This window comes from Calonectris borealis, chromosome 1 (assembly GCF_964195595.1).
Source record: "Calonectris borealis chromosome 1, bCalBor7.hap1.2, whole genome shotgun sequence".
Taxonomy (NCBI): Eukaryota; Metazoa; Chordata; class Aves; order Procellariiformes; family Procellariidae; genus Calonectris; species Calonectris borealis.
Window position 1 is genome coordinate 16610591 of NC_134312.1, and position 252358 is coordinate 16862948.

At 40.5% G+C, this 252358-nt stretch overlaps 2 protein-coding genes and 1 long non-coding RNA gene across 5 annotated transcripts; 1 reads left to right on the top strand and 2 right to left on the bottom strand.

The window, feature by feature from the left end:
* Nucleotides 1–41976: 41976 nt before the first annotated feature.
* Nucleotides 41977–43808, bottom strand: LOC142081788 (uncharacterized). The gene is made up of 2 exons (XR_012673484.1): nt 43348–43808; nt 41977–42263 (listed from the first exon to the last, which is right to left on the bottom strand). It is a non-coding gene; the product is annotated as an uncharacterized LOC142081788 (long non-coding RNA).
* Nucleotides 43809–44243: 435 nt separating this feature from the next.
* Nucleotides 44244–212447, top strand: SLC2A13 (solute carrier family 2 member 13). 3 transcript variants are annotated; one of them, XM_075145793.1, is made up of 11 exons: nt 44244–45001; nt 74893–75052; nt 81672–81880; nt 120507–120615; nt 163805–163968; nt 168898–169018; nt 181172–181297; nt 204468–204589; nt 204723–204875; nt 206037–206165; nt 208835–212447. In XM_075145793.1, exons 1-11 carry the CDS (start codon nt 44455–44457, stop codon nt 208852–208854), a joined length of 1860 nt encoding a protein of 619 aa, XP_075001894.1. In that variant the 5' UTR covers nt 44244–44454; the 3' UTR covers nt 208855–212447. The 3 variants fall into 3 exon arrangements, with proteins under 3 accessions (XP_075001894.1, XP_075001885.1, XP_075001903.1); XM_075145784.1 differs by having other exon boundaries at nt 206037–212447; XM_075145802.1 differs by lacking the exon at nt 181172–181297 and having other exon boundaries at nt 206037–212447.
* Nucleotides 212448–221853: 9406 nt separating this feature from the next.
* On the bottom strand, nt 221854–236727 carry REDIC1 (regulator of DNA class I crossover intermediates 1). The gene is made up of 11 exons (XM_075149051.1): nt 236625–236727; nt 234859–234991; nt 234290–234356; nt 232311–232511; nt 229154–229260; nt 226040–226572; nt 225727–225799; nt 224982–225042; nt 224353–224419; nt 223020–223102; nt 221854–222477 (listed from the first exon to the last, which is right to left on the bottom strand). The coding sequence occupies exons 1-11, from the start codon at nt 236725–236727 to the stop codon at nt 221854–221856; spliced, it is 2052 nt and encodes a 683-aa protein (XP_075005152.1).
* Between the last annotated feature and the right edge of the window lie 15631 nt (nt 236728–252358).

Sequence of the window (252358 nt, forward strand, 5' to 3'; positions counted from 1 at the left end):
TAAAGGAGGTCAGTCCCAACCTCACAGTTGGATAATCTCATCCCTTAGTTGTAGATTAAAAATTCTTGGACTTTCATTAATTATTTGCATGTCATTTCTGATCTCTCAGCATTCATGCACAGTAGGGCTCGTGTCCAGCCCATGTGCCTTTGGATTCTTTTGTTTCATGACAAAAACTGGGTCAAAATCAACATGAGCAAAGATTTTGAACCTAAATGATTAGTACAAATTATTATTGTTAGAACTCTTTTTAAAGTATCAGTGAAGCAAAAATAGTTGAAGTTTTATACGCTACTAAAATATTTGTGAAAATCACTGAACAGAAAAAATGCCCGTTTTACACTGACTTAGTGTGTGTTAGTGGCTGACAAATTTCAGTAAGTCAATCTCCGCTTATGTTATACTCAAAGTTCTAGTATTGCTTCTCAATTCTGTGTAGTTTTGTGCTAGTCATCTGAATCTCGGGGTCAGCAGCCAGGCAACAATTTCTTGGTCTGGTCTTGCTGAATGGCATTGCTTTTCAATCTGTCAGAGGTTTCCAAATGTATTGCACTGTCTTTAAGTTAGTCATTTTTGGTGGGAAGACTGTTTTGCTCATTTTTTGTCATGCATCACATTAAAGCCTTGTTCTGTGCAGTTTTTGTGAGCTTCTTGCAGTTGTATTTTGCTAATATTTTCCCACAAAATAGCGGATAGAATGTAGTATGTCAATGGATTGGCCATGACTAAGAAGTCTTTGAAGCTGAGAGTTAATTTTAATACTCACTAGCTGACATGATTTCACTCCTATTTTATTAGAAAAATATTTCTTCATGTGATTGTATTGCTTGCCCGGCTGAAATAAAGTTAAAATTCCCTGTATTGCTATTATAACTTTCCTTTCCTGCCTTTGATCACATTGGTTGGAAATGGCTGTAGATAAGTCTTGTTCTTATTTGTTCAATTATACTTTGACTTAGCCGTTTTATTGGTAAAAAATTGTGCTTTGAGCTATTTTGAAATGTGTGCACTGGAAGATTTTGGATTCAACCAATTTTGGCATATCCTATTTTCTGTTTGTCTGGAGATTGTTCAAGGTTTTTACTGTGCAATTAATCAGATTTTGGCTTTGGACAGAGTCATAAAGGGAGACTGTGGAGCATTCTGTAACATAGCCAACTCCTCCAAAATATCTGTTACAGAGCTAGTTTAATTTAAGAAACTGTAATTAGCTATCTTTTTCATCGTTCCGGCACAAATGGAATTTTTTGGAAATTAAGTATGTAGGACAGAATATTTGTAGTGGAACATAGACTATAGACAGATCCAGATCTGGATCATGGCACATGCAAATCTTGCCCATTTTTCTGTCAAAGTCTTCAGTAACTTCTTAGAATGCAGCTTGATTTTACAGGACTTGTCACAGATAAACTACTTACAAACACTGTTGGATGAAATGTACTTAATTTCAGGTACATCATAATCCAAAACTAACTGCAGGCAGTGATTTATCCTGACACTGGCCAAAGGATGACTAAAACACTGAAGTAATTGGATTTGAATAGCAGGTCATGACTTTTACTTGTAATTGTATAGATATTTATGTCAACATTGTATGCACACATATCTGCACACCCTGAGATGAATTGTGTCCAGTTGTGAACCTGTGCCCCTGTGGACAGGGATTCAAAAATTTTTTGGTCAGTTAGGGACCACTTAGGTAAAAGGAAGGAGACTTTCTGTTGCAGGATTGAGGACTTCACCCCTCTTTGTCCCAAAGCTCAACGTTTTCAAAGGCCAGCCCAGATTTTGCTTGAAAATAGCTCAAGGTTCATTTGTTATCAGATCTGCTCTGAGGACAAGCATTTGACACTGCCACTAGGTATGATACGCACAGCATAGTCTCCCTTCCAGGTATCTCTGTGCTTGGGCAGCCCATGACTGAATGCAGATTTTTATACTCTCTAGTCAAGAAGTGACCTTCTGATAGATGCACAGACCCATAGAAAGACCTAACCCTATCAGTTGCTCTGTGTCCAGAGGACACAGATTCTGCAGTGAGATGTTCATTACCTAATGAAGTCTGTCCTTGTTCCAGTCCTTCAGTATTTGCTCCTGTCTTAGAATCATAGAATGGTTTGGACTGGAAGGGACCTTTAACGATCACGTAGTCCAACCCCCCTGCTGTGGGCAGGGACATCATCCACTAGATCAGGTTGCTCAAAGCCCCATCCATCCTGACCTTGACACTTCCAGGGATGGGACATCTGGGAAAGCTGTTCCACTATCTCACCACCCTTATAGTAAAACTATATAAAGATATATTTCTTATATCTAATCTAAATCTACCCTCTTTTAGTTTAGAACTGTTGACCCTTGTCCTGTCATTAGAGGCCCTGGTAAAAAGTGTCTCTTCATCTTTCTTATAAGCCCCCTTCATATATTGAAAGGCTGCAATAAGGTCTCCCGTCTCCCTGAAGACTTCTCTTCTCCAGACTACACAACTCTCTCAGCCTTTCTTCATAGGTGTTCCAGCCCTCTGATCATTTTCGTGGCCCGCCTCTGGACCCACTCTAACAAGTCCATGTCTTTCTTATGCTGGGGGTCCCAGAGCTGGATGCAGTACTCCCAGGGGGGGTCTCAGCAGAGTAGAGGGGGAGAATCACCTCCCTCAACCTGCTGGCCATGCTGCTTTTTATGCAGCCCAGGATATGATTGACTTTCTGGGCTGCAAGTGCATGTTGCCAGCTCATATCTAATTTTTCATCCACCAGTATCCCCACCTGTTTCTGTGCAGGGCTACTCTCAATCCATTCATTCCCCAGCCTGTATTGATACTGGGGATTGCCCTGACCCAGGTGCAGGACCTTGCACTTGGCCTTGTTGAACTTCATGAAGTTCACATGGGCACACTCCTCAAGCCTGTCAAGGTCCGTCTGGGTGCCATCCTTTCCCTCAAGCATATCAACTGCACCACTCAGCTTGGTGTCATCTGCAGTCTTGCTTGGAGTGCACTCAATCCCACCGTCTAGGTCATTAACGAAGATACTGAACAGTACCGGTCCTGACACAAACCCCTGAGGGACACTGGGGCGATTGGTGGAAGGGCACTGGGGCAATTGGTGGGAGGATCAGGAGCACAGGTAGTGTTTTCCTCAATCCCTTCAGTGGCAGGGAAGAATACTGAAGGGAACAGGAAAACTCACTGGATCAACACGTGGCTCAGGGGCTGGTGCCATCGGCGAGATTTTGGCTTCTTTGATCATGGGGAGGTTTACACGGCACCGGGCCTGCTGGCGACAGACGGAGTTCAGCTGTCTCACAGGGGGAAAAGGATTCTCGCGTATGAGTTGGCCGGGCTCACCGAGAGGGCTTTAAACTAGGTTCGAAGGGGGAATGGGGTAAAACCAGGCTCACTAGAGAAGAGCCTAGGGGTGGCACGCCAATGTTGGGGGAGAAATCGGTAGCCAGCTCAAGTGCATCTACACCAATGCACGCAGCATGGGCAGCAAACAGGAGGAGCTGGAAGCCATTGTGCAGCGGGGTAGCTATGACTTAGTCGCCATCACGGAAACATGGTGGGATGAGTCGCACGATTGGAGTGCTGCAATGGATGGCTGAACGGGGAGCTCTGGCTGGGACTCAGGAAAAAAAGGAGAGTTTATCACTTGTGGAAGAAGGGGCAGGCAGTTCAAGAAGAGTACAGGGATCTTGTTAGGTCGTGCAGAGTGGAAATTAGAAAGGCAAAAGCCCAGCTAGAACTCAACCTGGCCACTGTCATGACAGACAACAAAAAATGTTTTTACAACTATATTAATGACAAAAAGAGAGCCAAGGAGAATCTCCTTCCTTTATTGGATGCGGGGAGGAACATTGCCACCGAGGACAAGGATAAGGCTGAGGTACTTAACGCCTTCTTTGCCTCAGTCTTTAATAGTCAGAGCAGTTATCCTCAGGGTACTCAGCCCCCTGAGCTGGAAGACAGGGACGGCGAGCAGGATAAACCCCCCATAATCCAGGAGGAAGAAGTTAATGACCTGCTATGCCACCTGGACGCTCACAAGTCTATGGGGCTGGATGAGATCCACCTGAGGGTACTAAGGGAGCTGGCAGAGGAGCTTGCCAAGCCGCTCTCCATCATTTACCAGCAGTCCTGGTTAACTGGGGAGGTCCCAGATGACTGGAGGCTTGCCAATGTGACATGCATCTACAAGAAGGGCCGGAAGGAGGATCCGGGGAACTACAGGCCGGTCAGCCCGACCTCGATGTTGGGGAAGATTATGGAGCGGTTCGTCTTAAGGGCGCTCACGAGCCATGTCCGGGACAACCAGGGGATCAGGCCCAGCCAGCACGGCTTCATGGAAGGCAGGTCCTGCTTGACCAACTTGATCTCCTTCTATGACCAGGTGACCCGCCTAGTGGACGAGGGAGGGGCTGTGGATGTGGTCTACCTGGACTTCAGTAAAGCCTTCGACACTGTCTCCCACAGCATTCTCCTAGAGAAGCTGGCGGCTCACGGCCTAGACAGGTGCACTCTTCGCTGGGTAAAAAATTGGCTGGACGGGCCCAGTGAACAGAGTTAAATCCAGTTGGCGGCCGGTCACGAGCGGTGTTCCCCAGGGCTCAGTTTTGGGGCCGGTCCTGTTCAATATCTTTATCAACGATCTGGATGAGGGGATCGAGTGCTCCCTCAGTAAGTTTGCAGACGACACCAAGTTGGGTGGGAGTGTTGATCTGCTCGAGGGTAGGAAGGCTCTGCAGAGCGACCTGGACAGGCTGGATCGATGGGCTGAGGCCAACTGTATGAGGTTCAACAAGGCCAAGTGCCGGGTCCTGCACTTTGGCCACAACAACCCCATGCAATGCTACAGGCTTGGGGAAGAGTGGCTGGAAAGCTCCCAGAGGAAAAGGACCTGGGGGTGCTGGTTGACAGCCAGCTGAACATGAGCCGGCAGTGTGCTCAGGTGGCCAAGAAGGCCAACGGCATCCTGGCCTGTATCAGAAATAGTGTGGCCAGCAGGAGCAGGGAGGTGATCATGCCCCTGTACTCGGCACTGGTGAGGCCGCACCTCGAATCCTGTGTTCAGTTTTGGGCCCCTCACTACAAGAAGGACATGGAGGTGCTGGAGCGTGTCCAGAGAAGGGCAACGAAGCTGGTGAAGGGTCTGGAGCACAAGTCTTATGAGGAGCGGCTGAGGGAACTGGGGTTGTTTAGTCTGGAGAAGAGGAGGCTGAGGGGAGACCTCATCGCGCTCTACAACTACCTGAAAGGAGGTTGTAGCGAGGTGGGTGTTGGTCTCTTCTGCCAAGTAACAAGCGATAGGACAAGAGGAAATGGCCTCAAGTTGCGCCAAGGGAGGTTTAGACTGGACATTAGGAAAAATTTCTTTACTGAAAAAGTGGTCAAGCCTTGGAACAGGCTGCCCAGGGAAGTGGTTGAGTCACCATCCCTGGAAGTATTTAAAAGACGTGTAGGTGAGGCCCTTAGGGACATGGTGTAGTGGGCATGGTGGTGTTGGGTTGACGGTTGGACTCGATGATCTTAGAGGTCTTTTCCAACCTTAATGATTCTATGATTCTATGATTCTATGACACCACTTGTTACTGATCTCCATTTGGACATTAAGCTGTTGACTGCAGCTCTTTGGACGTGGCCATCCAGATAATTGCTTATGCATAGAAGAGTCCATATCTCCAATTTAGAGACAAGGATGTTGTATGGGATTGTGTCAAAGGCCTTACAGAAGTCAAGGTAGATATATAAGTTGCTCTTCCCTTGTCCACTGATTAAGTTCACTCCATCGTAGAAGGCCAGGCCAGGTTAGTCAGGCACAATTTGCCCTCCGTGAAGCCAGAAATCTCAGAAAACGAATATGCCCTAACTTTTTAAGGTTAAATTAATGTATGACAGATCTCTGTTGCTGCAAATGAAACTTAGTTAGCAGAGCACCAGTTGCGTGCACAACTGGTGGGCTGTGGGCTAACCGTCTAGATTGTCCAAATACATATATAAATCATACACTTACTAAATTCAGTCACAGACAAAAAAAAGAATAAGCTCAGAATTCCAGTATAAGGTTTTACAAGGCTAGGGCTGCAAGAAGAGTTCAATAGAATATTTATGATGACAGTAATTTGCCATTATCATTGTTTCTGTCAGATTGCTTCTCTTCAGGAATTAAAAAGAAACCTAAAGTCTGCTTTTGATGGCAAAATTATTATTGTTCCTTCTTTTTTATTTGCTAATTGAAAAATTCACAGATGAGACTTAAATGTGCCATGTTAGCATATCTACATTATCCTATTAGTGCAGAGAAGGCTAACAAAAAAATTGATGGAATTCAGCCTCATTCATCAGCCTTCCTACACTCCCTGCAATAATCACTATGTTAGCCTTGTATTTATTGTTCAATCTTGCATTGTTTTTTCACTTCCTTTGTAAACATCAGAGGTGAACCTGAGGCTTTGCTTTAAGCATGGTTCTGTTTTGGGAATTTCATTTTCTATTCCAGTTCTTGTATTATACCTGAAACTGTTCATTAGGGCAAAAATGCTCAGTGTGCACATTACTTACAGATGTTGCTGAAAATAATCAGTGTGAGTATTGCTTCCTGATATTGCCGTAATATGTTGAGCTATCTTTAGCAAATTAAAATCATTGTTTATTTGGAAGAGCTTCACGCACCATATATTTGCTGTCTGCATTTCCTGCTGATGAATACATTTTTGAGTGATATGCACTTGTTTTGGAGATAGTTACCATGAAAATCTAGTGACTGCTGCTATTCCATGCTAACATGTTATTTTTCAGGCTTCAATTGCTTTGGCAAACATTGAAAGCATCGAAGCGATGAAGGTAGCAGTCTGAAAATACAAGAAACGTGGAAATTTTATGAGCAGAGCATTCCTTGTGGAGTCAGGATAAACAAATTTTGAGTGGTTGCCAAATTTTAGGCAAACCTAATACTGCTACAGACCAGAGTAGCCAGCATTTTTGTAAATGGCATATGCCTGTGTGCTGAGGTAGAGTCAAGGAGGTTTTATGTGTCTTCCTAAAAATCTGGAGGCTTTTTGCCTTCTTGTTTATGAAAATAAGTAACTGAGAAACAAAGTTTCTTGGTCTCTTTTTTGATATATCTGCTGATGAAAAAGGACTATAATACAGTTTTTTCTGCACGGAGAGCCAAAAATTCACTTGGTCTTTGTATGTTCACATTTTATTGTACAGACAGTGGAAAAGTCATTGAGTATTGCAGCTGTAATTTTTGTTTCCATGGTCTTGCACATCAACACTGTGGCTATGACTTATCTCATGAACGGTTAAAACAAATTCTGTGGATGCTACTTGTTCCTCTGTTTGCAGCTGCTGTTTCTGTCACAAGAGTCCTTTTCACCGCCTTGTGTAGAAATGTTGCATTTCCCAGGCTTATTCACAGCTCTAAAGCCATCACGCTCCATTGTGAAGCTTAGTAGATGCAATTAACATCATCCTCTCTCAGCAACATCCTTTGCTTGTGCTCTTTTCTTTCTTGAACTGTTCATCACTAAATGGATATGCGACTGTATAAATCTATGGTATACTCACATCTTGAACATTTTATAATTGGTCCTTTCATCTCAAGAAGAATATAGTAACACTGGAAATGTTCTATCTAATAGATGGCTGATTTTCTGATCAAGGAATGGCATGATTCCTCTATGAGGAACGGTTTGCTGAATCCTTATCCAGGCTCTTCGGTCTCAAAGAGAGAACTGGTCTGGGTTATGTATGTATAAAGCTGTGAATGGCACAAACTGCATAGGGAACTTCTTCCATCCTCTTTCTGTGCAAGAATTAGTGGGTGTCAAAGCCACCTAGCCCTTGGTAGGTTCAAAACAAATGCAAAATATAATTCATCATAACATGCTATTTAGCTGTGGAACTGCTCGTCACAGGACATTGTGGATACTAAAGATTTACACGTGTTCCAAAAATGGTTGGATTAATTAATAGAAGAAAAATATGTCAATGACTGTTAAATACAAAGATTCACTTCTGGCTCAGGAAGTCCCTGAGATGGTAATTCCTGGAAGCAGTGCTGAAGCTTGGACTGCTCAGATCAAACCTTGACATCTGGCAGGTCTGTTCTTACTCATTTGTGTGGTGGTGTAATCTGACACTCAGGGCTTTACTGTGCAAATGCGGGGGAGAAATTTGTCCTGAAATATCTATGCAGCTGAGGAAATGGAAGATATCACCACAGTGAGAAATAGTCCCAATAGCTCAGTGAAGCTGAGGGGGAAGCAATGCGGGAACCAATAAATATGGTATCACAAAATGGCTGAGATTGGAAGGGACCTCTGGAGGTCATCTGGTCCACCCGCCCTGCTCAAGCAAGGTCACCTAGAGCAGGTTGCCCAGGACTGTGACCAGACTTTTGCATGTCTCCAAGGAGGAAGATGCTACCATCACTCTGGGCAACCTGTGTCAGTGCTCAGTCACCCTCACAGTGAAAAAGTCTTTCCTGATGTTCAAATGACATCACTTGTGTTTCAGTTTGTGCCCTTTGCCTCTGGTCCTCACTGGGCACAGCTGAAAAGAATCTGGCTCCATCCTCTTTACACACTCCCTACAGGTCATTTTCTGAAAGCTGCTTTCCAGCTGGGTGGCCCCTGGCATTTGGTGCATGCGGTTATTCCTCCCCAGGTGCAGGACTTTGCACTTCTTGTTGAACTTCATGAGGTTCCTGTCAGCCATTTCTCCAGCCTGTCAAGGACCCTCTGGGTGGCAGCATGACCCTCTGGCACATCAGCCACCGCTCCCAGTTTTGTGTCATCTGCAAACTTGCTAAGGGTACACTCTGCCCCACCACCTAGATCATTAATGAAGATGGTAAACAGGATTAGACCCAGTATTGACCCCTGGGGTATATTGCTAGTTACTGGCTTCCAGCTAGACTTCGTGCCACTGATCACCACCCTCTGGGCCTGGCATTTCAGCCAGTTTTCAATCCACCTACATGTCTGCTCATCCAGACCATACTTCAACAGCTTCTCTATGAGAATCTTGTGGCAGACAGTGTTGAAAGCCTCACTGAAGTCTAGATAGATTATATCCACTGCTCCCCCCTGGTAGACCAGGCTAGTCATTTCATCATAGAAGGTTATCAAGTTTGCCAAGCATGACTTGCCTTTGGTAATCCATGCTGACTTTTCCTGATGATTGTCTTCTTTCATGTGCTTGGAAATGGTTTCCAGGATTAGCTGCTCCATCACCTTCCAAGGGATCAAGTTGAGTCTGACTGACCTGTAGTTCCCTGGGTCCTCCTTCTTGAAGATAGGAGTGACATCTTCTTTCCTCTAGTCTTCAGGCACTTCTCCCAGTTGCCGTGGTCAATCAAAGATTATAGAGAGTAGCCTCGCAATGCCATTGGCCAGCTCCCTCAGGTTCATCATCCATCCCCAGGCAGAACTCCATGCACTCTGACTGCTCTCTCACGTAAAGGCAACTCCCCTCCCCCATCTTCCCAGCCTATCCTTCCTAAAGAGCCTGTATCCCTCCATTGCAGCAGTCCAGTCATAGGAGCCATCCCACCACATGTCCATGATCCCAATGAGATTGTAGCCCTGCAACTGCACACAGATCTATAACTCATCACATTTATTCCCCACACTGTGTGCATTAGCATAGAGGCACTTCAGTGAGGCACCCCAGCATGTTGACTTACTAAAAAGGATTTTGGGAATTTCTCCATAATGATGCCTTGCAGGCACTTCCTTGCTTTACCTGCAAATGCTGGAGGTGACCCTGCCTAAGCCCTGTATTGCTGATTTTGTCATCCCTTCCTTTCACATCACGCCATGGCCTTTGCTTATTGACTCTGTCACTCCCCACTCTTGTCCTCATCTGAAGGGGTGAGGAGATATTTAGAGCATAGTTGGCTAAGCCTAAAACACCTTTTTGATCTGAAATGCCAATAACAACAATGATACCTATGCACTGGGGTAGAAATGGGTGTAAAAGTGTATCAGTACAAAAGGTTGATGTTTGTACTAGCAGTACAGAGGCTTCCACCTCTGACAAGCTGAAATGTATTTGTGGTTGAATTCAGAATGGGCATTTCAGCATTAACAGCCTTTTTCTGATCCTTGCGTCCTGGAGAATCAGTGTTATTTATAGAAAACTTTCAAAGTTTCTCCTAGCGAGGCTAATTTTCTGCCTATGCAAGAATAGAATAAACGGTATGTGGTAGCTTTGTAGTTTGCTAATGGCTTCATGTGGACACGTTCTGCTTATTGCACTTTGTCCAGACCTAATAGCTGGTTAAGGGTGACAATCAGCCGAATGGATGTGATTCCTAATGCTCGCATAAAGCTAGAAACTTACAGCTATCTCTGTTCACATAGTGATTATGTGGCTTTTGATATCTTGACTAGTGGCAATATAATGATGGTAACTACGTGAGAGTCTTGTTCCTGTGGAGGTAGGGGAGTAAGGACTGCTTGACATCTAGCCTCTGAAGGACTATCTCAGCTCATAAGCGCATGAGGTTAGGTACAAAGCTGAGGCAGCTGTATTATGTGATTCAGGTAGATCGTGGACATAACTTTTAGTAGAGGCAGCAATGGTATATCCAGCCTCACTGGAGAAGGAATTAATTTTATGCATGTCTAAGAGACAGATCCTAGAGGGGTGTCGTGGTTTAACCCCAGCCGGCAACTCAGCCCCACCCAGCCGCTCGCTCACTCCCTCCAGGTGGGATGGGGGAGAGAATCAGAAGGGTAAAAGTGAGAAAACTCGTGGGTTGAGATAAAGACAGTTTAATAGGGAAAGCAAAAGCCGCGCACGCAAGCAAAGCAAAACAGGGAATTCATTCACTCCTTCTCATCGGCAGGCAGGTGTTCAGCCACTTCCAGGAAAGCAGGGCTCCATCATGCATAACGGTTACTTGAGAAGACAAACAGCATCACTCCGAATGTCCCCCCCCTTCCTTCTTCTTCCCCCAGCCTTATATGCTGAGCACGACGTCATATGGTGTGGGATATCCCTTTGGCCAGTTGGGTCAGCTGTCCTGGCTATGCTCCCTCCCAGCTTCTTGTGCCCCTGGTAGAGCATGGGAAGCTGAAAAGTCCTTGACTATTAAGCATTGCTTAGCAACAACTGAAACATCAGTGTGTTACCAACATTATTCTCATACTAAATCCAAAACCCAGCACTAGACCAGCTACTAGGAAGAAAATTAACTCTACCCCAGCCAAAACCAGGACAAGATTTTATGGTTGTTTTTTTTTTTTTTTAAAGATAAGATTTTATGTCATTCATACTCTTGTAGTACTCCTGTAAACCTGCTATGGTGTTATATGATTTTAGACAGGTTTATGCTGCCATCTTTGTGCCATACTGCACACCAGATGTCAGGATAAAACTTGCAGTGATGGTGCTGTGGAATCTAATTGGTTTTTAGGAGCTGAAGCCATGATGTTTGGGTCAGCCAGTATCTGAAATGGAAGTCTAGAAACAGCTCTGTCTTGTGAGTTGAAGCAGGAAACAAGCAACACTGAAGCACAGTCTAAGTAGTGTGAGATTATTGCTAGTGGTTGAAAATAACTGACACGTGACAAGTCGTACTGGTGCTGAGAAGTTCAAGTTGGAGTGGGTAAGCGTGGTAATGCTAAAGCTGCTACTGAAGTCAAGAAACAGTATCAAAACCATCAGTAGTTCAGCAGGTAGAGCCCCTGGTTGTTACTGAATACATGGGTAGTGAACATAGAAAACTCATACAGTTGGGCTTTTTAGCTAGATTTGCATGCATGTGGTACTGCCACGTTTGGTTTCAAAGGATACTGCAATGACACTCTGGAAGGAAAGGCTATCCTCTTCTGCTCATCAACAGACTTCAAGAGCAGTTCTGGATTTAGAGAAAAGGATTTAATACTAGAGTCCCTGTCTGAGCTTTTAATCTCTATTTTCTGCCCAAACCAAGCTCAACACAGAAATCTATTTGGACAGATGGAGGCAAAGACTGTCATTTTATACAGTTTCATACTGTTGATATTCTGAGTGTTATCCTTTGACCTGCCTACAAACAGCTCACTTTATCTTTCCCGTTCTTAAATTCCCCTGCCTAAAATTTAGCTTTGTATGACAGCTCTGAAACCACAAAGTAATTCTAATTCCCTTCCTCTGGCTTTTGCTCAGTGTCACAAGCATCCAATACATCTGACATCTTTCTTTAGAGAAGTTCTGTTTCTCTGCTTCCTCAACTCTACTGTGTGCTACCACAGATGACAGTTCAGCTGACAAAATAAGAATTTGCATCACCCATTGACATGTGTTAACTCCCTCCTGACTTCTGAGGATGGCCATGTTCTTCCAGATGCTGCAAAACTAGATCTACAAGTGTGAAATCAGTAGGCGGTAAGAATTGTGGAGTATATCCACTGACTCCAAGGTGCATAAAGAAGGGCTTACTTGCCTTAGAGGGCTAACAACTCCTGGGCAGATATTTTCAGGACTATTGGAACAGTGTAGCTTAGGATAGTGTCTACTGAATGTAGTTGAGCTTGAATTTGTAGATGTTCGTCAGATTAACTACTTCAAGGACTCCTAGAAGAAGAGGAGGAGGATGTTGCCTTGATTCATGACAAGGTGGCAGATTAACAGCTTTATTTTTCCCCTTCTGGGGGAATGTTGAGCTTGATCAAGGTGCTCAAGCTGAGTGGTAGCAGGAGCCACCATCCTCTGCAGCCTTACCTAGCCAAAGAAGAAGCAGATTAGAAAAACAGACATAACAGAGAATTGAGTGAGACATCCAAGTCACTCATGCATGAGAACATTCCTTCTGGATACTGAAGGGAGATGCAGAGGCGAGATACCTGATGCCAAGATGAAGGTAGAATGCAGGAAAATGACATTGTTGTGGGTATAGTGTTTGGTGATCATCAGTTGGACCAAAGAAAGAAAATGATTATGTCTTGGGCTTTGAATGGATACATGGAGAATAATGCAGCCATGGTGGGCACTGATGTTGGCACTCATAAGCTTCTCTTATACTCAATACGGGATGGGATGTCTTAGAGCCCATCTTCTGATGTAGAGGTGATTGGATCTGTGCTGCAAATTCCAAAATGGGTACTACAACAGCTGGGCTGCCCTCTTCAAGGTGCATGGGCAGATGTCGGCCTTACTGATCTCTCTGCCAGTTGTTCTATAGACAGTGCTATTGACAGTGTTCTCTAAAGGTTATAATACTTGAGCTATGTATAGATGGAGCAGTGTCCAGATGTGTGGTTCTCTTCCAGGCAGCAGTGGTAGCAAACATGCCTGTTTGAAGAAAAGCAGTATCTCTGCATTACATACAGTTTGAAACATTTGGTATCTTTTTTGGAAGATTGTCACAGACTCAGATGAGGAGACACCCAGTTTCCAAGTTTACATAAGAGATTGAGTTTCAAAGATAATCCCAAGGTAAGAAAATGAATAATGCTGTTCAAAAGCTGAACGAAGAATAGAGGACTTCTTACGACTGAAGCAACTGAGACTTAGGCACACACCACTGAGTCCCACCACTTGCATTTCCTTTAGTGCTGTTTGCCTCTCAACCAAATATCAGAAGGTGGTCCTGACTGCAGGCACATCATTCCTGGCTGGCATTCTACTCAAGCACCAAAGCTGCAATGTGTGGGCTCCAGTTTGCTTTTGGCCGTGGGCATTAATTCCTCAACATAATTAACAGAATCTTGCTGAGATCATGGATCACTGTGTGAACACTGAGGTGATCCTTGACTCTCAAGCCTTTGTCACTTCAAGCTGATCTCTGAGGAGGTGACTTCTGCCACTAGTGGAATGCCTCTAAGCATGGAGTCTGCACAAAGTGTGACTTGTATCACTCAAGCACCTGTTTCAACTCTCTGGTTTCAAGTTGAGAATGATAAATATTGAGTGTCATGTTCTTTAGTTACTAGGATGTTTCCAGAGTTACTTGTTCTACCTTTCTGGAAAGCAAATCAATGCATGGCAGCTCCAATTTTTGTAAAAATTTTTGTAAATAGAACCTATTGTTCTATTTGTCCAATATGTTTTAAAGTTTGTTCAGTTACCAAAGTCATGATTCATGGTCCTAATATCAGTTGCTTCTTATTTCCTGAATAGCACTGATTGTTTTCCAATTCCACTAAAGAACTATAAATATCCACTGCAGGGCTCCATTGATCAGCATCAGTCTGCTTCATTCTCTTATTAGCAAACCAGTTTCTAAAATAACTTAAATACCACCTGTCCAATCTCATTGAGAGAAGCTAATAGTATGCTTCAGGATCAGAGTTTTTCTAATATGCATGTAGACTATCAAGTCATCTAAATGCTTCCCAGTTTTCTCAGATATCCACAGTGTCTGGAGCCTATGGGTGTTGAACTTGAGCATCACCATCCTTATAATGGGATTTTCTAGGTTAGTAGGGAATGCTCAACTTGTAACTCACTGGGTGCCTGTTTTGCATGGGAACATCTAGCTGGACCCTTTTCAGCACAGAAATGTTGGTTATTGGCACCTCAGGTTGACATCATAAATATAACCTCTTAACCTTTTTGAAAGAGCCTGTTTTAAGGCCATGAACTCCATGCCGTGAATGACACAATCTTGCCACCAGAGTTTTCCCTGGTTGGCAAAGGCCAGTGGTACCTGCCCCTTGGTGCATCACTGCAATGGGAGCACAGCACTCCCTTCTCTATGCTGACGTCTGGGTGCAGGATGAAGTGAAGACTAAGACTGAGGAATGTCTATAGTCTGGTGATTCTGGATCTTCTTGTTGGCTCTTGAACTTTCCAGACTGTTTCATTTCCAGCACACACTGAAAGAGTTATCAAGCATTGGAACAGGCTGCCCAGGGAAATGGTTGAGTCACCATCCCTGGAGGTATTTAAGACATGTAGATGCGATGCTTAGGACATGGTTTAGTGGGACTTGGCAGTGTTAGATTAACGGTTGGACTTGATGATCTTAAAGGTCTTTTCCAACCTAAATGATTCTATGGTTCTATGTGAACAGACCTGGCTTCTGGTCAGGTCACTCAGCAGTTCAGTTATGGTGGTATTTTTTCCTCACAAATCACAGCTGTAGCTGCTAAAACCCATAAAACATTTCCGCTGTGTACTTTTTAAGTCCAAATTATGTAATGGGGGATGTCTCTCTTTTTGGGACCAGTACACAGACCTTACTGGGATGCACTGTCTACTCAATCAATATCTGAACTTGTTCTTCAGCTGTTCACACAGAAAGCCTAAAGTGCTTCTGTGACTCTTGTACATACTCTGTTGGCTCAGTCTGTCTCCTGAGCTCATGCTCTTCCTCCTCTCTCCCTTCTTCACTAGCAAGACTCAAGAACTCCTTTAACTGTTTTGCAGTGGATCAGTCAGCTAATTGCAGGCAAACTCCCTGGCCTCGTCATGGACATGCGCTAACACAGGCAAGGGACTATTCCCAATGGGTGGTATGAATAAGGCCACTTCTGGTGAGAGAAGCCTATTTATCTGTATGAACATAAGCTCAGGGCCAGAGAATCGGACCTGGCCATAATGGCTGTCGAGGCCATTTTTTCAAAGTTCACTATTTCTTTAACCACAGATCTGTATAGCAATATCTTCTGCCTCTGAACGTAGGCAGAAATATCATCTCCTCAGGACTTTAGGATTCTCTATGGATTTCATGGCTGTCAGTCTGTTACTAATGCCAGCTGGAGAGTTTTTAATCTTCGAGGTAGAAATTACATCTGGAGCTGGACCCCTGAAACTTTGTTTTTCTGCTTTTGACACCTGCCTCTTTCAGCATTTGAGTTGTGTGCAAATGACTCTTCACTTGACGGCACTGACCTTTCAATCCAAAATTGTAGTAATTTCCTGTAGGAAACTATCCCAGGGCCTACTGCATAACTTTTGCATATTTGGGGAAGCAGCTGCACCTGGGAATGGGGCTGTTGGCATTCACCCAATACCTTAAGGTTTGTGGTCAGTTGACAAATGCACACATTGGTCAAGGTCTTGCAGGTGATCCAGACTAGTGGAAATACATCAGTGAATGCTTGTGTGATTACGTGAGAAGGAGACGCACAGTATCTGCCAAGCCTTAGACTGGTATTTGAACCTTGGGTAGGCTGGTATCCTGGGAAGAGGATCTTGGCTTTACCTTTCTGGTAAAGAGAGACCTTGGTGTCATAAGTGCAGCTGCTGTATTCATCTTTCTCAGTGGTCTTCCAAGGGTGATGGGGAGGCAGACTTTGCAACTGGTTTCTTGGTAGGAATCTCATGGGAGATAAGAAATGGGATATAGTTCTTGTTGATAGCCCCAATGCAGCTGAGGGGCCCCTGGCTGGTAGGGCCTGCCCAACTTTATGTTATATATATTTGGGAAGCCAACACTCAAATTACTCAATCTTCCCCCCCAAACATGCTCATTGAAGACATGCACGGGTTTCCCTACTCTCCTTTATAAGTCAGTGATGGCATAGCTCCGGAGGGCAATGGTAACCCTCATCTCCAGCCGTATAGCATCCTGGAAGATGATGTGTTAGTGCTGAATAGCAGATGTTAGGCTCCTTGATATCCAGAAAGTTGTGGTCCCATTGTTGTTCATCCTGTGTGTATACATTAGTCATTCCCATCACAAATAGAATGGTGATGGCTCAGGTGAGCTGGCCTGCCACAGCAGTACCATGTGTCTGAATGGGCAGCTCAGGTCCTTAACCTGGAATAAAACCTAGGATCTGTGGAGCAATTCTTGTGATCCTATCTGCAGGAAAAAGCCAGGCCCACAAACTGGGGAGAGATGATGCCAGAGGCTCTCTGGCAGGAGTACAAGGAGCAAGTGCAGTGGATGTAGAGGTATCAAGACCAGTGTGTGCAGATGTCATTGCAAAGAGTGCTACACCAAGGTAGGAGCCATCCTTAAGGCATCTGTTTCTGTGATATCAGCAGGCAAATGGTGCACACAGTGCAGTTGTACTAAGGAAGCGTGCAGGGGAAAAGAAGACACCTAAGATTGTAGAACAGATACTGAGCACTGCAAGTGCAGTGTGGGCATGATAGAGTAGATCTGGTCTGTATTGTGCTGTTTGGGCTGCAAGAAGAAAACTGCTCCCCAGAGGAGATGTTTGTGGCCATGTGGATGTAACCTAAGGTAACTGTAATGCAGTTTTTGATACCTAACCACATACAGCTTAAATATGTACGTCTAATGAGTTAAAGACATTATTAAAAGCCATGTATAAAGAAAGTCTGTTTTAAATCAGCTTTCTACAAAGTGTTGCCTTTTACCTCTGGTCAGGATAGTGTTCTTGCAAACCAAAAAAGTTTGTATATAATATATGTACATCATTATATATCCACTCAGGCATGTGTTACTAGCCTGGGAGGCCAACTCACCTGTAGCCATCACCATTCTACTTCTGAATGGGAACACATAATGGAACTGCATAGGATCAACAGTGTGAACAGATATATAGACAGATAAATATAAGAAATATGTACAGAGAGAAAGAGCACAGTAACAAGAAACATTGGTAGAATTTGGTCTGTAGGAGGTCTTTTTTATCTCTAGTAATAAACTTATATTTCTGTGGTATGGATTACTTTTTACGTAAAATCTACTTTAACAAACCCAGTGAATTGGGCCTACTTTAAGGGCTATTAGGTGGTAATTAGTCTCTTTTGGGGAACAATTAGAGCTCCTCCTAGTGCCTTTGGAGTAATACTGTAGAGGAGCTGTACCAATTACGCTCAGAATATCTTGCAATTTTCACAGAAATAAAAAGTAATTAACAGCTTGCCTTAGTGTTCTCATTATCTAAGTTCAGAACTGTTTCAGGGCTAGGATTTTAATTGGAAAACGATTGGAAAGCTTTCCCTTAAGAACTATTCCTTTTTTCTTTTTCTCTCTCTCTCCAATATAAACAGATTTTAGAATACTTGTTTGTGATCCCACTGCTGGAGAAAACAGTTACATCTTTGCTTTATTAGAGTCAGACGAAGATGACTAGGAGAGCGGCAAAAACCTGTACATTTTCATGATGAGATTGTTTAAAATTACGCATCAGCACGTGTAATTATTTTCTGTTTATCTTGTATTTTCAAAACAAGGTATACTATAAAGGATACTAGCCAATTATTTGTAGTTAGAGCTTAAGCTTTGTATGCCATTAAATCAAAATGAGAGGCAATTCTTCTAACTTACTTTATTTTATATTAGTTATTCTTCCTAGACTCTGACTTGCTTGTAAAGCAAAATTTTACTATAATGAAGACTTACAAATGCTAAGTAGTACTTTTGTAACAGCGTAACATTAATATTTACCATAATCTTTATAAATACAAGTATATTAAAATTTTACATGATGTAGTTGAAGCATCATGGCAAGTTCAGTTTGGGAAGTTCCACTTTTTCCTTGTGAAACTAGGGGACAGGTCGTTACTGATTTTGTTCATGTTAAAATCACTCTGCTGCCAAAAGGCAGCAGCAATTGCTTGTGGTTTGATGCAAAATCATATTTTGGTGAAGTAACATTGTGGGCTTAAAGCTGGTGAAAATCTTGATGTTTGTCAGCTGAACTATTCTTGAACTTGATCAAAAAACCTGGCATTGTATTGGGTACTTTGGCTGACAGTGTGCTAGAACTATCCAGCTTTGGGAAATTGGGATGTTTTTGCAATTGAAATCAGCAGAAAGAAGCAAAAAGGAAAAGATTTAGTTTCTTGGAAGTGTTGACTATGGTTTTATCTCCTTGTAGGTGCAAATTGAGAATGTCTAGGTAATTAAATGTATCGCTTAAACATTTTCACTGTGAATTCATCATCTTGAGCCACACTTTTCTACTTTCCTGCATTCTTGTGAGAGCAGTTTTAAAAAGCATGCGATCATTTAATCCTTGAGATAACTGAGGATCCAGGGCTCTTGACAAGCCAGTGGACTCATTAGGACAATAGCAGGTCACACTAATGAGTGGGGTACCAGCTGTCAAGTGATGCAGCACCTGTTGCTGGACGTGTGCATGGGATGAAGATTGACTTTCATCGTATTTCAGCTCATTATAAAATTGACCACTTGCATGGTTTGTGCATTGCAAGGACCGTGCTTATGGCACTAAAGCGGGCAACCTGTTTTCAGAGCCTGTTATCTTTCTTGCTGCTGCAGAAGCACTGCACCTACCTAGAAGCATTTTGGGTTGCTATGACAAAACATTGCTTACCTAGGGAGATAAAGAATGGGAATTTAAGCCTTAACCTTTGAATGATATCTCTTTTTCTCCCCTTGAGAGTCATTGAGTCCCTCCTAGCCTTAGAGAGGAGCCCAAAGTTGACCAGGATTACACAATCCTGGAACCAAACTCAGTGAGAAGAGGAAGCATCTACTTTGCAAATTACTGCAGGGATGGCATGTTAAAAGTGTTTGTCTCTGAGATGTGTCTGTTTGATGGTAGTGTTCAGGGCCAGGTATGTCAAAGTAGGAATCCTTCACTTGCCAGACTAATCTGTAACGAAACAACAATTTATCATGGATAGAACCAGAACATATGCAGATGGTTTCTAGCATATGTTTTGATAGGACTTGTACAGTTCATTTACAGCCATGCAAGCTCTCCTCTGTGGTCTTTTCTTCCATCTTAACAGGCAACATACAGCTCTTATTCTCTTGTTGAGTTGCCTCTGTTCTGTGGTAGATGGAGAACTGGTAGAAAAATGGCTGGAGTAGTTATGAGGGTAAGAAAAAGAAGAGATGAGTTATCCTACCATAACCTGCATTTCATATTCCCTATACTTTTCTTTCAGCTGTTGAGTTGCTTTACTACTTTCAGTGTTCCTAAACCATTGCATTGAGAGGCACAAATGCACAAAAATAAGGTGTGACCTTAGGCGTATCTCCATTAATGTAGTGTAACTTTGTCGTATCTTTTCTTTGCTGCTCCTGCTGTCAAACTTATTTCTTAGTAGCGTTCTTTGGAGGCTTAAAATTAAACAAACCTAAAATACCTGCCAGTGGCAGAAGAAAATCTATTAAACAAAATCTAAGAGCTATCTTATGCTAAATGTTACCCACATCAGTTGGTATACCAGAAGTGTGAAACATGTTTTTGAATCATCTTGCAGTCTTGATTAGAAAATGATTTTTTTTCCATGTACTAATCTGTTCTGGAGTGAGATGGAAAAGACTTATGCTGCATGCATAATTCCTGTGCATTTAAACTAGCTCAGGCTATGACTGTGCATTAAAAAGCAGGCAATGAAAGAGTCTGTTTTTCAGGTTTCTTTAGTTTGCCATTTTAACTTAAACTTCTGAAAAGCTGATCACTCTCTCACTAGAAAGCTAGCTTTTAAAAAATGCTTTGCTTTCCTGCATGGCCATTTCTGCAGCTTTAAATTCTTAGTTCATATATGTTATTCTTAAATGCCATGTGATTAAAATAAAGCCTTGAGGCTTTCTCAAAGCCAGTTCCTAACATCTGACAAATACCTTAGTACTGTGTAAATACAAAATGATTGGATTAACAGAACGTTAGTACCAAGAAACCTTGTGGAAGAGGAAGCACTTACTGGATTGGTCTCATACTAGCAAACAAAACATATTTGGAAAGCACATGGAGCTCCATATTATTGAGAACCAGACTGTTTGTCACACCAAGCATTGCTCTCTCAGGACTTGGGTCCACCTCTTGGTTCATGTACTATGAAATTTTCCTAATGTTCTCTTCAGACAAGTCAACTGTAGAATTAACCTTTCCTTCTGACACTGAGTTTAAAGGAAAAAAACCATACTGCTTTAGCAAATACCATGTTTAATCTCCATAGTTCCAAGTAGCTCTGATAGTGACTGAGCACACTTTCTTTCAGGACTGATTATTAACTCCAAAGCTGGGTTTGCAGATGTGCCCACCATAGCAACAATAGAAAACAACTTCTTCAGTAATAACTAATAATATAGGTAATTTGGGTGGACTTCCGGGGCAGTTTGAAATAAATAACGATTGGATTAAGGAGCTGGGTTCTGTTTTTTTACAATTTATTTGAGAGATTAACTTTCCTTTGTCTCTATTTTCATAACCTTTTATGTCATGTGTGTTTTATATTTATAAAAGTTAGTGTTTGATAAACATTACCAGAGAGTGAAATACAAATTCAGTTCAATATAAAATACATTTATAATATATTACAATGTTTATAAACATATTTCTGTGACTCTAAATTCAGTTAAAAAGCCAGGCAAGTCTCTGGGCTCAAAGGAGCTGCATCAGAGCACGAGCCGTCCTTATAAACTTGCAAATATGGTTGCATCAGGGTAAGCTAATCACTGCTGAGGCAAATGAGCACCAGCCTCAGAATACTAAAAGTAGCTTCTGGTCATAGCCTGTGGTTTGGCCAGGGAGAAATGTAGCTGGGAGAGGGCTATGAAAAAGCGCCATGACAGGATCAGATGAAAGGGAAGAGCCAAAGTAGTTTCTGTAGTGGTACAGACAGCCTAGTTATTTGGGGTTGACAGGCCTGGCACCTGTGGCTACCAAAGCTGAAAAAGGAGAAACAACTATTAAAAATAGGGGTAAGAGAAAGAATTTAAAAATAACCAAAAATAAAACCGAAACAAACCCTGCTGGATGATGAAAGCACTCTTGGAAGAACAATTGCATGGCATAGGACTAAGAACATAAGATTCACCTTGTGTTTAAATTAAGTCTTTGCTGAAAGCCCAAAAGGAGTAGACTTGGTTGAAAGATCATGTCAGCCACTTGCTTATATTTAAACAAAAGAGGTCAAAGAGAAACTGATGCAGCAAACTGAGCTGGGGAGGGGGCAATGCCAGATAGTATATTTGGGGTGATGTTGCTACAATGTCTTTCACAGTAGGGTTAACATATCTTTAATCACTGATGTGTCTTGGGCAGAGTAGGCAACCCTGGATGTCAGCTTAGTCTGTTTTTGTTGTTTTACAGATTAACTTTCTTGATGTAATAATTTCAAGAACTGTTGAGGTTAAGAAAGCCACATGCAACTATTTGAGGACTTGCTATCTGCCCTAATTCAGTATTTTCTCGAGTACTAAAAAAAAAAAGTAGTGTTTTGTAAAACAAGCCTGAATACAAGTGCTGTTGTCATCCTGTATACATCACTGGCCCCTGTGGTTGGTAAGCAAGGTTAGTGTTGTAAGCGTTGTAGTAGTGTTGGCATTATACCTGGGAAGGTGGGGAAGACCTAAGACTACAGGAAGAGCCAAAGTGCACAGGGAGAAGCTATATCTCTGTTTCATTAATTTATGTATTTATTTTGTTATCTTTATTTGAACCAATTAAGAGAAAATTGAAATTGGGTCCAGTTTTCTGACTATACCACTAAGCAGCATGCTTCATCCTGTTTCAAAGTATGACCACTTTGAGACTTGTGTTTTAGTGCCCTCCCCAGCTTCCAGCACCCTGCACAAGTCAAATACATAATTATCCCCCTAATCCTGCTCCTTGCTGAGCTTGTGCCCCCGTCATTTTAGTGATTTTCTTCATAGAGTCCCTGACATTGGCTGTTAGGAGCTTATTCCTCTTCCAGCAGTTATGAACATCTCGGTTCCTTCCTCAAGGTCTGCACCAGCAAAGGCTTTGCCTGTGTACTGGATGCTGTGTAGGAATCAGTTGAAGCCTGATAGAAATCTCATGGACATCTCCTTGGGTTTCCAAGAATGCGAGAAATGCCCTGCGGGGTCAGATTAGTCTCTGATGGTGGCAATCGGAATGCTGTTTAGGGAGAACACACAAATCTAGCTGCTTTCTGCCGTCCATTCCACTTGTACTCCTCTAATATCCAGATTCATTGTACAAGGGATGTTAGAGGGGAAAGTCCTGGTCTGTTCCTTCAATATCTGTTTATGGACCTGTTGTCCATGAACTGGTACAATACCTACTTGAACCTTTTGCCTCTACAGCTTCCTATGGCAACAGACTCCACAAGTTCACTACAACCCATGTGAAAAAGCAGTTTATACGTTTTAAACTGATCCCCTGCTATTTTCAGTGAGTCATCTATAGTTCTGGAAGGGGGTTTTGGTTGTGCATTTAACTTTTCCTCTGCCTTCATGATTTTGTAAGCTTTGTTTGTATGCCCCCTCAACATTTTTAGTTCCCCTTGCAAGGCAGCTGATCTCTGCCCTTTCATCATTCTAGTTGCCCTTCTGTGTTCCTTCCCTATCTCTGCTATTTCCTTCCTGAGATGTGGAGAGCGGGGCTGCAAATGGTGCTTGAGATGAGAGCTCAGCAAGGTTTTGCACGGAGGCAGAATGGTGCCCTGTGTCTTGCTTTACTGCCCTTCTGGGTACAGAAGGCAAGCTGCATCATCGGCTGTTCAGTGCTGCGACGTGCAAGCCCCTGTCCCAGCCATTTTCCTTTTGCATCTTCCTGATCTTGAGGCCATGTCTTGATGGCGCTCCCCAGAAGTGCAATAAACACAGGCCCCTGAAATGCCCTGGGGATGATTCTGACCCCAGCATGTGAATTCTTGCTCCTTTTGGAAAGCTGCAAATAGGGTTTACTCCTCCTGCCAACTGGTAGCTGACCACCCTTCCCCACGGGATGGTTAGTGACCAGGATGATCCCCCACGGGTTATGTTAGCACAGTCACAGGGGTGCAGGGAAAGGCTCCCCAGAATCCTGTTTGTGGTGGCTCTTGCCTGGTGGTTGCTCACGCTGCTGGGTAGGGAGGAAAATTTCTCATTTCTGGCAATGAAGATTTGACTGTACATCAACTCCCATTTATTTTGATTTCCACATTTTCTTTCATGAAATGTTTAATTCCTTTGCATCACAGGCTGTTTTCCACATTAGCAATTCACTTTAAGACCAATTTCTTTTGAAACTGTCAGATTTTGAGAAGCAACTAGTAAGGCTGAAATAGTTTACGTGACCAGAAACTGAAACCTAAAGATACTCAGTCATTTCTGCAAGATTTTCATTAACATTTATCCACAAATAGCTATGGATATTTCATTTAGGAAAGCATCTTATTCCCAGAGCCATATTACTGCAAAGCTAGAATATACTTCTTAGTGGGGCTGAGAAGGATCCCTGAAACTCCTTGTCCCAAATGGTCCTCTATGTTCTTTTTCGCCCACTCCCTGCCATGGTCCAATTCTGTTCATGTCGGGGGCGTGGAGGCAGATGCTGGGAATGGTCCTGTCCAACTTGGGAAACAGGCTGAGGTATCAGCTGTGGGGAGGCCTGTGCTGCTTTTTAGCAAGTGGTTATTTGAAAAGTTATTATTAATTTCATAGTGGGCATCGCTGTTGTGAAATTTCAACCTACGTAAATGTGACAAGAAAATAGGGTATGAATGCATCTTCAAATGCATTGTTTTGGTTCCATTTTCTTTTGAGAATGGACACTCAGAAACCATGGGCCCCATGCGGTACCTCTGTGACTCAAAAGCATTATTACTATTACTATTTTTCATATAATTTCAGTTATGAGTTTCTCAAGTGATGCTATGGCTCTTGTCAGTTTGACAGACCTCTATGGCTGCAAAGTTAAAAGCTCTTTCCAATTGCTAGCTACGAGTCAGGTCGTAGCTCATGATCCCAGGCTGCATTTAAAATGCTACAGCAGCTTGCTTCAAAGAGAGACCCATCCTCGATACCTGTCTCTTCTCAGCATAAAATAAAATAAATATCAAACTCACAAGAACGTTTCCTGGGCCCCTCTTTACCATCTTTAACAGGAATAAATACTGAAATATGAGCTGCTACCAGGTGCTGCCTTTTGCCCCATTTTGTTCCTTCCCAAGAGGCATTCATCGTGCTGGTGCCAAAGAAGCTGCTGGCTCTATGGGATTTTGGAAAGTCAGCTCCAAATTAGCTGTAACTCGTGACTCTTTTGGTCTTTAGTTTCTTGGGGAAATAAAAAGCTGACGCCCCTTTCTCTGAGCTTCTGTTGCACAGACAAGCCAAAGGTCAGGCTGAGGAATCATGTGGTACTGTGGTAGAGCTCATGCTGTACTGGCTAGCGGTAGAGGGCTATCAACCACTAGGTCTGCACAAATGAGCATGGGCTAAATCTGTAGCAACTGACAGTACAACAACAAAATTGCAAAAGCTGAAGACAAATAAGTAGCGTGGTCCTGGCCTCCAGCACCTGCATCCTTGCAGAACAGGCATTTCCACTTCATCCCTGTGCCTAACGATCAGCTTAGGCTACACCTGTTCTTTGAAACTGCAGAGTAGTTTTTCCCAGTGGCTTCGTGGACTTCAGGCACATTTGCACACCTTGCAGAGGAGCATGAGTTTGTCTGTGGCTGGTGGGAGTACTGCCCCCTGTTACCAACAGCTTTAATGATCCTGCTGGCCGCTCATCTAAATGAACTATCAGGCTCAGAGGCCCATGGCCCTCTCCCTTTTACCTCCCAAGCTCCAGAAAATCTGGAAGAAGTTCCAGTTTTGGTCTCCAGCTTGGCTGTCCCTCCAGCAGTGCACAGTGACGGCTATGCTCACAGGGGTGGGAAAGCCTGACTACTGCATGTCGTGGAGAGGTGGGGGGCTTTCTCTGTGGCCCTTCACGTGGTCATAGAGAAAGATGTCCCTTGAGGAAGAAGAGTCTGTTATTCTTACCCAGATGTCTGTGCACACCTGGATAGGGTGATAGCGGTTCCTTTATGGAGCATGTACGCTAGGCTGTACTGGGAGGATATGTTAGCATTCATCAGAATATTTACCCTTCTTTGCACAGACGTTTCCAACCCCACGTGAAACCCAGCCTTTGCTTTCATAGGGTCCCTTCCACAGAAATGCTCGTATTAATACAGCAAATAGCAAAAGACCAGGCAGTACTGGGTCTTGGAAGAGGTACTGCAAAGGAGAAGCATGCAGGAGCGTCCAGCGGCAGACCCAGGCCCTGAGGCCCTGGGATGAAGATGCCTGGCTGGTGTACTGCATGTGTCACCACAAATGCCTCCATGGGATATTTGCCTATAGGGGATCAACTACTGGCTCCTGTAAGACCTTCATGGGATCCCCTCCTCTCACCAGCAGTCTGCCTGGGTTTCTGGGAGGCTGGGACATAAGGCACTGGCACCTTAATGCCTCTATTTTTCTGGGCTCCCAATGTTCAGAAGATGAGGCAATTAGAAAGCAGTGTACTATTTTGGGGTGAAATGGGCAATCCATATCTTGTGTGGCATATTTAAGAGCAAGCAATCTTTGCAAAGTTTTCTTATTGGTATTTTCTCCCTTGAAGAAAAATATTACATTGAAAATGGGAGAAGAATCATGGCTTTTCTTTTATACCTGATATTTCTCTTTGTGTAGGTCACTATTCAGAAACTGTGGACATTTTGCTTGAGAGCCTGTTTTTCTTCCTGAGGCATTTATGTAGCTAAGTGATTGTGTCCCATGCAGAAGGTGGAAACGTCTAAGGCACAAGGAAGCATCTGGATGCGTGGTAGGTGTTGGGTCTATGCCTGAGGCGGACAAGGACTAATTGTCACTAATAGCTGCCTAGAAGAAGCTGAGCAAGGTTAAGAAGTATGTGAACTGTAAGTTCAGCGAAGTGCTAGCTCTGAATAGCTAGAGAGAACGCAAACCAGACAGAGGGTGTTTCTCTGTGAAATCACCCTGTTTGAGATGTTTGATAAACCACCCTTGAAAATAGTGAGTTAGAAATTACCTGCTCTAAAAGAGATTAACAACAGCAGGTCATGCTACAAGAGTCCTATGATTTGAAATCGATTCCTCTGCAAAAGCCAGATCTCTCTGCCTTCTGAACACACTGTAAAGACTCCTTTAGGAGGTTAGGAAGAGGGCTTATGTACCGCGAAGGTGCTTTTGTTTGTATTCTGTGGGTAGAGTTCTCTGGTGTCTGAATGCTTGTTACCAGGGAGTCTTTGCTGAAGTACTGGCTGGACAGAAGGATAATCCTAGTGACTTCAGTGTAAATGTAATGCGTTGTATGTTCAAACACTAAATGTTTTAAGCCATTTATTAAGGAAGGTGGAGGAAGAGGATTGAAGATGGGAAGACCAATATCAGCAATAGATGTAAGTTCTAAGGGCCGTTGCTGCCTTTTCTTTAAGAAGCCCTCATAACTCTTTGGTTTATGACAGGGTTTTGATGTCCAGCAGGGGAGATGCGCTGGGCTTCAGGAGTGTCTCTTCTGCGTCACACAGAATTCTGATCAGCATTTGGGGAACTATAAGCTGTGAATCGCTATTTCCATTCTCTGTCTTTCAGTCCTCATGATAATTTTAGCAACTGCACAGGAATGCTCCATTTCGCACAAGCGCTCAGTGTCCCTTGTTCCCAGCCTATCAGCCACAGCAGCTGTACTGAATGAGGTGAAGGAAAACGATACTGTGTGGAAGAGGTCTTCTTTAAGGCAAAGGGTATAGATTATAGGTATAGCATATCCTTTTTACCACTATTTTGAGCTGTCTTACTCCTAGCTCCTGGAAGCAGTTGGAGGTCCATACTGAGCTGCTGTGCTAACAACCAGCCAGCACAGCTAGTTTTAGCCTGGAGAAGAGGAGGCTGAGGGGAGACCTCATCGCGCTCTACAACTACCTGAAAGGAGGTTGTAGCGAGGTGGGTGTTGGTCTCTTCTGCCAAGTAACAAGCGATAGGACAAGAGGAAATGGCCTCAAGTTGCGCCAAGGGAGGTTTAGATTGGACATTAGGAGAAATTTCTTTACTGGAAGAGTGGTCAGGCCTTGGAACAGGCTGCCCAGGGAAGTGGTGGAGTCACCATCCCTGGAGCTATTTAAAAGACGTGTAGATGAGGCCCTTAGGGACATGGTGTAGTGGGCATGGTGGTGTTGGGTTGACGGTTGGACACGATGATCTTAGAGGTCTTTTCCAACCTGTATGATTCTATGATTCTATGATTCTATTCTATGATTTTGAAGGCTGTCAGTTGTGATGGTAGAGGTTCAAGCCTTCAAATCTTAGTGTTGATTCCTGATAACAAAAATGTTGCCTCTGAACTCAGTTGATTCTTTTTTACTCTTTTCATTCAAAATAACTGTTTTAAATGGTGAAGTGAAGCACACAAGAGAAGTCTAATTGGGCTTGATGGTGTGATATTCAATATCATGCGCTCGCTCTGTTTTTTCAATAGGACATTCAAACTGCTGGATAGATGCTCAAGACCTATTTAGGGCTGGGTGATCCTCATGTTTTTACTACTTCACAGTTAAATAATATTCTTTTAAAAGTTTGCTATAGGTACAAACCTATCCACAACTTCTTGGCTATACTGACTCCCATCATGTTTTCAGTGCCTTAATTTCTACATGTCGTCTTGAGCCAGAAATGTAACTAGTGGAGAAACATCTATACATGAAGAAATAGATCCATGTGTATCAATCGAAAGCTGTGTCATTGCCCATGATTAAAGCCAGAAAAATAAATAAGAAGCTGTAAAATAAATCTTCCAATATGAAATTTAAGTAGTACGATTTCTTCAGCTTTGAAGGTGACTGATGATACTGTATAAATGCTTACATGTGCGAAGGAGAAGTGACAAACTTCTCAGTGTTTTAGACAAAAGCATAATAGCTTGCAGGTGAAGTTTCCAGCTGCAAGCTGTAATCTGGTAGATGGGGATTTCCACATGTGAGGTAAATTTGCTGGCCTGCCGGCACTGTCTAGGGACTTCAAAATGGGTTCAGGCAGGTTTCTAAAAAATTATTTTATTCCATCCTTTGTAAAAGTCCTTTGACTGCTCTGTGTAAGGAAGAGCGGAATTGTCTCTTCTGGCATTTGTCTGTGAGTCCTGTAACTAAGAATGCTCAGTTTACCCAGCATGCCTGCACATGGCTTGCGTAACCATCCATGACTTGAAAGTCTCAGGGCTTTGTATTCCAAATTCATTATGTGTAAATAACTTTTCAGAATTCCATGGCATTTCTTTTAGCTAGTTACTTCACCTGACACTTCTCATTCTTCATATATTGCAATTTTAAATCAGCTTCTAATGCTTTTTCATTCACTAATATTCTATAAATTCCAGCAGCTGGCATACGCTAGGTTAGTTTTCTTTTTAAAGTCAAAATCTCCATGAGGCATGGACAGATGTTGATATCAAAATAGCAGCTGTAGCACCACATTCTTCTATTGAACCAAGAAGCAAAATGTTGTTGTTGAGGAGTAGTAGTACTTTAGTGTCAACATTATTAGACAGAAGGAATGTTATCTCTTACAGTCAAAACTTCATAACCACTTTTCTTCAAATCAGTATTGCTGTTTTCCAAGCATTGGATGCAATGGATTGCAGCACACAGGTTCTATAGCAGTTTCCACATTCAAAACCTTTTATGAAACAGTTTGTAGAACTTAGCTGATAAAACTGCTGACATACTTTTGTGTTTGTTTTAGTAGCCTGGGGTGCTGGAGGATAATTAGGTTTATATTTGGCCTGTAGCATTTTGTTCAGGTAAAGCCGATCCCAAAAGAGATGGACTTTCATTGAGACATACAGTCTTGTTTAATATCAAAAGTAGTGGTAATTTTAAAAACACTGGTCAGATGAACTTCAGTGACAGATTTTAGGCCAATAGATAGGTTCAGACATCAGATCATAACAGTAAGAGTGCATTCAGATCGTGCTAGAGAACCTAGTTGATACCTTCATCAGCTGACTTCAGTTAGGGAAAGCCAAAAGGGCCCTACCACATGCTGCAACTGAAGGAATCTTGCATTACTTGCATTACAAAAACTGTCTCCACGTTACTGCAGCTTCCTCCTCTCTCGGTCCTAGCACTTTGAGTCCCATTTGAAGGATGTTTGAGTAGTGCTTTTTCCAGCTGTATTTGGGAATATATGACAAGTAGGGCATAAAACATGCCAGTTACACTTTTTTTCATCTTGTTCTTTTTGTTGTCAGGCCCCTGAGCACCCTCCCCACTCCTGGGGATTGTCTGCCTGTGCTCAAGGTTGGTGCTGACATGGTGCTGCTGTGTAGCCTTGGTTGAAGTGAATTGTGTTCAGGTGAGTTATGCAAGGAAAAGCTGCGAGAAGCAGCTCCTTCACTCTGGAGCTGCATTTCAGCTCAGACCCCTGCCCTTGTTTGTGCCTGAGCTACGTTACAGCCACATCCATGTACCCTGTCAATCTGCACCTGACATCTTGGCATGACCTTGGATCAGCCTCATTACTATGAACTTGTCTGGCCATTGCTGATTCTTGGCTGCCCTGGCTATCCTCACTGGTCCTGATCCTGACCCTGATTTGTTGACTTCATTTTCCTGCTTAACCTTGGACCTGCCTTATTGCTATGGACTTGCCTGGTGGATCTGTGGACACTATGGACCCTTGGCTGACCCTGGTTACTGTCACTGGACCTGTTCTGCTCATCTTGCTCAGGTACTGTAGGACAGCACCCTTGGCGATGATGTTACTGCCTGTGCCTGCCTTGCTGTCCCCCTCTGGTCCAATCTCCCTTTCCCCAAGGATCTGTTGCTATAATTTTTCTCCCAGCATAAGAGTAATGCCTTCATTTTTAGTTTTATTTGATGAATGTCTATCTTCTGAAATAGCTTAATACTTTCCTTTAATGCAGTATCTTCTTTGGCCCATTATTGTATTCAAGTGTATTTCTGAATATTTACAAGCTTAACTGAAAAGCCCAGAGCTTTTTTCTTGCTGGATAGCAGGTATGAGCAAATCTGAACCTTTAAATATCTATACATATAAGTAGAATCCCTGGAAGCCATTGTGACTTCTTGGTTGAATTTTTTCAGGATCAGTCTCCAAGATAAATTCATGTTGCAGAACACATCTGGTGCAGGACCACTGCTTACAACAGATGTAGTCCATTCTACAGTGCAACTGTTTTACTCTGTTTCATCAAATATGGACAGTTTGGGGACACAACATTCTTCATGACTGAATAAAAAGGAATTAATAAATTATTCTTCTGGCACAGGAAAATTTGAGGACTAACTGCTACCATCTTCAGGCATGGCTTACTAATAGAAGATAGCTTATAATGCCTATATGAAGTTGCAGCGTGTTGAGTGATTTACACTAAGTGCAATAAAACGGAAGGCCATAAGCCAAACAACAGTGCAAACACGCTACTACATATTCAGGGGTTCAGTGGTACCTGGGCTACCTGTTCAACATGGCTTCATTAGTGTGATGTTCAGCACTACATTAATAAAACCTCCGTCTGAATGACAAATTAGCCCGAGTACAGCTCTGTGCTCAGGTGGCTAGGTGTACCCTGCTCTAGTTCAGATATATATGCTTGAAGCTGCAGCATGTGGTGCAGACATACTCTCACTTCTTCAGATGCCAGCCATAGTTAAAGCTGTTCAGTGCTTCCCACTGGAAATAAAACATGGTTAGAACTTTGTTAGACTGCAGTTTGTCTTTTGTCTCAGTCTGGATTTTTCCTGAAAATGTCAGTAAAATTTTCCAAAGAGTAAATGATGGAAGAAACATGTTGATTTGACCATGTCAATAACCAAATACCCAATTCTTACAATGTTGGGACTAAGACCAGCTATCTCTTTGCTTTGGACTCAGGAGATGATGATTGCTGGGTAGAAAAGAGGACTTTTTTGTGATTTCTAAAAAGAGGTATTAAAACCTTCTGGGGGAAAAAAATGGTTGAGAAAAAGATTTCAGTAGAGACTTGTGAGAGATTCTCAGCTGCTCAGAAGATGAACGTGATGTCAGTATGCCCCAGTCTGGAAAATCTGGCCTCAGGAAGGCATTTGTATTGCTCCTGAGCAACAGGTCTGCTTTGGTGCTTTTCATAAGCTCATTTGTTTTCTCAGAGGGTTGGTGAAAGTCTCTCTAGAATGTGAAGTTCATCCCTTTCATCAGTGAAGAGACCTTAAATCAATGGTCCAACTTGCCAAGGCGACCAACTAGAAAATAAAACTAGAACAGGTTCTTAATGGTGCATCAGAAAGGGAGAGTGAATAGAGGTTCCCAGAGAATAGCAGTGTAACCATGCAGGCGTTTCAGCACCTCTAAGTATCAACCAGAAGAGTTCCAGCTGGACACCCAATGTATTAGGGAATAGAAGCAGGTTCCCATTCCAGGGTACCAGTCCCAAACATCTTTGCCCTGAGTCTAATGAGTGGTGATCTTAGTGGTAATGAGTGTCAGCATCAGGAAGAGGCTGACAGTGGCAGCTTTCATGGCCACAGACAAGGTAATACCTGTGAGGAAAGAACATTGCGCATTTGCAGTCCTCCCCCATACAACTATTCAATGGTCTATTTTAAAATGACCATTAAAATAGGTTTATTTTCTTTCATTAGTAGTTCTTTTCCTTGGGGATCTCACACATCCAGGAGGATCCTCTCATCTCCTTTCTTACCCTAAATCTCAGATACTTTCTTTGATCTCTGTTGATGAACCCTATTTCCCAACCAGTTATGAGAATTTGATGACTAAAAATGATTTTTTTTGTCCTTTCACATAACTCCCAAATAACTGATGCAGAAATTTCAAATGACAGGCACCGATGCATTAGTACTACAGAAAGTTCCAGTGTAATTTGCAGTGCTACAGTGCCCTGCCTCTCTTCCCTGTTCACTTTTTACGAATGAATTTGAGGAATCAGCATGCCTGTAAGAAATAATCCATCTCACAGCCTATCTGCTTTCCCTTCTTTTTCTCTGGTGGGGAATAAGGACAACAGTGCAGCTAACACAACTGCAAACTCTGTTCACTTTATATGCCAGCTCCATTTTCACTATCTCTGGTTTTGTCTAAACTATAAAATTTCAGGGCAGGTTCTGTTTTTTAATATTGCTGTTTGCTCAAAAACCTAACATTGTTTTGAGGCTCTGCTGGCCCCAAAGCACAATGTAATATACACAGCAAGATTACTGGGGAAAATGGAAAGATCACTGTGATGCTGAAGTAATTTTTCCTGTTCAAACAGAACTTGTCAGCACACCAGTTTGTGTAAAATGTGCTACTTGGAGGAACAGGAGAAACGGCACTGTCGGAGAGGTCATTTCTGTGTGGAGAGCGGCAGACAGCCTGGTCTGCAGGGACCAAAGCGCATCTGGCTCGGAGGAGGTGAGCTGCAGTTGAAGGAATGCGTTTGTTGTGAGGAGGCTGATCCGTGTGGAGGAGTCAGAGCCCAGTTCACAGCCATCTTCATGAGAGACAAGCCTGGCTTCATCTGTGTGTCCACGGTGAATGACAATGTTGCAGAAACCCAAGCCTTTCCTGATTTGGTGGTCCCTTGCCCTCTTCCAGCAGCAAGGGAGGGCTGGAAACGGCAGGTAGGATGTCCAGGACGGAGGGGTTTGCTGCATGTTCACAGACTGGGTGGGCTGCCCATCTGCAATGGGCTCTGAACCTCGCACCCCCATTAAGGGGTGGTGCGAGAGCATGTAAGTCTTTACCCACAGATGGCTGCTGGGACAGTTCATCTGCTCCCATGTGCTCTGCATTGGCTCTAAGCAAGAAGGTCCTTGGGCGCTGGGCCAGCCTGTATCCTCCGGCGACTGCAGCCTTCAGGCACGGGTTGAAACCTCAAGCTGGCAGGGCACTAATAAATGCTTTTCCTGAGGCAGGCTATTAGCTGAGTTGGTGAAGGTTGGTGATGTTTAGAGAAAAAAGGTTCCAAGTGGAAGGGAACCCCATTCATTCCTCTCGTCCCTGCCTCATAGAAAGGCAGGATCAAGGTACAACTCTAGAGAGCGGGCAGCTGTGTTGTGCCTCGCAAAGGGCCCAACTCACAAGAAGGCCTGGGACAGATCCTGCCGGAGAATCTTGTGCAGGTCTGGGTGTGGGGCTGACACTTGGAGGCAGATCTGAAAAACACCCATCCGGACGACATCTTCCTGGAAAGAAACCTAGTAACGGTCTGTCCTGTGCTTCAGCAGAAGTTCCTCTTAACAAATGCCAGCCTGGAAGCTCTTTGATACACAGCTTCACCATCAGATTACAAACAAATGCGGTTGGGCTTTTAAAGCAATGTCAATCCCAATAGCAAGAGGGAGCATAGGGAGGGATTGTGCCACAAACAATTGCTTATTTACTCCTCCTCTTTTTCTTCAAATACCATTGATCTTCAGATTTTTTGCCTTAAAAGCTGCTGCTTGTTGACTGATTCTCCTGATGTAGCCCAACCGAGCTGAAACCAGTGTCTAAAACTTAGATTTCCACCTGTTTACTCACCATGTCTTTTTTTTCCTGTCTCTTTTTCTCCGTCTTCACTACTTGAAAGTTTCCAAAAGCCCACAAGCCTATTTATTTGTTTGATTCTGACTTTCCCCTACTGTACTTCAAGTTTTTTTGCTTCCTCTGCTGTTTTTATCCCCTTCTGTTTCTCTCTTTTCTTCTCTCTCACTCTTATTTTATGTTATCTACCATGGTGCTATCAATGCTAACTTCTCTAACTGCCAGTTCTGGAGAGCTGAGTGTAAGAATAAAATGATGACGACACCTCCTCATTTGCCATTGGTCCTGAGCAATAACCACCCCACTGCTCACAGAACTGTATTTTAGATAACACTGGTAAATACATTCACCAAATTGTGTTCCTTGAATAGTTCTTGCTCACTTAGAGATATTCCACCTGTTTACTGTTAGAAAAATATAGACCAGTTAAATTCCCACTTCTTTATTAGGTGTTTCCCTCTGAAATTAAAGTTATTGTAAGGATTAGCATACAGCTGCAGAATTGCAACAAATAAAATGTAAGTTTAGTACTCTTCAGTGTTGAGAGTAAGCACACATATTCAGTGTAGCCAAACCTTTCACACTTTCTTAATATGTTTACAGTCTCGTGGTCTTGTTGTGAAGAGTATCAGTCTCATTGCACAACTCAAGATGCAATCCCTACATGTGTTCTGGTATTTCCCCAAGCCTTTACATTTACATACCTCTGTGTGAGCTGTTTGGCTGTGTTCCCCTAGGATGTATTCAGGATACCTGGACTATTGACTCACAGTTGGTACCTGCCATTTCTGTGTTAACAGCACACTTAGTGTCACCTACATGTGTCACTGTCAGAGCTAGAAGCCACACGTATCCTAAACTGCATTGCTAATGTTTTCGAGGGAGGCTGAATACTAAACCATCATTATTACCTCATATATTGTTGTGCCAGGGGAGGTTTAGATTGGACATTAGGAGAAAATTCTTTACTGAAAGAGTGGTCAGGCCTTGGAACGGGCTGCCCAGGGAAGTGGTTGAGTCACCATGCCTGGAAGTGTTTAAAAGACGTGTAGATGAGGCGCTTAGGGACATGGTTTAGTGGGCATGGTGGTGTTGGGTTGACGGTTGGACTCGACGATCTTTTCCAACCTTAATGATTCTATGATTCTATGATTCTATATTTCATATTAACACATTAATACATAAAATGCATATTGCTTTATTCTCTACTGACAATACCATATGTTGCTTTCTGTAAGCCAATACCTCACATTTATGTCTGTATACACGCGGGGCTATGCCTCTCAGGGACCTAATTGTTTCCTGTAGTAAATGCTGTAGTACAGGCAGCACGCCCAGCTGCTTACATCAAGGTGGGTATTCACGCCATCTGCTTTAAGCATGTAAGCAGAAGTGCTGAGGCAGGAGCTACAGCTCCCTATGTAGTCAGCAGAGAGGGTCTTCTGCTCTGCTAAATGAAATAGTGCTAGTGAGTGGACTCAAGTGCTGATCCCTAAGAGGCCAAAGTGCAAAATTTCAGTTCACTCCAGCCTCTGTTCTAAAGGAAACCAACTGGACCTGAGACAAAGCCTGGGAATGGCTGGGGATGGTTTGCTGCCGGGACCATTCCCGGCAGGCAGTATGAACGTGGCTGCACTGGTTGTGGTTCTCTGCCTCGCACAGTGCGGGCTCAGCGCCACTTGTGCCATATGCACCCTTGGTGCTGAACAAACACCACTTGCATGGAGGGCAAAGCTGTCTTCTTACCTAGGGCACCCCTGCGCTCCCTCAGATAAATGTCCCAGGGATAACAAGGAACAACCTAGTGGCCTGGTGACCATGGCACCCTGGGTGTCTACATGGAGCAGAAATGAGCCTCTCGCGTAACCTGCCAGGGGCAGCTCCAGCAGCTCAGCACTGCACTAAGTGGTTCTCCACATTAAGACACCTCTTAAGGCTGCCTGCACCAAGGCTTCCACCATGAATGAGAGATGTGGGGGAGCTCCGCGCAGGTGAGCTTGGGCTCCACCACAGCACTAGGTGACCTGCGCCAGCATCTCTGGGCACAGGCAGGACAAGAGGGCACAGCCAGGTACCATCTTCCCTTGGGGGATCAATCAGGCTGACCTACAGTTCCCTGTATCCTTCTTGTTGCCTTTATTTTAAAAATACGTGTACCATTAACCTTCTTGCAGTCATCAGGGTCCTCTCCTGCTTGCCATGATTTTCTGTAGATGATAGACAGTGACCTTTCAATGACACTGGCCAGCAATATCAACACTCTTGAGTGACCACCACCTGACTCCATGGGTTTGAATGCATGCAGTTTGTCTCAGTGGTCCCCTAACTGCTGCTCCCCCAATGCTCCTCTCTTCTCAGCTTGTGCTGATATGTGCAAAGGCCAGGGAGCACGATTCACATGTGACAACTGGTGCAAAAAAAGGTGCTAATTACTTCAGCCTTTTCTATGTTGTCTGTCACTGTCTTGTCTCTCCCATCCACCTGCGGACCCGTGTTATACCTGTAGGTATCTCTTTTTACCTTACTACCCTTTATGTCCCTCACTCATTTTGGTTCCAGCTGGGCTTTAGCTCCCTGATTTTACTCCTAAGTGCTTTTTGCTCCTGCTTCCTCCATATTCCCTGTCCATATTTTAGTTCATTAGGATGGTCCTTGCCTAGCCAAATGGGCTGTCAGCTGGCGTTTCCTATGCTCCTGCACAAGGGGATAGTACATGCATGAGCTCTCAGTAAGTTCTCTTTAAAAACCAGTTAGTTCTTCTGGGGACTCTTCCCCTTCACGGCTGCTTCCCACAGGCTATTTCCTGAGTAAGTCAGTCTGCTCACCCAGAGTCCTAACGCTGCTGCGCACCTTCCCAGCTCTCCTCTGCATCTGTCACCGCGTGGCTGCTGCAGCCCGGGCAGCGCTCTGTGACTGCTCTCACCCCCACTTCTTCCCTGCTCCTCAGCAGGAGGTCAAGCCAGTGCTAAGCAGAAGGCCATGACTGCCCCCCTCTTGCATTTGTATTAGGAAAATGTCACCACTGCACTCTAAGCACCTCCTGGATTGCCTGTCCGATGCCATGCTGCTCTTCCAGCAGACAGCCAGGTGGCTGAAATCCCCAGCGAGGACAAGGGCTCCAACTGGGAGACTTCTAATTTGCAGAAGCCTCAGCCCCTGCCTCCTCATAGCCTGCAGTCTGTCGTACACACCTATCACAACATCCCCCAGGCTCCTCCTCACTCTGATCTTGACCCAGAAACTCTCAGCAGTCTCCAGTCTGATACTGGGGCACTGCTTAGTCAAGGAGCTCCTTAACGTAAAGCATGACGCCCCCTGCTCTTCTCTGCCTGTCCTTCCTAAATATCCTGTATCCATCCGTGGCCATGTGGCCACATTCCAGCCATGTGCTGGAACCCCACAAACTCTCTGTGACTGTGGTGGTAGAGACTCTGCAACTGTGCTGGCAGTGCAGCTGCTCCTCCTTATTGCCCGGTGCTGTGCATCAGCGTACAGGCACCTGAGGGAAGCCTCTGAACACCTGCCTTTTTGATGCAAGCAAAAATGGGATGGGATCAAATCTGCCTTATTTAGGCATATGATTTGTAGCTGTAGAGGGAAGCAGGTGCAGAAATTTTCCATCATTAGTGAAAACAGCCTGGTACCTTGGAAGGCCTCTAGCAAGAGACCCCATGCGTTTAACTGCCACCCCTCTTTTTTCACCTAGAGCACCAAGTCAGAAGTGTCTCCTAGATACGTCCAGGGCCACGTGGTAGTGTCAGATTGTAAGCAAGAGTCCCCACTGAACTCACAGAGGCTTTTTAAAAATCAGTGGCATTACTTTGTGATGAATACCAGCGACTGTTCAATGCTTCCTACTGACGGCATTAACCTTCCCATGAGATACGCGCATACTCACATCAACTGCTTTGAAGGGGTTGAGAATCGCTATTAATGCAATTTTCATAAGAGTTTAATGTTATATTTGAAATAATCACTCTGGCAGGTGTGATGCTTGTCAGGGAATTTGTTCAAATGTCTAGAGGGAGTTCTGTAAAATATTTCACAGAGGACCTATTTAAAAAATGGTCCTCACAGCCTAACAAAACAGATTTAGAAAAGATGTCTATCTACAGCAGTGGAAATAGGACTTTTGAAGTACAGATACAGAAAGAAATAAGCAAGGATGCACCCAGCTTGGTGCTGCTCCATCCTGTTTCCCAGCCACGGAAAGTGCTGGTTTTCATCTTCCACGTGCCAGGATGATGTCCTGGCACATATCAGTCGACTTTAGGCACTCTCCGTGCATATTTTGCCTTTGCGCAGGGAATTCATGCGGTCCAATTTCCTTTTCAAACTTGCTTATCCCTCATTGTACAGTTCTCTCCAAAAAAACCGAAGAAGTTTTGACGGATTCACCATCTGTCAGATCCAGAGGGTACGACCAACTTAATGAGTCAACAACTGAATTCCTCCCAGTCTGTTTCCAGTTTCATTTGCAACCTCAGATAAAGCACTTCTGCATAGTGTTCTGCTTAGAGGCAATGCAATGTCAGGGTTGACAGCAAAGCCAGCTTTTAATCTGCTGCTTAAAACATATGGTTTCCACTTCTTGGGACTTTAATTTGACGGTTAGATTTTGCTTTGATGAGGTGAGAGCTTACAAAGTAGTGAACTCATGCTGGGTCAGCCATTACTTTTCTAGAAATGCAGAATAGCATGTAGTCATACATAAGCCTAAAAGCCTTTCCAATTTATTTTTTGGTTTTATTTCATTAAATGATGGACAACTGATGTGCCAGTCTTATATAGTCTGTAGAAGGATTTGGTTTAGAAGTACTGTCCACCTTTCAGAGAAATGGACTCTCATAAATCAAATTTGTTTAGTGAGCAATAGAACTAAGGGAGTTTGGACTAAAACTGAGGGTTTTGCACGTGGTTGTCTTCTTCCTGTGTGTGTCTTTCATATACACCAGATGCTAGGTGTGGGAAGAGAGGGTTACTCTCCGATCCCCGGAATCTGAGCTGACTGAGAGATGACCTGCCATTCTTCTGGGCCCATCTGCAGCACTGAAGGAGGTTTCTGTTTGGCAGACAGACAAACAGCTCTGTGTTGACAGGTGTTTGTTTGAAGATACAGTGTTTCAAGAGTTGTGTTTCCCTGGTATTTTGTGGGTAGTGTTGTGCCAAGTCCTTGATTTTTATGCTGCCAGATGTTGTAACTAAGTAATTATAACTTTTACAGGGTAATAATGACTTGATAAGGATTGTAACCTGGCAAACCATCTTTTCAAGTACATGAATGTAAAAATTCCAAGTTGCACAACAATAAAAGTCCAAATAAAATTCCAAACTGTACAATAATAAAAGTCTTTCCACCACCACTGGCTTTCAGCATGTGCTGGGCCCCAGTTTTTAAGGCAGTGCATCTAAATGGGCTGCCCAAATCTCACCACTGGATGCCTGCACACAGATTAGTGCACAACTGTCAGTTTAATGGCTGCAGACCCACTTGGGGCACACTTGGATTTAGCAGCACGCTCTCACACACGTTGCTAGATCTCAAATTTCGTTAGATCTTTCTTTTGACAGCCAAAAGCAGAAAGGAACTGTTCTGCCAAAAATCAAGTCCCTGCTCTAAAGCATGAAAAAGCTGGAGATCTTAAAAATAGAGAGAAAAATTTAACTTCAAAAAACACGTGTTTCTTACAATTGCATTTTCAATGGGTCTGAAGTGGGTTTGCTAGAATTCATATATTTAGCACGTGAGAGAGAGCAATTATGCAAAATGTGAGCTCAAATGGTTACTTTGGTAAAGTCACCTGGGATTAAAACAGCCTGCGGCGTGAAGTCCTAGGCAACCTCAGCTGTACTGCTGCCAGCTCTGTCTGTCAGGCAAAAAAACGCATCAGTTTTGTCAGCTTCTGTCTCCAGTCACCACCATCCACACCTTTTTCCAGTGCTAATACTGTAACTCTTCCTACTTGTTAAGCAATTCATTTCTTAACACTTGACCAGTAGGATTAAATGCATGGTGTCGGGAGGTTCCTTACTAATAAATTCTGATGTTACTTTCATTTTGAAAGGATTTTACAGAGGAGGTCAATAGTGTTGTCCCAGTTTACAGATTCAGATAACCAAGGTAGAAGGTAAATAATTGGCTAAAAGTCACCCTGCAGGCCAGGACAGCCAGGAATTAAAGTCCTATGTAACAGCATCCAATCGAGGAGAGCTTATGTATATGAAGGGCGACTTTTGTTGAGATATTGGAGTAGGGTCTAAACAGGATCTGTACGTATAAAGGAGAGCCCAGAGCAAACACTGTAAGGATTACAAACAACTAAAACTGCACTGAGAGCTAAGAGATAGATACATTCAGATAAATGAACAAAACGGTTCTGTCAAGATAGCGAAAATGGCTGGAGACAATATTATACAGGGATCAGAAAGCTATGGAATGTACCTGAAGGTGTCTTCTTTCCAAAGAGATGAAACAATGTTGTGAGAATAGGATGAACTTTGGAACAAAAGGAAGTTTTAAGGCAATACACAGCTTATTTTAAATTGTTTCTAGTGTTAAATTCCTATTTACAGTTCCTGTTTTTCTTTTTTAAACTGGAGTGTTCCTTATAGTCCCAACCTTGTATTACCAACACATATTCACAAACTTAGCGACCTGATGTGATCCAGGATCAGGGTTTTTGTCTTGTCAGAGGGCAGAAATACTTTTTTTTATAAAATGGTACCTAACCGTATTCCTTGGCACACTGATAATGTATAATTCTGCGTAGAGAAAAGGTTTCTGAACCTTGAGAACTACATGCAAACTTAATTTATAAGAAAAAGTTTTGGCATTACAATCAGTGCTTTTCCAAGGTTTCAGACATTACATAAGCTGCTACTAGAAAAAGAATTTGCTGATCTTTTTTGCATATTCAGCTAGGCGATTTCCCTGAACCCCACGCAGTAGTATTTCTCAACTTACATAGCAACTCTGTTTGTGGTAAAATCATGTGAGTGTCGGAGCAGGTTGCTTATCAGTGTTTAAGGCATCATAACACTAATGAACAAGAAATTAATTTACGAGCCTAAAAACACAAGAGGTTGCACACTGTATTGCTAAATCCCACGAGGCTAAAGCCCTCATGGCTACCCCCACAGCACTGACTGAGATGGGAAGAATTCTTGGTTTGGGGATTTGCTCCTTGTATTATTCTCTTTTTTAATGCAACCACGGCTTCATGTAAAGAATATAACCAACACTGTCAAGGCCGGACCTTCTTCTGCCATCGAGTCAGCTCCTTTTCTGCCTCACTGTCCGTCTAGCCCCATGGCTCTTACATTCTTGTCTGCACAGCAACACAATTTCCTTTAAGAACCCATCTTTTCCCCATTTAACCTACAATCTTCCGCAGAGTGAGAGAGAGATTTAAATCCTCCTGGGCTGAAGCAAATCTATGATTGGGGTCTCCCACTTCCTGGGTGAGGCTATCAACCATTAGGCTATCACACAAAAGACCTACAGCATCTCTCTGTGCATCTTGGCTGGGCTGAAGTCCCCAGGAGATTTAGGCACTCATCCACGTGCTTCTGAGTGCCAACGAAGAGACAGGCGCTAACTCTCAGCTCTTCAGGCCTGGGGGAGTTCTGGGCACATGCATAAAGCACTCAGTACTTTTCTGGAAAACATTTTCTGATGTATGCCATGTATGAACAATATAAAAGCAGTAAAATCCTGTAATTATTCCTGCTCTCTGCTGAAACACAAAAAATTGAGTTTCTTAAAGCTGGACCAGTTCTTTGATCTAGTCCACACCACCACCTTGCAAACAATTGTGCAAACACACCTTAAAGGAGAGAATGAGGCAGTGCTGTGAATCTAAACAGTGCTTCAATTAAACATTTAATCTCTTGAAAGCGTAACTATCATACCTACTACATTTTGCATTACTGTGAAATCATTTATAAGTCAGCTTTTATCATGAAATCCAGTACTATGGAGAGATGATCACAATAATGAAAATCTACACACAAACCAAACAAATCCTCCCTCTTTCTCGTGAAGTCAGTCTTTAGTGTAGCGCATCCTGCAGCTGAACTTCTTTGTGTTTCTTCAGGGAATCCTTTTAAGAGATAAGCTTGACAGCATGATCTGATGAGAAACCACGTCTGTTTGTGATTGTGTTGGGCCCGCAATGGAAAGAAATAAGCTTTTTGTTAGCTCTCTTGAGTCTCTATTAACTGTAACACACAGAATGCCTCCAGCTTCTGAGATAGCTGTTAAAAAGACAGGTTGTTTTTGTGACAGCCAGCTCTTGTGACACTATTCTGTGAAAGCACTCCTTCTACCTGGCTAGGCATTGGGTGTGAATATTTTCTTTTTAATGCACTGTGTCCCACATTTTTTATTTGGGACTTACATATAAAAAGTATTGAGTGCTGTGCTTGCCGGGCAAGTCTGGAGACTTCTGGAACATTACAGATCTCTCTCCTGATGGCGCTGTAGAAATGTAAGCCAGTCTGCTCGTGGAGAGCTGCCAGACCTGAGGGGACAGTTTCTTGTAGCACAACATAACTTCATTCCTGATGCTACAACCTGAAACAGTTTGCCTGGTTCTTGCTCTAGTGCTGAGTCGGGCCCTAACAGTCTGTACAGGAATAAGGAATGCTCTGTGCCAATCACACCATATTATCCAAATCCTGATTAAAAACAACTGAATGTTAACATGTGCTTAATTTTTACCTAGTTCAGGCTTCTCACATGCTCAAACATGGAAGCTGACCTACTGTATTTATAAATCCACTGCCACATCCAGTCACTAACTGGATTAATTACATAGACATTGTAATTCATTATGAATTATCACTCATTTTAGTTGCTACAGCTCACTATTTTATTTAGTTGATATTATCTGGACCACAGAGTATCAGCATTTCACAGCTTGCTTTGAGGCAGAGGCAAACCACCAAAAAGGCTGTGTGCAGCTGGCCACGTTGGACTCTGCTCCCTCTTCTAATTTTTAAATTCATGTGGCTATGACTAGTACTGCTCACAAGGTGTGGGCTGAGAATAACTGATCCAGTTAATTACCGAAATTCTCCATCTACTGGCTGGCCTCATTATGAGGACTTTTACAGAAGACAGTCAAGTCAGTAGGAAAATTTTAATATGTGCCATTAGATTACGCCTTAGGAGTGAGGCAGAAATGATAATATTCTGATGCGACTTTTTTCCACAATACTTGCACCGCACCTGGAGGACTCTTCCTGTCAGCTCCCGGCCGGCACGGGCTCCCCCCATCTCCCGAGGAAACGGGCGTTTCTCTTCCGCGCACTCGCCAGCAGGAGGCCCCGCTCTCCCGCCAGCCGCTGACAGGAGTCCCCGGGGCTCTGCCCGGACCGGATCTTCGTCCTCATCCTGGTGAAAATCCCAAACAAAAATGCTTAAAGATGGATTTATCAAAACGCTACGCTCTACTTTAAGTCTAAACACGAGAACAAGCTCCAAACTTTTCTTCTATACGGTAACAAACCAGTTCCTCTCTGAACAACGGGTCGAAAATTTCCCCTTTTTTTGATACCCAACACTTTAGAAGATTACAAACGCGAACGTTAAATGCCGTCTGTCTTCAAGCGATTCAGTTATCAAATTACGAGTGATTCTTACGAACGTCAGCCGCTTGGACAACGCGCCCCGGCAGAGCGCTGAGCCGCGCAGGGAGGCGGGAGAGGCGCGCAGCCCCTTCCGTCCCGCACAGGCGGGGGCTGCCCAGCAGAAACACCCCCCACCCCAGCTCCACCACCGCGACGGGCTGGGGGAGCTGCCCGCCGGGTTTGAGGGGCGGCTCTGGCGGTGCCTGCGCGGCGCCCAGCCGCCCAGGGCTTCACTCCTTCCCCCCTGCCTGCCTGCCTGCCTGCCTTCTCCCGGCGCCTCCAAGCGCGTGCCGCCAACCCCGCCGCTTGCCAGCACCTCTCCTGAGGGGGAGCGGGCGGGGTCGGCGTCGTCACGATCCTCAGTGCGCAGGCGCAGCCCGTGGCGCCTGCGCAGTAGTGCGCGCCACGGAGGGAGGGGGGCCGGCCCCGCCCCCTGGCGCCCGCCGGGCCGCGCTCGCCGCTGTCCCCGCCCGCCTCCGCCTCCAGCTCCGCCTGGGCGCTGGGAGCGGCGGCTGCGGCGGGCAACTTCCCCTCAAGTCTGCCTGGCGGTAGGGGGACTATGCGACCCGGCTGAGCGCGGCCCGAGAGGGGCAGGCGGCGCCAGCAGCAGCAGCAGCCCCGCCGCCGTAGCCAGAGTCGCCCGGCAGCCGCCCGCCTCAGCCCCCTGCCCTCCCCCGGCCGGGGCAGGAGCCGCCGCGGCCGTCCCATGTCCCGCAAGGCCAGCGACAATGTGGAATACACGCTGCGGAGCCTGAGCAACCTGATGGGCGAGAAGCGGCGGCGGCAGGCGGACGGGTCCGCCGGCTCGGGCGCGGCGGCAGGCGAGCGGAGCCTCATCGCCGCCGAGTCGTGCTCCAGCCTCAACAGCGCGGCGTCGGGCGGCGAGCTGGAGCGGGCGGCGCGGCGGCAGTTCCAGCAGGACGAGACCCCCGGCTTCGTCTACGTGGTGTCGGTCTTCTCCGCCCTGGGGGGCTTCCTCTTCGGCTACGACACCGGCGTGGTGTCGGGGGCCCTGCTCCTCCTCAAGAGGGAGCTCAACCTGGACGCCCTCTGGCAGGAGCTGCTCGTCTCTGGCACGGTGGGCGCCGCCGCCCTCTCCGCCCTGGCCGGCGGCGTCCTCAACGGGCTGTGCGGCCGGCGGCCCTGCATCCTGCTGGCCAGCGGCCTCTTCACGGCGGGGGCCGGCGTGCTGGCCGCCGCCCGCGACAAGGAGACCCTGCTGGGGGGACGCGTGGTGGTGGGGCTGGGCATCGGTGAGTGCCGCGCCGCCCCGCCGGGCTCCCCTCCCGGCTTCTGCTGCACGACCCCCCAGCCCGAGTCCGCCCCGCTCCCGGCGGGACCCCAGCTCTTGCCCCGGCGGGGGAGGAGCTCCCCCGGGAGGCTGGTTTAACCGAGCCTCAAATCCACGCGTCCACAACCCGTTTATGTAAGGCAGCCCGCAGACGAAAGGCGAAAAAGGCCTGTGGGGTTTGACGTGCTCGGCTGCTGGCGAGGGAAATGCGTAACTGAGCTGAGGTCAGGAGAGGGGTCTGCTGGCCATCGCGGCGGGGTATGGAAAGGGAGCGTGTGTGTGCTTGCCCTCTTCGTTTTTACTTACAGGTGGTGTAGTTCTAGCCCGTTTTGGGGAGAGTTGTCTGGTTTCTGTACGAGGAGAATGGTCTCCCGTCCTTTCTGCAAATTCATCTTTAGGGTGGTCTATCAGTGTCAACAGCTCACACTGTAAGCTTTGCATTTGAGGGGGTTCTGGGAAGTCGGGAGCTAGGAGGAGATAATGCCTGTCTTTCTGAGCTGTAAATACCTCCTCTTCTGGTTCCCCGCAAAGCTTTGCTTTTCATTGGGCACTAAAGGGGCGCTTTTGGGACAAAATGAGGTAGTAATCTCTCTGGTCAAATGAGATGACACTTGCTTTGGAAGGCTTTGGATTTCTTTAACAGCATCCTGCAGAACTGAACATGAATTGCTGCTCTTAGGCTGCCTTCCTATATGTGTTGCATAACTTGCAAGCAGTAGGTTCTGGTAAAACTTTATAGTTGTCCCAAAGAACTTAAAGTGATGAGGAGTGTTTCCTCTAACCTTTGAGACTGGTTTCTGTGCCAACTACATCCTAAATATCCCCAGAATTTTGGTTGCTCTTCAGCTTCAGCTGCCATCCTGTCAGGCAGTAATTTGAATTATACTTGTCATCTAAGATGGGTGTATGAGGTTATTCAGAGTCCTTGGACTATAGTATGTATAAAAGGAAAAAGAAAAAGTAGCAAATCTTTCTTACTATGATCTTGCAACACTTCCTATCTGAAAGCATGAGGACAAATTGAGAACTAGACCTGTTTTCCTCTACATACCAAAGTTCTGTTTCTTAGCCGTTGAATAATTTTTTGAATTCTCTGGCTTGTTGTAGACACACTCGCTGTGATGTGATTCGTGGTCTTATTAAGGAAAAAAAGTTTGTGAGTCATAATAAGGACTGTCAGAAATAAAATTGACTCCATCCTTGAAAGGGCTCATGCTGGCTTTCCTGTACAGTAAGGGACATCTTCTTCAGGTTGCAGTTTTCCTACCCTGAGTTGGGTAGTTGTTTTTTATTTTTTTAAATGCTATCTCTCTGCTTTTTTTTTTTTTCTATCAAGACTTCAGAGTGCAGAATGTTGTTATAATGTTCAAGAGACAAGAAAACTAAATTTAACTATGAGGTGGCAGAACAGGTATTTTGATGGCAGTATGTAGTACATATGTTTAGTGGTAGATACTAAAAATATCAAATTTGACATCTTTTTGTGTTTGTAAAGCTTCTCATGTTCTTTGTTGACCATAATTGGTTACATTGACAGCTTCAGGGGAAGGAGGGAGGAAAGGGATGGATGATTTGCTTGACTCTTGTGTATGTGTGTCTTGTAGAGAGAAGCATAGGTATGTTGGAATTGTCTTACAGTGGTGCAAATAAATGACGTTGGTATTGTCGGAGGGTTATGAGACTTGCGGCTTAATGTAATTAACATATAAAGCACAGAAATGGAAATTGGGAGCTAGGGGTTGTTCTTTCGTACAGCCGTAGATCTCGTGTGGTCTGGGGAGAGAGATCTCTTTGGCCTCTTTCCACATTAGGGACAGAGATGGTGGTTCTGCTGGGGCTCTGAAGAGCTGAAGTAAGGACTGAAAAATGTTCTGAGGATTTAGGAGCACAAAGACACTAATTTATACTTAAAAAATATGCTATTTTCTCCTTTTTATCAAAGGTTGCTCTTCTTTATGTGATGGAGCTTATGGCCAAAACCAAAGCATTACCTTAAATTGCTGCGACTGAAGCATCACAAGAGACTCCAAGAATCGCAGAGTCCAATCCTAAACAGGGTTTATTTTACAAAAGAAAAAAATGTTGTGGTTCAAAACTGTTCTCATACAGCAAACTGCAACAATCTCGACATTAAATCCCCCACCAGAGGGAGCCTGGATAATTTCATGAAGGCATTAGAAATTGGTGGAACTTTTAACCAGTTTCTTCCCTTTCTTCTCTTGGAGCCCTCTGACTATGATTTTACTGCCCACAGTGAGCAAGAACTTCCTAGCCTTGGTGTAAGGAGGTCGCTCAGTATCGTGACACTCCAGTGACAGTGTGAACTGCTGAAATGTAAGGGTGCGATGGTGTAGTGTTGCAAACCAGTAAAAACTTCTTAATTGTGTATGATTTTATACATTTTGGAGGTCTCTTTAATGTAGCACTCTGCCAATTCCACACACATCTACTCCAGAAATACGTGTTTGCTTGCATGTAATAAATGAATTACTGTGTTATGGGCAGTACTGTGTGCTGTAACAGCAGATGCAGTGATGGTTACCTACGGGACTTCGTTCCGCCCTTGCTGGTACAGGGCGGATCTGTGTTAATTGTGTCCGTGTGAGAAAACAGCCATTTTTCTCGTGACTGTGATTTATAAAGGGCTACAGTTAAACTTTCAAGGATGAAAAGAACAGGATATATGCTGAAATGAGGAATGTCTCTCACTTGTCTGTCTTGTCCGTTTTTTATCGTTTTCCATAGAACTGTTTTGAGATAGAAAAACTCTCCTTTTCTCCCCAGCAATTACAGAAGGAGATATTTCTGGAAAATAAAGACCTTCTCTCAAGGACAAGCCAAAGTCCTCTTTTATTGCAAATGTTGAATAGATTTTTATGGTTGGAAACAGTTATATTACCCTTTCCCCTGCTCCTCCAGCGTAAATACAAAATATAGGGAACGCAAAAAAAGAGAAACCACGTTCAGCATGAGCTTAGAATATGCTTAGATCTTTTCAGGTCTGAATTTCTAAATACATAGTTCATGACAACTTCAGACAAAATGACTTAAGAACAAGGTTATGGCCATCATTCCCTCCCCCACTCCTTCCCAAGCAGCTCTGGTGTCCCTGATTCTTTAGGAATTTGGCTGAGCCTGGTGTCAGGAATGCAGCGTTTGGATGGGTATTCGTTACAGCAAATGTGGGCAAAATTCAAACATTTGCATGTGCTTGGTAGCGCTTTGTATGAGCTTAGCTAGGAAAAACGTCTTTGGTACAAAGCATATTTGGACCTTTTGCATCAGATAATGCTAAAGGTCTTAGCCTGTTGCTGCAGGGTGACCAACCACACTTGGTATGGGATTGAGGATTGACATAGGTTTGCCTTGCATTGACTGCTGTAGTTTGCATGCTTGGCAAGAAAGCCAGGTTCTTCACTTGGCTCATCTTTGGCCTGTCCTACCAAAGTCTGAGGACAGGCCAGAACTGAAACACCAAAGATTAGAGATAGGCATGGCTGTAGACAAGAGCTAATTCTACTGAAAACCTGATCCTGTGAGAAGGGAGGTGGAGAGTGAGTAGAGTAAGCACTGGTACTGAATGTAATAGAGACTAGAAAGGATAATAATAAATAGCTATGTTTGCAAAGTCGCTTCTTTCTTAGGCTGCCCAATGTCCTAATTTTACAATCACTTTGTTGTCTGAACCCATTGGCCAGATGTTTTTCAACAGCTCACCGGTATGCAATGGGAGCAGTTTATCCTTCTGTCATCTGAGGATGCTGAAGGTTTTAAGCCTGCAGCTGATGTACGCGGGTGTTGGCATGGTGTTTCAGGTTGTGTGCTGTTCAGATCACTTTTTCAAGAACGTTTATGTACGAGCTGTGGAAGGAAAGCTGTTTGAGCTACACAGAGTTCAGGACGTGACAGAATTAAGCTTGCTCATGCAGGGTTGATCTCTATCTTAATGTACAATCATTAGCTGGATGATTAGATTCTCCTGTCTTGTTCAGCATGCAGAATAGACTGTGCTCAATTAATGATCAGCTCTTCAGTGTTTTGTTTTCTTACTCAGTGTGTGGCTTAGGCGTTACTTAATGCAGATGCTACCCAAGCCCTTGCGAAAGCAGAGTTAGGACTACTGTGCGTGCATGCACTCTGTTACTAGGTCTGCAATGCAATGGAGACCTGACTGGTTAGGTGCCTCGTCCTCTCTCTGACCCCTGTCTTTGCTGGTATGTGATGTATCTTCACAATGTGAGCCTATTGCTCAGTGCTTGCTTTGTACTTTTGTACTCAAAATGTCTGTAGTATTTTTTTTTTTAAAGGCTGTATTTGAATGTGACATATGTGGTGTTCCTGGTAGCATCTTTTTACTGCATATGTAGGTCATTTTCTGCGCAGAGGAAACAAGATTGTACACAGAATTAGGCAGGAGTGAAAAGCACTGGCATATGATTCAGGGCTCCCCTGGTGGGACTGGCTTCTACTAACAGTAAGGACCAGTAGCAAGTAACAAAAATAACCAAATTTAACCAAAGGACTTGCATCATGTAGTACCAGCTCTATATTATCTTTACAGTGGTTAAGTAAAAGTCCACTGTATCAGCTGGACTACCATGTATGCTGTGAAAATATTGGAAAATAACCAGTATGACCTGTTGCCTATTGAAGATGAGGATATGTGTACTGGGTTTTTTTTGTTTGTGTTTTGGTTTGGTTTTTTTTTTTTTTTTTTTCAGTGTACTACTGAGCTTTTTCAGGTGCTGTGTATTTTTATCTTGGAAAAAATTACAGATCAATCTCCTTGCCCCGCCCCAACTGCCTGTGGGACTAAAGCTTCAGTCTGTTTTTGTAAGTGAGTGTCCACCAGAGTTTTTTAAAGGAGTTTATACCTTAGTACATTTTGGAGGGGAAAGTCACCCTCAGTCCCCAAATATGCTGTGCTGCTTCTGGCAGATGCTTGTAATTTTCAGTCCAGAGATTCATAGGCTATTTTTTGCTCCAGAGACAGCGGTTTGTTAGTATAAGCTTGCAGTAGAGATGGAGGGGAATGGAGAGACAAATAGCCATGTTGTTAGAATCGACTTTTGTACTGCCACTGACCAGAGATGCTCACCCAAGTTTCCAGGATCTCTAGCTACTGACGTTACCGTGTGTGCTCAGGGTTGGATCTCTGCATCTTAAGAGCTTAATCTGTTCTTGTGCAAAAGCATCTGGGAGGATACATTAGCTTCTGACTGGAGCTGCGATCTTGCAGGGTACCAGGTAGTACATTAGGATGAAAAAATGTATCTTTTGAAGTCCTCTAATTTTGTGTGCATTGGACAGGATACACAGCGCTATGCTCAGTTCACTGTTGTGTCAACAAGCACTGACTCCATTATTGTTTTGTCTGATGGTATCATGCTAAAAGATCAGCAATTTATACATAAATATTGCTATCTTTGGCAAATATTTAGTGACCATTTCAGAATAAAGTATTAAGCACACATAAGAGAATTTTTGGACTTTTGATTCTTCTGGAAACTGTTTAAAGTCAGAAGGGTGGCGTTTCCTTTTTTTTTGTTTTGGTTTGATTTTTTTTACCTTTGTTTTGGGCTTTTTGCTATTGTTTCTGTTTAACTTAAAAAAAAATGCCCATAGTTCATAAACCTTGAAATTGATTTTCTGTCTCTAACACATGGGAATCTTGTAAAATAGTTTTCCCTGTACTTGGTCAAACTGTTCTATCAAAACATAATTCCTGTTGTATTTTAAGTATTTTTCATTTTGGAAATTAAGTATTTTTTCATTTTGGAAAAAATACAATGCATCCAGTTCATATGTGACATAAAACTGAAACTTTTATGATTCTCTTACTCCTTATAAAAAGGCAACTTGAAGGAAGCTTGCAGTGTTAAACACAAGTGTTTCCTTACCTATCTAGAAAAATTCATGTAGGCACCTAGGTGGGCTTATTTTCAAAATGCTTTGTTTGCTACAGAAACAAGAGACCAGTGGCATCCACTTACTATGACATTAAAGATAGCAAATCATTCAGCTGGAACTTTTGGATTTGAGTGACTTTTTTTGGCTGAAGCTTATACCAGTCCTATCAGCAGAGGTACAAGGCAGAACATCTGAGGGCAATCCAAGCAGCAGATTCGAATTGCTAACTACTGTCTGCTGCTGTGCACTGTCAGAACATGCACTTAATTTTTATTCTGAGTGTACTAGTGTGTACTTTGCCAATTGTATCCTGAGAAGCAAGGAAAAAAGTAAAAACATTGAAAGTAGATGCTGAAAAGAAGGGGGTTTTAAATTATTTTTTTCCTTATCTCATTATCAGTAGACTTCAAGATAATTAATTACAGCAGCTGTATGCTCTTAAGTGGGTTTTTATAGAATATATTGTATTTCTAACATTGATTTATTTTAACGTGTAGTATTTTAGGAATCTTAGGGATTATTCCATGAAAGTATGGTAAGCTTTTGTGTTGCAAATCCTACGGAAGTCCTGAAAATTGATGATTTCTACTTAAGATGGCTGGACTCAAACTGGACGACTGTGGCCGTGCTGCATGCTGGTACCATGGAGGAATAATAGGCCTGATGGATAGCTTTGTTTGCAAAATTGTTTTACGGGTTCTTCATTGGTGAAGAATTGAGTTTTCGTATCTGACCTGTACAATCAGTGTTGCTGCTGTGAAGCTTGTGAAAAGGCTGGGTTGGGTGGGAAAGCCATTGGAGCTGCTGAAAGCCTAAAACCAGTGACTGCTGAAAATCAGGGGAGCAGAGTTCTCCCTTTGGTTTCTTTTTGCAATGATTATGCCTGCGAACAAATAGCAAGAGAAGCAGTTATTCAATATGTTGTAGAGATTTTGTGCAGCACAGCTCTGGATAAGTGTGTAGTCATTTCACTACTTTAGCTAAATTATCTTTCTGTAGGTCCTATGATGCAACTTGAATGCAAACTATTCTAAAGTGTATTTTGCTTATGATAATTGAAGAAACAAAGCTTTAAAAAACACACTCTCCCATTCTTTCCATTTCTGATCTTCCTCTGATTTGTTGGAGGTTTTAGATGTGGTTTTATTAAGGATTTATTCAAAGCAAGTGCCTGTTCTGAAGGAGAATTTTTCGTAGGTGGTTTCTCATTTTGACTGTTTATATACCCAATCACTGAAGTTGGGTTTCTTAGCTCAGGGAGTCTGTCCCTTCTTCCTTACAGATGCGCTGCCTGTGTGGATGAAATGTCACGCTGTGACCTCGGAGCGGCCCACGCGTCTGGCTGGCTGTGGATAGGCCATGGTGTTAGCAAATGTGTTCCTGCCTCCCCCTTGGTTCGGTCTCTTAGTTGGCTAATAGCAAGGGTGCCTCCCTCTTCTGTAATTCGGGACAGACTTGCTTCTCATGTTCCTCCCCTTCAAGCAGCGAATCCTTGTTTGAAGTCCCATGCATGCCTTAGGGATTGCTCCTGGGTTGACTTTCCTGGGAGTTCAGCCATTTCTTCCTGTGGCTGTTGTGTTAGTGGGCTCAGACACTGAAGCAGTTGTGAGGATTTTTAAAAAAAAAAAAAAGTGTAGGCTTATTGATACATGCAATTTTTTACCTTGGGCTTGTCCTTTAGTTGTATCTCAGGGGTCTTCTTCCCCCTCCCCTAGAGATGGGTCTTCCAGTTGTGTATATTCAGGAGCTTCCCCCTCCCCTAGAGATGGGTCTTCCAGTTGTGTATATTCAGCTTCTCTACTTGAACTTTTCTTCCCCTCTCCCTGATTTTTCCAGTGTAATTCAGCAAGGGAGCAGCTCTCTGGAGGAGGTTTGCCCTCTGTGGCTAATCTGAAAGGCTTCTTGGTTCTCATTAGAGCTGGTGTTTTCAAGAAGAACCTGGCACCAACCTTTGCTTGGTGGTGCTCATCCTTTGCTAGCATTTTACATCAATGAGCGCATTCTCATTCAGCTCCTGAGTGATGAGGCAATTTCAAGGCAAAAAAAAATTTCCAGGCAGTGTGGAAAATCCCGGTGATACCTGATGCTTTTAGCATACGGGCTGACAGGCACTCTGCAAGGCTGAACGGTCTTAAGGGAGAAGTGGGGTTTCCCTGGGAGGCAATTTCTTCAGGCCTCAAATCTAGAACTTTCTGCTCTCTTTTCAACACCAGGTATTTGGGAAGGTCTGAGTTTTCACAGGTCTCATGCCAACTGGTAGCATTGAGGAGCTCTCTAATCTAATCAACAGCCAGCAAAGCACACACAGCTACGTGCTCAGTTGTCTCTGAGGCAGTAATGAAGTGATTGTTGATCTCCAGATGATAGACACAAAATCAGAAGATGCCAGAAATGGTGGAGGACCTGCTGCGTAAACAAAAACATGTATCCAAAATTAGATTCACCTGGCAATTGCCCATATTTTCATAGTCTAGACAAAATTACATAACCTTAGAAACCTATACCATAAGTGGGAGCCCTAAGGCAAGAGTTTTCCAGGCTTTTCCCAGAAGTGGGAGTTTCTGCAGGCTAACCTTTTCTGTCTTGGACAGAAACAAGGAGTAACAGCTCTTCTGTTTCCCTTTTCTTTTGGCCAGGAGCCTCATGTGCATGGTTTTCTCCACTGTTGCTTCTCTTGCAAGCTTTCAGGCAAGCAAAACCAATAATTGTGGTTTTAATGTGCCTATGGACTTAATCACTTTGGGAAAAGAAGATTATTTTCTAGCAGCTGGAAGGAAGTATTAAGGATGTCTTTGTGTTCAGCCACAGCTCTTCTACTTTCCTGTTGTACTCTGGAAACCCAGGGGAATGCATTCCAAGCTGGAAAGAGCAGAAGAGCCTGCCTGGTGTTACATACGTTGTATTGCCCATGCTGTGGGGCGTGTGGTCTTGTAAATTGGGAACGTGTTCCAGTGAGCGCTGCTCTGAGAGAAACATCTACTGAAGTGATTATTGGAAGGCATGATTGCCAATGGAAGAAGGTCTTTAATTTCTGATTCCTCATAAGAAATTTTCTCCTGTTGCTTCTCTCAAATTCTTGTTCTGTGTCAGAACGGCATACAACCCTACAAAGCCTTGAACAATCTACCTTGCTCAGTAACTTCTGATAGTTTTCCAGGTATATTTTTCTAGTTTTAGCACTCCTACTCTTGATTCACCAGATGAGATGTTAGGCCTACTTGACGGCACCAACAATTTGAAATTTAAATCCATCTTGAACTGATGGCACCCCTAATAGATGGGTGAATGGATGTAGGATTTTTGGTGTGTTTTTTTTTTTTTCCCCCAACCTGTTGGTTGTTCCTGTCTGACTGTCTTCTTTTCTTCATGCTGACACAGTCATAAAAACATGAAGGTGACCTTAAGTAAGTGTCATTAAATGACTTCATGTTGTTATGGCTGATACATTACTATCAGAGCAGTGCCATCATTCATGAGCTATCAATCACGTTTATTGTAATCAAATAGAAGAAAAAAGTTAGGTATTAGTAGTATTTGAAAATGCTAGTAGTAATCTTGATTCGTGCCTTGCTCTGAACTGCCTTCTGCAGTTCAGCCAGGTCCTGCTGTGGCATTTGGCCCACTTCTAAGGGCGAGAGAGGAGCAGAGCTACAGGTATTCCTCCTTTTCCCTAGTGCAGTACCAGAGTAGAGCTGCTGCGCCCAGAGGAGCACGAAGGGAGAAGGAGCACTAGTGCCATCCTGTTCCCATGCCCTGTGATGCAGTTCAGCCTCCAAAGCAAGACCAGACCAGCTGGTGGAAACAGGGAGCTCCTGTTCCTATCCCTCTGTTTTTCCTCCCCTAAATTACCAGTGATTCTTGTCCAAAGCATGTGATAGTACTACAATACTTGGTAGTTATCTGTGATTCTGTGGCTTTTTTAACCAATATTACAAAAGATTCAAACAGTATGGCCCATTACTTTTTTACAGCTGTAATCCTGGAGGAACTGGCAGTACTTAACCTGGATAAAATACAGTTGTTGATTTACTGTCTCTTCAGCTGCACATTCAGAAATGGATAAACAATCAGGATTCAGTAATTTCTTTACGGAAGAGTTAGATGATCCTGATGCTGAAGACAGCTACGTTCTGAACATGTTGCAGTTTTCTCTTGTGCTGCTTAAGTGGCAGTTGTAGCATAGGCTTCACATTCTGCCATTCAACAGCAAAAATTATCAGGGAATTATGTAAGAAAAAAAAAAAAAACTACTATCTTAAAGGTGCCCAGAGAAAGTTAGAAGCAAAAGCTGTGTGTTGAAGCTAATAAGTATACTTAATAAATTACTTATTCATGAGCTTTTTCTAGGAAAAGTGGTGGATAACTAAATATATTGATGAAAGGTATGACAATGAGGCTGGAGCAACTTCAGAAATCTAGAAAGATAACTGAAGCACAGAGCCTACATGAGGTGTTGGAGGCAGGGAATGTTTTTGCTGCTTGTTTGAACATCTAACTGGAGTGCAGCTGGGAACAGGGAGGCTTGGGAGCCTAAGTTCTAGTAGAGTTGATGGAGGATGATATATCAGAATCCCAAAGTCAGATGCCTCAAGTCAGGGCTAGTACCCCTTTAGAATCTACTTGTCCACCGTGTGATAGTAGGAGAGAAACACTGCTTCTTATGGTATTTTTTGTGTGATTAAGGTTCTGGTCAATGTGCTATATTTGTTATTCCTAGCTGTATTAGGACTTACTCTGCCTAACTGTTATTTTGAACTTAATTTTCCGTTTTTAGCTGCCCACCTAGGAAGTTGTGTTTAATCTGTGAGGTTAAGGAGATAAAATTGAAGGGACTCACCATTAAGTACTTGCTGTCTTGATTTGTTTTTTTTTAGGGTTGTTGATTGGAGCTATGATGGATCCTGGGTAGAGTCTAACATCTGAGAAAGGCAGTGTGGTAATAGATGAACTAGAGCACAGTGAGCATGGAGGAAGTACTGGTTAAGACCAAGCTGTGTGTACTTCAAGCATGCACCTCAGCAAATGTTTGCATATAAGTGACCTTTTTTGTTTGTTCACAGGTCCTTGATTATTGGACTGTTGAGGTCAGTAGTAGCTATGTCAGCACAGGAATGGGGAATCTGCCTGAGGGGAAAAGGTAAGTCTGGTTTTATTCACTACAGAGTTCAGCAGCTAAGTCTTTTGCCTCATAGACTCCCTGCTCCTGCATTAATCATAGGCGCTGCTGACCTCACCAGTCCAATTCACATCGGAACAGCTTGGTACGAATGGAAAGCCAGCGCACCTGGACAACTTCAGGATCTTGAAGAAAGGGGTGGAAAAGACTAAATGTTGTACAGAGGCATTCATGATGTTTTAGCCCAGGAATTCAATCACTGTGGTAATATTTGGAGCTGAATACTGGGGTCTGGTTTTGTGCTGTATGTAGTTCTTGGGTAGGAGGAGAAATAAGGCACAGAATGTAGATCCTTTCTCTTGTAATGATTGACTGGCATGTTCCTGGAAAAAATCATTTGTGCATATAGCAGAAATCTGGGCACACATTGAGTAGAGCATTTCACAATAATGTCAACTTCTCTTTTAGTGAGTGGGAATGTACTTTACTAAGTTCTTTGAAGGCTTGTACGAGAAGGTACTATTTATTTTAAAATCTAACTTTGGAGCAGGACACAATAGTTGTCTACACCTGTATGCTCTATGTGATTACCTCTGTGTGTCTTACTGTCCTGCAGGTTTAGGGCTTCCCTCCTCTCCTGACCCCAGTCTGCAGTTTTACTAGCTAGGGTAAACAAAATATTATCATGTTCAACAGTGTGTGTGCTTCTGAAAAAGCTGTAGTTTCAAGGCATAATTTTTAGGACAAGTTCTGTTGTTATTGTTTTGCTTTCTTTTGTGTCTGCTGATGGTGACTTTAAAGTAAGAAAAGATGCAGCTTGTGTTTTGGCTTTGATTCTGCCTATCCTTACCTATTTCTGAATCTTCCTTCCCTGGAGTCAAAAGCTGTCTGTTGTATCAGTCTGCAGAGCCTCTCCTTGATTCAAAGTTAATTGCTTTGCCTGACACCCAAGTACTATCTGGGCAATTGATCATTATCCTCTTAGATGTGGAGTGCTCCCTTGCACAGAAGCAAACAGTGCTCTGAGCTTACAAACGCAGCAGTGCAGAGAAGATTCTTCCTCATAGCTCAAGACCAGCAGGCCTGTCTGCTCTGTAATGCTGATTGTATCTTTAGCAAGATCTGAGCCACCTGTTTAGAGTATTTATGTTAAGTCTATTCAGAAGTTAATTCTCAGTAATTCACCCTGTAATGGTGAAACTTCTAAGAGACTGCCTGTGTGTTTTCTGGTTTCCTTACCTAGAATCTTAACCTGTTTCTGGCTGGCTTAATAGATCCTCTGCTCACAGTCACACGCTCCCTTGTATTTTTCATCCATGGATGAGTATGGATTTGTGTGTGTGACTGTTTTAGATAGGTTGCTGAGGCATAAATCCCTATGTCTGTGTGCTGGTTGGATGAAGGCCTGCCCGTTAGCCTGCTGTCTTAAGCTTTTGTATTAACTCTGCTTTTCTTCCTAGAGGCTCTTTCCAGGATACATGAAGTGAAACTGTGCATGCTAGGTGTGATGGGGACTTCTTATGGACCACTTTGTTACAGTCAAACTATTCAGTTTTTCAATTTGTCTAGCTGCAATGGCTTCTTATCCCCACGTTTCCCCTATGAGGGAGCTCCGTTTGGACTGGGATATAGGGAAACCACGCTCCTTGCACTGGTGCAAAGAAGGGGGAACTGGAAGTGTGAGTGCTAAAGTATCACTACTCAAACCTCAGTAACTCGTCTGCTACGCTTGTCTTTCCTGGCCCACGTTGGTGAGAAGGAATGTCTGATCCAGGCCTCCTAGACAGTCATGTTGGGAAGTAGGAATCCAGACATCTGGAAAACTCGTGTGTGTGTGCACGCACAGGAAGAATTGAGTAATGAAATAAGATTATATTAGTGGATATTTTAATTAGGAGTTGTTTGTATTTTTGTGGTGAGGAAAAAAGTGATGGAAGGTGGCTATGCAAGAGGAAACTGTAAACCAATTGTGCAGCTTTTCAGGATTGGTGTGTTGGGAAGGGGTTGCACAGCTGTGCTCTGGAGGACAGGAGGAAGTACAAAGAAATGCTTTGGGGTACGGAGCCATTCATTCTGCTTCTTTAAATGTTTTTATCAAGTGGGAATATATAGTTCTTGGCTCAATTCTTTCTTCTTCATTAAATTTTTAACGAGTGGGGATGTGTCTTTCTTGGCTTAGATAATGCCGACTTGTACGGTCTAACACCTGCACAGGGTAACTAGTTTTCATCTGTGCTGTGGCAGCGAGCAAGAGAGAGAACTTCAAGAGGCCTGGCTCGGCACTCTCACCAGTTTTAAGCCAGTGTGATTCCACTGACGTTACAGGAAAATTAATTTCTTTACCTTGTGATCTTGATAAACTACTAATTAGTACGCTACTTCACAGGAGAGATGAATCTGTTCATCAGGTAATTGTAGGTTCATATAAAATTAAGTCTATAAGGTAGATATGGATGTCATACTGAGCTACAACTGAAAAATACAACTTTAGGCAGATTTGTTAGAGAAGTTTATAAGACTTTTAAGCTGATATTTGAAGATGATGCACATCGTATTTCTTCGTAAATCCTTATATTCATCTTCTATGATATTTTGCTTACAGCAATGCTCTGTTTCTTGCCTAAAGCAAATGATTCAGTTAGTTGTAGTAAAACATAAAAATGCCTGTGTGCATACTTCTCAGTTTTGTACAAATATGTTCCCAATGTAGCTGAATCATCCAGGAGCAATGTATGTCTCTCTCTGTTTGGATTTCTATTTGTCGTGCATTATCAGCACTAAAATACATGTGTCCCTAAAGCAATAATAGGTTGAGAAGTGTTTGGTCTCCTGTGTCTCCTTTTCACAGTTGCTCTGCGTGTTCTTTAGTTTGGATTTCTATTTGTCATGCATTATCAGTCACTAAAATACATACATCCCTGAGGCAATAATAGACGAACAAGTGTCTGGTCTGCTGCATTTCACTTTCACAATTGCTTTGTGTGTTCTGTACTCTGCAAATTCGTTCTGTTACAGGATCTGTAGCCATTGGTTTTCTAAGTCACAGTAAATTTCTAAGTCACAGTAAATACTAGCTTGGGTTACCTGTTCTAGGAGCTGGAACCCATACAGTTTGCTTGTGTGCTGTAGAAGCAATAGTAGCAAGGACACTACTGCAAGAAAAAAATGTTATTTCATGCTGATACAAAGAGCTAAAGACACATAACCTTGAATTCATCTTGGCATAACATGAAGTTTTTTGTGTCATGCAGTTTTATAGTCTCAAGGTTGAATTACACAAGCCTTGTGTTAAAGTAAATTAAATACATGCACGTGGTTGCTTTACTTTGCCACTCAGAAGGCTTTCTAACTTTAAATACTGCAATAAGAAAATGTTGTATTGTTGAAAGGCCTGATTTGCACATTGTGAGACCCAAAATGTCTGATGCACTGTCTTAAGTAAACATAAGACCAGTCTGTAATTCTTGGATTTGTCACTTCCTGGCCACTTGATCTTAAAGTGACTGTGGTACTCTATGCCTCTATTTTTCCTTCTGTGAAGTGAGGCTGATGTTTGCTTGCATTTTCAAAAGGCATTCTTGGACTTATTAAAAACAAATAATAGTCTTTAGTTCTATCAGTCATAACCTGTTCAACACTACGATTTCTGTGAATGGACTTCATAGTCTGATTTTTCAGTTTCTCAGATAATTTCCTCTACAGTCAGATCTCTTCTCTCCTCTTTCCCTCCTTGCTGTGTGTTCGGCCTTTAGACAGGCAGTACTGTTGGTGGTACTAGTCAGAGAAGCCTGGGCTCAGGGAAGCCTGATGTTCAGATCTTACTGAAATGCTGGTAAATTATTTGTTACAAATTACAATTAATGGCTGTTACGTAATTCCAACTTGGCTTTGTAACTGTAGGTAATTCTAGTTAACTGGAAGGACAAACCATGCGTTAATAGATACATATATACAAATTGTCACATACTTGTCATTGCACAGAAAAATAAGATTGCCTAAAATCAACCCAACTCTATAAAGCGTTTTTAAGATGTATCTCAGTGGAGTAATGGAGACTTAACTCGTTAAAGGACTTAGCTACTAAATGCTTTTGGTAATTTATACCTAAGCTTGAGTTTTCTGATATGGTATATTGAAACACTACTCAAAGGGTCTGTATGTCTTAGCAATTAAAAAGTCCTTTAAACTAAGGAAGGAGAGCAATGTAAATTCAGAGTGAGCTGATGAATGTGGATGTGAACTTGACAGTATTTGAAAGGTGGATCATGCTGCACCTGAAGATGATGAGCAATAGACATTTGAATTGTGGAAAGCACACACTGCATTGGAAGTACAGTCTGCGGGAAGTTTTTCCAGCTGTTACGTTAGTGCGGTAGGTCACGAGTGTTAAGGAAGGGGATTCTGCTATTAAGGAGGTCGTCTTTGGTGGCAGGAAGAGTAGCATTCTGCTAGAATGGAGGCTTCTTCCCAACCTCATCTACATATAAACCTGTCATCAACATGTGTGCTTTGCAATGTATTGTAAAATTTTATAGGGAAGATACTGTGGTTTTATTATTTTCTTACTGCATACAAGTATAAATGGTACTAACTGGGCAGGTAGGAGTGGGTAGTGAGTAATTCAGAGATCCAGTCACCTATGAGCTGTTTTGTGCTTCATTGCCAGTTCCTAGTGCTTTATTAGAAGCTATCACAACTGATTTCTTTCCTGCTCACAGTTACTCTATTAGTGCTCAGTTTAATGATTCTTCTCCAGTGGGTAATTAATTCTGCCTCCTGATGCTGCCCTCCTGCAGTATTGTCAGCAGTCCCTACCTTTTGTTTTGGGAAATAAGGAAGAGGATGTAGACCAGAGATGTTTTTAAAATGTAAATAAAAGTAATTCTTCTTACTTTTGAGTGAAAATTCAATTATATGTAGCTAGGTTTTACTGTAATTGATGTTTCAATTAGATCTTGCTTTATGAAAACTTAATTAAACGATCAGGTGCAATGTGACCAGATTATAGGGAAAAACAAGATGGGAGACAGTAATTACTTTGTAGGGTTTCTTTGGAAAGAGTGCTGTGAACATTCAGAGCTCCTTCCCTGCTCTGGTGTTAGGATTTTTAGTTATCCTCAAATACGAAAATTTCTTTATAAATTTTCTCTGTGAAAGTATAGTAATGCTGTAAGTGCAGAACTTGCAAAGTTTGTATTTCGGAGAGATCCTGGATTTAGTTGTTTTTCTTGGTGGTAGCTTGTGCATGAATCTTTTTACTTAAAACTTGAACCCGACATGAGAATGTCTTGTCACTTCAAAAGAGAACATGGCTTCATTTTTAACTGTAAACCTTTCAGTTTTAAGGATGGAATCTGCTTCTTAGTGGGAGAAGATACGAAGGAGTTAAAATTAACAGGAGGCTCTCCATAGTAGCTGTGCCTCAGAGTACAGAAAAAATGGGGCACTTGGAGGCTGGGGGACAGCAAACTGAAACGGCAGAATATTACATTGCCCAGTTAGTCATCTTACAAATTACAGTGATTTATTGCAACTTGCACAGTGTAAGTCACAGGAAAAGCAGATTTTATCTTAACAAGGATATTTGCATCTATGTTAATAAGAATGGGGCTGTCAGATGTGCCATTTTAAAGGCCAACTCTTAATTCTTCTTAAAATTTCTTTTTTTCACTATTCTCTTATTGGATAGGGGCAATACAGCAGACTGTCAGATGAGAGAATCCGTGCAGTGCTCAGTTACAGAAGGGCATTTTAGATACCCATCTTTATTTCCTTTTAAGCTTTAGGTTGTCTAGGGTTACTACGGTCTTGTATCAATTAACGAGATTTACTGAGAACATCACAATGTTTGCCCAGCTTTCACTGCAGGCTGACCTGCAGCTCTTCCTGAATCCTCCCCTCCTAACATGCTCGGAGAATGAAAACAGGGCAGGAAAGAGCTGCTCTGTGGGGGAGGGGGACCTTGGGAGCTGCGCTCCTATGGTCTGCGGTTCTCACGTACGTTTGCTCTGAGCACTGTTACTAATAAGGAGGTCTGCAAAGTAAAATTGCAGTAAAGCAACCCTGTTAGCAGAATTACATCTGTTGTTTGGAAGACGGCTGTCCATTACAATGCATCTAGAGGACTGCAAGTTGTCAAAAGCTGAAAGCCATGAGAGCAGCATCTCCCAGGTTTTCCTGAGATCTTCTGTCTTCTACCAGTCTCTTCCCTGAGGCCTTGAGACTTGCAGCCTTGTTTTTAGGAAGCTCTTTGGCAGTCCGTTTCCCTGATAAAATTTAGCAGTAGTTTCTTCCCATATGCAGCATTCACCCACTCCTGGTTAGTTGAGACTTTTCTCAGCTTTTTGTCCCTTAGATGTTGGTAATGGAGTAGTTGATCTCTTCCTTTTTTCCCTTTAGTGCTTGACAGCTATTGTTTTTTTCCCGCAAATGCAGCAGCCTCATTCTTCACTTGTAACATCTCCTTTTTGTCAGTATAAGCAACTGATGGAAGTAAATACACAGCAAAATAGGCTGAAGTACCCTTGTATCCCTTGACAGCTTTAGTATTACACCGTGAAATCTGCAGTTGTTCTGCTGATCTAGGCTATCGCAAGTCATTTCTAGGAGTAAACCTATGTGGCCTGAAGAAGTTCAGCACCGGTTTGTTCCTCTACTAAGGACAGTCTAGGGCAAGATCCGTGTCCTAATAGTCAAAACCCTTTCTGAGACTTAACCACTTTACTTGAGAGATCTTTACCTGGGATTCCTCCATAGGATGTTCTCCTATTACAGTTGGATTTCATTGGCCCCAAGCAGCTGTTATTGAAATGGTAGTGGGGAAACTCCAGACCATGGGGAGAAGTTGCATGGAAGCTAGACATTTAAGCTGAGCTGCTTCTCATAAAGCAACGAAATGTGCAACACTTGGACTATAGACTCAAGATGTTGACTTAACCCATGTGCACTGGGAACACCCTTACTCTTCCTAACATGCAAAACGTGCATGCCATGGAAGGTATCCTGAGGAAGAAGTACTATACAGATTTCCACCACCCCCCCAACCTCCAATGCTGAAAATATAGACACCATTTATTTTCCCATATGGTCAAAAAAATGTGTTCTGTTATCTCTACACGGATCACTTGTGTTTGTACACACAATCTTGTTTGTGTATGGAACCTAACCTCTAGTATAGAAGGAAACTGAGCCGTCACTGTGGCATGTATATTTGCATTATAATGATAGTTATACTTACATTGTTGTCATGATTGCTACTTGCATTATAATCATATAATTGAAACTTACTTTTTAAAATCGAGCCTTAGGCAGTAAAAGGCTTACAGGGCTTTTGTTTATTTTTTAGAGCAATAACTGGTACCTGTCTTCCTACAAATCATGCTGTTTCTTGCACAAGTGGGTAACTAAATGTAGTAATTCATAACAAAATATAGTTTTCTGCATTGATGGTTGCAATGTATTTACCCATTGCAAGACAAGACTACTGGGAATGTAAACTAGACAGACAGTATTTTTATGAATGGCTTTCCAGAATAGCGAATGAACACATTCAATGTTACTCATTAATTTTTGTCTAAAATACTAAATTTGCAATGGGATTAGTCTTTCTAGATTAGTTTTTTTAATTAATGGCAAGTGGTAGGTAAGAAAATGCATTCTTCTGCTCGTCTTCATCTTAAGCTGTGTGTTTGGAGTCAGTTGCTGGAATTTTGGTTAATGCAATGAAACCTAAAGCAGTTTACAGAAAAGTTAACCGGTTTAACTGTTTTAATAATCGCACTTGTAGAAAGAGGCACTGTTAAAACCAAGTTACTTCTTAGTTGAAGAGGTCTTTCAGGTGTAAGTTGAAGGCATGCTTTTAGCTGAGCTGTAGTTCAGCTTCTAAAGCGTGTTCATGTTTGTTTAGATATCACTTCTCTTAGAATTATTGTAAGTTGGGTAAAACATCATTATAGTAAAACTAGGAAAGAAAAAAAAGGTTTATAAACAAAAGTGCAAAGTTGGAAAGGAGTATTCATTTTATGTGTAGCTTTCAAATCATTACCCTTGTCCTCTGAAAATAAAACTTTTCTGCACAGAAAATCTTTGCTAATCCTTGAAGCATTCAACTGTTGTCCTGGTGTTTTTGGTGTGAGATTGGGTTGGTTTTTTTTTGTTTTTTTTTTTTTTTTTTTTTTTTTAACCATGTAAAGATTCCACAGTGTTTACAATGCTGATGTTCTAGCATATATGAATGGTTATGCAGATGAGTCCTGCCAAATCTTTCTGGGTTATCATAAACCATACTTCCCTGCTGGAAATTGCTGTTTGCTTGGCTGAGTCAGCAGAAGGAGCTGGACGGCCACTCCTCGGCCGCTCAGTTAGTGCTTGTTGTGATCTCACACCTTGGCCCAAGTCCACGTCAGCCACCAGATCAAAAGTCTTGAATGGGAAATGGAGTAGCTGAGATACAGGTACACATCCTGATCTGCTGCCTTGCTGGAAAGGGAGGAGCCACTGGCTGGGGAAGCAACTCATTATCTTTGGCTGTGACTGCCTCAGGACTTGGCCGAGTTCATCTGCCTGTTTTTCCTAGGTGTAAGCAAGCAGCATGTATAGTGCATAGTCTGCATGTGCTAAAGAATGTCTACAGCAAAGCACTGCTTATATCAATTACTATTTATTTGAACTAAAAGCTTCACTTTTAAAGTAGGTTAAGTAGTGTTTGTCTTACGTGTTTATACAAGCTGTCATAAAGAAAACTACTATGTTGTATTCATAATTTTCAAGTGAAAGAAAAAATAAAATGCTCTTATTTTCTGAAGTGAGAAGCTTTTGCAATATGGTAAAAACAAAGGTTGCATTGAGTAGTATAAAAATCTATGTTGCTTCACTCTCACAATGAAAGATCTGCAGCTTGTAAGTTCACAGAATCTTTGCAAATAGCACTTGATCAAAATTAATTCAGAAACAAAACAAATTAGGACTTTTTACTATTGCTTTTGGTAGCTTTTAGTCACTTTTAGGGCTGATTGTTAATCTGGTATTGTTATAATGCATAACATTATAATGCACCTTACAATTCCTGGTACTTATCAAGTAGAGGGAGCCATAGCAAATTCAATATTGAAAATTAGTGATACTCCCTCCCCTGCGTGCCTGTGTGCACACACACATACTTTTTGAGAAAGAGTTTTTCCTATTTAGGTTTTCCTAAAAATGCTGTTCCAGAAATAATTAACCTGCTCCTGACTGGATAACTTTAGAAAAGGGAAAAAATCCATTTCGGTGTTGAAAGTTGCTAAATACAAATTGATAGCTGTGTAGGTGACTCAACAAAAGACTTTATAACTCTCTTGCTTATTGAAAATGTAGGTGTAAGTTAGCAACCAATTACTTTGCTTATATATTTTGAAGAAACTGTCACTGATGATCTAGCTTGATTAATTACCAGTTCAGTTGTTACATTTTTATGGGGGTGTCTTTCAGCTGGATTTCTTTTAGGAATCATTCTGATTAATGTTTTAAAGTAATCTGAAATGGGGTAAATCTTAAAGCTAGATCTGTGGATAGGCTTGGGCAGCATGAAAGGAGTAACTTGTTTTAAACATGCCAGCTTTCTGGAATGGGATTTACAGCCATGAACCACAAGCACTGGTTCCCATTATGGCACGCGGTAAGAAGGAGGTCCCTCAGCAGGATACCCAGGAACTAGGGCAGCTGACTGGGGAGAGTCTGACCGGGTGTGTCACAACCTGGATTAAAAGAAATATGTGCTTCAGAAAGACTGAATATGGGTAACTAATTCTGGATTGCTGGGAAGTGTAAACTGTGATCTGGCATCTGTAATACTGGGCATGCTCTTATGCTTTGATGAGTTGCGAAGATCTTTGCTTCAAATTTTCTGGATGTTTAGCTTGATTATTTAGCTTGTGGTTAATTAAATCCCACTCCTTCCTTCTGACTTTGCCACTCAAAATAAATTTTCTCTTCACATGTTTTTGGATCACTGTAACCTTGAATAATCTTAAAATAAGTTTGGATAGAAAAAATGACTTGTTTTAAAAATTCTCTTCCCAAAATGAGCTGTTCTATGTATGTACTAACGTTGAGGCTGAGGTTGAATAGGACCCTTAAAAGTGGTTCTAACGCTTACAAGTAGTTACTTTCATCTGACCTTAAAAACTTTCTAATTTCTGTTTGCTTTCATGTAAAATTCTTCTTCTGTTCCTACTGTTTGACAATTTTCCCAGAGAAGAAGTATTTTTCCCCCCTCTAGCCCTCCTACTTACTCTTTTGGTATCCACAGGTTGTGACATGTTCTGTATCCCCCTCTGCGTTGGGATGTTATTTGGTAGAACTGAATGCCTGCAGTTTTCTGGCTGTGGGTAGTATTTTTTTATTTACTGCCTGTGTGTTATTAAAGATTCCTGAATTTTTTTTGTATATTTTCAAGTTTTTGCTAAACTAAGTTTTCTTTTAATAAACTGAGTAAACTAGGTTTTATTTTAATAAACTTTCACACTCTAGCCTGTACATGGTAGGTTCTTGACTATCTTGCCTCAAGTGTCATGGCTCTCTTACTTTTTCCCATTTCATAACCACCCAGTTTCCAGATTAAAAAGGTTCTTTGGCTTGCAGAATTTCAGTGTAGGAAAATAAGTGACAAATAGCCCCTTCTTGATTACTCAATTCGTTGAATATTCATGTGTCTCTACTATGATATGCGGTTTCCTTATGCTCTTCTTGCAAGTTACTGCCCTGGAGATGTCAGAGAAAGGTCTTAGCACTTTCATTATACAGGAATTGTACTCTGTGTTGGCATCTTAATTTTTTTATGAGCTGGACTTTCATATATATCTTTTGATCAAGGGAGAGTCTGAAACTTGACATTACTCTTTTGTGTAATGCAATTCACAAAGGCTAATGCTATCTTTTTTGGGGGTTTGCATTTACGATATGACAGTTATGGTTGTTTCTTGTGGACACAATTTGAGGTTTTTTTTAGGCGAAGAAGGATTTTGTGTTCTTGATCATTACTGATACAGTGAAAAACCTTCTTGTGGTCAACAGAGAGGGAATTATTCATCCAGGCTCATTAAGATATGATTGTCCTATAAATTTGAAACAGTATCAACTAGCGAGGAGCTTCATTTATTTTTCTTGTTGTTCTGGGCCTTGGACTCCTTCACAGTTGGATACCACATAATAACATAGTTGTAATATTAGTTGCTCTGGTTTGGGCTAGTAGCTAGCTAGGGACATGAAGATCTGCAATTACTTGGTGTGTTAGAGGTTCAACAGTACAGGTTCTTTAACTATGATGAACCAACTCTTGCTGATTTAATAAATCAGTGTTTAAATAAAATACAAGATTTCATTAAAGTCTGCTGATGTTGGACCCCCATTCTGGAGGAGATGCACCTAAATCTGCCCGTTACTGTGACTTTGTTCTCACAAAGCAATGTGGTTTTAGTGCTCGTGGTTTGTCCTACTGCCCTTACATATTTCAGAGCTCTGCTGTAGCTGAGTACAGTTGTGCCACTGCTAAGAAATGGACTTCTACTAATTTGATGTAGGGGAGAGATTGAAATGGGAAAGTGTGCTGCCAGTCATCCTTGAAATAACTTTCAGTAACCAGTTATGAACTGCTGATAATGCCTTTACTAGATAGGTGCAGTGGGTGGAAAGCCTAGATATTAGAGGGGACTTGAGTTTTCCCCTGATGTTCACACTCAAATACAAGCTGTTTCAATGAAGAGTTTAGCTTTATCTGCTAGGGAGGTGGTTAGTGTACGAGAACACTGTTCAAATGCGCTGCTTTCTCAAGTATTTCCTATTAGCATGTTTAATGAGGTACTTTAATATTCCCTTAGGTTGATTGTCATTACTGAAAACTGAAGTGTTAACTGTAACAACAGAAAATGACTCTATAAGACTATGAAAAGGCTTAATTTTTTGTTTAGGTTGAGCTATATAATTAAAATATGTTGTGGAGTTGTCTGTGGAATAGAGGTGGCCAATTGTTGATGCAGGTCCTGTATGTGGTTTGTGAAAGCTAATGGTCTTTTAAAATAAATGTCCTTTGCAGGTAAAATGTATCCATTTTGTCAATGATAGACATCCTTCTCTCCACAAACTACTTAAATGAATTCGTCTTTAGATTGACAGTAAAGAATATGCAATTATTGTGGAACTTGTCACTTCTTTCAAAAAGTTAACCAGTGTGTTGCCCTAATCCTCTTGAATATTACTACTCAGATGTGAGCAATGTTCTAAAATTATCGGTTGGCAAGAATGCCATTCTTGTCAGAAATAAAGTAAAAATCTTAGAGTATAATTTGTGGGAACACAAGTGAAAGAAAATACTTGATGAAAGTTTCTTTGTCTGTATAATCTGATGTGCTTCTGGGATCAATAGTGTTTCAAGGAACTAAATTTAAATTACATGTCCAATATCCAAGATGCAAGAAGTTTATCAGATTTCCTGCAAAGTTGCTGGAAGAAAACATTAGCCTGGTATTCAGCTGTAGATTGGCAAGTTTCCCCCTGCCCCCTTTGGAATTTACTATTTAATTAAAAAGAAAAAAACCCCAAAGAACAACCAAACCTTAAATTCGTATTCAGACTTTCTCATAGTATAACAACCCCTATTAAGCTCTTTATTAATATTTAATTCCTGATTCTCTTTGCCATAAACTTGCTTCTTCATCAGGTTGCCTCCACAAATCCTCCGTCTGTGGAATAGCTTGGTAAAGCTTCTTGGAATCCTTACAAGTAGTAGAAACCACTATGGGCAGCTTCTTAATGAAGTGAACTTAAAGTTGGTTGCATTAAAGTTTAACATTTTAATGAAAATTTGGTCTTACAAGTTCATTCTCAGATATGTGAAAAAGCAAAACTATTACCTTGGTTAAGTATCTTAGTATAGTGTTAGACCTAAGTGAAGAATGCCTCATTCCCATGATATTCTCCTGAAGGAAATGTTTTAGTAACTTCTGTTTCTGCCTGTTTATTTGGAACTCCTAATAATACAAATTTCTGTAATGAGCTGTGACTGTTCTTTGTTGTTAATAGAGATTAATGGCTCAGTTGCTGTACTCCGAAATAGGATCAGGAATATCTTTGCTTTTTTGTTTTGTTTTGTTTTGTTTATTTCACATCCTGATTTTAGTGTTTCCCACTGGACAGTCTGGAGTCCCATGACAGTTCAGGCCTGTCTCCATTATCATACGTAGTCCTGCCTATGGGCCAATACAGGCTTTTGATCTCATCGTGAACTGTTTAAGGGAGCTAAGCGGCACAAAACCCTTAACGGGCAGGTGGATATCCTTTTAGCTGGTTGTATTCCCTGGTTTACCTGGTGTTGATGCAAAGGGTCAACGTGAGCTGGAGAGAAGGAGGCACAGAACCATGACACAAAGAGACACCGGCTCCTGGATGTGCCTCCTTAGCACTTCTAGTTAACTGAGTCCTCTTTATTCCTAAGCATGAAAGGCTGATTGGGTTGCGTGAGTTTTTTTTTAAAGTTAGCAAATTCTTGTCACCTATCTCTTGTGTTTATGAACCTTTTGGTTAGTGATCTAAAACAGCAAAAAAAATTGTCAGAGTCCTTCCCAATGTTTTTGCTGCTCCTGACGCTGGTTATTGGTTGACGCCAGTGAAATGACTGACACATCTCTACCACCTTAGAGCTTTTTTTATTATGCTAGGAGTAAAAGTGCATCTCATTCAATATCTTGTCTCCAGCTTTTGTTGCTCATCTCATTTTATGATGCACCTTCCCTCATGTCTGCTAGACACACGACTGGAGCTATAGTGGAAGTCCTGGTCTTTACAGGATACGTTTATATCCATCTGATCTTGCAAAAAAGTCTTTAAAATTATTCCATCTCCCTAGTATTTATTCCCAAATGCTTTTTGTAAACAAGAACTTAGATTCCTTCTTTAGTCCTTTTGTTTTGCTACCTTAATCTCATTTCTTAAAATATATTTTTAATTCTCCTAATTATCAAAGGAGTTTTCCTTCATGACCTTTTTATCTCTGCTGTCGGTAGGTTTGTTGACTTCATTCCTGAACTACTTAATGAATTCTTTATAATGCTTACATGTTCATACTGAAAATACCTTTCTGAATGGTAATGTGATTCTAAGATGCCTTTTCACACCTCCTTTCTATTGATTGTCTTAAAATTGAACTGTGCACTGTCTTGTCTCTGCTTTCCAATGGTAAGTCTGCAGATTATAGTAGCAGCTCTAGTAATTAGTCTCCTAAGTGATCTTAGAAGTGAAAAAACATTTAATATGATGATTTCAGTCCATCGTGTCATCTAATGCTTCCCGTATAATAATTAGATGCATCTTGTGGTCTAAATTTAAGGAACCTTGTATTGTATTTTTTTCTGAATTGTATTCTTTAATGAGGGAAGAAGGTTAATGCCTTGGTTACTCAAGTGGATAAAGATTGGGCTTGCCTGCTCTCTCTGCTAAGATTTCATAGCTGTGGTGCACAATGTAGAACCTAAACTTCCTCTGACAGATTTCCAGTTAATTGTTTTAGTTTTCTTTTCCTCACATCTTGTCACTTATCAGCTTTATTAGTTAGGTAGTAATATACTTGCCTGCAGCAAGAATCTTTTATTTGGTGAGAGCATATCAGAATATGTCATTTAAGTGTAAATGAAAACATTTCTCATATGAAAGATTAAGAGAAGATTACATTGCAGCCATATTTATTTTGCTAGGAAAGCTGTTCTTTGTTTTCAAATTTCTCTAATATGTATCTATTAAAATAACTACATAACGAATACTGCTTATGTATTTTAGAGATTTTTATAGTTGATTAACATTTAATGCCTTGCTTCCAACTATGCCTTTTCACAAGAACTTACTCTTCTATGTTCTAGTATGTCTTAAATTGAAATTAGAGGAGGAAAATCTGGAGAACATTGATGCACTCTAAGGCAATTGAAAGCAAATCTGTAATATAAATAACATTATAGAATCTAAAACATTATTTCTTTAAGTGGTATGATTTTTTCCCTTAATTTGATCTGTTTCAGAATAGCCTTTTTTACTCCTGATGATTTTTTTTAGACAAAACTTTGCTTTTGCGTGTGAATGCTTGCTGGATGGCAGCCAGACAAACTGGGGAGGCTTTCCTAATTGCCTCCTCCCGTTTCCTGAAACCTCCTGCCGCGCTCCGTTTCAGGCTCAGAGTAGCAAAGCTTATGTTTTGATATCTAAATGATAACTGGGAATACCTAACATAAATTTATTTTCTGAACTGAGGTTTTTGTTTGGATGTTTTGAACCTGTAGGTTTTGGCAAATGCAGTAGAGGAAGTCAGGTCTGAGTACAAAGCCAAAAAGGCTGTTTTTGACAGCAACATTGTGAAAAGTCTCTGGGTGAGAAAGCTGACTGGAAGTTGCAGAATCACAGAATCGTTTTGGTTGGAGATCCACCTTTGGAGATGGTCAAGATCTAACTGAGCATGGTCCTGGGCAACCTGCTCTAGCTGACCCTGTTTGAACAGGGGTTGGACTAGATAATCTCCAATGGCAAGCTAAACAATTCTGTGTGATTTTGAGCTAATACCCTAACTCCTTAGGTTTTCCTAAGAAATCCTGTGCTGTTCATTGCAGATTTGATAATAAATAATTTCAGCTATTGTATTAATGCCAGCCATTGGTATCATTGGCTAGCTTGTGACAGGACTGTTGACGTGTGCAAGCTTCCCCTTCCTCTGCTAATTCCTGTGGTCATCAACCTTGTGGCAAGAACGCAGCAGAAACAGTAAACCTCCTGCTGTCGTGGTGCCTCTTCTTCAAGACACTTTACAAACATGTTTTAACCTTCACGCTATCCTTAGGTTACAACAGCAGCAGTTTCACCTGTAAATGGCAAGTGTTGCGTTAGCTAGCTGCGGTTCTAGCAGTGTCCTAGGGCTGATGGTGTGTGCTGAACGTTGGCGATAGCTGTTGGTCTGGTCAGCGATGCGGCTTTGCTTTTTGGATGCCTGAGAAGCAGATTTGGATGGCGTGTTTTGAATGAGATTTCTCTGCAGATACTGTGTTAAATCGGCCTTCATTAAAAGTTGAATGGGGGGAAAAAGTAGCTTTTTTACAGCGACTATATTGGTTTTGGTTGTGTGCATCTTTCTAACTGCTTTCCAGTAAAATCCACATAAAGATGTTGCCATCTTTACCTTTCAAATTAGCTTCACTAGATGATTGTCTATTTCAAAGATATCCTTCTTGGGAGTATATATTATTTTTCTAAAGCTGTTAATGGTGTCTGTGTTTGCAGGGCATGGGGGAGGATGAATGCTAGGGACAGTAGCTTCCAAGAGAAAGATGTAAGGTCAGTTTTTTCTTTGTGTGCCTTGAAAGACAAAAAAACAACCATCTTTTTTTTCCCTGTATGTATTGCAAGGCCCCGTTCTGTTTCTATACCTGTCGGCTCCTTGTTGGAGGGTTTGGTCTCTCATTTCATTCCTGCTGCTCTGCATTCAATCATCTTCTCTCATTTCCATATGACTCTTGCAAACAGCAGGGAAGGTGTTTATGGGCCAAATGATAAAATAGCCACTGGCGAGACTTTTTTTTTTCCTTTTTTTTTTTCTTTCCATCTTTGAGGTACCATGGCTTGTGAGTGATGATTGGTCTTAATAGAGTAGTGGAGAGCAAAAAATGAATGGCCTCAAAAAAACCCTCCAGAGATACCAAGCATCTGGTCAACTGAGTCACAAATTCCCAAGCCTGGTGATTATTGGAATCACTCGGTGCTCCTTTTGCTGCTGAGCCTTTCCTAGGCCTCTGCTGCCCGTCGCTGGCAGAGGCTGGGACACCGGGCTTTGGGCCTGGCCCCGCGGAGCTGGGTGTCCTGCCAGGCTAGTCCCGGCAGTGGGAAGATGGCCATGTTGCAGTGGGGGAACAAGCACGAGCGTATGAGGTGGCGTGCCTGAGGCAGAAGGCAGGTCGGGGGAGCGGGAAGGCCCACCCCGCCCCCAGACCAGGGCTGCCGCAGCCGTAGGGCCCTTCCTCTGCACCCTGGCGTGAGCCGCTGCCTCGCACGGGTCCTCAGTGGCTTTTGTTTCCCGAAAGCAGACGTGCTCCTATGCTTTCCCATAAAGGCTTTTGCCTTATATGTGCGCGATTTACACTTTAATTGTAACTAGTTCAAACGCTGATGTGAAAGATGTGAGAGAAATATCCCTAATGCTGGACTGCGTTTGAAAATTTGCTTCTCTATCAAATCACACAAAGGGCTTTCTGAATGCTTTTTTCTGTGGTGCATTCGGGTTGGCTTTGAAAAATGTTTGAATAAATTTTTAATGTTTTTTTTTTTTTTCCCCATGACACTTTTATGTGTTTTTTTTAATTCCGTGTGGGTTGCTCAGTCAATAGGAGGAGGAGGCATTGGCGCGTCCTGGGAGGCTCTGCCAGGAACTGGGTTATCACACTGAGAGGCTGCTGCGAGTGTTTACCTATTGTAACAAAAGATCTTCTGATGCCATTTTATTATTAAACAATCTATATTCCTTGCTCGAGATTTTTGAGGCTCCCAGCAGTTCTGTCAGGCTAACCTTGTTGCTAAAGATGATTTTGTGGTCTTAGTTTGCTGAGTCAGCCAGGCAGCGGGGCGCCGGCCGAAGCCTCCGCCATTTTATGACAAAGCCTTTCTGCCGTGACATGAGCCGGGAACCGTAGCTGTGCTTCAGGAACTGCCTGCACGCCTTTAGGGGACCCCCTTTCTTGCTGGGGGCATGGCACTGGCCCGTGCTGGCCTGGGTCTGTCGGTGTGGAGGCGGTGGAGCTGCCCCAGGCTGGAAGATGTGATGTCTCTGCTGCTGCTTGGCCATGCTCACTGTGCTCAAGTTGTATCTCAGCTGGCTTCAGTTGAACTGTGTTTTTGTGTGTGTGCTGCCAAGGTACTTCCAGTTTAACTACAAAAAAAATTGCTGTTGGTTGTTACTGTTGGTTCTCTTAAAGAAATAAGATACACATTTCCTTTAAATGAGAGCATGAGTTTGTTGGTGGATTTGGACCACCAAAGTGTGTACTGCACCCAGCTCTACTCTTTATAAGCCGTTGAACTCCAGTTTTTATAGTTTGTGTGTGCGCTCCTGTGTGTGTTCCACATGGGCACTTCCATCTTTTGCACAAATGGCTCATTTGGAACCATCGCATAATTTATAGGAAATATTACCAGTGTTAAGACAGAATAAAAGGCACCTGTGCTTTAGCTCCAGTCCTTGCTTTCTTAGGGCGGTAGAGGTTTTAGCACTGCGTATGAAATACTTTTAAACCAAGTCAAGAAACAATCAAGAAAGTCAAGAAACAATCCGTTCTATATAAAAATAATGAAGTTACACAGTAATAATAATGAGAATAATAATGCTTGGCCTTGCTTTTCCTTGGAGGTGGAAACCATGCTAAAGTTCTGTTTAAACTCAGAGCTGTGAACACATGGCATCTTCAGTTAGTCACTTCAACTTACGTATGCTTACTTGGGCTGTGGCATCTCTTTGTTAAAACTATAAATATACTTATGCTTTTTATTTAATCTTAGTATACATGCAATGTGAATTGAAGTGAGTTATTCCTTGTATCATTACATCAAACCTTGAACTTGCAGTACAGCTGCTAGCAACCAGTGTGTGTGCTCATTTGCTCTGGGTGTTTTTCTAAGAGTTCATTAGGTGTATTTTCTTTCTTTTCATCTTTTGGAACCTGGAAATTAAATTCTTCCAGCTTGTTCCACTTAAATGGTATAATATTTTATGATGAAAAAGGGATGTAGTATCTCTTTTGATTTTATAACTGTAATTTAATTTCTTCTTGTAGGTGTAGCATCTATGACTGTGCCAGTGTACATCGCAGAAGTTGCTCCACCGCACTTAAGAGGCAGATTAGTCACCATTAACACTCTGTTCATCACCGGAGGGCAGTTTTTTGCAAGCGTCGTCGATGGAATCTTCAGCTACCTGGCAAAGGACGGGTGGAGGTTTGTGAGTCTTCCTTGCTAAAAGCAAAACTGTTGTGGTTGTGATTTGGTTGACGGCTATTATAATTCTTGTTGGTAAAATAGAGTTTACATATAGAGTGGTAAAACCATATACTGAAATGGAACTTTAATAATTAACTCTTGCTAAATTATATCCATACCGCTTTCACTTAGGCTTAATATTCACAGTATGCTTAGTTCTTTTGACTTTACTAAACTTTAAAATGGATGAGCAATAAATATGCATCAATAAGCTTGAATGATTGTCATGATGTTTATGAAAGTAATTTGCCTTTTGCATTTAGAATAATTACATGCTGATTTTTCAAAAGGCAAATTTCCAGTAAGTATGATGTTGTATGTGCAAAATAGAGGTGTATTTCAAATATTCTTAATTTGAGCAGTAGTAATCCAATCAGAATTGAAGTGAAGGATATTGTAGCATAACTTTATAGCTAAAAGCTTAGGTTATAGAATAATATGAATCTCTTTTACTCTACTTTCTGGATATTATGTTCTTCCTGTAGACATCGCTAAGTGTTTCTGGACTGCAGTCTTATACCTACCTTCTTTATGGTGGTGTGTCATTTGTCAGAGATGAGAAATTCTATTGGCTCAGTATTTTACTTGCAGTGCTGACTTGAAAAAAATAATTAACAGAGAAGTGTAGGAGGAATAACTTACACTATACATTTCAACTTTTGGAAACTTGTGCTTAATTATGTGTGCTTTTCTGTTGAAACATTCTTGGGAAAGGGACGCATGTTGTTGTAGGGCCTTTGATTTCTATTGCTACAGCCTGGAATCATTTTGCTATTTTAAAATCCTAATTTGAAGGATTCTCCCTCCACCCCAAAAACTTGCAACATAAATGTACATAGAAGACCTTGGAAGCTGATCTTTTTATAGTATGTAAAGAAATATGCATTAAAACAAAAAGTTAATGTTTTTTTCTTAACGAATCTACAGTTTAATTTGTGTATGTCTGAAGATTCAAGAAGTTTGAGGTTTTTACTTTTTGTCCATGTGATTGTTTCCTTTGCCTCTTTTGTAAAAAAGAGATCACATTTTGACCTTAAGAAAAAAGTCACTTCATGCTGATTTTGTTTAATTTTAATCTAATTTTAATATAATTTTAAGTTTTTTAGCTCTGCTTTGTGCCCTCTGAAAATGCATTGGTTACTTTAGCTCAAGTGAAAATAACATTTTGCATTTTTATGTTAAGATTTTGATGACCTTTTCATTATAATACATCTGCACTCTCTGGCAGGCTATATGTCCACTTACGGGGAATGGAGAAACAGCCTTCACTGAAAGAAAAACTTAGTTTTGTAGGATTGCTAATCCCTTTCTGCAGTTAAAGAATTATGCTCCATTTTGAGAAAAGTTAATGGCAGTAATGCATTTCTGGGTAAAAACACAAACTGAAGTATTTGATCCCTGATGCCAATTATTCAGTAGTTGCTTTATTATTTTAAATTAACTTTTACCCTAAATAATTTGCTAATGTAATAGCTCCCTATGAATGGGGCTGGGTGGAAGGAATGGACAAATAAAGGTATTTATTTAGAAATGGAGCTCTGAGTCACTGTTACTGTTAGAGGCATTGTGCACTTTCTGTTCAGGCAGATTTTTTGAGTTCGGTTTACCTCAGCGGTTAGGGATTCAGCTGGGGGAAGCTTTTGTGGATGTAAATCGTTTTTTTTTTTCCCTTAGTGGGCTGCCACATAGGAGGTCAGGATGTGTTTGTAATGTGTGTTTCAATAAATACTGGCATATTGAAAGAAAAATACAAGCTAACAAAGTATGTGACAAGTATTTATCTTATTGGAGCTGTGGTTTTTGTTTAATTCTTCAGATAAACTAAGATATTCCCTAGCTTGAATTTTGCAGCTCAAAAGCAGACCTCTAGGTTTCTTTGGAAAAGATCAGTCAAAGAGCTAGCATTGTGGTATAGGATGTATCAGTTTTCAAATCAAGCAGTGACAGGATTGACAAGTGCAGTTGTATGTAAATGATTATTTAAGTGGAAAATATCATTCCAGTTTGTTACACACACACAAGTTACCATCTTTTGATATGTTAATTTGTAAATATATTTAGCTAATGTGGAAGATTAGGTGGAAGGCAATAATCATTGTCAAATGTAGATTTCATCTTTTTGTAAAACACTGGTGTTTCCATATGCCATTTTACGTTTAATAGGAATGAGGCCCCCACCCACTGAAATGCTGCACAACTGTTCTGAGAACTTCTACATTGGTGTAACTTACTCTTCTGTTTCAAACAAAAAATAAACTATTCTAGTATAATTCAGGCCGTCTAATATATCTGGACTGAAAAAATTAAAAGTAAAATTTAGAATCTGTGGATTGAGTAAGACTAGGAGGTTGAGTGTGTGATCAGAGCTGTGTGAGATGCTGACTTCTGAAAATCTCCAACTATGGTCATTTCCACTTCTCAAGACAACTTGTTCAGTCACTCTTACTGTGAAGAATGGTCTTTGATCTGAATTTTCCTTGTTGCAGCCTGTGACTATTGACTCTTGTCATTTCACAGTGTACATCTGAGAAGAGTCTGTCTCCATCTTCTCCATGAGCTCCTTTTCAGTTGTGAAGGATGCAATTAGGTCTCCTCTCGATCATCTCTTTTCTGGGCAGCACAAACCCAGTTCTCTGTTGTGGTTTAACCCGGCAGGCAGCCAAACACCACACAGCCGCTCGCTCACTCCCCCTGCTCCCCCAGTGGGATGGGGGAGAGAGTCGGGAAAAAAAAGTAAAATTTTTGGATTGCGATAAAGGCAGTTTAATAGAACAGAAAAAGAAGGGAAAATACTAATACTAATACTACTAATAATAATGATAGGCTATACAAAATGAGTGATGCACAATGCAGTTGCTCACCACCTGCTGACCAATGCCCAAGCAGCGATGCCCCTCCTCCACCAACCCCCAGTTTATGTACTGAGCATGACGTCATATGGTATGGAATACCCCGTTGGCCGGTTGGGTCAGCTTTCCTGGCTATGCACCTGGCAGAGCATGTGAAGCTGAAAAGTCCTTGATTTAGTATAAGCACTTAGCAACAACTAAAACATCAGTGTGTTATCAACGTTCTTCTGGTACTAAATGCAAAACACAGCACTACACCAGCTACTAGGAAGAAAATTAACTCTACCCCAGCTGAAACCAGGACATTCTCTCAGCCTTTTCTTTTATGTTACACATCCTAGTTGCACAACCGTCTTAGTGATCCATTGCTATGCCTGGTTTGTAGCTCTTTCTCATGTTGGTGGTCCCAGTCTTCCAGATTCAGCATGGTATGTTGAATAGTGAGGAATAGTTGTTTCTTGCAGCCTGCTGGCTCATGCTGGATAGCTTCTGCTAATGCAGTAATACTATGTTTTATGTACAGGCCAAGTACTGTTCTGCCGGGTTGAGTGAAGCGAAGTGAAGTGAGACTGTTGACGATGCGTTGGGCAGAAACTGAGGCTATGCTAGTGGTGAGGAATCCAAAGATTCTCAGCTGCGATGCTGGAGCTGTTAATTGGGGATTGTGTACTTGTCTGTCCTCAGCTAGTTTACTGCAACCTAAGACTAAGCAGGGAAGAGTACAGATGGTCTGTCACCTGGAAAGAGTGGCCAGCAAACACATGGGGAGAAATCACAGATGTTCACTCCTGAGTCATCACATAAGAAATAAAATTATGGCAGTTATTGTAGCTCTTAGTGACTGAATGGTTAAGTATTGGAGTACTACAAAAAACAATAAGGAACTTTTCTTTTTCTCGGCACTGCTTGTTCTTGGAAATGCTGGATTAAATTAAAAATAAACAAAAGAAAACAAATATTTAACCTGACTCTTATGTCAGGTTAGCTTTATAAACCCTGCTAATGCCATCTTAATAGTATTGCAGCAGTATGTCTGAGAAGGAGAAATGTTACAGCAGACTTATTAAATTTCATGCTGGATTTTTTCAGGTCTGCTAGACATCTGGCTTCAAATGCAAAGTCTTGTACTCTGTATAGGAAATAACTATATTAGATTTCTGAAAGCTGGCTCACTGCATGAAATGTCTAAAATTGCCTGCTTTTACTCTAAATTGGTTATATGAAAATTGTTTGATCTGGAAATTGTAACAACTCTTGAACTTGCAATGGAGGTATACTCTTAACTGGACATTTTCCTTCTTGCCTGCTCCTTGTACTCAACTTTGATGAGAAACATGTTGATTGGGAACTGACTTTAGTGAGCGAGCACTTTCTGTACATTTCTTTTTTATCTTGCCTGTGATAAACAATCCAATAGAGTCCAACTGGTAGCCTTAGCAGGCTGGATTGAGCTTCCAGGAGTATCAATTGTTTTTGCCTCTGAAGATGATTGCAGGTACCCAGTTACTTAGTTCTGGAGGCTCTGCTGTATGTAAGGGACTGAAGGGCTTTGGAGGAGCAGAAAGCAGGTAATATGAGCATAAAGGACTAAAACTGTTTATATAGATGCGTTAAAAGATCCTTTTGCTTGCAGCTTGACAGAATACAGTGATTGTGGTTTTAATCTCTATGATTTTGTTCTACTCTTCATTTGAAGTAGAAGAGGCTTTCTAAATACCACTCTAATGCAGATATTGAATATACAATTTGGTGAGCTTCAGTGGTATATGTGTAAAGGTGATTCTGTATACAGCTACCAAAATGTTTGGGGAGAGGAAAGAGCATACAAAGAAATGAGGACATTAATGAATGAGAACATTAGTGAATGAGGAATGAGAACATTAGCGGATTGGTGACACTTGTTAGATATGTTGGCTGAAAACTACTCAACTAATAATCATTCCACGAGCTTTATGTTTTGAATTTATTTTCTTCCATCTGCTTTTCTTTTTTTTAACTAATGATGAGCTATACCATTCTTGAAGTGTTAGAAAATAAGAGACTTGCTCACAACTTTCTTTCTTGACCAAGATTTACTTATATGACCTTTGGAAATTTTTGCTGGTTTTAAGAAGAACTTGAGGGCTCAGCTTGGGGATGGGAAGGCTGGCCTGCATGCACATTGTCCCAAGATGGCCATCCTTTTTGCATTACCTTTTGGGTATTCTTTTCCCCATTCTCCAGTTTTCTGCCCTGTGGTATTGCTCATGTTTTTCTTTGTTAAATTTACAAACGCCTCTAAGAAAGTCTTTTTCCATTTTCAATCAAAATGCATTTGGTTCATTGCCCTGAAACAAGGTTTCCATTAATGGTTGTGCTCTCTTTCCTACTCTATTAGCAATCTCATTTCATAGCATGCTTTATAAAAACATCCAGGTGAGAGACTGCTGAATCGTCTGTGTGAAAGCATGCATCCTGGGGTGTGAAGAGAGGAGCTGGAGGAGAGATTAGCAAATCTCCTTAATCTCCTGATTGATGTCAAGGTGTGAACCTGTTTATGAGTACAGACTACCTCAGTATTCAGTCTGAGGGCTAGTTTCTGGAGGTGTTTTAATTATTATAACCACTGATGTGAAACCCGTGATAGCTGCAATAATGTACAGGTGACACCAGCACAATTTAGAGTCTTTAATGGAAGTGAAAAAAATCTTGGTGAAGCCCAAGTGGGAAAAGGTCAGATTTAAAAAGCATTATATACATTGTTCTGCAATTCTTATTATTCTTCTTAGTGTTTTATTGAAGGAATATAAAAATGTGAAGTGTATAGACCAGAACCACCCATGAAAGTTGGTGGTATGCTTCTCTGCCACAGTCTTTTCCTCCCACTTTAGCTGGAGCAAATCATGGTATCTGTGGGTGTTGTCACAGGTGTCAATGCTGATCCCTGGAACATAACTCTCTGGCCAGTGGTAATTCTCTGTTGAGTAGAGAACTAGCCTTAATGCTCTATATAGTAACCTCCCCCAGGCACCTAAAATGCAGTTTTGATTTAAAACCTAACATTGCAGCTGGCTGAAGATTTAAGAGCAGACTCTCTAAAAGATCTGGTGTAAATTGCAGTGCTGGTGAAATGAACTTTTTTTAGTGTTTCTGCTTATAGTCAGAAATTGTCAAAAGTAAAACAGACATCTCCTTACACAAGAGGTATATTCCTTGGTCACGTGTGTCCTGTGTACATATTACTGACCAAATAAGCATTTTTCATTGACTGGTTTTGTTTGTTTGTTTTTTTTTTTTTTAATATGTCTGTAAAACAATTAGCAGGATTTCGGTCTCATTTTTGCCATCAGCGGTACACATTTGTTCTCTGTGCCTTTCCTTTCTCTTTCTGTTCATTCTTTGATAATCCCTTCAGTGAAGATATAAGAAGTTTCGAAACTACTGGAATATTTCAGAGGTTTTATTTAGTCTGACTTAGTGTCCTTGGAACCAGTGGCTGTAGGGTCAGTGGTGGCAGAATAGTCAACATGTCCTTGAGATTTCCTGGAATTGAAAGCGAGGGTCCTGTTTTCTAAAATACTTGCAGAATATGATTCTTGCCTCCTTAACTTCTGGTGATAAAGAATACGAGGGGAGAAGGGTTTGATTTGTAAATTACAGCTTGGGCAGCTGTAGTTGAGTCTTCTCATAGCATGTTTTTGTAGATAAATATTAGATATTTATTTATTTATTTATTTACTTATTTCCAGGTACATGCTGGGCCTGTCGGCTGTTCCAGCAGTTATACAGTTTCTTGGATTCCTGTTTCTTCCTGAAAGTCCCCGCTGGCTCATTCAGAAAGGCCAGACTCAGAGAGCACGGAGAATTCTGTCTCAAATGCGTGGCAACCAGGCAATCGATGAGGAATATGACAGTATCAAAAACAACATTGAAGAAGAAGAAAACGAAGTTGGAGCAGGTATGCTGAATGCTTGTTGGCCTCTCTGCCTATCAATGAGGAGATAAAAATCAGAAGAAATGGTGAAGTCGTAGCCTGTAGGAACTTGTTTTGCTTTTTCTTGTCTGTTTTGCTATTTGAAATATTTCATATACTAGTAGCTTCAAAAATGAACAGATGTTTCTATGATCCTACAGTTTTAAATTAGGTTCCGATTTCTTAAGTGAGTAAAAAGTAAAGTTGGGTAGGATTCTAAGTTTATACGACCTACGCTTGTTGTGAGAATTGTACTCAAAAAATTACTCAGTTCAAGGATGCACATCTTGAAGAGAGGAAATAAATAAAATAAGGTTTGATTTCCTTTATCAGTGGAAAAGGCCAAATAGATGGTCAGAAGGCACTTTACATGCCTGAATTATCCAGAGGCCGTATCCTGGCCGACCATATTTTAGACAAGCAGCCTTTGGAAAGATTTACAAAACTAGGCATGTAATGTAGAGAAGCTTTTTCAGTAAAGGCAGCTTCTGAAAGTCCTTTTGGTCTGCCCCCAAGAAAATAAGGCATCTAAATCAAATGCTTTTTTTACTCTTTTGTATCCTTATGCCATAATTGCTCAAAACTTTATGTATGTACGTATGTGTGTACTTATAAAGCAAGATTACCATTCCATTGACTTTCTGTCCACCACATATTTTGACTTTGCTTTGTGCTGAAAGTGTTAACGTGGGAGTCTCAAGTAAGGCACTTAAGTAAGGCTCATCTTAATTCTTGCTTCCTTAAACATTGATAGGAAAATAGTGTAACTTCTTAGAGCTGATGGAAAGAAAAATGAAAGTTATTTTACATCTGTGTAAATTGAGGTTCAACATCTTATAATACCTAATCTCATTGCCTCATTGAATTTGGCTTTGAGCCTTACAATATTAAGTGTCTGGAAAAAGTTATTTGCTACATACTAGCGAAGGGATTTTCAAAATATTCATCACTGGTGTGAAGTAGGGCTGGATTTTTCTTCTCCCGTTATGTTTTTGAGGCTTTGGATACTTTTTTCCAGTTCTTCAGTTTGGGGGCGGGAAATAAAACTGATTTGATAAAAAGCTGAAGTGGATATTCATAGAACAGCTTGGGTTTAAGAGTCATGTGCCGAAGTTCTTGATCCTAATTAGGGATTGGGCTGTTCGATTCTGTGGAGAGCCACTTAATGTCTAGTATTAAAGTTTTTATGATTTGTAGAACTAAAAGGAGCACGTGTTTGACCCATCCAGTCCCTTATTTTAGTCACTGGGCTATAGGGTATGACCTTTTTTCTCTCTCTTAAATCTTTCCTCATGCTGCTGTTTCACTATTTGTAAACTATATGTGGTGGTGTAAGACTGCAGTAGGACTGACGCCAGCTCAGTTGTTAAATCAGTCCTCTATACATTTGTAACTTGGACTGGCACACTAATTATGAGGTTGTTGGCTTTCTGGGATGTGTAGGTCTCTTGATTCCCCCCCCCCCCCCCCGATAATTTATTGTGTTCCTAGTGTTTAGTTAAATCAAGCACATTCCTAGGAGAAATCTTGGTTACAGAGGATCAGTGTTTTCCTCTCTGGTAATCCACAGCTTCAGAGTTGTCACCAAAAGGCATTAAAAAAAGAGGGTAGTTACAAGTATATGCTGTCCCGCTTGTTATAAATGCTTAGCAAGTAGGTATTAGATAGTTACGGTCACTCTCATTTTGTATTATAACTTGGTAATAATTGCACTTCATTCCATTTAACCCAAAGTCTTTGTTGTTATAAAAAGGTACATTGTATGTCAACATCAAGACATACATTATTTTTGTTACCTTTCTGTGACTTACAGGTGGTATTTACAAGTGGTGTTAAACTGTAATTACTTTCAGTTCTTACAGAGTTGTCTAGATCCTCAGTATTAAATTTGGCATGCATAGTGCAAGATCAACTTGCTGTTCATGATTTCATTGCCAGGTGTTCAGATATTGACAACTCAAATGTGTGCTTCTGCAAAGACTTTGCATTTCATTTTGCTATTCGTATTTTGGGGTTTTTTTTGTTGTTTGTTTGATATATTCCTTCTTGTATTAATTTCTCCTATTTGTGGCAGACAACGTTAATAACAATCACAAGTGATGGTAGTAATTCCTATCAGAAATTGTGGACATCATTCCAGTTTTACAGAAAGCTTTAATGACCCTAAACTGAGAGTGTGCATATGTGGCATTCAAGGAAAGATAACCATAGGTCAAAAATCATCCGGCTTACTTTTAGGTAATAGTGTCTTTCCCTTTCCTGTCTTTTCCTTTCTTGAAAAAGAACAGATGTTCTTTTTCATTAATTGATACACAAGCATCTTTGCCAGTTTCTTAGGGCATCATTTTCTAAGTGAAAATAACGCCTGTGTTTGACTCCTTCTTTGCAAGGGAGTAACAGAATGTAACCGTAACATATTCTCCAGTCCCACACTAAAAACTGTAATGCCTTTTGTAACTGTTTCATCAACTATTCTTGTCACGGAAATAATGAATCACAGGGGAACTTCATCTGTGTTATTTAAGCTACTTTCTTAAAGGTTTGGTTTTAATGTCTGTCATAAAACCAGAGAAGTTCATTGTGTTTTCCACATGGTCATCAAGCAGCTTCTGTCTTGAAAATAATAAAAATGCCTTCAGCAACAAACTTCTATTTCAGAAGTCGTTTGTACCAATGTGGGACACCTGTTAAGCGAATGATTCGCATTTCTTTATCCTTTCTGATACGTTCAGCCACATCACTGCTGCTGATACTGCTTAGCAGCTTATATTTTAGCATTTTCAGATTGGTATCAGGAAAAGGATGTATCTTTTTGACAAACACTTTCCCCATGACTGGTTATGCAAATGACATTTTTTTCTGGCAGTCATGAATACTGCTTTTGCGTGCTCTATTCTGTACTTCCAGTGTGGCTTGGTGTTGTAACCTTGCATTACAGAGGAGGGAAGGGGAGGGCATTGCATTCTGCAGTAACGTTACAAGACAAATTGAATCTTGGTCAAGTCCAGCTAATCATCATCTCTTAATGTCATCCCCCTCTCAGATGGTGGGGCTGTAGTGCAAAAGGGAGCTGGCGACAGGAAAATCAAGGGTAGAGGGACTAATGAGGAAGATACTAGAGAGAAGAGAGCTCCCCAAGAGTTGTGGAAGCAATAGTTTATAGGTGCAAAGTGGTCTTCCCCTTAAATATGCTGTGGATCTTGCAGATTCCCTAGTGCTTGGCTCAGGCTCTGAAGCCTTAGAGGAGAAAAAAGGGTAGAGAATGGTCAGAAGGGTTTTGCTACCAAGGGGAGGATCAAAGACATTGCTACAAGAGGGTTCTGGAGTGCCTTTTCCTAGCAAAAGGTGTCTGACTCTCACTGTTGCTGAATTGTAGTTTTTAGTACAGTGAAGGCAGAGGTTCTGTACTTCACGTTAGTTAAAAACAGGCAATCAAATCATAGCAATGCAGGTAAGCACTAGCACAGCTGCTTAATACACACGTATGGATGAAGTAACTTGCGTGCCTAAGTGAATTAGAGTGTGGGATTTGTAATGCTAATTCTTGAGCAAGCACTTTGGAAGGAATTTAACGGTGGTGGTTTTGTGCATAACAATAAAGCTATCTAGCATACCTTTTGTAAAAGTCTTACAGGCTGCCAGTGTAGTGGTCATTTCAGACTGGAAGAAGTCATTATAGCATTCAATAGAGGCATTTTAAATAGATCATTAATTTTCTATATGTTTGACAGCACTCCAATGTTCAAAGCAAGTCATAGGAGAGTTTCAGTTTGTACTGTCTTTCTGTGTGAAAGCATCCGCAAACCACATAGCTTTTCCTCATGCCCCTCTTGTAGCTGAGCTGTGATGTGCCAGGATGCATGGCATTTCACGTGAAATCGGTAGTGATGAGTATAGTACTAACTTAACATCTTGACAAAATGAACATCATTTGCATTAAGACCAGACATTTATTTTTGTGTAGATGAAGGATGTGTAACCATGGATCATAATTACACTAGGAGAGCAGTGTAATCTCCCCCAGCGTATTTATCCCACATTTCTCTAACCTGTGAATTAGGGTTGAGACTCTTGACCTTATCTGCTATGCCTGTGGACCTTTACATTTTATTATCTGTTCTTACGCATGTATATGTGTTAACTTCTGATCATGAAGATGTCTTTTTTGCACATGTTATACTTAGTAATTCCGGCCGTGTAAAACTGCTGGGGCTCAGTGGTGCATGGAACCATGCTGCTTCTGTGAAACTCACTGAGTGATTCAGAAAACTGATTGTTACACTGTAATATTGTTTAACCTACCATTCTGTGTCTGTACCAGGATGTTAGGTAATGGGCACTGCTTCTAGATCAGACATTTTCTTGTGTTTTCATTATTTTTAATACATTTTTTGTAATAGCCTAGCTTTTTTTTTTGTGAGACCAAGAAAAAGGTATCCATGCCACTCTTTCACTCCTGTAAGCTTGACTCACTTTACTTCTTTGATGAATTTCCTATTGGATCAATGAATCAGTCTCCTTTTTTAGGTTTTGTGTTTCCCTGTTGGACATAAATGTTGTATGATCTAAAGGTAAAATCACCTCATTACCATTAGGTTTCAGCTCATAACTTTACCCAATTAAGTCAAAATAGGATATTATCAGGCAGGAGATCTGGACCCTCAGTCCTTCCTGGTTCTAGTACGTTTCTATTTCTTACACCTTTTCTTCTTAAGTAATATTTTAACTTGTCAGTATTCCCGGCTATGGCTTTGGCTGGAACCATTTGACATACATCTTTCTAGGGAGATACCAGAAGCTTGCAATGTTTTCTTTCTTAATCATAATTCTCCCCTTACTTCTGGGAGTCCTTTTTATCCTAGGACATTGCCTGACATGTCTGGTGTTGAAAAAGATACAGACATGCTTATTGTTATTGGACATCAGGTGGAATCTTATTTAATGAAACTTCGTAATACTGTGATGCTCTGGTAAGGCTGTGCAGAACTCCAAATCATTCCACTTCCAGACACTGAAATCCTATTTGAAGTTAATTCCTCTTTCATGATCTTAAGTGGCTGTTGTCACCTGTAACCATGAAATTAGATGGAAGTCTTTGGGGCAAAAGGAAACAAAGGAGTTGGGCTAAGGATTTGTTGAGGAAAACCCCAAATCCAATATGGTTGGTAGTCATGTCAGCCTGAAATTCTTGCTTGTGGCAATACCAAATGCCAGGGTCAGTTCCAGGTGCGTTTTGCCTTTGGATTTTGTGGGAAGCATGGCCAATGCAAGAGGTACTTGAAAGGAATGTCTTAGTTTCATTCTTGTGTTTTAACCATTTATGTGTAAGAATTTTTCCTTTGTCTGTACCCTTAAGAACAAAAATTCTTCCTGTGTATGTGTCCATTGGAATTTGTTTTGAGTTGAACCCATAAAAAAAGCCCTCCTCTGGATAATTTAAAATTCATGCAATGCAGGCAAATAAAACATGGAGACATTTGATCTTGAGAAAGTATACTGACTCAATTCAGTGTACAATCAGAGAACAAGAAAAAGCCTTCTACAAAACTTGGCAAGGAATATTGGAAGTATGAATTACTGTATTAAACAACTGATAAAGAGAGATAGGAAGATTTTTGGTTCTCCTTTTATCCTTAAAGTCTTTTAAAAGGCTGACTTATTTTCACAGATATGACCTTTGAGAAATATAGTGTATGAAGAACAATTATTGTTTTTCTGCCTTGTATAGAAATATGACTGCTATATTTTAAAAATAATAGTTTGTTTCTGGTATCTTAGAGCTCTGCTTATACCTTCAGTTTGCACGCCTAACTGTGAGTTTGGGAATGTCTGTATACTTTAGGAATCCTGGCGTTAGCGTGTTTACCTGGCAGGGCGTTTCGAGTCGGCCTTGCTTTAGTGGCTTATGACCAAAACCAAGTCCTTAATCTTTCACCTTGGTTTTCAATGTGCTGGCATAAATTCAATGTTTTTCTGGAAATGGTGGTTAATTGCCTGTCTGAAGATCAAATTCTTTTGGGTAGACTGCTTCAGATTTATGTTTTGGAACAAACTCTTCTTTGCCTGAAGTCCAGACAGATTTTGTGTATGGTAGTCCTAAAGGGCACGAAAAAGCAAAACTCTGTAAAATTATATATAAGTATAGGGAAACACTGTGAGGCAGGAGGGTTTGGTTTGGTTTTGTTTCTTTTCCCCACTTCAGATTCACTATGAGGTTTCTGGAAGTAAAATTAGTTTTCCATCGACAGCATTATTAGCTTTATATTAGTTCACAGTTTCTAAAGTCTACAGAAGATTCAAGCTACAAATCTGGAAAATAAAAGAAAATTAAAAAGACTTCATCTCTTATCAGTTAAAAAATAAATTTGGGTGTAATGATTTTGTTTTAAGCCAAATGACATTATTCACAGATTGAAGCTGAATTTGCTGACATTCAGGTAGTATTAACTGCTGCTCTTCATCTGAGGTTGCCTGTGGGACTACATGTCTGGAAACAGTATTGAATTCCACTCCAGTACTAGTGCATCACTGAACTTTCAGCTGCTCCCTATGCTTTGTTTAGGAAAAGGCATCTGTTTTGTGAAAACACATGTTGCAGAGTGGAAAAAAATGTTGGAAGAATAAGACTAGTGATTAACATCCTTTCATGAGAGAATGTGGTTCTTCTAAAGCAAAAACTGACTGAAGGAGAGGCTGTGAATAAGGATAGCATGTTTGGCTTCAGTCCTGTCCAGGGGAATAGGAATTTGTGACTTGTGCTTAAAAACCAAACAAATCCCTACACCCCCTGCCGCTGCAAACTTAACTAGAATAGTTTATTTTTCTTTCTTAATATGAACAGCCAAAATTAGGCATTTTTGGCTGGTTGTTCAGGTGTTATCATCCTGTTTCATGTTTGTTATCTGCTAGGGCTAGTTTCAGTACTTCATATTTATAGAAAAGTATCTTTTTCCTTTAACACAAAACCTACTTGTTTTTTGTATTTAAACAAGCTAGTCCAACTGACTTGGACTAGATCAGTTTCTAGAAGCTATCGGCTTCTGGCCCCAATTTCCATGCCTTCTAGGAGCTCAGTTCAGTTCTAGAAAGCAGTAAGCTAGACATATTTCTTGGATTTTCTCAAAGCAGTGCTTAGCTGTATAACTTGGCCTGTTATTAAAAGTTCGCTTTGTAATAGCATAAACTTTAAACAGCGTTTGTAACTGTGTACATTTACAATAGTTCCTTCCCAGTTAGTCCAGGGGAAAAACACAAAAATAGCGTGGCATGTAGTGAGATTTTAGGAAAGCTGGACTAAAGATTCCTGGCAAAAGTGAACCTGAAGGACTTGGGGGGAATATTCTTGGTCAACAAAAAGAAAAATGGATGTGCATAACATGAGTAATAGTAAAGGAGTGAAGCAAGCGGAAAAGACTAGAAATAGGAGAAAGGGAAAAAAAAAAGAAAAGACAAAAAAAAGACGACCTGAAGGGGGTGGTTCTTGCATTGTTGGGAGGCAAACCTATTCTAAACAGTAATAAGACTCGTTCCTTACTTTCTCTCCCATTTCTGTACTGAGTAAGTGGTGGGAGACACCTATATACTGTCCGTGACACACACAGTTTGTTACTCTGGGAAGGGAGCCCAAAGAAGTGAGATGGGCCTGAGCGAGAGAAGCCTGTGTTGGTAAAAGGTAGTCATAGGATTTTAACGCTGGGATAGGAATGAAAGGGCAGAATACATCTTCTTAAAGGAAAGCTACAGCATTTAGCTGGTGTCTTGAGGCACCTGGCAGTGGGCCAGCCTTGTCAGCGATGGCAGTGCGATAACCTTTTCCAAACTGCAGTGCGAGGATTTGTTGCTGCCGTCGTGCTCGCCAGGCTCCTGCCTCTTTGGTCTGAATGGACCAAACCAAGACGCCAAGCCTTGGAGTCAGTGTACTGGAGAGCAGGTTTGGTTTGAGGTGGGATGCCTGGAGTGCAGTCAGCCCGGTTGTGTTAGAAATGGGAAATATAATTTTGAATTTCCTGCGTACTTTTGTGCGAGAGATGGGCACACACTGCCTTCACAGCAGAATTTGCTGTTTGGGCTTTTTTTTTTTTTTCTAACATGGTTACGCTGATGTACTTGTTTCTCATCTGAAATTACGGATCTGCTTTTTTTATTTATGTATATCGTTCTTAAGAAGTAATAAAATTATGGTGCCTCTAGAGCTGCTAATGGTCTTCAAGAACTCAGTTAATTAAAAAAAAAAAAAGGGGGGGGGGGTCTGGTTCTTCATCGCTTCCCTGCTGGATCCAGCATCTGCACTGAATACACAATTCTAAGCTGAATGCTCCCACTTGAGCTGCCTGTTTACGTGCAGCAGGGATTCAGACAAAATACACAGTATTGTGTGAAAATGTTAATGGGCATAGGGGGAAAATTTTTTTTAGACCGCTGAGGAATAATTATATCACTTCTCTAAGCTTAGTATTATGATTCATTATTTAGCTATCAGAGCAGGTTCTGTGGCAAAATTTGGAGATAATCTTGCAGCTTCTTTGCTCTCTGACCTTATGAAGATGAGTGGAAACTCTAAAACGGATTTAAGGTTTTTAATAACAATATTTATATGTAAATACCACAGACAAATAGCTGAGCAAACTTTACCTATTGATCCCATTTTAGCGTTTTCAGCATAATCATTAAAATTAAAGTTATGGGGCTTGGGTTTTTTTTTTGTTTTGTTGTTGTTTTTTGGTTTTGTTTTTTTTTTTTTTCCCAATTTAAATTAATATTGCTCTGCAGTGTTGTGAGAACCACGTCAGTGCGGAGCTGACTCTGCTGCCTCCTAGGTGACAGGCTTTACACAAGGGCAGAATTTGGTTCACCCATCAGATGTTAATGATTCTTCAACAGCAGTAGTTTTTCTTTGGCTCTGTGGTCAGGTGAATACAGTGTTTATACAGCCTGTTTAAATTGAAGTACTTTGTTAATACGAAGGAGGAAAAAGGGTTTTAAACAGTTTGCACTTATTTCTTTTACATAAGGCCATATTCTGCTCCTGCAATCTAGTCAGGCTTTATTTTTTCTGGAGACCTTCACCAAGGTATTGTCTGCCTGATTTTTGTCCAATGCTCATCTTTTTCTCTTGCCTTTTAAAATAACAGCATTGGGTTTTTTTGATCTCTTCTGTTTTCAAGACACTTTATTCTTCTAGCGAACCCAAAGGGTTTGGTTCAGAAGCAGCAGCTATCCTTGCCTGCTCCCTGATAGTTAATCCAAAGTATTCATGCACTGAGCATTTTAGTAAATCTTGTCAATCAATGTGAAGTCTATCGCAATTGGCATGCTGCCATATGTGAACTGTGTTTTGTTTGACTGAAGATGGATTTGGAAGGGACAAAAAAAAAAAAAAAGAAAGAATACTTTAATGTAGTTTGCTGCTGAGCGTGTTGCTGCTGTGACTCCCAAACTATCCATTTCAAATGCTCCCTTACACAAATATTCTTGAGCTTTCCCTATGCTAAGAAAGCAAGTTGTTGGGATTTCTTCCTTTTGAAAATAAATGAAAACAAGTGTAGTACTTCCATGTTGACTATTTGACCAGAATATGTATTTAGATCTAGTGCTTTTACCCAGGAGATAAGAAACAGTTTCTTTCTTTATATTAATTCTGTTTGACTGTAATTTTTACAAGTGATGAACCAGTTCAGCATTCTGCTTCATTCATAATTTTTTGGTGAGCAAAAAGTCAGAATTCTGCTTTCCTTTTTGGTTGTTTTTTTAATGGCATCCCCTAAGCCATAGTGATGCTCAATAACTGTGTAGTAGTGTGCTAGTCTTGCTATAGAGCCAAATCCCTAGGAAGCAGCTTCCTCCTCATGTTATTTCACTGCAGAATAGGAAGGGTGAGCACCACCTTTTCCTTTTATCATCTGAATGAATGTGTCTGTGGGCTTACGTTTTTTGTGTGTTGTTTCTGTAAGTGAAGCACTTTCTAGGAAGTTTATTATACTATTTTGTATTCTAAATATTACTAGTCTCCTGGAAAATGTCCATGTAGATTAGAGGGCTTTATATGGTTGAAGCATGTGTGTGTGTGTGCGTGAGATAACTAATGCTGCATGAATAAGTCACAATGAATAATTTATCTAGTTAATTTAGACTTTCTTTCTGCTTGTCAGTTGTCTGTGGGGAAACTGCAGTTTCCTTTGACATATTTATTTTGGAAGTGTTAAAATGCTTTGGAATTTTTCTATGTGAAGCTGTAACAAATGCATTGCAAACTTGAAATTTTTAGTATAAACTCTTTGGAAATTGTGGCTTTCAAAAATATTAAATAGTATTTCAATCATGTTCTAGAAATACCTGTGCAAATAAAGCTCTGAATAGCTCAATTAAAAAAATAAGAAAATTTTTAAAAAATCAGTAAGACTGGTCCCTCTCCACCCCTGTTTTCAGGTTTTCCTTTTGTTAAAAAACCAAACCAACCCAACAAACAAAGAAAAAACCTCACCAACAACAATTCCTTCACCAAAAGCCATTTGTTTTTTTTTTAGCACTTTTTTCCCCCCAGGAAACTACTATTCTGTTAAATGTCATTTTCCTATGAGGAAAGGATCACTCCACTGTTCTAGTAGTGGTCAATTTGTGTATGGTTTTTTTCTGTGAACAGGTAAATACTGCATTTATGGATAATGGTGATTTTGAACTTTTTTTTTCTGATTCTGCACATACTTGAATATTTTTATTTCTGTTGAATAAGAAATAATGTTTTCAAAATCAGTATAGTTCAGTGTCTATGGATATTCAAATATTTACCAAAAGTCATATGGAAAATGTTGTTATCTAGTCAAAGTAAGTTATCTCACAATGCAGCCATGGTGATTTATGAATGAAGAAATAATTTTTTCTCCAATATTGTGCGTTACATTTAGAATTATTCTGTAACTAAAGGTTGCGAGGGCTTGAAAAATTTATCCTTTTCCCTGCCATACTTAGTGAGCATCTAGTTCCCCCTTGTAGAGTTGACTTCAGGCCAATATTTAGTGTCGGCAAACCTAGCATGTTGTTAATGTTCCTCTCTTCAGTTGCAAGGAGCTTGTAGAATGGCTAAGAAACTGCTGAGAGTTCAAGTTGCTGTATTGCTTGTAACTGCTTAAATATGTTTAATAGAATATGCTGCATGTTTATTCTGTCCTTTTATAGTGAAATGACAGGTTTTATCATAGGTTACGAAACAAGCTTCTTTGCTGTAACACACGATAGTCTTGTTCTGCTGGCCAGTCTGCAGTGGTGGGCAGGGACCGGTGAGAACCCGCTGGTGTTCATGGGGTGCCCCTGTGCCCGAACCTGTGTGAATTGGGGTTGTGAGGACTTCCAGGCACTTCTTTGCCTTGTAGAATAGTACTTTAGGGCAGAAAGAGTGTAGCTCTTTCTTTTGGTACTAAAACTGCATGAATATATTTGGTTTTTTATCAGCGCTGAACATCTTTAATTTTTATGTGCATTCTCCTTGGCATCAGTGGCTATAAACAGAACAAAAATACCATTTTCTTTGGTGTGTTTTGACCTGTTTGACCGCTTATTGAACATGGAAAGGTTTAATTACAAATATTTAATAAAATGGATTGATTTAAGACCATAAATAATTTTAAAGTAATTCTGTCCTTTTGTGATTATATAGAGTAGATTGCACTAGTTTCTCTTCATTTAAACTTAAATGTTGTATAAATATTTTATATAACAAAACGCATGTGATTTTCATTGTAGCTGAGGTGGATGTAGCTCACTTGAGAGTGCAAGTATGGATATATAAATGAATAAATTATAATATCTTCTGTAGTGTATGATATAGAAAGTAGATGATTGGCTATGAGCCAGGAGACTTCCTTTTTAGTTAAAGCAAACATACGTTTCTATGGCAATAAAAGCAAATTTAAAATGTAGGTGGTTCTGACTGTTGCTAGTCTAAAATAAAGGTGGCAGTTGCAGAATAGTTCATTTCATAGCCAAAGAAAAACAAGATTTTTTTTAAAGAAAAATCATCTATATTACCCTATACTTAATTTTTAGAATTTTTGAATTGTAAGCAGTTTCTGATACTTATTTTTCCCTCCTTTAATTTCTTCTTCTTGCTTTTCACTGTGTGTAGCAAAAATAGGAGCCTGCATATAAGTGCTATACAGATCTTTTGTTATTATCAAGTAGATTTAAACTTTAATGGTGATTTATATTATCTTTGCATCTTTCATATTTTGTTGGGACTTTGAATTTTTTATGTTTTGTTAAGTGGTGATTATTTTTAGTAGTACTCAGAGACAAGAGGCATGAGAACCTTACAATGAAAGAGAAATTAAAGCGGTATTTACCAAAGAACACCAGATTGGCGGGGTGGGTAGGGGATAACAGGTTGCAATATAGTGAGGAGTGTTTGTCCTACTCTAATTACAGTATAACAATGGAAGAGGTCTGAGACACCATTTCATCTCTAGATTGGATTGTTTAGAGCTTCACATCCCTTTGAAGCACATTCCCAGAAGAATGATCCATTATAGAATACCCAAATACCATAGAATACCTATTCGTGAGTGAGTGGCCTCAAAATAATCATCCTGCCCCCATCTGTCATACTTGGTATCCTTCAAGCTGTTTACCTTTTTGGTCTCCAAATCCTCCCAAGATCAGTAGGATAGATTAGGGAGGCCTGAGGATTCAGTATCTGTGGGGTTTTGTTTTTGTTTTTCTAAGAAGGGAGTATGGGCAGCCTATTTCATATATGAGATTATGTTTTGCAGCCAAAATTTGTTGTTATTTAAGCATAGTGTGTGCATACGTAAAAACCAAATGGTATCTTTTTGGTCACTCGTGCACTTTGATTTGTTGTGCCATACCCTGACAGAGACGGAGCTTGACAGTTACCGGAAATGTTTATGTTCATCTGTCAGGATGGGAATATGTGGTACAAATCCAAGGTTGAAACTGGATCTTTCAGTTGATCTTAATGTCAGATTTCATGAAATCTTCTTTTGCAACAACAGTCAAGATTTTCTTAAAGTTATAACCTGAGAATACTTAATGTGAAAATATCAACCTAAATTTGCGGAGAATCTGGTATTATCTATGAGATGCACACTCATTTCCCTCATCGCAGTGGATGCTCACTTGGTTGTCCTTGGTAATTCAGATAATCTGTGTTAACTATGCAGTGTCAAAGACAGTGGATGAAATATCATGAAAAGACGTAACGGTCTATGCCAGCTGACTGCTGCTTGTGATGCTGGGATGGTGGGTTTGAGTGCTCCAGTTCCCATCTGATGGGAAGAGTCAAAATCTAAAGAAAGGGCTTTGGATATCTGAGCTGCCAGGAACCAATGAAGCTGTTGGTGTTGAATGCTTTATTCAGGAAAAACTGCCCTTTATATATGATATAAATCCGTGTATAATACCAAATTATGGTTAATGAATAATGTTGTAAGCCTAGAAGTAATATACGGACTCCAGGGGCGCATAATGATAATGTGTTGATTTTAAATATTTCTTGACATGCTGTATGAGATGTAAATCCTTGAAGTAAACAGAAAGACACATTTTAAATGTAGCTTAATTTATTCTATATTTAAATCAACTGTAGCGTAAGTCAGCAGCATTACAAAGGAGGTAGAATTTATTTTTTTGTTATTTAGTTATTTTGAGGCAAATGATATATATTTTACAAATTTGAGAAGTCATCGCTCAGTTTAGCATTCTGTTCTCATCTGAGATACATTCCCTATCATCTGCAGCCAGTCGTCTGTTGTGCTGTGTGCGCCTGGCTCAATATACAAAATATCAGCTGGTCTGTATAGTGCTGTCTTTGACAATCCCCCCAAAATGTGCCTGATGGGGGTCAAGATATTCTCTGTTCGGGTGCAGGCAGATCCATTAAAAATGTGAATTCTGGAAAACCCTCATGGGTCTTTCACGGATGCAGCTGCATTTTACTAGACGGTGCAATTTATAATGGGTATTTAGGAAATATTACATCACAAAAATACTTTAAAATAAGGGCTTCTAACATGCTTTGAGTTTATAATTTTTTTTTCTGATCAGCTGAAACTGGTTTTCAAAATCAACTGAGTTATTTTGAAATGTAGTTTTAATAGGCTTGCACTCTTCTGCCCTGCTGATAAACTTCTCTTCCTTTCTTCTCTAACTCCAGTAGAGAGAAATTAACCTGCAAAACCTGTTATATGCCTTTTCCCACCTTGTGTTTTGGAACCTCATGAGTCTGAAGAGTTGTCTTCAATTTTAGCTCAGCAGTTTCAAAGCAGTTTTCTTTTATCATGACTTGGATAATTTCAAACGTTCCTGTTTTCCTCCTGTGGTTCTTCTTAAATATATTAATTTTATTTGGTGATAACAATCCCTTCTACACTCTTAATGTGTTTGCAAATTTGAATATTGTTTTATGCTGATAGCAGTATTAGACCTAATTTTTGCTTATGTTTTGTAATAAAGATATTGAGACATTAGTGTTATATTAGACAAAATTTGTGAGTTCTAACAACCATTGAAAACTACTAATCAATTTTGTGTAAATCCTATACAATATCATACTCAAAGTATTTTGTTGCTATGGTGATGAGCACAGTAGGTTTTTTTCAGGATTTTTTGCAGCAGCTTATAATAGTTGAAATGGCTAGAAAGGGAAAAAGTATCATCTACAATTTGAGTTCCATTGAGAATATAAACCTTGAATGACGTATAAACTGTTTTTACAATATAAGTTGCCTTTAGGGCCTGAGTTGTAGTAATGCATTATATCCAAACTTTACCTGTAGAATAAACTTGGATTTAACACTTAAATTAGTTCAGGAAGGTTTTAAATGTACTTGTTCAATTGGAAAAAATTTTTGCAAGTGATGTACTTGAAGGGTTTGATTATATGACGTGCAAACTCTTATTTGTCTTTAAAGAGAGTCTGTGTGTTTTTTTTTCAGTGATTCATTTTTCTGTGCAGATAGAGCAGGAGCATTGCGTGTAGCCTGTAAAGGCTGAATATATTTTTCCTGTTTGCTATATTTCGTAGTAAAAATGTGCAGGAATATCTATTACTACGGTAACTGAACCACTCCAGTGATAATACATCAGCAAACTTCTTATGTGCTTGGTAAAGTAACTTGTGATTGTGGGCTGGTGGTGATCCTGAAAACAAGAAGATTTTTCCTTTTCTTCTTTTTTAAAAAAAGCATTTATTGTTGAACTGTAAAATTGTGTTCATGAACTGTTGGGAAGCACAGCATGGAGCCAAACTCCTTAAAAGCTCAAGCAAACCACTTTCTCCTATTTTCCTCCATTTGAAGTGTTTTGGACAGGGAGTGTATAAAATGGGCTGGAAATAAAGGCTTCAGTTCCTCTTACAACTCTTCCACTACTAAGATTCTAGGTACTGGATAGCCTATAGGTAGGTCCCTATACAGCTTCATTGATGAGAGATCAAGGTCAACCTGGTATTTTACAGGAAGAATAGTTGAGGCAGTGTGATTTAATTTCTGGTCGAACTGAGAATAGACCCAAGGTATTAAGTGCTTTGACTACAGCACCTTTCTGAGACAGAATACAGTTGCACATACTATACATGTCACCTATGAAATGTGTTTACACCATTTACTATTTACTATTACATGGCATCTTCTAGTGGTAATAAATCTGCTGCTAGATGACTATTCTTGTCTCATTTACTAAAGATAATGTATAGACTCAAGTGACTGCAGACAGATAGTTGCACGATTTTTTTAGTTAACAAAATGTGTGTGTTGGTAACACCAAAAGAGCATTGAGCAGTAATATTAGAAGGACATGCAGAAGCGGAGAGAAGCATTCACACATTTATAGAAATGAAAGAATTAAATTGCCTGTAATTCTGCTTAGGTGTTTATTTATGCAATCCTAATAGCCCAATCTTGATTGAGCAGCAGCCAACAGCAAATGTCTAGGAAAAAGTAGAAGAAGAGCCTGAGCATCTATGATATTTTACCCAAGTACTCTTTCGGTTTGTGATGATTTTGGATTTATCATCCATGAAATTGTCTGGTTTCCCCATGCACACTTTTAGTACGTTATGCATGCTTAAGCGTGTGAAACATAAGTGATGGTTTTAATTCTGTAGCTTTTTTTAAATCTGAGGGTTTTTTCAGCTTTTCAGGAGATGTTCTTAGGCATTTAGATGTGGGTGGGTTTTTTTGAGGTAACAACTAAATGTTCCAAAAGTTTACAGCAACTAATTAAGTTTTTTTGAACTGATTTTTTTTTTTGTAGGATTTGCCTCCTCTTAACAAAGGTCTTTAGCCTTTTTCGGGAAAGGTATTTGTTGTTTTGCAATCTGATTGGGAAATGCCTCTCTATAAAAAGTATGCACCTCTTGATTTCTGAATAACTGTATTTTCAAAATCCTTAATGCAATGAAGTCCTACTAATCCCACTTCACAGAGAGAGAACAGGCAAGGATTTTGCACCGAAGGAAATTTCCAAGGGTTGCATGAGGCTTGTGATGAGATTCGGCTCCCACAACTACTCCTGGCAATACTAGACCATCCTCAAAATCTTATGCTAAAGTACATGAGCTTGTAGTACCTTGAGGGGAGGGCAGAGGGTGTGTGCCAGCCGTGGGTGGAAGCTCTTCAGAAGCTCCAAGCGTGGATGTTGACAAAGCTGGCTTAGTACTGACACTTCTGTCAAAGGTACCCAAGTGGGTGCTGCTAAACCAAGCAAGTGTTCAGGCTGTTATTCCGTGGCTTAAGCACCTTGGTACTTGAATAGAGTCCCACTTCGTTTGGGGTGATATTCTCTTGTATATCCTTGTTTGGAGGTTGGTCTGAGTCATTTCTGTGCAGGTAAAACAACAAAAAATTATCACTGACTTGTGGTGGGATTCTAGATGCCTGTGAGGAGGATTTCTCTGTAGGTCTTGCACAAGTCTGGAAAACTCAGATAGTGTGGGACAGGGGCTGTCACAGACTTCTGCCTCAGCTGGTGTTACTGTTGTATTTGAAGCCTGGTGCTTGACTCGTGCTCTCTCACGAGCTTAGGGTGCTGTAATGCTTTTCTCAAGTGTTTTAGAAACCCAGCACTGTCAATGGAGCCTGTTCCTGTGCTCTCCTTATGTGAGCTGAGCTGCCACGCATGGTAACACTCTTAGAGTCTCTTTAAAAATTAATACTAAGCAACACAAAGAAAAAACTTAAGAAATTATGGCCAAAAATTGCATTAGATAGCTAACTAGGTCAATGCATCCCCAAAGATGGATGCAGACGGACAATCCACATGCATTACATCTTGACTGGTTCCAAGGTAAACATACATTTGTATGAAAAGCTTCTAGTCAAAACAGGAGTCACAAATTAATCCCCGATGCATGTTTGAAGTACAGACCTCCTGAATGATGAGCTCTGGGGAATGCTTGTTGTCCTATAGCTTTTAGTTGGTTCATATTTTCTTTTCTTTAACTTGTTTTTATTACTTCTTGACACCTACCATTGTCTTTTGATTTCTTTAATTCTTGTGATACTTTATAGGGACGGGTACTTCTTGTTTCTTCTACTATTTCAATAACAATGGCTAATGAATGGGTATCTACAAGGAATGCTTAGGAAAAATTGAACTGAGACTTGCTGCTCGCAACTGCAGGTTTTGCTGTACTTCAGGGAAATCAGAACTTGAAATTTTGCCCATGCTTACTTTTGCTCTGTATCTGTCATGTCAGCCTGCCTTAAATGAACTTTATTTTCTTTTATAGCTTATTTACCAAGGATGTCACATCCAGAGGGATAGAGAGTCTTGTGCATTAGTCCTTGGAAACAATGTCCTAAACTTTACCTATATGTTAGCAGGAAGTAGTGATTGCCTCTGGCATTAGGATGGATGTTTGATACTTTCTGTGATAGCATTATGCCATCAGGTAACATTTTCAGTAAAACAATTTAGTGTAGTGCATCATTTGTGAATGAGTGATGCAGTGGTGCATCTCAGCAATATCCTATTCTGAGTTCATGTACTTTCCAAAAGATCAGTCTGGGCACTTTGCACACACTATGATGGTGTTGCCATACTGGAATGAAAAACAAACTTGGACTTGTGAAAGCCACAGCTGAAGTTTCCCCAATAATTCTGAGAATCTACAATATCAGCGTGAAAAACCAGACTCTGAAAAAGAGCAAGGAGAAGGGAAGTGCTTTCTCACTTGTTAAAAGTGTAGTGTTTTAATGACACTGTTCTTCTTCCCGCTCCTGCAAGGATAAGTTATTAATGAATCTTTCTCTTCAAACCTTTTTGGGCTATCCATGTCCAGAAAGATTTGTTACTTCTGGGGCAGGCAAAACCATCAGAGGCACTTCTTTGGTATATGTGGAAGAGGTGGCTGAAATGTTCATTCTGAGTACATATCTGTATACATTTCCAGGTTAAATTTACTTTTCTTCAATTCTTGAAACTGAATACGTCCACTGAATGTAAGAAAAATTCTTTTAAAATACAGTCTATGGATTTTTTTTCTCTATTTTGTATATAAAACATGAAGTGCACTTTAAGGAGCAACTGAGTTATTTGTATAGTTCATTCTGCAGTGTCTTGCATTATTCACTTTACTTTTTTCTTTGACACCAGACTGCTGGTATCGTGGTGGTGCTCTTTGAGAAAGCAAGAGCAAGCAAAAAATAAATAAGCATTTGTTCTCCTCTTATTAACTGAAAAGCTGTTGTCATGCTGTAATTCCTTTTGGTTTTCTGCTCTTTAGTATCTATATTCTTTGAGACTTGCCTTCCAGTATATACCAAATGTGAACAGCCAAAAGTCACTATTTCAGTGACAGATTAATGTGCTTATTACCTTCTTAAATATTTCTTTCCATCCTTGTAAAATAAGGGAAGATGTTGGAGACGCAGATGTTAGATCTGTATTAACAGTGCTTGAGATTGGAATAACTTAAATTGTTTTTAGTGTAAAGACTTGACTTTACTTGTTTAAAAGTTACACAGTGTGTTTGTGGAAAACTTACAATCTATGCCATCTTTCCAGTTGGTCCTTGTGGTGTAATGTCACAGGGAGTTAGTGTCATTGATGAACTTCAAGATTATAAAGCAAATACCTGGCCTTCGGGAGGAACAAAGTGTAAGTAGAGTGTGATGTTAGGAAGGGTGTTAAGAGACCTGATTTACATGATGAAATTGGATAACAAATGCTGAGTTAGGGGATTGTCCTATGGCAGTATGTATTGGTACAGCTTCATGGGCTGAAGAGTCAGGATGGTTCAGTGTCACCTTGCACAGAAAAAAGAGCACGCTGGCGCTCATTTTGTATGCTGGTAGTCTGAATGGTTACTTAAATGTTGATGTCTCTTTTCTAGACAGAACTATATGTTTTTGCTATTGTTATGTCACATTGGCCGCTGTTGAGAGCTTCTCTCTACCCGAGGCCTGGGAAGAAGTGTGTCATGTAGGTGACATTTGTGATCATTGTCTTTGTCCACTGAGAATAGAAAAGCCTTCCGTTTCAAATCAATGTCGTTGCAATACCATCTATCAGACATGAATGGTGAAGTGAAATACTGCTCTTCTCAATGACAGAACTGAGTTGCTGTCCTTTACTGAGGAAGGTCACTTGTTTAAAATCTCAATTCCTGTACTGTAGCATAGTGGGATGACATTACTTTAATTTCTTCTAGACGTATGCTCAAAGGTTAGTTTACAGAGTGAATTATCTGGAAGAATCAATGTAAAAAAATGTTTAGCCTCTCTTCTCGTATAAATAGCATCATGTATCACGTCTTTGGAGGCTTGCACTTCCTCCATAAAATCCTATTTCTCTGTAGCTGTGATGGAAACTGGTGGAAGATTTGAGCACACGTGAGTGAGCTGCGTGGCAGGGGGTCACTGGGTGTTTTTGAGGTAAACACTTGGCTTCGCAGCGGAATAGGATGGCACCCTCGCTGCAGGCCATCTGTAGAGAGCACAGAAGAAAGAGCAGTTGTCTGACTCAGCTGCAAAGCTTCCAGGCGCTGAAGCCAGATCTACCCTCCTGTGTCTTTTTCGAGAAAGGGCAACATGTGCTGATCTCCTTTGCTGGTATGTGTGTGGGTTTACTCCTCTGGATCCGTTCCTCTCCCACAAGCTGCTGCCTCCCCAGCTCCTTTTGTAGAGGCTGTTGTTGTTTTTTTGAATTTTAGGTGTTTCTTGCTGATAGAAATGTTGCTGGGTCCCACATCTTCGCTGCTTCTCCCATAGTCCGCTGTGGACGGTGAGTTACAGCCTAGCCTCAGTATTTCTCGTGGGAAACTTGTGTGCTTTCCTTTAATGATAAGTGATATCAGACCACTTCCATTTTCATATGTTATTTTAAAGATGCGGAATGTAGTGTGTAGTGTTACTGTAAAATGCTCTATTCAGTCACCTGGGTTTCACTGTCACCTGGATGATCTTGTCAACCAGCTGCTGCCCACGATACACAGAGCGACCCGAGCAGGAACAGCCACTGGTTGAAAACTCCTGTGTCTGGACTGGAAGTGAAAGAGCCAGCTTTCCTCCTCAGAGGTCTGCAACGCACCTGGAAGTGCCAGCTGTAAATGCCCTGATGTACTTTGAGTCAATGTGGGAGAAATCAGTTGTATTTTTGTGGCACAAGTAAACATTTTCTCCTAAGCCCTCTCATCTGACAGCACTAAATAGTTTTCCTCAAAACTACCTCTTTGAGAAGTTTGTTTGTTTTTTTTTTCCTTTCAGTGAATTACAACTAGACTCATAACCACAGGTTTCTGCTTTCCTTCGTCCCAATTCAGTCCCAGCTCTTGCTCAGGTTCTTTAAGTGCATCGTGGGTTTTTCTTAATACTGCAAAGGATGGTTTGAAATATGGAAAAACTTAAAAGCATGTTGTCTTCAGTCAGCTGCTATCAATTGAGCTCATCATTATCTAAAACCAATACAAAGTCCCCTTTCCTGCGGTGTTTCCAAGCAACCGGCACCAACTGGCGAGGGAAACGTGAGACGCGCAGGAGCTTGAGACCTCACCGGCTGCTGCGAAATGGCCAGCAGTCTCTGCAGGGTGAGACTGGGAAGGAGGAGGTGAGCTGGGATGCTGCAGGTGACTACCAGGATGGGACACCTGCCTTGAGACTTGCATTTAAATGGTCAGAAGGTGTGTGCAGGTCGGTCTGAAGAAAAGCTGGTGTCATCACTGAACAGCAGAAAGTAAAGTAATTTGTATTTGATGTGAAGGCGTGTATCTGAAACTTTTATATTTAAAATGCACTTAAACAGTGGCCTTCCCAGAAGTTGGAAGTATGGAGACACATTGCAGTAACATTGATAAGTTAATCTCTTTGATGTTTACATTGCCGTTGGCTTAGTAACAATAATGTGTACCTAAATTTGTTCCTAATGGACAAGATTTGGGTTTTATTCGAATTGAAAGCATACTTTTAGTTTCCAACAACTTTCAGTAGCAACATGGTAAACACTTCTTTAAATTGATTTCAAAAAGTAAAAGCCAATTTATTCAACCTTTCCATACCTCTTCTGACAGATCTGTTCTAAAATTATACATTCTTTTTCCATTATTCTATGTTGGTTGTTCCTGAAAATCCAGGATGCAAGAAGAGGGCTGTGGTGGGTTGACCCTGACTGGACGCCAGGTGCCCACCAAGCCGCTCTATCCCTCCCCTCCTCAGCTGGACAGGGGAGAGAAAATATAACGAAAGGCTCAGGGGTCAAGATAAGGGTGAGGAGAGATCATTCACCAATTACTGTCACAGGCAAAACAGACTTGGCTCAGGGAAATTAACTTAATTTATTGCCAGTCAAACCAGAGTAGGGTAATGAGAAAATAAAAACTAAATCTTAAAACACCTTCCCCTCATCCCTCCCTTCTTCCTGGGCTCAACTTCACTCCCGATTTTTCTACCTCCTCCCCCTGAGTGGCATAGGGGGACGGAGAATTGGGTTGCAGTCAGTTCATCAGACGTTGTCTCTGCCGCTCCTTCCTCCTCAGGGGAAGGACTCCTCACACTCTTCCCCTGCTCCAGTGTGGGGTCCCTCCTACGGGAGACGAAATTCTCCAATGTGAGTCCTTTCCATGGGCGGCAGTTCTTCACGAACTGTTCCAGCATGGGTTCCTTCCACGGGGTGCAGTCCTTCAGGAACAGACTGCTCCAGCGTGGGTCCCCCACGGGGTCACAAGTCCTGCCAGAAAACCTGCTCCAGCATGGGCTCCTCTCTCCACGAGGCCACAGGTCCTGCCAGGAGCCTGCTCCAGCACGGGCTCTCCACGGGGTCACAGCCTCCCTCGGGCATATCCACGTGCTCCGGCGTGGGGTCCTCCACAGGCTGCAGGTGGGTATCTGCTCCACTGTTAACCTCCATGGCTGCAGGGGGACAGCCTGCCTCACCATGGTCTTCACCACGGGCTGCAGGGGAACCTCTGCTGCGGCGCCTGGAGCACCTCCTGCCCCTCCTTCTTCACTGGCCTTGGTGTCTGCAGAGCTGTTTCTCTCACATGTTCTCACTCCTCTCTCTGGCTGCTGGTGCTGTTGCGCAGCAACTTTTTCCCCTTCTTAAATACATTATCCCAGAGGCGCTACTGCCCTCACTGATGGGCTCGGCCTTGGCCAGCGGTGGGTCCGTCTTGGAGCCGGCTGGCACTGGCTCTATTGGACATGGGGGAAGCTTCCAGCAGCTTCTCAGAGAAGCCACGCCTGTAGCCCCCCAGCTACCCAAACCTTGCCACACAAACTCAATACAAGGGCATAGAACATAAGCAGCTCTCAGTACTTGCCTTTATTTTTCCCATGCTCCCCCTGCAACCTGCATGTTTTATATCATTATTTACTAAACTTGTCTAGTAAAAAGATGTACAGCCCTACTGGAGGGAATAGGATCTTGCAATTCTGTCGAGAACAAAAATTATTCTTCCAAAAAAAAAAAAAAATCTTCTGTTTCTTGTCAAAAGCTATCAACAATAATGGTAAAGGACCTGAGGTGACTCAGGTTTTAGGCTGAACTTGCAGAACTAATAATGAGGAGGGGGAAAAAAAAAAGATAAGAAAAAGAATAAAACTCAAACCCATAGGGAGCTGCTGTGCGATTGAATACATTGTGCTAGAGTTACAAAATACTGAATTAATTTTGTCCTATATTTCTTCTAAATTAATTTTAAATAAAGCCTGATAGTTCATGGGAGCAGCTTATATTGCTTTTTTCCTAGTGTGGTTTTATGCAGCACCATTCCAGTTGCTGTCAGCTACTAAAGGATGCATTGAATGCATCTGCATTAGCATTTTGGCCACGAACAGCAGCGTAGCTCTGCAGTGAGTCTCTTCTCACCTCCCGTTGTCACCCCCATGTACTGTTTTTTCAGATTGCAAAGTGGTGTTAGTGCCCATGGAGTAACTTCCTTCAGGGGAAATTAAACCAGAGGTCCGCTCCAAGGAATGCATTCAATGTGCTCGGACTCTTTTGGAGATGTGAAGGTTCAAATCAATTGTAGAGTCTCAGGATAGCTTGTAACAGCCCATGCATGGTAAAGTTCTGCCTAAGGGACTGGGCTAAATCTAGTCTGACATAAAACCTACAAATAGCATGTCATGCACATCTTGGGACCTCGGCTTCAAATGGCTTCAGCCTCGTGATCCCTGCCTACTGCACTGCATTACTTGCCGAGATGCACATGGTCATACTGCTTCCTAAACTGTGTGTTGCTCAGGAGAATTAATTTTCTTTATAAATGAGTGAGCTTCTGTGTTAAAATACCTTGTATAACTTAGTGTACAAGCATATTGTTAAACTTAAGGATAATTGGGTGTGGTGTATCCTCCCTTTACCTCAATTAAAACTAACACTTCTCCAAAGAGGAGAGGACTTCATAGTATTTTCTCTCCTTAAGGAAACTACTTTTCTTTGTGGTGGAATTGATCTCAAAGTTACCATGCTATGGCTAAACTTTTCATCCCAAGTCTTGTAGCTTGCACCTAGTGTGTTACACTAAGTGTGAATTTACAGTTGAGTAATTTTTGGTAATGCAAATTATTCACTTGCATTTTATTGTGTTAGGTGCAGTGATCAAGTCAGATGAGTATTATGTCTAGTGTTCCTCTGCAGGTTTTACTGTATTTGATCTTAAGCATCCACCATTCCCTTCAGATGAATGTTGGGTACTTGAATGACGATTCCTTCGTGCATGCGTAGGCTGGTAATTATCTTTGGCAAAACACTTGCAGAAATCAGTTTATGACTGCAGGCGTACTTTGCTTTTTCCTTATCTATCAGTGTTTCTATGAAAAATTATCATTGTCTACTGTATGTTACCCTAGTGCTCTCCAAAATGGAAAACTTCCTCGATTTGTCTGGTTGCCAAAGTCAACTTGAGAGTGTGAACTTGTCAAAGGTGGTGTCATATCTATGTTGTAAACTTGATTTTCCATTATATTTGGTACTTATGTACTTTCATATCTGCCTTTTTTTCCGACGTGCTGTAGTCAGGCAAGTCATTCTTACCTCCGCTCTCCACCTTCTTCCATGCTTGTCTGCATTTAGGTGTATAGAAGTGGAGAACCCATATAGATGTGTATAGGTGGACAATGGAACTGAATTAGCTTCTCAGATTAGCTTCACACGCTGCACAATCAGAAGCAGCGATTTCTCTCCGTGACTAAGTGCCAGCTCAGAGAAAGCCAGCAAATACGAGGTCAGTGAATGGAGATATTTGGAAATCCACCCGGAAACGTAGGTGGCCCAAACACTGCAGCTTTCTTCCAGCTTTGCTCTCCCTCTGTTTTTATTTACAAGTTTCCCCCGGACTTCCTGCCCAAGAATTTTTCCTTTCAGCCTGCTTAATAGGTTGGTGACAGCTGGCAGAAGGCACAGTTGGGCAATTGACTCTTACTGAGAAACATGAAAATATTTTCCTGGTATCCATATAAAGATGCAGATGCTTCTTATGTCTGACACTGAAAATTAACTTCTATTGTTTCCTGACCGAATCCAATGCCAGCCAGGCTGTTGTAACGTGTGATGGTATGAAGCAGTTTTGCTGATGCCTTCAGGTTTGTCAGCCTCTGCAACGTGACAAATTCTAAATGGAGTAATTGCCCCCTCACTTTTTTTTTGGTAAACAGGAGGTGGATACTATTTCTGTTCGTTTTAGAGCTTATCCTTGAAACATCTATTTTTAATAACAAGTTGTGTTGCCTCTGGGAACATCCGGGAAAAGTAGCTCCTGTGCGTTAGAGAGGACGTGCATGTCTGAGTAAAATTCTGCCCCTTCTCTGCGCCACAGCCCATCTTTCTGGCTGATCACGGTTGGGAAATCTGCAGTTTGCCCTGAAGCCAGGAAGGTTACCTGAAATTCCAGCCACACTGTGATGTTTTTTGCCCTCAAATCTAGGGAAACCAGGAGCTCCTGGGGAAACTGGAATGCTGTTCAGTAACCACTAGTTGCTAAGCACATACTTCCACTGGGATGTTACGAGTCGCTACGTGAAGTTTGTCTTGCATCACGTTTGGCTTTAGGTAGTGCATGTGTGCTTCTGAAGCCCTGGGTAAGAATTCATATTGGTCCTAAAAACAGCTTCTTCCCTTAATGCAGTTTAGGCTCTTACTGCCTTTAAGAAAGGAATTTGAGTCCTTTTTTGGAAATAGTGTTACAGCTGAGAATGCTTGCTGCGTTTATGCAAGTTATAATGTTAAGTTGAAACCTTAAAAATGTCAACAAGGTGGTAATGCAGATGGTTTTTCCCCAGGTGTTATTTCTTAACTCCTACAGACTTGGCCTGGAACCTGATCAGACAAAAAATACTTAAATAGCAGGTTCTAACAGCATCTTCCATGTGCAACAATTAGCCTAAGGTGTAGATTTTCTTGTATATTTTACATATAGAAGTATATTTATTGATTTTTGCTGTACGTGCCCTGGTGCTGCCATAGTTGCTGGTTTTGTTTCCATTGTTGCTGTTTTGTCTCCCTGCAAAAATGACCATTAGCAAATGAAATTAGGAAGAAGCCAAATGTAACATGTTCCTGTGTAGCATCTTTAGGGACAGCTGGGATGATCTGAAAGCAGGTTGCTGGCACAGATGTAGAGACCCAGGGGCATAGCTTTGGAGAGTTAGTAGTGCCTACAAAACCCAAAGAATCTAAAGAGCTTGTTTTTAGTAGATGGTTATGTTGATTCTGTTGTAATAGTGATTTCCTGTTGTAGTCTGGCGGGTATACGTAGACCAGCTCAAAGGAAAGGATAGTTTTGGTGCCAATCCAGTTTTTACTTACTTTTTATTTAGTATCCATTTGGCAACTAGGGAACTTTCCCTCGTGTTCTTCAGTGCTGCAGGGCAGTTCGAGTTGCACAGTGGTTTTTGCCCTTGTTCAGAGCTGAAAACCAAAGTACCTGTGCATGGGGTAGGCTGAGCCCTGATTGAATCTGCCTGTATTGAAAACAAGCCCACGATTTTTACATAGAAGTCAGAAGCTTTCATTCCTTAAAATAGTGTGGAAGTGAATCAAAATCGTTTCTGTCCTAGATGATCTTCCAGTAAAGAAACAGTTGTGCCCTGTACCAATGCCCCGTGCTTGATGTGGCCTCGGGGGTCTGCAGCAGCACAGCTGTTGCTGCAGGCAGGACCTCTGCACTGAAGCCCTGTGGTACCTAGCGGGTGGCAGTGGTGGGAAGGGGCGAGGGACAGCTGTGCCTGCTCCAGTGGGAAGTACAGCCCTGAGAACACAGTTGCAGAATGGACTTTGCTGGTTTGGCAATGCTGTCCTTGTACCAAAATAATGGGGGGAAAAATCAACCCTTGCCTAGCAAAATGAGTTCAAACAACCTCTACTCCCAAAACCCGCTAGATTTTTGGCAGTGTCTCTCCACAGGGGCCTCCTGCCAGTCCACCTGTGTTGGCCTGTAATCACATCTGCTCACGTCCTGGCAGACAGCAATGCGCTAGTGAAAGTCTGTGCTGTGAATGTTACCTAAAACCTCCCCTTCATCTTTTGGTGTGTAGGGGCTTTCTTAGTGCTTTGTTCTTCCCTGGGAAAAATTACATGTTATCTTCTAACATGATGATGTATCATGGTCTGTGCAGACAGCCGACGTTGTGGTCTTGAAGCAGATCACCTTTGTGAGTGAAGCAGACGTGTGTGCCCTTCCCTTAAAGGGGGACTTTTTGAGCATAAACTCTGACCTGTCCTTGCCCAGGGTGTATTTGGAGATCAGCTGATCTTGGTATATCTTCTAGGGAGTGTGTAACAGTGTGACTCCTCGATAGTTACATCAAAACGTGTAATTTTTTGAAATATTCCAATTTTCCTGTGAGCCTCGGATTTGTTCTTACTGGCTTGCAAGTCAAAGCTTGCCATGCTTCTTCTCACTACCACATTGAAACTTGTTTGCTTTTATACTTAACACTGAAGAAATCCTGATGCTTCCTTTTTATTCTAATAGAATAATCCTCTTGCAACATATTTAGAAATGGTATTTTAACATTACTGTTAGTATCTATCACCAAAGAAAGAAACGTCTATCCTTTGACATTGAAATGGCTCAGATCACTGCAGGTGTCAGAGAAATGTCCGTTCACTTAAATGCGTTGATTTGAATATGGTCAAACATGGTGATGGAGTGGAAACGTGCCCCTTCAAAATGGTGGCTCTTGTGGGGCTTGGCTCCACTTCTAATAGTTCAATTTTCCTTGTGTTATTGGGCCTGCCTCCTCTAATTGGGACTAGCTGTAAGCTGCTGCATAAGAAACACAGGTTAAAAACATGATGTCTGTCCAAAACTTAAAAATTTCTGTTCAAAATTTTAAAACTGATCGAGTTTAGTAAGGGAGCACAAAACGAGACTTAGATGCATCATAAATACCATTTTTTATATATTTACACCCAGGATAGTATTTCCTGAATGATGTCTGTCATTTGGATATTATCCTTTCTTTTAGGTGGCGGATTAACTTGATTAGGGTATAAAATCAGTATAAAAATCTACTTACCGAAATTCATGAGGAAATCTCTCAGAATTCCTGCATCTTTTTGAAAAATGGGCCTCAGACCTCTAAATAATTTAATAAAATCTTTATGATCTTCCTTTCTATCTGCTAGATCTGTGAGGTTGCACAGAAGCAATGAAAAGATCCTTGTCCTGCATGCTTCTATCTTGTAGCGCAACCACGCATTAATAGGAGCAGTTAGTAAGTATGATTCTGATTATTTTTTTTTTTGTAAGGAAAAAAGCATACTTAACTCAAGAAAAAGAGATGAAGCATTATCTTACACTCTACTGCACTTTCAACAGCTTGTAAAAGAATTGCCTTTTAAAATATTTTATATTTATAAAGAAACTGCTAATAAACATGGCATTTAGGCAATCTCATTCTGTCTTCATTATGCTGAAAATGATCAGAAGGATTTCCACTTGGTGTAAGGCAAGCAGCTTGCAGATTAGATGTATCCCATAGTACATGAGAGACCTTGGGCTGTCCATTATGGAGTATTTACTCTATTTTCCCTAAAACCAGTATCACGCCATGGGAAGATGCCTATTGTCTGCTGTTTTGTGCAGCATTATAGTATATCTTTTTTAAATTCCATTTTATCTGGGAGCCTTTGTTCACCGAGTTAGTCACAGCTGATGATACAGGACATCTGCGTGTCAGGTTTTGAAATTACTTTTAAAAAAAGATTTAATGAAAGCAAGACCCAGAGTATGTTCTCCTGTTAATCAACAGGCAAAAAATATTTCAGTTATACAAACAATTGTACATAGATCCTGCTACTTACTGTTAGTCTTGCTGACACTAGCAAGAATTACTCGTGAGAAACTCTCTGAAGTTTATGCAGAGGCAGTCTCTCTCTAATTCCTGGAAAACAACAAGACTTTACTGTGCAGTGAAGGTACATTAAAAACAGTCTGTACATCTTGCTGGAGGAATTTTGTTGCTACCACTGACAGCATTATAAAATAAATCAAAAGAGGTTCTGATTCTTCATAGGCTTTCTTCTTTGTGCAAAGAGAAGTAAACTGCTTCCATGCTGGTTTTGCATTGATGCTAATGATTATATCCGATGCAAAATTGTGAAGAATCATACTTTATTGTGAAGTACTTTATTATGTCTGAAACTCCAGAGTGGCTGGAACATAAAAATTCACATAGGCTGTATGTGAATCCTCCAGAAATGGGAAGATTTGAAAACTGTTAGGAAATCAACTTTTCATACTCTCCAGTTCTCATGATAAAACACTTCTTAGGATCATAGCCCAAGAGGTTATCATCTGTTCTCCACATTCTTAAATTGTAAATTATTACTAGTTCAGCTAGTGATAATACTTAAGCAGGTAGTTGATTTGGAATCGTTGCTCCAGTGAGATATAAACTGCAGTAGCAAAAACTTGGCCCTTTGTTGCTGTCTTCTGGACCACAGATGTCCACCTCACTGTGGATTTTTCACACTTTGGTAAAAATGGCCATGCTGTGTCAGACAAAGTCTATGTCACTGCCATTCTGTCTTGATACTGGCCAACGCATGGTGGATCATAACTTTGCTTTTGGTTTTGCTTCTGCCATTTTATACAGCCCTTTTTCTGTCTTATCTTGAAACAACCATGTTCTCTACTCACTTTCATTGTGCCACTTCTGATTTTACGAAACTTCTATTGTATTCCCAACTCCTAATCCAGGTCCTTTCCTCTAGCTTGAAGGATGGTGTACTTGATTGGTTGCTTTCATCTGTAGCTAAAGCAGAGGCCTATTTTACTAATGAAGGCAGAAGCACACTAAACAGACTGTTATATTAGCTTGTTGTGAATTCAGACCTAAGTATCCTAATATGGTATAATTGTATATGCATTTTAGTACCGAGGGGCCTAGTAAAATTAGTATTACCACTGCTGTATGTTGGAACTGTTCCATTAATTTGATTGTTCTTTTTGCCTTTTCTTCGATCTTTCCCGATTTCTACCATATTCCTTTTTTGAGATGAGGGGGAGAATGCAAAGGGGACCAGAACCACGTACAGCTCTTAACAATCTTAGAATCACAGGATGGTTTGGGTTAGAAGGAACCTTTAAAGATCATCTAGTCCAACCCCCCTGCCATGGTCAGGGACATCTTTCACTAGATCAGGTTGCTCAAAGCCCCATCCAACTTGACTTTGAACACTTCTAGGGATGGGGCATCCACAACTTCCCTGGGAGACCTGTTTCAGTGTCTCACCACCCCCATAGTAAAGAATTTCTTCCTTATATCCAATCTAATCTACTCTCTTTTAGTTACCTCTTGTCCTATCACTACAGTCCCTGGTAAAAAGTCTCTCCCCATCTATCTTATAAGCCCTTTATATATTGAAAGGCTGCAATAAGGTCTCCGTTATTGCTATGTCATATTTCTTACCAGTTATGGGAGTTGTCAATTGAGTATTTACACTTGCTGATTTCAATATTGATTTGTGTTCTTTGCAGAGGTTATAAATTGAGGGTAAAAACTGTCAGTCTAGTGTGATTGACAGGTTCTCGATTAATGAAGCCTAGGACTGAAACTGCAAAAAGGGGTGAATCTGCTGTTGGCAGTACGGAGATGGCTGAGTTTTACGGGATCTGTATGTGAGGATGCCTTTTTTTTTTTTTTGTGAAGCACCAAACTACTTTTTCATGGGGTTGTAATAACCAGTACAAGCACAAATCTTAGAATGATGTAGGTTTCATGTAAGAATCATGTAGATGACCTCTGGAGGTTGTCTAATCCAATCCCTAATCAAAGCAGGACAAGTTAGAGCAGGAACTTTTTCAGTGAAGTTTTGACCATGACCTGTCTGCATCTCTCTTTCTGTGTTTGACCACTTCCATGGTACAAAATAAACAGACTTCACATCTGGTCCAAATTTTCTGCATTCCAACTTGTCTGCTGCCTTTTGTCCTGTCCCTGCACACCTCTGAGGAGCCTTGGTCCATCTTCTCTTTGGCTGTAGACAGCAGAGGCTGTAGACAGCAGGTAGCTGTAGACAGCAGAGGCTTTTCCCTTTACCTTCTCTTTTAAAGTTGAACAATCCCAGTTATTTCAGCATCGCCTCGTATGTCATGTGCTCCAGCCCTGTCCACCTTGGTGGTTCTCCTCCAGACTCATGCAGCAATGTGGTGCGCTGCTTGAGCTGTGGGTCTCGCAAGTGCTGGGTAGAGGAGAAGAACTGTTTCCTTGACCCACTGGCAATGCTCCTGCTACTCCTCCCAGGATGTGGTTGGCCTTCTCTGCTGAAAAACGTGCTGTTGTTGGCTGGTAATGGTTGTCTTAGAGCCCTTTGTGTTTGTGATAGATGATGGTTAATACTAAAATGTAGTGAACTAGCGAGTACTTTTAGATAACGTATGATCTTAGGCCGCAGCTCAGTGAAATGTTTAAGTGTGTATCTGTCCTTCTGTCTTGAATGGAACTCAGCTTTGCGCTCAAGTTAAAATGCTTCAGTTTAAAAAAAAGTAAAATGTTGAAGCCGTTTCTTAAGACTTATTTTTAGCTTCAAACTGGTCTGCTGTGCTGTCTGTCATCTACACATCTATTGATGGTGCTGTCTTGTTGTTAGGAAGCTGAAGTTAAAATGCTTTGACTTTAACCTACAATGACTTTTTGATTTTTTTCCTCTGGTAGTTTTGGAACCCAACTGAGCTGTGCTAAAATGATATTGATTTCAAAACAGGTTTTAAAAATCTGTTTAAATGTGGACGTCATCTCTAATTTAACTTTTTTCTTTGCTTTTATTTTTAATGACGCTCTTACGCTAATGGCATCTGCATTTTAAAAAGTGAGAGGAGGTTTTCAGGCCCTCTGGATAAATTGTTTTTTTAAAAACCTCTTTTAAGGAGATGGTCTAAACTAAATGTGCTATTAATAAACTAAAAAAAAAAAGTGAACATGCAAAAGACTGTATCCAAAAGTTCCCATTGAGACTTTCATTGACTTCCAGGCTCCTTTCTCAGTTTTATTAAATTTCCCTTTTTTCCCCTTCCCTGCTGGGAATGTGTCCCTGTGTCTCATTCTTTTGGAAGGCAAGGAGTAGAAATCTATTTTCACTGTTAAACCACTGGTTAGGGCAGGAACAGGGATATTTCATTTGGAAACAAGGGATAGAGAGGAAAAAAAAAATCACTAAAGTAAGATTTTTGGCAGAAAAAAATTGCAAAAAATTTAAGGCTTGAAGTGTGTTGCCCAGGAAAGAAAAGTCAATATCTGTATGGGTGTTAATACAGTAACAGCTGGGAAGATCAGCTTGAGAGTAGGTTACTGACTGGGTTGGAGGAAACTCTGAGTCACCAGCTTTTTTGGTGCACTTTTAATTGAAAAACAACAGCAACAACACCACCAACACAAAAAAAACCCCCACTCTTGAAACTCCCCTGACTGCAATTTTCTTTTAAGTGTCTTTCCTCAACTTAAAATGAAAGAAAAAAAGCTTTCTGATTTCAGGGTGCTAAATGCTCTGCACTGCACTTCGTTACTTGATGAGACAGTGGAGTGGGAAGCTCTTCAGGCTGTTACAACACTTGGCTTATTTCGGTTGTGCCTGTGTGATGCTAGCTCCATCATCTTATCTTTCCTCATTTGCTTTCTCCAGCTTTAAGTGAGGGTTGCATTACTGTTTCCTATGTAAAGCGGTTCTAGAGCAGACCATGAAGAGAAATGTTTGTTCGCTAAAACTACATCGCAGGCTGCAGGTATGCACAAGTCTGTCTTAATACCGATTGCTTTTTTTCTGAGGTGCCTGCCACAGCCAGAAGGAAAGCACAATGTGATCCTTGCTTTTCCCTGTCCCTACTCCAGTTTTCCTATCAAAGAAACAGGTAAACCTCCCCCTCTGTCATTCCCCCACTCCACGTGTCTGACAATACTGCACTGAGGTCCCTCCTCTACCCGTATGGACTTTCGTTGGTCGCTGTGGCCACTTCTCTCAGCTCCCGCTGGCATCATGTAAATGGCCACTCTTCTCTATTTGTTAACTGTTTTGTTATGGTTTCTCCAGTTTAAAAGGTCTTCATTACAGTAGTTTCTGTTTTCTGTAAAGAACGTGTCGTACAGAGCCAAAATGCACTCCTTTTTTTGCTTCCCAACTTGCCACTGCTTCTTGTCTTCTTCAAAGATATTCTTAACTGCTGACGCCTTTGTGCAAGTGATACAGATTTTCCGTCACCAAAGGTTTATGTCAAAGAATGCGGTATCAAGGGAAAGATTTTTTTTTTTCTTTTTACAGATAAAAGAAATTTGCTTTGTTTTCAGGATTCCCAAAAGACCAACCCAACTTGCTGTCAAAACAAAACAAACCTTTATTCTCAGTGTTTCTGTTCTCAATGTGTGGATTAAAAAGATCATTTGGAGGGATCATTTATTTGAAATCTAGGTTTCCTGAGCAAACAAAAAACCCCCTTTCAGTTCAACTAGATGTGGAAAAACTCATTGCGTTACATAACCCTCTAGAACCAAAATGGTTATGTCTAATTAGCTTTTATTTGCTTTTAGAGCAGGCTGTCTTGTTACACCATTGGATGTATTTGCTGTGGAAAACTGAAAAATACTAAGACTTGCCTAAGTTATTAGGCAAGCTGACAGGCTTTTCTTATTCTTGGCTGATGGGGGGCTATGCTGTAAAAAAAAAAGAAAAGAAAAGAAAAAGACTCAAGCAAGCTTTCTCAAAGGATTAGAGAACTATATGCGGTAGGAAGTTTCCTCTAGTGCTGGGATTGGTTCTTCCAATGTTACTGGAAACATTGTGAGACAGTGGGGAAGAGCTTGGTACTTAGGTAAAATTGTTTTGTATCTTCTCAGGATAAATAACGCAGTTTTGATCTTAAAGCTACTTCTATTTTCTTGTGATTTGGTAAATTTTACAGAACGGAAAAATGAATGAAGTTGATACTTTCAGAAAATAATCATGTAGTAGACTAGGAGTAGGAAAGGGTGTTTGCTTTAGTGTATCATTCACATGCTGAAAATAATAGCTAGCTCTAAGTGCTTTAGAGGAGGAGTCTTAGGTGGAGGAATGTTCTGCAGATGATGCACAGAAAGCTGGGCTGGAAGCTGTCATTTTGTAAGGAAAGGCAAAACAGAGAGAAATGGTTCCCATGTTTGTCTTCTGTTATCCAGATCACCAGCCCGAAATTTCTTTTTTTTTTTGTCCTATTTCTAACTGTAGACCGGTTCTTTAAAGATTTATCTGGATGGAAGAGAGGGTATTGACTGGCATTAGGACAAGAATAGGTCTGAGAAACTAATCTGAAGGTTGAGCTTAATTGATGCTAAACTGATGAGTGACTGTCTTGTTGCTTGGCTAAGCCTGCCTTTTTGGAAACACTCCTCTACAGCAAGAGCACAAAACGCTGGCAGGAGCCCTGCGTAGTTTTAAGCTGTTGCTACAAGCTGTCACCTAGACCAGCTGGCAAAAGAATGTTTGAACCTGCAAATTACTTTGGCAGAGCCCAGTCTCTAACCATATTTAGAGACCATATATATATAACCATATAACCATAATGAAATTTTGCCAAGTATTGTACTAATAATTTGAGGGATGGGGGATCACAAGGTTTCCGGGCACCGGATGTCTGCCTGCATTTGCTGGGGGATTTTTAGGTTGGCTTTATGTCTATCTACAATATTTTTGTTTCCCTGGAAGTGTATTTTCAGTACATTTTCAGAAGGAGATTCTGAGACACCATTAATACCCATTCTTCTGCTTTTTAGCTTTCATTATTTAAATTCCTTTTAGAACTAGGGTTTGTTTTGTTGTTTTTGAAAAGTCTCTATATCTTTTAGTTGGCAGCAGATCACACCCAAGCTCCTATGATCGCCATACAATCAATTTTACATATTGAGAAAAATCAAAACTACTTACCACGTGACTCACAATTTCTAAACCCAGTTATGCCTAGTAACAAGAACAGCAGCTAAAATATAGGAAGCTGGTGTTAAAAGTTTCAGATAACCACTCCTAAAATGTAACATTTAGAAAGCATCACTCGCTTTCCAGAAGTAATGATTTGATAACAACAGCTCGTCTCACCCTGTTTAACTCAGTGTAAGCTAATAAGTTTTTTTTGAGTGTGAAGGCAAACTTCCAAATTCTATTTTTGCCTTTTGCTTATAAGGATGGATGTCTAGTTAGGTAGACAGTTTAGACCAGGCTAAGAAAAAGCCAGTGAGACCACAGCAATCCACTTCATGTGTCACCACGTCATGTAACGTCACCTTCTACAACACCAGTATCCTTATTTTTCCATTGCTCTTTATCTATTGCTGCCATTTTGCACTCTCACTAGAGCAAGCTTCAGCTGCCTTTTACTCTAGCATATTTTGCACCCTTGTAAACATATGCATTAAGGAAATTTACTTCAGATAAAGTAATTATCTGAAACCACAGCACAAAAAGTCCAACCAAATCTAGTCTCATTAGGAGGTCTCATCTTTTTGACTTCATGTTTATTCGTAGATTAGAAGAAGGAAAACAAACATCTCGGTGGCTTCTCAAGTTCAAATGAAGTGGTTCAAATGCAGGAATGTTTCTAAATCTCCTAGCTGAAGAGAAAACAGCAGCAGTTAAGGCAGAAGTATCATGAACAAAAAATACTGCCTTTTGGAGACAAATATCTATTTTTTCCATTGTAAAAATTGCCAAATGTTTAATTTTTTTGTGATGGATCTTTTGAATTATCTATTTCCCTCTAGTTCTGTGAGCAATCAAGTTGCTCCACTTTTTAAAGATTTAATGATTTTATTGTTTTGTGCTGTTTTAATCTATTGTAATAACTAATGGCAGATTTAGTGGTTATCAGAAACTCCTGAAGTACAATTTCAGTTTTCAGAAGACTTATTTGCAGAAGAAAAATGTATTTAATTCTGTGAACTTTTTTTGTTTTTAATTTTTTAGTTTAGACCCATTGTCTGTTGTTAACAACCATGTTTTGCCTAGAGTTGTTTAGTTTTAAGGCTGTAATGTATGAACACAACAGAACATTGATGGCAGAATTGAAGATAGGAAAATGCAAAAATAGTATAGTTTTAGGGCTAGATAATTTTAATGAAACATTTCACACTAATTTTCTGTTTTAAAAATAGCCACCTCACAGTCAGTGTCCTCTGGGTTTTTTAGTGGAGTTTGTAAAGCTCCTTTAATCTAGAGATTAACAATTTCTTTTATTTCTTCCATTCCACTTACTGGTTTGTAAACCTGAAGGCTGTGAATTCTATGAAAGAAAATCCTTTAATTTTGTGTATGCCTATTGATATGTGCGGTTGCCATAGTACAGATTTGGAGTGAAACTTTCAAATCTCTGACTTGAACCACTATGATGATTTTTAGCATCATTTTTCTGATACAATTAATCAGAAGTCTGAAAAATTGCAAGTACTTACTGAATTTAGCTGACTGGATGCTCTAAAGGTCTAAAGTCTAAAGTTCTAAAGTAAAGGTCTAGACTTTACTACGTGGTCTTAAACTTTCTGCAGGGCCCCATTTCAGGCATACAAACTGATTTGTGTGATGAAATTTTGTTGAGAGTTCATGACTCCCTCTGAGTTGCAAGCCATTGTTTGGGAGCAGCTGCCTTAATTTCTAGCTATTCATTTCAATGCCTTCTTTCCAATTGTTTTGTACAATGCCGTATTGTGAATAGAGTTTTATATAACTTTCATCAAATAGTTGAGTGGATCAGGAATTGTTAAAAACTTTGCATCAGTTCCTTGGGACGTTTCTGCTTCCTTTCTAACAGCCCCTGCTGTAGAGTTCCAGCTTGTTCGATGAGCATAGTCATTGATAGTGGACTGTAAGGTCCTTTGAAGATAAAGATGGATTTTGAACTCCATTAAGGACTTTATAGGAAGTTTATGAAGAACGGAAGATATCTCATAGGCATTCAGCAGCCTGAGTTCATGACAGATGCTGCAGAATCAGGTGCCAGATAAAGGTTTTTAAGCCCAAAGCCTCCATGCTCAGGTGTGATGCCAAGTATGAAAACCTGAGGGCTGTTTTTTGTGAATTAAGGTTCATGGTTGCATTTGTTAGTAAATCTTTTTTCTTTATGAAGCTTGGAGTCGAGGAGAAATCCAAGAGTATGTCTGAGCTCCAGACTGCTTCTAGCTAACAGTGAGTGCTGGTTTTGTTGTTTTTCCATGGAGGAAATGCCACTTTGACTACTGAACCCTTTGATACACTTGTCTACCTAGTGATATCATGTGTCTTGCTTGAGAATATCTTACCAGATAGATTTGCTCTATTTGTCAGTTAATTTTACTCAGATAGAGACATTTTGAAGGTAGTGATGTGGCTATATGGCAGGACAGGTGGGACTGCGTACTGTCTGAATATTAATGTTACTTGGAAACCAGCTGGAAAATTTGTCAGACTGCATTTTATTGTTAATAATAAAGAAGCAAAGTTAAGTGATGATACAATTGAGATATCAATTAGAAATACCATAATTTTTAAATGAAAATAAGTTTTTCTTAGGCAGGTTTGATTATCTTTCAATGAAGAAAATGTTATCTAAACCCCTTTCTTGAGTTCCACTATTGAAACTGTTCACAGATTGTCAGCTTTCTGAAGTTGAAACTCTTTGCATGTAAATCACTCTTTTCTAACAGACCCATATAGGTTTTTATACTCAATCAATACATTTAATATTTTCTGTATGTTCAGGAAAGACTTTGAAAATGTAAAAATGTAGATCCTCTTCACCACCTTTTTTTTTTTTTTTGATGGCAACCATTTTGACTTATACATATTTTGATCTATATTAGGTGTTCTGAGTGGGTATACCAGATGTGATAAGATGTATAAAACATCTTTTCACCAGACTATGTTCTGCCCTAAACACTATTCTTGGTGGAAAGAAATTCAAGTAAATAAGGGAGTCAAGTATTTTAAATTTTTGCCTGATATCATAAAGCTTTCTGTATTACTTTTTTTGTTTTATAGGAGACTTTGAAAATTTAAAATTAATAGAGAAGAAAACTTCCTCTGTTTGCCAGAAATTTTTGGTTTTTTTCTTCATTGAGAAACTGTTTTCTGCTTTTTGAATGCAGCCTTGTACCATTGCTACCAAAGGTGTGGAAAAAATTTAATTAATTTATGCTCCCTCTGCTGGCCTTACAGCTGTGCAGAATAGATCTATCCCATACCTTCAAAGTACCCACACTTGCAACTGGTTTGTGGGAATTGGGTCTTTGGGGTATTAGGGAGAACACTTTATCTGCAAGATCCAGATCTCAGCAGTGAATAATGGCATTTCTGAAATAACCTGTCAATAACAGTGGGAGCTTTTAGAAAGGAAACAACAATGATATTTTGTGATAACTTTGAGTACATTCAGTTGCAGCAGATATGCAGTCTGTTAATGTGATATAGGAGAGCTGTATATTTGCCACCAGTAGTATACACTGTGTACAAAACTTGTTTCATTTTTTTGCCTGGGCTTCCTGAAAATCTTCTTTGTAGTACAGTGCAGAAGAGCAGAAGTGAAATGATCAAGTTGTTAAAAAATAATTGAAATAATCCAAGTTTGTTTGAAACTAAACTGCAAAGCCTGTTATGCGTGGGAACGTTGTCTTGATAGCGATCACTTAAGAACCATTACGTATTCTTTTGTTGTTGTTTTTTTTTTTTTAAGCTGGACCTGTGATCTGCAGAATGCTAACATACCCTCCAACTCGAAGAGCCTTAATTGTGGGTTGTGGTCTGCAGATGTTTCAACAACTGTCAGGGATTAACACCGTCATGTATGTATTTACTGCTTGCTTCTCTTTATAAAATATAAGAAAAAGACAATTAGACCAGTTGCAGTTGTAGATGGCTTCTGGACAAAATCTGAAATGTGAAAAATTGAGTGTGAGAGCTGGAATGCTGGTTTGAAATCCAGATACTGACATATTTGGCGTCTCAGAAAATTGGTACAAGATGATGTTAGTATAAGGGCAAACATTTATATAGAGATCAGAATGCAAACGGTACTCTGGGAGATGCGTTATTATATATTAGGGTTTACAGTCAAAGCTATGTATGTCTAGATAAGAAAGTACGCTTACAGTTTGAACTTGTGTGCAAATAGATGAAAATACTGTGAGGGTTAGACTGCTGACCATGTAAATGAGATGGAAGATTACTGTGAAGTGCTAAAGGAGGGAAGATGCTGAGGGAAGAAGCATCTCCTGTTATTACATGGTTCTGTTACATGTATGAAGACTCAGTAAATGCAGAAGTGAAGAACAATATATTGGGTGTTGTGATAAGCCGCCAGCTCACAAGAGGAGTAGCTCTTGGCAAATCTGTGGTGCACAAGACCTAGTTTAAGCTTAAATTACTGTTGAGCTACCCTACAAGAGTAACCATAACAAAGAAGATTTCCATATTGTTTTAAGAGCAACTGAAAAATATATTTCAGTAACATCTTACGGAGAGAACTGCACCTAAGGGAGCCAGCTTGTTAGGAAATAGTTAAAAGGAACAGCCAAAAGGATAAAGCTTTTAGTGGTATCAAGAGCTACCATATTAAATGTTAGAGTAAATATTTGCCATCTATCATAAGGGGGGAAAAACCCCAAGCTCAGTATTGTTAAACTGCAAAGGAAGGAAATCTGTAACAGGTGAAGAGAGACTTTATAAACTAGAAATTGTAACCGAATGTGGGAAACAGGAGAATGCATAACTGGTAAGTTATATGCGAAAACCAGAAGACGACAAAGAAGAAATTCTTCAGGCACATCAGAAGCAAGAGATCTAATAGTCTCCAGGCCCAGTAAGGATCAAGACATTGTGAGAACACTAGCAGAAGATACATCTTTAGCAGCAAATCTTAGGAAGACTCTTTTTGCATCTGTGTTAATTATGGAGGGTTTATGAAGGTTCCTGCACTGGAGCTTACTTGAGATGTCTCAGATGGTCTGTTTCAAATTCAAGAGTTAGGGGAAGAACTTTTAGAACAAGCTGATTAAAATGAATAATAACAAATTGCTTGGACTAATCACGGTACACCCAACAGGTCTGGAGTAATTCGAATACATAATCACTGAATTTGGAAATGTAGCATAATCTGCATGAAGCTACAGCCCAGAAAGTTTTATTTCTGTCCTTATCAAAATTAATTAAAACTGTCATAGAATCAAATGAGAAGATGTGTGTTTATAAATATGAAAAATTAACATGTACATGGAGAATATAAAATAAAAAAGAAGAGCCAACGTGACTGTGGTAGACAGGTCATAGCTTGCACATTGGTTGGATGTGAGTTCATGGTCATGTTAGAACTATATATCCCATATGAACTAACCATCCTAGTCCATGACAGCTGCTGCCAAAGTTTCTTGAAGAAACCAGATGGTCACAAAAGTAAGAGAGAAGCCCTCTCAGTTTAATAACTTTTTAAGATAGGAAAAAAGAGGATAAAAGATCAGTTATCGTAAACCAAGAGTAGACTCCTACAGTGGTCTGTGTGGAGATCTTTGCTGCTTTAGTAAGTCTGTGAAAGGGGCTAAACAGCAAAATAACAGCTTGTACTTATACACCATTCATGATATCAAGATCCCTAAATCTGTGAACATGAACAGTTATGGGAAGATAATACAAGATAACCAATTAATAAAATCATAAGTGCATTAACTATACAATATTATACAATAATGCTTGCAAGAGGGAACTGGCTAATTAACATGCATGGCAGTCTAAATTGTTAGTACTCAAAAAAGTCTTGTAGTTTCATTATAGTTCTATACAAACATCATGATGAAATCCATGACCGATCTGGAATAGTCCGAACAATTGCAGATGTCCTTTCTTTTAGTAAGGATAAACCAGGTTATATATGGGGAAAGAGATACCTGTATTTGAACAGGATGGTTAGGACTTTCCAGCTTGGAAAATAAATGAGTTCAGAGGAAACACAAGAGGCGTATAAAGCTACTAATGTTATGGAGAAGATGGGGAGAGCATGATTATTCATCATTTCTTATAAGACAGTTTTGATCGCTCCTAGATCTTACCCAGCAGTAGGTTTAAAATAAACATTTTCTCATGCGACACATAATTACATAGTGGAACTCATTGCCACAGGATGTTACAGATGCCAAATGCAGAAGTAAGTTTAGACGTTAATTAGGGAAACTTATATAATAAACATTATTAAAATGTTATTAAACACGACGTGGATGCAACCTCTGGCCAAAGACAGGCATTCTCACATTTTGGTTCTTACTACTTTAGGATGCCTTATTAGGCTAGCACAAAAAATCGTCAGTTCACAAGGTTTATGACACTGGTAGGTTGACTTTGTTTATTTTAAAATTCATATGTTTTAAAATCTCAAACTCCTTTTGATGTAGGAGGTTTTACAAATAGTTTGGAACTGACGTAATTTGTCTGTGGATGTGTAGGAGGACAGAATTACAACTATAAAACATAGTTGAATCTTAGCTTTAAAATAAGAAAATGCTTATAATAAACACATGAAGGCACTGTTGTTAAAGGACTGGCTTTTAAACCATTTGCAATATCCAGTATTTTTTTAATAATAACTAAATTTTTTAGTTATCAGGTATGCAAGACGAACATTCTCCTATGAAAGGACATTTTTCAAATATAAGTAAGCAGCTGTCTGTTGATGATTTGCTTACCTAGGAATTGGTGATTGCTTTTTAATGCAGTAATTAAATGGTACCTTAAGGAACTGTCAGATTGTATTAACTCTCTAAGCACTAGTTTCCTCTCCATAATGTTTGGTTGTGTCATTCTGGGACTGCTGGTGTGTTGGAGCAGGAAAACAGGTATTGTTTATCGTTGGAGGTTATAGGACTGTGTGCACTTTTCCTTCAGTGGTTTTGCAAACTTGTTTACCAAAAGCAGTCAAAAAAATGTTTTGATGGTGTTCACTGTAACTTTGGTGCCACTGTGAGTCCTCTTCTCTTGGTATACCCCTTTCTAGGCTGTAGGAGAAGAGGCTGATGACCCCGACTTGCTGTTGCCTGGCTTTCCCTGGCAGAGAATTTAGCCTCTGGTTGCCCCCTTCCTCCTTATGTATTTCCATGGGACTGTTCTACATTGCAACCAGTTAACTTAACATGGCAGCATCCATGATGGGCCCTGACTTGTTCTAATTTTCTGGCTTGAGGCTTTCCACTATTTCTGATATAAAAGAATTTATTAAATCTTGTATTCTACTGTAAGAAAGTGAGGCCATAAGAGTGAGTTTGTGTGTGTCTGAAAAACTCATTTAAAAAAAAAAAAAAAACAAACATAATCAAATTCCAAAGCAGGAAAGTGAAATGAAAATATAAGGAAGAAAACAATTGTAGAATGATTTAATACATCCCTAATTTGTATATGCTTTACTAAGTAACTCTTCTATTTAAGAAAACAAAAGTTTGAATAAAAAATGTGGGTGTTAGAGGTAGGAAATTATATAGAGGAATTTTGCAGGGGTCTAAAAATAATCACTGAGTGTACCTAGTAGTAGAAGAGATCCTAAAAAGCAGAAAAATACCTACAAGAAACACAGGGAGACAACAATAAAAAGCTAGACCTTCCATGCTTAAGAGTTCAGAAATCTGTTATATATTTTCTGGTTAAAAATTGGGTATGAGTAGTGAAGCCAATGAGATCAACAAAGTCCATGTGTAGTTGGATTTTTCTCTTGAGGATGGGGAGAGGAAAACTAGAAGAACTTCTGTAAGGATTGTTGAGGACTGTGCTCTTTCCATCCCGTCATGCAATAAGCTGATCTAGTTTTTGCACAGAAATAGTTTCATACTGTATTTGAATCAGCCATGTATGTGCGTAACATCCAGCTGTGAGGAACCAGAAACTCTCGTCATGAACTGGTGAGAACAGCATACGGGGCAACCTCTGCATTGAGGAAGTGGATCTAAAAGAGAAATAAAATGTAAAAATAGGCTAAGAAGATTGTGACTCTCACAGGAGCAAACTCTAGCATGATAAACTTAGTCAGTAAAAGAATAAAGCTCAGTGATCTATAGTTTTGATTCCTTTTTTCCCTCAGAGGAAGGGTACCACTGCAGTTTGATAGAGTGCCTGAAGTAGAAAAAATGTTTCCTTTTTGTCATGGCTTTTGCCAGCTTAACTGACCTGTAAAAGATAAAGTCATACAATTTTAGACAAGCATCTCTCACACTGGTGTGAGCAGGTCTGAAATGGTTTAACTTTTCAGTTCCTTACCATTCTGGTATTTTCTCATCTTGAAAACGGAAGCTCACTGTTTCAAGCCTGGAGTCACAAATCTGGCTGACAGGAGACTGAAAAAAGCCCTGTGAAGGAAGTAATATTCTGAGATAACAGTTACTACCAATTAGCTTTTTAATAGTAACATATCCCAGAATTTTGTTAAAACAGTGGTGTGCAGATATTTTCAAGCCCACAGTGGCCCATAGTTAAAGCTTGGGGGAGAAGGGCCATTTTAAGGTGAAACTTTAAGCTAATTTTTCCCATCAGTTTCTTATTTAAAAAAACAAAATAATATTAAAAAAAGGAAGAAATTCCTTTTTTGGGGGGTGGGAGGAAGAGGGGGCTTCAAGGATTTGACTATTTCAGATCGTTTGGTGAAAAACATCAATAGAGTATATGGATGTTTTAGCTGTATGCTCACGTTCCTGCAGGACTAGGACTTCTGAAAACACTCCTGGTACTGTGCAGCTTCATTGCAGTCAAAAAAATACATGGGGAAGAAAGCTTTTGGAAAAAATCCTAAGTTATCTTGAATACTAAGCAGTAATTTAGCCATAATTGGAGGGAGTTCAGTATTGTCTTGTCAGAACTGCACATAGGTATTGTGGCCTGTGCTGGAGTTTCTGCTGCTCTTGTAGGAGCTTGCTAGTTTTGAGCGAGCTGATGGACGTTCACACAGGCTGCCTGTACCCTCAAGACTATAAATCTGAGATAAGGTTGGAGAGACAGCTGTATCAACTTGATTATTCTTATTCTCATGAAACTGTAAGCGGACTTGATGAAAGCCAAACAAAATACTTTGTTCTGCAATTGAAACACTAAGCTTGATGTGATGCTAATTTAGTAATTTGCTGTTATCTTTTCACATTGCGTTAGAAAAGCTTTCTGCAACAAGAAATGGTATAATGTGTCAACAGGGAGAGCTTATGGCCTTCAGCATTTTTGTTAAGCTTGTATTTTTGCTGGTGTATGTGATCTGTTATTCCTAGTTAATAAAATGTTTTTTTATTGTTAAGATATCCTTGCATCTCCTAGAAGTTAAATGATTCCACATGTAAAATGTATTGGTGTTTGGATTTGGTCCACAGATGCTTTTGAGCTCTAAGAGTCTTGCTTTTTTAATCTGTACAAGCAAACAAAAGAACAAAAAATGAGATGATAAAGAAGCATCTTTTTCCAGCTGGCAAGAAATAGGGAGTGGAAGAAAATACTGTATGGAGAAGGAAAAAAGCTCAGAGTAATGAGAGAGGGAAAAAAGCTGGATAAAAGAAAGAACGAAAAGACAAAAGAGGACAAGCGGAGGTTATGTAACAAGGGGAAATAGAAGGTTTGAAGATAAGACTATTAAAACAATTAACATGAAAAGTGAACGAATATCATACTGAATGTAAATGAGAGAAAGAAAGAGAACAGGAGTGGGACTGGAAAGAAGCCAGGATACTTCTGAAGTTTAATAGAGGCTAGAGAGGAGTTTAATAGAAGCAAAGCACATTTCCCGACAGGTTTAATCGCCGGGTCTGTTGTGCAGCAATTGCAGAGCCGGAGCCCACGAGGAGCTGTAAACCTTCGCTTCTGTTTGCTGAAGTGAGCGTGAGGCAGCATGCACCTCCCTGTAGCCTTAGGACCAAGCAGGACTTGTAACAGCACTCGGTACTTCTGCTGGACAGGGGCATGCGATTTAACCCCCAGAGGGATGGTGAAAGTCAAGACTGAGAAACTGGCCTTTAAATTCCAGTTTTTAAGCTTTTTTGAAATGAAATACTGAACAGATAGCATAGGACAGTGACTGCAGGTAAACCTTTCATTTTTTTGTTGAAGATCATAAAATAAATACATTGTTTTGTGAATTACAGCACAAGTAGTAGCAACCTTCTCTACTCCTTCAGCATCAGCAGCCGTAGAGAAACTTATAATTAATGAATTAATGTATTTACAAATTATGACAGATTTATAATGAATGAGTTGGTCATTGGAATGAGACTTTGCTAGGGCGTTGATTGTTGATTTGGATATTGGAAAATAGTTGTTCAGATCTGTAAACAAAAAGTTTTACTGGCAAAAAGTAATGGTGGCTCACATTTTTCTTGTGGTTTGTATTCAAACATTGATTTTTAAGTTTGTATACGTTTCTATTGTGTTCCCTAGCTGTGCATTTTAAAACAAAATCCAGAAAGTAGCATACTTTATTTAAAAAACAAAACACAACAAACAAACCAAAACAAAACCCAAAACTTAACACAATGCTAAAATGTCATCCAAATTGCACAGCAGTTACTGGAGAACAATATATCTTTTATTGTAGTCTCCACTTAGATTTAAATTGGGCCACAGTAATTACCAAGCAGACTGCCATGTAGCCTTTATTTTTGCATGGCCAGTAACTTGTCGCCTCAGTTGTTCTTGAATGCTCTCAGACCCAACTGTGCTTTAAGTTGACTGAAGGAGGGACAATTACATTAATGTTTTTTCAGATACGAACTTTGTATGTTGTCAAGATAATTGAGAAGTCTTGGTAATTGATAAGTCTAATTTTCGCTGATGACTCCATAACATCAAGGCTGCTACCTGCTTAGGTTTTCATCCTCAATAATTTTTTTTGTGAGTAAGCTGTCCAGTTTATATCTTTCTCTTAAATTTTGCATTTTCCCCTTAGGCTTTAGAAAATTTTTAATAAAACAAAAAGAAACCTTATATTGCACATCCACTAGCTTTTCAGATAATAATCCATTGAATATTTTATTAGTTTTTAATAAATCCTTCCAATAATTTTTTTTGGAGAAGTGACCCTTCATTTTACCGTATTATCCTTCCTTCATATTGCAAGATGCTTATATAGTACTACATGCAAACTCATAATGTAAAAAACTTTAGTGGAGAACAGAGATGCATCTTTGGACTTGTATAGCATACAGATGCTTTTTAGATAGACTGCGCAAATATTTTTTGAAAAACAATTAAACAGAAGTCTATTCAAGCACACTAGGAAAGGTGACTGTCCTGTTACACCAAATGTCACTGTTTTATATGCTATACAGAAATAATGTGGTTAACTTCTAACAGCTCTTGAGAGGAAAAAATTGTAGTTAATTAATAAAGTAATTTCATGTTACTCAGTGTAAAACATTCTACATGTGAGTTTATGGAAGCCGCCTGTATCAGTTTCATAGTACTTGAAGGAAAATGAAACCCTAACTCTGGTATTTTGAAAGGTTTGCACATTCAGCAGCCATTTTTCCATAGGCTAATAGTGTACTATTATCGCAGCTGAACTTGTTTATTTTAAAATAAAGAGTGTATTAAAAATAAAATATAAAAAAAAAAAAGCTCTAAACAGATGATAGTCACCAACTTGTCTTTATTGGACACTAGTTTCTTGCATAGAAACCAGCCTATGTTATAAGTTTTCCAAGCCCTGGAACATAGATTTTTAAAATTTTTTTATTTTTCAGTAAATTGGCAGAGCTGAACTGAACAGTTAGTTTCTTTGTGGAAATATGTCTGCTTAAGATTGGAAAATTGTCACACAGCCTAAAGAGAGAAGTGGTGGCTTTGGAACTGTGACCAAGGACAAACTCTGATTCGGAGATGAAAGTGTTGCTTGAAGTACAGGGCCTTAGGTTGGGCAGAAATGGTTTACAGGCTGGCAGTTAAGATGCTGGTGGAGTGGGTAACAGGAATGCTAAACACCCTTTCATCAAATGCTGTCTACAGGAACCATGGGCAGTATTCAGAACCGCTGGGAAATGGCCATGTTGGCAGAGTCAATGCTTTCCAGTCCCTCTTTCTGTTTGCCTTCACCTCCCCCTCAGTGCAGGTCAAGGAGGAGTCTGACCATAGTTTCTCCACCCTGCTCTGATGTTGTTTCTTCTTCTCAGTCGTTAGAAAATACAGATGTGGGAGAGGAGTGCTACCTGGTGAGGGGAGTGTGCCTTGGTAAATCTGCTAGGAAGTGGCTGAAACATAAATGTGTTGATGACTATATCCAAAAACTAAACCCAAACAAAAAACCAAGACATTAGCCTGCTAAGGAAAATTGCAGCAGGTCTGAGAAAAAAAAATAACTTTTTGTTCCACAAAGAGGAAACAGGCTGCTGACTGCTTCAGTCATGAATTAATATGACCTGCACAAATACAAGCCCTTCCAAGAGTGGTGGGTGCTAGCAAGCATTGGTATTTGGAGTCACGGAGAGCGATGGGGAGAGAAAATAGCAAGTCATACTGGGGGACATCTTAAATAGCTCTAAACCTGTGCAAGAACTATGAGGAGTAGTTAGACCTTGGCCTTCATTTTGATTTTGTAGTTAGCCAGCAAACTGCAAGACTGAGTGATCTAGATGGATGTATCTTGTGCTTGAGGCACAAGAAGGCAGTTCAGTAAACTTGAACATTTTTAAGGCTGTCACGATAGTGCTAAATTTTATGTATTGTTTGCTGTGTTTTAAAGACAATTCCTGTGCTTTAGAAGTTTTGTTTAAAGAGGGAAACGTTTTTCTTAAATATTCACATGTGTGCTTGTTGGAGATGACCTACAAAACCCTGAGGATCTTAAGGGTTTAATGGTTTAGCTCCAAAAGCTGTAATTTATCAGTTGAAATAATTGTGCGAGGATGTTTAGGATACAAATAAGAGAGTATATCTGTATTAAAAACAAGTCACCTGTGTATCAGTGTTGCTAGCACTAAAACCACACTATGCTAACTTTCCACTTAAAAATAACGTTAGAATGAAAGTGAATCTTTTTTCTCCTGTTGTGCTGACCTTGTGTGATGGCCAGAAATTAATCTGAGTCAGCTTAAAAGTGTAGATTTGTAATTCACTGTAAAACAAACAAACAAAAATCTGCGGCTTGGGTTATTTGGGCAATGCCATACACCAAACTTCAAGGTTCCCTCTCAGGCTGAAGCTTCTTGCTGCTAATGCCCGTTCTCTGCTCATTTCGTGGTCTCATTCCTTTTGAAACAGAAAAGGAAAATCACAGCTTTAAGCTACTTAAAGGAAAAAAAAAGATGCAAAACAAACCAGTGAATCATGATGGAGTTGTTAATTAAATTAAAGCTGTAAAATGTTCATCTTATTTAAGAAGCTGCTTGCTTTGTCAATCTAACTAGCCAGAGCTTTTGGAAGATGGCTTTTACAATACATCCTTGGCCTAAGTATTAGAGGTCAAAGAACAGGTAATTCAGATGTAAAAGTTCTGGAGGTTTGAGTACCAGGAAGATCAGGGAAGTAGTTCAAGATGTTATATAATGGGAGTAATGGGATGAAATTAAGTAAAACCTAGAATGATTATCAGAACATAGTTTAGTGCTTAGAGATATTAGATTGAGTGTCTCGAGGGAAGTAGGAAATACTCATCATTTCTAATTGCTTAAACTGTTACAACAATAGAGAATGTATTAGAAATAACATACTTGGGGTTTTTTGGTGTTGGAATTAGTAGACATACAATAGAAGATGTCTGTAAGTTTAAAAGAAAAGGCTGATTTCCTTTAAATCAGACTTTTACATTCCACCTCTCTTCTGATAATTCTTATAATCTATCTATTTATCATTAAAAAACCAGAACAAAACCAAACAATCTCCTGCTAAAACCTAGACAAACTTAAAAAATCCTAGACTGCCAAACACATTACATGATATTGAGGTGGATGTTTATTTGCATTATAATTTTCCTCAGGTTTAAAAATAAACAATAAAAAACCTTCTCAAATTGCAGAGGAAGCACGTTCAGGGTGCTGATGTGAGGTACTATAATGGGTACTTAACTATAGGCTCCCATTCTGTGTTGAAACACTGGATTTTTTTTCCATTTCATAAATCTTTAAATATTAGTCTTTTGCTTATTTCTCTGGTGCTGAACACTTGTTTGGTTGTTTGTGTTTGGTTTTTTTTTTTCCTTCCCCAAACCTGGACCTTTAACTCAATAAGTTGAAGAACTACCACATGAAATCTTTTTCTTTTTTCCTGTCTTTTTTGAGTTCTGTCTTGGGTTGTTGGCTAGAAAAATAGATGCTGAAGAATGGAATAGCGTGAGTAAAAGTAAACCTCATGGTATGACAGCAGCAGATTATTAGCCACAGTCTGGACCCATCTACTACAGGGTATGCCTGACGGTTTGGTTAACTATTTTAAAAATGTTGCAGATGTATTAAAAAGGATTCTTCTGAGTATTAACTGATACTTAAATAAAAAAAAATTTAAAAAACCTCAACAAAACCCAAAGTCAAGTGTCTTTAATAAATCAGCATTTTTCAGTGTAATGCTTTCACAGAAGTAAATTCCTTTTAAGTTTTGTGTTGAATGTTATTAATACAAAGGCTTGTAGTATCTCATTTGGAAATATTAACGTTTATTTTTATAACATGTTCAAAAGACACATGTTCAAAGAACTGTATAGACGTTAACATACCAAGTTGTTTTAAAGGAAATCCTACTATCTGTCTTCTCATTTGGAACATGTTTTATTTTTAATGAAATCTGATCAACAGGGACTGTGTGCACTTGTGCACAATCTTTACCCCCAGTTTTTCGTACAAATTAATGTAATCTTCAATGGTAAACCAGCCCAAATGTTTAGACATTTGTATTAAAACATTGAAAAACAACTCACAGTCCTGCTGATTGTACTTTGTTTTGTTTTGTTTTGCCTTAATGTGATTTTTTTAATGGTAAGTGATAAAATCTGTTCCTATAGTTCTTCAGGTTGTGAAAGCATATTTAAAGAGGGACCGTCACTTTGAAGAAAACTTAAAAACAAAGTATTTATTTAAAGAAATGTATTCAAACCAGTATTTTCTACCATTTCTTTTGATGTTATTGAAGGATTTGTGTCTTTAATAGAAATTTTTACCTTTTTTTTTGCATTTGGCTTCTACTCTCCCTTTTGCCTGTACTGAAATCATAATACTGTTTGATTTCTATCTGTTGCCTTGGTAATAACTCTCATGTCACAAATCCAGTATTAACTTCACTGCAGGGCCATACAGGAGGAAATGTGTGAACTGTGTGGGTGGGAGCAAAGTCTTTGCTAAAATGTACGGCTTGGGTTACTGGCAGTTATGGTAAAGCAATTATGCAAAGTAAAATGTCTTTGCACCATATATACACAGTATAGCTGTTAAGTCAGTTAAATGCAGCTCATTCATGTTGTTCATATGTAAAGCCAAGTAATGAAATGAAGTCACAGCAGAGATGTTGTTTATAAATCATCATGAATGATTGCTGGAGGAAGTTCCCTAAATAGCAGTACTGGTTGGTTGGTTGGTTGGTTTGTTTTAATGTGTTATTTGTCTAGACAGCTCCTGGAGCACAGTTTGGTCTCTACAGTTTCTCTTGTGTTATTACCTTTCTAATAATCTTGTAAAAATTCCTTTCTTATGCAATTGTTAATGTTTAATATACATCATTTTATTGAACTGTACATTTTCATTATCTCTAACAAAGGCCATTTTTTAATTTCAAGACCTATCAGGCAATCGAATACCAAGCAGTGATCAATTTCTTTTTTTTTTCTTTAAAGTATAGTAGAGTAGTAAGGGGAGAGGATTTTGTGTCCTAGGTTTGCTCACTTGGGAAAACCTAGAGGGCACGTATTATTCAAATGTTGGACTGTATTCTTAGAAATAAGAAAGTGTCTCCTCTTTAGATAAAACCAGGGAATATATAAACGTGAAACAATTCAAAGCTCACAATGTAACCAATCTTGAAAAGACACAAAATTAAAGTATAAAAGGTCACCTGGCTAGATGCTGCCTGATACAGCAACATGAACAACCTCAGTGAAATATATTACTGATCCCATTCAAACATAGAGTAAGAGATATGATGCCCTTTAGATCTGTTTATTCACCTTTTCTTTAAGGGCATAGGAACCGGTTCTGTAAATTGGATTCTTTGGAGTCCGTCAATAAGAGTTAAGCTGCCGCATGCTAGTCAAAATGCCTTGTGCCACAGAGGTTGAGAGACTCAAAAAAAAGGTCAAAAGGTTATGTGCGATCCAAATATTTATCATAAATGAAAATAGTCAAGAAATGAATCATAAATAAAAGATGGTGGCATCTGAAGGCTAATCAAGACTTTGTTATTGTGAGCAGTCTACAAAACAAAGAGATCACTGTGGTCAAAATAGCCCATGCGGAAGTGTGGTATGGAGTACAGTCACCAAATCAAAAGAAAATAAGAAATCACTGAAGAGACTCTTAATTCCTCAGTGGTGAGAAAGAATGCTGTCTGTAAGGCCAGCGAGGAGAATGAGTGGTAACGGGGAGAGTCCAGGGAGGGAGTGGGATATCAGGACGGGGAAACTAAACAGCACTTGGCTTCTCATCTTTGGAGGGGCTGGCTCTTTCCTGGGGTGTCTTCCAAGATCAGGTGTTGTCAGAGCTAGAGGGGTGTGAGTGGAGTCTAAGTCCCTGCAGGTGAGGGGGGACTCACCTGACACTGCTTAAAATGTGTGCTAACAAGTCTATGGGAGGTAATAATACTTCAGAGAGTAATTTTGGAACTTTTTCATGAAAGAGCAAAATCCTTTTGTGATATTTTATTTCCTTTTAATAGTCACTTGCATATTGCACTCACGCAAACCACATTTTACAGGCGTTCTGGAAATAGAAAAAAATTGTTAGACTACATTATCAGCAGAATTTCATGTGTTTTACAGAGGTGGCTAATTATTTTCTACATTTCACAAGGGAAAAGTAGAGCAGAGAAATACTGGACTGCTGATTCAAATTCTGCTTGCTGAAGCCCCCTTTCTCACCTAAACTTGAATTTTTTGGTCACAATTATGAATGGAATAATCTTTTTTTTAGAAGAAAGGGGGAGAACCCTGTTAGAAGACAGGGGAGGGAAACAAAATCACAACAAAAATAATCAGTTAAGACAATTTGGGCTTTCTTACCCCACTCTACTCTCTGTTCCTACTTACTCAGTCAAATTATTTCTGTGGTATGTTTGTAGACTGGGGAAGGAGATGAGAAAATGAGCAGTTAAACTTTATAAGGTGGCAACTTCATGTTTTCAACCTCAAGTCTTTAAATCATAGATTTAGGACTAAAATGAAATTGGTTCCTGAAAACAATTAAAAGTTGACAAAAACTAAAGTCTTCTGTATACTAAAGGAATACTTGTTGCCCCTGTATGTTGGCGAGAGAGGGAAGCAGATAAAAGTACTGAAAAAAGTACTGAAATGCACGTTGGCATCCAGGGCTGTAAGGAAACAGGTAAGATCGCAGTAAAACTTGGACCAGTTTGGCTATTTTTTAACAAAGTTTTGAATGTAACCTTTTAAAACCTCCTTCTGTCGTACATCGGAGCCCTTAACAGAGTGTGAGAACAGGGGTTTGAAACAGCATGTAATCACAATTTAATACCACACAAACTACTAAAAGAAATCTTAGCACTATGCTGAGTCAGCAGCTCTGTCCCATTTGCACACAGGAGCAGAAGAAAAGGGATCTTGTAAGAATGAGCAGTGTAAATTATGCTTGCTAGTGATGGCACTTTTCCAATTTCATGTTCCAGAAATTTTTCAACAACCATCTTAATATTTGAGAACCACATTTAAACTTGTGTTTTGAGTTGTGATATATGCCTATAATGTCATTTGTTTACAGTGGAAATAAAAGGCAGGATACAGGCTGATGTTTTTTCTGGTGCATGTAGGAATGCAGAGTGACTTATTAGTGAAATAGGACAGCTCTTAAGGCAAACATATATTCATTCCAAGTCAGTTTCCTTTCTTTTCTTTTCTGTTTCATATAATAGTAGAGAAATAATCATTGTGTTAAAACATTTATAGCTTGAAAATTATCAAATACATTACAGTAGTCTTTTCTATCTTATATGCTTTATTAGAGTTTTGAATAAGTAAAATCAGTGAGACTTAGCTCATTGTATTTTCCAGGGTATATATAGTTCTATTTTCAATGCTTATATCTTACAGAAAAAAACAATTTTTTGATTATTTTTGTCACATTGTGGCAAATCAACAGAGACAGAAACAGGTTTTCTTGTAGTTATACATATATATATAAAAAAATACACGATTGACTGTACTGAGATCTGGAACACAGGCTCTGCAAGATACCGGTCAGGTCTCCACAGGTATTTGGTTATCACTGTTTATTCATTTATGACATTTGTTAACTTAAGCTAGCTAGAAAATAATTTAAACAAATGTTCATATTGCCAAATTCCTTCTCTCTCTGCAAACTCTGGTCTGATCACCTCCTCTTTAAGCATCTCTACAAAAGATTCTGCTGCCCAACTGTGTGTTCAGTTGTGCTTGAGCAACTGCAGTGACTTTTCCTTGCCTAGATATAACTGATGCCACCATCTATGCAAACTCTACAATGCAGAAATGCATATTAACCAGGCAATAAATGTAGGTAAGCAGCTTGAGATGGTGGACTTCTGTCCAGTTTTGGAAATCTTAATTCCCTTAATAGTGTAATATGCTACTGCAAACAACTGGTAGGGAGACTAGACAATGCTAGAGAGGGAAATAAAATAGGAAGTACAGAAAGAGAGAAGAAAAACGCTTTAGCTGAGATGGACAATGCTTTAAAATGTACTGGAAAGCTTCTGTTGGAAAAAGAAGTGAATTCCATGGTTAGAAGCTTAGCTCACTTGCCCTTCCTCTCAGCGGAACCCAAGAGTCATGTTCAGGTTTTTTTGCCTTTTGAAAAATGAACAAGTAGCTCTTGGTCGTCTGTGACAACACTTGAGCCCTCATTCCTGCCGTTTCTTGTTAGGATACGTTGAAGCAAATGGTTGTGTAAAAGAAAAGATGCTATTATATGACTTTTGTTCTTTCTCAGGTTGCTCTGAAAGCTGTGCTTGTTCTGTTGACCATGTAGAAAAAGAGAATCTTTTTTCTTTTCCTGAAGGAAAGTTATTCCTGAAAGTTATTCAGCCAAGGGACAAATGAAATCAGTAGATTCCTGCAAAAAACAATCTTGCCTCCAGTCCTTCTTACAAGGACTTACAAACACTGTACTGGTCTATATGCCTGCAAGCAGCTTTAAGCACATTTTCTAACTCAGGCTGGCAATTTACTGCCCTTATGTGACACGTTTTAGCTTCCTGTGGTGTGTTTGTAGTGTGCGTATTACAATAGTATTCACACAGTGATATGATTTCATACTTTTGAGCTTCTCTAACTCAAATCAGGAGACTCATTTGAGCTGTTAGCTTGGAAGAAATTGTAGTTCAGCTCCTGTAAAGCTCTTGGTCTCCCTGAGTCTTTCAGCATTCAGAGTTGTATGTGCAGGGTCGTGCAGGGTGGCTAGAGCTGTGTGACTGTCATTGGCCGGAGCAGCTCCAAGATCTGTCTTTCATCTTCTCTTGCAGTATCAAAGCTGATCTGTGGCTCATCTTTTCAGTAAATCAGCTTTTGGCTTTTGCTAACAACATAATCTTGCAGTGATTCCATGCTTGCTGCACGGTAAACCGTCATGTACAGAAGCACTGAAATAAATTTGACGTACACATTTTAACATTTTTATTGATGTAAGCATGTCTTAGGTTCTGTGCACTAGCTTATTACTTTTTATTCTATCTAAATATAGTTATGAAGGGGTTATAAGCAACTGCTGTTTACCATCTCTTACTAAACTAGACGTTCTCCATAGAGTTGAAATAATTTACTTGTTTGGGGGTTTATTCTGTTTCCATAAAGGACAGTTTCCTTGCCTAACAGCAAAATTCTCTGTCTGGAACAAATTAACTGCCATTCAAGGACTAATTTCTTCCTCCATGGCAGAAATTTCTTCCTCTGTGGCACTGCTCTTCAGAATGACTGCTACACTCACTGTCACAAACACTCCCCAGAGGTTTCAGATCAGAATCACATCTGCTGCTCTGAGTCACAACTTCATCCTATCTGGTCGGGTTTCAGTGTTCATTAGACTAATTAATGATCGAGGACAGCAATATGACATGACTTGACTGTTTTGCCATGTCAGTTAGCTTTCTCGAAAATTCAACGTATCAGCTATTTTCCATGTCTAAATGAATGTTTGGTTATATGCAAGATTTTAAACAAGCAGCTTTTTCATGTTGTCATTAAAGTCAGAAGAAGTACATTGCTGCCTGGTATAATCTCCCTTGAGCTATACAGAGGTATCTAAACCCAGCAAAACCTTTATTTGTGGAAGGGAATGGCCAGGCAGAAACCACTCTATAAGGGGGATCTTTAGAGGTATTATGAGGAGAGAAGAGCGGAAGGGGGAGAATGGGCGCAAAACGTAATGCTGAAATTAGTTGCTCTCCTTAATAAAGCAGAACAACATGTAGCACTGAATCTGCTGCTGCTTCATTGTGGCCCTGTGGTTTTCACTTGCAAGAACAGACTCCCCGCCAGTTTGTCCTCACCTCTGCTTATGTACCTATACTACTTTTCCAGGTTTTTGAGGGAAGGTGAGATAGAGTCACCTCGTAATTCTTCTCAGGATAGCAATACCTACTTGTTGTGTGCATAAGTAATTATTGTTTATATGCGTTATAAATCTAACAAAGGATAAATGTTAAAATTGCATTAGTTCTTATGTATCCACAATTATGTACATCATATATCTAAAGTCTGTAGGCTTTTCTCATCTCTGGGCAATTCTAGATATTCAAGGAAAGGATGCGAAATTTTAGGTTAAAGATAAATGACAAGTACATGGAGTCTTTCTATGTAGAGAAAGGTTGAAGACATGACAGTTTTAAAGTAAGCTATTGTTCAAGTATGTAGAAATAGATAGAATTCACTTTGCTTTATTTCTGCAATGTGTGGGTAGAAACATAAACATGTAAAACATTCCTATCGTACATATTATTGATACTGATAAAGGTGGTTTGTGTGTTTAACTGCCTGCAGTGTTTGCACATAAAATTTATTTATTTAAAATATATGTTAGATACGGTAAACACAGGAATCTTAGTGACCATTGTATGTCTGAGACAAATTGAACCAAATGATAGTAGTATGGCACTGTCTTCATCGAAGAAATCAGAGAGATCGCACTGATGACTGATATAAAGGGCATAGATTTACTAGCTTTTGGAGAAGATTGAAAAATTGTGCGACCAGGTGGTGAGAAGGCATTAGAGCAAGTATTTATCTATCCATCACTGTTCAAGGGTTTTGACCCTGCAGTCTTCTAAACTCATGTTTTCTGTCCACCATGCTTGAAGACTGACTTGACTGGGAGAGCATGACCTTTGCTTCAGGAGATGCCACCTTACTTGTGGGATCGGATTTCCCCAATAGCATTAAGGAAGGCTTGGTTTCTAATCCTCTGGCTAGGTATTAGTCACCAAAGGGCAATGTGTCAAATAATAATCATCTTTTGTTACTTGCCTAGCAAAGTAAACTAATTTTTCTGTGAATTATACAGTAATTCATTTGATGTTCTTGTGACACAGCCTTTGAGGAAATTTTCTTCCCTGACATATCTGCAAATATCTGAAAAGAACACTGAAGAGAGGCATACTCTAATGCTAAAGGGCACAATTATTGGCTGTATGCATACTACTATTCGATATATTTTAACTGCTGTGAAATTTTTGAACTTGCAACCTACATAGACAGGTCTGCCAGATAAGTATTGTTTAAGATTTTTTTCCATCTATTTTTCAGATAATGTTGTCTCTGATTCTTTTTCCATGCCCCTCATGTGAGAGTATAATTAGCAAAAAGCTAACATTCTTTCAGTATCCCTTGTTCAGAAACTGTACTTGTATTGTACACTTTTGTCTATTCTCAAAACGATACAAGTTCTGATTTTCTCCAGTCTCCCATTATGTGGCAGTCTCTTTATGCCTATAATAAATGTTGACAACTCCCAGCTCATCAGTTATTCCCATCAAATGCAGACTGTTACGTCACTCAGATTTCTGAGTGCCAGCCTGAGACAAGGCCTTGAATGAAAAGGCAGCTGGCTTAAGGTTTGCGTCTGGAGAAAATGTTACCGAGTCTGGTAAGGGGCGGCAGCAGTCTGAAGCAAGAGCATGTCAGCCTTACGGGATGCCCAAATCTCCAGCATTCAAGGACAAAGCACGTATCCCTTTGGCTTCTCTCAGAAGTATTCCTGATAAAAACTAGGCTGCTCCAGTGTATTTTGATTAAGAACAGTACGTTGAGCTCTGGCTTATTCCATACACAGGTCTCTGCCTGCTAGACTTGTGCCCATAGGCAGAACAGCTTACTGTAGCCACTGGGCTAGGTGTATAGAGCCTAACACAGTTTTGTTTTTTTTTTTTTTTGTACTTTTTTCCTACTCCTTAAAGGACAAAGTTGTCAGGTAAATACACTGTGCAGTTGTACAGTTGGCCACTCAGGAAAATTGATGTTTCCTTTCTCTGCTGTACCAATCTTGTATTTCCCCAGTCCAGGCATTTTACTTGTGTTATCTATTGAAAGCTATTCATCTTTAATTTTCTTTTCCCCTGCAATGCAAGTTTTCTTCCTGAACCTGGAACTTAAAAAAAATAAAGCAACCGTCTCAAAGCAAAATCTCCCTGAGCAGTAGAGGTCCATGGTGTCAGTGTGCTGACACAGTTGCAAGTCAGGGATTAGTGGTGCTCCTCGTTATCTCATCTCTCCCCATCTGTCAGTATACATTTTTTTTTTCCCTTGTGTTTACATTGCAAGCTTTCTGGGAGAGGTCATTTAATTGTTCTGTATTTGTACAGCATTTAGCACACCAAGTCCTTCCCAGTGGTGGAGACATATTTCAATAATACAGTCAACCTTTAGGAATGAGGCTATGGAATGTTTTGCTTCTGACAGTGTAATTTTGCAGACAGTTCTCTTCTAAGTAATTGTTTTCATCCCAGTGTGGAATCTAATGATCTGATTTCTCCCCTCCTCCTTCCCCCTAATGCCCACCGATGGAAAGCTTGCTCTGCCCTTATACAGGCTTCCCTTCCAGAAGGAAGGTCGTAATCTTGCACTGCCAAATGTCACAGACAACAGCTTCTGCACTGGCCATAAGTATCTCATTTCTCTAACAAAAGTAGTCTTTCCATCTAAAGCAAAAAAAAAAAAAACCCACGTAGATAGTCCTTTCTATTTATTGCGATGAGAGAAAGGAGCTTTACTGATGATATATGACAACCTTTTTAATAAATGAAGCTGAGATTTTAAATTCTTTGTGAGAAAATGGTTAGATGTCACCCTTTTTTTGCCAGTGCAAGTACAGTCTGGCAGTTGCAATGTCTGTGTTCGACGGTCTTTGAGGGTGCAATAGTTATCAGAAGTTAACTTAACTTTGTAACCCGAGATTATTTGTATTTTGTATTGCAGCATGCTTTATTTTACAGTGAAATATTTAAATGAAGAACATACATAACCATCTAGTATTAGATTTGAGAATTTGACAATTCAGGTATGATAACGATTTACCGATCTGTCTAGTATGCTGTCTTATGTTAAATACTACGCACTTGGTATAACACCTTGGTAATCGTAGTTGTTTGCCAGACAGTGCTAATTATGCCAGCAATTGCAAAAGTGCCCTCAATCTTCTCTTCTCAATGTTAAAACGATGTGCAGATCAGTGAGTCAGTCTTCTGCAAGTCACAGTGAGATGACAATAACAAGACCAAGTTTTGCATGATGTAGAGAAGTGTGGAGAGTCCAAGGTTGAGGCTGGAGGTCAGACTGAGAGGAAAAGGTAAAATTTTAGGCAAAAAAAAATGCACATTTAGTATGTGTATTGTAGAACTAGAAAATAAAATAGCAACTTGGCTTTAAGAGATCACCATTGCAGAAGTTTTATTTCAACAAGTGTGTTAACATCTCTGTACATTAAAACGTAATTCAAATATGGAAATAAAATACATTGTTGCAGGTATGTGATGTTATTAGAAGCACTGTTATGAGGGACAGTGAAACTGCCTATGTATAGAGGGGTCTTGCTACTGTATTTACATGTATTGTTCTTCTCTTGGCAAGGATCCTCAAACAAGCTTTGGTTTAAGAAAATCAATCTGTGTCTCTCTTAGACATAGCTTACTTTGGTTTATCCTGGATGTTTTTCTTGATGTGTTAAATAGATTGTGGGGTGGAAATAAGGCCAAATAAAAAGCCAAGAAGAGTGAAGACAAAGGCAGCAGTCAGTAGGGAAAGCCAGGCAGAAGCACAAGCAAGAGTTCAGATGAATGGTGGAGTTTTAGCATGCTGGTGTATCTGTTAACTTCTGTTATACTGGCATGGGAAATATTCAGAACAAATAAGAACAGAAGTTGTATCTTACTAAACATTTCTTTATATCAGATAGTAATAGACCATCGAATTTTTGAGGGATTGTGTTACAGCCTACGTTTTGCTAACTTTTTAGCTTTTTTATTGTCAGCCAGTCACTGTTTGGCTGACCCTGTGTGTGACTGATCTGTTACCATCTATCTGATTGTACTTTTTAAAATTTTGTGAAACATTCCAAATCACAAAAGGTGGCTTATGACAGAACAACAGCATTTAGACTGAATGATTGGGAATGCAGAGATAACAAGAAGACCCAGATTTCCTACGTGCAGAGATGCTTTGCTCTGAGTAGGAATGAACAGGACAAAGGCAGCATCATGCTACTAGTCATTCACAGAGTCACCTGCTGACAAATTTAGCTCTGTCTGACCTTAAAAAAGAGAGAGAGGAAAAAAAAAAGAGTAGATGAGTGAGAAGCTAAACTACTCGATCCTAGTCCATAGTAGCACTTGCATCTAATAAATATAGTACAGAGTTTCACAAGAAGCAGATTGCTTCAAACATTTTAGGCCATATCTGAGGAATATGGCTGGGACAATCAGTGCAAAATGTGGAAATGCTCTCCTAGCATATATGTGGATTACGCCCAGTTGGGATTTTTCCCTCAGAAAGGGGAAAACCCTGTTCATGAACAGCTTTGCCTGAGGAGATTTTTACTCTTCCCTTACCCCATATGTCAGGTGTGTCTGCTCAGTGAACTGCTGCTGCTTCGTATTTTTGTACATCTGCATCTTCCATTTCCTTTGGTTCTCCTCTTGTAAATGAAAACCTGCTCTGAGGACTGCTGATTTGATTGTCCTCAGTCAAGAAGACCTTTCCTTTGTGCCAATGAAACTCATAGAAATTTCATTTATGTGATGGGTTTTCTCCTCTTGGGTTCACTGTTCCTGCCCCTCTGGGATTAATTTATCTTGGCCACTTTGAGAAGAAAAGGACTTTTATTCCACTGCTATTTCTAGAGTCCTTCTTGGCAGACCAACAAAGCTGGTGCAATGAGGATACATAGTCACAGTCCTCAATTGTCTGATGCAGAATATTTTGTGAAACAGTAAATCATCTGTCTTGCACGCCATGAAGGCAGTCATCTTCCATCAGCTGGGCTGTCAGGTCAAGATGCAGTTTTTATTCAAGGTTGCTATTTCTAAAAGGACCTTTGGGGAGAGTTGACCTTGTCTGAAAGCTGATGCCTGTTGCCCTGTAATTGCTACTTCATTAAAATATTTCAGTTCAAATTCTTATACGCCCCTAAGTTCTCTAGATACCTGTCATGAAAATTCTCAAACGTAAAGTAAATTTTTGTTCAATGTGACATTTGCAAGCCAAATCCCAGTTGTGGGATTTAAATTAAGGTTGTCAAGAAGACTGGCTTTCTCTAGAGACCTTAACAAGGCAACTGGTAACAGAATTTCATCCATATTCTCACTTGAGTTTTTATATAGTTCTATTATTTTATCTTAATAAAACTTTCATTCTGATTGCCATGTAATCTGTTCTAATAAGAAATGATAAGTATTCACCAGATAATTGGTTCAGTAGAACTTACTGGATGAAGTGTGAATATAAACCAAAAGGAGTTTGTTTAGACATTACAGCCTACAAGCAGTGCACAGATCATCATCATCATCATCATCATAATGATAAAAAAAAGAAATAGAAAAGACCAGAAGTTATTCTATGTATTTTTGGTAATATGTTTTTGCTGTTTATTTTCTTAAATTATACTCAAACAGGTAGAGTAATTACTCTTCTAAAAGTACTGGAGGTGAATTACCTTTGCCTGCATAAGAGAACTCAGGCGATATTATGCTGTTTGATATTTACTACATTATTAACATAACCCCCTAAAGATTGTTCTAAACAAACCTTGTGTAGGTTGCCATTTGTTTTTACCCACTGAGTGCAGTTGAGTGTTGAAGAATGTGTATAAAATCAATTTCTGTATAGAACACAATTATTTGTATGAATAAGGTGATGGCATAGCCATCTTCATTCTTCATTGTTCACACTGTAGCGATAGGACTTTTTTCTTCTTCTCTGATTCTATGAATTTGAATGTTTGACTTTTCTGGCTTTCTGCATACATTGTGTTGTATTTTACATAGCTGGTATTGTTTAAAAAAGAAGAAGAAAAAAATTAGCAATAACTGGTGTGTCATTTACTAGAAGACTTCAAAGGGTACTTTTTTTTTTCCCTTCCCCAACCCAGTAATAGCTGAATCGTAGCAAGTTTCAGAAAGAGAGAGCATTATATCCATTAGCAGCAAGCTTTACTATTGGCATATGAATACAGGAAAACATAGAATTGTTTCATTAAATGGTGCAAAAACCAGGCAATTTTGTGGTAGCCAGCCTCAAGCCTAATAAAACGTATTTATATTACTGTTGCATTTTAAAGGCTTATAATGTGGAGAAGGACAGTGCTGTGCTAAGTGGTGTAGAAATATAGAGCAGAAGGACAGCTCTTGTTTCAAGAGATTACAGTTAAAAATTACGATAGAATAGTAGCTGAATACAGAAGGAGTGCAAGCAAATGAAAAATTAAAATTAAAAAGTATGAAGAATAATTGGATAAAGTAAAATGGGATAAATAGGATACAATGCATTGATTTAACAAAGAAAAATCAAGCTGTAGACCAACCAGATATTATTCTTTGAACAAATAAGTGGTTTTGCTAGAAAAAGAAAATGTTGACAATTTCATTTATCTGGAAAGTTTTGATTTTTTTTCACATGAAAAATTTTTAGTTCAGCTTTAGTTCAAGAATAGCTGGCATTGCTCAAGAACCGTAAGATGTGTAAAGGTCTAAGCAAAGATGATGTGACAGAAGGTTGTGAGAAAAGGTACTGTACTGGAAAGACTAATTAATCTTGCCTTATTTAGTATTCTTGTTATATACCTTAGTGCAAAAGGTTTCCTTTTGCTAATAATATTGAAACAAAGTTGGGATTCATTGCCACTGGTGGCAAATACAGGCTCGAAATCAGAAAACAGTTCCTAACTGCTGGAAGAGGATGGTTATGGAGCATAACGTAAGGTGGAGCTTAACTGATTTTATGATGTGCCTTGTGCACAGGATTGATTTAGGAGTTTCATTCTCATCCTTTCTTTTAGATGAATCTCAAGAAAGTTAGAAATGGTCTTCACATGTCTTAAATGTCTGATTGTGAAAATGACTGAGCAGCCTTTAGCTATTGAGTTAACTTATAGTGAGTAATGTAAGTTAGGAGGAACATCTAGAGATCATTTGGTCCAACTTGCTGTTCCAGGCAGACCCAGTTGAGATTTTAAAATCTCTAAGGATGGATTCAGCCTCCGTGGGCAACCTGTTTTAATGCTTAACCACTCTCATGCAAAGAACTTTTTTCCCTTATTTTCAGTTGGAATTTCAATTCTTGCAGCTTCTGACGATTGTGACTGAAACTGACTCCATTAGTAGCCCTGCTTAGGTTATGGAAAATACCTGTAGTCTTTTCCAGTCTACACAAACCCACCTCCCTCAGCCTCTTCTCATATGCTTTATTCCTTTCACCATGGTCCTGTTCAGGACTGTCACCTGGTTTGGTACTATCAGAAATCAGACCTTTCACATTTTAAAATGTTGTTAGAGCTCAAAGAGGATAGATAACTTCCTACAATAATATGCAGCAGGCTACCAGCATTTTAAAGTTTTTATTTTCAGCGCTGTTACTGTTGTAAATGTACACCTGATATGGTGCAGCAGAAGTAACATAGGAAATCCTAGGGCCCTGTCGTCATGCTAAGGTACATGTAATAAATCTTTCTTATAGCAGCTTAACTCCCACTGAGACCCCTTGTTCTGTAACTGGCTGATAGTGTAACCCAAGGTGTTACTGTTTGGTAATTGATTTCCAGTAAGATGGTATGTTGACGGATATAAAATAGATTCTGTATTGAGATTATGAGTACATTAATTTTTCATTAAACTGTGGAATTAATACACAATTAAAGAAATGTAATTATTCTTCCTCATATATTCTCTCAATTTCTTTAATTTAAAAAGAATACCTTAGTTTTTCTTCACTTTGCTTTTGTGATTAGTGTTTGCCAAGTGCAGGGCTTAGTGCTGATGTTACTAGTGTACCCTTTTGAAGCATTTTTTAAGTACTCATCACTTGAGCATGAGTTTTGTTGAGGATTTTTGCATGTTATCTTCAAAACAGAGCCAGTCCCTGCAGTCATTCTTTGCAGAAGAGGCTCCTCATATGGAGTGGAAGATGATCTTGACAGTACTCTCGTATTGGAGTCTGAAAGGTAGCGAAGACAATTTTAGCTTCTTAACAATTTAAGAGGAAGATCCAGATTTCATTTTCATTGCCCTGAAAAACAACCTCACTCTTCATCTCCTGCTTTTCGAGATCACTGGTGCTGTTCAGCATATTCCTAAGCTGTAATGCGGACCTCCATGGCGTACTTCTAGTGAGCATTAGGAGAACACCTACCTTTGTTTCCTTTCTCTTTTCCAGTTGTTTTCAAGTATTATCCACATACGAATTTTCTCATGAGAAGTGTGGAAAAGATACTTAAAAAGCTTTTGCAGAGGAGGAGCAAATACGAAGGAATGAAATTACATCTCCAAGGTTACAAAGTCTTAGAACTAAGATTAAAGTTTAGATTTTTGATCTTGGCCTTGAGTTCATATGATGAACTCTGAAGGACAGAGAACATAAATTGTATGTAGTCAAGCTGTCCTTGCATGTAGAATAATTGGTCTGAATAGTATAAGCTGCCAGGGATTTAAAACCTGGCAGCTTAGTTAGTTGCAACAAAGAAATGATAAACATGAAAGTGATCTTTACCCAGAGGCAACACAGGAAAATAGACAGCTGATATGGAAAGTATTTGTTTGAAGCAGTTAAACGCAAAGACCATTCTGTATCTATCCCCTACTAGGTGATCACAAGTAACAGCGATTATTTCGGAGAGAAATTAAATGTATTTTCAAAAGGGACTCTTAAAAATATCTAGCATAGAATCTTTTCAGTTATTTATTGACTTTGTGTTAGGAATTTTTATGCAATTTTATCTTAAACTTTGTTTTACATGTATTTTCTAGCAGCTTCACTGAATTTTAAATTCAAAGTATATGTAAATATTATACATAACATATAGCAGTAAGCAGTAAATGGTGGCATGCACGCTTAATACTGAACTGTATACATGGTATAAACAGTAGGTTCTCTCCTACATGGTTAAGTCATATATAAGAACATTTTAAAAGTTCTCTATATAAATTCAGAACAAAATTTCCCTGCTGAGTATAAGTATACAGTGTATAACACACTCTACGATTATCGAACAAATCTATTGCCTAGCATATGGTTCATAGATTAAAAGGCCACTATTCTGCACTGTAGAGAATCTAACTCTTTATTACATTAGCCTTTAACCCTTTATTACATTAGTCTTCACAGTGCTTTATATAGCTCTAATAATTTTGTTGTGGTGCTTAATTGCTACATTTCATATTGAAGAAAAGAGCGATGTGTCCTTTTAAATAGGTAGCACATTCACAACACGTTGCTTTGCTTTCATTGTGCAGGCTATGTTGAAACATACATTCCCAAAATAGCCATTCAGTGCTTTTCTAAGTACAGTTTTATTTTTCACAGTACATTAGAAACGTATTGGAGTCCCCTGCTAGAGGTCTGTTTTGTAGCTGCTTGTCGTGATTTAACGCAGCAGGCAACTAAACACCACACAGCCGTTCGCTCGCTCCCCCCCCAGTGGGATAGGGAAGAGAATCGGAAAAAAGGTAAAACTCGTGGGTTGAGATAAAGACAACTTAATAGGACAGAAAAGGAAGGGAAAATAATAATAATGATAAAAGAATATACAAAACTAGTGATGCACAACGCAATTGCTCACCACCCGCTGACCGATGCCCGGTCAGTTCCCGAGCAGCATCTGTGCTCCCCTGGCCAACTGCCCCCAGTTTTTTTGTTCAGCATGATGTCATATGGTATGGAATATCCCTTTGGCCAGTTTGGATCAGCTGTCCTGGTTGTGTCCCCTCCCAGCTTCTTGTGCACCTCCAGCCTCCTCGCTGACAGGGCGGTATGAGAAGTTGAAAAGTCCTTGACTTAGTGTAAGCACTGCTTAGCAACAACTAAAACGTGTGTTATCAAACAGCAGTGTTATTATTCTCATCCTAAATCCAAAACACAGCACTATACTAGCTACTAGGAAGAAAATTAACTCTATCCCAGCCGAAACCAGGACAATATCCACCCCTTATTCTATACCATATACACCATGCCGAGGTCCCACACTTTCCAATACATCCTAATTAATCACCCCCACCTTTCCTGTATTTTGATATGTACACACAGACATGATTCCCGTAGTCTATGGGCCATCCCTCTAAAATGTCCATTGAGTTCATTTAGTCCATGACTTTGGGCTCCATCTGTCATAACAGTCCTTCAGGGCAGGAGGGATGGTGTGTGGTGTTGGATTGTTGCATGCTGAGGCCAGTTCTGGTTCCATCACCGCTGTGCTTGTCTGGTTCTATCATTGCTGCACTTTGCTCGGTTTCATCAAAATTCCTTCTTCATTAATTTGGGTAATTCTTACTGTAATACCATTGATATGGCATATAGTGACCATAGTAGTGATGACAGAGTATTTATTATATAGGAATTAACATCACACAATTCAGTTCATTGGCTATTTTTGCCCAAAATCAAATCCCCTTGAGGTACACACCGGACTTGCCTATCTTTCCGCATTACCCACCAAGTGCACCCAGGTCCTTGAGCAAAAGCAATCCCACGGATGGGTTTTCCTTTGCCCGAAGCAGGAGTAACCCAGACTGTCTTCCCCAGCATATTTCTTATGTGCACGACAGGGACTTTATCTCCATCTACAGTACGCAGAAGTTTTGAGCAACAATTGTTGCTCTCAGTGTAGTCTTTAACAGTCCATTGTATCGTTTGATTTTCCCAGAGGCTGGTGCATGGTAGGGGATGTGATAGACCCACTCAATGCCATGCTCTTTGGCCCAGGTGTCTATGAGGGTGTTTTGGAAATGAGTCCCGTTGTCTGACTCAATTCTTTCTGGGGTGCCATGTTGCCATAGGACTTGCTTTTCAAGGCCCAGGATAGTGTTCCTGGCTGTGGCATGGGGCACAGAATACATTTCCAGCCATCCAGTGCTTACTTCCACCATGGTGAGCACATGGCACTTGCCGTGGCGGGTTTGTGGGAGTGTGATATAATCAATCTGCCAGGCCTCCCCATATTTATATTTCAGCCATCGTCCTCCATACCAAAGAGGCTTTACTCACTTGGCTTGCTTGATTGCAGCTCATGTTTCACGTTCATGGATAACCTGTGCAATAGCGTCCACGGTCAGGTCCACCCCTCCATCACGAGCCCATCTATATGTTGCATCTCTCCCTTGATGGCCTGAGGTGTCGTGGGCCCACCGAGCTATAAATAATTCACCCTTATGTTGCCAGTCCAGATCCACCTGGGCCACTTCAATCTTAGCAGCCTGGTCCACCTGCTGGTTATTTCGGTGTTCTTCAGTGGCTCGACTCTTGGGCATGTGAGCATCTACGTGACGTACTTTTACAGGCAGGTTCTCTACTCGGGCAGCAATATCTTGCACAACGCGGCAGCCCAGATGGGTTTACCTCTGCGCTGCCAGTTGTTCTGCTTCCACTGCTGCAGCCACCCCCACAGGGCATTTGCCACCATCCATGAGTCAGTATAGAGATAAAGTACTGGCCATTTTTCTCCTTCAGCAATGTCCAAGGCCAGCTGGATGGCTTTCACCTCTGCAAACTGACTCGATTCACCTTCTCCTTCAGCAGTTTCTGCGACTTGTCATATAGGACTCCATACAGCAGTCTTCCATCTCCGATGTTTTCCCACAAGGCGACAGGACCCATCAGTGAAGAGGGCATGTTGCTTCTCATTTTCTGGTAGCTTGTTATACAGTGGGGCCTCTTCAGCACGCGTCACCTCCTCCTCTGGGGATATTCTGAAATCTTTGCCTTCTGGCCAGTTCGTGATCACTTCCAAGATTCCTGGGCGACTGGGGTTTCGTATTCGGGCCCGTTGTGTGATCAGTGCGACCCACTTACTCCACGTAGCATCGGTTGCATGATGTGTAGAGGGGACCCTCCCTTTGAACATCCAGCCCAGCACCGGCAGTCGGGGTGCCAGGAGGAGCTGTGCTTCAGTGCCAACCACTTCCGAAGCAGCTCGAACCCCTTCATATGCTGCCAATATCTCCTTCTCAGTTGGAGTGTAGCGGGCCTCCGATCCTCTGTATCCCCGACTCCAGAACCCTAAGGGTTGACCTCGAGTCTCCCCTGGTGCTTTCTGCCAGAGGCTCCAGGTAGGACCATTCTCCCCGGCTGCGGTGTAGAGCACATTCTTTACATCTTGTCCTGCCCGGACTGGCCCAAGGGCTACTGCATGAACTATCTCCTGTTTAATTTGTTCAAAGGCTTGTTGTTGCTCAGGGCCCCATTTTAAATTGTTCTTCTTCCTGGTCACTTGATAGAGAGGGCTTACAATCAGGCTGTAATCTGGAATATGCATTCTCCAAAACCCCACAACGCCTAAGAAAGCTTGTGTTTCCTTTTTGCTAGTTGGTGGGGACATGGCTGTTATTTTGTTAATCACATCCGTTGGGATCTGACGACGTCCATCTTGCCATTTTATTCCTAAGAACTGGATCTCCTGTGCAGGTCCCTTGACCTTACTTCGTTTTATGGCAAAGCCGGCCTTCAGAAGGATTTGGACTATTCTCTCCCCTTTCTCAAAAAACCCTTCTGCTGTGCTGCCCCACACGATGATGTCATCAATGTACTGCAGGTGTTCTGGAGCCTCACCCTGTTCCAGTGCGGTGTGGATCAGTCCATGGCAAATGGTAGGCTGTGTTTCCACCCCTGGGGCAGTCGGTTCCAGGTGTACTGGACGCCCCTCCAAATGGAAGTACTATACCAGCTATTAGGAAGAAAATTAAGTGTATCCCAGCTGAAACCAAGACTCTGCTTTAACTTTCTCATTGCATCCAAAGAGTAATGGTAATTCTACTTAGCATTTATGAATGGCAACTGGTGCAGAAACTGGCAAACTTCACAGCAGTGGCGAAACATAGTTGCACCCACATAACAATTACGAAAGTACAAACTGAGAGCCAAATCCATGGAGAAATCAGTAAATTCAATTTCCTTAGGTAAAATTCCGGAGATCTTCACATAGAACATGAGTGGACTGAGGTGTCTGTGAAGGGGATTCACAAAGGTCAGTGGCTTGACCAGAGGACCAGCAAGCCATGCTGTAGGAGGTGGCAAGGGGAGATATAGCTCCCTCTAGAGCGGGGTGATACCTGCCTCCTCGTGCATTTTCAGCCATGAATCTTCTTTTAGAGTGAATCTTCTTCTAGGGTAGGTCTTTCTCAGAAGAAGTTAGAAGGATCGCTTTAAGGTGCAGTAGGGCTTGGTGGTGTTGAGTTGATGGTTGGACTCGATGATCTTAGAGGTCTTTTCCAACCTTAATGATTCTATGATTCAGGCACCCAGGTGAGGCACAGTTGTTGAAAGGAGCTCAGCTTGTGCAAATGATTCTCTAGATTTGGTACTAAAAGTTTGTTCTGGGTCTTTCCAGGCTGATGGTGTTACTTTTTTGTATTAAACTTTTTGGACTGGGGGTTAGAATCCAGTTCTTGCCTTTGCTCTAAGCAGAGCATCTCCACAAAGCATATTCAGGACATGCAGCGAAACAACGTGGCTAGGACGAGGTCTAACTTGAGAATCTCAGGGTAGAGCATCAGAACTTGAGACTGATGCTTTGTTTATTTATTGGGAGAAAAGAAGAAATACATACTTGGGATGCTTGCAGATTACTTTGTAGTAAGTGAGAGGCAAAGAACTAGGCGGTTCAGGCAATTTTTACTGTTGAAAGTGAAGAGGAAATTTCAAAAGCAGCAGCTAGATGCTGCATTCAGGTAGATTAATCATTCAAACATCAGAAAGGAAATCCTTTGGTTTTCTGACTGTCATTTATATGCTATGTTAACGTTACTTCTATGGTTTTACCCATCTGAACATGAAAGGAAAAAAATCTGTGTACATTAGTGGTATCAGTCTAAGGAATTTTTTGGGTCTGCTGTGATTTTTTCCTTTCTTGGCTGGAACAGATGGGATGAAAGACAACAGAAAAGACTCTGTGTAATAGAAGCAGACGCAGCCAAATTAATATTCTCACTGCACGCATTTAAGTTTGTTGTGCAATTAATTTTGTTTTTTAAGGAAGGAGAAAGTACAAGTCTGCCAAGATCTATGTGCAGTGTATGTCTGAAATATATTGCAAGGGTAATATTTGATTGTATGAATATTAAAACCTGAGATTGGATTTAGAAATCTCAATTAAAGCACCACAAGTGAGTGGCATGAATTTGAAAGACACTGAACAGTTGCCATTTCTTGGTATTTGGTGCCAGAAACATCTAAAAATATAAATTCCTGAATGCACATTTAGAGTGGTCAGTTGAGGTTGTCAACTTAGGATATTTTTGCCAAAACCAGTACTCCAAAAAAGGATCTCATCTGCCACCACGCATAATGAGCTCAGATGGTGTCACTCCAGAATTACTCGTTTCGGTTTGTTTTTTAAACAGTCCTGAAATGACTGTTGATAATATGGGTGCATTTGAGCCCAGGGAAGACTTTTGTGCCAGTTATTTCCCAGAACTATTTTTTTTTTTTCTTACATAGGACATATGTTTAAAATTGTTACTAGTAAGGGCATTGTGCCCATTCGTGACTGCAGCTATGGTGTACTCATATACTCATATGCACATATGCATGCTGTTGTTCCTCACTGCTCATCATGGAGTTTTCCCTGAATGACTGTGGGATTGGTGCCAATAGATTTTGTGTGTGTGTGTGTGTGTGGTGCTGTAATAGACTAATTCAGAATGAGAGGAACTGCAATGTTCTTAAAATAGGCTTCCACCATTTATTCCAACATCATTGCGTGTATGTGTTAGGGTCATTGCAGTGGCTTTAAAACCTCCTCCCTAACGATATAGCAATGCTAGAGCCTTCCGTGGCACAGCACTGGCTGCGTTGCTGTGTGCTTGGGCGCTGCCTTTGATGCCATCCTGCACCACGTGTCAGGGCCTTTGTCAACCTCACTTACCTTGCAGATGAGATTTTCCTCACTGGGTTGTTAACTGTTGACTTGCTCATTTTTGCTGTCCTTTGTCGAACCCTATGTCCCCAGCAATATATTCTGCTATTGGTTATATCTTTTTCTGTTTGCCTTTCTTTTCATTGCTGGAATCCCTTGACAGTCTGGTTAAATTAACTTCTTGTTAAATTAGTTTTTTCCCTTGTGCATCCTCTTGCCTTTCCACAAGTGCAGCCCATTGTCCGTCCTGACACTTGTTCTTCTGGAAGGACAGGGTTGTTGTGTTCAAGTATTTGAAACCTGATCCAAAGAAACCCAAAGCCTTTACAACAGTAGAGGACTTTCTGTTGGTTTTGAGCTGTCTAGCGGCTCCATTCTTAAGAGCAGCATTGTCTCTGACCTCCTGGCTTTGATAATTGTGGCATTAGGACAAGTAGGAAGGAAGCTGAAGAGCAGTTTCGGGCTGCTTCGGTTTTAAAATTGACACTAGCATGTAGTTCAGCGACCTAAGAAAGGAGGCTTGGTACAGCAATTAATGATTGATTTCTACAAAATAGGCAAGACTCGGATTTAAAAGTTCTTAGGAAATCTGTATTAGAAGGTCAATCAGTATCTTAAAATAAATACGCAGAGAGCTTTATTATGTCTCTGTTAAGTTTTTCTTGGTGATCAGAAGATACTGCAATGACGTATTCATTATTTTAGACCAATTTCGTGGATTCTTAGCAAGAATTCATTACAATCATTCTTATGGGTTGAGCTCTAAAAATGCTAAGCTGTGCAAGATAAACATTATTAATGCAACGTCTTCTAATTAAAATTGAAAAAGCTAGAATATTAATAAGATTTCACATATGAATTAATACTCGTAGTTTCACTGGAATATCAACTAGTTTTTATATGCCATAGACAAATTATTTTGATCATTTATATGATTTCAGTATGGAAATAATGTTCTGTATATGGAAGACTGAGTTTTTAGTAAAATAGTTACAAATTTGGGACGTATACAAAGATCTTGTTTCTGGTTTTGTGTGAACATTTATAACTCTCTAAACTTTTAGATTCATAATGGTATGTTGTCTGCAAGTGAACTTATTCATTTAAAAAAAGAATAAAATGTGGTTTCATGGAAGGAAGTATTCTTGTTTTGAAATGTAGTCTCCTGTGCTTAGCTGCTGAGCTTTCATAAGATATCCCTTACTTGAAAATACAGGAATTGTAAGAGTGAAGGAGGGGGTTGGGGTTTTTTTTGGTTGGAGTGTGTGTGTGGGTGTTGTTTATTTTTACATTATATTTTTTAAAAGTTGTTAAGTGAATAGCAGGAGTGCAAGATGAAGCATTCAGAAAAGAGGAGATATCAGAAAGAATTTGCTCTGTGCAAAAAGTGAAATGGTAGGATGGTAAGAGAGCAGCAGCCTGACAGAGCTGCTGGGATGGAGGAAAAGGGGCTCAGACCACCACGGGGCTAAGTGTGCAGAAATCGGGAATCAGTAGCAGAGTAAATGGGCAGTAATGTGGTCACATCTGTAAAAAATCTGTAAAGATTGTGTCGTATTTCATTACACCATCAAAGGCCAAATTAGGGCTTTGCAGCTTTGTGGCTGTAAGATTCATTTATTTAATGTGTATTCTACAGCTTATAAGTACATACTACCTGTCTTCGCTGTGTGCATGCAGTACCATCTCTGGTGTACCATGGTCTTCGAAGAATTGGCAGAAAATGTTAGAGATATAATTTGTGAGCTGTTAGTCCTATCTAATCACTCTGAACTAGCTGCATTCTCCCAAGTAGTTGTGCAATGCTTATGTCCTTCTACAAGAAGATACATGTATGTATATTAATGAATTTTTGGTAAGGGGAACAGTGGGGCTAGTGCTCTCAGGATTGAGTCATGTATCTCGGCCATGGAAAGGGCTATTTTTAAATGGACATTTTTATGTAGTTCCTATTTGTATATATTGAAATTATTATTCTAAATACATATGTATTTGTCATATGTTTATAATTAGGAAAAATGTAAACAAAGCTCAGATACTCCAGTGGTAGGTGACAGTATGGTACCTTTAGGCAGTTATTTTAGTGCTGTCTAATAAAATGTGAAATGGTTTCCTCAGGAAGCTCCACCAACAGGTTAACTAAGAGCTGGCCTAGATAAAGCTCCACAGAGCGTATATGGGGAATCTAACCCTGCTGGGGTGAATAAAAGAACTAGAGGTGCAATATTTTGAAGATGTATTATCTGAAAAGAAGCACTGTGCAAACTGAGTAACACTTTGTCTTGCCGTGCATGAAAAATCCTTTTTTTCTTAAGTGAAAAATGACTATAAGATCAGATCCTTTAAAGAACAGTGAAATTACTTTTTTATTAAAAACTTTATAGTGCGTTTATTAACATGTAATTTTCATTCTGCCTGCCTGGAAGGGAAATTTGGGACATTTAGCATGATTCCATTCAGATACTAAACCATGGATAAAAAGTTGGGGTTAAATTGTGGTTATCTTTTTATTATTCATAAGCAAAAATTAGAAGTAGTACATTTTTTCCCAAAAGATAAATAAATATTTAGCACAGAAGCTTGCTCTTCCTTGAGAAAGCATCCATGAAATAGGTTCAAAAGAAAGCCGGTTTCATTTTTTTTCCACTACTTTCAAGATCCCATTACTCCCAGCTTGCTAACTCCTGGCTCTTATAGCGAGACTACAGTGTATACAGTCCCTTTGTTTGGCACTGGGCTTGGCTTAAACAAAGGGGCTAGCTTGATTTTTTTTTTTTTTTTTTTAATGCTATGAACATCTAGCAAGACTATTGATTTTAATGAGGACTAACTTGGTTTTTTGGGATCCCAGACAGTTTATGGCAGGCATTAGCGCTTTCCAGCATTAGAATACTCTGGAATATTAAACATAATTTAAATTAAACTAAAGTTGTCAGCATAAATGAATAATTGAGTGAGATATATTTTGTGAAACAGCTGGGGGATTTTCTTTCCCTGCTTTTATACTTATTAATTTGCAGAGAACATTTATCTGCAGTGAAACTCTGGAGTGTCATTATTCTGCTGCAGGTAGGTACTGGTGGATAACTGCAAATAGTCATTCGTCTTCCTCCTCTTCCCAAAAACCTCAGTGGTCTCCATTTCTAAAATAGGGATGATGGTGGTGGGTCTGTTGAAGAGTTAGACGCTTATATATTGAGTGCAGACAGTGAAGCCAAGATGAAAAAGTTGACATTATTTTGCTTTTTGTTGCAATGGTAAGCTTATAGGTGTTATGGAGTCCAGCCTATTTGTTCGGTGCTGGAAACTGCATCTCTCTTTTGGGAAGAGGAGGAGGGTCAAGACTTTGTTCCTCCCAGTGCTTTCATTTAATTTCCAGCTCTGTCTGTTACTCTTCAGTTTAACTCTCAAGTTAAATTCAACCTACTTCTTCAATGGATTTAACTATAGGGTTCTGTCGTTGAATTTACAGAGCACTTTGCCTGTTACAGACATGGGGGTTTGGTATTATTTTTCTGCTTTTTTTTTTTCCCTTTAAGTAATAGTTCTAAATTCTTCTTGTATTTTACCATTTTTCTGTTATGAAGAAGACGACAATTTCCCTCCCCCATGGTTTCAGGTGAGACCTGTGAAGAACCCACGTAAATGGCTGTGTGCAGAGATGTATCTGGTGCAGAGCGAATAAGCAAAAAAAAAAAAAAAAAAAGGAATTCTTCTCAAATCTCACAGCAGATACTGCAACAGTATTTTCAAATGGCCCAATAGCTGTGTGACAGTTTCCCGTTAAAGTAGGGAATTGAATTCCTTTGTGTATCTTGGCGATCTTAAGCCTTTAAAGGTATTTTTAATCCTTGTCAAACACTGGTACATTTACTTCGTTTAATAGCTATAGAATTTAGTCTCTTTGGACACTAAAAAAAATTCAATGTTTTCTTAACATAATTGAATGTTAAGAAACCTTTCAATGTGCCTTACACATGGATAATGTGTGGTGAATCAGAGAACATACTGGGTGTAAAGAATTATCTGTCAAACAGGACCAAATGCTGAGGGGTTTTATTATCAAAATATACTGATTGCAAAAAATGACATTCACTCTGTCATTTCACTCTATGCTAAAAGCATTTATAACACAATACATCATTACTGCTAAATGGGAAATCTGAAGGTGTAATTACAGTAGGTAAGCATACAGTGGCACTCCCCTGGGTTGCCTCCCAGACACTCTTTTTGAAAAATCCGGTATAGACTTTGAGATGATACAGCATCTTTTCCTCAGAGAACTCTTCTGGACTTTGAAAGTGGAAGTGTGGGAAAGAATATTCAACTGTTGGTCTTAAATTGGAGTCCTGTAAAGCAGCAGAGTCTGCTTCAGTAAGATTTCAGGATCTAGTCCTTAGATATTTTGCCTTATTAACCTGAAAATAAAGGTACATGTATCCAGTAGTCCTGTTTTATAGCTGAAGGTCCGATTGCCTTTGGAGCTAATGAGCTGGAAGGGTCTTATTGATGTCCAGTGAATAGATGATAAAAGACTTTTTGTTTGTACATTGTCATACAGGCACGTCTCGACTGTGCCACGAGAAATGCCACTGGCATGCACAAACAGCAACATCTTACAGTTGGTTAAAGTTATTGTTAAGTATCTTATCTTTTGGAAAACAACAGCAGATGTGACAAAATGTCCCCTGCTGCCCTGCTGAAGTGATTCATCACGTGAAGCAAGACGAGATGCATTGTGTTTAACAGAATGGTATTAGCCATGAAGTTTGTGTGTGTATGTATGTGTATGTGCACATGGAGAAATATATATTTAAACATACAATATTTTCTTGTGTAAGTATCATTGTTCACATTCTCTGTGATTTTTAAATGCATAAGGTGAAACCAGGTTTACTAATATTTTTGAAACATAACAACTATTACTATTTTAGAGAACAGCGGAGTGTCCTGCAGGAGGGACTGGCACTGAAACAATACTGTGCAGAGCAAAACCTTGAGACAAGCTAATCGTGTTGATTTGGGTGCTGCCAGTCTGCAGTAGGGCACAAGTACAGGTCATGAGGTACGTTTTCAAAATACAGATTGAAGGAAGGTGGTATACATGCTAAAGGGGAAAGCAATCAAGTCGTGATTTCAAGCAAGAGGCTATCTGCATAATTTTCAAAAGTTAAGTAAGTGAAAAGATGACTAAAATGTTTACAATCAAGTTGGATCAGAGGAGAGCAGAGATTGTGAGGGGATCATACAAGACCTGACAGAACTAGTTTGGCTGGACAGGTTTGCCCCATCTGTCACTACATGGGCTTTCAGAGGGTGGTTGCGATTGTTTGATACTCCCTTTTTCAACTTAACAGTAGATGTTTTAAGGTTTTAATTTTTTGAGGAATCTAAAGGCTGTAACCTGACTAATGTGATAGTCCTGTGACTGATACCGAATCACAGTGATGAAATGGATTTTTACAGCTTTTGTCATCAACTTTATTATATGTCTGATGTCAAAGATAAGGTTAGATCTATCCTTGCGGTGACTTTCCATTTTCATTATCCATAGCTAATGCAGATTCAGCATCAACAAAGTTTTGCCTGACAAAGGCAATTCCCGTTGAAAAGTAGATCTGTGCTCAGATATTTCATAATATCAGTGCTACTGTTGATATTAATATTACTAATTTATATTATAGGCGTTCAGAAAGGAGGCGATCAAATTTGTGTTTCACAGAATCACAGACTGGTTGAGGTTGGAAGGGACCTCTAGAGGTCATCTGGCCCAATCCACCTGCTCAAGCAGGGGGTTTAAAAAGCAAGGTAAGAGATTAGGCAGACGTGATTAGAGATATAGACAGGGAAGCAGCAGAGTTTCAATAACTGCCCAGGTCTCCAAACTGTGTCCATGCTTGCTCTGAATGCAACCTCTGTGAGTGGAAACTGCCGCGTCTCTCTTATCACTATGGTGTGCAGAACATGAGGCTGGGAAGTTCAACCACATTATCCAACACTCCAATTATATCGTCAATGCTGCTGTATTGCTCCGCAATCCTTATTTCAAACAAGTCTAACCAAGGGATATTTTTACTTTCCTGCTTCTACAGCACCTTGCCAATGTGCCTGTTTCCCTTCCCCAGGCTTCATATGGTGCTTAGCAGGGCTATAGCATCCCTCCTGTCAGAGAGCCTCCACACCTGGCTCCTTCCAGATAATATCAACTTCTTCCTATGTTGTTTTCATTTCCAGTACTTTGGCATCTAATTTCCCATATGCTACTCTTGCTTTCTGCTGCTGTTTCTTTGAGTTCATCTACACAGATGAGTTGCCCCAGTTTAACATATTGGTGAAGCCATGGTAATTCTGCAGGCCCTTAGTGATGAAAGTGTCAGCTTAAACTTTCTTGATTAAATCCCTTTCATAACATACGTGTAAATGGATGGGACAGGCAGATGCAAGCTTGCTCTGTCTACAAGCCTGCTTTGCTCTAGAAGGTGTTCTCAAGCTTATACAGTCCATCTTTCAGTAAACTGCAGTTACTCCATGTGCCTGGCCTCTTTCCAGCAGTGGTAATACCAATGGGAGTTTCCTTTCCTGTGCTTCTTGTTTCTTCAGCACCTCTGAATCTTCAGAAATGCCAGACACGGTAAGATTGTTGTGTTCAAGCTGCAAACAAAAGACTAAAGAGGAAGGTGTGTACGTTTGCAGGATTAAAAACAGTTAATAAGAGTAATACTATTATACAAATTCATTTTCAGTTCTTAGCAAAAGTATATAATGTGCAAATTCACATCAGGCCTTGGAGTAGGTGGAATGATTCAGGACCTGTATGTAAGAGCATGGGGTCTTCCCCCAAGCCCTCCTCCTGCAGCAAGTGGGACGCAGCAAGCTAAGCCAGCCACCGCCAAGCATTGTATTGCTGCGGAGGTTCTGTATTCCACACGTGGCTATGCCAGTTGTTGGGCTGTTGCTGTTCAGGTTAGCAAGATGTAAAACCACCGTGATCTTTTATCACCCAAAGGTGAAATGTGAAGGATGGCTTAACCTGTTTTCCTCTTTGTTGTCGTAATGTATATATTCAAAGTCTGTGTCAAAACAACAAGCTATCTTAGAGAATGTTATAACTGTATTTACAGGGATGTGGGATAGTTTGCAAAAGAAGGGAAACGTGAAACAAATTAGAACACTTGTAAGTTGAGTGGGACACTTCTGTTCGAATCAATGTGAAATCTGAATTAGCATTAGTCCCTCAGATTTTTTTACAAGAGGTGTCTGTCTAAATGGCATAGTCTCATACTAATGCAGCTGCCTGGCTTGATAGATGGCACCATGGCCAGCCTGCAAGTGTCTGTACCTGAAAACACGGACTTGCTGCTTCTCACTTGAACCTTTCACCACTTCAAAAGACAGCTGGGAGACAAGACTCTATATTCCATGTATATATAAGCTGTAATATATTGCTGGTTTTTTTTTAAATAACTACACTTTGTCTTATGCTTGGCAGCACAGGTCACTCTAGTCGGCGCTATAGGCAGGAGGAGGACGTGACTGGGCTTCCCTCGGTGAGATAGCCCTGCTGCACGGGGCTGGGGAAGCTGCAGCACCCTCAGTAGCTTGTCCAGGTAACGCTGCACACCTGGCCCAGCCTGGACACAGCTAATGCAGTTCCCGTGCTGGAAATCCTCAAACTTGTTGGGAATAAGCTTTAGTAATTCCTGAAGGAGCAGAGAAACAGGTTGAAGGTGTAAACAAAACACCATTTTGTGAATGTGGAGCATGTTTTGTTATGAATACTTTTGTCTGTCTTAGTCCAATAATTGTAACATATAATAAACTGGTAGAGCAGAAAGAGAGGATCTCTGTTCGTGCACGGTTGCAGGAAAAGAGCTTGTACATCTGTCAAAATTGGCACCATTTTGGATTTTCAATATTTAATAATTTGTTTCTTGGCTTGCCGTTTCACTTTGTGTTATTTCAGTTGAGTTGAGAAAAAAAGATACAGGGTTTCGTTATCTATAGGGACTGATTTTCTCGGACTGAGTAGTTTGAGTAGTTGGACAGTGATTTCCGAAGTATTGTGCTAGAAAATGTTAACAAACCCTTGCAAAGCAATGCCAAAGTACTCTATTTTTGTTTTCATAAAAGCAAAAATGTAAATGTTTTCAAGATGTTGAAAGGCACTTCTGAGTTACTTAGATTTATTCATTAATTTTATAAGAATTACAGATTCTGTCCAAAAACACTGACATCCTTAGACGGAAACCTTGTTGGAGTAGACTTGATATAACAGATGGGCTGGAGCAGCCCCTTGTGAAAGATGGGGGCAGTCAAAGCTGTGATGGCAGTTTATTGACCGTCTGCTTTTTTTTTGATTGAGAGCTACAAAGCCTGGCATGGTGGGCTGCTTCTCTGCTGTTGAGTGAGCTAACCTCGGAACCCTGATGCATCTGGAATTGTCTGTAAGACCTGCTTGAAGGGGGGAAATTCTTCTTTTCTTTAAACGTTGGATGTCATTGCTTTAAAAAAATACTCACTTAATACTGAAGAGGGAGGAAAGTGTTTGGGGGTGCTTCATTTCCTCCAATACTGTGGATTTTCAGTATATAGTCAAAGGATTAGTCTGAGGATTCTTGAATGTGGAAATGTTTCAGGTTTTTTTTTTTAATGTACAGCAACTCTTGATAGAACAACTTCATAATTTTGACATCCCCAGAAATGATCAATATTAACATCTTTCTGTATGTATCTAACTCAGTTACTTTGTGTGGCTTTGTAATTGTATTTATTTGCTTTCTAAGATACAGTACTTGCTTAAAAATTCCAAGGATACACATATGCTTTTGTCATTTTCTTTACATTTTAGAAAATAAGCTAGGACTGCACAACTTTATCACTGAAACTGCATTTCCTGCAGGAGCTGCAGTATTCACTGTGCTTGTATAGTATCACAACTTGACCTTTTTCTGCCACGTAGTTTTTCCCTTTTCAGGAAGAAATTAAAAAGACCTGTCATATTGTTGCATTAATAGGCAGTTAGGGCTGCACAGGTTGGTATAAAAAATGGGCATACTAAAATAGGTAAGCATCAGCAAATATATTTAGTAGTTATCATAATCTATGCAAGTGTTCTTTTAAATTTTTGAAATTAGATTGCTGTGCCATAATAAACATGAACATCATTGCCCAGCGCCCAGGCTTTGGTAGCTTGGCATTTGGATTTGCAGAATCTAAATTTCCCTGGTTTGTTTTCCATAGAAATGAAACATGTTGTTTATTTATGGATAAACAGTAAGCTTCTAGTTGAGGATATATAACCAGTGAGTGCAATAAGCAACAAGAAGGAATGTCGGGGGCAGAAGGTGCCTGTTTGTATATATCAGGCAGCAGACATCTACGTGCTTTTATATGATTCTTTATTCTTTGCTTTTTTAAGCATATAGAATCAGTACACTATACATTGCTGCTGATAACTGGCAATTTCTGACTTCCCAGTAGAACTGGATTTTGAGAAGATTTAGATGTGTTGGAGTTAAACGTGGCTTCCTGAAGCTTTGTCTGGTGGAAGTAAATAGGAGTTTCATAGCAGGTGTCAGCGGGCCAAGACTTGACATTTATTGTTATTTTCCTACCCTTAAGAAGAAAAAGAGAGGTGTATTGGGAGATCAGAGACTGTTTGGATGATTTTGGTGACTAGAATAGTGCAGTACGATGTAAGTTTTGACAGGCAGTTAGGAATTTTATTTAGAGAGCCTTAAGAGGTGAGAACGTATTAACATTAGCGTTTTAATTCAGATTATGTCTATCCTTCATGCATCTTCATCTCTCCAAGATGCGCACCCTTGCCGGGATCTCAGACCGTGCAGCTCTTTCAGATGAAATGAGCCTGGATGAGGTGTTGCAGTCGCTAATGGGCAGGCAGACCGTGGAGCCAGGCTCAAAACCCATGTGTGTGTAGATACTCGGTCCTCAGTACCAACAGTTTCACTGTGGAGGTCCTCTCCTGCTGCACCGCGAGTTGGTTGTGTAGGCATGGCCTCAAGTGGCTGTACTGGTGGGGAAGACGAGTTGAGGGAGGGAGCTGGGAGGATCTAAATACCTTGTCTTAGCCAACGGGCGAGGCAGTAACATCCTGCTATAGGTGCAATCATTTATGGCTGGTAGTGTCGTAAATGGCTCAAGCACTTTTGCAAGTAGTCAGTTGAGCATATTGTCCATCATGGATTATTGATTTGAAATAAAAAGTGTTTTATGCTTAGAATAGAAAAATGGGGACCACTAAAATTTCTGAGGATAACACATCTGGGCATTAAGACAACAAGGGGACATTTAAAGCAAGCTGCATTTTGACCAGAAAAAAGCTGCATTTTTTATGGTTATTACTGTGTGAAAGCCTATAGGCTGCTAAGTATTTGAGGGCTTGAATATTCAGTATTTCAGCCAGCACAAATTAATAGAACAAGATGAAAAGTGCGTCTGCAGCATGAACAAAAGTGCTGATGCGTTTTCTTGAAGGTTTATTTAGCTCTCCCTGAGAACATAGGCACAATATCTGTGTTCATTTGATCTCTGTGAAAAATGGTAGAAGACTTCCTTTTTTTCCCTTTTCATTTTGCTGAGTTGATTTATTTATGAGTTACTGTTCATGTGGAACGGTTGATTAGAGAGAAGTGGAAACTTCTGTCAAAACGCTCCTGTTGGGTGCAGATTCACATCCCTGCAATGTGGTGCTAAGGCATTTCAAAGCAATCATATTCTGGTTAAGACAAAAGTAATACGATAGGGAAGGTTTCAGGCGCTTCAGTGGCAGTGAAATAAAACTGCAAAACCTAAAACCAGGAGGTTGCAAGTGTCGCTTGCAACGTGTTGGATGCCTTAGATTAGTTGTGTATGACCTTTAGCAGGAGTGAAAACATACTTGATTTTTGAGCTGTCTTTCCCTAGACAGTACACAGAGTGCTAAAATCCTGCATGTTTTGGCAGAAAAAAGATAGAGCACAAAGCAACAGCTGGATTTGAAAGCCATATTTATTTAAATTAAAAATGCAAACCCATTTCTAGCAGAATATGATTGACCATTGAAAATATAAACAGCCAAGGGAATGGCAATTCATCTCGTGATGTCTTCCAGTCAAAACTTTAGTCAAACACAAGTTATGCCTTGGTTATGCCTGATTTCCCAGGGTAATTGGGTGTCAGTCTGCGGCCGCATTATGCAGGAGGTCACACTTGATATTTGTTATGATCTTTTTTGATTTAAAATCAGAAACCATAACAGAGCCAAATTGAAATCAGCGGTGTTCGTATTTGTCTCTCCCTCCGCTCGCAGGTACTACAGTGCTACCATTTTGCAGATGTCAGGAGTTGAAGATGACAGGCTTGCAATCTGGCTGGCTGCACTGACAGCATTTATAAACTTCATTTTTACTCTCGTGGGAGTCTGGCTCGTTGAAAGAATGGGTCGCCGGAAACTTACACTTGGTAGCTTAACAGGTGAGTGCTTAATTAGTGTATTGTATATTCCTCATAGTTATTAATCAAATGAAAATAAATTTTCAAGTGCTAGTTTCATCACAGTAGTCCTCTTTAAAATAACAGTGTTGACCTCATCTTCTCCCTGAAATCGTATAGCTTTTCAAGGCTAGTAGTATAGTACCACAGCTACAGGCTAATTTAAAAAATGGGGTTTAGCGTGTTATTTTTTCAGGTGCAGTTCCTCCTTCAAGCCATGTTTGACAATGTTTCATTTAGCTTTTTATGCCTTTTTTTCAGTATAAGGAATCAAATGCTTGCAACTTCACAGCTGGCTAGTTTTTAAATCTCATGTGTATATATGCGATATGTAATTTCTGGCTCATTAATGTGAATTCAGAACATCTTACCAAGAACTACTGGAGAAAGCATATCACATAGCCATTTCAGCACTTTTTAAAAACTAATGCAGTTCTTTGCGTAGTTATCTCAAATACAGTACAGTAAATACCTTACCTACACTAATGTGATTTTAATTCATCTCCTGTATGAGATACTAAAAGACAGAATTCTGGATTTGTACATTTTTTCCAAATATTCAAACACCGTAACGCATCATGTAGCCATCTCTTGGAAGCAGGAAAAGGCAGAGTGAGCAGTCTTGCCTACACTCAGCCGCGTCCTGCCATTTACCCAGTAAGTCCCTGCTTGCTCCCGCGTTACGTGCTCGTTCTGGCTGAAGTGATCTGTGACCAATACCTGCCTCTGGCTGAACGTCTGAAAGGTTCATGTGTTTCAAAGAACAGGGTTTGGAAGAGAGAAACAGTTCCTGCTCTTCTTGAAATAATGTTCACAAGTGTTTAGCTGGGAAGGTTTAATGTCTCCGTATTTTGTTCTGTTGTCGCTGTCAGGGATCCAAACTTCTAGTTAATGCAACACAGCAGAGTGCGGACCACCTGCCAAGTCGCTGGCCATCTGCAGTTCCCAAGGCATGGGAGTTAATCTACACTCGCAGTATTTGAATGCATTTATATAGGCAGAACAGTGATGGCACAGTGTCACATCTGGTTTGATACACAGTTACCCAAATTTGTAAATTAAAACATGCAGTTCGGAGGCAATTTAGTATTTCCAAGTTGTAATAAATGTGTATTTGGAGTGTTACCATTTTGGTTTGGAGTCGAGAATCCAAGTTCAGAAATGTAGTCATGACAGAGGAGATTGGAAAAGCATGTTCCTCACCTTACGTCTTAAAAAAAACCGAAAAAAAATCTCAAATCGCTACTTTTATCTCGGTCTACCTCCAGATCAATTAAAATACATCTCCCCTATAAGTTCTTCTATGTCTCCAACCAGCGCCAAGTCTTTCAGAGGGGAAAGACCCAGTTCTGTACCATTCCCTATGCTCAATATCCTTTTTTCCCCTGTGGTACTTGTCTGTTTTCTTGTCTTTCTGTGAAGTAGATCTCTCCTCGCATTGCACTGGTACTTCTGGTTCTTGGGTGCTGCCTCTCCTTTATACTCTGGACTCCTAAATACTCTGGAATGGAGTATTTATATGTTTATATATTTGGCCCCGATACCTCATACATCTGGCCAGCCCCTCAGGAGTTTATTGCTTTATCTGGACCCAGCTGTATAGGTGTGATTCCCACATGGACTTTTCATACAATCTCAGAACTCTTTGGTTTTTGGCTCTGGTTAAGGTCATATATTTGAAATGTAGATATAAATGTCTCTTACAAAGCATATTAGTCATGGAACAGAGAAGAATATAGAAATAAGACACAGAATTAATGAAGGAGAATAATACAGTTAAGAGTTATCTGTTTATGATGTTTGGACAGAACGTAATTGTTTGGTAAAAATATTCTTGGTCCTTCTGTGGTCACTTGCCAGTCTGCAGCATCACTTGATCCATGCTGCGTTGCTTGCGGTGTTCTTTATCATACAGTCCCTCCTTAAGGAAGATATAAATAATGACAGTAATGAAATCATATGTCATCTCTCTGTATTGTTTAGAATTTTTTTATGCAATGTTTCACACTTGGATTGAGGTAGTGGTGGATATGATGTGTTTTCCTTAGCAAGAGGGCTGTTTAATAAAATGATAATTACTAAATCTGCTGATGGATTTGTTTTCCATGATGAGTTTTCTCATGGGGTAAATGTACATTTTACTGCTCTACTTTGGTTTGTGTTTCTAAGGACATTGACTTTCACACTGAGTTATTACTGGCTGCTTCTCTGGTCTTTGGAGAAGCCAGTCCCCCATTACATAGAATGAGGACAAAACTACTACCTTTTCCTGCTGCTGCAAGGGTGTGGGGGTTTTTTTGGTTAAAGTTGATTGATTTGATGTTTATTAGATGATAACCTACAAGAATAATCAGTAGAGAGATAGTAACAGTAATATTTTGATTAAAAGCCAACATACTGTAATTTAATTTTACAAACTGGTGCAGCTTTTCCTGCTTTCTGAAAACATTTGGGAAAGAGCTATTTTACATTTAATTTAATGTATCCTTACCATTTTCAAAATATTAGCAACTTTTGGAAAATTGAGCCTTTCGGATAGATCCAGAAGCATTAGGAAAATTACAGTAAACTGCGTCTGCCAAAAAAAAAAAAAGAAGAATAAATCACACCATTTTAGTTTTCTTTACTACAGTTACTGGTTCCTCTTAGTTTCCCATTCATTTTATATCTTGGCATCATTTCTTTGTCTTTCTTTTGCTCTTTTTTTTCAGTTAATTTCTTTCTCCAAAGCTGTTAATTGGGAAACATGCAGGAATTTTGACAAATGCAGTATCCGTTTTATTTGTTTTCCTTTTTTCCCTTCAGAAATTGTCAATTGGAAAGCATAGTGGTATTTGGGCGTTGGACAATTTGTATCTGTTTTTGTACAGAGACGATCTAAAATATCTTCAGGATATTTCCTTTTTTTTTTTTTCATCTCAGCTAATGATGTACTGTAATTGCATGTTTTTGTTCATCGTAGACAAACTTTCCACAGAATGAAAATATATAATAAACTTCATTCACCAAGTTTACATATTCAGTACTTTTCCAAAGAAATAAGACATTTGCAAAGGTATTGGAAGTGAGTGTTAGTGTATTTGGTTAACTTTAAAGACAGACAAAGCATATTTAGAATGAATATAAATAAGATTATAGGCCCTGTCTAAAGATATTTGCTGTCTGGTTTATGGCATTTTGAAAGTACAGCAGGTTTAGTGCAATATCCAGCCTGCCCAGAAAACTGGGATTATTAGCGTACCTACTAGCCATAGCAGTACAAAGCCAAGTATAGAATAAACTGAAATCACGTTTTATGGTGGGTAGGTGCTTTCTCCACATACAGTTTGTGATTGAGTTTAAGATCTTAGTTGCCTCAGTTCAGGTAAATGTGTGGTCCAATCATCTCCAGTTCGTGCATATTCATGCCTGTTAGCCATGGCTGCTGCACAGACACTTTCATGAATAATTTTATTACACAGATCTTGCTACTTGAGTTATTATTTATATCTCAGAAAAAGTTTTTCACATACTTGGTAGGTTTGCCTGCTAGGAAACTCTTGCTTTTTTAAAAACACCATCAAACCCACCCCCGAAACTGCCAAAACATCCCCTCTGCCCTCCACCCACCAAAAAAAAAAACCACCCCAAAATAAAAACCAGATAATCTGTAATTCATTGAAGATTACCAGAGTGATGTGTTAAGGTTTTTAATGTAGTGGCATTTCTAAAGGTTTGCACAGATGCATTTGTGACAAAATTACTTACATGCTTCTAACATACAGAGCAAAGGGATGATGAGGAGTATTTGGAATTGAATGCAGTATCCTTCATTTGCCCTCAACCATTAAGCTATGTCACTGCACACTTCTAAATGTATGCTGCCTTCCAACTGGGATGTGCTTCAGTGGTTTGTGAGTCTGTTTTTGAATAATAAGGATAATGTTATTAGATCATTAGTAACTAACTCACAAATAATGTTGTTACTAGTTTTGTATTTTTAGATCAGGCTATACATGTTATATGTGACCTCTCAAATAAAACATGCCACATAAATAGTGAGTATACTAATAGGTATACAGGGTATTTCATACAACATAGAACTCGATGCTTCGTCAAGTAGCAAGATGTAAAGGTTTTATAAGTCTGAGTTTGGGATAGTTGCAGTAGTATCATGAGTAGTGAAGTATATAAATTTTCATTAAAATTATACAACATATTGTATGTGTGTGACAAATAAGGTAGGAAAACTACAGGTTATGTTCTAGTAATGGCCTGTTGCACAAAGGATGAACCTTTTTTGCCATCTTCCCTCTCATCATTTTGCCCAGCTCATGCACAAGGCATTTGTTGGGGGGACAGGAGCAAATAGATGGAAGGGGGCTTTTTCCTAAGTGTTATGTGTGCTCTTTGAAATAAGATTAGAAATTGCAGTTGGGCTTTTTGGTGGTGTTTTTATGGGAGGTCAAACTTCTGTCATTTCACAAAGGGAAGTAGAGTCAATGAAAAAGCCGATGCTATTTTCTGTTTTACAGGAAAGCCCTCAAGTCTGGGTGTGGGAGTAGGAAGAAGTATGGTGATTTCAAAGTCACTATTGAATTTTACTTTTACAGCATTATTTTCAACATCAAAAAGAATATATCCGTTCATTCCTGCAGTCGTCAATTCCACATATTAAAAAAAAAAAGTCTCAACCTATTAATTTAATATCTGGACATTAAACCTGATGCACTTGACTTTAACATCTAACCTAATTCAAGATGTGGATGTAGCAAAGGGTATTTTTCTTAGGTTCTCATCACAACTCCTTAGCAAATACTGTATGCATAGTAATGGGGTGCCTTGCTTTCCCAAGCATAGTTCAATTCAATAGAGAATTATTTCATGTACTCTGGAGAAAAGTATCACATTGTTCTTTATCTGTATTTTTAGGTACTGCTGTAGCACTCATTATCCTAGCTTCGGGATTTTTGCTATCAGCTCAGGTCTCGCCAAGAATCACACTTAATCCACCAGATCCTTCACATCAAAACTCTACCTGCACAAAATACAGGTGAGATTTCATGATCATTCATCCAATCTTCTTGAAGATTGTTTCCAATTAATTGAGTTTTACAACCTAGTATAAGTAATATACTATTCACGAAGTCTAGTACAAGAAACTAAACTAGATATCTAAAGTTAGAATCCTAACTTTCCTCAATAGAGAAAATTAGACTCTTTGCTTAAATGCTCTGAATAATCCTTTGGAATTTCTTGGACTAAATAAGGTGGTTAAGCGGCAAACTCCACACTTGAGATCTCCTCTGTTATATCACATCTGCTGCAATTAATAGTGGACACAGTTAGGGAATATTTTAAAAGTAATTTGTAAATATGCTTGCTGTTATTTGTCTACTTGTAGATTTGTCATGTATAACAGCTTCAAGAAGTGTTCTTCGCCTTTTGTCTTCCTGAGTGGAAAAAAAAACCCTTCAAATAATTACAGATCAATTAACAATCAAAACAAATGTGATTTTTTTGACCTTTTTTTCTGTAATGGGTGGAAGATACACTTTTGTATGCAATCATAGTTTCAGATAACATTACTTCTAGGGTGTTAGGAATGTGTCATTTTCTGTATTTTGTGGTTTTTATTCATTCTTATATTCATTTAGCTGGCAGACTAGAAAATTCCCTGTTGAGAGAAGATTAGTTAAATGGCTGAAGAAATTCTTATTTATGTTCAAAATCTGTTTTACATGTGTTTGCAATAGAGATAAATATCAAGAAATGAGAGGTATACTTCTAGTTTCCTAGCGATATTGGCTAGAAATATGGTTCATGGCTTTTCATATGCCAGCAGAATGTCTTAGGTGAAGGATTCTGAGGATCTGAAGCTAAAGCATAATTTATAGACCCCTGGGAAGGGGACAGAAGGTCTTCAAAAGAGTGTAAATAGGTGCTAATTAGATACTACCAGATATGAGGATCCCTACATGTAAAAACTGTATTTTTACTTGTTTTCTACAGCAGTCAACTATATTTTGCAATTTTTGAGATGTGCCTATGTAGCTTTTTCAAATGGCAAGTAATCTGGTTAAAACATGCAAAGAGGGGAAGAGCTCTCCTTTCAGAATAAGATAACATTAATAGCAGGATGTTAAAAGGATTTGCCTAGGACTTAAGTTAACTATTTAGAAAGGATGTCTGGAGAGCACAGATGAACCATTTGCAGAACTCATATAATAAAGCTAGATGATTATATAACCTGAAACAGTATAAAATCTGCATAGAAGAAGTGTGGTTAGTCCACCTTAAGAAGTAATGAAAAATTATTCGACACAATTTTCATGTTCCAGTTAACCACAGCTAGTCAGGAAGGAAATTTAGACTCGCTGCGGCTTGCTCAGTGTGCGCTTCTGGGCAAAAGCATGAAAAATTAAAGCAGGTAGTTCTAATAAAGGCATGTTGTTTCATGAATTGTTGGAGTATTTTAATCTGTCATAATTTCTGTTTCTGACATGAAGTGGGCAAAAGCAGATATGATAGAAATTCACACAGTCTAGAAAATGGTCTAGAAAAGAGCAATAAAAGAATTGAAATATTTTCATTTGGGAATATTTTGAAATAGGAGGAGCTCTCTTAGTTTACAGATAAAAGTGAACGTGTAAAGGTGGATGTGAAATAATTAGCAATGTATTAGAAAGCTTTAGTTGCTCCTATTTTAATCTTCCAGTATACCTTGGAAAAGAGACACAAAACCCAGGAGATTTGAAACTAATAAATGGATGCAGTTGCCCACAGATCACTGAATTAGGCTACAGCACCCACTATTTAAAAGGTTTAAAAAAAAAAGGCATTTTTATGATTAATAACAACTTTAACACTTGTGTATCTGTATTCGGGATATCAATTTTCATGCTTCAAAACATCACCAAACCCTGACCTTGCTAGAGCCGGAGGAAGAATATTCCTTCAGCACCATGAATATTAGTGTCCATTTTGGGAGGTATATCAGCCACTGACTCTGCGACAGGAAGCCTCAAAATTCCAGGTGTCTTCAGTCAAGGGAGCAGTAAGCGCAAGAAATACTGTTTGCTTTCAGCATGGTTCAAGGGAAGAAAACATTTTAAACATTTTGCCTCCAGTGATGTCTCCAGAGGAGCTTAGTTTCGGCATGCCTTTCTGCCAAGCTCTTGTAGCTACATATAGAGAATATATGTTAATTTATTCCTTTATCTAAATTATTTCTGGAGGGGATGACATACAAGCATACATTATATTCGACTTGGAAAAGTGGCTGTTCAAGGTACGGGTATGCCTGCTTTCTGTGCACATGGTTAATAAGCTGAATGAAATTTTAAAAAATGTTTTTGTCATGAGAAGGTAGATGGTGTCTTCACCATTCCACTCAGGTTAGAAGAACTTCAGCATAACATGCAGGGCCTTGGAAGGAAGAGGAGGTGGGGACTGCAAAGCAAAGGAAAGCTAAAGGCTGGGCTGGGCTGTATTTTGTGGGGCTCGCCTCTCTCTCCTTTTTGGCCCTGAAGGTATTCCCCATGGCCGTTACGGTCAAAGAGGTTCCCAAACCTGAGGATTTGGAAGTAAAAGTCTACTCTGCATAATGCCAGTCTTGTATATTTTCTATGCTACTCTAAGAATAATGGCAGTAAAGGAGCTGTACAGATAGCCACCATGTAGGGTAGCAAATGTTACTGTAGGGATGGTTACAAATAACATACCCAGTCAAAGTAAAATGAAGCAACTTAATGGCAGTGGTCTCTTGCTGTTTAATCCATATTTTAGCTTGCTTCAGTGTAACTGCTGGTGTCTCGTATTGCTTAGCATTGTATCCTGCAAGCCTTGAAGAGATCTCAGAAAGTTTTGGAAAAGCAAAAGACAGCAGGACTTTAGAAGATCAACACATAATGCCATCTCCCTGTAGCCACCATAACCACTTTTACATATGTGTGCCTACACAAATGCAGCTCATAGTCTTCATCTAATGGTGATGCAGTGCTTCTCTGAGGTGAGGTACGCTTAGTCAGAGTCTAAAGCTGTTTGCACCTTGGCCATCTCAGAGTATGGGGGTGTTTCCTAAATATAACTTGTATTTGTCCTTGCTAAAATGTATTTATAAGTTATAAAATCATCAGTAAAATGTATTTTGCTGACAAAAGTTTCACCGATACTGTGCAGAGTAAAGATGCTTTTTATGTTTGCAAATCCATTGGGTTAGAGTAAGTGTGGGTGTCCATTATGGAAGCCTTAGAGCTACTACAAACAGTCTGTTTGTTTGTTTTTCCCTCAGATCTGTATTCCTCTGCACAGATTAATTCCTGCTGCTAGAATGACAATGAAGATAGAACAGACTAGCAGATAAAGAACACAGTCACTGTCCTGATTCAAAAAAGCACCTTGAATACTACGTTCTGAAAGAGCTGTGCCGTGCAAAGAGAGGTACAGGTTACCTGTACGTGCTTGTAGAAAACAAACTAGTAAGATAGGCTGCAAATAGCAAGTAAAGTAGTTTCATTTGGTGTAGAGACGTTGATCATAATGATCATAATGTATCATAGTTGATCAACAGCCAAAAAAATAATCTGTAGATCAGTGAAAAAAATTGAATGTAATCCTCATTCACAAGGACATGACGGAAATAATGCAAACCCAGCAGGACACCCTGAACACTGAAATTCTGTTTGCCTCCTCACAGGTGGAAGCGGGTGGGTGTCTCACTGAGGAAGGGCAAGGTGAATGCTCATCTGTGTGCCATCCTTAAATCAAACTCCATTTTCACACTCAACCTGTGTAAGGTTGTATAGGTGTTTGCAGTGTGATCGCTTCTCTTCTTTGATCATAATCTCTTCAGCAGCTGTGATCTGTTACTTACCATCAAGGCTACAGAGAAGCTCAGAAGTAAGCTTAGGAGTACAAAACGGCATCGTCCCAAAATTTGTAATCTTAAAAATTGAAAGATAAGCTAGCCATTCCTACTATTATTTTGACTACTCAAAACTCTATAAACATGTTCCCATTTTTACTGGGGACTTGCCTGGTTCTAGAAGGAGGTCAAGGTTAGGGCATGTGCACTAGCTACCCTACTGCCTTTTTCCAATGTTTAAGAATTAAAGGTGTGACCGTCCCACTGTACCTTTCTCTGGGGCATTGACCCATTTCTGAAAAATGACCGTTGTCATGTTGCCTTGTATTCTTCGTCTTTTTGTCTCCTTTCATTCATGCCTCTGTCTCTCTTACTGCACTTCTTGAGACTTGGTCAGCTGTAGAAGACATAACGTGAACTTGTTCTTCTTAAACAATATTTTTCACCTAGGCTACTATATGAAAATGGTAACTTTTTTGTTAAGCTTAGGTTAACCCTGAGGCTCATATAATTTCATAGGGAAATTATACTTGTGCACAAGAAGTTTCTCAGGTCCCTTCCCGAACTGATTGTCTTCAGAGTTTGATTAAAATAATGCAGGCGGTGCCAGCTGTGCTGAACACACAAGGGCTCTGTTGGTCATCTTTGAATTAGTCACCCTCACGTGGTTAATGTTCCTAAGCTCATTGTACAAATACACACCACTGAGACGAAAGCACCAATATTTAGTACTCTTACATAGCAATTTTACAAGATAGCTGTTAGGCAGAAATATGTATTTTACTTACAAATTTAGCAAAAGTATATAATTGGGATCAGTCCTGAAAAACTCAGCTAACCTAGTAACTGAAGCTGGTTTTATTGTATTTAATAGCCTTAGGATACATATAGTAAGTATATCAGCTATTGTACTTTATTTTGTTGAGTTAACTCATTGACAATCAGATTTATCTGCAAACTAGACATCAGTATTCTTCATGTTGTCACTGTATCACAGAACCAGTATTTTTTAAAATACGATTCTCATTTTACGTTTCTAATGTCAAAGTGACTGAGCTACTGGTCATTCTGATAACTGAGAATTGCAATAATAAATATAGTAATGTGTTTCTGCTATTAAGGCCAGAAAATTATGAGTATGTAAAGAGATAAACATGTTTGAGAATACTTTTGTCAGCTCTTATGAAATGTAATTAAAATTCTGATAGACAGTTTATGTTGTAGAACTGTAAAATGACCTCGACATAATCTTGAAATTTATTAAGGAGATAATATAAGGATGTATCACTTGGGAATAGTTTTCCATCTGCTGACATGTTGCTCCTATCAATCAAAACTTGTAATTTAATTTAAAATCATAAGGGATAGGAAGGAATATGTCAGTTCCATGTAGTAAGCATCTTTAATGTGAATGAGGAAAAACTCCTCTCACCAATTTAAACACAAAGGTCTGAAAAGTGACTTCCCTGAACAATAATGTCTGTGAGTGTAATGCAGACCCTGTAACCCTGTAACCCTGTTTCCACTTTGTCTTTGAATCAAACTCTGCATTGCTGAGGGAGCAAAGTGATATTCATATAGTAATCTATTAACACTTCACATCTCCGCTAATACTTCTAAGACTTCGCTGTTTAACAAAAACTGAAACAGTGTTTAGGGAATTATTTTGTAGAATCTTCCAAGGTGATGGTGTTATCCTTTATATGGTCTGCAGGTTTTAGTCACACAAGGATGATTTTAATCAAGTTTGAACAAGGCTTGTATCTGATCTGCCCAGAAGCTGGGAGTATAGTATGTATGTGTAGAAGAGTAGTTTTAAAAGCAAAGTAATGGAGACTGCCGTTATGCTCAAAATAAAGGTACATGTAAGCTATTTATTGTCTGTTTTGCTCAGTTCCAGGCATAAATCGGGAAGCTGTTGTGCTGGCGGCTATATAAATTCGGAAAAAAAGATCATCAAAGACAAGAGACAATTGATACCTATGTGCGAGTAGATCAGGAACACTTTTCATGTGGTGTCAGTATTCCAGCACAGTCTGCTGTCAAGGTGCTTATAGTAGTAGTGGTGTAGCCATGATGATCTAAGGACTTAAGCAAAGCAAGGCTTGTAGTGAATAGTTCCTTTATAGGACTATGATAGGTAGGAAAAATGGATGAGCCACCGGGGTCCTCTTCAGGTCTAAAGCAGAAGTAGCAAACATCAAGAAGCCGAAAACAGTTGCTCTGAGTTTATATAAATTGTGTTGCTTAGTTGAGGCATGTGAGTCTCTGGAAAAGAGGGTTTAAGGAAAGTTTGAAGAGAGCTAATGCATTTATATGTGGCTGGCATATCAAGAAGAATAAGGATTCAGTACTGGTCTGGAACTTTCCTATGAAGGAGTCATTGAAGAACAGTCTCAGTGGACTAGATGGAGCAGGAGCCTGATTTGAAGATGAGGAGGGGTTGATCATACTTAAATGTAACTGTGATTTAGGTCTGTTGGAGTAGATGCATGGTAAATTACAGAACTGCAGGTAGTGTATGAGTACTGTGATTAAAAATGGTCGCTTTTCCTTATGGACATCACTGATTGGATACATGTGTTACCTAATGGACTGCCAGTAGACCTCAGCAAATAAACTTCTGTCCTTTGGTCTCCTATTATCACAGGAAAGTGCTCTTGAAATCCAAGTGGGTTTTTCTCATTCTTTGTTAAATATTGTATTTTCTGTGTCCTAGATACGACAGCTTGAAGTGGTATCTTGCAGTTACCACGTATTTTAACCACTTAAAGCATCCCCTATATTCTTGGCCAGTGATACTTAATCAGAATTTAATGGTTAGCTTTTGGAAGCAACACAGGAATAATCAGAAGTGTAACAAAGTGCTTGATTTCATGCCTGAGGTGCAGTGAAACATGTGCAAACAGCACAAGACCTCAGACACAAGCATCAGGCAGTTTTAAACAAGGTCCTAGTAACTAACTGAAATGAGTTTGTGTATAAAAATGAAGTAAGCCATTTACCAAAAAACCCCTAAGCCCTTTAATTGTGTAGCTGGCTGAAAGCTAAATGCACCGATGTCCTCACGTGTCAACAGAGCTGATAAATCTGTTGCAGTATTTGTCCAAAAGTCCTTATGTTTTTGTTCAGTTAAATATCTTGGATGTTTTTCTTGTTTAGATTCATCAGTTGCCTGTGTCCCTTGTGGAGTCCAGCTGGGTAGGCACGCTCTGATCAGTGATGCTCAGCTCAGCTATCTTGGCCATTTGCTTTCAGTTGGGGCTAGAGGAAGAGGCATTCTCTGGTTGTAGATAGGAGAATACAAGCACAGAAGCAAGGGAAGCTTGATTCCAGTCTGTTGTTTTTCTGTAAGAAGCTGGAAAGGAGCTACACCACATGCTAAGGGAGGTAAGAGGATTGTGTGCATAACCAATCTTGAGAGCAAAGAGTAAACCTGAAGGCATACCAGGTAGGATGAAAGATCCACCTGGCCTAGGATCATGTTTTCAGTATGGCAAACAGCAAATTGGAAAGAGTAGAAAGCAGCACAATCGAAGTGACATTCCTTTCCAGCCTGTGGTGATTTGCAGCTTATGTTCTCTCTGGGTGGTATGTGCTAATCCTCAGCAGATACTGCAAGACCCTCCTGTCCCTACATCAAGCCTTTCCTGCCTGAGATGTTTTTTTATTGTTCCTACAGTCTATGAGGAAAACGTTGTTCAGGAATATGAATTCTTGCATCATGCAGAGCCGGAGCAGTGGGTTCAACAAGCTCACAACGGTGGAATTTATTCTGTGGAGAAGACAGAGCATGAGGAAAATGTCTTGCATGTTGCGAGCGTATCAGATTTTCACATATAGCTACTTCTTCACATACAAAGGCTGATTGTGCAGCATGTGCTCAGTGAGACTGATGAATCCAAAACAAGTAGAAAGAGTCCATCCCCAAGAAATGTCCGTATTTGTGGACGTTTTGATACTCTGAGAGGCTGTTCATGCTACCCATGTAGTAGAATATTATGAAATCAGGTGTTACATTCTGGAAAAGAACTACACAGTCCATAGTATATTATCAAGCTCAGTTTGTATGGATGATAGTAACATATTAATATAGTTTTATAATTGGATAGCAGAATATGGAAGGCAAAGTTGAAAGTTCCTTAAAATGTGGCAAAAGTGAAAATCGATGAAATGTTTTGAAATGAACAATTCAGAAATTGAGATTCAGCTTGAAAAAGACAAAATAATCTAACAAAAAGAGAAACAGCACTTGCAGAGCAAGGGCACTGGGCAAAGGTCTTTTACTGTTAAGTCACTCAACAAAAAGTGGCAAGGTACAATTTGCAGCTTAAATTAAGAGACTCCTGAGAATTGTAGGAAAGTCATTACTTACAAGGTCATTTTACAAATTTAAAGCACAAAATGTAATGACAAACCAAATGCAAGTATGGAGTATTCTAAGCAGTCGGGAAAAAGCAGGGGAAGAAGCAATTGTGAACTTTTCATTGTCATCTGGAGGGTCACTTTAGCAGGTCAGAGATTTTATTCAGTCTTTTTAGAGACTGCACTAGAGGCTAGTAAACTACACTGTTAAGAAGAAAAAAACAGTAATTTTGCTATCAAGAAAAATGTGCACAGCTAGCCAATTAATAATTCTTCTATATACTTTAAATTCTCTGTGAAAGAGAAAGGAATTGTGACCTTTGGGATCGACCTGTAACTTCAGGAACAGTTCATCGGGCAGGCTGCTCCAGAGCAGAGCATCCTGAAAGCTGGTGGTGCTCAGGCTGGCAAGAAATTGCTAGCAAGGGACCTTGAAGTTGGTGCTGTCAGGCTTTCTAGACGTCAGATATTCCCATTTGGTCAGGTGAAGAGGACATGCCTTGACTGAGTCGGCAGAATCGGGTTTGGGAATTACAGGTTTGGGGATATCTAATCTCCTAACGGTCCATCAGCTTGTCAGTAAATGTGGTCTGACAATGAGGCAGGAACCCCGAAATCCCATGCCACGGCAGTTCCAAATAAACTGAGGGGCCAGGCTACTGAGACTTTTGTTTTGTAGACTTCATGCCACTAAGCTGCAAAGAAGCTGGGCATCTTTGGACTTCTGGAGCCTCACATTCCTGGTTGTTGTTATTCTGCTACATAGGCTGAAGCATCTGAAGTCTAGACGCTTGCCTTCTTGTTGGGTTGCCTAGGAGCCCAGCTGGTAAGCAGGGAGGGAACTAGGCACGTTGTAAAACCTTTCTGCTGTAATGCTGCCTGGTTTCATCAAAATCAAATCGTCTCTCTCAGGTATTTCAATCTTGATGAGTTGTCAGTCTGTGATTGAGAACCATTCTGCCTGGGAATTTTCAACTGGCTCTTCACAGAGGAACTGTTTCCAAGACACTACCTTGGCATGGATATAAATATTTCATGATAAAGTACAGGAAACATATCTCCCATTTATAATTGGATGCAAATTTCCTTCTCAACATAGACATCCTGGAGCATTCTGGTATAGAGCTCTCAAGGCCATAACTGATCTGTGGTGTAGATTTGAAGAAGTATCAGTATTTTTATAGATTTATACTCTGACATATATTTGGGTATATCTGGGTAGCGCTGATAAGAAGGTACGTTTGAGAACAGGAAGGAGATCTGTAGTAAATAGTTACATGTCAATAAGTATTATATTGTGCATTTCTTTTCCTGGTATATTTTGTGTCCTGATTTATTTACATCATTATAAGCATGTGAATATGTGCTCAATTTCAAATTGTTTAAATATTTTTGTTTAGCAAATAGTAATGGGGCTAGAGTGAAGGAGAGCATAAGCCTGAAACTACTATATATTTTATTTCCATTTTTTGAGAGAGAAATTTAGAGTAAACAGCCTCAGTACATTATTTTTTTAGTTGTTTTTAAATTGCTTCTTTAAAAAAAAATCTTCCTTGCTTATTTCATGCTGCATCTTCAGTGATCATTAATCCTTATTAACCGATACGGATTTCTTTACTGTGTTATGAAACAGTTGTAATGTGTATATGTTGGAATTTTGGAGGAAAAAGACATCGTTCTTCATCTTGGAAAAAGCGATGACTATCTACCTCATCAAAGTCAACGTAAAAATTTTGTATCAATGATAAAACGGGGCACAGAAGAATGCTAGATGATCTGAACAGCAACCGCCTACCCTAAGTCTGCTGGAAGTTAGATTTGAAAGGGCTTTAAGTCTTGTATATTGAATTTCTGGGTTTCCCCTGACGTAAATTGGTCTTGTCTCTAAAACTTAAAGTCAAAGCCTGATTGTATGAACTCGCTATATAGCTAATGACAGCAAATCCTAACCCAAAGGTAAAGGGTTTATAAATATTTGTCATTTAACTTTTCGATCTGAAAGACAAGCTTCAGAAAAGCTGTGGAAAATAATAATTTTAAATTATTTAAACTGCTATGAGTAACAGTTGACATTTGGCAATCCAGCAGCCTTTATTTTGTTGAATGCCAACTGGAAGACACAGTTGTGCATACCCAATAAAGCCCGAGGAACAGCTGAACTCGCAGCCGTGTAGACTGACACTGGAATCAATAATCAAATTTCTCGATTTTTTTCTGGACTGCTGGATGCAGGGAAGGAATAAATAAGATACCATCTGCTTCCCAATTGTCTGGTTACTGATACCCAACGCCATCTGAGGTTATGTGGAGTTATCAGTAGAGCGAGCCCCATAGGACAGAACAGACAATGCACAGTTCAGTTCTGTCATTTATCTCATGCATTGATTTTTGTGAGGACATTGAGGGAAACGACGAGGCATGCAGTCCCCGTCCTGTCCTCTGCTGGCAACACTATAAAGATGACAGTCATTGCTGTGTCTAATTGTCATTCCTCTGCATTCCTGTGTCCTGCTAATGTTCTGGCCGGTGTTGTTTGGCTAGACTTCTGCGTGAAGTAAAACCTAAAAAGAATAAATCTAGAGAAACCTTGAATCCTGAAATTTTCCAAAGAGAAAGACCACTTTAATTGTGTTAAATTTTGCACATAGTGTTCACATTGAATATAATTGGCATATAGTTGACTTAAAAATCCACTGCTGCACTTGATAGCGTGTAGTATTTGAAAATGTCTACTTTCTATGCCAGGCTGCCATGCTGGATGTGCTAGCATCCTGGGTCTTTTTAGAAGTTCATGTTGTTGAAAGCTACTTTGATATACAACATAATTTGAGTGGAAGATGTTCTACAAGTTGAAAATCATATATCAGCATCCTGTTTGATATCATAGGATTCTTTTCACTAGAAGATGCTATAATTTTTTTAGTTATTTTTAATATTATTATTACATACTTAAACACACTTGTGATTTATAAAAAATATTTTTATTCATCTGCAGTCTTCTGTTCCTGTCAGCTGCTTTGGTTGCTGCTCATTGCTGTCCTAATGTTCATTAACAAAATGTGACTAAGTCTCGCTAACGTAATATTGGAATTGTCCTTTCATTTCGTAATTGATAATTGCAGAGTTATAATTTTCTCGTTTATCTTAGCAAGAGAAGAAATGTTTACTACAGTTAGATGATTAACTTCTACCTGAAAGTTTAGTTTCATCTCCATAAAGTAGACTATATGGAAATTCTGCAGTAATTTGATAATTTAGAAAGCACACAATAACAAAGAGCACACTTTGGGAGAAGTAGGAAAATGCAAATGAATACATTGTTTTTAGTACTTTCCCAGCCCTCTTTTTTGCCAACTACCATATGAATTAACCTTATGTAAGCATCTCTTGCTCTTTGAGACTACCAAGGAAATCAGAGATATCTGTACGGAGCTGGCAAGTGCGATGCATGGGAATGATCTGCAAGAGCACTGCACACTCTGCAGTGGCAAGTGAAGGGCAGGTGGTGTCATTCTGGGCGCTAGGTGCTTATACGTAAATTGGCTCCATTGACATATTGACTCCGTCCATCGAATATAATGGGAACTCAGGTGCCTAGTTCCCACATGGAGACACATGGTGTCGTGATCTCAGACTGACTCCCACATCTGTACGTGCCCAAATCCTAGCTTGGTTATTAGGTACGATGTATGATTCTTTCTTTTCAACCCCAATCTGTCTTTTTTTAATTAAAATTCATTCCATGAGTGAATTCTCCTACAGCCTGATCAGGTGTCACTGGGAGATTTGCAACTGGGCCACCAAAATGTGGTACAGAAGAAGGCGAAAGCAATCTGTATTAGTTTTTGGGCAGTTTCTATTATCTTGTCTCCGACACTGACAGCTTGACTATGTGCATCCCAAGATTGATTAGGAGATGCTGTTGGTTTTGACATGTACAAATGTTGCTTAAATATTTATTTCTTTCTGTTTCAGTTATTGTAATGGATGTATGTTAGATCCAGACTGTGGTCTCTGCTACAAATTTAATAAATCAAGTGTTGTTGAGTCCTCATGCATTCCTGTTGATAAAGATTCTACAATGAAAGCAGCATGGGGCAGGTACGTCACTTTTCGAGATTGTCTGGTCTTGTGCTCTGCTGATGGTGTGTTTTATGCTATTGAGAACACTTTTGCTTTTACACAAAATGTTAGTCTTAGGATGTTCTGGAAGAAAAAAATAACTTGGCGTTGTCAAAAATGGGCAATTACATTCTAACAACTGTTCTAAATGAAGGGCTTGACCCTGATGTGTGCAGCCAGTTCAGTGTAGTCTGACACTTAGAAAGTATGGAAAAAGTACACTAGCAATTAGGAAAATTACTTTTCCCTGGTGTCTTCATTCATTTGAGGGGCATATTCCCAAGGCATACACTTAAAGCCCTCTGAATTAATTTTCTTTTTAAATGCTTTAATTAAACCACACTTTTAATATTGGCCTACTAAAGAAACCAAGTTGCTTAGCTGAATAATCTAAAATGATAAAAATCTGAAAAGTTCAAATAGTCAAAAGCATGGTTTGTGGCCACAGATTTCTGTGTTCCTGTGCTTAAAAGCAGCGTCATGCCATATGTTGCACTTGGGGTGAAAAATGTGTGCATTCATAGAAAAGTCCCAATGCAACTGCAAAACACATCACACCTCTTTTTCTTAAGCAGCACAAAGATTCCCTGTGAAGTCACAGCAATCTTCAAGTTTTCTGAAGTATTGACTATTCTTAAGAAATGGCTTTATGAATTGGAACAATGTCCTGTAAAGTCTTTATCAATACTTTAATAATGATTCGGGCTTGGATTAGAGTTTAGAATGGCTCAGTGCCACAAGGGAATTATATAATTACTGCTGATAAAATGTGTAATTACTGCTGATAAAACCTCCTCGCCTTAATTCATCTATGCCACCCACATGCCATAAACATACCTGGGAAATATGCAAAGGTTCATGTGGTGGTTTGGGCTTTTTTTTTTTTTTTTTTTTAACTTTCATGTGTATTTCTCAGAAGTTAAACCAAGTGCCTTAGTGGCAGTGAGTCATATTGGACAGAGGTTGGAAGGTATGAAAATATCTACTAATTGTAAAATCATTATTTTAAAATTACTCTAAAATTGCCCTCCTTTTGATTTCAATACTATTAGAATGTTATGCCTAGCAGTTCTTTCCAGATGCAGAAGAGGGTAGCTTATATCCTTTGTAATCCTAATTTAAAAGCACCGTGATCATTTTGGGGCTATGACTGTTTATTAATAAATAACTGTGAAAACTACAAAATCTCATCCCTCTTGCTTTTTCTGTGACTATCTTCAATGGCGCATTATATACAACATACTTTACATATTACCTAATATCCTGATATGCTCTCCAGCATCTGGACTCTCATTTGTAAATTAACAGATTTGTCTTTGTATTCCAAGTCAACATTCATTTCATATATGCTGCAGTTTTAAGTAGCACATCTGTAGTTAGCAAAATCATGCTAACACGCAGGAAGACATAAATGGAAACGTAAACTTGTTACGAATAGTTGATAGATAAAATCAAACTTTATTTATTAGGCAGTCTTATTGTATAACGTGTAGTAAATGTGGGCATCAGTAATCCTTTTATATTCACTCTCACATGATCCTCCTTGCTGTACAGCCTCTTGGAGCAAATTAGGTAGGAAAGGATAAATATTTCCTTTCCGTATTGCAAAATGCAGTATTTCCATATTGTACAATAATTCTATAGTATAAGGACCCTGTTCAAAATCTTCCAAGAGAAAACTGAACAATTTTAATGTTATATTGGTAGTCATTAGAGTGAAAGTTCTGCCTCAAGAAAGAAAACCAATGAAATTCCACATTTCTTTTTCCAAAGATTGTATGTTCATCCCCATTTCTAGTGTTTATTTCATTAATTTCTGATCTCATCTCCACCTGGTCTGTGTAATCAGGCAGTTTTCTAAAAGCCGGTCCTTCAAGCTGTGAAATGTCAGGTGGCACCTTCTGTGCCTTCCAAGCCCCATGGAACAGGCAAGCGTTTCACCTCCTCCTCCTCCTCACAGATACGTGTATTTCTGCATACTGATCCAGAGGGAATCCCCATAGATTTTGGCTTCCAAGGGTTCACGTTCACGTACCCCCCCAGCTCTGCTTCCTCAAATCCTGAGTCTGCTTTACAGCAAAGGCGGTCCCACAAAGCCATAGGATTTCCCCGCCAAGCGAGAAAATTGCTGCAGTGAAACCGGCGCAGTTACATCCCCAGTTGTGTCTCAGAGCAGCAGGAGTCATCTGTATCTTTCTGGCAGCACAGGGCGAATAAGGGCCTAAGACAAACGAACAGCACCGGGGAAGAAATTACGTCCATGCTGATGCTTGAAATTGCATCCCTTCATTTCACAAAGTTACTTTGTCACAAGCTAGACGTACAGTGGCTGTTATTTTAAAAATACATGGCAGTTTTACGATCAGAAACTGGTTTAATCATTTGAAAGATGATTTTGTCATCTATGGACAGTTGATAACCATAATTATCACATGCAGCCTCTTTATAACTCCTGTGAATCCTGATGGCTTCATGCCATTAGCTGAATGGGTTTAAATGGCTTAAAACCTCCCGAGTTACACTGGCCTCATATGGCCAATTTATTATGACATTGATTTTGCTCAGGAGAGAAGGAAGACATGAGCTATTTGTTTGGGATTCGTTGGACCTCAAGTTTGCCTGAGTGTTAGCAAAAGCAGCAGCTCTGACTAGCTTGCCTGATACAGGAGGCTCAGACAAACGGCTTCTGCGGGGCACTGCCGTGCAGAGCATTTCGCTGCTGCTGCGATCACATTTTGTTTATGATTTTCCTGCTGGAAAGCTGGGAGCTGCAGCCATGGAGAGGTGCCTACAGTCGCATCACACGATGGGCGTGCAGCCCCGTAGCTCTGCAGCCGTCTTAACCCCAACTGTCCTGGCATTCACTCAGGGGCTTATCTATTCCTGATGTGTAACCTACCAGCAAGGTGAGAGGTGCTTAGAGGCACTAACAGAGGAGACCTTGACATACTTTTTTAAAGCTCTCTGCAGCTGCGTGAGCTGACATAGAAAACCCTCCTGTTTATGTATTTATGGCTTTGCACTGTTCTTCACAGTTGATCCCAAGGTACTTTGATAACACTGACGTAACAGGCAATGTTTTGACTGTTATCATAAAATACTGTCATGTATTTTTATTTGCAAGAAGTTTTCCCAGTGCCAGCCTGGTATACTAGACACCACCTCTATGTTTATTGTTAATCATATTTATTCGGTTACGGTATGTTCTAAATTGAGAAGTTCTGGGGAGGAGGGGAAGAGAGCAGAGATTTCAGTCTCCTGTGGCTGCCAGCAAGGCTGTTTATGTTGCTGTGGTTGTCATAGAAACCTAGGGAGACAATTAGAGTGTCCAACTGTTTTTCAAGAAGAATATAGCATTTTGGTTCTTTTGAATATAGGGAACTCCGTAGCAGCAGTGGCCCTGGGGAAGAGAGACTGTGTAAGAATAAATCTGACCAAGTCCAAGTCAGGCCTTGAAGCAGCATGGGTAGTGTGCAACGGGTATACACTTGTAAGATCATAAATGTAAGACAAAGAATAGAGATTGATTTTTTTATTTATTTAATCAGTTACATAAGCCTGACTCTGGTATTGGAATAACACAGAGAGGAGCGTCTTGCCCAGGGCACCAGCACAGTCACAAAACAACTGTTGACATGCAAACCTTGCTGTCTTCAGCTCTGCCCAGGGACATATAAAGGATGGTTTCAAGACAGTGAGCAAGAATATTCTTAAATTATTCACTTTGTAATAAAAGAAGAACAACTGTGTCTTCTCTCTCAGTGTTGTCTGAGGGTTCTGTGTTGGGACTCTGTTCTCCAAGATTTAGGGAAGTTTTGCATTTAGCAGTAGCACAGAAAGGCTTGCAATTCTGTTCTCTTCATGAACATCGAATTATAAAATCTCCACAAAGTTGATAAAAAGCATTATCTCACTTTTACAGATGGGGATGCAATGGGAAAGTTCCAATATGAAGCTCAGGTGGCACGGCAGAGGTCACGGGCAGAGTCCGTCTCTCAGCCAGGACTGAATGTGGAGGTGATTGCGTTCAGTTCTGTGCTTTCAGAGCACAAACTAAAATCTAGTTTTTCCCCACAATTGCAATTACTCCCACAGTACTCTCGGAAACCTTGAAACTTCTGTCCGTGTAATTGCAATAACCCTAAAGGCCAGCCAAGAATGCTCTAGAAGTAACTTTAAATTGCATTAATATTCTTACAGTTGGAAGAATAACCACGCAAGGAAAGGAGCTACTAACAGTGCCTTGACATGACATTAACCTTGACATGAGTATGTTGTTCAAGACCACAGCAGGCCCACAACTGTGAGCTAAAAGGCTCTCATGAGTGACTCTGAGCAATCTCCCTCTGGAGAGAAAGATGTTGACTTTATGCAGTAAACAATTATGAAGAAATAATAACATCATCTGCAGATCAGAGGCAAGCCTAGAAGCCATCCTGTCCACAAAATTAGCTGGCAGGTCTCCACAGTCCCCGAAGGAGGATGATTGGGAACAGAAATCTATAAAGGGAGAGGAGCTGAGTGATTTGCTTTCCTCAGCCATTTTTATTAACTTTGTTAGAGGCACATCTCCCTGCCACGGGAGTTTAATGCTTCATGGAGAATCCTGCTTTTGTTAATATAAAGAAGCATTCCCCTCTCTAAGGGCGTTCATTGCAAAGGTGAGTGGAAGAAGAGTTCTGCATTTGGGAAGCTCTTCATTTTCCTCTAGCCAGTGCTTTCCAGAGCTCCTTCCTTCCGTGTAAAATTAACGGCATGTTTACAGATGCTCAATAATGCTGTTATGTGTCACTGTGTGCCTGTTGCTCACATCTATCAGTTTGCTGAGGAGTTTAACTGTACCTCAGAAACCTGTTCTGGGGAAAATTGGGTTTAAATTACCCGGGCAATGTGAGGAAGCAGGTCAGGCAGGCAGTGAAACCCTGGTTCCCAGCTTCAGGAGAGTTTCCACCACAGGAATGTGCCTAACAACCTCGGCATTCGAGCCTGGACGCTAACTAGATTCCAGTGGTTAAAAAAAAAAAACATAGGAGTTCATTAACTGGATTCTCAGACAACAGCCTGGTTTATTTCCAACAGGGGACATGCCAGTGTCTATCACAGCCTTGGGAGTATTCTGGGGAGCTTTACATTCATACAGTGCTGCCTGTTGTCTAATGCATAGCAGATGAGACTGTTAAAATGATGAGAATACTCCTTCTCTGTAGCAACATTGGATTTTTCTAGAAATGTCCGGTTCCTTTTGCTGATTGTAAATACAGACAGATATAAATAAGTTCATTACACTTGTTTTGCTAGTCACTGTCTTATAAAGATGCTTTTGCAATGTGACAAGTACATTTGTAAAAGTTGCTGTGACTGCTTTACTAATGCTAAAAATTGTATGTGCATATTCACACATTTAAAGACTGAGAATCTATTTTCAGTTCGTCCTGGGGAACGGGTATACAGACCTTTCCTGTTACCACGCAAAGGCTAGCACCAGAGCAGCCTTCCAGGAATGAAGTACTCTTCTGTCCCCGGGTAGACATTGCTTGTTTTGTCATGCAGGAACTATTGGTAGAGATTTAATTGCTGAAATGTTGGTTTGGAATCTTTCTATAAGGGCCTGCATTGAAAAGTGCTGCTAAATTCAGCAGCAATTAGAGGAGAAACTAGTATTTCTCTTACTAGGTCTTCAGATTGATAGATGAAGATTATACCTAGGATTATAGTTCTCACATTTGCAAAGTAGGAAGGTAGAGGGAGTAAATGATTCAGGAAAGTAGCAGGATCTACAGAATATTTACATCTGCATGTATATCGGCAGCACTCAGAAGACCTGCGATTATAACCAGTAGCATTAGCAAAATTTCTTTCTGGACAATATGCTAAATGTTTACTAAATTGAAATATTCATCACTTCAGTCAGAACCAGAACACAGAATCCCCCCTGTCCCCTCCGGGATCATTTAGGGAAGAAAACCAAATATATGCAGTTTCAAATATAATTAAATTCTGATTATCTTCAGCATTTTCAGTAAGTATAGAAACCTGGAGTAGCCGGGTGGCAGTACGTAATGCTATTTGATTAGGAATACGTACTTCAGCGTAATAATATCTAATACATGTTAGTGAGGTGTGTGAAAACAAATGAAAAAAGATCTGAAACTGATTACAGTCTTTGTCAGCCTAAAATCTAAGGCACAAGGTCTTTTCTGGGAGGAGGATACTAGACAGTATAATCACAGTCTAATGGTTGCACATACTGGTGTGATTCTGGAGAGCTGGTGAAGTATATAGCATTGAGGTAACTGGGATAGAAGAGCAAACGTGGCCCTTGAGCTAAAACATTCCAGAATGGAATGGAATGGAATGGAATGGAATAGGAATGCTGTTTTGTGTCAGGAAAAATTGTGTTACAGCTATTTCAGTGGAAACTGTTTGAGTTTGTTCTCTTCACCACTTAAAAGTCGTCCAAGGAAGAAGATGCTGTGGTGTTTAAAATTTGAATTTACATCCTGTTGAAGGAGCAAGCTTTCTGCTCATTTCAGTCATTCTCTGGTCAGCTGAGATGGGACTAGAATAAATCTTGTTCCCTGTTTTAAAGCATATTTGCTGTTAGTTGACAAAGGAGATAGATAGGAAAGCGAAGGAAAAAAAAATGCCAACAGATAGGAGGGAATTGGCAGTCTCTTGTCAGAGTGCTTAGACTATGTGGATAATTCCTGCAGCTTTCCTCTCCCTTTCTTATGAAATGTACACTGGAGAAGAAAGTCTTTTATTGCCCATAGAAGCCTGCTGCTAATTAGCTTCTTCAGCTGCTCATCGTTTTAAGGACAGATTGAAAGACATCCATGCCTCACCAGGAGGGTTCTCCGGGGCGGTGTCACAGCAGAGGCAGAGCATGGCCCCAGCACTCTCCTCGGCCAAGGGAATCGCAGCGAGGGGCAGAGGAGGATGCTTCACCAGAGAGCATGAACGTACAGGGAGCTACTGCTGGGAGAGAGCTGGGGATTTCCTCTCCTGCCCTGGAGCCAAAGCAAAAGGAACTGACTCAAACAGGACACCCGGGTGATCAGGCCCACTCAGCATGGGTTTATGAAAGACAGGTCCTGCTTGACTTATCTGATCTCCTTCTATGACAAGGTGATCCACTTAGGGAAAGGCTGTGGATGTTGTCTACCTAGACTTTAGTAAAGCCTTCTACACTGTTTCCCACTGCATTCTTCTGGAGAAGCTGGCTGCTTATGGCTTGGACAGGCGTACTCTTCGCTGGGTAAAAAAATGGCTGGATGGCCGGGCCCAAAGAGTTGTGGTGAATGGAGTTAAATCCAGCTGGCGACCGGTCACAAGTGGTGCTCATCAGGGCTCAGTTTTGGGGCCAGTTCTGTTTAATGTCTTTATCAATGATCTGGACGAGGGGATCAAGTGCACCCTCAGTCACTTTGCAGATGACACCAAGCTGGGCGGGAGTGTTGATCTGCTGGAGGGTAGGAAGGCTCTGCAGAGGGACCTGGACAGGCTGGATCGATGGGCTGAGGCCAACTGTATGAGGTTCAACAAGGCCAAGTGCCAGGTCCTGCACTTTGGCCACAACAACCCCATGCAACGCTACAGGCTTGGGGAAGAGTGGCTGGAAAGCTCCCAGAGGAAAAGGACCTGGGGGTGCTGGTTGACAGCCGGCTGAACATGAGCCGGCAGTGTGCCCAGGTGGCCAAGAAGGCCAATGGCATCCTGGCCTGTATCAGAGATAGTGTGGCCAGCAGGAGCAGGGAGGTGATCGTGTCCCTGTACTCGGCACTGGTGAGGCCGCACCTCGAATCCTGTGTTCAGTTCTGGGCCCCTCACTACAAGAAGGACATGGAGGTGCTGGAGCGTGTCCAGAGGAGGGCAACGAAGCTGGTGAAGGGCCTGGAGCACAAGTCTTATGAGGAGCAGCTGAGGGAACTGGGGTTTTTTAGCCTGGAGAAGGGGAGGTGAGGGGAGACCTCATCGCGCTCTACAACTACCTGAAAGGAGGTTGTAGTGAGGTGGGTGTTGGTCTCTTCTCCCAAGTAACAAGCGACAGGACAAGAGGAAATGGCCTCAAGTTGTGCCAAGGGAGGTTTAGATGGGACATTAGGAAACATTTCTTTACTGAAAGAGTGGTCAAGCCTTGGAACAGGCTGCCCAGGGAAGTGGTTGAGTCACCATCCCTGGAGGTATTTAAAAGATGTGTAGATGTGGTGCTTAGGGACGTGGTTTAGTGGTGGACTTGGCAGTGTTAGGTTAACAGTTGAACTTGATGATCTTAAAGGTCTTTTCCAACCTAAATGATTCTATGATTCTATATTTGGGAACATGTGGATTTTTTTTCTGAGACGGGAATGTTTCCGATAGTTGTTTTTCACATGTGTGTAGTTATTGACTCTGAAGTGCAGATTTAAATAAAAATCCTCAGTGAAAATTGTCTCAGCAGATTCCTTTAGGTTTTTACACTCTGAAATTAATTTACTGAATTGAAATTTTCTCTGTTTTGCAGGTGTAAAATATTTTTGAAAGATGCATGTGGTTGAGGATTTTTATTGATAAAGAACGTTCAGCAGGGTTGAACTCGGTCCTCAGTATAGCAGCTTGTACCTTTAACAGCATCCTTAATCCAAATCTTACACACTTTTATTCCGTAATAAGTGACTCTTCAATAATCACATCATTTGATACAGAAAAATTGTGATCCCTTCCCTTCTTAAAAGGATGACGTTTTCAGAGTTGGTTTTTTTTTTGAGAGAAAATAAATTAACACATTTCTGCACTAGGACTGTTGAATAATTCAATATGTTTGATGAGTTTAATTCATATAAATTATTGTATGTGCTGTCTGCATGTGTGGTTCATTTCCTTGAGAATGGAGGCAGTAACATCAATCTCTCACTGGCACAAGATGAGCTGGAATTATTGATTCATTTGATTTAAAGTCGTGACCTTATTTTAACTCAGCTCGTTGGTTAGTACAGGCTAGGAAATGGGCAGTCTGTTAGATGGCAGGTCGTACTTATGAACAGCAGCACTTTGGGCATTTCTTCTTGCTTGTAGGATGTACAGACTTTATTTTCTCCTGTAGCTTTCCACAGCTGTCACATTAGCTTTGCATAGATGATAATGAGAGATGAGTTTGAGGCTCTGCATGATTATTTAGTTCTTCAGACCTGTGATTCAGATGATGTATGTTCCCATTTAGCATATTTTCTTGGCAAAATAACTATTGTTAAAAAGCACTTATTTATGTAAAGTTCTAGTTGTCAGAGACCATGGAAAATAGATGATTTCTTTGATTTCTGCTGAGTTCTTCCTCTCAGATCCCAAACTTTGAGTTTCATGTAACAATGAAGACTTTGGTACCTGAGTTTCATGTAACAATGAAGACTTTGGTACCCGATGTCTAAATGTCATAAACTAGAGATAGTGTAACCACTTAACATTTCTGTATTTTATAAAATTCCTTAGATTTGGCATAGGTATTGCACCTGCATGCACAAATCAAAGCAGAGCGACACTCTATGTTAAGTGCGCACTCTCACAAATCAGGCATGAAATAATTATCTTGTTATAAGTGGTCTTAGAGTATTATTCAAATCTCCTTGGGGCTCCATTTTCAGTTACGACTTTAATGATTTCCAGTGATTTTAGGGCTGACAGTGGAAGAATCATTCTTCGGATAGCTCTGTTGGTTGATTTAATTCAGAGCCTCCCCAGTACAGCGTGTGTGGGCAGGGATGTGGTGCTTCATTCCCCTTCTGAAGCACCAGTTTCTCTGAGCTTTTTAGGGCAGAGCTATTGCCACCTACTGGAATCAGAGAAAAGTTCCTTTTTAAAAATACTCTTCCATCATCTATTTAAAACAATGAACGCAAGATCTCAAATTTTTAGTTTGGATAGATTTCAGTTGTAATGGCAGAAAGACAGTTGCTGGCAATAGTTAAAAGGTAGTATTTGTGTCTAAACTGCTGTTACAGAAATTGAATGTAACAGTTCAGTACCTCAGATGGAAGGTTAAGTTGGCCAAAAGGTTATTGTTAGAACTATTAAAATGTAAACTTTATATGTATGCCAATAACTAGAAATTAAATAGAGCAGGGAAGCGCTGAGAAAGGTATGCTAATACATGTAATACTGATTTATATTTTAAGCTCCTTGTCCTTAAAGTTTTTTGTCTCAGGTTCAACAATAAAAGCAAATTCAGAAAATTATTTTTACCCTCCCCATTTTCCTTTTAATTTCAGTGGAAATTTCAGAAGGATAAATATTTTGTTCTCTCTTCAATTCCCATTGAAATATGTGGTTGATAGTGATTTTAAGGTTTTAACAGCTCTATGGAAAATCATTTCTGCACAGTGCCAGTTTGGCAGGCTCTGTAAGGCGCAGGGACTGCTGCGTGGTATAAGCAGTAAATGAACTACCTTTAAAATCTCAGTAGCGTGCCTGCAGCAGCAGAGCCTGACCCGGGCTGCCCGCCGGGTGCTCTGCTTGCAGGGCAGGCAGCCTTTCGGGGGCTTCGGGACTGGGACTTGGCAAATAAGTTATTTGGATGACGAGTTGAATCAGTAATGCTCACCATTCAGTGCCACATCTGGTAACTTGTTATAATTGTGTCAGCCTGTCCCATCTGTGTTTTGAGTTTGGGGTTTGGGTGGGATTTGCTTTGTTTTTCTAAATTGAACTATAAAATCTTGCCATTCTCTACTAACTGGATATACCAGGTTTCAACCTAAGAGCATGTTTTTTACAATACCTTTGCATGTCTAAAACTTTGAGGTAATTAAAAGCAGTAAATTTTTTTCTGTTTCTTTATTGTTTTCTGGAGTGTTTGGCAGCATTTGGAAAAACAAGATTGTAACACTGAAATAGAACCTATTTAATTTGGAGGTTGAACTTCCAGTCAATATTTCTGCTATGTTACCTTCATCCTGATTTACAACAACCACCTTGAGTTCTTTGTCTTCAGTCTTTTTTGACCATGGACTTAGAATTACTTCTGGCAACTGTAACTCAAGTGATGCTTTTGAGATGCGGATGACATTCCATACTACTAACACATAGTGAACAGCACAAGCGTCAATAAACGTTACTTGTAAGTGCCAGTAAGAATAAGAAGTCTGGATAGAGTTTGTCTTACTCAACTTCAGATGTCTAAAATTTTGACCTTGAGCTGTCTTATAGTTCCTTGGCTGATGGAGTAAAAGGTGCTGTTCCTTATTGTTCCTTATTTGCAGCTGGCCTTTGCCTATATTTTATAGAATAGACTTCGTTATGTCATGCCAGCAATTCTTGCACACTGTTCTGTTAATAATACTTTAATCAATATTAAAATATTGTTACTTGTTTTATTGAGCCCTGCGCTCAGCCCTTTCCACCAGTATTCATTGAGGCGATCTGTCTTTATATACCATAGGAAAGAGATATCTCCTGGGAGAATTGATACTTCTACAGTGAATAGGCAGCTGGTTGATATTTCTGTTGTAACAAAAGAACTTTACAAATGCTAATTATTAAGTAAATTAAATGTAAAATCAGGTGAAAAAACAACAAGATTAAACATTAGGTAGAGATTTATTTGATAGTAGACTTGTATGAAGTTCTAAAATGCTGCATTTGACATCATAATCTTCAGACCCATTTATTTCAGTAATTTAATTATTAAGTATTCATGCTGCAAGGAGATACAATCAGAAAGACTAAATGCTTTTAGATCTGGAAACGGAAGCTAGAAAGCCTCCAGTTCGATTACCCCAGTTCTGTCAGTAATTTGGTTGGAGCCTGGCGCTCCATCCATAAGCTCTCAAAAATGTCAGAGCAGGGATGACCCAGAACTTAGACACAAAAATGCCAGGAGCAGCAGAACTGCTCAGAGAAAGACTGGGAACACTGAGCTACAGAGAGGGGTTTTCACACAACCAAAATATTTAATATGCTAGTCTATCACAGGTGCTAAATGCCAGTCTGTCTTTAACAAACAATACTTATGAGTCCTACATTTCTGAGCATTTTTGTCCTGAAAGAGCTCAAACAGAACGAAGCCTGCCTGCCTGCAGGTACCTGTGAGTAATAGAGAGTGCCCAAATCTGTTTGGTTTTCAGTGGAAAGCATCGTGCGGCCCTGGCTAGCTCCTTGGGCCCCCCAGGGCGACTGGTAGCTGCCTTCCAGTTAATGTTCATCACTGAGATCCCTCAAAGGTTTGTCTATCAGAAAAAATTACCAAATGGTTAATGAGCACTCCCTCCTTCCAGAGAAATAAAGGAAGCTGGCAATGACTGGATGAAGGCACGGGTGCATATGTGTGCTCACTGCTGAAGGTGGTTGTTCCAAAAGTGAACTATTTCTGTTTAACCATAGAAAAGCCACTAAACAAACTGTAAAGCACCTTGTGGGGTCACAGGGAGTCCACGAGTCTTTCTCAACCCTGACGGCTGCTGGGAGGGAAATAATAGCTTACTCTGTTTCCAGAATGCCTCTGCGCTACCTTTTTGCTGGTTGTCATGCAGAGATAGCTTTGTGCTCGTGTTGTTTAAAATTTGTGAAATGGCATCTACTTCATGAGCAATTAAATATTCCCAGATGCCATTTCTTGCGAGGGCTTGCCGTGTGCCTGCGCCCATGCTGCGGCACAAGATGTTTCTTTTCAGTTCATGCTTGATTGCTGTGAACAGGATTGAAGGGGCAGGGAGGATTTGCGGCAATCGTCAAGGCAGTGGTAGCAATAATTCTCTTGTCCCACCTACTGCTGTGCGTGCAAAGTCACGTCATTGAGCCACAGCCCCATCACACACGTCACATCTCCATCCAGACCTGCAAACAAATATGTGATGCGTTAGGTGTTACAGCAGTGGGTCTTGCCCTCTACCACATCATGGCATTTTTCCCACTCCATCTTGTAGAATGCAGTGTTTTTCCTATATTTCTTGATACTACTGTAGTACTAAAATATCTATTGATTATGACAAAGGCTTCAAAATGTTGGGCAGTATCACCTCCATTGTATTTACCCAAATTTCTAAACATTCTTTGCTGATCTGCACCTCGGTGAAGTTCTTTCAGAGTCGATGATACTTGAAAGAAAGAATTAGTGAAAACTACAGCATATAACCGATTGAAATTTTTCAATATGAGAATTAGGACCGAACTAAGTATTTTTCTGCCTCTTACTGGATCTTGCTCTTCATGAGGATCGGCTTAGACTTTTTTAAATACAGCACTGGAATATGGGAGGCTTCATGACCTGCTGATGGCACTCTACTGGAGCCCACCTCTGTGTTTATAAAGTGGTTGGAGTTCTCATGCACATCAGTAGTTTGGAAGCTGCAAGAAACAGTAAGATCTGTTTTAAAAGAGGAACAAAAGAGGTAAAAGATTTAGGGTTAGTAAAGTTGTTCAAGGACATGAACAAACAAAGTGTTGTGGTGAGAGGTGAAATTTCAGTGGACCAGCAGGCACAACCTCTTCTAGAGGCACAAACTTTATCAACAGGATATGCCTGTCAATAAAAGGGACAAACCCAAGGTGTATATGCATACTAAGAATGTTTCAGTAAGGATTGCCAGATGGTTTGTGATACATTGTGATTTTTTTTGGTTTTGGTTTTTTTTGAGATCAGGGTTTGTATTCTACAAATGAAAAAGCAGGAAAAATTACTGAAGGTCTTGGTCTTTAAAGTATACAGGTGTAAGAGGCTGTAAACCATTGCAGTACGTCATTCAGAGGGGGGAAAAGGGCAAAAATCTTACATTGCCTGCTGTTGCCTTCTGAGCCTTACCAGAAGCGTTGCGCTCTTTCACTGCTGCTTTTTCATCCTCTTTGTTAGCTTGCAAATAAACAGAATAATCTTTAAAGTTGCAAAAATATATTCTTGTGTCTTCTCATGAAAACATTTAGCAGATGTGGGCTTTGCTTCTCCTTTAACATTACCTTTCTGTAACTTTAATCTTGTATGACGTCTAGTTCCAGTGAAGCTTTCTCTGATATTTTTGAGAAATATTTTCTGCAACTAAATATCAACATATCAAGCTAATAAGTGGGTCATACTTTACATGGAGAAAAAGCTGTTCAGAATATATATTAAAAAAAAAAAATCTCTGTCTTTATAAAAAAAAGTATCTTTAAACTATTTACTCAGTTTTATGAAGAGTCTATCCAGAAATAATTACCAGATTGTACTCTTGTTTATGTATTGTATACACTGGTATTTGGTACTCTATCTTGGAATTATGACTCACAGCTGCAAGTGTCACTGGATTTTACAGTTTCAAACCCTAAAGTAGTCTTCTGAGTATACATAATAAACCCATTTTTGTCATGGCTTCTTAACTTCAGAATACCGTATTTAATTTTTACAGCTATGATTTCAACCTGTGAACCCCTTAGCTGGGTATTAACCAAGTCATCTTCTGCCGGCTGTTTGTTGAGTATAGTCTTAGACTTGGATATAAGTGGGTATAGAATGGACCTTTGCGCACTCAGTTTGTGCAGTAATACATTTAGATATTTGGGGTTTTTATTTAAAGTCCTTTTATAAGGTGTTCATTGTCTTTAAATATATATATAAATATTTTTAATAATCTTTCTCTATTAGAAATGCAAAAAAATCTTTTTTAAACAAAAACAAAACAATTTTTGTTTTATGATCTTTCTGTTCCTTTTTTTTAATCATTTCTTTTTTTGTTGGAAATTGGGGCAATTTTGAAGCTTTTCACAAAAAAAAAAAGAGAGAGATGCCATTTTCCTTCATTGTTTTTCTCGCCTGAACAGCTAACCTTGTATTGTTAACTATTTGATACCTGAAAGTGTCTGACGTTTAAAAGAAACACAAAATACCATATTTTGAAACGCTGACCTACTGTCTAATGGTTAAAGTAGTTAAAATGATCATAGGTAGAAATGCATGAAGGCCAGTGATATTAAGCTAAGATGCTTATACTCAAAGCTAATTAAGATTTTGCATTTTGATCAGGTTTAATTTGAATTCTGCTCATTAAAATTCTGGAGGCGTGACTGCTAGTTGTTTAAGTGGACAGATAATTATTTTTCATAGCTGTTGCACAATCCTTCACAAGTTATTAATATGATATATGAATTATTTATGAGTTGCTCATGATTATGAAATCATACAATTTAATTATTACTAGTTAATTTAATTTGTACTGGGGTAAGCAGAGTGTGTCGAGTCGGGACCAGAATTAGGACTAGGATAGGGCACTCTGTAGAGCACAGATACATCAGATGTTTCCGGATATTTTTATTACCATCTGATAGTTTAGAAGAGTAGGAAAAAGCTTAGGAAAAAAAATAAGTCAATCTGTGTGTTGTGTGATTAAGGTAATTGTATATCCTATAACAAAAACCAGGTATTTGCTTATTACTGCTCCCAGTTTTTAAGTGTGCTGTAGCTGGGACTGGTGTACATGTGTACCTGATGGGTGCTGTCAGCTGTTGTGAAATCTCAGATGGTTGGGCTTTAACACTAGGTATAAACGTTATTCTGCCTTTTCCTGGTCTGAGTCCATTTCTCAAGGTAAGGAGAGTGTGAAAGATGATGAGAGAAGCTTGTCAGACAGTGTTCTGATAGTAGCAGAGATTTGTTTCTCTTCATTCCTTGTAGATATGATGAGAAATGAAGCTTGAAACACTTGTGGTGTGACAGCAGAGTGGGAAATTGTAGCCAATGGCCTGGAGGTGGCCAGCAGGACTTGGAAGGCACCAGTAGAGGATAAAAGAAGTCTAATGGAATAGCAGGCTGAACTTTGAGAGGACAGGAGTAGGATACAGCAATATGAAGGAGAACCTTCAGATCAGAAACAAATCCAAAACTGAACATCTTTCATTGGGAGATTAGAGTTATCTAATCACACAAAAGCTGCTTGCTCAGACCCACAGCTAACGAACGTCCTAACGGGCACTGTCAGACAGCTGAGCTTCTTCCTTTGGCAAGAGATGAGGAACTGTGTTGTCCACCCTTCAGAATCCACTAATCACTGGTTACAAAAATACTGAAACGGCAGTATCAGAACGGCAAACAGTTAAGAACCCCTCAAGCAGGTCAACACTCCCGCCCAACTTGGTGTCATCTGCAAGGTGACTGAGGGTGCACTCGATCCCCTCATCCAGATCATTGATAAAGATATTGAACAGAACTGGCCCCAGCACTGAGCCCTGGGGAACACCGCTCGTGACCGGCCGCCAACTGGATTTAACTCCATTCACCACAACTCTCTGGGCCCGGCCATCCAGCCAGGTTTTTACCCAGCGAAGAGTACGCCCGTCCAAGCCATGACGGAAGGCAGTTATGTCTTAGAGAGAGGTATTTCTATGAAGTAATTATTTCATTAAGGTCTTCTGCTTGGGTAAATGAAATATTAAGTAATGTTTTAATCTAATAGTGTGTATGAGCTATAGTGAAATATTCCTTGTGATTGATTTTAGGAGATTTTAGCAGTCTGTAGAGTCCCTGTTTCTTTTGTAAGAAAGAAGATAAAAGAGGGATCAGAAGATAACAGCCAGTAAGGGAAAAGATGCTCAGTGTGAATAACTGACAGTTATTTCCATATATGTTACGTGCTGCCTCCAAGCAGATCTGTAAGAAACACTGATTTAAATGTAAAACCTTATTAGAAATTCAGTTCTTACCCTACAGCACACAATAAAGAAGGCAGCTCTAAACTCTTGGGCTCTGTAATGGGCAAAGCAACCAAGCTGCTGGTTTTGGTTTTGTTTTTTTTTAATTTATCTTTGAATATGTGCTTTCAATTTCCCAGATGCAGAGTACGAAGTGCCAGTCATTCAGTTTGAGGAGAATAATTTTCCTCTTGGTATTGTTCTAGCCCTAGTAGCTGCTACTAAACTTACTTGGCATGGAAAGCATTGCATAGAGAAAGGAACTGGCTTTGTCTCTTCAGTGTGACTTTTTAAAATATTTTGGACAGCGGCAATTACTGTAGCTGTTATCCATTAAAGTGCCCTGGTTTCTGTTCTTTGTGCAGGATATCACCACAGCTCTGTAGGTGTAGATCCTACAGGAGGGTACCTCAAGCTAATAAAGACTGGTTTTCAATCATATGCAAATGCATCAGCAATCTGCTGAGGTGCAATTTGCTTTCTTTCTGTGAACTAAACTATTTTTCCAAGTTTTTGAAGTGCGTGCTAATATTTTAAAAACTCTTTGCCAGTTATAGCAAAAGGCTTCAATGAGCGTCCCAAAACGCTGCTGATATTTTTATGTAATGAAGGTTAAGCAATGTCTAGCTGAATACCAGGAAATTTTATGGGTACATTTTTTCAAAGCTGCATCTGTTTGTTCTTTTCAGGTTTTTTCAATTGCCATCATCTGGCGTAAAAAGCTTCATCTGCATATTTTTAGCAACATCTGGTTTAATGGATGAGTTATTTCTCCATGTAAACTACAAAGTCAAAGTGGTAGATGCAGACTTCTCCAGAGAGGCGTGGAGCTACAGTGCGTCTTCTCTCAAGCACAGAAGCCGGTAGCTAGAGAACTGTGAGAAAGCTTAGGAAGTATTGATTCAGACATTGGTTGGGTTTAAATTAATCTGTTCGCCTTCAGGAAAAAATTACACTTCGCTTAATACTTCAGATAGCATCTTACCATATGTATATATAAAAATTAAGCACTGAAAGGAGCAGAGCTTTTTCTTTAAATCAGAATATACTTATTTATACTGAAACTATACCTTATGGTTTTACTGGTTTCTATGGGCTGTGCTAACGTAACTATTTTGAATGTATATGGGTGGATTAGAGAGGCTGCTTGATGGACAGGATAGAGGCGGTTTCAAAGTTCTCCTTAGTTACATGTCTGACTACCACTAAATTATTACACAGTTAATCTGGTACCTTGCTAAATTCTGTCCTTTAAGTAATTTAAAGATAGTTAGGGGTCTATTCAGACAACTAAATATCTTCAGTAGAAAAAGAAGGGCTTGAAGTTGTGAGAACTAACCCAAATGTCCAGATTCCTCCATAGGATGAGTATGGATAAATAATCTTAGTTGTGGATAAATAATCTTAGTTATTCCCAAGCATCTTCCTCAAAAACCTTTCTCAGTCCAAACAGCAGCTACTCTAAATTATGTCTGTTTGGTCCTCTGTCCTTTCCATGACCAGGCTTCAGGTGAAAAGATGAGTCAATAAGCTTGGCATAAATTTATATTGTTCAGTTGGATTGGCAGGATATAAAAGTCAGCACTCTACACAGGAGACTTTAAAAACCTTTTTAAAGGAGATTTTTTTAAAATCCAATATATTTGTGTTACACCAGAGACTAAGTTGGTAAATTGTAGCTTATCATCATCTTGATAACCCAACACAAAAGTCTGGCATCAGAGCAGTCCTTAAGTAGTTTTACTCTTGTTAGAACAAAGAAATGGGGGATTAGTAAAACTATGAATTAGGTCTAAATCTTTCTGTACCATCAGCACCTGATGTTGAAGTTTATCTCGGAGCAGAATGTGTAATTTTGAAATATGCCTGTTCTAACAAGAATTTTAAGGAGATGAATGATTATGTTAGTGATTTTCTTTAGAAGTAATTTATTTCCTTAGCCTGATTTGATTTGAATTTTGACATTTTAAGACTTTTGATCTAAATCCGTTTAAGATGCTTCTGAAGGGCTTAAAAGACAATGAGGAGTCAGCAGCTTTCATATTAAAAATATATGAACTGTTCAGAATGAAACTTTCAATTCCCACAAAAGCCATATCTTTAGGGCTACACAGTCCTCACTCTACAGCAAAGCAAAAAATTAATAGAAATTTGAGGAGAAAATCAGCAGGGTTTCTGTCTTGTGCTGTGCTCACTTGCCTGTGCTATGTCCTCTGTAGCCATTTCCCTATCTGTGGTTTTCAGTGTTGCACTTGAGCATTATTCTACAGCCAAATTGTCTCAAGTATTAGGAAAATTTACATTGATTATCAAGGAAATTGCCTTATCTGAACATGAGCCGGCAGTGTGCCCAGGTGGCCAAGAAGGCCAACGGCATCCTGGCCTGTATCAGAAATAGTGTGGCCAGCAGGAGCAGGGAGGTGATCGTGCCCCTGTACTCGGCACTGGTGAGGCCGCACCTCGAATCCTGTGTTCAGTTCTGGGCCCCTCACTACAAGAAGGACATGGAGGCGCTGGAGCGTGTCCAGAGGAGGGCAACGAAGCTGGTGAAGGGCCTGGAGCACAAGTCTTATGAGGAGCGGCTGAGGGAACTGGGACTGTTTAGCCTGGAGAAGGGGAGGTGAGGGGAGACCTCATCGCGCTCTACAACTACCTGAAAGGGGCTGTAGTGAGGTGGGTGTTGGTCTCTTCTCCCAAGTAACAAGCGATAGGACGAGAGGAAATGGCCTCAAGTTGTGCCAGGGGAGGTTTAGATTGGACATTAGGAGAAATTTCTTTACTGAAAGAGTGACCAGGCCTTGGAACAGGCTGCCCAGGGAAGTGGTGGAGTCACCATCCCTGGAAGTATTTAAAAGACGTGTAGATGAGGCCCTTAGGGACATGGTTTAGTGGGCATGGTGGTGTTGGGTTGATGGTTGGACTCGATGATCTTAGAGGTCTTTTCCAACCTTAATGATTCTATGATTCTATGATTCTATGTGCCGTATGAAGGTAATTGAAGGAGGTGGAAAGCAAAGCTTTAGATCTTCTGAACTACAGACCGTATCTAAAAAAGGATGGATTCTGTGATTATGAAACCAAGCATATAATGCCCGTAATTTAGAAATCTGCTGTTCTGATTTATTTCCAGTCAGTCAAATTGTTCGTATCAATTGTTGGAAGGTCAGGTTTTCACTAATTAGAACAGATGTGCGTCTTAAATTATCTGTGGAAAATACGTGAAGAAAGAAATTCACGGTAAAGGTTTTCACTTTGGCAGTAATTTCAGAGGAAATGATGTGGTGTGTCTTCACTGTTTATACTGATGTGACGATTACCCAACATATTGGTATTTACAAACTCTTTGCACTGATACCTGATTGGCATCATTTCACTTGTAAGCGGTTTATGGGGCATGTTCCTCTATGCGTTTCAGCTTGTGAAGTGATGGGTAGCTGCTTGTCTGCTTTCCGTCATAGATGCTCTCTTCATGCAGGATAAAATTCAGAATTTTATTTGATAGTACATTATACAGTAATTATCTATATATTCTTCAGCAAGATAGTAGATCTTGTAGAAATAGTAGAATTTGCACAGTAACAGAGCCTGAACAAATCCCCAGCCTTGAAGGAGTGTTATTTTTGAACGTACTCAGCACTGCAAAACACCAGCAAATGCAGATATCTTTGCTCTTACTCTGTGTACCATGCTGGTTTACTACTGAAGGATAAGCAAAGCACAGTTATTACTGCAAGGTTTCTGTTAAATCTAGTCTTGAGTGCTGTTTTTCCTGTTTCAATGCACTGAATCTGCTTTTTTGCAACAGAATTTTCTCTCAGTTACGGGCAGACAGCGGAGAATAAATGAGTGGCTTCAGCCATAGGAGGCTTTGGAGACATCTGGTTTTCCCTTGTATCGTTTGTGTTTCACTCTGTCAAAAGTAGGACACGTCTGGGGAAAGATGGTAGGGGAAGGAAACATCCAGACCTCCCGGCAGTTGTGTCCATATGAATCAGCCGGTTGGTTTGCGCTGATGGAGATGGATGCAAGATAATAAACCAAGTATGTCTTTGTTTACAGTAGCTTTTGAAAGAAAGCATGAGGCTCCTCTCTGAGGAGCTGCCGATCTGGCTGGGCAGAATGGAGAAACCAATCTCAGCATCAAGATGTTTTAAAATGCTAATCAGTTTGCATTCATTACCAAACACCTGCAAATGAAATTAGAGTAACAGAGAAAGAAGCAAATGTGATGTTGTTAAAACAGTGTGAATCTGAGCAATCCTGTGATCTCGCAGTGGTGCAGATGCAGAGCGGGCAGCTATGCAGGGCTGAGCAGGAGATGGCAACGGGATCACCGAGTGTTCAGTAATTCATCTTTCACACACCATTTCCTTAACGTGTAAGGAACAGCCGGTTTAAACATATGGATAGTTCTCCAGCACAGTTCAGTTTTCTGTATGACTTGTACCTGGGACATAGGTCAAACCTGATTTAACCTGCAAATGGTGAGGAGTGCATAGAGCGGTAGGGAAGTGTCAAGGTGGACACTAACAGGGAATGATGCGTGTCTCGCGCTCATAACATAAAAAGAAATGCTGAGCTGAGCATGAAAGAGCAAAGTGACCGAAGAGGGAACCTGGGGTGGTGCTTAGAAGCAAGATGAAGAAGTGGCAAGGATGACAGCAGTACTTTTGGTTAAGAAAAGGTGAAAAATCTCTGTCATGGAAGCTGCTGGTGTCTTAGGCTGATGGGTGCTCCAGTGGCCAGGCAGCGGCTGAGGCCACGCGCCTGTTGTATCTGGGCACGAGGGACACATCTTTGAGAGAGATGTTGAGTTAGCCTGTTTTCTGTGTGTTTTTCACCTCAAAACTGGAAGTGAATCTGTGTGCGCTGGATGAGATGGGCTTTCTGGGGGAGCTCGGCCAGGCAGGGCTGCTGCGGCAGGGTGGAGAGGTGCACACCAGCGCTGGCTGCTTTGCTGGCAGCACGTCAAGGGCTCAGCATTTCTCCGGGGAGTGCTGGCACCGGCTGTCTAGGCACTGCTCAAGTGCAAGGTGGAACTGCAAATCTTACGGTTGACTGCCATTAAGGCAGCATTAGGGTTTGGCTGACGTTTCAGACGTGCGTTTTTCCAGGATTTGTTTGGTTAACCTCTCTCTTTTAAGTGTATTTGAATTTTGGATTTCCAGCTGTCCTGAAATTGGGTTTGGGACTTCACAGTGATATCCTGCCTTAAATGTTGTCCTGTTAGTACATCCATGCCAGCATAACGAAGATTTCTGCCCCAGGACTGGTGGGGGGTTGGCCACCAGTGCTTAGCATGTTCCTGTTCAGCCTGGGTCTGCCTGGTCATTTCTCAACAGGGAAGTTAGAGGAGAAATGTTTCCTTGGAAGTTGCTTTTGAAAGTCAACTGCAGTGGTGGTAGGTCCTCTGAAATGTTTCGGGGTGTCTGTTGCTCTGCCATCTCTCCACTCATTGCCCAGCTATGATTTATCACCCATTGCAGGCGTCTTCATTCTGGTTTTCCTACTGTCAAGAGGGTCATGTCCTTCACATAAGTACTCAGCTGATCTGCAAATCGTAACCCAGACAGATGTTCAGCTCTCTGTGATTTCTTCTTTCCAAGTAAATAACATCGTTTGCATATGAAAGGATGGTGTCTGCCTAAGTCTTCTCTCCCAAAAGTACACGGTTTTTCAGCAATTGATGTGGTTGCAGCTGAAAAATTTCTCTAGTTACAGTTATGACTTGTTGTCCCTTTAAACAAATGCTAATTTTCAAAAACAAGATTTATAACAAAAAATTAAGTTGTCAGTATTCCTTTAAAATATATTGTTTACAGTCAGATGAAAATACCTGGATTTATACCTATTCCTAGAAATACGTGATTTCCACATAGTCCTTGGAATAGAGTCACTTTTTCTTTCAGTAGCGCAGGCACGGTTTACCTCTGGTCTGATTCTTATTTTTGCTGTCTAATTAGAAATGCTGCCCTCTTCTAAATTATTTCACTGCATAGAAAAGAAAGTATATGCCTCTTTTCTTTATAACTTCTCTTGGCCTTGGCACACTCCATAGGCATTACTGATTACACCCAAAGCGTGCAGCATATAGTTCACCAATGTCTTAAGGACTAACTTCCATTTGACCTTAAATCCTTGCGTGCAGCATCTTTAGCTCGAAGTCCTGCTGCTGCAGCTCTTTCTGCACTGTGCAATATTCATGTGAATAGTCTTGTTGGCTTTGGTATGACCACTTGCATAGTAAAGACTATTCATTTGAAGAAGATCTGTAGATACAAGGTAAGTGTTTAAATTCAGGAATGTTCTGCTGGTTCCTCTTCCTAAGACCAGGTTTGGGAAAAAGCACATTTCTGAATGTAGGACTTGGCTCAAAGATCTTGATAAATTAACAGGGGTGGAGCTTCTTCATCTTAATTTTACATTTGTCAGCTTTTCATAAGACATTATGTGCCATGTTTATATTGAAGATGTCACCCATTTCCCTGAAAATTCTTTAATACTAAGTTTTATTGTTATTTTTCAGGTGTTCAAATGAAACAGTATTCAAAAAGGAAGATTTGTTCTGGGCATACAATTTCTGCCCCACTCCATACTCTTGGACAGCACTTCTGGGCCTTATTTTATACTTGGTTTTCTTTGCACCTGGTAAGCAAACATTTGTTTATGCATATAAGTTAAAAAAATTGTAAAAGTAAAATGTCGAATCGTGAGGCTACATGTTAAATTTACTTTTGAGTTCAGCCATTAAACTGAGATTGATCTTTTTTCCTAATTCTAGGGATGGGTCCTATGCCCTGGACCATCAATTCTGAAATTTACCCACTTTGGGCTAGAAGTACAGGAAATGCGTGTTCCTCTGGAGTCAACTGGGTTTTCAATGTGCTCGTGTCACTGACATTTCTGCATACGGCCGAATATCTGACGTACTATGGTAAGAAACAGTATGCGTCCGTGTGTGCAGTACTACCATTGGCGCATAGATTTTCTATGGATTCTGGGTTGCTCAGTTGGTTTTGCTATGAAATGTCAACACTGAATGCAGTGTTCTTAACCCACTGTGGTTTAAAGACTAGAGGCCTGATATGACCTGCCTGGATCATAGAGTTTGGTCCAGCTTTCATAAGAAACATTTCTTTCTGTCCTTAACTGAGAACCTAGACAGTTGATTGAAACTGGGAAGCTGGGAAAAAAAACACACTTTTGACTTAGTGAAATGTGCTGATTCCCATTTAAGGAGACAGCATCTGCAGTTTTCCAGTTTGTGATGGCATCCAAGGCCAGTATCAGATGGTCCTCGCAGAAATAGCTGTGTAAGATGCTACTGCCCCACTCCCAGCTGTTGATTAAGTCCTGTCTGCTGGAGCCTGCGGAGAGTTTGTCAGATTACTGCTCAGCCACTCCAGTACCAGTCATTTAAATTACATTAAGCTGCTAGGGCGTTGTTGTGACCTTCATATCATTACTAGTAGGGAGCCTTTCAGCTCTACTTGTCATTCCTTTGAGTCATCAGTCTAGAAACACATGGCAGGTAAATGTTTGTTGGTCCTTTGGTACCTTCTCTGCCCCCGTGGGTAAGGTGGGTGGTGGAGGGGGACGAGCTCTTTCTCACTGCTAATTGTCTCTGCAGAGTACTTTTAAATAATAATTAGGTGTAAGAGTCACAAGCATTATTTTAATCCTGACTATTTCTTTTTTGCTAAAGTTTCTTATTCTGAGGTGTTATCTTAGTGTGTCTTTCGCTGTTAAGATAAACTAAGAAAGTTCTTGCCTTTTGTATCTGCCTTTTTAATTGGATATGTAATTGCTGTTTATTCTAACAGCAGAATGACTTGTCCAAAAAAGATGTGTGTTATCTTCCACGTGAAATGAAATTGCTTTTGTTAATTTACTCCATTGTGGAGCGATGCAATAAAGAGCCTTCTCCTACACCCACGGCCCCGCAGCTCGTTATTTTAACGACACCACTCCAACCATTGCTTTTACGCACTCCTTTGATATCTGCAGCCTGCTGCTTCTGCCGCTCCCTCTGCTCTGGAGCAGAGAAGGGACGGGAACTTCTGTAACCAACTGTGCATATTGTTTTACATTGCAGGAGCCTTCTTCCTCTACGCAGGGTTTGCTGGCTTGGGACTGGTTTTCGTCTACGGCTGCCTTCCTGAGACTAAAGGGAAAAAACTAGAGGAAATTGAATCTTTGTTTGAAAACAGGCTATGTACATGTGGTATGTCCGATTCTGATGAAGGGAGGTATATTGAGTATATTCGGGTGAAGGGAAGTAATTACCATCTTTCTGACAATGATGCTTCTGATGTGGAATAATTTTCAGCTGCTGATGTATTTAATCATTTAAAAGCCTTCTGGGGGAAAAGCAGCTCTCTGATGACCTCACTGCCCTGCTTCTGGTCTGGTTCTCCTTTCTACTGTCTAGTTAAAAATGCCTTCACGTTCAAAAATGCTCCTTTGGGGAGGAAATTGAATATGCTAGTGTTTTCTTGATAACTAAAAGCAATGGCTTCCAAAAGAGATTGAATTCCACGATTATGTGAATTCACCAAGTGTGCGCGACACTGCACCATCCCAAGGTATACAGTAGGGTGCACTGTACCAGATGAATGCAGAAGGCTATCCTAGATGGTCAGTGGTTGTCCTTATCTTCAACGCTGACAAAAGATAAAATAATAGAGTAGCTAATCAGAAAGCAGCCGACATCTGTCGGATCCCCATCCCATAGCAGCCTAGCAAATAGCTCTGCTGTGCAGTACAACAAATGACGAATGCATAAGCTGCTGTAAAGGTAGCCATTTAAAAGGTTTAACTGATTAGGAAAATACAAATATCTGCTATATCTATCGGAGGGAACGTTTCCCAAGTTAGCCCTAAAAGAATTTCCATTTTTATTTATTTGAGATAACAAGTAGAGAGCCATACTCATCTGGGTGGAGGTTCACTAGGGTAGCGTACGTCTGTCTTACAGCGGGTTATCTAGCTGCTCTTGAGTACACACTACAGCTGGGAGTTGGTGTTTGTGAGGGGAACTGCCAAAATTAACTACCTGACAGCAGGAAAACGAACTAAGTATGTGGCTACACGTACAAATGAGCTGGTATATATTGCTAGGTACAATGTAGAGGCTTCACTTAGTTGGAAAAAAATGATTTTTGTTTTCCTTTTTTGCATTTGAATGCTTGGGTTCGTGCCTAATTTTGAACACAAAATATCATTAGCTAAAAGAAAGAAAAGGAGGGGAGAGGTTTTGTGCTGCTAAATGGACAGTGGTCATCCCTCCTGTGCCTTTTCTTGTGGATAATCATACTGCCTTCAGTTTATCTTCGTATGTGCAGAGTAAATGAATCCCAGCACGTTTTTCCTTCAGATGCCCTTAGTCAACCAGTGTCTCGCTGGATCTAAAGAGAAATATTAGCAATGGACAGTAACCTACATCTCATATTAATTGCCTTACCGAAGCATTGCAAAATTGTCAAGAAAATGTCAGGCACAAAAATCAGCTTGGCTGCCTTTAGCCTGGTAATGAAAATATGAATGGTATTTTATTCACCTGCCATGATTGCTTGCCTTGGCAAATTGAATTTTATGCAGCTACATAAAAATATTATGTTATTTTTTTTCCTTGCCCTGTCCTCACTGCTTTAAGTCTTCAGAGATACGAGTTTGAAAGCATCAACAATTCAAATTCTTATCTTTGAAGCATTTGCTTCATGAAAGAATGTGGAAAACCTCCTCTGTCTGTGGGCTGCCCCCCATTTATTTGGTAAAAATACATTTATTTTTCAATGTGTAAAGATTAAAGAAGTTGTTGGATTCATTAGCTTTTATAGATTTGCTTTGTGGGCTTTTCTTGGGTTGAAAAATATTTTGAATGTAGGATTACTCTCAAAACTGAGACTGGACATTTGTTACTAAATTATTTTTATTGGATAACATGGGGTTTTGTTGTTAAAAGAAGTCTGCCATTATGTTATCTGATCTTCTGTGGGGGGAGTTCTTACTCTCCAGTTATTGACCTTCAGCGATTGGGCGTATTTGGCATTATTTTCTTTTTTACTTCATTAATCAAAGAAATATTTTTTGAAAGAAAACATTTTAAAGCATCCTTGTATGACTTGACTGGGACTAAAAGGGGAAAGCTTCAGAGCTTTCAGTAACGGATAGAGGGAATTTCAAAAGAATCATTGAGAAGAGTGGCCTGACCTTGAATGTCTGCTTGTGCGGTGAGAGGGCTGGATTCTCACGCCTTCCATCTTGCCTCCCCTTTAAGCGCACAATGTTTTTACGCTTGAAAGCACCAGCTGTTGAAAATGCTTGGGTCTCCAGACCTATCTGCAAATGCATCTGCCATGGGATGTCTCCATTAGGCTGTCACCTCTTTGAAACCTTCACCGAAGGTGCAGTACATGAAATGAGAAAAAGGGATACTTGGCACAGAGGAGAACAAAATAGTTTTAAGGGCAAATAATTTTTTTCCTGAAACCAAAAAATGTGTGTTTGAAGACCCTTATTCAGAACAGTCTTGTTACCCAGAACAGTGTGTAAATAGGTGTGTAATGCCCAACCTGTGCTTACACGGTTGAAAGGTTTAAGTGGGTATTTACTGGCTTTTGAGAATAGGGACTTGCGGTTCTGATCCCCCCAAAAGCATGAGCCCACGCTCACCGTTACACCTGTGAACGTCCCCTTGCTTGACGTGTTTTGCTGGAGCTGGGTGTGAGCCAAGGAGGGTGTCCCTGTGCACCGGCACGGTGGCAGTGCTGACCTCGCGCTTCCTTACACTTGTGTCCCCAGGTAGAGGAAACTGCTGCATTTATTGGGCATAACCAAAGCAAAGTCACTGGAAAGATCGCTGTCACAAGATCAGCCTCTTTTGTTTTGCAGGCAGTGCTGGGGCTTTATAGCAGCAGAAGACCATCTCTCTCTGCCAGCCTTGTTTCACGGACGTTCTCAAAAGTGGTGCTCAGCTGTGTACTGCACTGGGCTCGTTTTCTTACACAAGTTCGATCTTACTGAAATCAGTTTTCTCAAGGTTTGCATTCTGTGCCCTTTTTCTTGAGGGAAAACGATTGAAACAGATGCATTTTATTCATCGTTGCTGCTGGCTATGAGGGTGCAAAATATATCTCCTTCTTTACTGTCACTCCCCCTTTCCCGCCTGCAAAGAGTTGGGTTTAAGTCTTCCTTTTAGGGTTGCTTTACACCAAGACAACATTCCATACCTTGGAAACACTGAACCTAGTACCAAGCATCATGTGTAATAAAAATGAGATCAAATACTTGAAATTAATCTTACGCAATTAGGGTTTTATTTTTAGAATCTGTGAACATTTATAATGTATGAAGAAAATTAAATAAAATGTTTCTATTTTGCAAAGATTTTTTATATTTGTGCATATTTTAAGTTTTAAGAGATTTTTGCTAAAGGTAGACTTAGTAACATTCCAGATAAAAGAATAAAAATACAGTGTAGCTGACTAATTTCTTATGACAGGATTTTAATTTATGAAGTAGCATAAATAGTATGTCTAAGCACAATATCGTTTTATTGAAAGCTTTCTGCAGAAGATGTGAAATCGTTTCAAGGACTGCACACTTAATTGAGGTAGTCTGTGCATCAGGAATGCTAGAGCCATGCTGCTGGCAGAGTTGGGCATGAATCGCATATTGATTATACACAACAATTTGAGATATTTTAATTCTGATTAATCTACTGACTCTACATATTTTGGTCTAAGAGCAAGTACAAAAGAAACAAGTCCTGATGCATTTTTAATCCTTTTAAATTTAATTCATGTATAGTAGTTTGTTCACCACGTTGCAAATCTAAAGTCTTGGGGGATTGAGGTAATTTGCTACTTGTTTCTTCCCCTTGTCACTTTGTTGATCAAAATCAGTTTTTAATGAGAGAAGCAAACCTGTTTCGAAAACAGACATAGAAACTAAGCGAGGCCCCAGGACTCGTTTGAGGGCTGAAGTCGCGTTGCCACGCGTGCACCTTAGACAGATCGCTCTCATAGACGTTGCTACCTTGTGAGTTGCAGTGATGGCCCTGTCAGAAGTTTTGGGACAAGAGAGGATACATCCCAAGGATCATTGTTCCAACACCGACTTATTTTTGCATGAGTTGGTAAATGCAGCATTTCACTGGTGTAGGAGTTAGGGTTGGGAGGGGAGAAGAAAGAAACGATGCATCAAAAGCCCTATGAAGTCATGTTTCAGTAGAGACCGGTGTCGTAGCCAAACGGAGCAGCCTCTGACTTCTCTCCCGTGTGGGACCAAGGGACTGTGCTTGGTCCTGTGGATGGGAACAGGCAGACTAAGGGGGAAGAAGCACACAAGGGCTCCTCTCCCATGCCCACGCGGAGGTGAGAACATGGCAACGGAGTTTGCAAAGCTAGTACATTTTTCCTCAGCGAAATCTCTTTTGCCCTTTTTAGTCACTTGGCTTGAGCACTGGGGAGAATTTTTTACTTTCAGGGGCTGCTAGAGGCCCTGAGCAAGGGTCTTTCCTTCGGCCATGAGGGTGTTGGGTGCAGTCCCACAGGCGCGCAGTGGGCTAATAAAAGATAGACCCTGTACTTCTCAGCTTTATACCCAACGTTCTACTCAACTTCAACGCTCTTCTAACATGGTCTGGAAATTTTACTTGTACTTGCATAAGAGGCTTTGTTAGCTGAACATCGCTGCGCAAGAAAGAGGCAGAGTCTTCACAGCGTAGAGAGATCTCGGGGTAGAAATCAAGGCAGAAGAGACAGTTCTGCGAAGCACTTTAAAGAGTAAGATATTTGTGCACTTTTTTCTGAGAGAGTCAAGCTAACCAAACCCCATTCCTCTGCATTGGGAAGAAAATCGAGCTTTGTGTACCAGGCCAGAAGCAGATAATGCCACAATATGTGCTTATGGCAAAATGTGTTTTTATTGCGGGTAACATTTACAGCTTACATGTAGCTGCTGCCTATAAAGTGACTCAATTGTTCTCTGGATTTTAACAAGTCACATTTTTGTGCAAAAATCTTAGTGGTTTTCTATCGATCTTCATCGCCTTGTGTACAGTACAGTTAAGCATAATCCACAAAGTGGTCTAGGTTGTGGCAGTGTTACAAATGTCAGCACAGTAAAATCTAGGTGAACATTGTTAAAGAAATATTGTTGTTTGTGATACTGGGGGTTAAAACTCCTTAAAGGCAACTATATATAGATTTTAAAAGTCTGGAAAAAAATGGCACTTCTTATCTATTTTGTGTATGTTTTCATATAGAGAAGGAGTTTTTTATGTGCCAATAACCATCACTGTAGTGTTTTGTAAATGGGTGTTAATGGTGTTCCAGAGTTCTGTATATGAGAATATACTTTAGCCACAATGACCTGTTAGTGTGAACCAGCAGCGTGTTTTTAATCTTACTCGCACCTCTCATCAGAGGTGCTCACTCGTCGGCTTCAGTAGAGCTCACTCAAGCCAGGGGAAGTTTGACCAGCATCAGGCCTCGAGAATACAGAGTTTATCTGGTACCTTACATGTGAGTGACCTGGCACGTGTAATTATAAAGCTTCAACTCTGGTTCAGTTACACTCCTCAATTCTGTTGAGATACAATTTGTCAAAATTTGGTTTGACCTTTCATTACATTTGTATAAATAAGGGGCACACTGATTAATTATGAATAACGTCCACCTATTTCTAAAGGAAACATCAGTTTCTGAAATGTTAAAATAAAGGCAAGTTTCTCTTGCTGCCTTAAACATTACACAGGCTTTGGAGAGGACTGAATGTATGACCATCATTGTGACTTCTGCAGGAGTAACTTCGTAGATCCTCAGCAGGTGTGAAACGAGATGGTTTTGTGGTGCTGGGATGCTGTGGAACACCGCAGGCCCTGCCTAGTGCACGCCTGCCCTCTGTTTGATTTTAAGTGTTTGAGTAGTGCCCATGAAATCGATAGGATTATTCATATGCTTGAAATTCTCCATGTTCTCAGTGTCCTGCTGGTCCAGGGCATGGCTGGGAAGTGGCACGAGTCACATCTCCGCTTTCCATCGTGAATCTCGCACCCCTGCAAAACTGTTAACCGGATCTTTCTGTGACAAATTCTATGTAGAATATTTGAGACATTATTGGAGACCAAATTGATAGTCATACTTCCGTGTTGAATAATAACACGCACATGACGCCATCAGGCACACTGTAATCCCTGGGTTTTCAGTGTTAGGTATTCAGTACAAAACAGGTTTTGGCAAAACTAATTGTCGGGTTGTCCAAGTTATTTCTTAACCATGTCAAACACGTGCCATTTCCTTTTGCAGCCAGTCAAGCCTATAATGTATGAAAGTGTTGTACATTTTCTGAAACTTAAGTGATGTAAAATTATTTAACTGACTTCTGTTCTGATTGCTTTAATGAAGTTTGGTCTTTACATAAAAATAAATATCTTCAAAGAATTGTCAGTGCCAGAAGTGTAAATGAACAAAATAAAAGGTGAGATACTTAATTACAGAAACTTTCTCAAGGTTTCCTTTGTTCGGGTATTTGGGTCGCCTTTTAGAGTTGCAAGTTGCATTGTTCAGCAAAAGGAGCTGAAATAGCCCATGGGCTTGCCTGAAATAAGTGAAGGGTAAGAATAACTTTGAATATGATCTTAATATATGTTTCAAACCAGAGAGTGTTTCTGTGATGATGGCACACCAGACAATGTCCCTTCCTTCCTGGTGGATTTGTTTGAAGAGCTGAATGCAGCTACGCAGAGCTGCCGACTGTCCCGATGTCCCCCCGTGGGTTTTCAGTGTCCCCTGCCCAAACACAGACTGGTTTTCTGACAGCAGTTTACACCTTCAGACTTGATTATTGACTGGGGAAAGGGCAGAAGTTGCTATTTTCTAATGGGGAAATGTCCTAACTCTGTGTGTTTTATTAAGAAAATGGCTTAAACCAGTTTGATGATCAACAAAGAGCACGTGGCCGTGTTGTGCTGGGCGCTGCCCTGGCTGTGCTCTCCCACGCGGTGGAGGAATCGCACCCGCTAGTCCGAGTGGAAATTGGTCCCGTTACCTCCACCTGCCGCAGGTACCACGACAGAACCCTTGCAAGATCCCGAGTTGCCTCTGACAGAGCTGTAGCCTTTTGGTCCGGGATGCAGAGAGATCACAGCCGGCGGCAGTACGTGGGGAGATGCTGGCAGAGGGGTCTGCGCGTCAAACCTGTATCTGTGGCAGAGCTTATCTCCGGGAGGGGAGAGGGGAAGCTGATCATTTGGCACTGACAAGTTATGTTTTTAGGTTTCTGGCTGATAGCGCTTATAAAGGTGATGAGAGGCTGCAGTTCAGATTATTTGTCACCAAAACCACACGGCAGCTTTGTGGGATAATGAAAAGCTGGTGGCTTTGCTGTCAAACACTCAATTTTTTTGCCTTCTCCCATTCCCCTCCGCTGCAGCTACTATCACAAAACAACTGCTGATGGATTGATTTCTTGCCGAACGGATTCTGCCATCTGCAGAACTGAACTGCAGGCAGTAGCAGTACTCGCTCCCAAATCTTTGTGAGCATTTTCAGGGTCAGACCCCCAGGCACCCAGGCTGGTGGTGCTGCATCCGAACCAGTCACCCCTGGAGTCCTGCAGGGCCTTTGCTTTGTGTGTGGCATGAAGTGCTTTCTCTAAAGGCTGCTACAGTTTGTAGGAAGTAGATGGAGAAGTTAAAGGTAAGCTTAAAAAAAAAGTGCCTTTCCTCCCATCTTGGTGGTCCCCTGCTGAGTTGTGCTCAGCTGGTGGAAGAGACCTGCCGGTGATCATCCCCTGAGCTGCTGTCCCTCCAGCCGCCCCTGCCCACGCAGAGCTCCCTGCACGAACGTGCTTGGGCTCTTCAGCTGCTGCTCTTTCACTTCCAGCACATTCGCTTGACCCACAATGAATGGCATCTCAATCCTTACCCTGACGGATAAGGATTCAACCTGTTCAACCCATCAAGCAACCAGCTGAAAGACAGGTGGAAATAGTCATGTGCATTTGCTGTAAGCAGTCCCACCAGTCTACTCGTGGGTCTGTTCATTAGCTGGTCTCCAGGGCAGGTTTCCACTCGCTTGTTTAACATCCCTTACCTACCCGGTACCTGTGCGTGTCTGTAATTAATAGAGAAGCTCTGCATAGAGCTGAAATTCGGAAAGATTTTGCCTTTTGAGAGTTAACTGCAGAACTACCAGATATGTTTTCTGCATCTTGATTTTGATAGAAAAAAGGCAACAAATCCCCTCTGAGACCTCCAGAGGTGGGGCTTGGGGTGGGTTAGTTGGTTTTGTAAGAGATCTTTGGGTCTGGGTTTCAGGAGAGTACAAGTATCCATCTGTTTTTCACACAACTGAGACCTCTGCCCTAGCTAGCGCACTCTGATGTTTGGTACCATGATATCCCATGAAAGCGCTAATAGAATCCATAATGCTGAAAAAGAAAAGCAGGGTGGCTTATACGGAGCAGTAAGATGTGTATTGTGTGAAGGAAGAAAGAGAAGCATGTGTCCGAAATGACCTATAAGATGTTAAGACCATCACCATGCAGGGATGGGCTTAGGTGCATCTTATTGCAATGAGAAAAGGGGCCAGGGAGATGAAAAACTTCCAAGCAAGCCCTATTCTATGGATTATTCTTCAGAAAAAGATCATGTTGAGCAAACAGATCCGCACAAGGATTCTGGAGTTGCGCACGGTTGTTGTGGTTTAACCCGGCAGGCAGCTAAACACGACACAGCCGTTTGCTCACCCCCCCGCAGTGGGATGGGGGAGAGAATTGGGGGAAAAAAAGTAAAATTCGTGGGTTGAGATAAAGACAGTTTAATAGGACAAAAAAGGAAGGGAAAATAATAATAATGATAATAATGATAAAAAAAAATACAAAATAAGTGATGCACAACGCAATTGCTCACCACCCACTGACCGATGCCCAGCAAGTCCCCGAGCAGCAGTCACTGCCCCCCAGCCAACTCCCCCCAGTTTATATACTGGGCATGATGTCATATGGTATGGAATACCCCACTGGCCAGTTGGGTCAGCTGTCCTGGCTGTGCTCCCTCCCAGCTTCTTGTGCACTTGGCAGGGCATGGGAAGCTGAGAAGTCCTTGACTACTAAAGGACTAAACCTAAAACATCAGTGTGTTATCAACATTCTTCTCATACTAAACCCAAAACCCAGCACTATACCAGCTACTAGGAAGAAAATTAACTCCATCCCAGCCAAAACCAGGACAACGGTGTAAGGAAAGTACAAGCTGCAGCGCACTGGTGCCGGGCAGCACATCCCTTGGGGGGGTGAGATGTGAGAAGGAAAAATTAAGCCCTCCCTTTCAGCAAAGTGGTGAACTATGTGCCCATCCCCATTGGAAAGAGAGTTATGTGCTTGCTTAAATTCATCAAAGGTGGTGAAAGGGGGATGGAGAGGTGGGGAAGGTCCATGCCTGAAGGATCAGTGCGGGTTTCGGGGAGGTGGTTGGAGATGCACAAGCAGTTTGAGAGTGGAGGGGGCTGGATTAGCTAAACTTCATAATGAAGATGATACTGGGATTGGATCAGGTTGCCGAGGAAACATGGGCAGAAAGAGCAAGGAGCAAATCCCTAGCAGGGGCTTGAGGAAGGAAGCAGGGCATAAGGTATGGGGGACGGTTAGTGAGGCAAGAGGCCTCTTTTACACCACCGCTTGATGGCAGGGGACACCTCAAACTGTCCCGGTGGAGGGAAGCAAAGACGGAAGATGGGCGCTGGGCTGAGGATGCAGCAGCTTCTGCACGAGCACCTCAACATGGATCGCAGTGCCCGAGCAAGCTGGGATGCGGTGTCGCTTTCCAGAGTCAGTCCCTCCGTGGCGGGTGGGCACTAAGTGAGAAGAGAGCCGGGATGTCTCACCCTGCGAACCAGTGATGTTTGTTCGCTGTCCCCTTCCTTCACCTCTGAGGGCAGGAGGACAGGTACTGGGCACTGGCACCCTCTGACAGACCAACCACATTGGAGTCCGTTAGTGCCTGTATTTGCTCCCTGCGGTGTCACCTCTACGCAGTAACTGGGTTTCCTTTTCATCTTTCGATAAGCAATTGAATGGTCTAAATCTCTCTCTAAAAGGTGGATTTTTTCCAGGATCTCAAATATTCATAGGCTTGTTCTTCAATTATTATTTTTTTTTTACATTTCTTGGGCACTGCACTGCAGTTTGTTCACTGCTTAATCTATCAAGACCACATATAGCGAGAGAATTATCCCCGGTCCCCATGCCCGGCTCCCCGTCCCCTGCTGCATTTGCCCGTCATGCATGGTGGCAAGGTGTGGGTGCAGGGCGAGCCCTCGGCACCGCGCTCCAGGCCGAGCCCTGCTCTGCCGGCGTGTCCTGCCCTTCTCCTTCTTAACAGGTGCCCTCACGCTTGAGGACATTTGGCTGCATTTTGTTTAAAAGGATCCAATTGCTGGTCATTTGCTTGTAGCCTCTGTCGGTGTTGCTCATCACCATCTCCCTGATTTTGTGTAGTTCATCATCGGCCCCAGACCCTTGATGAAAGAATGCTCCAGTCTCCTAAGGAAGAGGTCCCCACCAGGAGCCCCATGCAAAGTCCTTCCCCAGCTGTTGCAGTGGCCGTGGGTGCCCCGAGGGAGGGGCATGGTGAAGCTCCTGGAGCATGAGAGGGGACAGCAGCACCCTGGCAGTGTGACACAGGCTCCCAGCACACCCAGAAACCCCAGCAAGGGGGTTGGTTCAGACTCCACCATGAAGCATAGGTGCTGAACAGGCAGCCATAGTGCAGCTGACCTGCGTTTGTTTTAGTCCTGTTCTCCAAAACCGTGCAGGGGTTGCTTTACAATGCTCAGGGCTGAAGCCGCCCCACCCGACCTGCCTTACACGCGTCTCTGGTCCCCTTGCACAGTGCTGGGGCATTTGCAGCCTTCCCACCCCTGCAGCTTTTCCTTCTTCTCAAAGCCATTTCCCCAGCTGAGGCTGGTGAGACTCCGCGCCCCCAGGCAGCTGTCACCAAGTCCCTTGTGCAGGTCGTCCACCTGAAGCCTTCACTCACTGTCACTTAGCGTCGCTGCAGTTGCAGGAGGGGAGGTTGTCGGCAGCCACGTAACGTGCCATCCTGCAAACACCAGATGATGTCTCCATCCCCAAAGTGGCAGTCGTGGCCTGCAGTGGGCCCCTGCTGGGCTGTGGTGCTTTGGAGTAAGCCTTGCTGTTAAACTGGTGCTTGTTTTAATCTTTTCAGGGCAATATGGATCAATCCCATTCTGACCGCTCCTGATTAACTAACTCCTTGCTTTGTCTGATATGACAGCGTGCCCTGTTACTGGACTGTCACGAGATGTGACTGCAGTCAGAGCCGGTCTCTGATGCTACATGGCTTCTCCCCTGTGCTCTCCCTAGCGTTTGGGGTACCCATAGCCCCGAGGCTGACTGGGGGCCAGAGCGGGAGGCAGCTGCACCATGCGGGCATTGGAGCTAAGTTGGGGCTGGTGCTGGTGTCCCTGCCGCTCTCCTCTCATGGGCTGCTAAAAACGATGGAAAAAATCAAGAGCAAGCAAAGTTTTTGTTAGCTGGGTGGTGGATGACTGCTGCCCCCAGGGTGGTACCAGCTGAGATAGCTTTTATGTTATCTCTGTATGTCAGGCTTCGCTATGGTGGGTGGGATTCACAGGGAGACGCTGAGGTTATCGGGACCCCCGGGTCCCTGGTGGGAGAGCGATCAGTGCCCGTTGTTAGCCCAGCCCCAAGGCGCTGCTGCAGGGCTGCCACGGCTGAGGCATGGCAGCTGCAGCGCTCAGGGACAAGCTGGCGTCGAGGTCAAACACCACTTCTCTTCATCGCTGCAGAGAAACGTGGGTGAGCAGAGACAGATGCGATCCGGGGATGGGAGCAGAGCAGGGCAGCAGCACCCAGCCTCGTTCCTCACACGCCCCCAGCTCCCCTTCCCCCAGCCCCAGGCTCCTGCCTTGCTCGCAGCACAGGGAGGAAACGGCTGCAGGCAGCGGCTGCACCCGGCTGCAGCAGCCGCTGTGAGCAGGCACAGCTTCCCTGGTGTGGTTGATCCCCCCATCCCCAGCCCGGGTGTGCGGTGACAGTGCCTGGCCACAGCCTGGAGCATCCTGCTCCAGCTGGCCCTGCTCCGAGCAGGGCTTGGACTGGGCAAGCTCAGAGATCCCCGCCAGCTTCAGCTGGTCCGGGGGTCTCCAAAAATGCATCCATTTGCAGGAGGTGCAGCTTCTCTCAAGAGCAAATCCCCTTACAGACCTCCTGTTTCCTGAGAATTACTCCAATCCGGGGAACCGAGTAAATCTTCTGCAATATGATGTATTGGTTTCTCCTACGAACAGCCACAGCTCTGGGTCCTTTGGCCAGGCCAGCCCCTGTGTGCCGAGCGTGACACAGCGGCAGTAAATCACAAGAAATAATCACTTGTATGAAGACTTAAACTTCTCATTTCCCACAATGATAATCCTTCATGAAAATGAAATGATTTCTACAAAGTTGTGGAGGCTCTTGGCATAATAACATCCAGCAATAAACTGCCCCATTAATGAAACAAAACTTCTCTCGGTGCTTGCCCAGAAAACTTTGCCCAAATCCCTACCTTGCAGGTTACTGTAATTAGAGTTAATTTTATAGCAAAAAAAGGATACCAGGTGCATATTAAAACTGCTTCTGACTGATTAGGGTAACATTTTCAGTGCGAGAGTCTTTCTTTCCATCTATATTTAGAAGCATTTGAGTGCCAATGCTCCCAGTTTTTGGTTAATTACAGGTACACTTCTGTCCTTTTCCCCAGCAAAACTCGATTCATAACTGATACTCACCAAACACAGTTAAAAACCATACACAGTTCTGTGGCCTCCCCAGGGGCCTAGCACACTTCCGGGAAGATTAACATGGATGAACAAGGAACGTCTTTGCCCACGCCGTTGCCTCAGAGAAAGCTGGTGGTGCCTGGCTGTGCACAGCGGGAGGATGGTCATTACTGCAGGTTACAAATACCGGTGGCTTCTGCTGAAGTATCAGCTGAAGAAAGCACGATTTGAGGCTACCACTGAGAGAGAGGAGATTCCTATTAAACCAAACTCATCTATTCCCAAAAAAATCAGGTAAAAGAAAGCACTTGAGCAGAGGGGGAGACTGGCACTGAGATAAGGAGGAAGCACGATTCTCTCCTAACGCAATAATACTTTAAAATACTACTCTTGTGGCTAAAAAAGAGCACACTGCCTTATTTATCATCGTTGCCAGCACACATACCACTACAAAGATAGTTTTCTTTCTTCTGATTGCTTTGCAATTACAGGTAAAAATTGTGAGGTAATTGGATTTTATACGCTCTCATCCAAAGGCTTTGGAACGTGATTATCTACGGTGATTGACATATCCCAAGTGGTGAATTACTGCATTAGAGACGTGTATGCAGCTCGTATGTACAGCCAATCAGAAAACCTGTGTCTGGCACTGAGCTGCGTAATTTCAGTCCTTACTGGGAAATGGCGCAATCTAGGCTGAAACCTGGCTGGTTTTTGAAAGATTTTGAAAACTTCTCTAGTAGTGACTGAAGTGAAAATAAGCTATACCCACTGAAAGGCTCTAAAGTATGAGCAATATGAGAGAGAACTTAATAAAGATGTATTGCTTCATCTGAAACCCCTACACGCATATGTCCATACAGTGCAACCAGCTCTCTTTTCCCAGTTCTGACCTGCATGCTTTGTCCCATAGGTTCACAGGAGCAGACTGGGAATATGTCCTGCTCAGAGGCTAGCTCTGCGGATCAGGAGTATCTGCCTGAACTTGGATAGCTCGCTTTACTGTAAAACAAAACAAAATTTAAAAGTCCCAGCAACGATGCCACTCTCGCAGAAATCAGGAGTATAGCTTCCACGGCACGTTAATGGCAGTTTACCTCAGGCTGGGGCACTTCAGCATCTCTCCAAGCACAGCCACCAGAGAGCTCTCTGGCCATGCGGTAATTTTACCTCTGCCAGCCTAATCGGAAACTCAAATATAAAGTATACAGCGCCGGAGCTTTTAGCTGTAACGTGCCATTCACGGGCCCCTGCCACAGCGTATTGCAGGAGGCTGGCAGACCAAGCGAGTTTGAGCAGCATCGGCCATGGGGAGGGCCGCGAATCTGGACACGCGCCCCTGGAAAGGCTGACGGGTACGTACCAGGCACGGGGAATTGCTGGGAAAACGCACGCCTTAGAGCTGTCCTAATTCAGGCCAGCACGGGCTGCTGCTGGTGTGGCACAGTCCCAACGGGCTTCATAACGCTGAGTGAACAACTCTGCCTTACAAACCACTGGTAATGCCTGAGCTTTCAGCAAATCATAGCTGTAATTCAAATAAATTATAGCTCCTGTGAAGAAGATGAACATCGCCATTTCAGATGAAAAAATTACTGGGGAGCTTGCTTTGACAATGAATTGAGCCAACCTAAAAAAGAAAATCTGCTTATGTCAAGCCTTAGGAAGTGGACAGTGAATTGGCTAAGCCATAGTTACACATTTCAGAAAGCCGGCTGCGCAAACCACGTCCCATGTATGCATTTTATATATATGTAAAAGACAATGCTATTTTCTTCCGAGTACAGAAAAGTCCACTGAAGTTTCTGAGATGCTATTTTTAAAACAGCATAGCAGTAAACCTGCAAATGGTTGGGCAATGTAGACCTTCTTTTAAAAATGGCTCTTAGCTTCAAAAATAAAAGCCGGTAGAAAACACAGCCACTAGTTTGATGATGAGAATGGAGGCAAAGAATGGCGACGGATCTCATCAGGGGTGGGTGATGCACGTCCCTTCCTCTTTTGTAATAAAAGCCTTTTATTACAAAATGTAGAAATAAAAGAAACCGGCCTGGTGGGAATAAGGGCAGTGAATCTTTTAACAGCTGTCTCCAAGCTCAACACATTAACCTTATAAAAACAAATCTCCTGCACTGTTTCAGGAATAGTCTCCAGCATAGCTTTTGCCCAAGGTAGTTTGTAATGAACAGGATCCTACACAGAGTCAGCTGGCTAACGCCAGCGTATACACACACACACACACACACACATATATAAGATATATAGATATAGATATAGATATAGGTAAATAAGTAAAGGTGTATGGATATATAAGTAGAAGAAGTCAGTAACAGAGTGAGTCTCCCTGCCATCTTTACTAGGAACTTTTTTAGAAGAAAAGCATATAACCTAGAAAAAATATTATCAGAAACTTTTATTTGTTGTGATTTGTAGCTTCACACAAATACTGAAATGAAGAGGATAGCATTTCAGATTTTCAATCTGCAGGCAAAATACATAAACACATAAAATATTTGTCAGTATTAACAGCCAGAGAATGAATTAATAGATCTGCTATGGAAGGAAGATTAAGCATTTGTTTGGGGTTTTTTTTGGGTAAAAATTAACAAATTAGGTCTTTTTAAATTACATTTTATTTTATGTGTGCAGATGTACATTTTCTGTTGTCTCCCATTTTCATATTTAGTACAAACATATGGCAAAGGCTAGTTTGCCTGTTAAAATAGACAAGAATCAGACAGTAGTTCTGAACTAAGAGCCACTTCAAATATGTTTGAATCTTTCTGCTACCTTCAAGAGAAGCAAAGTCAATCCCAAACTACAGAATCCTATGGATATATGGTGGGAAAGCAAATGTAATTCCTAAGGTTTATATTTACTAAGCTATTGTAAAATACTATGTTAATAGTTGGAGGTCTATAGAAATCCATAGTTAGAGATAGCAGTAGGTAGATAGAGATCCATAGTTAATAATAACTTAAAGCAAACAAACAGCAAAAAAATAGTTTGTCTAACCAGGCTAGAAAAATCAAAATATGCCAATTAAATGAAACACAGTGAGAATAGGAAACTTCTGTATTCCTTACGTGCCATTCTAGTTGGTCACTGCTTATCTCTCTCCTTCACTATGTCAATGTAGTTCAGGACCTCCAGAGTCCTTCTGCCAGCCAAACTCAAATATTCGGCTTCAGAAGAAAACACCGCTATTCCTGCTGCGCTGCCTGTGCCTGCAGGCTGCAGCGCCTCATGTGCTGGCATTTTGTGCCCTCCAGCGGTGCCTGCGGTGCTGGGAGGAGGGATTCCCCCCGGGCTGCGGGCAGAGGGAAGGGAGCTCCCACAGCCGCACACCTGCGTGCTGCCACACTGGGTGGCAACATCCACTTTCTCTACTTTTGTAACAGAGCTCTCAGTCTGCGACCAAACATCACACCTGATACTGCGAGTGACGTGCTCTCTCTTAAGGGCTTGGTGTAACGAGCTGCCCTCAGATGGGGCGGCGTGGTTTTTATTTTCCTCCTCTGTGGCACATAAAATAGAGTCTTTCTCCTGAAGATGGTTTGCTGCTTCTCTAGCCAAAATACTGCTGGGCGGGAGAGGCACAGTTCTGGTGCAAGAGGTCTTGGGGGGCTCTGTACTTGCTGAGGCTGAGATCAGGTTGGCATCGTCTATCTTCAAAGACCGTTCATTCAGATATTCCTTCTTTTTGGCTGTGTCTTCCTCTTCAGCCTGTCTGAACAGAATTGTGTGAATGTAACTGTTAAATAGTTCAATAACTAAGGACTAAGTTAATGAAAATGGTTTTAGTTGTTTGGGGATTTTTTTCAGTCTTTCTCCAGGGGTGTACTCCCGGCCTTTGTTGAAGAGAAGGTGGGTAAGGCGGACCTTCACTCTCACACAGAATGTATATTGTGGCATTTTTGTGTTCAAGAATGGCTGAAAACACACAGTGTGTCAAATATTCCTGCCTTACAGGCATGTAATGTAAGGCAGGTATACATCAGGGAAGAGAGCAGAAGCTTGCTTAGCATCTTCCCACAGTCATGTTACTGTAATTCCACAAGGCCTGATATTATCAAGAGACCAGACCACATGTTAAACTACTTAGGAAAATTTACAGCTAGTAATTTCTTGTCTTCCTCACACATGAAGTTGCCTTGTACAAAACAAAACCATAAATAAGATTCCAGCTACATCCACCCTTAGATGCACTCAGGCATACAGATACCGTGCAAATGAACCCCTGCAAACCATAAAGGGGCAGTGCTCACCGTGCCAGGACTAGAGCTGAAACAGCTCTCTGTCTGCCTTGGAGAGTAACTGGGAGACTGGCTGCTGAGTGACGACTCCACATCTGAAAAATGAGGTTAAAAGGAAAGAAAGGTTGCCCACCAAAAATTCCCCAATCATCCAACTCTCAAGTATAGCATGTAGAATTGAACATTCCTACATCTGATGCAGTTTTAAGATACTGTTGAATGAATAAAGTGTTAGCAAGGTCAGTCTAGGTCTTGGCAATAGCTGATTCTTCTCCTCTCAGGACAACACGTCGTAACACAAAGCATGAGACAGGTTCCCCAAAGCTTCAGCTATGCCGTTAATCAGCAGCCTGCACCGGCAGCAGAACTGTGCTACGCAAAAGCAAGGTCAGGTTGGACAGGACTCTGACCAACCTGCTCTAGTTAAAGATGTCCCTGCTCATTGCAGGGGGCGTGGACTAGATGACCTTTAAAGGTCCCTTCCAATCTGAACCATTCTATGATTCTATGAAAAGGAGGAAGGACTCTGCAGAGCAAGGGCAGGGAGAGAACACAGCAAACTCCCTGCACACATTGGTTGCCATACAAATTACATGGGCTTATGGCCATGTTTTCCTCTTGGAGGCCCTTGGGAGATCTTCTGCTCTGAAATGCAGCCAGCACAGCTGACCCCTACAGCTACTGAGGGAGCAAAAAGGACGTGGGATTGCCCTGCTGACTCCTCTCACTCTGTGCACATGTGGAACGACAGCATATAGTCTAGGGAAAAGCATAAAGACTAGTAAAGACTAGACCAGTAAAATGGCACATGTCAAACATCTAATGAAGGTATTAATTAATAGAGAAAACGTGTCCAAGGTTTTTTCCAACCAACAGAGGTCTGCAGGAATAGAAAGAAAGAAAATGACTGGCATTTACTTGGCATTTTACTATGTGGTGATGTTGGTAAACTTGAGTTGTGGTGTTCAGATTAATACTCTTGACCTCTCTCTTAGATTTTTCTTTTTTTTTTAGCAGTTACCCCTACTTTCAGAGCTGGCTTTTCAGTTTAGGGGACAACCTTGGAAGAAATGGGACAATGAAAAATACGTCTGTAATACTCACCAGAGAGAAGTTAACCTGAATTTATCTCTTCAAGGAAAAGCAAATATAGATAGTTCTTAGTTACCTGGTAATGCTAGTCTTCTTTATACAGTGCTGCGTGAATCAAAAATACAAGCCCTCATCAATTGTAACATCCTAAAAAGATCAAAACACTTCTCCCTGGCTTTAAAAGTAACTGTTTCAGTTTCACATGTAGAGAAAAATATGATTTTTGAATTAATAATGTATAAATGGTACTAACCCTTCTCCATCTCGTGAAGATTTGAACTCACTCCAAACTTATACTCTTTCTCTTGTGCTGTTGCAAACTTTTAAAAATAAGTAAATGTTAATAGTGAGGGTTCAGCTGGATCACCACCTCAGGTTAAGTGAGGAACATTCAGTTTCTGTATTACATAAAGGAGTCACTGCACTGTACCACAAATTATTTCAAGAAGTACCAAACCCCTGACCAATTCTGTATGGACCTGGGTGACTTCTGTGGGCAAAATATCTACATGATTCTTCATATGTATACTGGCATAAAGTTCCTTTATAATGCTGAAGCGTCCTGCATATAATGTCTGGGCACTGCCTGCAGAATCTGATCCTAAGGGTTAATGGGTAATTTACGCAAAGTATTTCAGGCAACAGCTTAGGTGTGAATCAAACCATGTAAATCATGGACCTGAAAGGGCTATCTATCTGAATTACTTAACTAGAAGCTGTTCTTTCTGGCGGCCCTATAGAAACCATGAAGGAAAAGAAGCTTCCACAGAAGTTAATTCAGAGAAGCTAAATTCAGTTTCTACCTTGTGGACATTCCTTTTCCACCTCGAATGGTGCAAACAGTAGGTTTGACAAAAAAAATATGTCTCTTTAAAAAGTTACCTCTTCAAATCCAAAGAGCTGGTTCTGTCTCCAGGCTGATTCTTTCACAGACTCATCGTCACTGAGGGATGCAAACACAGAGTTCTCTGGTAAGTGGTTTCCCCTCCTGTACTTTTATTTTCTTTCTGAATTAAAATCATTACTGGTGACTTTTTTGTCTTCGATTTTTATTTTGTCTTCAGTAACCATGAAATGCTTCCCACTATTGAGAACATTGAACTTATTTCTGAACCTGAGATTTAACACCAAGAATCTGTTTTTCACAAAATTCTCTTCTGTTGAAATGCAAAATGTAATATGAGAGATGACAGAAGATAGTGCTGCTTTGTAAAACGGAAGGTGTTATTGATCAGAGTCCTTGATAAAATTGTCTGTTTTAAAACATGGGGCACTCATATGCTAACTTTAGCCCAGGAAAGACACTGACTTCCTCTGAAGTCAGTGGAAGGAGACACGGACTTTTAGAGGGCAAATCAGAGCAACAGCTTAACTTCAGGGACTCAAAATTGTCCCGTGAAGCAGTCTTTCTCTATACTTATCATAAGCACGTGAACAATGGTACAAAGGGCTTACATGCGCGTAAGTTTATGCACATTATTCACTACTATTTTCACTGGGAAAACTTGGTCCTCAGTAATACTATTTAGAATTTTGCTTTCATGTCCTCTTGGCAGGATTTATCCAGTTCAGCAAGGTCTCTGCAGTTATCACTAGTTCATAGACTGATAATTTCTATGGCACTCACCTTCTTTTTCTTGAATAGTTCTGTACATTCTCCTTTAAGTTAATCCGCTGATCATGGTGATAAGCAAATGTCTCTAAAATAAAAAAGTAAACCTTGATTTTTAAACGCAATAGCATAAATGCAATTTGAAAATAAATGCTTCTGTCAATTTTTAAAAATAATTTAAATAATTAGATTTAAAATTAAATTACTGCATTCTGAAGATTCATTACATGTTTTCAGTCAGAGCAGACACATGTCTGGTTATAAAAACATATGTCTTTAAAAGGAGAATAAAAACTAGAATGTATGTCCTTAAAATATTGACACTCACCAATTTTTTCAAGGTTTGCAGGTTTTTCTTTGTTTTCAGAGGTCATGAAGTAGTGCTGTCCCTCATGACAGTCCTGCAAGAGGGCTTTATGAAGTCCACTGGTTTTCTTGTAGCTTGCACTTGTGGCATTGTTACTTTTAAGTAAAACCTGTTCTGGAGCTGTGAAAATGCCTTCAAGTTGTCTGTCTACAGAACTTTTTTTTGCATTGATTGCAGGATAAGCCTCTCTAGTATCATAATGATAATTTCTGTTGGTCATTTGATTTCTATCATCATGATCAATGAAAAAAATGGCAGTACTGCTTTGGTTAACAAAAGGATTAAAATGCTTTGTGGAAGGATTATTATGGATTGGTTGGCTCTCATCTTTGAACAGTGCTAGAAAGGAACAATCACTTCCATCTTGGGGAGCTTTCAATTCTGCAGTTTCTTTCACAACATCAAACAATGGTTCTTTTATTCCTTCACTGTTTTCTGATTCGTTACTGGTCATTATCACTGGATTTTTCCTAGCAGAATTCATATAGTCTATCCTGGGGGTGGGGTGGAGGAAGGGTAGAAAAGAAAAAACAGTTTGCTTAGTACGTACATAAGCAAAATACTAACTGCTAACACAACAAATTATGGTAACTTGGTGAAAAAATCTGAAAGACTTTACTCACCACACTTGCTTTTGTCCCAAATATACATTATTTCAACTGAAAAAGTGTCCTATTTCCACTTTATACTAAGGTTGATTTAAAAGGGGTTCTGTTTCATGATGTCTCTAAACATACCGAGACATCCTCCTGAGTAGGGAACTGTGATTTATAAAATCAGCCACAGTATGTCACTGCTGCTCCATCAGCTGACCAAAGAAGTCCACTTCGGGGGGAAAAAAAAAAAAAGAAAAAGAAAAAGAGGAAGACAGCTTCTTCTGTTCATAAAAGTTGTTTATTCTTCAAGACTACAGTTCTCTCCTGTACTGAAAGCCCATAATAAGCTCTGGGTGCGCTTCTTAAGTCCTGGTCTCTTTACCAAGTGACTTCCATTTGTACTTGAGGTCAGTAATCCTAATTCAGCACAGAATTTTTCTATTCCGCTGTCAGGAGGCCAGTCAGACATTTTGTTTTGCCCATACTTCCCTACCCCACTTCTCATAGTAGTGGTTTTGAAGATACTCCCATGCTAGCATCATTAGCGTGAAAGCTATCATACTTTCACTTACTTGGCTTTTAATCTAACATTTTCACTGCTTTTTTCTAGGCTTGATCTGTTGACTGACCTTTCAGAAAATCTGAGCAAAAAGTTGAGAGGCTTCTGAAGCACAAAGAATTGGCGAAGAGGTCATTTAAAAAATTTTGAGCAACGCTATCAGTGAAACTTGAAAACTGAAATGTAGTACAGAAAACTCTTACTGGAGAAAAATTCTGTAATGTTTTGATGAGCAAATACTTGGAACTGGATAAAGATCCTAAATAAGTAAGTAGTGTCCTCTACTTACAGACACACACACCCCCCCTCCGAACAGCTTTAAAACGATAAACACACTAGAGTTTTTTCTGGAGAAACTTGGATAGATCTACATGAGGAAGGTAAAAACATTTTGTGAAGTAATTCAGAGGCTCCTTCTTCACTCCAGATGAACATTTTGTAATGTTAAGTAAATGTTAATAGTAGATGAGGAAATAGCTAAGCACTATTCAGAGTGAAAGATATCTGCTATTTTTATAAGACACCTGAAATTTTTAGTTAATATTTAATGATCTTGAGGTGCCACAGCTCTCAGATGTATGCACATTGATTACATCATCAATATGTTATAATTACATTAAAGGATTGTGTAAGTTTATACTCTACTTTTCACATACAGCGAAAGAAACTCCCTTCCCAGGAACTGCCAGCTCTTGAGGTAAAAGAATTTATGGCTATAATGGATGAAAACAAAACAAGGACAATACAAAGAAATGGATTTGAAGAACAGTTGGAAAGCAGATGTTATTAGTGAGCCATGAATGGGCAGAGGACTAAGGGAGGTGCCATAAGCAGAGTGCAGGCCTGAGGGCCTGTGGAGAAATGAAAGGGGAGATGTAGGCGAGATAAGGTTAGGTAGGGCTTTAATGTGAAGATATTAATCAGGAATTCACCAAGATATACAGCAAGGTGAATGTTATCCTCATTTTAGGTTTTGCTGGAGAAAGTCAGGAGAAGCTAGGAGAAGAGAGAAAGAGAAAGTTAAGGTGGCTAGGACTGGAAGCTGATGGGTTCATCTAGTTATCATGTGGTCAGCGAGCTTATCAGTCACTTGACTCACAGGCAAACAAGTCGTAGGTACTTCAGGAACAGCAAAATAATATATGGCCTTTTTACGGCTCTATCTAGCCAAAGCTAGAGACTAATAGGAACTTTCAACCACACGGCAGACTTACAGAATAAAAAGAGTAAAGAAAGATTAGCTCTTAAGACCCCTAAATCCAAGGCAAGAGCCTCTGGAAAGAAACTGAAATGAAATGTTCAGTATAAATGAGTCTGGCCCTAAACACTCTGCGATTAAAAAGATTTTTAATCAGCACATACAAAAAGAAATATATTCCAGATTTCTACCCATTCTTTTAAAAAAAGTGTATATTCTTATAAAAGCATTATTGAACCAATTCTAAAAAAACCCTGCTATAGTAGGATCACATATGAAAGAGAAGGGAAAAAATTATTTGTTCCTGGAATCCCAAACAGTGTAGGTGGAGAAGTTGCTCAATTGCTACAGCATCAAGGTCATCAGAAAAGCACTTGCAACAGTGACCAGTACTAATGAGAGCTGGGGCAGCTACCCTCCCTGTGGCCTCTTAGTAAATCTGTGCTTCTCACTCAGGGTGAATTCAGTAACACCATCATGTGTGTGATGTTGCAAAAAATAGATCACGGTTCCAAGTGCCTACCTAAAATTCACATTTTGCTGCCTTTCAGCAAATTTAAATAGCTCAGTATGTTCAGTCTTTCCATTTAATTTCAATTTCCATTTGAAAAGTACCAAAAATGAAAGAAAAATCAAGTAGCAATAGGTTTCAGATTATCTTAGTATTTTTCTTACTTAAATTTGACTGTTATTTCTCTCTTTAATGTAAAATCACTGCCTACCTATGCAATGGCTTAAACAGTTCCTGAGGAACTGCATCGGACTTCCTGAAAATACACGGGTTTGGAGATTTTGTAATCCAAGGGTCTTGATCAGAACTATTTCCTGGCTGAGAAAACAGTAGACGCTGTCAAACTCTGAATATATATAATAGTCATAGTGTTTAAAACTTTAAAGTTGGGTTTGCAAACAACATACATGTTTTCCCACTATTTTCACTTCTTTTTGTCTTTATGGTAGAAGTCAAAACTTCCTTACTGCCCAACTGAGTTCTGTACAACTCATACTTTTCCATATTTGTGTATCACTGTTAATATGCAAAATGTCCTTTTAAGCACCCCATCCTCTCATAGTATGAACAAGCTTGATAGACTGGAACAAGCTTGATAGACTGTACCAAGCTGAAGTTCCTCTGAAGATCACATAATCATAGAAAGCTGTTGTCTGGAAGGGACCTCAAGAGATATCTATTCCAACCTGTTCAAAGCAGGGCCAGCTTCACAATTAGGCCAGATTGTTCAGGATTGTTCAGGTCTGAGATTCCACAACCTGTTTGGATGGCCTCTTATGGTGCTTAGCTACTTTTGTGACAATATTTTTTCCCTATACAAACAGAATTTCCATTGTTGAAACTTGTGACTTTTACTTCTTGCCTCTGGCTCTGTCCTGTCTGTAACTCTGTTTAGACTGTGGAAGACAGCAGTTATTTCACCCCACATCCCCATAGCCTTCTCTTTCCCAAGCTATGAAAGCCCTCTTTGCTCAGTCTCTCCACATTCATCATGTGCTCCAATCCCCTAACAATTTTTGTGGCCCTTCATTGGTCTTGCTACAGTTTGTGATCTCTTTTTTGTACTGGGGGTCCCAAAACTGGACACAGTATTTCAGATGTGTTCTCACATATGCTGCTTAGAGTGAAACAATTACTTGCCTTTGACACTGGGTATGCTCTTTATAATACAGCCCTCTATGTAGTTGGCCTTCGCTACTACAAGGGTGCACTGCTGACTTGTGTACAACTTGTTGTCCACCAGCACCCTCAGGTCCTTCTCTGCAAAATTGCTGCCTACTCAATCAGTCCCCACCTGCAGTGATGTGTGGGGTTATTTCTCCCGAGGTGCAGGGCTTTGTATTTCTCTGTGTTAAACTCTATGAAGTTCCTGGTGGCCTTCTGCTTGTCAAAATCCCTATGAGCAGCAGCCCTGCTACCGTAATGACCACTCTGCCAGTTTGGTGTCATGCATGAACCTGCTGAGGTGCTGAGGGTGCATTCTGTCCCATTGTCCAACTCTCTAATGAAGATGTACTGGACTTAGTATTAATCTCTGGGGATCCCTGCCATTACTGACCTGTTGCCAATTAGACTTCAGCCCACAGACAACTACTTTGAGCATGATGGTAACAGCCAGTTTTTTACCCATCTTATTGTCCACTCATCTGGTTCATACCTCCCCACTTTGGCTGCTAGAATCCTATGGGAAACCTTGTCAAAAGCCTTCCTAAAGTCAAGGTAAATAATATCTGCTACTCTCCCTTATTCACAGAGCTAGTCATTTCATCACAGAAGGCAATCGGGTTCATCAGGCACAGTATGGCCTTGAAAGTAAATAATCTATGCTGGCTGTTCCCAGTCACCTTCTTGTTCTTCATGTACCTTGGAACTGCCTCCAGGAGGTCTAGTTCCATAATCCTTTCAGGGACAGAGGTGAGGTGATACTTCCCCAGATCATGCTTACATTTTTGCAGATGGGCATAACATTTGTATTTCTTGTTACTGAGAAGCCTTCCTGATCACCACAGTCTTTCAAAGATGATAGGCATCTGCCCTGCAGTGGTGTCATCCAACTCCCTCAATATACTTGGATGCACCCTGTCCAGTCCCATGTATTTCTTTTATGTCCAGGTTACTAAGGATTCCCTAACTTGTTCCTTCGCTACTGTTTTGTACCACTCTCCCGCAAACTTTCTGCTGAGCTTGAAGATGTGCCAGAGAGCAGACCTTGTCAGAAAGGCCTGAAGCAAAGGTCTTGAGTGCCTCAGACTTTTCCATGTCCTTTGTCACTAGGTCATCAACTCTATTTAGCTGTGGACAGCATTTTCCTGTGTTTCCTTTTGCTGATGACATACCTATACAAGTCCTCCTTGCTGCCCTTCTCACCCCTTGTGAGTTTCAGCTCTGGCCACCCCTCCAAGCTCAGGGGATGCTTCTGTATTCTTCCTGGGTGGCCCATCCCTCCTTCCACACTTCCTTTTTGCATTTCAGCTCAGTCAGGAGTTCCCTGATTCCGCCAAACTGGCCTCCAGGACCTACTCATTCTCTTGCACATTGAGGTGGACCGTCCTTGTGTTTTGAAAACATCTTGGGCTCCTTGGTCCTTCAGGTCAGCTTCCTGTGGGTTTCTGCCTACCCATTCCCTGAATAACACATCTCCCCTTCTGAAGCCCTGAAGTACTCCTTCCTCACTTACCTCAAGACTTTAAAATACCACTGGTGATATACTTAGAATTTGTTTTATTATTTTCAATAAATAATGTATTTTCTAAAAATAAAACATATTATGAGAGCCCCCTTATATTTGCTATTACTTTTCTAAGGATGATTCTTCTAAGAGTCCCAAAGTTAAGAAAAAGAAAAAAAAAGTAACATGCATCAGAACAAATAACTTTAAATCATTTTTTAAACTTAACTTGAGTTAAACAGCAGGCTTTCTTCAATCCTTTTAGGAGCATTGAGAATACTGTAAGAACTGTGTTACTCACTGAGACACTGCATGATTAAAAATTAGGTCACAGTGATCAACTGGGATCATATGTTACCCAGTTATACTAATTGTACATTTAAGAAAGCTGTATTTATAACTGTAATACATTTCAGCTTTCTTTAGCCAACTTTACAAGCCAGAAACAAAAGAAAGCCAGCGGTCTGTGACTAACTCTCTTTCTGCCGATATCAGCGATACTGAGAGCTCAGTGAACAAAAGCTCAAGTTAAGCATATTTCATAACAATGTAAGAAATGTATTTGTATATGTATGGAATATTCATTGCCTACCAGAAATGTTGATCATTCATAATTATCTTCACCATTACACTAATTCTACACCCCAAATAAATGAAAGTTTAAAATAATTCTGCGGAAATGACAAAATATTAATCAAACCTGGTTTTGCAGCTTCTCTTCATAGGTTTGTTCCCAAGGGTTGCCCATTAGGTTTGTGTTGAAATTTTCTTCTGAAAATTGTGTACAGTTAGAGGACCAAAAAACAGAAGAGGACAATGGACAGGCACTAAAAGCTCTTGCTGTGTTGTCTTCATGTTCCATAGTAGAGTCAGCGTACGTTAATTCTGTTACTTGTGATAACTAGACAAAACATAGAAAAGAGACATTTTATTTTTCTATAAAATAAAATGTAAGCATAAAGTTCAAAGTAATCAAACTTTATCTTTTACATCTCTGCACATATACCACATGCAAGAGAAAATTTTCATGTATTCTGATACGATTTTTTCATTAAAAACATAAGGTATTAAGGGCTTATTTCAGGGAAACACATAAGTACCTACTTAAGTTGAAGCATGCACACAAATGTTATTCTGAGGAGAGAGAGGTATAAATACATTTTTAGCTTCAGACATGTAGGTAAATGATCTGCTGACTTGGTTCTCAAGTAGTAAAATGGAAAATATTTTACTGCATTGAGGAGAGAACTCCAGCATGTTGTGATACCAACAATGCCATCTCAAGCAGATCAGAACACAAGGAGAAATTTGAAGGCAAAACTCATGAAATGTCACTGTATCCACAGCTACATGCAAGTAATGCCTGTAGTCCAACTTATCCAGTGGAAGCAGCACAAACTACTAATGGAGTGCAAAAGCCTTGTACATTAATTGCACAAAATCTTTATACCTCAAAACTGTACATTTCCAGAAAGCTGAAAATTATGACTTTTATAGCCCCTCTTTCTGTTTAATAAAGTGGATATATCTTAATTACTTACATTGGATATACTTCAACTTATGAAGATTTTAAAACCAGTATTTGCAACACACAGGCTTTAGAATTTATTTTTTGATCCATACATTAAATTAGCTTTCTGTTTGTGCACACTGCATTATCACATGTTTTGATGAACTGATGTAAATCTATCCATACAAGTGGAGGTTGAGGAGAAACTTAGCTATCATTTTGATCCGTTATTTCTGGCCACGCTAAAATGAAAATATGTCCTCTGTCTTCAAGAAACAGATGAAAAAGAGTCATAAAGGAAGGCTGACTTAATGTGATATCCAAAAAGTAGTGGCAGCTCGTGGTGATCTTGGTTGAAACACATTAGACAGCTAAACTTTTCACCCATACTAAGTAATTCTTCCTGACTCAAAAGAAAGGAACTTCTAACACTAGAAAAACATCTGTCTTTCTCACTCTAGCAAAATGTGCTTTGGCAACATGAGTGGGCCAAGAACATACAGAACAATACTGTGCAAGCATCTTTTGCAAGCGTCTTTTCCTCAGGGTCCTATCTGATATGAATAGCAGGAGTCAGTGGAGCTGTTATCAACCAAGTCTGAGTAACCTGAACTAAGTGTCTTCTAACATTTACTAACTTGGTTGGGTTTTTTTGTTCGGTTGGTTTTTTACACAACAGTGGAATGGGTCATTAAAAAAAGCCTAAATTCCACCCAGAGAACGTTTTTCACTGTAACCTCAATAAGTGTATGAACTTCCCAATTATATCCACTGAAACTTGTACTTAAGTTCCTCTTAAAGACTCACTTCTGTCTATGCTTCTCACATTTAATCATTTCACATTTCTGCATATTGTTTTTAATTTACCTGCTGTTGGCCTCAGTCTCTTTCCCATAATCTCTGTCCTTTGTGACTAGCTTAGAGCACAGATATTCTTAAGTATTTTGGAAAATGCCTAGAACAATGTGAGCCTTTCAAGAAATACATAAGAAATAGAAACAAATATAAAATATGACTGGCAAATAACATATCAGTATAGCCTTAAATATGAAGACTTCACATGTTTCTGTATCCATGAGATTTGGTGACTCTTTGAAAAATCACTTAAAAATACAGTCTTTGCTGCACATTTTTAGCTTTACATCAGTGAGAACAATAAACTTACTTACATTATGCTGGTATTTTACTTTCTCTGAGAGATGCTGCCTTCTGCTGTCCAATACTTGCTTTTGTAACCTTGTAAAATGAATAAAAGCAGACTATGAAATACAAGATATAAGATCTATAAGATTAAAAACGTTCTGAGTATCAATTTCAAAATAATTTAAGAATATTTTTCCACACATCTTAAAAAGGCCTGATTCTTAAGCAGTTATGAGCAGCCAGTGTGTGAGTCAGTCACTTTAGGGTGTCTGAAGTTGGATGGGAAAACAGTGTAAGTGGAAAATGCTGTTTAAATAGCCTGCTCTGTGAGATAAACTTAGTGTTTGTACCTGACATGAGTAAAGAAACATTTTTTTACAAATCTCTCAGCTTCATGTACAGTTTTTTATTTAGAATACATTTATTTACTCTCTAATAGTAAGACCATCACTGGAATGCCAGGAGTGATTGTGAAATTTCTTCATCTTAGAATGGTAAATTTATGTTTACTTAATACCCCATATATAAGACCATCATGAAATACCTTTCCCAGAACTTCATCATAGCTTAACTACTGCCTATTTTATACAAGTACCTGTTCTGGATGTCATCTAAGTTTGATGTATGTTGTATGCGTAGTGGTGACATGGGAAGCTCTATGTTGTGTCTCCTAACCGGTATTTTTACATCTTCAGTGATATCAATGTGGACTGGCTTTCTCATGTTCTCTGCAATGAAAGTATTTGGAATATCAGCACTAGGCTTGGAAAAAGTTTTGATCTTCCTGAATTTTCATTAGAGTACAAAAGCTGTTGTTTTAGGTTTCTTAATCCATTTAAAGCCTTTTTTTTTTGCTTTCTTTGTTACTAGCAATGCAAGAGCTCTATTCTAAATGGCATTATAGTATGAAATTATTTATGGTCAGCTGCTGTGTGTAGACAGGCTCTGTTGCCCTCCTCAGTCACCTTCTAATCTTCCTGAGCATAGGACAACAAATTCTCCACAATCTGGTTTATGAATATGTCACAGAGGATAAGAGTTAGGACTCAAGCTGTAGAGATGTTTAGAGCTTAATGGTGGATTTTAAGAAAGATACTCTGAGTAGAACTGACAGACTATTCCAAATGCCCCCCAAAAGTTACGAAAAAGAAAGTGGAATACAAATGGACCCATTCAATGGCAAATGGAAAAAGAAATGGATGTCGGGTAAAATTAATGGATGGACGACACCAAACTGGGCGGGAGTGTTGATCTGCTCGAGGGTAGGAAGGCTCTGCAGAGGGACCTGGACAGGCTGGATCGATGGGCTGAGGCCAACTGTATGAGGTTCAACAAGGCCAAGTGCCGGGTCCTGCACTTCGGCCACAACAACCCCAGGCAACGCTACAGGCTTGGGGAAGAGTGGCTGGAAAGCTGCCCAGAGGAAAAGGACCTGGGGGTGCTGATTGACAGCTGGCTGAACATGAGCCGGCAGTGTGCCCAGGTGGCCAAGAAGGCCAACGGCATCCTGGCCTGCATCAGAAATAGTGTGGCCAGCAGGAGCAGGGAGGTGATCGTGCCCCTGTACTCGGCACTGGTGAGGCCGCACTTCGAATCCTGTGTTCAGTTTTGGGCCCCTCACTACAAGAAGGACATGGAGGTGCTGGAGCGTGTCCAGAGAAGGGCAACGAAGCTGGTGAAGGGTCTGGAGCACAAGTCTTATGAGGAGCAGCTGAGGGAACTGGGGTTGTTTAGTCTGGAGAAGGGGAGGTAAAGGGAGACCTCATCGCGCTCTACAACTACCTGAAAGGAGGTTGTAGCGAGGTGGGTGTTGGTCTCTTCTCCAAAGTAACAAGCAATAGGACGAGAGGAAATGGCCTCAAGTTGCGCTAGAGGAGGTTTAGATTGGACATTAGGAAAAAATTCTTTACTGAAAGAGTGGTCAAGCCTTGGAACAGGCTGCCTGGGGAGGTGGTCAAGTCACCATCCCTGGAAGTATTTAAAAGACGTGTAGATGAGGCGCTTAGGGACATGGTTTAGTGGGCATGGTGGTGTTGGGTTGATGGTTGAACTCGATGATCTTAGAGGTCTTTTCCAACCTTAATGATTCTATGATCCTATGATTCTATGATAATGAGTAAGGTGCATAAGTGTACAAGGTTTAAAAGGTGAAGTAGGCAGTAGCAAAGGTTATTCCTCTTATGTCCTGACTTTTTATTCAATCATAATTTTTGTATTTACTTACAATTTTTAATTTTAAAAATAAAACAACACTTATTTGAGCATTAAGTTATAAGTGGAAGAACAAGAACTAAAATAATAGCAGTAATAGTTAAGGATAACTGATTCTGTTAACTGTAAAGTCAGTTACACTAAACTCACCGGTGTTGCATTTTTTGGTTGATATCTGGTTAACAACATACAGATTGAGGAGATCTAAACTGACTGCTGAACTTCTAGGAGATGATACTCCCAGAAGCCTCATCTTTGATTTAAGTTTCTTCTTCTCAAAGAATTCCTAAATTTTTTAAAAGAGAGAATAAGTTTTTAACACGTTAGCAGCATATATAATTATTAGTAAAGAATTCCTAATAACAAAAGCATATGATGAAATCTCTCTGAATTCTCACACCCTGTCTAGCGTTATTTAGTTTATTTTTATTGCCTTGAAAAAGATAAGTATAATTTGGTCATATTCAAAATAAATCACTGTTCTCTTGACACCAAAAACTTAGTCCTTAAATAGTCATGCCTCAAGCTTTGTGTATGATCATTAAAAATATTTCTTTAAAATAAAAGACATACCAAAATGCTGCAAAGAAAAAGTCTTAAGAAAATTTAAACTTGGGCTTTTTTAGGCAGCTTATAAGCCAGTAGACAAATAGATCAGCAAGATTACATACACATGGCCATCTATAATGACACAAAGAGTTTATTGTTCTCCAAATTTGTCTTTCTCGATGTAGAAAACAGTCTTGTCACAAGAAAAAAGAGAAACAAGTAAAGAAGAAAAATCTCTAATTCTGGGACTGCGGAAAGGCTTTTTGTCGCAAGGAACAAAAAGAGAGATGACTGACACTTTGAATATATTAATAGATAAATAGATAATTCTGGAAAATTTAGGAAATTTAGGAAACAAAAATTTTGATTTTGTAGGAGCCTATTAATAATCATCCTAAAATCATTAGCATCAAGCACAGCAGATGAATAAATAAAACCAGTAAGATTTCTTAATTTTAACCACAAGAAGGATATTGAAAACCGAAGACTATGCCAAAACACAAAATAGCATTGGCTTTTCTTCTGAAATGTAATTCCTCTTATGATTGCAGGTTATATGTAACTAATATACCCAACATGTTCGTTTGTAACTATTTTCCAGTATAATTGATTATACCACAATCTTTAGCTTTCTAGGATGTTATCATCTATGGAAAATACTTGTTCTTCAGTTAAGAAGAATATCTGCAGTGAGGTAAATTCAGCCTGTGTACAAATCAACACTTCAAAATTCATATTGCTTTGGAATCCACAGCCCCAAAATGCATCCATGTCCTTTCAGTGTCCCAGATATTTTCTTCCCATCACCTCTAAATTACTAAATTACTATTAATTGTGTAATAGCAATTATAAAATTACTACTGTCTTTAGTAACTTAGTAATTTAGTACTAAATTACTAAAAACAATTCTGTCTTGGATCCTTTCCTGTTTTCTCTCATCCACTGAAGCAAATTAGATAGTTGCAACGTAAATTATGTGGCTTAGACCAATAAATCCCTGAGAAAACAGATATTTTGAGAACTCACAGGCCTCCAGAAGATTGGGAAAGCGATGGGGCCAACAAGCTGCTGGTTGGTCCCACCTCCCCTTAGGTAAAGGTTTTCATTTCAGAGACTGTCTCCATACTGTCAGCCTGTTTTTCCTCCTCCTGGTATATGCCAGTGCATCTGCTCTGGGCATAGGGGGGTACCAGCTTCAGTAGTGGAGCTTCCCTATACTGTCTCTTTTTCCCCAGCTGCTGAGGAGGAAACTGACCTCTCTTACTATGGTTATAAACTATCTTCTCTTACTGTTTTCTTTCTCTTTCCTGTTTGAAATGTCTTCTGCTATGCCAGGGATAAATTTAATTCTATTATTTCACTTTCAGATTCAAAATACAAATAAGCTGGCCTACTTTTGCAAATGCCAGCATAAAGTACTTCAATAAGCCTAACATTCTTTTATGTAGCCCAGAAAAATAGCTGTGTATATGTGTAAGTGTTAGGCTAGCTGACCACGTGGTTGTCACTGAGAGGCTTCAAGCAATCCCGTGTGTCAGCACATACCAACAAAATATAGTAACAGAAGTAATTCAGTCAGAGTTGAATTGGGCACATTCATTCATTCATTCATGCCTTCTCCTACTCCCTCCTCTTCCTGCTGGAATTCAGAGTAGTAAACTTAGAAAAGACTTCTGCCTTAAAAGTTATATGCCGTCAGGCAAATGCATTACAACTGTTATGCTACAGTTTTGAGTCTCACTCCAAATGCTTTGAAAGTTTTTCCTAAGTGAATCAACTAAAGCATTTATATAACAATATAAAATCCAAGATGGCTAGAACTGTTTACCTTTTGCTTTCTCCTTTCCTGCTTTAATATGATTCTGCTCCTGGAGAATGGAAATAATTATTGTTTTAATTGTAAAAATATAATCTTAAGTCATGGCTTGAATTTCTCATCAATGGTATTGAGAATTTAGGACTGTTATGTTATGTTATGTTATAATGGATCAACTACTACTTCAGGTAGTAAAGTCAACATATCTCTGTGTCCTGGTTCCGGCTGGGACAGAGTTAACTTTCTTCCCAGTAGCTTGGCGGTGTGCTGTGTTTTGGGTTCGGTGGGAAAGGAGCGTTGATGGCCCATTGATGCTTTGGCTGTTGCTGGGTGGTGCTTGCACCGGGAGCAGGGAGCACAGCCGGGGTGGTGGACCCAGCTGGCCAATGGAGTATTCTATACCATGTGACATCATGCTCAGTATAAAAACCAGGTGTGGTGGGGGGCTTGCCCCCCCCGTCCGTGACACGCGGTCGGTGAGCAGTTGCGTTGCGCATCGTCTGCTTTGTGTATTCTGTTATTGTTGTTGTTCTCATTGTTATTATTACTGTTCTACTTCGTTTTATTTCAGCTATTAAACTGTTTTTATCTCAACCCAGGAGCTTTCCTACTTGTGCCCTCCCGATTCTCTCCCCCATCCCACCGGGGGGGGGGGGAGGGGGGGGCCGAGCGGCTGCGTGGGGTTTATTTGCTGGCTGGGGTTAAACCACGACACTCTGTTGAAATCACTTTGACTGATCCTGTTTTACTCAGGTATGGATAGGACCACATTCTATCTTAGGGCTACCAAATATATTGAGCATTCAGAAAGAAAAGCTTTTGGGCATTTGACCTGTATTGCAACTTTTCATCAATTCTTAATTTCTTAAAACAGTTTAAGAAATCTTTGTCAATATATTAATTTCTCCTAATTTTCTTTGTCATGCTGCAACATAGTTACAAAACCATATTAGCAAAGAAAAAGAAAACAAAGGAGCACAGTACAAATTTCTACCTTTTGGGACTTTACAGAATATTGTGAATATTTTGTAAAAAAGGTAAGAAAAATAGATTGTCACTTGTGTTTTATCAACCTGCTGTAGCTTGTGCAATATAGGAGACAGTTATATCTTAAAATACGTATCTTAATTGTTAAACATAGCCTTAAATTAATTGCCTACAGGACATGGTGCATAAAATTGGAGCTCTGGGTCACTGCTGTGAGCAGGATGAGCATGGCTGCAATCTTTGGGTCAGTAGGATTAGGACTTTTTTTTGAGAGAAATTCGGAGTATCCCCCTGGAATTACATACTTTTTTTTTTTTTTTTTTTACTGTGCTTAAAGTTAGAACACGCTTTCTAAACATATGCACATAACCTTTACCCTTGCAGTGGGTAGAAGCCCCAGTAATGGATAGTTTTTCTGACACCTAAAATGCAAATCCCAGACTCACCTGAGGAATCCTGACAGGTAATTAAAGCAGCAGAAAGCAGAGGATGATTTGCTAGTTGCTAAGAGTGAGTGCAATACTCCTACATGCTGCTTTTTCTTACAGACCAAGTAGTATGATAGACAGGCATTTAGGACAAAGTTGTTTGGTTTTTTTTTTCCCCCAAACTGAAGCTCTCTCTTCCCCCTGCTTCACTTAGGCAACTTTCAGAAACCTCGTTTTGCTGGGAAGACTTCCAGATGGGTAAGGCATTATTTTAGTTCAATTCTACAAAGAGTCAGGATGATTATAAAGCTGTGTTTAGCAAGGCTACTTCCAAATGGCTGACAAAATCTGTGGAGTTTAAATTTCTAGTAAATAGGGAGATGGCACAGCACCTAAAGAAACAGAGTAATATCCTTTTTTTTAATGTTACAACTCAGTTGGTGATTATTTTACTATTTCAGTGGTATATTTCAATATTGATATATTGATATATATCAATAACTATAGATCTTTTTCCCCAAATGATAATCACTGCCATTCGTGAGGGCATGAGGAAAGGCCCAGGCGGGAGAGCCTCACCCAGCCCCAGTCTGCTGAGGGCTACTAGGCCCAAACGTGACCCATGCTGCCTGGTGTGGGAGGGCACCTGCATCTCCTCACACAGTCTGGTTCAGGAGGGGACACTGGGGCTATCACACACACCATGGCCTGCTGGTCTGTGGGGGGACACCAGGCCTGAAACGCACACCGTGGCCCTGCCATTCTGTGAGGGGACACCAGGGCTGTTATACACACCATGGCGCTACTGGTCTGGGAGGGGACACCGGGGCTGTCACACGCACCATGGCTGTGCCCGGTCTGTGAGGGGACACCAGGGCTGTCACACGCACCATGGCTGTGCCCGGTCTGTGAGGGGACACCGGGGCTGTCACACGCACCACGGCTGTGCCCAGTCTGTGAGGGGACACCGGGGCTGTCACACGCACCACGGCTGTGCCCGGTCTGTGAGGGGACACCGGGGCTGTCACACGCACCACGGCTGTGCCCGGTCTGTGAGGGGACACCGGGGCTGTCACACGCACCACGGCTGTGCCCGGTCTGTGAGGGGACACCGGGGCTGTCACACGCACCACGGCTGTGCCCGGTCTGTGAGGGGACACCGGGGCTGTCACACGCACCACGGCTGTGCCCAGTCTGTGAGGGGACACCGGGGCTGTCACACGCACCACGGCTGTGCCCGGTCTGTGAGGGGACACCGGGGCTGTCACACGCACCACGGCTGTGCCCGGTCTGTGAGGGGACACCGGGGCTGTCACACGCACCACGGCTGTGCCGGGTCTGTGAGGGGACACCGGGGCTGTCACACGCACCATGGCTGTGCCCGGTCTATGAGGGGACACCGGGGCTGTCACACGCACCATGGCTGTGCCCGGTCTGTGAGGGGACACCGGGGCTGTCACACGCACCATGGCTGTGCCCGGTCTGTGAGGGGACACTAGCTCAGCATGGAGCCATTTCTGGCAGCCTTTGAAGAGTTTCACTCACCGGCTGCCACCAACCCAGTTCATTTTGTGCCGCTGAGGAAGGAGGGAGGCCTGCCGTGTGTGGTGCTGGGGATGGAGAGGGGAGGCAATGGCCACCAGAGGGACGGTTTGCCGCCTCCAGGCAGGGCCACAGGGCCCTCCTGCAGGGCCGCCTGCTCCCCGGGAGCGCCACGGCAGCTGCTCTCCATGCCCCCAGGCTGGCCAGTGCTGGCAGAGAAGAGGGAGAGGGTGGTACAGGAACAGGCAGGGAAGAAGGATGCAGAAAGCCAAGCGGGGCAGGCTGACGGGGAGGAGGCGATGCTCTTGTTGCTGCCACCTTTCCTCTACCACTGGCATTTCCATACAGGCTGCTGCCAGAAGCCGTTGCCCTTTTGCAAGGGAATCACAAGCCTCTTGCTGTCCCAGGTGAATCAAATTCACAGTTATTGGAGTGGCTTACACAGCTGTTGATGTTTTGTCTTTCAGGTCTAGCTTCTCACTGCTACAATGATCATAATTTTTAGGGCAAGAGAGAAGCACCTCCCTCCCCATCCTGCTCTTCCTCAGGTATTTTAGGGGCAACAGGGGGAATCAAGGAGCATTTTCTACTAGTGGGCGTCGTTGCCCTTGGAGCTGCCTGATGAGCTTTTGCGTGTAAATAGCGACAAACCCTCGAGGAGGGACGCGGAGCTGTGGGTGCTCCCTGTGCTCCCGGGGCATCTCCGCAGCAACGCAGCTCCCCTTGCTCCCTTCCCTGTGACTCACTGCCGTCGTTGCAGCAAGTGAAGGCACCCGTTTACAGAACAACCATTAAAATTCTATTTAAATCTTTTCCTGCAACGTTTCCTTACTGAGTTATCTTTAGCCTAACATTTTTCAGGTACCAATGCTCGATTGTCATTAGTACAACAATGTGGAGAGTGCTCAGAGCAGATATTAGGAGCCTAATATTAAAAATACCCAAGTTTTTTTCTTTCTAATACTTTTAATTTTGCTAGGGTCTTTATAGAATCCACAGCTAAAAGATTATAAAAGTGAGAAGATCTGCTTCTCTAAAATATCACCAATTAAATTGCATAAACTTATTGGACAGGATGTTTTATCTTTGAGATATCCCCGGTATTTCTGATTAGTATGCATAATTGTTTCTTGTAACAACACTAGATTAAAATTTTCATAGTAGAATATATCTATGTTTTAAATGTGTGTGCCTCTATAGCCAATATGACAGATGTCAGACTGAAAGATTATTTAACTCATTTCATCATTTGAAAGAATCCTTTCTATTTTGTTCGCATTTCCATCTAGTGTAAATGTTATAACTTGTTAATACTATGCCTAAAAGGTAGTTTCAGGCATGACATAATCCAATCCCTTTTCCTTTTGTTTTTCTAACATAGTATTGATATTTTCTGTACCACCCTTAATCCTACTCCTCCATGGCATTATCCGGATTTAAAGGAAAACACTGCACTTTTCTTTATGTTTGATTTATTGAATCTGGTAGATAGCAGCAGCTCGTAGAATCCAGAAAAAGTGACGTGGCAGTTTCAATCAATTCCATTTCAATATAAGAAAACTTCCCCTCCTCAAATTATTTTCTGCAAATAAAGCTAAAATACCTTTCAAATCATCATAAAGAATCAGTTCTTTCTTCACCGAAGGCAAAGTAAACAGTGAAATAAGACCTGAAATACACGACTTTAGATTTCCAGTGTCTAAATATTGCATCTTGACTGTCAACACTTTGAAATAATTTATTTGAATTTTTTAGTGTTGCCATACTTTCAAAGAATTACAAGACATTATTATTAATTTTAAAAGGTCATGAGAATGAGTTTCATGGAGCTTAGTTGCTTCTCTGAGAAGTGAAGTAAGTATAGAATAAGGAGACTTTCTCTGTGCATCAGAAACTGAAGTTTAAAGAAGAAAAAAGCCTTGAAGATTTCCCTTTTTTGTAACTCTTTAACAGCCACTCTTCGGAATAACTACATCTCATGTTCCTTTGTTAAGAAAGTGTTATACAGGATCTTCTTCAGAACAGCTTTCCAACTGTTGCTAAAATAACTGTTGCAGCTGTAGTCCTTCAGCATTTGAGTTTTCCCCTCTGACATGCTGCTTCATTATCAGGTCAGCTCTAGATAGAAGTGACGTAGCAAAGCAGTCCAAAGCAGTGTACTATCTATCTGATGTAAGACCGCATTTCTCCATGAAGGTTGGTGTTGAAACATGGACCGTGCAACTTTTGGCACCCAGCTTTTAGTAAGTCCTCACAGAACTCCTACATAATCAAATAAGATTGGGGGAGGGGTCTTCTGACAGGTGACTCAGAGCACCTAATTTAGGCTCCTACGCTATGTCCCAACACCCAGAGAGGAAGCAGCTAAGTTAGATAACGAAACTGCATGAAGTGAAAGTGTGTGCCACTGTCTGCAGCATTATTGTACCCTGAAGATTTGAATTTCCCCAGGCAGGACAGTCTTTCCCTTAAGTGAACTGACACTGCTTATGTAAAATCTTATACTCACTGGAGACAGTGAGAGACAAAGAGAGAGAAGATGTGTTTCCAAATAATTTCTTAGAACTAACTGCAAATGGTTCTCATGTTTCTTAATGAAGGAAGGGATTACTAAACAGATGAATGTGTAGTAAAAATAAACCCTGGGGATTCTCACAGTTGGGTTTAAATATATTACATTACCAAACTTTTTTGGTGTTAATTTAACATATTTTAACTTTGATTCTTGCCCAAAATGTTTGATCTTGATATCTAGCATTAGGTAGCTAAATCCACCCGTAAATAACTACGTAAAAGATGCAGAGTAACTGAAATGATTTTGAATCCTCTGTCCAGGGTGGGAATTTCTGGTACTTTTAAATGCCAGGATACACTTACTTAGGTGCCTAAATATTGATCTAATTATCTAATGCTAGGAATGCATGACTGAAAAAAATGGAGTCTATTCCAAGTGAAAGCGTTTGTTTGGCAAACCCAGTCCTTAAACTTTGTTTACAGAGTCGCACGGTCTTCTCCCAGTCAATGCTCCTCTGCCCGTTCCCCTCCTTGAGAGACCAGCTTATGGAGAAATAAAGTAATACTGTCCTTGTGGTGTTTTATACTAACTTGGTTGGTGGTTTTGCCCTAAAAGAGTTCTTTTTAAAAGATTGCTGTGATACTGCAAAGTCATGATGGAGTCTGAGAAGCTTTAAAACAGAAGACAAGACTTGTTTTAAAAACAAAGTTTCTCCTTTAAAAAGTTGTTCCTTTTGAAAGACAGAACTGTCTTTCAATTAAGTTAACGAAAAGTCCTTCCCTCATTCCCTCATTCATTTAAAGGCCAGAGGTCTTTTTTAATTTACCCTAAGGGCATTAGTTCAAAGAATTCTAGAAATTGCAGAAAGCCCAAGGATTTTTATATTTTACCACAAAACACTAACCTTCAGCCAAACATCTAAAGAAAAACACAGTGGACTTCCTTATGTTCGTGTACAAGGTATCAGCATTAGATTAGAAAAATGACAGTAAATTGCTGTATGAGATGAGTAGCATTCATTTGGTATGAAACCCCAGTTTAAATACCTACAACATATATTGAAATCAGTGACTACCCAGCCATTCAATAGAAGATCAGTTTTGGCCCTGCCGTATTGGAAATAATGCAATGAGAGACCACCTCTTCTGGTTGTTTCCCCTGATATGCGCTCCTTGCTGAGCTGGATTCATTACATTAGGTTTGAAGGAGTTAGGAGTGAGCATAAATGGGAAGGGATGATGCCGTTAGTCCAAAGACTAGATAGTAGAGAGGCTAAATAGTTTCCAAACATAGCAAACCAGCCACCTCAGAGAGAAGCACATAACCTACATGGGTTGAAATTCAAAGCCCAGTTGAGAAGAACATGGGATTGGATCTACATGTCAAACCACCACCCAGGACAGTACCACTGACAACACTATATTGACACGTCGCTATATGAATCAGATGCCATTCTTAGGTGGTATTATTTAGATGGAATTATTTTTCACAGAATGAGCCCTCAAGACGAAGTGCAGTCCTTGGCTTGATGCAGAACAATGCACAAGATCTGGTTCAGGATCTCACACTGGAATAGCCACTTTATAAAAACAGTATTTCTACAAAGAGCAACAAAAACCAAAGAATCATCTATAGTTGTGCTAAACTCCTGTAAGGGAACAATGTGAGGCTTGTTAAAAACAAATTAGGAGAGGGAACTAAAAGAGTTAAATCCTTACATGTAGCTAGGAGAAAGCTGAAGGATACCAGACTTGGTATTGAAGCAAAGAGACAGTCTGAACCATAGCAAAAAGCTATACTGCATTCAAAAGAAGATAACAGAAAGGAAGATTAACTTTGGTAAACATAAAAATACAATTAGACAGGCCAAAAAGAATTTGGGAAACAACTAGGCAAAGGAGCCAAACTACTAAATCATCCTTCCTACACATCAACCAGGAGCAAAAGCCTGCTAGAAAGTCTATAGAGCCAGTTGATGACCAAGGTACAACATGAGCACTCAGAGGAGACATGGATGTTACAGAAAAGGTAAGTTAGGTTTTTTTTCATCAGTATTCATTGATGAGGAAAGTGGGGAGAACTTTATGCAGGAATCCTTTCTGGGGAACTCAGCAGAGGATCTGTCCACAGTGAAACTAACAGTAGACAAGGTCAAAATGATCTTACCAAGACAAAATGAACATTAGCACAGCACCAAGACTAAATGGTATTCACAGAAGAGTTCTATAATGCAGCAATGTGGAAAGGACCACTTAAAACTTCCTTGGTTTTGGAGACTAGAGGGTAGCAAATGTGACACAATTAAAAAAAAAAAAAAAGATTCTGTGGCAATCCAGAAAGCCTACTTCTGTAGTACAAAAAATAGCAGGAACTATAATACAGGCTAGCACGTGAGTCAGCATAGCTTCTGTAGATGGAAGTGCTGCCTCATAAGCACGTAGAAAAGAGTGATTGCTGTAGTCTTGATAGACTTAATTAAGGCTGTTGACAACATCTGTTACTGAAGGTTTTAAGGAAACTAAGCCCTCATGAAATAAAAGGGAAGTTCCTGCCATTGGCTAAAATACAGGAGAGATTGGAGAGTATATTTAGTTCTTGCATCCACGCACTCAGGGGCTGGGGGCTGGTATGGAATTGTTGTGGTTTAACCCCAGCTGGCAACTCAGCCCCACGCAGCCGCTCGCTCACTCCCCCCTGGTGGGAACCTGGGGGAGGGAATCGGAAGGGTAAAAGTGAGAAAACTCGTGGGTTGCAATAAAGACAGTTTAATAGGGAAAGCAACAGCCGCGCACGCAAGCAAAGCAAAACAAGGAATTCATTCACTGCTTCCCATCGGCAGGCAGGTGTTCAGCCATCTCCAGGACAGCAGGGCTCCATCATGGATAACGGTTATGTGGGAAGACAAATGCCATCACACTGAGCGTCCCCCCCTTCCTTCTTCTTCCCTCAGCTTTATGTGCTGAGCATGACGTCATATGGTGTGGGATATCCCTTTGGTCAGTTGGGGTCAGCTGTCCCGGCTGTGTCCCCTCTCAACTTCTTGTGCACTCCCAGCTTGCTCACTGGTGGGGTGGGGTGAGAGGCAGAAGAGGCCTTGACTCTGTGTAAGCACCGCTCAGCAGTAATGAAAACACCCCTGTGTTATCAGCACTGTTTCTAGCAAAAATCCAAAACATAGCCCCATACTAGCTTCCGTGAAGAAAATTAACTCTATGCCAGCCAAAACCAGCACAGGAAAGAGGCTGACAAACTCATGAGTGGCATGGGAAAGTTGTGAGGGGGGGGGGGAGGGGGAGAAAGAGAGCAAGAGCGAGCTCCATTGTGGAATGCCTCTTCCAGAACAGGCATAGGTGGCCGTAAAGTGGAGCTTGTGGGAGCCAGGGTCAAGGCAAGCAGAAAGGAGTGGTTCTTCATGCATGGGATGGTAGATCTGAGGAATTGCTTGCCAAAGGATGTTATTATTTATGTAAGAGTTTACATGATTTCAAGAGAGACTGGACAAGTACTTGTAAGAGTGGAATATTTCATAGAAAAACCTCTCAGTCTCATGAAATTCTTACAGCTGAAGATAGCCAGAGGTTGGGAGTGTATAGAGCTACAGCAGAGAAGGTAGCACCATATGTAATTGCAATTCTTCTTCCTTAGGTATCTGCTTAGAGCTATTGCTAGAGGCAGAATACTGTGCTCGGTGGCACACGGGCCTGAACCTGTTCAGTTATTCTTAATATTTAGAAATCTCCCAAATAAAAGTTAATTAATAGATTGCAGTAAACGATCTTTGTATTGTCATACCTATCAGCTGCAACCCCTCAGATAAATTCTTGAGGCATGACAAAAGGATGGCAGCAGATCTCATGTTTGGGGTGCATGAATAGGATAGATTATTTTTGTGGATTTATTCCTGCCTGCACTTTTGCAGAGTGGAGCACTGGCTCTGCTACAGGCAATGCCAATATAACCATTGCTAATTGATACCAGCTACATGATTTTACCACTTATACACTATTGCACTTGGCATGTAGCTTGTTTAAGTGTTTACAATGCACTTGAGCAAAGGATTAATAAAGAAATGTTAGCATTTTCTTCAGATGATCTGAGAGCAGAAACCCTTACTGATTTAAAGCAAAAGCCAAAAACCATAACATATTTGAGACTTCTGAATGCATAAAATACACACATGCTTCCCATCATTGTATTTTTCTGGAATTGTTGGGTTAGCTGAGTTTTCTGTATGAAATAAGAAATAAATTTAACAAGAGAAATATGTCTTAAAAATCCAGATATGAAAGTACTAAGTATTAAAGCCTAAATATTAAAAGTGTAATTCTCTGAGATCATTAGTCAGCAGTTCACAGTGGTTGGAGCAGCTGACACTGACCTTCTCTATCCTTGGCCTTTTTCCTCTTCCCCTCCCTCTGTAAGGGGAAAACAACTTGTTTACACTTCTTTCTAGAGCCATATTCTGCCTAGAATCACGCTGTTCTCAGAAGTCAGAACTGTTTGTGATCGGTCTGCTATTGATTGTACTGTCATCCAGGCTACTCAAATGTCTTACGGATAAATTCTCATAACCTACAAAACATGCAGGATTTAAATTTACAGAAGACAGAATAAGAGGAAGAGGACTACTGGTGCAGGAATGCCCCCCATTTACACCATCTCCGTGGTGCCTACACTCTGGAGTCAAACAACAGAGCAGGACCTTCCCATTTCCCCTCTCTTCTCTTCCCCCTTGCCATAAAACATCTCTGGCTAGTCTGGGTACCGTACAGCCTCATTAGGACCAAAACGGTTGGAACCAACTGCTTGGTAGGATCAGGCCAGTCTCACCACAGCAACACTTCTTCAACAAGCTTCCACATCGGTCACCTCAAAACTGAAGCTTCTTGCTTGGCTTAGATCTCCAGATCCTAAACGAATCACAGTCTCTGGCTATTCCGCTGAGGTGTGTGATCATAGCCAATAGCTTCTCTACACCAGGCAGAATAAGACGACAATTTCTGATGCTATGAATTTGAAATCAAAGGTAAGATGCCTTATCGCCCTTTTCTGATGAAAAGGTCTGGCTTGTCATTGGTTTGCCTTGGTGTTGCAAACTAATTCTGTGGGTGTATTTCTGTATTTATGTAAGTGACTACATTAAAGTCAATAGAAACTTTGGAAGTACTTCAGAGCAAGGTATTTACTTGAGTAAGGGCTTGTATGATTGTCCTCTGTTGAATTTGGCTCAAATCAAGGCCTACTATTCCCACAGCAGTATGTAAACATACAGCTCAAAATTAAAGAAAAAAACAGAAATTCCTAGCTCACCATATTACAGTACATCATATTTTAGAAATAATTTACAGTTCAGTATCAGTATGTAATTGAAAACAACAGGCACTGTGTGGATTCATATTTTACGTATTTCACATATACTTCATCCACATATAAACAGTTATGTACTTCATGCATGATATACATATATTTAAATGTTAAATATCCCAAACAGCAGTGATACAAAAGACATAATTTATATCTATTTTTCAGTACCTTTATTTTTTATTTTGTATGTCTTTATGGCACAGTGTATGGCACTCTGTAAGCAGTGAGGAAATTCTACTTTTCTGCAAAGATTGATGTTACAGCCTTTGGACTCTGTGTTGGGAGCATATAAGGCATCAGGGAAGCAGCCTTTTGCTTCAAAACCCGCACATTTTATTTTTTCAAACATTAAACCAAAAGGTTTTAAAAACTAATCATTGAGTAAGGCTGACTGATCTCTCTCACATTATAACCTGCATGTTCCAATTCCACTGTCTCCACAGCAGTCACAAAGTTGTGCCAGGATGAAGTGCTGGAGTGAGAGCCAGTGGTATAAAATAGAAGAGAAAAAAGAGGCATCAGTGTTGCCATGCTTACACTCAAGTTCCTACCTGTTCAAACATTCATGGAGTTGAGTCAGCCTGATATTCATTGTTTCTATTTCTGCTTTGTGGTTGTATCCAAGCACAAATCATTTCTATAGACAGTGATTCTGTTACTTCAGTCATCAGAGAAGCAGCACTGTTTGGATAATAAACAATTTTATTTTTGTAGTTGGGAGCAGAATTATGGCATTCTGTTCTGCTGAAATATTGACTTAAAATAGTGAAAAATTACTACAGAATATTAAATAATTATAAAAATAGGATAAGTTCCTTTTACTCTTCCTCCTCAGTTATTGGAGTCCTATATTCAGAAAATGCACACAAGTTATTGTTTGATGAAAACTAACCATATGACTTAAAAACAGTCACTTGGCACTAAAAAAAAAGTATCTGGTTCTCCTTAAGACAGGATAAACCCCAAAATATTTTGGTGCTAATATCAACATCCCCCCCAACCTCACAGCCCAAGTTACTTGAACTTATTTGATTGCACTTATCTTCGAAAGTTTATTAAAATAACGTCAGTAGAAATTGTGGAGACAACAGAGCACTGAACACTGCACCAATATTACCGCAGCTCTGGTAATTATTTTTCCAGTAATACTGAGAAATTTTATTATGAGTAAATGTAGCAGAAGTGCTGCCTTCACCACTGAAAAAAAAATCTACCACCTAAGGCCATGTTCCAAAGGGAGTTTGTGCATGCAGGACTGTGGCAGGGCAAAACTCGAGGCAGCAAGAACAGAAGAAAGGGTGTATTTAAAACAACAGTTTAGGCTTTTCTCCATACTCTCAAAGGAAGAAAATACATTGCTTTTATCGACTAAAACACTGCATGGTCAGATTTGCTTTACTTAAATGTTCTTACAGATCTGACTGTGAGGTGTACGTCTGCACTTACTGCCAAGTCACCAAAAGCTTCAGTCTTCCAGGATTTTGTGAAGTGAAAGGTCAGCAGATATGCAGAACCGAAACAGATCTGTGAACTTTCCCCTTGGTAAGAAAATGCTAGAATAATGGAATATTGCAAATAACTGTGGTTTAGCAAAATCTAAGAGTATGCTGTGATACACACAAGCCAGAATGGGAAGTATCCAACTGGAGATCATGATTAAAAAATAACAAACCCTAAGCAAAGCAATTTCTTAGCCAGTATGTGTCAGTGTCTTTGTGTGCTGAAAAACTTGTCTATTTTACTGACAAAATAATCTGCAGTGAAACGAGGCCTACTCAGTAACTGAAAGTTAACTGTACTGCTCTAGCTCAGATTTTGACAACATTTTCCTAGCCTTGAGTTGTGTATTAAAAAAAAACCTAGAAAGACCTCTATCCAGATCTCTATCTTGTCCCCACTGGCAGAAAGTTTAATAATCATAGAATCATACAGGTTGGAAAAGACCTCTAAGATCATCATGTCCAACCGTCAACCCAACACCACCATGCCCACTACACCATGTCCCTAAGGGCCTCATCTACACGTCTTTTAAATACCTCCAGGGATGGTGACTCCACCACTTCCCTGGGCAGCCTGCTCCAAGATTACCCCACATCTTCTCTACACAACTTTCCAGCACCCCAAGGAGTGAGAAATAGATCTTACTTGGTCTTGACTTGCTGGTCTTGGCTTACTGGGCTTTTTGGAAGGCACCTGGATGTTTTGGTAAGATTTTTAAAAGCAAAGCGCGCTCTCTTTCAAATCAAAGATATTGTTTCTTCATCCTGAAGCGTGCATTGCTATCTAAACATCATCACTGCACTCTGTCCAAAGAGGACTGTTTTAGAACGGTAATGTGACTTGATTTAACCCTGCATATGCCAAGTTACAGTGAGGTGGGTGGCCTCACTCTCCATTTCTAGGGGAAAGTTGGACTCCTCGGCTCTCCTGTAAATGCCCGATAACATGTTTTTCAAATCTGCTTTTACACACACAACCTAAACTAATGCTTAATCATATACCAGCTGATGCAGTTACCTTATTACTTCAAAGTGTGAAAGGACCCAAAGTATTGTTTAAGTACTCTGATACTCCCTCTGTAATTTCAAATACAATAGCTTTTCTAAACAGGTGAAGAAGTAGGAATAAGAAATTAGTGAGAGAGAAAAATAACGCAGCAAGACAACTGCCTTTACTGTTAATT

Coding starts and splice junctions, on each gene's coding strand:
- REDIC1 (XM_075149051.1), bottom strand. CDS start 236,727: ATGAGGCTTCTGGGAGTATCATCTCCTAGAAGTTCAGCAGTCAGTTTA. Junction 229,261..232,310: donor AAGAGAAGCTGCAAAACCAG/GTTTGATTAATA, acceptor CTGTTTTCTCAG/CCAGGAAATAGTTCTGATCA. Junction 225,043..225,726: donor AACTATTCAAGAAAAAGAAG/GTGAGTGCCATA, acceptor TGCATCCCTCAG/TGACGATGAGTCTGTGAAAG.
- SLC2A13 (XM_075145784.1), top strand. CDS start 44,455: ATGTCCCGCAAGGCCAGCGACAATGTGGAATACACGCTGCGGAGCCTG. Junction 75,053..81,671: donor CTGGCAAAGGACGGGTGGAG/GTTTGTGAGTCT, acceptor ACTTATTTCCAG/GTACATGCTGGGCCTGTCGG. Junction 81,881..120,506: donor AGAAAACGAAGTTGGAGCAG/GTATGCTGAATG, acceptor TTTTTTTTTAAG/CTGGACCTGTGATCTGCAGA.